This window comes from Arachis stenosperma, chromosome 5 (genome assembly GCF_014773155.1).
Source record: "Arachis stenosperma cultivar V10309 chromosome 5, arast.V10309.gnm1.PFL2, whole genome shotgun sequence".
Taxonomy (NCBI): domain Eukaryota; kingdom Viridiplantae; phylum Streptophyta; class Magnoliopsida; order Fabales; family Fabaceae; genus Arachis; species Arachis stenosperma.
The window spans coordinates 111,719,189-112,007,546 of NC_080381.1; the positions used below are offsets into that span (position 1 = coordinate 111,719,189).

Consider the following 288,358-nt stretch of genomic DNA (forward strand, 5'->3'; position numbering starts at 1 on the left):
AGGAGGAGCCAAGCCCACCAAAACACACCTCAGCTGAAGAGGTAGTAGAAATAGAAGATGTTGAAGAGGAAGAGGACATACAGGACATAGCTGAAGAAGAAGAAGCTCAACTACAGGAGGAAGCACTAAAAGGCACAGACATTGCAGAAAACACCACTCCCATTCCATTTCCACAACTTGCAAGGAAGCCCAGGAAGCAGTTGGAACCTGATCCCAAAATGGTAGAAATCTTCAAAAAGGTTGAGGAAACTATTCCCCTTTTTTATGTTATTCAACAAGTACCTAAATATGCAAAGTTTCTAAAAGATTTATGTATACATAAAGACAAAATTAATGAATTAGAAACTATCCCTTTAGGTAGTTCCATATCTGCTTTAATGAGAGGATTACCTGAAAAGTGTAGTGACCCAGGTCCCTGTATAGTTAGTTGTACTATTGGTGGTGCAGTAATTTATGATTGCATGTGTGATTTGGGAGCATGTGTTAGTATAATGCCTTTATCTGTATATGATGTTTTAGGGCTCCCTCCCTTAAAAAGGTTGGCAGCTCGTTTTGTGTTGGCAGATAAAAGCATTATTACAGTAGCTGGAGTTGCTGAAGTTGTTTTGGTGAACATTAAAGGGCTCACTTTCCCAACCGATTTCTATATCTTGGAGATGCCCAATAATGACTCAGATAAGCCATCATCAATCCTACTTGGCAGACCATTCCTAAAGACATCAAAATTCAAATTAGATGCTTTTTCAGGAACATATTCTTTTGAAATAGATAGCCGAATGGTAATCTTCAATTTGAATGGAGTCACAAACAACCCTCCAGAAGATCATTCTATCTTCCAGTGTGATATCATAGATGAAACTGTAGCTGAAATTCACCAGGAAGAGTTGGAAGAACAGTACACAGAACAAGGTCCAAGTGTGGGGACTCTATTAACTGACAATAAGGGCATGATGAGCGGATAATTTATACGCTTTTTGGCATTGTTTTTAGTATGTTTTTAGTATGTTTTAGTTAGTTTTTAGTATATTTTTATTAGTTTTTAGTTAAAATTCACTTTTCTGGACTTTACTATGAGTTTGTGTGTTTTTTTATGATTTCAGGTATTTTCTGGCTGAAATTGAGGGACCTGAGCAAAAATCTGATTCAGAGGCTGAAAAGGACTGCAGATGCTGTTGGATTCTAACCTCCCTGCACTCGATGTGGATTTTCTGGAGCTACAGAAACCCAATTGGCGCGCTCTCAATGGCGTTGGAAAGTAGACATCCTGGGCTTTCCAGCAATGTATAATAGTCCATACTTTGCCCGATATTTGATGGCCCAAACCGGCATTCCAAATCAGCTCAAGAATGCCCGGTGTTAAACGCCGGAACTGGCACAAGAATGGGAGTTAAACGCCCAAACTGGCACAAAAGCTGGCGTTCAACTCCAAGAAAAGTCTCTACACATGAAAGCTTCAATGCTCAGCCCAAGCACACACCAAGTGGGCCCGGAAGTAGATTTTTATGTCATTTACTCATTTCTGTAAACCCTAGGCTACTAGTTCTCTACAAATAGGACCTTTTGCTATTGTATTTTCATCTTTTGATCATGTTTTTATGATTGAACCCTCTTTGGGAGGCTGGCCAATCGGCCATGCCTAGACCTTGTTCTTATGTATTTTCAACGGTGGAGTTTCTACACACCATAGATTAAGGTGTGGAGCTCTGCTGTACCTCGAGTATTAATGCAATTACTATTGTTCTTCTATTCAATTCAGCTTGTTCTTGTTCTAAGATATCACTTGTTCCTCAACTTGATGAATATAATGATCCGTGACACTCATCATCATTCTCACCTATGAACATGTGCCTGACAACCACCTCCGTTCTACCTTAGATTGAGTGGATATCTCTTGGATTCCTTAATTGGAATCTTCATGGTATAAGCTAGAATTGATGGCGGCATTCAAGAGAATCCGGAAGGTCTAAACCTTGTCTGTGGTATTCTGAGTAGGATTCAATGATTGAATGACTGTGACGAGCTTCAAACTCCTGAAGGCTGGGCGTTAATGACAGACGCAAAAGAATCAATGGATTCTATTCCAACCTGATTGAGAACCGACAGATGATTAGCCGTGCCGTGACAGGGTGCGTTGAACATTTTCACTGAGAGGACGGGACTGTATCCACTGACAACGGTGATGCCCAACATACAGCTTGCCATGGAAAGGAGTAAGAAGGATTGGATGAAGACAGTAGGAAAGCAGAGAGACGGAAGGGACAAAGCATCTCCATACGCTTATCTGAAATTCTCACCAATGAATTACATAAGTATCTCTATCCTTGTTTTATGCTTTATTCATAAATCATCTATAACCATTTGAATCTGCCTGACTGAGATTTACAAGGTAACCATAGCTTGCTTCATACCAACAATCTCCGTGGGATCGACCCTTACTCGCGTAAGGTTTATTACTTGGACGACCCAGTGCACTTGCTGGTTAGTTGTACGAAGTTGTGAAATTATGTTTAGACCATGGTATTGAGCACCAAGTTTTTGGAGCCATTACCGGGGACTGTTTGAGTTGTAAAAAGAATGAATCACAATTTCGTGCACCAGGGCACTTCGGCATTTTCACAAGCTCCAGACAATCCAGAGCCTGCCCATGACCAGAAGATAGAGTTGAAACCTCTCCCTCCACATCTCAAATACGCTTATCTTGAAGATGGGCAGAAGTTTCCAGTTATTATTGCACAGGACTTCACTCCTGAACAGGAAGAGCAGTTACTTAGTGTGCTGAGAAAGCACAAGAAAGTAATTGGGTGGAGTTTGGCAGACATAGTAGGCATCAACCCTCAAGTATGTGAGCACAGAATATTTTTAGAGGAAGGAGCAAGACCTGTCCGCCAACCCCAAAGAAGACTCTATCCCACTATTTTGGAAGTTGTCAAAAAGGAAGTGACCAGACTATTGGAAGCAGGTATCATTTATCCCATTTCAGACAATGAATGGATTAGCCCAGTACAAGTAGTGCCCAAGAAGTCTGGAGTCACTACAGTAAAGAATGAGCATGGAGAGCTCATAGCAACCAGAGTACAGAACGCTTGGAGAGTCTGCATTGATTACAGGCGTCTCAACCAAGCCACCCGTAAGGATCACTACCCACTTCCATTCATTGACCAAATGCTGGATCACCTGTCAGGTAAATCACATTATTGCTTTCTAGATGGTTACACAGGTTACTTCCAGATTCATATAGCTCCTGAGGATCAGGAAAAGACTACTTTTACATGTCCTTTTGGGACTTATGCTTACAAGAGAATGCCCTTTGGCTTGTGCAATGCACCAGCTACTTTCCAGAGGTGCATGATGAGTCTTTTCTCTGATCTTATTGAGGACTGTATGGAGGTTTTTATGGACGATTTTAGCGTTTATGGTGATTCTTTTAGCATTTGCTTAGATGGATTATCTAGAGTGTTAGATAGATGTGTCAATACAAACCTTGTCTTAAATTTTGAAAAATGTCATTTTATGGTTAAACAATGAATTGTACTAGGACATGTTATATCTAATACTGGCATTTCTGTAGATCCAGCAAAGGTGAATGTTATTTCTAGTTTACCTTACCCCTCCTCTGTGAGGGAAGTCCGTTTGTTCTTTGGCCATGCAGGTTTTTACAGGAGATTTATCAAGGACTTTTGTAAGGTAGCACTTCCCTTATCCAGATTACTGCAGAAGGATATTAAATTCGAGTTTAGTGAGGATTACAGACAAGCGTTTGATAAGCTGAAGACCAACCTGACTTAAGCCCCAATTGTGAGAGGACCAGACTGGAGCCAGCCGTTTGAAATCATGTGCGATGCTTCCAACCATACAGTAGGAGCAGCGCTGGCTCAGCGTGAAGGTAAGGATCCTTTTGTTATTGCTTATGCGTCTAAGATTTTAGACGCTGCCCAATCCAATTATACTACTACTGAGAAAGAGTTTCTTGCTATTGTTTTTGCTCTGGATAAATTCCGAGCTTATTTACTTGGTACTAGAGTAGTAGTGTATTCGGACCATGCAGCTTTAAAGTATCTATTAGCTAAAAAGGAGTCCAAACTAAGGCTCATACATTGGATACTGCTATTACAAGAATTTGATTTAGAAATAAAGGATAGGAGTGGTAACCAGAATCTAGTGGCAGACCACTTGAGTCGCCTTGAGCACATCAAGGATGATTCTACTCCTATAGATGATAATTTTCCATTTGATAACCTGCAAGCAGTATCTGAGGTAGCACCTTGGTACGCACCTGTAGCTAATTATCTAGTTAGCCGCACATTTCCTCCACACTTTTCTAAGCATCAAAGAGACAAGCTGAAAAGCGAGTCTAAATATTATATATGGGATGACCCATATTTATGGAGATGTGGCGCTGATCAGGTAATTAGACGTTGTGTGCCTCAATCAGAATTTCAGTCCATTTTAGAGGCCTGTCACTCCTCTGAGAGTGGGGGACATTTTGGCCCTCAAAGAACAGCTAGAAAAATCTTAGACTGTGGATTCTGGTGGCCTACTCTTTTTAGAGACGCTGCTGAGTTTTGCAAATCTTGTCTCCCATGCCAAAAATTTGGTAATATATCCAGGAGGGATGAGATGCCTCAACAAATTATGCTTTTCTGTGAAATTTTTTATGTTTGGGGCATTGACTTCATGGGTCCGTTTCCAAATTCTAATGGTTATTTTTATATATTGTTAACTGTGGATTACGTTTCCAAATGGGTGGAAGCAATTCCTACCCGCACTGATGATGCTAACACCATTGTTTCCTTTGTGAGAAACCATATTATTTGCCGCTTTAGATCACCACGAGAAATCGTGAGCGATCAAGGCACCCATTTTTGTAACAGGAGACTAACATGATTAATGAAGAAGCATGGGATTATTCATAAGGTTGCAACAGCATACCATCCTCAGACCAATGGGCAAGCCGAGGTGTCAAATAGAGAGATAAAGCGTATCTTGTAGAAGATAGTCAAACCTCATAGAAAAGACTGGAGCACCAGGCTACAAAATGCACTATGGACATATAGGACAGCATATAAAACACCCATTGGGATGAGTCCTTTCCGCTTAGTTTATGGAAAAGCTTGTCATCTCCCAGTTGAAGTAGAGCACAGAGCCTTTTGGGCAGTCAAGGAGTGCAACATGGGATTTGAGGAAGCCGGAGCTGAAAGGAAGTTGCAACTGCAAGAACTGGAGAGCCTTCGCCTAGAAGCTTATAAGAACTCAAGAATATACAAGGAGAAGATGAAGGTTGTACATGATCAGCACATCAAGAGAAAAGAGTTCCAACCTGGGGATTTGGTCCTCCTTTACGAATCTCGACTGAGGCTCATGCCAGGCAAGTTGAGATCAAGATGGGAAGGTCCATAAAGAGTAGAGAAGGCCGAACCATACGGAGTTTATCACTTAAGCCACCCTTCAAGCTCTGAACTTATCAAAGTTAATGGACAACGTCTGAAGCTGTACCATGGAGAGAAGATGCAGAAAAACAAAGAGCTTGAGATCTTCCTCTTGGAAGATTCCCACATAGCAGAAGTTTGAGCTAGTGGAGCGTCCAACTTACGGACGTTAAAGCAAAGTGCTAGGTGGGAGACAACCCACCATGGTATGATCGTTCTTTTCTTTCTATCTTTAGTTTTTCCTAGTCAATAACTCTTCTCTTTATCAGTACCTTCATGCATCTGCATTTGCAAACTTTTATTTAAAAAAAATGGAGGTCATGCGACGCGACCGCATCAGTGACGCGTCCGCGTTGACAGGAGAGGTGAGAAAATAAAAAAAATGAACAGAGAGTTTCGCTGGAGCATGGCTAGAGGTGTGCCAGTGGCACAAATCGTCCCACGCGACTGCGTCATTGACGCGTCCGCGCCACATGGGATTTATGGCCCCCACGCACGCGACCGCATGCCTCACGCGGTCGCGTGCCCTGATTTTTTACGTAAAAAGAGGTGCACAACGAAATATTGTGCGAGAGTGGTGCTGGATTGGTGCTGGACACACCATCCCTATCACGCGACCGCGTCGCTGACGCGTCCGCGTCATCCCTTCTGAAGCCCACTCACGCGATCGCATGCCCCACGCGATCGCGTCACCCCAAATTTGGCAAACATATCAATTTGAACAGAGAGTTGTGCGGGCGAGAGGCTGTACTATCGCCAGAAGCATCACATGGGTCATGCGACCGCGTGACCGACGCGACCGCGTCAACTAAATTAGAGCGCAATCACGCGAACGCGTGCCCCACGCGGCCGCGTCGCTTGCGCCGCACAGCTCAACCAAAACTGCCAAAATATCTTATCTTTCTCTCCTCCAAATCCTAATTTTTCTTTTCACTCCTTATTTCTTCCTTCTCTCTTCTTCCTTCTATTTCACCTTTCACTCACTCTCTCTCTCACCTCCATTAACAAGGTTTTATTTTCTTCTTCCCTCCTTCCTTTTCTCTCATTCTTCTTATTTTATATGTTATTTTCTTTTCTTTTCTTTTTCTTTTCATTATCCATATTTTCTTTCTTCTTCTTTCCTTTTTACATGGTGCTAGAAATTTATTTGAGTCATCATTCCTCATTATATACTTGTGGATTGTTGCAAATTGTTTGGCAATTATATATTATTTTTCTTAAAAGGGTTGCTTGCATGTTTACTTTAATACTTTCTATACCTTATTTCATATGCATGCTATGTGTTTGTGAAAAAGCCCATATGGCATCATGCACTTTTCTACATTATCCTATTCTACTACTCAATGCATGTTTTTCACAAATTTCCTTACCGGCATGCCAATAATCATCTTGCATCTACTCACCCTTTCATGCACTCGTTCTATTTTCTTTCATGATCTTTTCACATGTTGTCATGACCATGTGTTTATTTCATTCCTCTTTACCGTGCACTGTTTATCACTCACTCCATCCCCTTCTTGCTTTAATTCTTTGGATTTCACTTACTTTCTCTTCCCTTTTTCAGAATGGCCACCAAGAAAGGCAAAGAAAAAGCTACCCCTAAACCCACAGCAAGGAAAGGAATGAAGAGAGCATTAGTGGCAAAGCCTTCTTCAACTACAGTCAAACTCTCAACAAAAAGAATTAAAAGGATTATCAAGGTTGATGAAAAAGAGAGAGCCTTCCCAGCCAAGGACACTGCACGATTCCCAAATCGCTATTGTGAGCAGATGTTTCCTATTCTGGCAGCTCGAAATTACAATAATGAACACCTTCTTATCCTTCCGCCTCCTATCACTGAATTTGTTGAGCCACAAATTGCACAAAGACATTGGGGATTCTTACTGTGACAGCCACGACAGGTTAATCTTTCTTGGGTTGTTGAGTTCTACTCCAACTTTCACCTGCCGACTCTGCAGTCCGTCTATTTACGCCAGAAGCAAGTCCCCATTACAGAAGAGGCCATACAGCAAGCCTTAGATCTCCCACCTGCTCCAAAAGGGTTGGACGCTTTTCAGAAAGCCGCAATCAAGCGCCAGGCATACACCTTTGACTGGGACGCTGTTCTCAGAGTTATCGCTCGACCTGGCAGCAAATGGATCTTCGGATACCATCGTTCCTGTCCTAAGAGAATCTCGGCTTCCGCACTTACCTTAGAGGCTCACGTATGGGCACAGATTATGTCCCATTACGTCTTCCCAAGTACTCATGAGTCCTCCTTCACCGCAGACATGGCCGTTCTACTATGGTGCATCCTCACAGACCAGCCTCTCAATTTACCAAGACATATCCGGAATGCTATGGAACATGTGCAGATCGCGGGCAACCTACCTTTCCCCGCATTGGTCTCTGGTCTTATCTCAGCAGCCGGAGTATCCTACAGAGCTAGGGACACCAAAGCCACTCTTCCACGGGATGATCAGTATGTCCCTAACGGGAGATATCTCAGGCCACAGCTTGCCACTACTAGCCAGTCCACAGAGGATGCTGTAGCTCCTCCACCATCTACTAGTCAACTTCTGCATCAAATATTGAAGTGGTTGGACCAACATGAAAAGAAAGCAAAGTTCCGAGAGCACCACAACCAACACCGATTCAAACACCTTAGGGAGCTGCTTAGAGGAGATTGCAGAGACTCAGACACCCCGACTCCACTTCCTTCACCAGCACAGGGAGCCATGACGGCCCCGACTGTGGAGACACTGCCACCAGCCCACCATTGTTCCTGACAGATGGCACCGAGGACGGTGCAAAGCCTTAAGTGTGGGGAGGTCGGTCGGTACCTGACTTCCGGAGGTAATTTCTCTTCCCTAGCACCAATAAATTAGGATATTTTAGTTAGATTTTCTTTCTTTTATAGAATAGGATAAATTGCATAGTAATAGGTTAGTTGCATGCATGTTATACTTGATTGAAAAGACAATAAGTTTCTTCTAAAAAGATATCTTTGGAACAAAATTTCACTAATTTTAATCAAAACTTTTATGATAAATTTGCTTGAAGCTGTATTTGGAACATGATTTTTGAGCTAAAGAACACACAACCTGTGAAGATTTGAGCCTTTATGCATGGTTACATTATTTAACCATAATTATTTTATTCTTGTGTGTTTACCTCTCTATGATTGTAATCTATATTTTGTTTCATCCTATATGTCCAATATTTATTATATTTATATGCTTGCATGTGATTGAGGCCATTATTTGTTTAAACTCACTTATCCAAATTAAGCCTACTGTTAATCACTTTGAGCCTTTAAATCCCATTTGTTCTATATTTTACCACATTACTAGCCTTAAGCGAAAAAAAACAATTGTATATCCCAAATTGAATCTTTGGTTAGCTTAAGATAGAATTGTGTATGCTAGTTAAGTATGGGAATTTGTGGGAACAAAAGTTATTAAGGGAATGTGTCATGATAATACAATGGGAATTTGGATACCTACTCATGTGAAACTATAAGAATTAAAAATCTATGTGCATTGATAAGCTATATTTATTTTTTATGTCTATAAAATAAAAAAATAAAAAAAGAAAAAAGAAAAAAATTTATCAATAAATAAATAAGGGGACAAAATTACCCCAATGCTGAATTAAAAATTCAAAGATCAATGCACATATGATAAAATTGATGCATGAGTATGGAATGTAAAAGGGAATTCTGGGTAGCTAGGTATGAATTCTAAGGTTATATAAAATATATAGGTTGGGTTAAAGCTTTGGTTAATTAAAGATTTAATTTATAAGCTCACTTAACCATATATGTATCCCTACCCTTACCTTGGCCCCATTACAACCTTGAAAAGACCTCATGATGTTTGCATTGGCATATTAACTGTTGTTGATTGGTTAGGAGAAAAACAAAAGTTAGAGAGCATGATTAGAGAAGGATAGAGTGATTACCCTATACACTAGAGAGATTAGAGCATACATACATCATCAGTGAGGGTTCAATGCTTGAATTTTCATGTTCCCTGCTTTCATGAGCTATCTTCTTGCACTTTTATCTGTCTTACTGTATAATGATAGAATTAGTGGAATTTGATTTGTAATTGTTTTGAAGAGCTTATTTACTTTTGATCAAGTGGGCAAGAATCATATAGTTGCATTCATATATATAGGTTGCATTGCATTGCATGAGTTTCTACATGTTCATACTTATTTAGCTTATCTCCTTCAATTAAGCATGAGGACATGCTAATGTTTAAGTATGGGGAGGTTGATAAACCACTATTTTATGGTTTATATTGTGTTTAATTGTGTGGTTTTATCATGATCCTTACCCACTTATTCATTAATTTAGCATGCATTTATATTTCCTTCCTGAAATTATTACATGGTTGAAAACTGCTTCCTAGAGACTTTTTAATTATGCATTTTAGTTCTCCTTTATCCCATTCGATGCCGTAATCTGTGTGTTAAGTGTTTCAAGCTTTATAGGGCATGGACGAGTTGGAGAGTGGAAAGGAAGCTAGCAAAAAATGGAAGGAACACAAGAAATTGAGGAGACAACCAGCGAGAAGTGACGCAGCCGCATGGCTCACACGTTCGCGCGAAAGAGGAGAAATCGCGGTGACGCGGCCACGTGGCTCACGCGACCGCGCGGAATGGAAAAGCACAAGTGACGCGGAGGCGTGGATGACGCGAACGCGTGGCAAGGAAGAACGCGAATGACGCGTCTGCATAGATGACACGATCGCGTGATGTGCGCGATCTGCATAATCTGCAGAATTCGCTGGGGGCAATTCCGGGCCCTATTTTGACCCAGTTTTCGGCCCAGAACAGCAGACTAGAGACAAAGAACATGCAGAAACCGGGGATAACAATTCATTCTACACAGTTTTAGTTTTAGATCTAGTTTTTACTCCTCCTCTAGGTTTTTCTCTCTAGATATTCATAGTTCTTAGGATTTTATTTTTCTACCACTTTTTGTATTGGGATATTGAGAAGAGTTATTACCTCATCAAGACTTCATCATTCTAGTTCGTTTTCTTTACTTGGCTTTACTCTTCCATGTTCTTTGCTTTGTTAATTTTACCATTGGAATATTTTTAGGATTATTTAATACAAGTATTACTTTTATTTTTAATTGATTATTTTTTTATTTTTATTTACAATGTCTTTCCTTAATTCCTTTTCATATGTTATAAATTTTACATTCACAATGAGCGATTAGTTCCCTAACTTGATGGGGAGTTTATTAAAAGGAACCCTTGAGTTGGAAGGCTTGAAAGAAAGATTATAATTGGGTTATTGTTGGCTTGCCCTCTAGTCACTAACACCAACCCCTTTTAATTAAGTGGGTTGCAACTTGTGAACGGGCATAGCATCCCAACTTGTTTGACTTTCCCTTACCTAGTAAGAGATAACTAAACAGGATAACCTTCAATTATCAATTAATCTAGAGAGTAATCCAACAACAACGGGACTTCCAACTAATCAACTCCCAGTCAAGGCTTTTATTTACATTATTCAAATTCTCTAATTTTATTTCCTGTTTACTCAACTCAAACCTTTTTGAAAACATTTGATTAATAAAATAGCACGCTTTTCTGCAACTCGTTGGGAAACGACCTTAGATTCATACTCCCAGTATTTTAATTTTAAATTTCTGTGACACCTTTCTAAATTGATAAGTGGACTTCTGGTGAGTTAAGAACTATACTTGCAACGTATATATTTTAATAATTTTTAATTCACCAATTTCTGCTCTCATCACCCACCATGAAAACACATAAACTATATACATAAACAATATACATACTTCTATTTTCAGCACATTACAACCATATCTACCATCATGATAGCCACAAATAAACAATAAAAACGCAACAAGAAGATACGAAGAAAATCCTAACAAAAATTTTCAGAAAAAACACATTACAAAAGAATGATCGAATGAATATATATCGACTTAACAGTGTAGAAAAATCCATGATCAAGAAAAATAGAGGAGTAGACCTTAGCTACTTTGTTTCTCCTTTCTATTTTGGTTACCTTTAATAATCAATATGCTTTCTGTCAGACCACTACCTGTGCGATAGAGACGAGATAACTAGAATGTGCTTGCTTTCCTTAAGAGAGAACGCCAGAGAATAACCCTCTCAAAGTGGCGCCATTGAAGAAAATAAGGAGAAGAGGAAGAGACTGTGTTGGATTGAGAGAGAAGTAGTCACTGTATGTTAAATCCCCTCTGTATACACTAACCGACGACGTTTCTATGCAATTCGGACGCCAAATTAAATTGAAAACGACGTCGTTCTGGAAGTCCAGCTTGGCTTCCAGCGTGGCATCTGTCAATTTAAGTTATCATTTCGTTATCGAAAAATGTTTTAGGAACGACCGTGAGTCACCTATCTTAAATTCGGAAAAATATTAGGGCCAATGTAAAGTTAGGGACGATTTTGAGTCTCGAGTGCATAAATTCAGAAACTACTCTAAAATTTAACTTAAATTATAACGAAATGCTTGCTCGTTACCATAGTAACACATAATGCTTACCTTTTTTCCATTAATATATATATTAAATAAAAAAAGGAGGTTTTCTTAAAAAAAATTCGTATAAGATCAACTAGAAATATCATCAGTCGTTCAACCAGGTTTAATGAATTATGTGCCATATTAACTTAGGAATATTCTGAATGCATAAATCGTGGTGCATTTAGTTCTAAAAATATGATTAGACAAGACGTGAATAAAAAACGACATAAATATAAAGATTTAAAAATTAATATAATTTTTTTGGAGATGAAGAGATAAGTTCGATTTTTTTTAAAATAAGATATACTTTAAAAGTTCATTCACATAAGAACAATTGGCATCATTTGTGGGGAGAGTAAAATAAATTTCACTTCCCTAAAATTCATAAAATTTGATTTATATTCATATTTTTTAACTAATTTCAACAATTTTATTTAAAATTTTATTTAATATCTTTTATCAAATTTTAATCTATCGTAATTTTTTCTAAAGTATGTACTTTATACATTCGAATTGCTTTACTTTTTACATATCATAATATTTCACATATCATAATCAATCAATCTGAGAACAAACTCGACTTTCAACTAATCCGAAAACAAATTCGGCTTTCAATCGATCCGAGAAGAAACTCGGCTTTCAACCAATTCGAGTAAAAACTCGCCTATCAATTTTGCTAACTTTTTCACAGGTCTCTACTTACACAAGTAAACTTATATATTTTATTCACGCATACTTTTGCATTTAAATTTTGTGCAACTAATATTTACTAATTTATTAGTTATATTCAAACCTTAATATATGTTTTATACTTTGAATAATTCTTACAATTAGTATACCTTTTTTTTGTTCTCTCTATTCTTATCTATATTTTTACAAGACAATACTCATCGTTTTCTATTTCTATTACTAAAGATTATTGATTCTTGTGCCTTTATTTAAAAAAAAAATTGAGAAAGGGACATCTTATATTAGGATACAAATTAAAGCCATTCATTTTGCATGCATCAATCCATTGGCCAACGGCAAATCCTTAAATGGAGTTTAGTACCGCAACGAATTAGTCCTTGGCCTGTCAGCCTGAAGGATACTGTGAAAAACAAAAAAAAAATCATTCATTTACAATAATGACATATAACAATCATTTTAATTTAACTTTTTATTTCTTCATGTATTATATTCTTATTACTTGATGATTTTATTTATACAATTAAATGACAATAATGACAAATTTAAATATTAAAATTGAATTCTATCAAAAATCAATTGTATATAACTATTATACTATTCATTTTATGCTATTAAATTTTATGTTACTATTTATTTAATGTAAAAAGTTAAACAAAAAATAATTACAAACATATAAATTTGCTATTTTTGCACAAAGAATATACTTCATATCTACCAGCTAAGCATGCATAACTACTACTACTTTATTTTACGTTTTTAATATACTTTTTTAATAACGTGAACTAATGAGTAATTATATTTATATATAATACAGATAGTGTATCCATGTATCTATTAATCCATTATTCTATTTATCAAATATGCGCAATAATAATAGATATAAATAACTAGGATTGTATTAGTGGAATTCCTAACAACAGGATTCACGTCACTAGTGCAATAATTTGATAAAAAGAAATAGGTAAACAAAATAAATAAAAACTTTAAGCATTGAAACATTATTATATTATTCATAAAAAAATTAATTTAGATTGATTGAATAATCAATTTTTTTTATTTATTTAAATAAATATTATAAATTTAAATTTTGTTTTATATATATAATAATTAATAATTTATTGACAAATAATAATTTTTTAAATAAAATTTAGATTTATTGCAAACTAATCTTTGATATGTGGTGGGAAAAAAAATACATAGTCAACAAAAAAAGATATTACCCACGAGGGGATAAATAATTAGTAGTGTATATACTATTTACACCGACAAAAAAATATTATCCACGTGGGTATAAATAATTAGTAGAAATAGTGTTAGAAATCAATAAGTTTTATGATTTGTAGTTATTAATTAGTTATTTTTAATGATATAAAATTATATTTAATAATATGAGATTATTCATTTTTTTATTGGTTAACTACAGACAAAATTTTAATAAGAAAAATTTTAGGGAGTCAGTATTTTTATTAAAATTTGGTCAGTACTTAATCAAAAAATGAATAATTCTATACTATTAGATATAATTTTACATCATTAAAAATATTAATAATAAGTAATTAGTTACTACAAATCACAAAATTTAGTGCTCCTTAACACTCCACTTTTAGTAAAAACGCACCCCTAAACTTTTTTTTATCCACAAGAGTATAGATAAGAATAATGCTAGATAACTAATTATTTATTTAAATATGAATAATAAATTTTAAAATTAGCCTATTTCAACTAAAAAACACTGTACTCTAATTTAATATTATTAATTAAATTTAGACTTAATTTATTCTTTTTAATCCTATTATTCACGTTGTTAAATAATATTATTGATTACCCATATTTTTTCTATAAATAATGGGTCCATCTAGTGTACAGATGTGTTTTGGTACAGATTTACAGATTTTTGTTTTTTATTGATTTAAAAGTGTATCACTAAAAGTGTTGCTTAAAGAAAAAGTGTTACCCTTAATCGTTAACTTCGCTCTGATACCAATTTTTACAATTAACTCTTCATATTTTGCTTCGAATAAGTTTATAATTTGTATAGATTTGGTTGGTGGTACTTTATAATTTATAATTTCATAATCAAAAGTATTGAGCATTTCTACTAATTCTGATTTCATTTTTATAGTTTTTTCAATCTTGTTTTAGTTTATAATATTCTTTTTTGCATTGATTATTGTATATAAAATCTTTTATCTGTTTGTCTTTTTCTTTGATATAATTTTTCAAATCCTCCAAAACTTCTTTTATTTCTACACTTTCTGTTGTTTCTAAATGTCTTTTTAATTTTTCAACTTCATTCTCCATTTTTTCTTTTAACAGCTTTAATTCTTTTAAGTCATAATATGGTGTTCCAGGCATTTATAAATTTTTTAAGTTTAGCTCCAACTTATTTATATTTGTTCTTATTTCTATCCTTTTTATTATAAGGTCATTAATTTCGAACTGAAGATTATTTAATTCCCTTTTATACTCCTTTATTTTACTTTTTAATTTTTTCGCCCTTTTTCTTTTTATTTTGTTTTCTGGTCTTTCAATCTTTGTATATTTCATTATTTATCTCAGAATTTCTGCAAATTCTATCATCGATTCATCACTATTTTCTAGAGATTCTATTAATTTTTCTAACTCTTTAACTTCTCCTTTCAATTTGTCATAGATTATTTTTAGAGTTTCAAATGCTCTTTGATTTATTTCAGAAAACTGTAAATAATTCAACCGATTTTCTCTTTCAAAGAGCTCTTGTTTCTTGTCTTGATAGGTTACATATATTTTCTCTTTATTTATTGTCATAACTTAGTGTTTAGGGTTTCATTTAATTTTTCAACCTTTTTTGTTAATTCTTTTATTTCAGAATTTTCTTCTTTAATCTTTAACTTAGATAAACTTAAAGGGCTATTAATTTTGGATTCTCTTATTTGAAAATTTGATGAAACTAATTTTCCTGATGGTTCTTTTAGTAAAAGAACTGGGTTTTCAATAGCTTTATATTTTGGTATTTCTGTTTTTACAATTTTCTGAAATAATTCATCGACATAAATTCTTTCTCTGTTTTTAAATATTATACTATGATGGCTATTTGTTAACGCATAATTTATTGCATATGTAATTGAAAATGGTTCATCGTCTTGTTCCATTAGATTCTTTATGTGAAATTTATAAGCCAAACTTATAGATCTTCCAAGATTTTCAGTTGATAAAGGTATAGCATATCCAAGATGGGCATTGAATTTAACATTTACGTTTGCCAAGTTTCCATGAACAATTCCAATTATTTGATCTATTGGGTCATCAGTAATTCTTTTGTCACAAATTGCTAAGCTTATTGGTGAATTAATTCCTTTCATATATGTAGATTTGATTAAGACTTGTATAGTACTAATATGAATCCATCCAATTTTAGATCTTTTTTGTTGATCCTTAATTTTCTCAATTTGTTTACTCAATTCTTCATCATTTATCAAAGCTATTTCAAGTTCTCCATTAGCAGATTTTATCTTTATAGGGGCTTCAAGTTGAATTTTTCCATAGTATATTATATTTTTTCTATTAAAAACTTCTTTTAAAAGATTTTGTTTATTAAAATTTTCATTTCATTTGAGATTTAATTCTATTTTTAGAACAGCCTGTTTTTCATTATCTAATAAGGCAGATAATCTATAATAATCAGATTCTTCCGTTAATTCTAAACTTTCTAAATAATTCATAACTATGAGATTAAGATAAAGGCGTACCTTTCTTGAGAAAAACTTCCTTTATTTAGAATATTTTACATAAGATGTTTTTATTTCCATAGGGGAGATTGTAAATTCCAACTCCAGAGGGGAGTTTAGAATTGGTTTTTCCTAAGGGAATTCTTCTTCAAACTATAGAATCGCCTCGGCCGCTTCCTCCTTGCTTTCCTAGCATATGAGTACTCTTAGCCTTCTGCTTTCTATTGTTTGATGATCTCTTCAATTGCCTAAGCAACCTATTTATAATGGTTGGGTCTGATGGACAATTCCCATCCTTACCCTTCTTATGACGTCATTGCTTACGTCATTGTTTATTATCTTGCACCAGCTACGTTGTTGGTGCTCTATGACCTAAGCGCTTACGTCACTATGCAATAATGTTGAGAGATGCTTCAGATGTGCTGTCCTCCTCTTTCATCATGTGACCTTCAGATGCGTTGTCTTCTTCCTTTATCATGTGGGCTGATTCCGTTTCATTATTGCTTTCTTCAGATAACTCTGAGACACATAGCTGGCACTTGTGGTCTTCTCTGTCTTTTATCAAATAGCAGAGATTCCTCTTTATCCCTTCAGGGAGCTTTTCTAAGAGTCCAGATAAGTTGTAGAATGCTGATTCAAATTCCACTAAGAGTCTCATCTCTCTTTCTTCAATTTCATTCCTTTTACTGAACACAAGTAAAGTATTTCTGCTTTTATAATTGATTCTTGTGTGAGATTCCCTTGTTATCTTTTGAGTTCTTTCGAAGACCCTTGCTAGTGTGCTGGCTAGTCTTCCTTCATGACTGTAGATTGTTAAATCTTGAACTTGATCAATTGGTTGAAAATTTCCTGGGAAGACGGACATGAATATTACTTGGTGTGCTGGAACCAAGCATTCTTCTTCTTCATTAAAAATAGGTTGACTGTTCGTAAATTTTAGGGATATATCCCTTGGATTTACGTTGTCAATCATATTTTTAAATCTCTTTACTGCATCAACGAATCCTGCAGGAAACTCACTAATAATTTTCAAATCATTAAAAATTAAAATTGTATCAATTAATCCATACTGGAAAAACTGATAGGTGTCAGATGGGGAAGCTTCTGGAAACATAACCAGCTTTGTTAACTGTTCTTTGGCAATAGGATAATATCCCAAGATTGCCCTTTTTTCTTCAGTCCAATTTAGGACTATGTTAAGGGTTTCTCTGAGATTTGATCTACAGACCCTTTTCTTTTCCTTGATTTCAGCCCTTGTAGGAATGTTTCTTATTATTCCTGTTCTCTGGATTTGAATTGGAGCTTTATCTGCTCTTTTTAGGGTTTGCTCTGGATGAAGAGCTTCATATTCCCTGAAAGATTCCTTTGCTTCTTCCAGTGTTAAAAACCCTCCTTTATGAATTATTCTTGATTGATGTGTAAATGGTGCTGCTTTTTCCCAGGCATCATATACTCCTTTCATGGGGCCATTATAAATTACATAATATTTTTTATCTTGGGTGGATCTTTTGATAATTTCAGCAATTGTTTTATTTTCTGGAATTTTTTCTTCACCTGATTTGTCCACCACGCTTAGCTGGCTGAACTCTGATGTTTTTGGTTGTTGTGTTGATTTCATTGCTTCGATGGCCTTCTTGAGGGATTGGATCTGTGTCCTTATTTGCTGACAATGCTTGCATTTTTCGAGTTTTTGTTCGTATTTCTGAATTTCTTGATCTAATGCATTGTAGACGAACTCCATTCTCTTGTTAATGTATCTGCAATAACATTTTTGTCACCCTTAATATATTCAATTTTTATTGGATATTGTAACAAAAATAATTGCCATCTTACCAATCGTTCATGATTATAATCAACTTTTAAATTATATCGTATGAAACCTGTTAGGTAACTTGAATCTGTCCTTAATGTAAATTTTCTGGGTAGTAAATCAATTTTCCATTTCTTAAGAGATTTAATGGCTGCTAGAGTTTCCTTTTCATGAGTGGTATATCTCTGTTCTGTTGGAGTAAAAGTCCCTGAAATATACCTGCAAAGTAATTCCTTTGAGGAATATTTAGAATCTAGTGATTCTTTTTATTGTTCCAAATTTTTATAGTTTTCTTAGCTTTTAGACATCCTGACCAAGTTATGTCTGAAGCATCTGTTTCTACTATTAAGTAGTCATTTTCTTCTGGGATATAAAGTTCTGGAAGTTTTTCACATAATTCTTTAATTCTTTGAATTTGCATACTGTCTTTTTCATCCCATTTCCATTCTTTTTTAGTACTTACTTTTGGGAATAAGCTTTTAGTGTATTCTGTTATGTTCTTTAAAAATTCTTGATCAGAAATATAATTTATACACCCTAAAAATTTTTGTAATTGTTTTCTATCTTCTATTTTATTAGGAAATAAATTTACCTTTTCTAGGACATTTGGCTGCAGTTTTAGCTTTCCTTGAGTGGATAGAATTAACCCAAGAAACTCTATTTCTTGTTTTGCTATTCTTGCTTTCTTTTTGCTAAGAACTAATCCTTTTTCTTTATATCTTTCTAAAACTATTAATAATTTTTGAAGATGATCTTCTTTATCCTGTTTTGTAAAAATTAGTATATCATCAATGTACACTAAAACAAATTCATTTAACTCTTTTAGATTTTCTTCCATAAATCTTTGATAAATACCTGGGACTTGTTTTAATCCGAATGGTAATACATTCCATTCATAGAGCAACACACTTGTTGATTCTTTTGTTGGGCAAGTAAAAGCAGTTAATTTCTTTGTTTCTTCGTCTAAACGAAGTTGCCAATACCCTGATTTTGCATCAAGAGATGAAAACCAAGTTGCTCCTTTGATTTTTTCTAAAATAGAATCTTTTCTTGAAAGTTTGTGAGCATCACCAATAGTTGCTTCATTCATCTTCTTATAGTTAATAACCATTCTTCGTTTTTCCCTTTTAATTTCATTATTGTTTTCGACATAAAAGGCTGGAGCCGCATGAGGGCTTTTACTTAATCTTATAATTCCTTTTTCCAAAAGATCTCTACATTCTAATGAAAATTCTTCTCTATCTCTTGCGGAATAAGGAATTTTATTTGGAACATTTATCTCTTTTGTAGGATCTTTTAATTTAATACTTACTAATTCGTTATTTGTATTTTTAATATCTAAAGGATTTTCAGCACAGATTTCATCCAAAAGTTCTTCTATCTTTATTTCAAGATTATTTTTTGGGATATTTATCTGAAAGTATAGATTTAAATAACATGTCTCTAATATAGAGAATATTTTAAATTTTAAGATCTTATCTATAGTAGTAGTCGGTATTTTTATTCGTTTTGATTTTTGATTTATTGAAGAATCGTGTGGAGCTTTTAAAACTATATATGTTAATTCTTGAATGAATGGATGATATAGCTTTAAAAAGTTATTTCCTATGATAAAATCCATTCTAGAATCTAACATATATATTGATGGAACAATGAACCTATAATTTTGAATAAAAATTTCAACCATCTCTGCTTTTTGGTCAATTTTATGTATTGATTTGTCAGCTATTCTAACTCTTAATAGTTTCTTTAATTTTTTCCAATCAAGTTTTATATTTGAACTAGCAAAGCATTGTGTTGCTCCAGAATCTATGAAAGCATTTATAAACTTTTCTGTTATTTTTATAGTAATAAATGTAGCATTATTACTCAGTCTCTGAGTCTGTTTCCGAGACATATTCAAAAATATAGTCTAAGTTGTCATCAGATTCTTCTAATGGTTCCATGAAACAAGACTTAGCAATTTCAATTTGTTTAGTAAGATCCTTTTTATCCTTCTTTTTCGGGCATTCATTTGCATAGTGTCCTTCTTCTTGGCAATACCAACATTTACAATTTTCTTTTTTATTCGGGCAATAGTTATTTCTTTGTCTTTTATTTTTATTGTTATTTTCCTTTCTAAAATATCTCTTTTTTCTCCAGTTTGGATAGTATTTTCTTTTTCTAAATTGATATTTTCTTTTTCTTTGAAAATTTTCATTAAGACCATATTTTTGAGGTATCTCCTCATTATCCTAACAGCAAATTCTAATTATATTTGCAAATCTTTTTTGAGTTGCTTCTTGCATACAACGTTCTTTTATTTCCTCTCTTTTTGCAGAGGTTGCTCCACCAAAATTATTTTCAATTGTTCCTCTATTTATTTCTCTTATAAATCTTCCCATTATAAATTCATTAGCAGGATATGGAAGTTTTGTTATATACATACTAAGATAATGATTTTTATCTTCTTCTTTTAATTTGTAATAATGAATTCTATATTCACATATATAAGAAGACTCCACATTACATAAATCATATATCTGAATATTAGCTAAATGATTTTTTGCTTCTTGATATTCTTTATTATAGACTTCTTGTCTATGATCTATAATATTTTTTCCAAAAAATTCTTTATATAGAATCATCATTATATATAATATCTTATCATAAGCTGATATTTTTGTTTCTAATTCTTCTATTATTTGGTTTTCTATTGATGTCATATAATCTCTTATAGTTCCTTTAGTATGAAACCCTATGTAATTCCAAATGTCTCTTCCAGACAATTCACTAAGTTTTGGATTAGTAAAGGCTTCTAATAAGAAGGAATTCAACCAGTTTTCGAAAATTTCTTTTTCATTCTTTTTACAGTCTAAATCGAGCATTCTATCTCCTTCCATTTTCTGGATTTTAGGGATGTATTTTGATGGTATTTTTGTATATTTTGAATCTTTATTTATAAAACCTTTTTTAAAGGCATAATTATCAAAACCTGTTTCCCATTTAAATTGAGATTGATTATCCTTAGATGTTCCAGCTTCATTTTTTACTTGTATTGGAATTGCTGGTTCTTCGTCACTTGAGTAATCTAGGATGTGTTCTTCATTTTCTATATTTTCAGAATTTACTAATTCTTCTTCTATTTGAAATCCTTGTTTCATAACATTATTTTCTTGAGCCATTTTTAATTGTTTAAAAAGCATTATAACTTCTTCTAATTTTTCTTCAATATTCATAATTTTAGTGGTGGTTTTACTTTTAAATCTGTTATGTTGATTATATTTTAAAATTTTTCTTCTTTGGGATTCTCTTTTTCCTTATTTCTTTGAAATTTTATGGATACTAATATTTCTTCAAGCATATCTACTATAGAATTTAATTGTGGGTTGAAGGTATGATAAAGATGTGGGGAATCATTTCCATGGTAACATTTTTTAGAAATTCCGTGTGAAAAATAAGTTTTTTCAGGTTTTTGAAGTCCTTCAATAAAACTTATAGTAAAATAAAGATTTTGAGAAAAATCATTTTGTATTGATTTTAAGAATTCAGTGTCATTACAATTAACATTAGTTAAAATCATTAATTTTTGATCTATTAATTTTGATAACTTAATTATTTCTTCTCTTAAATCTTCTAATTTACTTTTTTCCATTAGGTGACGCTTTTCTTTGTGAAGAGTTACAGTTTTGAATGAAAAGTGTAACTTTAGGATGTGTGGTTTAGATTTTGCCACATCTTTAAATCTTTAAATCTGTACAGATTTAGATCTGTAACATATAATTTTCTATAAATAATTAGTAGTGCATACACGATTCCCACACAAAAGCACAAGAAACAAAAGAACTTCCAAACACACACACTCTCGACAGTTCCTATGGTTTCCAAGGCGGAGAACGTTTTCCATGGAAACAGCAATGGCAATAGTGTTAGTATTGATGAGTTGTTCAAAGCTCAAGCTCACCTGTATAGAGTCATGGCAAGTTACACCTTACCCATGTGTGTCAAGTGGGCTATCGACCTTTCCATACCAAACATCATCCATAACCGCCATTCCCATTCCATTTCCCTCTCCGATCTCGTGTCGGCTCTTAACGCTCCACCACCAAAAACTCAATATGTCCAGCGCATCATGCGCTTGTTGACACACGACGGTATATTTGCCGTCATGGTCAACGAAGAAACTAAAGAAGAAGAATATGTTCTTACTCCCACTTCTGAGCTCCTTGTAAAGGGCACTGATCATTGTGTCTCGGCCATGGCCGAGTACATTATTAACCCAACTACGGTCGGATTTTATAATTATTTGGCTAAATGGACTTGCGACGAGAAGGGACAAACAACTGTTGAAACTGCTTTAGGGTCTTCCGCTGGCTACTGGGATTTCATTCATGAAAATCCTAAGGAGTTGAAGATTTTCAACGATGGTATGGAGAGTGATTCTAACGTTGTGAGGTTTGCTTTGAGGGATTGTAAATCGGTGTTTGAAGGGTTGGATTCGTTGGTTGATGTTGGTGGGGCCACTGGTAACACTGCTAAGATCATTTGTGAGGCGTTTCCGAAGCTGAAATGCACAGTATTGGATCTTCCACATGTTGTTGCCGGTTTGCCTGAAACTGAAAACTTGAAATTTTTTGGAGGGAGCATGTTTGATTTTATCCCTCATGCTGATGCTATTTTATTCAAGGTAAGTACGAAACAATTCTTACATGGATGCCACTTTAATTATTATTTTATTAAATAATAATACACATCCAAATTTTTTTGTCAACAAAATTCAATCACATTAGTCTAACATAACAAAAATTAATTATAACTAATATTATTTTAAATTTTATTATTTAATTTAATTAAATTTAGTTCATACAAAAATATAAAAGTGTAACATTATTCTATTTTATTCTACCTTAAAAGTAGCATTTTTTATTGCTAGATTTATTTTATTCCTACATATATGTTAGCAGTTTATTTTTAATCAACATGTAATTAATAATTTAATTTTCATTGTTGGGTGCTGCATATTTTGTTGTCTGATTCATTTATTTTGTCTTATGTTAGCCACATATTGAAAATCAAGGTTAATTACTATTTTATAATTAAGTAATATGTACTTAATTATTTTGAAATCAAGGTTACATGTACTTTAAAAAATCAAAAATATTTTACAAGAAAAAAAAATTTAATCAAAAACAAAATTTTTGCAATCATTAATTAATACTAAATAAAATAAATTTTAATTTTTTTTCTTAGCATTATCGTAAAAAGTTCTCTAAACAATTGAAATGTAAATATTTTTGTGATAATTTTTAAAATCTATGAAGTAGGGATATTTCGCTAAGTTATCATATTTTGAACACAATATTTATTGATATTTATCTGACACACGTGTCAATTGTGTTAAATTGTTTTAATAAAAAATAAAAAATTCTACTTCGAACATATTGAAACACATTTAAATATTATTACATGTTTTAACGTATATTTTTAAAATAAATTTAAAAATAATATATATTATTATTTATTAAAAAAATACTTTAGATATTTTATATAATTAAAAAATATTAAAAATAATTAAAATAATTATTTTATATTTTAATATTAATAAAATATTATATAATTTATTTAAAAAATATTTTATATATATATATATATATATATATATATATCGTATCTTATCCCATTTTAAAATTTATGTGTGAATATATCTCATATGATATGATATTAGTGTTCGTGCATAATAATTTAAAAGTTTAAATTTTGAGATACAATTTAACTCTTACATTAATGTTTGATATCAATTTAGATTTTTAAAGTTTAAATTTTACTTTAAAAAATAAAGTATAATCTTTTATTATTAATTTTATACATAGAATCAAAAATAAATAAAAAATTATTTAAAAATAAAATATCATATTTTATTCTATAAAATAAAATTTAAATTTTAAAAAATTCAAATGAGATTGATATTGCGCTGAGAATATGAAGAGAGAATTTCATCTCTGCGCCAAAATAAACTAATCAACTTGATAAAAAAAGCTAATCCACTTGTCACTCATCAATAGGCCCAGCACAATCTATATTTTGGTACATAGACAAATAACTTTTGCTGATGAGCTGTAAGCCAGATGCCATTTATTTTTCTGAATGGTGCTGATCCTAACATGTGTTACAACATATATATATTGTCCTTGAGACTTGTGATTTTTTAATTTTGATATTAGATTTATAATAATAATTTTTAATAATATGTAAAATTTAATATATGTTTTTATATGGAGATAACAATTATGATCTTGTAATTTGTGAAGTTTAATTTTTTTTTAATTTTAAAACATAAAATCGACCTCTCAATTTATGAATTTATACAAATTTAATTCTTAGATTTATGAATTTTAAATTTTTAAAATTTTTAAAACATAAATCAAATCTTTTAATTTGTGATTACTTTTATATTAAATTAAAACACATCATTTTTTTATAACAAAAAATAATACAACAATAATTTTTATATTAAAAAAATCAGCCAAAATTTGTTTATAAATATATGACATGAGAAAATACAAAAGAATTAGTTTAGATACAATTTATTTATTTATTTATTATTTTTGTTAATTTTTATAATTATATTTTTTTAATTTTAAATAAAAAAATAAAAATAAAAATATTTATTTTTATGTCTTTATCTTTTTTGTCTTATTTTAAGTGTCCATATTATGTTATCAAAACTGACTAGCCCTAGTGACAAAGTTAGTTGTCTTCTTCTAGATAGTCACACCAGATTCGAATGTCGGTAATAGTTGAGCTGTGGTTGAAAAATGAAAAGTCTTCTAGTTAGTGAAGTATGATTTCATTGGTTCATCTTTTTTTTTATTTAATCAACTAGTGGCAAGAAATTTAATTCTAATATTGTTTTAAGTATTAAAATTGTTTTTATGTATGCAGTGGGTTCTGGGCAATTGGAGTGATGATCATTGCATTAGTCCTAGAAAAATGTAAGGAAGCAATTTCAGGCAAAAGTGGCGGAGGAAAAGTGATTATTATTGACACTAGCAGAAGCCCCCGCGGGTAATAGTAGTGTTTGGATGGTGTAACTGCTTTGCTTACAATATTGGATTGAATACTAATATTGTATGTAATATATATAACGGTCTTTTGACCGATTTTCTAAGATATAATATAAATAAGATGTGAAATTAAAGAAAACATAGATAAAAAAAGGAGTCGTTGAATGTTTTAGTTGTGATGTACTATCTACTATGTACTTCCTTGTAATTAAAAATGTAAGGTTCCAATATTAGTGTAAACAATAAAGGAAACACAATAAACAAAAGAAATATAAAAGATAAGAAGATGATAGAAATTGACACAGTGATTTAGATCTATGCTCTAATGAAAAATTGGAGGAAAATATGAGTAACCATGAATATCCACTACTTTGTTAAGTAATATTTTTCCATTTTTGCATCAAGTTGGAATATAAATGCACAGAAAGATTATAATTTAACAGAAATTTGAAATATTTGGAAGCAAACCAACCAAGGAAGCATACAATGAAAAGAATCATGTTAATAGAATTTGAGAAGAGTTTAATATACTAAATAAAGATCTATTTGTCAGAACACAATATAGTTTTTGTTCATATTTCACAAAATTCTTAAAGCAAGAAAGTGCAACATACATTGAAAGGAACAGTTTTAAACTTGTTCAAGTAGTTAAAAGAGCAAAAAATATTAAAAAGTAAATTTCCTAATGCTGGAAGACAATTTTTCCTTGTTTAATGATGGTAATTGTAGGTTTGTCGTTATGGACCTGCATAGATTGTTGAGAAAATATAAGTAAATTTGATTTAATCAACTAACAGGTGCAGATGCATGTTAAATGATACAAATAGAATACTGTTTTAGTAGTTTATTTTAAATGAGTAGTATATTATTGTAATTGGGACTTTTATGAAAATTTAAAGTATATTGGAAGTGAAGTTTAGCAACATGGAATATTGATTATGGCAAAGAAGGTAAGGCAGATAATACTTGATTTCAGACATTATGCATGATGAGAAATCAGGATATTAATGAGGTAACTTGAAATATTAAAAGACGTGAGCATTGTTTCTTTTTTGATAAAGTACTTCATACAGTTAGAATGTGATTAAAAAGAACAGTTAACCATTTCAAAGCAAAATAACATTATGGGGTAGATGACTTATCATTCCAAATTGTCTGTGTTAGCATGCATGGGAGGCATGATTGAGGAGTTGTAGGAAAATATAATTTTTTTAAGTCACATAGTTGCGATAGGAATATAATAGGAATTTTAACAGTAATAACAAAATATTAATCATAATGGTAGAGTTGTGCATACCGGTATCATTTGGGAGATTTCTAAAAACTTCTTGGTATACCACATTTTGTGTTTCGGTTGAGTTGTTGGATTTCTCATGGGATATTACAATTTTTAATCCACTTTTGTTGGTAACCCGTGAAATTGCCACATAAAGTTGTCCATGCGTGAATACTGGTTGTTTAAGAAGTAATCCTACATGATTCAAAGATTGTCCTTGACTCTTGTTTATTGTGATGGCATATGAAAGCATCAAGGGAAATTGTCTGCGTTGGAACTTAAAAGGTAATCTTGCATCGGATGGGGTTAGAGTCATTCTTGGTATGAAAACTTTTTCACCAGCATTATTGCCTGACAAAACTTCTGCTTCGATAACTTTATTTCCAAGTCTTGTGACAATCAATCTAGTTCCATTGCAAAGACCCGCTGAATGATCAATATTTCGTATAAGCATCACAGGACAACCTTTTTTAAGTTGTAGCTCATGACTGGGGAGGCCAGATGATTTAAAGGTTGCCAAAAATTCCGGTGTGTGTATGCTTTCAAATGTGTTGTTAGCTCCATCTTTAAAGCACGCTGAGTTAGAACTCACATATGTTTTCATTTCATTCACATTTAAAGAGAGCATGTAATTATTGACCTCTTCAATAACATTAATGGTAGGGGCTAAAATAGCTCGACCTTGGAGATGTAATGGATTGCAAACATTATTTAAGTAATCAGCATAAATAGCTCGAACTATTGCTTCAATTGGATCATTGAATTCTGTAATTAACAACTCTGGTGGAATGTGTATGATACTACAACCATCATCCGAGTCTCCTAGTTTACCATCTCCTATGGCAAGAATCCAATTTGCAAATTCTTTCAATTCCTCAACACTGTGGTCCTCATGCATAGAGTTTAAACGCATATTTTGAGTCAATTTTAAAATTTGACATTGTTCCCACAAATATGATGAGTTAATTGATGCATCAACAATATCTTGTCTAGAACCTTTTGTTATTACTGGAAGAATCTACCTGAAATCCCCTCCTAAGACAACTATTTTTCCTCCAAACGGTAAGTGCAAACTTGCATCATTGATATGACGCAATAAGTCTCTCATTGTTCTATCCAGTGCCTCAAAACAAAATCGATTCATCATAGGAGCTTCATCCCAAATAATAAGTTTCGTTATTGAAATTAATCCAGCCAACGGACTTCCTTGTTTGATGTTGCACGTAGCACATTCATCTGGAGTAAGAGGAATTGCAAATCTAGAATGTGCAGTTCTTCCACCAGGTAACAAAAGCGATGCTATTCCACTTGAAGCAACCGTTAACACGATTTCACCTTTTGATCTAAGAGCAGCGGAAAGAGTTTTCCAAACAAAAGTTTTTCCTGTTCCTCCATAACCGTATAAGAAGAATACCCCACCTGAATTTGATGTGACAGCTACTATTATTTTGTCATAAACATGCTTTTGGTCTGTATTCATCTGTGATAGAAATTGCTTGTGTTGTTTAGCTAACAGTGCACGATCATAACGAAGCTCATCTAATATTAACTTGTTCTGAGAGGCTTGCTCCATTGTGAACTGAGTGTCATCTACATCAGGAAATGGCATTGTTGGAAATTCTCGGAGTGACTTTCCATTTCTATTAAGAATTTCCTCAATTTCAAGAAGAGTAAGTTGCAACAATTCAGCTTCTGATAAAATCAAATCTACATGATGAAAATCAATTGTATGTAAGAAACTATAAGGGTAAGTGTGTAAACTTTTTGTTGTTGATATTGAGTAATAAAAAATTTTTAGGCCACAATATGAAGGAAAATTTGAAAAATGAATAAATATCCATTTAAAATTAATCTTAGGATATGTAAAATAAATAAAAAACCGAAAAAGAGAGGATGGGAGTGAACCTGGTAGGCAAAACATGTTTCTATGATCATGTTGTATTCCATCTGATAAGAGACTCCAGCATTTTTGCCAAACTACTTCTGGTCTAATCATTGAATGTGTCCATAGTAGTGTGACAAATAGCTTACGTAAATAATATCCAGAACCCCAATGACTTGCTTCTTCAATAGCATCAATATATTCCCGATCATCATCCAATAAACCTCGGGCATAACATGCATCTCGAAATGATGAATATACAACATTGTTGTAGGTTCTAAGATCTCTATAACTTTTGGGGCCTTTTACAATGTTCAATAACATTCGTAGGTAGTATAATTCTCCAGATGATGGGGGAACAAAGAATAATCTCCCAATAACAGAGTAGCTTTTTCTTGGCTCCCAAATCCTAAGAGATGGCTTCCAAACAAATTTTGTTGGAAAATCATTGTAAGTTAATTCTCTTGCAGCAGCATATTCTTTGTTAGCTTTAAACCAAGCCATAAACATTGATTCTCTGACAGTTGCTTTATCAACAACAGTTTGCAATGCATCATCATCCTCAAAAAGAATTGTATGTTCATCAGGCAAGTGAAAACTTAATCGTTCAACTGATGGTCTTCTATAGTGGATGTCAAATGCCAATATCCTCCAAGCAGATTCACATGGAGAAATATATCGACAATCATAAAACATTTGAACTTCATCGACAGCAGTGGCTGAACTTTCATCTATTCTTTTTGAATAGAAAGAAGCTGTAATGCGATCAGTTCCCTTGTTGACATACTTGAATAAGTATTTGATTGACCTTGATTGATTGCACCATTCGACATTTATATGGGCACCATACCTTAAGAGAAGAAATCTATTATGTGGCACAACATAACGATTATCCAAATCAATGCCAGACACCTCGATGGTACGACCATTGTTGCGACGTCTATAGACTGGATATCCGTCTTGATCGATAGTACTGTTCTGAACAAACTTTTTTGGGAAATGACGAATGCAGCGGCCGTTTTCCATGCAAGGTGAGTTTTTCCTTGCTGATCCACATGGACCATGCATCATTGAACTCTTTACAGCTTGATAATATTCATGATCAGTTGTTGGATCTGGAATCTCTGCAGAGATGATTTTATCAATGTCATCTGGAGTAGGAAACTTGTGTTCTGGTGCAAGGAATAAAAGGATATGAGCATACGGTAATCCTCGTTTTTGAAACTCAATTGTGTAAATCACTGAAAAAATTTCCATTGAAATTGTTAGAATATGTGTAATTGTTGAAAGAACAAAAATGTAGTAGAAATTACAGTTTAAGAGATTACCTGCTCGTGATCTACCGAATATATTGTTCTTGTCGATATCTCTAATGAGCTTTTCCAATTTCAGTTTGAACATTCTGCAAACTATATCAGGTCGATCTTCTGCTTTCAATTTGTTATCTTTGCAATAATCTGCAATCTCCTTCCATTGTGGGTTGCAAGTGAAGGTTATGAACAAATCTGGATATCCGATTGCTCTACATATTGCCATTGCATCTTGATAATTTTGAATTGTATATCTTGGACCTCCGGTGAAGCTTGCTGGTAGAACAATTCGCTTGCCAAGTGTAGATGCCTGTGTTTCACCGTTAAGAACTGCATCTTTTAGGCCTTTATAAATCTCAGCTCTAAACTGTTTTGCTTGAGGTATACATATTTCAGTCTAGCAGCTTCGATCATTGAGAACGCATCAACTATAAACTGCTGGAAAAGTCGTCGAGAGTAAATCAGAACACCTTCACGCCAAGGTCTGTGTTGTATTCTATATGCGAAAAAGTCTCTCATGCTAATGAATCCTGGTTCACTTCTCATATTCTTAGGTAGTCTGTTCAATGGAATCTTTTCTCTCCAACCGTCCTCCCCAAATGGAAAAAGAAGTGGATACTGCAGACCCAAGTATGCAGGATTCAATTCAGATATCCGTTTAAGTATTCCAGATTTTGTTTCAATTACAATATCTCTTTCTTTGGTGCGTCCATCAAAATCACCCACAAATAAACCAGCGACTTCACTAACAGAGGGTAGATTGTACCGTCTTCCATCTCTACCTCTTTTACCAAACAGTCGAAGTTTGATATCTGTTCGTGGATTAGTTCTAACCATTTCTCTTGCCATACGGAATGATTTTGCAAGAACATTGTGTGTATCTAACACGTTGATTAGATCAGAAACTATCTCGATATTCAAGGGGTTTGACTTTTCGCTTGAGCTGCAATTGACATGACAGTTGTGATTAATATTTTAAATACTTTGTAGCAATGAAAAGATGGAAATTTAGGGATTAAGATTCGATACTAACCTCACAACTGATGTTCGATTATTTATCTCATTTTCCGTGTCATAAATGTAAAGTTGAGCAAATTTTGCAGTGCTTCCTTCTGTTGGTAGTAAACTGCCCATGAGATGATAATTTTGGCCGTGTAATATGAACGTGGGGGGTGCTCGGCCTTGGTTAATTGATTTATCTACTTTGCCACCAAACGAAGTAAATGCAAACATACTATTGTATGTTCGAGTGTTTTTTTGGAAATGGGTTGCCTTAGCACTATCACCAAAGAATAGATCATCAAGTGTGTTGGGCGGTTGTTGTAAAAAAGGCAATTGAACTTGACCTTGGCGACAACATAAGGTAAACTTTGGATTAACAGCATTAAAGTGTTTGTCGATACGCTCTTCATACCAGAAATTGGCACCACAATGCTGACACTGATATATTGGGTTCCCAAAGTCTAGATAAGCTGGAGCTGAAATATTATAGTGATGAGTTATCATGTATGTTAGTTAAAGAAGGAAATCAGTAAATCTGATAAAGTTTTACTTGCCGGAATCACATTTGTAGTATTATGATTCTCATCCAATTGCTCTGATTTATATAGATTGGTGTCAGGGTTGTGTATTATTTATATGGATAGAAAATGAGAAATGATTTCTTTATAGATATCGATGAATTGAAACTAACCTTCATCAGGGAGTTGGTTTGATAGTTGCAAATGATTAATATTGTTATCCTCGTCCTCTATATCTGCAAAAACATTCATACAATACCGTTACTTGTTTGTTCTGAAAGGTAGTAAGTTAATTTAATAGATACAAATACTTTTGATAAATACCTCCTTCTTGTCGACTTTGGGGAACACTTCCAGAATCAAAGTTATCAACATGTATGAGTCCGCTTAAGTTACATGAATATTGCACATCTGTCCAAAGAATAGAAAACACAAATGACCTTATGAAAACAATCCAGGCCTTCTCTTTTGCCAGGAGAATTTGTATGTTTAAAAAGTTTAGTTATAAAGGTTAATTATTGTTTATCAACTGGATTAAGCGATGATTTTAGGAACGGAGCTATATTGAATTTTAGGGAGGGGCAAAAAATTAAGTTTGTAATAAAAGAAGAGTAAAATCAAAATTTTAAAGAAGACTAAACTAAAATTTATATTAAATTTATGAAAAAAATTTGAAAGGGGGTGTTTCATAAAATGTTAAGATACGTGGGAGAACATGGAAAAGTGGAAACGCTAAACGCTGATTTTAGGGACGAAGGGCACTACATGCTCCCCTTAGATCCGTGCTTGGTATATGCAGGGTTAGAATTTAATGAATGAATGCTTGTGTTGTGGAGTTAACTTCTTAAAAAAAAAAGTAACAAATTGAGTAGAAAGGCCAATGATTTTATTTAATAAAAGAGATATAAACATAAGAAAAGTAATTTAAATTTGTTTAAGATATCAATGTATTATTAATGCAATTTATCATGAAGGTTAAAAAACCAATTTGATTATTGTCGTTGTACACAGAAATAAATTAAACCTTGGTTCTCCCCTCTTGGTAAACACTCATGAACTCCAGTTTTGTCCTGTTCCAATGGTCTCAGTGAATGATCCATACCTTGAACACCTATGAAAACATAATCAGCAGGGAATATTTAGTTGATTTAATCCAATTCATATAGTTTGGCAAGAGAATTTACATATTTAAAAAGTTTAATTATAAAGGCTATTTCTTATTTGTCATTGGAGTAAGTGATGATTATAAGGGCCACAACAGAATGAATTCTAGGGAAGGACAAAAGAATTTAGCAAAGGAGGGCTCAAATAAAATTATTTTTTTAATAATTAAATAAAATATTATATATTTGGTAATATATATAATCATGATTAGTATATTTTCTAATTAGAAAAAATATTAATCAACACTTGTCAAAAATATAAGCTAATTAGAAAAAATATTAATAATCTATTTTATTTTTTTTGTTAATTAATTTCCTTTGCTAAGTATTAATGTGATAGTAAATTATATTTTTATACTTTGCATCATAGAATGTATGACATAAAATAATATGGATCAGTTGTTCAAACTATATGTATTTAAAATAAATTTGTGAATAAAAAATATAATATATACTCATTTTAATGAATTGATTTAATATGTTATAATTTTAATATCAAAAAGATAATAAATAAATTATAATATTATTTATTTTCATATACTATCATATATATAGATTTTTTGACATCTAATTAAATATTGCTATTATTATAAATATTTAACTATTTTTATATAATAATAGACGTAAGAATCAAGTGAAAAAATGGAAGTAAAAAAAGAGAGAAGCAACCAAATAAAATAAAAGCAATGTTATTATAAATATTAAAATACTTTTTATATGATAATTAGTACAAAAATTAATTGAACAAATAAAGAAAATGTATAGGAAAAGTAATTTAAAGTTGTTTAAGATAAAATATATTGGTAATGCAATTTATCATGCAAGGGTAAAACACCAATGTGATTATTGTTGTTGTAAACATAAATAAATTAAACCTTGATTATCCCTTATTGGTAAATATGGGTTTATGTTATATGATTCATCTTATTTTTTTATTGGATTTTTTTAAATCGATATTCATCTTTTTTGTTATTTTTTATTTAGTTTTTTATAATTTTTACTATGTCAATTTGTATGTACTTTATCTGTTGTTGTTATTTTTTTTATAATATAAATTATTTATTCTATTAGAAAGATCAAATTAACTAAGAAAAAGAGTATTTAAGAAGCGTCATAAAAAATTATAAGTCAAAAGAACTTAAATTTATGTGTAGAATTTAGTATTTTTTTATAAAGTACTCTTTTTCATGTAATTTGATCTTGCTAATGAATTAAATAATTGAATGAATGAATGTTTGTGTTGTGGAGTTAACTTCTTCATATGGCAAAAAAAATTTAACCAATTGAGTAGAAAGGACAATGATTTTATTTAATAGAAAAGATTTTCAACATAAAAAAGAGTAATTTACAATTGTTTAAGATATCAATATATTATTAATGCAATTTATGATGAAATTTTAAAAATCAAATTGATTATTGTTGTTGTAAACAGAAATAAATTAAACCTTGGTTCTTTCTTGTTTGTAAACACTCTCCAGTGTTGTGCTGTTCCAATGGTCCCGGTGAATGATCCATACTTTGAGGACCTAGAGAAAGCATAATCGGTAGGAAATATTTTTTAGTCGACTTAATATTCATATTATAAAATTTGTATAATAGTGGACTTCATTGTCATATATACTTTCACTTTTAGTATATGATTTCTTGTAAATTTACAATGCATAAGATTTAAAAAAAAAACCTTATTTATTAACAAATGTAGCAAGCATATGGTCCATTAATAGTTCAGTGAAGTTATATCCATAGATAAATAGATTTAGGCTTATATTGGAATTTTAAAAAAAAAAGAACCTGTGTCAATTTCAATTTGAAAGGAACGATTCTCCTGATAAGTATGATCAATGTTTGTTATGTTTGACAGAGTTGATGGTGTTTTAGAAATGATGTCGATCAAATTCTGCTGCTGCTTTCCACTGTTTAAGCTGGGACTATTTCCACCAGTTGAACCTGCGATATTTTGTTCACCAAGATTTACAATGCAACTTCACCATTCAGTTTTGTTAATCCGTATAGTAACATATATACTTACCTTGCGTTGCAGGATTCGCAGCCTCTTTCCGAAAACTTAAAATTCGTGGATAGCTAAACTGCATCGTGTACACATTCCTCTCAGCAGAGGTTTGGTCATTGTGTGTGACAACACTCTCGATTGAATAAATTTCTAAAGATAGCCAAAATCATTGGACTCCAATTAGGTTAAAAGATGACATACGAAGGACAACGTATTTGTTAACATTACAAATCTTTTCAACTAAATTAATAATTTACTTGTGAGTCATGTTCAAAGGAAATCTGTATAGTTTTATTCTGATATTCTGTTTTATGCATGTCTTGTTTCATATGAAATATAAATAAATAATAAATTATGTGTATATATGTATATGATGTTTTCACATGAACGCCAATTACATCTTGCTCACGTTTAATAATTTTGCCTCTGGCTATTTAATTTCGTCATTTTGTAATGAATATTACGAAAATTAAGATTCGTGACAAAGGAAGTTGATTGCATACGTTAAATTTGAGAAATTCATTTCTTCCCTTATCTTTTGGCTTATAATTTGTTCCTGCATAGGTTTCATTTAAGTTTTGAATGTGAAATCTAAAACATGGAGAAGGAAAATTTTGTGCAGGAAGCACATCAAGATTAACATGCCTGGTTGGATTTCAGTAAGGGGTTCTCTGTCTGTGAGTGCAAGCTTTGTGAAGTCTGTTGCTGCAGAACTCTCTCCTCTTATATGTTGCTTGTCAAGCCATCCATCATTCTCTGTATTTCATTCAACATAACACAATGGCCTATTAGTCGTAGCAATAAAAAAATGTCGAGATACACTGTAAATGAAGTTTGATTCATAGATGTTTCATGCGTGTATAACCTTTCTCATTTGATGTGCTTAGCTTTCTCTTTTTTGCTTCTCTGATGAGATATCTACGTTTCCTTGCCTTCTTCCCATCTTCTCCATCCAATTCCTACAACAATGGTGGGATAAGTTCTGGAAAAGTTATGGTATCGGATACTTGACGTGTTAGCTGAGGTAGAGTTTACTCTAAAATGAAGTTGAATCGCACGGTAGAAAAAGTTTCCCTGACACAAATTGGATCCTATTTGGTTGTTGTTTTGTGGTTATTTATACTGTACGAACTTGCTGGCTTAAAAAGAATTCACAAATGCAAGTTCCTTTGCAATGTGAATTACAAACATGGAATCCTTGTAACCTTAGTTGATCGTACTTGTACTTGGCGTTTAAATTCAAAGGTCCGACCTATATTAACACATGTCCCAAAGAATAAACTTCTTTAGTATACTTAGTTAGAGTTACAATGTAACAATGCAAAAAACTATGCAAAAAACTAAGTTCAAATAGTTTTAAATAAACAATTAAAAAATATACATATCAAGGTAGAAGCGGGAACATGGAACCTGCTTCGAGTCTGACATTGGCTATGTGGAGGTCACTGTAGCTGCATGACACACTAAGTTTATTAAACAGCGGGTAAAAAAATAGCTTCACCCAAATTCTTTACGCTTCCGTTTTCAACCAGGATGCTTCCATCGTGACATGAGTTTGGGAAAAATGTCTAGTGGCTGCAACGGAGTTTTGGGACAACTCAGATTCATATCCAATTTTTTGTCAGGTGTGGAAGAAGGGGAATCCACATAAAGGACAATAACGAAAATATAAATAATATGTATTAACGGTTCCGCAGATAATATTACATTTCGGTTACTACTTATGTTACAATCAATCTTAAACAAAGGCCACGAAATGAAATACATTGCATAACAAAGAATATGAAATTTGGTTGTTTAGACATGTATTCAAACGGGAAAAAGTGATTGCCAATATTCATTGATAAATTTGATTTCAAGTTGTTGGGTCCAATGTCCGCATTGAAGATGGCATCTCTTGAAATTAGGTGAATAGCAGAGTCTTGATAGGACAATCTCGTTGAAAGGCATACCAGTCCGTCCGGTTTCGTCAGTTAAGCAGATGAGGTCCTCATCCATGAAAAATTTAGGAATGTCATGGATTCTTAAATCGGTGAGTTTGAAGAGAGCCTTCCATCTGAAAGAATGGTCTTCACCCTTCCGAATACTGAAAATAGATAAGGCATAGTGATCATGATCACGTAGATAGGATGCTAAACATATACTATTCCCATACTTCATCAAAGTTTGGCATTCCGACCGAAATACTTCTGGTACAGGTAAGATTGAAACTTTGTGAGTTAGCACGGAATAAATTACAACGGATTCTGCTGTTCCAAGTTGTTCGCCAGAAAAGTTTATCCAGACTATATCCCCATCGCTTGCCACGTACTCTGGACTAAGTTTGTGGATCTTTCCTTGGCATTTAACTGTTTCGCTCCAATCTTTTTCCCCGGAAGAATATATAGTATATGTAAGAATTTCATCTAGAAAAGTATCCTTAAAACCATGAAAAATAAAATAGTGTGTGCTACCGGGATAAAATGCAAATGCGAATATAGAAACTTCCATTGCGAAAGAAAAATTATTTGGTTGAGAAATAATTCTCTTTGCATCGGACAACATGTTCCAAACCATGATAGTTCTGTTACTCAGTTGAGTTGTATAAGCAACACATGCAAGCCCATTTTCTAAACCCAGTATCGAAAACATTTCGCAATGACTCATTTCAGCTAGCAAGGGAGAATACAAACGATTACCTCCTTCTGGGTTGATTGTAATCAAAGAGTTATTATGGCCTCTCCAGTTAGGAAACCAAGCATGGATAATAATTGAACGTTTCGGCTTTGAGTAAAGTCTATAATGTCGGTAGAGAAACTCAGAACTTGTAAGCGTATGTAGCCACTCACGTGATAACATCCTGCATCTACAAATGACCACAGGATGGGCTCTATAAAGTATCTCCAAAATCAACTCATTTGGTAAAGATTGGTTCAGTAATGGTGTTGAGAAAGTTGTTTTGGACATGGTTTTGTGCAGAGCTATTTCCATCACTTTAGTTAACAGAATAAAAGGTAACTACCTTAGAGTAGAACTAAACGGTCAAGATTGTATGGTGAGGCCTATAAATAAATTACACTTATACTAAATATATTAATTTGCTCAATATATATAAAAATAGGGAGCTCCTCAGAAACGCATTTTTTTTAATATTTTTAAGTTATTAAAATTATATATATAATTGAGTAAATCATGTTATTTTATCAAAATTAGATCATATTAAATTGATTTGTTCAAAAATTGGTAAATTATACTTTAAACCGGTCTAAATTAATATTTTTTTTTAAAAAATAACTATAATATCCCTATTATAAAATGTCTAAAATATTATTATTATTATTATTATTATTATTATTATTATTATTATTATTATTATTATTATTATTATTATTATTATTATTTATTTTTTGAAAATCCTAAATTCTAACCAATTTTTTTCTCTGTGGCATTATAGAGTTAAGATTTAGAGTTTTTAAACAAAAAAATATATACATATAATAGGAATATTTTAGTCTTTTTTTATGATATGGTTATTGTAGTCATTTTCTATAAAAAAAATATTATTTTAGATCGGTTCAATGTTTGATTTACGGAATTTTCGTCTAAATCAGTTTGTCCGATCTAATTTTAACAAAAATAATACAGTTTAATTACTTATGTGTATTAAATTTTAATTACTAAAAAATATCTTAAATTTTTTTTTTTTAAAATGTTTGTCTGAATGGCTTCCATAAAAATATATGTTTAGATCATTTTTTCCAGACGGTTTTACAATCAAAAGTTTATTTACTTAAATTAATATTCTGTGACATTTATTTTTAAATCTTATGGTTAAGAATTAATTGCAAAATTTATTCTCTTTGAGTACTCTTCATTATCTTTTACCATCTTTTTGTTTAACAAAATATCACATTGTTGAGTTCACATCACTTGTGCCATACTTATCTATATGGACATCAATGTTTAAATGTTGATAAAATTAAATCTTCACTTTTTAGTCATCAGAAGATGGAACATAATAATGGATTTTGTAATTTTTACTTTCAATTTTTAGAATTGAAAATTGATTACAAATTTTATTTTTTCAACTACACTTCTTCACATTATTTCTTGTGTTTTCAACATGTACAATTATTTTGTATTTCATAATTGCCCCTATTTATCTATTTGAGTACTTTTTATGACTTTTACTTCTTCTTATTCTTATTTTTGTTTAATTTTATAAATTTATGTGCCGTTTATTATTATAGTTTATAATTGTTAAACATTATCGATTATGTGTAGATATATCTAATATTAGGTGTGATTTATTATAATATGTGCATGATGTATTAAATATAATATTTTGTATAATATAAATATATTATAAATTAAAAGTATATAATATAAAAATAGTTAAAATAATAATATTATAAAATTTTATATAATTTTTATCTTTTCCGTAATTTCATATCTAAAAATGATTTTAGACATTATTATTCAAGAAATATTCTATTAATTTTAATTATTTTTCAATCACTGTATTTAAACATAAACCACATTAAAATAAATTTAATTTTAATTAAATTGAATGCTAATAGAATCAAATTTGACTCAATCAAAGTTTACAAAACTAAACCAAACACACAACAAATTATTTGTGTTTAATACAAATAATAGGGTAAAATGAAATATGGGATGACTTTGAATAGGAAATTAGTAAAATATAATAGACATATCTCATTAAAAGGTGATATATATGGTGATTTTATACAATTTAAGAGAGTGATCACTTATTTATTAAAAAGTTAACAAATATATAATAAGTAATTTTAAAGTAATGTAAATAATGATCTTTTAAATATTGATTTTTGACTGTAAAATATTTGTTAGCAATAAATTAGGCACTAAGTAATGAAAATAATAGATTTTATCTAAATTTGTTTATCAATTAGATTAGCTATAATTAAACATAAAGTATGTTGATAATACCTAAATGGAATTAATTATATGTGATGGGATAATTTATTTAACAATTTTAAATTTTATTTAATAAGTGATTTTTTATTTTATAATTTTTAAGATTTATTTTTATTTTATATTTTCTTCATTAATACATTAAATAATCATGGATTTTAAATATTTGCTTGTTTAAGAATAGGATTTCTATTACCGTGCATGGAATGTAATAAATATTTTATTCAAAATTTACATGATACTGTATGTTCAGCTTTTTGTATTAAAATGATGTAGAGAATATATATTGTAATATACATTTTAATCATTTTCATATATATTTTGTTTTCTGAATATTCATTATAAGAAGTTTTTAACTATATTTTGTCAAGCTGCTGGCTTTAGGTTATTGTTTATTAGACGAATTTAGTAAATTTTGATATTAACTTTTTAATTTCACGAAACCATCACATAAACTATAGTGTGTAGTTAAATTGTTGCTATATTTCTGTATTTGTTCAAATATTATAATTGCGTTAATTTTATATGCTTGATTCAATTAATAGGTATCACTAATGAATATGTCAGAATTAGTCACTTTTTTAGGCAAAGACGACACCCTTTGTATCCTTCCATTTAATGCAATCGGTGCTCAATGAAGATTCTTTGATACTTACTGAACTAATACAATCACATCCATCACTAAGCATGCAGACAATAGTAATGATGACTCTTTTTGCTTAGGAGATAAAGAAAAGATCTTTACTTCCTCTTTTCTAGAAATTACTTTTTTTTCTTCTTTTGACATGACAAATTAAAACTTAATCTTTTAACTATTTTTAATAATTTATGGCAATATTCAGTTTAATACAGTAAGTTATTAAGTATTCAGTTAAATACAATCTAATTTGCTATGAATAATTTAATATAAAATTATATTATTATTTTGTGAAAATAAATTTCTAAAAATTGTTTACATATGCCTGAAATTCCACTGTTACAAAATGCAGCAGGCCAAATCTTGTCTTCTCATCAGTGCTTATTAATTATTGAAGGGAGAAGTTAGATTTGACAAATAGCTTCTGCAAAAAAGATTTGCAGAGTTAATTAATGCATTAGGCTTATAGAATCACCTCATTTTACCCCTAAACTCTAGTCAGAAAGACTAAAGTTACCATAAGTATAGAAGTTATAATTTGGTTCAATTGTAATCAGAGGACAAATATCACCAGAGAACAAACATGAACTTTTTATTCATTTACTATTATTTCATATATATAGTCGCAAAATATCAAAAAATTAATACCTGTTTGGTTAAACAAAATTGATTAAAGGATTAAAATTTTGTATTTATATTTAACGAAATTGATTTTTTTTAAATAACAGAACGTTTGACTACAAATTATTTCTTGTCATAACATAAAATATCTAGGATATAGAAACTTTTTTTTATCGATTCAGTTGAATTACTAAGATACAACACAATAAACTAATTTAACTTGTCAATTTAGTCCCGAACAAACATAAAAAAAAACGTATTTCATTAAAACATGAGTAATTTAAGGAAACTTTTAAGATTTTACCTCATTTTACTAATTAAAAAAATATATCCATTCACCTGAATATAATATTTTACTATCATAATTATTAACGTTATCTTATTTAACTTACAATTTTATTCAGTATTTATTACTAAAATTTTTTAATAATGTACAAACTATCATAATTTACTTATACATTTATATCTTAGATTTAGATACATTATTTATAGGCCTTATTTTACAACTATTGTCAAGTATGAGTACATGCATTTTTTCGGTACTTTCTAATTGTAGTAGCCTATGAATGGGTGTTTTGATTCCACACCTTTTAGATCGTCTTCTTAAAACTAAATACAAAACATTAAATAAGAAATAAATAATCAAATTTAAAAAATACAAAATAAAACAAAAATAATAGTATCATTTCTTATTGTAAAGTTACATAATCTACACATTCACGATTTTAGATACATTGTTAATTCCGAATCCCATTATTTTTATTTTAAAAATTTTTTGTTTTGGGCTAATAACAAAAACCGATTTGGGCTACGATTCATGATATATGGTTTTTTTATCAAGCTATATTAGGCTTTATATTTGTTATTGTATTAAATGTAATATAGTTAGAATGTGTCACTATGTATCTTAGGATCTTGTTCTTTTGATCAAGAATTTGAGGCATATGCGTCAACTTTAATGTGAAGTCAAATTTAATGCTAATTACGGTGGATTAAACAATTTTTGTCTTTATTGTTTCATAATGCATATATTCTTGATTTTGTACTCAGACCATTGTTTGTAATACTGAAAATTATAATTTTCATTAACAACCCATAACACGCTGGCTAGTAAATATAGATTTTAGAACATGTAATAGATAAAACTTTATACAGAAAACTTTACACAGAAAAGGAATAGATTCCAACTTCTGTATGTTACACAAGTGATCACAAGTGATCTAAGGGAGTTAACAAACAGACTGAAATTACAGGATAAGTAGACACACCACCACTACTTGGTTTACGGCAAAAGCATAACACACAAGATACTGACATAAATATCACGCAACAAACAAACATAAAAATACAACTTTAAAGGAAGCACGATTGATTACTCCATTTTCCTTTTTGCACCACCTCGTCTAAAAATTTTGTTACTGGAACCTTGCACTTCAGGAGGAGAGATGTATGGAATATCAGAATTAGATGCAACATCATGTGTTACCACCTTTCCAGGAGTTTGCTGACCGCTCTCATCATTGCTTTCTGTACCACTATCCTGGTATATTTTGGTTGCATACAAACAGAATAATTAATATAATCATATACAATAGATATTATTAGTAGCTGTAAATTAATAAATAGTATGAAACAAAATCATTATTCACCTTTGATAAACATACAATAGATGCACTGTTGACACCAGAATCTATTCCAATTTGACCACCTGTAGCCAAACTGCTTAGAATCAATTCATCAACACCCTACAACACCATAAATACAATGTCAATAAATTAAATACTATTAACTCTGTTTTCTAAACCATATAGCAAACAACTCATAGGACCCCGAAACATACAGGAGTATCCATGGAAGACGACTGAGAGCTATGAAGTCCTATGATAGATTCATCATCGCTTATCTTGAGGACAGTGTAGACAGTTTCCACACAGTTAATATTTTTTGATGTCACCGATAATTTGAAAAGGAACTTTTTCTCAAGTATATCATTTAGAGCTTTAGGATAGGTTTCATCATGATCATCTTTCTGTTACAAACATTAAAATAATCTGGATTGAGGACAATTTGAAATCCAAATATGAAAAATTTAACCAAGTCAGCTATACGAAAATAAAAAACTTACACTCCCATCCATTATTTCATTTGCAGTTTTACCAATCATGACCCGAGCCTCATAATTCCAAATGATTATCTTTATACACCCAGTTCCATCGGTTATAATAGTATTAAGACGATACCTGAAAATACACAATCACTAAAAAATTAGTTGCATAGTAAATGAGTCGCAGATATTTAATAGCCAATATGAATACACTCATTTACATTGTAAAAATAAACTTATGACTTATTTTTAGTATTCTCTTCATTAAGTAGTCTTTTTTCCATACTACTTTTTTTTTTAACATAGAGACATAAGCTATTTCACCAAAATTATAAAATAAAATTATTTGAAAAAGATGATTTCATTACCTAAGAGGAGGATTGAACCCACCCTTCCTACAATGTTCACACCAATACCTATCTTTATTAACTTGAACTTTCCTGGGACAGAATCCACATGAAGCATAACACCAATCTCGAACACCAATCTCGAACACCATGCTCAATAGAAACTATAGTGCCAACCACCCAACATGTAGATTCCTAAAATTATAGAAACTTTTCACTAACACAACATACTGTCTAAATATAACTTAAATGAGTTACATATAAAGCATCTTTAAATTGCCAACACACCTCCCTCATGTTCAGAATTTCCTCAACTGACTTAATAGAGTCCCCGTTGATTTCATCGGACACAGATTGTGGTGGCTGACTTTGAATGTGAGTGATCCCTTCTGAGCATAGATCTCCTTCCTTCGTCAAGCTGAGTCATGCCAAATATTCCATAAAACAACACCACACAGTGACGTTATATTTAAGTATACATCAAATAAGTAAACTACATTTATAGTCATGGTCTTAATGAGTTGCGTACCTATCTCTAAATATAGCAACATCAGGGAAGTCAGGATTAATATAAATCTGAGACACATGAAAACTATTTTGAATGTTGACTTCATTCAAATACAAATGAGGTTTGAACAATTGAGTCACCATTACCAAGGGCTGACCATCAGCTTTATCTAAAATTTTTTCAACTTTGCTAACCAAGTCACCAAACAGAGTACACTTCAACCGATTCTTCCTAAATACAGCACATAGCCACACAGAAGTGATTAAGAAGAAGTCAACAAAAAGTCTATGTCACATATATTACACGCAACAAGAAGATAGCTTTATATAAAAAATTGGAGATTATAATTTAAGTAGCAAACATACTGCAGATCCTCCAAATAGACTCCTAGAAGTTTACACTCCCTTCCTGATTTTGTCACCATATTTGTTACATCCTCTTTACCTACAACATGGCCAATATAGTCTGCACAACATGAAAAACATCCCATTTATAAGAAATGGTAAAAACAAATTATAATTTTTTACACAGATTAAGTTAAAACCATAAAAAATAATAATACATTGTCTTTCAAGATACCTATGAGATGATTTTCATTCCCAGCAGGCATGGCCTGAACCTCTTCATAAGATACAAAACGGAAGGGATTAAAGGGAAATGTCCTAGTTGTTAGCCGTGATACTGACGTCTTGATATAAAAGTTTAACTTGTACTTGTGATCACAGGTCCTAATCCCTTTCCCCCAACCCTTCACAATGAAATTCTTCATGGAATAAAGCTCATGTTCCCGAATAAGAGTCTTGAATACAGCAATATTTTGTTTTGGTATGCTGCAATGGATTCGATCACCCTTGCATAACAACAAAAGAAAATAAAATTTAAATGTAAAGAGTTAATGCTGCATATATCTAATGAGCCAATCCATAAAATTTAGAATAACGACAACAGTAACATACCCGTTCATCTTGCAACACCATTTCCACACTGTAAACCTCAGCCGGGTTCCACTGGTTTTGCATCTCATACAGCCTAACAACTCCAACCACCAGAGACCAAGACAGCTTCGTTGGATTCACTTCCGAAACTGCATCAACCCCATTATCTCGCATATTAGATGAAATTGGTTCAGCCATGACCATACAGGATGTATCAAAAAGACCAACTCTCTAACAGATTATATTAATTATGGACAAACAATAACCATCAATGTTGAAGAACTAATACCAACTTAAAAATTTCCCTGTTAGGTATTTATAGTGGTTGTTAACAACACTGTTGATTATTCAAATTACACATTCGTATCCATCAAATCAACCAAAAACCACAAAATATAGATTAACATAATCTCACTTAACAAATATAAAATTTACCCGGGAATCTAAACACCTGCCTCTTCAACGAAAAGCGATCCCCGTGATGCTGTTATCAGCCAATCAAATGCTACCACCGCCCATTGTGTGTTGCAAAATTGGGATTTTGGTATTAGAGATACACTGAGCACATAAAGAACCGTTGTGCAATATAATGCTACATCCTTCCTTTTGACAATAGCAGGATCTCTGGGTAATGCTCTCTTCGTTATCCTCTCACGGCACGTGGAGTACACGTTGAGTTTGAAGATGATAACACAAAGACGAAAGAAATAAAAGGTTTGAGAGCATCTTGTCTCTTTCTTGGAAACTATTTAACAGTATAAAAACTATATAATAATATAATAACGTGAATGTAATTAATTTTCATTAACAAAAAATGTAAAGACTTTCCTCTAGAATAATTGAGATGATTCCCAATGTTACCCTTTTCTAAATAAACAATAAATGATTATTCTCATGTTAACAAATAATTTTTTGTATAATTTTTATATAGTTTTTGTGTAAGTATTTTCGAAAAGTTTTTTTTTTTTTGTTATCAAACAGTAGATTAATTATCGGAATATTCATCATATTTGTATATACCTTAATAGTGTGCAATAAATATTTAGTAATAATTTTATTTTTTGTATCATTTTTATATAGTTTTGTGCAGGTATTTCCGAAATTTTATTTTGTTATCAAACAAAAGATTAATTATCGGAAGATGCATGATATTTGTATATACCTTAATAATATGATGTTTTGGGAGTTTTGAATTTTATCATTTATAATTTTTTTTAAGTTAAATAAATTTTATATGCTATACTGTATCAAGGTTTGCTTTTGATTAAATCACTGAAATCAATATTTTATTATGATAGTAATGAAAGCTTTTTTTTAATTAAACTACACAGATCATGACTTATTATTTTTATCTTTTTTACTTAATTGGCATATCAAAAGGTTTGAAGTTTATAATCCTATCAACCATTTGTATTTTATTCTGAAGTTGTCATTAGTTAATCACAATGCATGAACTCTGTTTCTACTTTAAATTGTAGGCTGTCATAGGTAGTTGATTTATTTTATTAACCAAATACTACATTAAATTTTGTTTAAAAAAAGTTTAAAATGGTGACGTTTCTTATTTTTCTGCATTTGCTCTTATAAAGCATGAAAAATCGAGTACAAATTAATTTTCACTTGAAAAGGAGAATTATTAACTTCCTAATAATTTTTAGGTATAGTTTATAATATTTTAAGAAGTTGATTAATTAATACTTGATTTATATGAAAAGATTAAAATTTTTTCTGATATCCTACTAAACTTTATTTATATTGAATTTAGTTAAACTCTTCTTTTATTACAATGGTAAAAGAAAATTTTCATAAAACTTTGTTGATTACCAAAAGTGTTGAAATTAATATTTTATACTAAAAAAATTTTAACATGTAGCTTGTTTTCTATGCTTGATCATATGAAGCATATAAATAGTTGAGTACAAAATACATTGTACCTTACAAAGGAAATTATTGAATTTCTTGTAATTTTCATGTATTATTTATAATATTTCTGAAAAGGTTCATTAAGTAATATTAAATTTAAAAGAAAAAATATTTTTTAAGATTTCTAATATTTAGTAAAAAAAATATTAAATTGTTAAAATAAAGATTCATAACACTCATGGCACTTATAGCTTTCTAGTACTCAACTTAATTGAACAACAAATATTTAGTAGCCATTTTATTCATATTTTAGAATCTTTATTAATTTTTTTCATGCATGTAATCTTTATTAATTTTTTACTCTTTATAGTAGTTTAGGAAGCTTCTTTCTTAATGTCACCATTTTTTTTATGAATTTGGATTATTTCTGGTACGTAACTTTTTTTTCTAAGTTGAAAGTTTGAAAAATAATATTATCAATTGTTATGAAAGCTCAGTTACCTCATATGTTGATTACTTAATTATGCTAACAAACATCACACGATCACTATACGAACATGCTTATTCAACAGCAAAAACATAAACATAAAATAGATAAGTAGAAATGTCTAAAAACATCTCACACAAGCAACATGACATAGCAACAACAAACACACATTCCATTACAAACCTAGAAAGAAAGAAAAAACTTAATTAGAATCACACCAGATGCATAGACCTAACACAATACGATCATTAAAGAACCAAACTTGCATATCACACCGGGAATAGTCCTGGGTAGAATTTGTGTAGTGTCCATAATTTGACTACATTATCATAATTAACCCATTGAAGAGTCTTCTTTGAGCCAGTAACTGGACTATAACGGCGTATATGAAAGTGAGTGAATCTGAAGTCATGTATGTCTTCAACTTCTAGATGTCTTTCCTTAATCTGAATAATATCATCATCAACAATGGTAGCAGGTATGTAAGACGGCCCAATGCCACTGTAGGAAAATAGTTTAGTCCAGTTAAAGCTAGAACTATTCTGGTCAAGTTGCCAAATGACTGAGTAATATGAGTAATCATCACCAATATTAGCAGCAACACATAGGTGACCACTTCGGACTAAAAGAGTATGGGAACCTTGAAGTCCTTCATTTGGAAGTGAAATCTGATCAAAGGAGTAAGTGATAATATTGAAAGAAACTATATAAGGAGGCTGAATATCCTCTTCGTCAGTAATGACACTAACCCAATAAACAACACCATTAACTGACACACAGGCTGGATTCAACCTACGTGCATTCTCTGGGCATGGAACTGTAACATTCCAGTTTCTTCTAAAACTTGTGTACATGGTTAAAACACATGTGGAGCTATCTGGATTTTCCATGTACACGTGCAGCAGAGCATAGTCAAGCGTGTTTGGATAGTACAGAAAAGAGTAAAGAAAAACACAACCTTCACAATAATGTTTAGTAGGGTCAGAAATGATTTTAGAGTAACGGGAAATCGGATTCCAGGTGAGCAAGTAGCTTTTGTTACCCATAGAAGAGTAGCGTATACAAACAATGCCATTTTCAACTCCAACTATCTGGAACCAACCTTCAGCAGTTAACAGGAATGGGAAGTGAAGTGGAGAAGTCTCACCAGTTAAGGCACTCATATTCATGACCCAGTCTAGTGACTTTGTCCAATCAGAAGAGTAGCCAAAGTGAGCAAAGATGGAACAACCCTTGCTCTTCCACCTTCTTGCAATCTCTTCTAAAAAAGCATATGAACTGAGATTTTTTCTCCAAAACCTGCATGTTGCTCGAGTATTGAGAATGGTAGATACATCACACAGATAAAAAATTTCGAACATAATCTCCATTGGAAGATCTGGAATGTTAACCCTTTTAGGAGGAACATCACTCATGGTGGTATTTTTAGTAATGAAATACTGGCTTATTGTAGAGGCTGGAAGAAGGATCAGTAGAAGACTTATTTGAGTGTTTTAGTTTAACTGTGAAGACTTATTTAAGTTCTGATATAGTATTTATAGAATGATGTATGTATCACTTATAGGATAATAATATTAAGGTCACCTGCCTAATGCCTTTGAGTAAACTAAATATGGAAAAAAAACAATGCTATCAACAAATAGAAAAAAAGAATATTCATTGATTCTCAGATTAATGTTACCAATTAATTAATGAAAAAGAGAATGCTTGATCGTATTTGGTGAACACATGTCAATGTTGGAGATTGTTTTTACCTCAAATTATTTTTGAAATGCAATTAAGTTGTGAAATGGACTATATAAGTTAAAGCATGGCATATATGTTCCTTGACTTAATTCTACTTATATCCTTTGCTTCTGCAGATATATACTACATTGTTGCTTTGTTTTTTTAGTAAATAGATAAGCTTTCTTTATTCATTTATATAACTACAATATCATAATAGACTCCTTTATTGTTAAATTAAACCAACAATATATGAAATGGGTAATTATTTGGCCAGTCAAATCATTGGGTTTCACCAGGTATTAATACATAATCTAAATTGGAAAAATCCCTGATGCAATTTTCATCGATGATTGGGTTTACTTCAATAAGCTTCAGACCACTGACACACATTTAAAGAGATAATACCTCTCATGTTGATATGAAACCACTCATTAATTGAAGATAGTAAAGAAATCATTTCTAGATACTTTATCTCATCTCTTTAACTAAGGTTTGTTTGGTTCTATTGTTCAAGAAATCTTTCCCAAGGTGAGGCTATTTCGAACTAAGATATTTGGAATAGTTAATATTTAACTTAGTAGGGAAAACAATCTTGTCTTATTTGTATGGAATTTACTATAAGTCTATAACAATATAACTTTATCTTCAATTTGATAGGAAACAGAGAACTTGACATTAATATTAAGAGATATTAATTACACAACATCTTTTTAAATAAATAGAATAATATTGATTAGATGGAGTACATAATTGATTGCCTAAGATGATAGGACCTCAACTTGAAGGTTACTATAGTATAGCTCTAGAGAAATATTTTACCTACTGTATTTTCTTTAGCATAATTAGCCTAATTGTTTACTTGTTGAAGTCATTGGTACTCCAATAATGATGATAATTCCTATGTAGTCAAATTTGAATATGCTCATTTAAAATGGTTTGATTGGGTATATATATGAACTGTATGGTTGATAAATAGTTATGTTAAATAGTATTTTTTTAATTAACAATCCAAACTAAAATAATTGTGTATTTTTTTCTCAATTATCAAGTTAATAAAAAGTTAAACATTTTTTGTCATAGATATGCTCTTATACCTTCATATAAGCTCTCATAATATTAAAGTAAGAAATTTTTTTGGCATTGTAAATATATATGCATATTCTGTACTTTTATAGATCCAATTCTAATTGTTACAATACCTCTCATTGCATTTTTTATAGTGAAAAGTTTTGTTTACACTGATCTTTTCATAGGTAATTAGACTTAACTATATTAGACACTCAAAAGATTAAGTGATATGTTATTAATAAGCATGGAGATGCACTTACAAACATGTTAACGATAAACTTTCAAACCATGATTCAAGAACTCTCAAGACATATAAAATGTCAAAGCAATAGAATGTATAGGAACTATATACCTGTATTCTCGCTTATCAATCTGATAAGAAAGTGTTTTAAATAAGTTCTTTGAAAGAAAGTTTGTAAACATATAAATTGCAATAGCCAATAAAATGTTAGATTTGTGTTGAGCTTTATTCATCAATAAAGAGACTTTCATATGATAGAGCATAGCAACATTAAGCAAGAAAATAAACATTAAGTTGGCAATAAAGATGCCAGCTAAGTTAAGATATCTGTTAACCTGATAAATTTATCCCACTAAGCAAATAGGTTAGTTTCTTTTACAACTTACTTATTACAGTACTTCATATTATATAAAAAAAAGGAACTTAATTAGAGTACAATATCAGGAAAATAGTAGAAAATGACAAACTCAAAGAAAACATTAAGGATGTAAATTCTGATACAAATGGATCCCAATTTTTGAAGCTAATTTCAGCATATATGCTATATCAGTTAGGAAATACATATAAATTATGATATATAGTTTCTCATAAAGACTTTAGAATAACATACAATAGTTGTTAAGACCATGTATATACTAAACTGGGACAATAGTGTTAAAATTCAAATTCAGTGATTTAATATACGTAGAAAGTGGGAATTCCACCACTTTAAGTGTTCTTCTCTGCTAATTTTTTGTATCTAACTTGGTGATGGTGAACTGAGTTCCTCTAGTTGGTTGAGAAGTATCTTTAACTGTTATCAAATAATCATGAGTCAAATACTCTGGAGATTCTGCTGATCCATGACCTCGAAACTGAGATGACAACTCCCAGGAATATCCTTGATTGCCTTCTTCAATTTTCCAGATGAGCCACCTATAACTGTCTGATTTAGCATGAACAGCAGCATAATACAAACAACCTTCACAGATTAAAAGCCGCTGAATCATAGCTCTGGCTTCCACAGGGATCAAAATGAATCCAAACTGATTGGTAAAAATTGAAAAGTGAACAATACACTGTGGACTTGTCTGTGCATGATTGTTCCAATTCAACCAATAAACGATGCCATGGTTAACAACATACCTAGAATCAACACCCTGAACATATGGAGGGCAGGGAAAATTACTATCCCAATGGCCAGTCACTGATGAGTATGAAGTCAACCATGATTGTGAGTCAAGAATTTTCTTCTTATAAATATTTATCCACACATACCCAACCGAATCAGGAAAGTACAGGAATGCATAAGTGGAGGCACAAATACAACAATGATGTTGCATAGGATCCGGAATTTGTGTTACCTGATCAGTATTAGGATTCCACACGATGAGATTACTTGGGTGACTAATGCATGAATACCTAATGGCCATGCAACCATTATCAGTACCGATCACCTCGAATTGGCCCTGAGAGTTCCTCAAGAATGGGATGTGCAGGCGTTCATTCTCACCAGTATCCACATTAAATCTAAAAACCCAACTCCCCAATGATCTTCGTCCCTTGACACCAAAGTGAACATAAATGGAAGCTGGCCTCTTCTTAGCAGCATGTAGATGCTTCAAGACAAACTCCTCGGTACACAGGGTTCTGCTACGACCAATCGTATTGACATCGGCTCTAGCAAAAATCTCCAATATGAGGTCGTCTGGCAGCAATATTTGAGGTTTGGAAGGTGGATTAGCCATTCTAAAATTTGGTTTGCTGAAGGAAGAAAAGAAGGCTATTACCACTGTCAATTATACGTATAACTCGAATATAGTAGAATGTATATGGCTACTTGTCATATTAAGAAAGAGACGTTAACCTTATATAAACTACATAAGTGGTATGTTACACAGGGGCATAATTACTTGGGGTTATACTTTTCAGGTTATTTTTTTCATATCCAAATGTTATGAATCAGGTAACAATAATGGTTGCAGGAAAAAAAATTCATTACTAAACAACTGTTCAAGTTTAGTTATAGCACTACTAATCCGGTTTGGTTATTTCAACTTAGTAATTATATTTAATAAAGAGATTCAGAAGTATATATTTACACACAACAACATCCCAAAAACTATAAGTTATCAGGTTCACTTAGTTGATATTAATGCATGGTTTAAGTATGGGTCAGATAAAGCACCACTTTGGAAAATGGGAGTTCTTTCTTTCAGTCTGGGTTCTGACTTGGCTTAAAATTAGTCAGGCAATGCAACTACAAAAGGCACACTTCTGGTAAACAACTGCAGTTTTTTTATTGGGCAAAAGCTTCTCATATCTGATAACAATAAACACACACATAGGAATTGCTGCTCCATGTTTATTAAGCAAAAAGAGTTACCCTATTCCATTTGTTGGAGTTGGATATCACACTCTTAAATACTTTCCAATTTAAGAGTAAGCTGCTTCTTTTTTCCCATCAAATCATAAACAAAGCTGCTATATATCTATCTTTTCGCCGGCATTTTTTTGTCTGCATTTATTACCAAATTAAACATTTGGGGTATTTCTTTTTTAGGAACTTAATCTCGGCCCATGTAATTAAGATTTGCTTGGTTCGACCGAAAAAAATGTTCCTAAAAGTGACCGTACTTCCAAAGTAAGTTAGCTGAAATACTAAAATAGTTTAGTAGATAGACATTATGTTTTCATATATATAAGAGACTTGATTATAAAAAGGTAACTTTAAAGAAAACCCATTCTAAAAAATTAAGCATTTTTTAATAAAAAATAAAAAAAAATGGTCACAATAAATATCGAATAATAATTTTTTGTATGAATTTTATATGTTTTTTATAAAATGTTTTCGAAATTCTTTTTTTTTATCAAATAATAGACTAATTAGCCCAAGATTCATTAATATTTCTAAACACATTAATTCTATGTCACATCCTAAATGTTTATATCCTAAATCTGTCTGTCATTTATATTTTAAAGTTGCACTTTATATTGTGTACTTTAAAAAAAAATAGCTTATTTTGTATATTTCTTATAAAGCAAATATAAATAATTGAGTATAAAATGTTTTTTTCTTTCAAAAGTGAATTAATAAATTTTAGTTCTTTTCATTAATTATTGATGATGTTTATAAAAAGGTTGATTAAATAATATTATGTAAAGAAGTAAAGAATATTATATTTTTTGTATGTTTATGAAATTCAGTATACAAAATTTAACTCCGTGCATTACAGAAAAAATTAAATAGTTAAAATCAAACTTCATAATAATAATAATGGTAGTTCAAATAGTTTGTACTTAAAAAATGTAGCTGACTTTGGAAATTTTTTTTTTATAATAAATACATAATTGAGTATAAAATGCATTGAACTTTAAAAAGCGAATTACATACTAAAGTTTTTTTTGGTTTTCATGCTTTATTTGTAATATTTCTAAACAGTTTGATTAAGAGATATTAATTTTAGGAGTTTCAACTGAAAAAAATTAAATAGTAATTAGAATCTTTTGTATTCAATCTGTGCATAATTTTTTATGTTAGTATTTTCATAGCATTTATATTTCGTTATATCAAATTCCATCTTATGTATTGTATTTTAAAAGGTAGATTATTTTCTATATTTTAATTATTGGAAACATAAATAATTGAGTACAAAATGAATTTGACTTTAAGGAGTGATTCACTAAGTGTCTTGTTGTTGTCATCTTTTGTTTATAATAGTTCTAAAAAGATTGATTAAGTAGAAATTCAATTTAGAAGTAATATTTTGTTTTATATTTGTGATCTTTGATAAACAAAAGTTGGCTCTGTAAAGGAATTGAGAAAAAGTTTTAAATATTTAAAATCAAGTTTCATAATAATGATAGTTGGCACCTATTAACTCCATAAAAAAACTGACTACAAATCTTACTTTTTCCAATTACCAATGCAGTATAGTTAGAAAGGATATGTAATTTGTAGTGATGTTATTATTTTGTTATCGAGTTCTATTTTTTTTAACGGAAAACACTAAATAGATGAAATTTAGGGTACATGTAAGGGTTTTCACAATCCGTTATTCCTTTATATAGGGGTTTATGCATGTGTTATGTTCACTTCATTGTCTTAAAGTTCAATTCAAATAGTTTTAACTTTTAAAAAGGAACTAATTTTTTATAATTTCGTTATAATAAACAAACAGAAGCCACTTCGATAAAGAGGTCCAAAATGTCTTTTTTTAAAGATATTTTTTAATAATTAAAATTTAACATATATAATCGATTAAATCATGTTATTTTTATTAAAATTAGGGCAGACAATTTAATTTGATCGAGAAATGGTGAATCAAATTTTGAATTGGTCTAAATTACTAATTTTTTTTATAAAAGGTAAATAACTAAATTTGTTTTTATTTTTTATGTATTATGTATAATATTTCATATAAGATTGATAAAGAGATATTAAATTTAAGAGTGAATCAAAATGATTTTTTTTTTTACTTTTGAGATTTGGTATACAAAAGATAACTCCCAAAAAAATCAAGTTAAGAAACATTAGATATATAAAATAAAGCAACATAAAATTGCAACTTATATTTGCTATTTTAAAATTATCATTTATATTTTGTATCATAGCCGTTTTATTAATTTTATTATATAAAATTGCACTTTATATTTTGTTTAATAAAAAGTATATTATTTAATATATTTTAATATTAACAAACAGAAATAATTGAGTACAAAATAAAATTGACTCTAAAGGTGGTTCACTGAATGTTTTCTTGTTGTGCTGTATTATTTATAATATTTCTAAAAAGCTTGATTAAGTAATATTTAATTTAAAAGTGATTGTTTTTGTATTTCTGATATTTGATATACCAAAGTTGACTCCAAGAAAAATTTGAAAAAAGTTTAAATATTTCAAATCGAGATTTATAAGAATGGTAATAGACACTTATTAACTCCATCGAACAAAAAACATTTAGTAATAGTTCTGTTTTCTTTATCTTGTTTTATATATAGTTGATTTGTTTTATATAATTATTTAGTAACAATGCTCTTAGATTTCATATTTTTTTTTATCAAATGGCAGAACAATCAACAGAAGTTTCATCACATTTTTTTGCATCGCTTAATAACTTATTATGTCTTAAGAGTCTTGATTTTTTTTTGTCTGTGATTTTCTTTAGTTAAAAATACGTTATGACTTAAAACGAATGATAATTTTTTTTTATAATAATGCAAACAAATAATATTCGAAAAGTTGATGTTTTAAAATAAAAGACACCAAAAAGTTATATAAATAAATGAGTCCAACTGCATATTTGACTTAGAGCAAGGAGTTACATTTTGTTTACTGCATTATGAAAGTCAATTAAAAAAGAAAAGAAAATTTAGAGTAAAAGTAAATTACAAAACGTTAAAACTTTGATATGACATTGTTCATGGACACCCAAGGTCATTACAGCAATATACATAAGTTCATAACACTGAGTTTCATAAGGATAAATACCCATAGCAACTAAACTAAAGCCAACAAATGCGTACAATCACATTACATATCCCAAATTGAGTACAATCACTCAATCCCGCTTTCAAAGATGCTCTCAATGCCAGAAACCTGCATGAGTGCAACAGGATTTACAATATCAAATATTGGGTTCTACAATGCAACAGAATTTGCAATATCTTATTGGGTTCTAATGGAATCTTGACCTTTGATAGTGAAACAATAGCAGCTCCATTCCCATCTAAGTCAAGGTCATTATTTCCAGTTGTAGACACTACGTTTGAAAGGCCTCGTTCAACCCCCTGCATCACATGAATTCCAATTTTAGTTACGAATACACCCTTTAAGAGTATGGAAACTGCAATGGACAGTTTAATAATGAGTCATAATTTAAATACGAACTCCAATATCTATGGAAGAACTGTGGGATGAATAGAGATCAATCAGTGCCTCATCATCACAAATCTTAACAGCATTATAAGCTTGGTCCACAGATGTCAGATTTTTCTGAGATAGACAATTTAAAAAGAACTACACTCAATCTAAGGAATGAGAAAGAAAGTCATTAAAATTTAGAGAAAACAATTTTTAGTCAAAATAAGAAAAAAAGTAACAGGAATCGGCAAATTAAATGATACTCTTTGCTCTTATCTTAGTCATCTACATCCCTTTCTGTCTCTGAAATTGACATAAAAACTATTCCACATTAAATAATGAACACAAAAGAATCATTTACGCAAGTTAGGCAATCATATTGGCATTTCAACCCAGATAAAGGATATGCAAACATGTGTATCTAACCTGAGTTGGGCAGTTGTATTACACTGATATTATCATGTTATTTAAAACCATAAATAAGAAGATCTTGAAGCTTGTACGTACTGATCATAATATTTAAGAATTAAGATCTCAGAGTTTGTTAGGTGAAACCGAAAGGGTATCCGTGATCTGCAGGAGAACAAATTTTGACCAAATGAAGAACAAATTGAAAAGACCAAAAACTGAGCAGCTACACTAATTCTAATTAGTTGTAAAACACAAAAACAGAACCTTGAAAAAATTATCTCTTACAGAATTATTTTTTGCATTACTTCATGATCTTCATTATTCCAAAATTATGTCTTATAGAATTTCCAAAAACAAATCCTTTTTATTCAAACCAATTCAAGCTAATAAATGAAAAACTCAAAACATCTTTTGAGAAAATTTATATTGGCATATGTAAAGTGTTAGTGATGAGAGCATTCACATATCAAATGAAGAATATCTAACAATGTGATGGTGGGAGCAAATCTGAAACACTGTTATGTTAGTCATGGAATCAATTAGTTAAAATGAAATGAACATACAAATGCTTATTCTTTCTTTATATGTTATAGAATAAGGGCTGCTGACTACATGAATCAAACCCAAATAAATAGAAATATCAAGAGTACCAAAGACGATACAAAAAAGTAAAATAAAATTTAATCAAGATCCAAAAATGAAATGATAGAATAATACCTGTATCTGCTAGGTTACTTTGGGGAGATTTGATATGATTCATTTTCAAATGCATCTGACTGGATAGAGTAAGGTGAGTTTACAGGGGGAACTGATGGAAACTCATTCTGATGATGCTTTCAGGGAGTGACTTCAAACCACAGAAGCTTGTTTGTGTGCTCCCCTCAGTTGTCGCGTCATTCCACCATTGCCGACATCGAGATCTCCTAATCTTCTCCTCTTCAAGTGTAGCACACCATTCTGCCACTACGCTCTTCCAGAAAAAAGATTTAACGGCAGAGAAGAAAAAAAAAACACAGCTCGATTCGTCAATCATGAATATTCTTTCCTAAAAAAATTGAAGAAAACGATACTCAAAGAAACATGCAATTAAAATCATCATTCAGCTCAAACTCGAGGTTTCTCAACCAAATTCATCTCAACGCAGAAAAAGCAACAGGAATAGCAATTCAATGCAGTGAAAGTGAGAGAGAGTGTGCGACGACAAAAACCTTCCAAAGACAAACCTTCAGAATTCTTCTTGAAAGAGAGTTTGTCTGTACTGTATCAAATAACTCTCTAAAATCAGCATTAATCCATGTAATGATCAAAATCTTATACCATGTCAGATCACCATACAATGCTTCTGCAAATTGTGCCTGGCTATGATGTCTTTGAAACTGCCATAATATAAAGCAATTCATTATTGATTACTATCTCTGTATATTTTCTTTGACTGTAAGAAATTATGTAAGAAAAATGATGCCTACAATTATATAAAAATTATGACTTTAGTAGCAAATATATTCTAAAGCAAAAATGGTAAATTGATGAGTGAAAAAAAATCATGTTTATTTTTGTAAGAAATTTATATTTTCTTCACATCTTAATTTGCCTTCTTATCTCACAAAGATTTTGAGAGTTAAAAGGAAAACAAATAAACAAATAAGCAATAAATATAGATCACAAACTAAACAAAAATCCAAATCAAGCATGGGAAAAGGTCAACAATAGTGAAGGATAACAGGATCATACTCACAGATCATCTCAATTCTAAAATCACAAAAACATGTTTACATCAAAATAAATAAGTTTGCAACAAAAACTTAATCCCAGAAAAGCCAGTAAAATTTGAAATGAAAAGTTTCCAACTTAATGGGTAGAAGGAAAGAATATACGGTACAGTTAAAACACCATGTTTTATTTTCAAACTTATTGGGTCAAGCAAAAGCAATTAGAATTCTAAAAGATGCATTTCACAAAATCTATTTCTCCTCTATTTGTAGTAAAAAATGAGGGATAATGGAATGTGGAAAGCACAAAAACAACGTAAATAATATATAATCTAATGAGGGATATCCTTGGAAAGACGTTCCTCTATAATAATTGAGATGATTCCTTTCTAAATAAACAATAGATGATTATTCTCATGTTAATTAAATAGATAATGTATTTACCTCTTGGACAACACCACCATGAAACTTTTGTTTGAAGGCACTAAAGACTTTTGACGCTAACGGAGCAGATGCAATCATAGTAGGCTGGATTTTAAGCCTGCTAAGATCAAATTTCAAAATGAAGATGTTTCAAATTCTATAGTTTACAGAAATTAAAAATGAAAAAAAAATCATGCATTATACAATAGCCAAAAACTTGTTTAACAAAAAAATGGAATTGCATAATTCAACTTAAAACAATTACCTTATCATAGTTTGTTGTATCTTGGCAATAAGAGGTTCACAGTACTCTTTCAATAAGCTTCCCATATATGACGCTGTCATCAACAACAAACACATGAAATTATCTACATAGATGATAGAGTACTATGGATATTTTCATTTTCTTATTCTTCTTCGTTTTTCATATAATTGAGTCCTCAAAATATGTGTATAAAAGACAAAAAAAATTACAAAATAAAGGATAATTTAGTAATAGTTTTGAAAAGTTAACAACCACCCTGATCAACAATCAAAAGATTTATTAAAACTGCACTCATAAGAAACTAAAACTTGACATTAAGTAATGAAAGAAAACAATATATTAGATAAGTTCTCTATTATGTATGCAATCTAATAATTCAATGGGGGCATGTAAATAGATGCACTTTCAAATGCAGATCAATTTTAGGGTTTAGGGTTTAAGTAACGAAAGAATGCATACACTTTAGCAAAGTGCAAAATCAACATGACAAAATTGATCTTTAGACTAATATTTTAAACTTGTCCAATCTCGTGTTTATAAAAGTTTGCATATTCTAAATAGCTTACTATATCCAAATTGAGGGACCATTTCTTGAACTAAAGACGATTATTTACTTATAGTCTTATATAATAACATAATTTAGATGAGATGGTAACTGAACCTTTTGCGAATAACATGATTCTGCTCTTTTAAACTCGGTTTCACCTCATTTATCTTGTGTAACACAGAGTAAAATAAAATTTCTTTTATACGTAAAACAATTATATACCAACATAGCTTTTCATGCGCATCCAGTTTATATATTAAAAAAATAAAAATAAAACACTAAGCAAAAGAAAGAAGAAAAAATACTAAGCAGGTGTGAGAAGAACTAATAAGTAATAAAAGAATTAGAGTCATCACAACACAATAAAATGATTTTAAATTAAAAATAAAAAAAATATAAAAAATGATAGAGGGAAATGGCTAAACTTGGCCACAAAAAATCATATGTAGTAAGTAAATGTTACTCAGACAAACACACACTTGGGTAATTAATACTATAACATGGATTTGGTAATCCTCTAACGTGAGCATAGTGGTAAAGTGTGAAAGAAATCAATCACGTTGGCAATGATATAAAATTGCATAAAAAACAGGAGAGGTATTACAATCAAGATAACGAAATTTCAGGAAATCACCTATACCTTTGGGTGAACAATACCAAAATTGTCAATGTGCTTTTTGTTGTAAATGATTCTATCTTGTCTACCTGCAAAAGACTCGAGCTCCTTCAATAAGCAGTAGAAAAGTAATCAGTAAAAAGTTAGATTTTCTTTAAAAGAAAAAAGGGAGCATAACACATGCAAATATATAAAAACTCAAAAAATCTATGCAACGGACGCCATTACACTTACCTCTAATCACTCAATATAGTAACTTAATTTATCACCGGATGAAACCAAAGAAACGTCATTCTTTTCCATCACTCTGTCCACTAAACATGAAAAATCTGCAAAACACGTGGTAAAGTATGAGAGGCAGCAACATTTGCTTTAAAATGTAGATATCAAACATTTATTACAGTTAAAAAAGGAAAGAAAAATATAATTAGTCAATAAAACAAAAAAAATAACTGATCATCATTTAAGTTTAATTAAACAACCCATTACCAATCTTCATCAACATAAAAACCGTTGAGGCCCTTTAGAGTAATAGTCGTTAATATAAGATCACATATAAATACAGGCATGAATCTCATTGTCACCAACTGAAACAATTGGTTCTTCTAATGCATAGGTAGGGTTGCTCGGCGGCTCGGCCCCATATATCTTTAATGTCTTCATAGGAACATCTAAAAATCCAAGTGAAAATTATACAGTATTAAATAATTCAGGAATGTCCACAAATTATGAGTATATATTGGATATAATATGGATCATCAATCAGTACATGAAGGTGTATAAAACACTTTGAAAATAAAATTAACACCCATAAACAAAACCAAATTTGGGCCAAGTTTTAATAAAAGCACATGCATATATTTTTTTAACCAATCATAATCTGTAACCTACAAAATTTTATGTAAATTTTGCTCCAAATATTAGTAGAACTCAATCCATAACATTCACAGGAAAATGACAAATTCAACTCAATCCATTTTCGACTATGATTAACACCCATAAGGAAAGTGTTTTGTAAAAAATATTTTAACAAAAATAAAATATAGTTTTATTTAGGCAATACCTTTTGTTTAAATCTTTTATGTCTTCAGTGCTGATGTTAGTCTTCCATGCCCTCCATTAGGCCTCGACCACTTCCATCCATCAAACTCCCCTTCATTCCCGGCAACTGATTATAAAGCAAGCAGGTATCATTAAATTACAGGTAAATGCTAAGCAAAGATGACACAATGAATACACAACACCACCACAAAAAAAATATTTCTCCAACAAAATAACCTCAGGTTTCAGCAGCACCACGAACTTCATCTTCTTTAATGTTTTTACTGAAGCATGGATTATCATATACTCGTTAAACAATTCAACACTGACAAATTACTCCATTTCATTGGCATATGGAGAATGAAGTCATGAACTAAGCCGGACTAATGGCAAATCTTCTTTTGTATGGAATCATTAAATTAAAAAATTAAACAATTTCATCATCTTGATTTCAACTTTTAATTAAAAAAATAAACTATAAAAATGGTATCCATACTCTGAATCTCTGCCGGGAGCAACTCCAGCACCCTGTAGAGAACCACTTCCACTCCCTCAACGCCGTCTACGCCCTTCTTCAGCCTCCTTGCTAGGCCTTCCACGTGCCCATACATTGAGTAAAACTTAATGAAGATCCTCAGCCTCGTAGCAGCGGCAGCCACCCCATTGGACGATGCTTCGGCGTTTTTGGTGATGCCATTTGTGGAGGTGTTGTCACGGGGGATCGACACCGTCTGAGACATTCCGGCAACAACGGATGAGAGAGAATCGCCGGCGACACACCTTCTTCTTATTGGGAACGCAATCTCCTGTTTTCCCGCTCAAGATTTTCAATGGAAAAAGATTTCAGAGGATGAGAATGAGAGTTTTAGAATGTCAGGGGGGTTCGAAAAAAAGAGGGTAGTTATGAGAGTGAATGGGAGCATGAGGAGATAGATGAATTAGGAAATTTGTTTTATTCGGCCAAATTTGAGCGGAAAAATTCCCGCTCAATCAGCTGTACAACCACTTCCTTTAAAATCAAATTTGGGCGGAAAATTTAATTGGGATTGCTGCAATATCTTCTTTCAAGTGAAAGAGAGGGTTTGAGCGTAGAACAGTTTTAGAATTTGAATGGAAAATTGAAAATTTTTGAAATCAATCTGAAGGCGCGCAATCATCCTATCAAAAAGCTAGTATTTTCACTTTCTCCAGCTAAATGGTGGTTTTGGGATTGCTGCTCGATTCACTCCCTTCAATCCACTGGACAAACGACTCCCCTGAGAACCTTACACCAGGTAAGAAGTTCTTGCTGAGGATGGGATTGCTGATGCCACTCTTGTCTTTGTTCCAGCAAAAAGCGAAAAGCAAAAGAACCTTGCAACAGTGGAAAAAGGGCAGGATACGTAATTACTAATGTATATATAGAATAGGATTGTAATTTCAATAGAAATAAAGATACGTCTCAATTGGAGAAATGCCAAAAACAGTTGAAAAATGGACAGGTGTTGAAATATGTGAACGGGTGTCACTGTTTTGCAACTCTTCTTTTATATAATAAATAGATCATGAAGAGGAAAAAAACAAAACTACATTGGACAGTTGTCACTCTCTCAGAGACCCTCTAACAGTGTTAAATAGTGTGTGAGTTTACTGTTTCACTAGTTAACTATTATATATTAATTAGATAGTAATAAATGAAAATGAAGATGAGCATGATGTAATGGAACTAAAACTATTTTCTGATATAGCTGCAATGACTCTTCTTGATGGAAAAGAGAGAGACGAGAAAGATTGGAAAAAACTCTTCTTGAAAGCAGGCTTCAAGAACTACAAAGTGTTTTCCATATTTGGCTTTAGGTCGCTTATTGAGGTTTATCCTTAATTAAAGAGATCATGTAATTTAAGAAGCAATCTCTAATGTCAAAATAAACTAGGGTTGCAAATAATAAGTCATCATTCTTGGCAACACTATTTGCTTAAAGAGCAAATAGTTGACTACCAAATAAAATGTACGACTATGTTATGTGTAATATTTAATTAAGGAGGTCACTTAAATAAAGACGTCTAAAACGTCTTTTTTTAAAGATATTTTTATATTGTGTTTTAATTTGTTTCTGTATAATGTATTTGGTGTTTCTCATCACATGTTATTAAATTCCTCAAAAGATTTTCTTTCCAAAAATAATAAAAAACATTTAATTTGGACTAAAACAAAAAGGTAATAAACTAACTATTAGATTTTTTTTAAAAGCTTATTTACATAAAAAAATATATCACATTTATCAATATATATATATATATATATATATATATATATATATAACAAGCTCTTAAAATTTTTATAAATAAAAAAATAATTAATTTATATTCGTATAATATATAAAACAATTACTATATTATTATTATATTATAGATTAAAATTTATTAATTTAAATTTTATTTTTATTTTTAATATAAGCATTAAAAATAAATAATTTTTTTATAACAAGATGTAATGTCAAAATATATATAATATTAATTAGTTTTTAAAAAATTCTAAAAAGATGGTTTTTTCTAATAAAGTGTTATTAAAAAATTAACATTATAAAAATTAATTTCAAGATATAATAGGTTATTAAATATATTTAATACAAAACACATTAAATATAAATTTTTATTGAGTTTAAATTTTAAATAATTTTTAATTGAATTTCGAATATTTTTATTTTAAAGAGTTAGAATAATTTAACATCATTTTTTTCGTATCTTTTTAATTGAGTTTTTTATTTTTTAAATTATAAACCTAATTTATAATTAAGAATAATGTTTTAACACCACCAATTAGTCACACATATAAAAATACAAGAATAATTCTATTGTCATAATTATAATCTAACTTTATAAGCAATATAATACAATGAAATTATATATAAGTAATTGTACGGTTGAGCAGGTACCGGACGATTCAGGTGGAGATTCGAGGAGGTGGGAATATTGTTCGCGGCTGTGCTGGGATTGGATCTGCCGGATAGCCGAACTCTCGTTGTGGAAGGAGGGGGTGTCACCTGCAAAGACACTCCGACGCTCTAGTCAGTTTGTGTGCAGGTGAGAAATAGGTTGGGTGAAAGTGTGTGACGTACCTTGGGGGAGGGGTAGGACCCTCCCCTTATATACTATGTCAGATGTGGGTCCCACGAGGGCAGAATCCACCTTCTTCGAAGTTTTCTTGAACAGCTGTGGCGGCCAGCTGTCCCGGACGCGTGTTCGGGTCGGATATGGGCGCATCATCCGACCGTTCAGGTCGGGTGGTTAGTGGGTCGGGTCGGCCCAAGTTCCTTTTGGCCCAGGCCGTAACAGTGCCCCCAACGCGTCAGCAATAGTCGCGTGGGCTGTTGGTGGCGTGTTATTTCTGACCTCATGCGTTGTCGCCAGGTCGGCCGTCCGTGGAGGGGACGTACCTCTTGCGCGTGTGCCTGTTTGTTGCTGGGGCGATCATTTATCGCCTCGTTCTTCGTGTGGAGCATTATATGCTCATAATGGGTTTAAAACCCTTCGGGCAAAGACTAATATGCCCCTCGGCTTTCGCGCTCCTTTTGGTGGTGGTTTTAAAACAGTTATGTGATGCCTTTGGTATTCATTTGATGTTTATCCTTCCGTTTCCGATTCTGCTATCCCCATCTTCTTCTCCCTCAGCAGTTCCAGGGCGTCGTTGTTGTCTTCCTTTCGGATCTTGCTATCAGTGCAGGTAATTGTGCATCTTTCTTGTCCTCTTTCGTTGTTCTTTTGTTTCTGCCATTGCTTCCTTTTTGTGCATGCCATTTGTTTAGCTTTGCATGATGGTTGATCTTAGGCCCTAAGTATGTGTGTTGGGGGGTTGCCATTATAGGGTAGTTTTTGTTTGGGTCTTATCTTTTTTAGTCGTGTTTAGTCTTAGTTGTGGAATAGACTGAGTGTAGCTTCTGCATTCACTCCGAGTACCCGACCACTTAGACTGACTGGATGGTCCCCCCGTGTAGGTATGGCTCGCTTCGCCTCCCGGGCTTCCCCTTCTCCCGCGGTGTACGACCCTTACGCCTGGGTGATTTTCGACCTGAGGGACTCCCCCAATCAAATGGGCGAGGATGAGCTCACCGAGTTCCGCCAAAATGAGTACTTATGCGGCGGTACCGACGAGGAGTCTAACTACGATGTCTACGTCCCGGCTCCCCACGAGCGTTTATATGAAATCAACTTCAATGCTCCCCGAGTTGCCGACTGGATTTAGTTCTATAAATCCATGTTTACTCAAGTGGGGGTTCGTATTCCTTTCTCCGCCTTCCAAATGGCGCTTTTGGGCCGGATTTCCGTGGCACCGTCGCAGCTGCATCCGAACAGTTGGGCTTCAATCCGCTGTTTCGAGATGGTTTGTGAATATCTCGAGCTGCCGGTGTCTGTGGACGTTTTTCTTTTCTTTTTCAACCTTACAAACCCTTCGAAAGAAGGGAAACATAAGAAGGGGTTCATGTCCTTCCGATCTGCTCAAAGTCGGAGGATTTTTGGCTTGTTTGAGGACTCCTACCACGGGTTCAAAGATAAGTATTTCAAGGAGCGTCCTGTCAAAGGTCGTCATCCTTTTTGGTTATCGTTAGAGGGGGAACGCCTCATCCCGAAGTATTGGAGCTTCGGGGTGGGGTCCAATGCCTTTATTAAAGTGTCCTATAAGGGTATGTCCACCGTGGACAAGAAGATTGCCGACGTGTTACTGGCAGTCTTCGGGAGGAATCATGTGAATCCTCACCTCCTCATGGGTGATCGGGAAGTCGGTCGGAATTATATTTGTGAGCAGTTTTAACTCTGAGCTTTACTTTTGTTCTTTGCTTTTTTTTCGATATTCCATAGTGACTAAGCAATCTTCTTTTCCTGTTAGAGTGGGAATGTCTGCCGAGGTAACGGGTCTCCCTAACTTGTTCCAGACTTTTTTATGCGCAAGTGACGATGAGGCGGCCAATGAGAAGTCGACTGCTCCCCCGGAGGATAAGAGCAAGGCCACTTTCGAGCAAGGGGTTGTGGCCGATGAGATCGGTACCTCGGTTCAGGGTGCCTTGGCTCGCAGCGACAAGGAGGTGCGTGTTTCCCCCTTCCGCGAAGTGGTTGGTACTGGGGGTTCGACGTCTAACCCAGCGGCCGACGATGACGTGGAGGAGGTGCCCAGCCTCAAAAGGAGGAGGACGTTCAGTAGTCCCGAGGGGGTTCTTACTGTGATGGAGAAAAATTTTGACGCCGGAAATTTTATAGATTCTCAGTTGATTCTCGGCACTGAAGAGCACTTCCACGAGTCATCCCTTGCCGGGCAAGCGAGGTGGATGTATCGTACCCTCCTGCGCGGCGCAGTGATAGCTTGGAAGGCCGAGTTTGAGTTGTCCGGGATGGAATCTCTTCGCAGGAGGTTGGAGTCTGCTGGGAAGGCGAATAATGAATTTAAACATGAAGTTCAAACTCTTCGAGAGCAACTGACCCAATCTAATGAGAAGCTCGACGCTGCCGAGAAGAGAGCATCCGCTGCCGAGAAGAAAGCCTCTACTGCTGAGAAAAAATTGGAAAAGTCGGACGCCACGGTTTCCCGGCTTGTCGAGCGGAAAATGACTTTAGAGAGTCAGGTTGGCGTGGCTCAAGGGCGGGTGGCCGCATTAGAGAAAGAGAAGGAAGCTGTCGAAACTGAGCTTGCAGGGTTGAAAACAAAGTATAAAGAAGTCGTTAAGCAGGGGAAGGGCGCGATCTTGGTGACCGAGGAGGCCCTTAAGGCTCAGGTCAAAATTGTTGCTCCTGATTTCGACACGTCGGCAATTGGCGTCTTCAAGGTGATCAAAGACGGAAAGATCGTTGACGTGCCTAAGAAATGATTTCTTATGTTCTGTATGAAACTTTTTGCAAGCTGTTTGTTTTAGCTCTTGTGAACAGATGGTTTCTTGGGTCGTTTGCCCGTTTTATCGTAGTTAATACTCTCCTATTCGTGTGGTTGTGTTGTCGTTTATATTCACCGTTATTGGTTTGCTGTTCCCATTCGCTCTACCGTATTGATGATGTTCTGGCTGAGCCAGGTCGTGGCTTTTTAGTGTAGCCGTTTGCTATTGTGGTAGTTGATGGGCTCCCGGGGTGATCAGTCCCGGGGCCGCGTATCATTGTCGCGTTGCGTGAAATTCATTTGCGCAATGGGTTGTCCATGAAAAGTAAACAAGACAAAAGAAACAAAACTTTTGACAAGTATATTTTAGTCGGTGATTGCACAAAAGGTCTATAAGCCATAGCGAAAAGTACAATTCCATGAATTGAATACTTAGCTCGTTTGGTCGGTATATCGCCACGTGTGCTAGGAGTAAAATCTTCTCAAGTTGCTCGCATTCCACGTTCTTGGGACTTCTTTGCCATCGAGCCTTTCCAACTTGAAAGTGCCTTTGCCCATCACTTCTTTAACTTTGTAGGGACCTTCCCAGTTTGCCGCCAGCTTGCCCTCTCCTGGGGTCAATAAGCCGATGTCGTTACGCCTTAGGACGAGGTCGTTTGGTTCAAACTCTCTTTTGAGCACTTTGGTGTTGTAGCGCAGGGCCATTTTTTGCTTCAGCACCATTTCCGTCAAGTGGGCCATTTCTCTGGCTTCAACTATCAGGTCCTTTTTGACGGCTTCCCCTACTCCCTTCAAAAGCAGTCGTGGGCTTGGTTCCCCGATTTTCACAGGTATTACCGCATCTAGCCCGTATGTTAGTCGGAAGGGGATCTCCCCAGTGGACGACTGCTCGGTTGTACGGTAGGACCAGAGGACCGAGGCGAGCTCGTCGGTCCAAGCACCTTTTTTATTATCCAGTCGCTTCTTAAGCTCTAACAGGATGATCTTGTTTGCAAACTCAACCTGTCCATTTGTTTGGGGGTGTTCCACCGAGGAGAACCTCTGTCTTATACCCAGGCCGGTGAGGAACTCCGTGAACTTCTTGTCGGTGAACTGTGTTCCATTATCCGAGATAACGACTTCCGGGATACCGAACCGCGTTATCACTTGCCTCCACATGAACTTTCTGCAATTAGATGAGGATATGCTGGCTAGCGGCTCGGCCTCTATCCATTTGGTGTAGTAGTCGATGGCGACTATAAGGTACTTGACTTGTCCTGGACCAACCAGGAAGGGCCCCAAGAGGTCGACTCCCCATTGTGAGAATGGCCGGGAGGACGTTATCAAGCTTAGCTCGGAGGCCGGTGCTTTATGGAAATTGGCATTTTCTTGACACTTGACGCACTTTCTAACGAATTCTTTAGAGTCTGCCATCATTGACGGCCAATAGTATCCGGCTCGGATTAATTTTCTTGCCAGGGCTTTACCTCCTATGTGATGGCCGCAGCACCCTTCATGGACTTCCCTGAGGACGTAGTCCGTTTGGTCGGGGTGTAGGCATTTCAGTAGGGGCTGGTTGAATCCTTTTCTGAACAACTGACCTTGGATGATCGCATACATGGCTGCTTCCCTTCTCAATTTCTTAGCATCTTTTTCGTCGTCGGAAAGTTTCCCGTTTTCTAAGAAGCTGGTGATTGGATCTAACCATGAGGGGCTTAGTTTTGAGAGGTGCAGAGTGACTGTCGGCTCCTTCATCATTCCTTGGATGAGAGATCAGTTGCCTTCTCCCGGTTTTGTGCTAGCCAATTTTGATAGGAGGTCTGTCCGTGTGTTCCTTTCTCTTGGAACGTGGTGGATTGTGACCTCCTCAAACTTCCAGCTCAAATCCTTGACTTTCTCCAAGTACTTTTGTAGTAGCGAGTCTATGGCTTGGTAGCTCCCGTTTACTTGGGAGGTGACGACTTGTGAGTCGCTGCATATTTCCAACCTTGTCACGCCGACTTCCGATGCTAGGGCTAGGCCCCCTATGAGGGCTTCGTATTCTGCTTGGTTGTTCGAGACGGGGAATTCGAACTTGATCGACTGCTCGTATACGACCCCGGTTGGGCTTTCTAGGATGATCCCGGCGCCCCCGGACATTTGATTGGAGGCCCCGTCCACATGGAGCCTCCACCGTGTGCCCGTTTCTTCGGTTGGCTCTCCCGTTACTTCTACCAGGAAGTCTGCCATCGCTTGCGCCTTGATCGCTTGTCGGGGCTCGTACCGTATGTCATATTGGGAGAGTTCGATGGACCAAGTCATCATTCTTCCTGCCAAATCGGGTTTTTGGAGTACTTGTCGGATTCCTTGGTCCGTCCTTACGACAATCTGGTGACCTTGGAAGTATTGTCTTAACCTCCTCGAAGTGGTCAAGAGTGCTAGAGCTAGCTTTTCCAGTTTGTTGTACCTTAGTTCCGCCCCTTGTAGGGCTCTGCTCACGAAATAGACTGGCTGCTGAGCCCTTCCTTCTTCTCGTATCAAGACCGTGGCCAGGGCTTCTCCTGTTATAGCGAGGTACAGGTATAACGGCTCTCCGGCCTTTGGCTTTCCGAGCATAGGGGGTGTTGCTAGGATTTCCTTGAAGTGTTTGAAAGCTTCCTCGCACGCGGGCGTCCATTCGAACGCTATCCCTTTCCTCATGAGGTTAAAGAAGGGTAGGGCTTTTATTGCTGAAGCTCCGAGAAAACAGGATAACGAGGTTAGTCGACCTGCCAATCTTTGGACGTCCTTGATGCAACCCGGACTCTTCATCTAGAGTATCGCTTGGCATTTTTCCGGGTTGGCCTCTACCCCCCTTTGGGTTATCATGAATCCTAGGAACTTCCCGGCTTCCATGGCGAAGGCACATTTGAGGGGATTGAGCCTCATACCGTGTTGTCGGAGAGACGCGAATACACTTCTCAGGTCATTCAGGAGGTCATCGGGTCGCGTAGTCTTCGCGAGGATGTCATCTACATAGACTTCCACTGTCTTGCCTATGAGGTCTCCAAATATTTTGTTCATCAGCCTTTGGTATGTTGCTCCTGCGTTTTTTAGGCCGAACGGCATCACCCTGTAACAGAAGGTTCCTTCTGGCGTTATAAATGCTGTTTTGTCCTCGTCAGGTCGGTGCATCGGTATCTGGTTGTAGCCGAAGTAGGCATCCATGAAGCTCAGATACCGGTAGCCCGCCGCCGCGTCGACGAGCGCATCTATGTTGGGGAGGGGGAAACAATCTTTAGGGCATGCCTTGTTGAGGTCGGAGTAGTCTACGCACATTCTCCATTTGCCGCTGTGCTTTTTTACTAGAACTACATTCGAAAGCCAGGTCGAGTAGTCTAGTTCCCGTATGAAACCTGCTTCGAGGAGGCTGGCTGTCTGCCTGGCCACCTCCTTCACCCTTTCCCGCGACATCTTTCTCCTCCTCTGAGCTACCGGGCGGGCTTCCGCTTTGATGGCTAAGTGATGTGACATGACTTTGGGGTCTATGCCCGGCATGTCGGCCGGCGTCCAGGCGAACAAATCCCCATTGGCCCTGATCATTTCTACCAAGGGCTCCTTCAACTTATGCGAAAGGTTTCTATTGACAAACGTGAACTTTTCCTCCGTGTCACCGACCCAGAACTTCTCTAGGTCCCCCTCCGGTTCCGGTCTGGGCTTGTTGTCAACCCTGGCGTCCAAGTCAGCCAGAAACACCCCGATGCCTCTTTGGATTTCTTCCTTAGGGAGAGGCTGCCGTTGTCGCAAGTGACCGCCGTCTCTAGGTCTCCCCTTATGGACCCTATAGATCCGTCGTCGGTAACAAAATTCATGACTAGCAGCTTTGTGTTGATTATCGCTTCAACATCGTTAATCGTCTTCCTTCCCAAGATGATGTTGTAGGCCGTCGAATCTCGAAGGACCACGAACTCGGCCATCGCCGATCTTCGGACTTGAGCCTGTCCCACGGAAACCGGCAGGGATATCACTCCATCGGGCTTGATGAAATGGTCGCCTAACCCGATGACCCCGTGCTAGTGAGTCGATAGGTCAGCGTCCCTTAACCCCAGTGCGTCGAACACGTTGCGGAACATAATGTTCGAGTCTGCCCCCGTGTAGACAAGGATTCGTTTAACAAGGCCGGTTCCCACTCTGGCCGTGATGACCATGGGTGGGTTTTCAGGGGCCTCGTCGAACCATTATTCTTCCGGGCCGAAAGAGATGGATGGGGGCTTCTTAGAGCTTCGCACCAGCGAGGAGGAGATCGCCAGGACCTTGGCATCTTTCTTGTGCGCTGATCGTGACCTTGGCACGGTGTTTTTGGCAGTTACTACGTTTATTACGGTGAGACCGTGGTCTCTGTCTTCGGGCTCCTGTCGCCGCTTTGCCGACCGGGTTTTGCCTTTTTCGTCTTGGTCTCAATGATGCCTCCTCGGCTCCCTTATAAGATGGGAGAACTCTGTTAGTTTGCCGTCCCTTATCACTTGTTCTAGCGCATCCTTCAGGTCAAAGCAGTTCTGTGTTTGGTGCCCATAGCCCTTGTGGTAGTCACAGTAAAAGTTCTTGTTTCCCCCTGTACGGTCCTTTAGTGGTCGGGGCTTCGACAGGATTCCTTTCTCGGCAATTTGCTGATAAACTTCCATGATGGGAAGAGTTAGCGGAGTGTAGTTGGTGAATTTTCCGATCCGGGGGAATGGTCTGGGTGCCTTGCTCGGCGCCCACTCCCTGGCTTGCTCTTTCTGTCTTTCTCCGTTACCTTGTTGCCTAGGTTGGTTGTAGCCGGAGTGTCGTTTATTGGCAGCCACGACTTGGCTGACTTCCTCATCATTTATGTATTCCTTAGCTACCGTTTGGATCTCGTGCATCGTCCAAACCGGTTTCGTGGTGAGGTATTTTCAGAAGTCCTCGTTGAGGAGGTCGTTCGTCAGACAAAGGCTGGCCACCGAGTCGGTTAAGCCGTCAATTTCCAAGCATTCGTCGTTGAACCGGTCCAGGTATTTCCTGGTCGGCTCCCCGGGTCTTTGGGTTATCCCAAGCAGGTTGATCAGGTGCTTTGCCTTTGCTATTCGTGTTGTGAATTGAGCTAAGAAGGCGCGGCTGATGTCCGAAAACCCATAGATGGATCCTTGCGTGAGGCCGTTAAACCATCTGATCGCGGGTCCTGCCAGGTCACCAGGAAGGCTCGTCCCCTACTCCCTCCAGATTCATTCTAGCTTCGAAGGCTGTGAGGTGTTCCAGAGGGTCTTGGGTTCCATCGTACCTCATGTCCGTTGGTTTGTCGAAGTGCTTCGGTAACCGGACCTCGAGGATGGATCGATGGAACGGGGTGGCGCCCATTATCACGGGTCGCCGTGTCCTCACAGGCCTCCCTTCTCCGTCTTCGCGATCTCGTCCCGTGAGGCGCGTTTCCTTGCCTCGGGAGTAGATGATTGTGTCGTTTCGTCTTCTCGGGATAGGCGTATCTTCTCGGGTGCTCTCCGCTTCCGTTCTGGAAGTGGAGGCGTGTCGGGGGCGACTTCGGTGGAAATCTCTCTCTCGACTTTCAGGAGATAGGGAGTAGCTAGGATCGGTGGTTCGTCGATCATGCTCTTGATCGGCTAGTTGTTGTTCCAGGTTCTGGACCCTATGGCGTAGCTCCTGCATTATTCTGGCGCTGTCACCGCCAGTTCCTCCGAAGGGTCGCGTCCCTGTGCGTGGTTCAGTGCGTTGTCGGGGGGACCTTCGTCGTCCTCTTGGTGAGGCGACAGAGGCTGCCCCCTCTGCGCCGGCTGCTCGGCCTTGGTCTCCAATGCCCGGCACGACGTCCATCTAGGCGTTCCCACAGACGACGCCAATGTACGGTTGAGCGGGTACCGGACGGTTCGGGTGGAGATTCGAGGAGGTGGGAACACCGTTCGCGGCTGTGCTGGGATTGGATCTGCCGGGTAGCCGAACTCTCGTTGTGGAAGGAAGGGGTGTCACCTGCAAAGACACTCCGACGCTCTAGTCAGTTTATGTGCAGGTGAGAAATAGGTTGGGTGGAAGTGTGTGACGTACCTTGGGGGAGGCGTAGGACCCTCCCCTTATATACTATGTCAGATGTGGGTCCCACGAGGGCAGAACCCACCTTCTTCGAAGTTTCCTTGTACAGCTGTGGCGGCCAGCTGTCCCGGACGCGTGTTCGGGTCGGATATGGGCGCATCATCCGACCGTTCAGGTTGGGTGGTTAGTGGGTCGGGTCGACCCAAGTTCCTTTTGGGCCAGGCCGTAACAGTAATATAACTAAATTTTATCTACATCTATAGTCACATTTCATAAATAATATAATTAAATTATATTTATGTTTATAATTAAAATATGAATAAAAATACAAAAAATTATCAGCCTGGTTAATTTTTTTCGTTCATAATTTTTTTGTTATTTTTTTGTGAAAATTTTAATTATTTTAATAATTAATTATTTTTTAAAAAAGATAATTGAATAACACAAAAAAGTCTTATTAAGAGTAATTTATTTATATATGATTAAAAATAATTGAATAATTATATACGGTAAAAAATTAATATTATTAAAAAATAAAAATAAAATTTATTTTAAAATTAAAAATAAAGTTTATTTAAAAATAAAATTAAAAATCATGGTTTTTTTTCTAAAATTTAGCTACGAGTAATTCTATAAATATTTTATGATGAATAAAAATATTAAACTCGTACTAAAATTTATTCTAATAAAATTTATTTTTATTCTAGTAAACGTTAAATAAACTATTGAAAAGAATTTTGTTTCCTCCATTAGAGAAGAATGATAAACTTCCATACTTCTATTATGTTATGGCAACAATTTGGCCTGTTATTTTTTAATGTACATAATAATAATAATAATAATAATAATAATAATAATAATAATAATAATAATAATAATAATAATAAACAAGTATATCACAGTAAAAAAGGAAGCACGTCACCAAATAATTTATCATCCGAATCATATATGAATCAAATTGATATTATGAGGGCTAACACTATAAAAATCGATAACAATGTTAGGGACTTACAAAACCTTTCTTAAGATCATAGAAAAAAAACGTTTTATATTTGTGTGATATACAAAACAATTATCATATTATTATTATTATTACATTATATATATATATATATATATATATATATATGAGTAAAAAAAATCCAACTAACTGTTTTAAAGTAAAATTTTCTTTTAATATTTTATTAAATGTTTTTGTATTTAGTACTTTCTTTTTTTGCACTTCCTCTTAGTTAAAAATATAATCATTATAATTTTTTAGTTATTATTGCTATGAGTGTTTACAAATGGGATATGGCTGAAATTTCGATCCAATCCGCACTAAACTCATTAGATCAAATTTGATATTTGCACTTTTTATGTTTGGATCAGATATCAAATATATCCATAAAATAAAGAATATTAAAAAATTTTATTTTTATAAAAAAAAAGTCAATAATTTTTTTGTTTTCTTTTTTTAACATATTTACTTCTATCTGATTAGAGTGTTAATCCGATTCGATCCAATCCGATCATCTTATAGATCAGATATCCTCAAATTGCATATCAGATACGGATAAATACTGTGAATTTATATGGATATGATATAATCTATGAACACCCTTAACTACTACTATAAGTTCATTGTTGCAAAAGAATGCTTCTTTTATTATAAACCATTATTAGATCTTAATTACCATTAAAACAACTTAATTGTCAACAAAGAGATAATACTTATTGGTCTCTGAAATTATGCTCGTATTTCAATCCATAGTTGTAAAAACCGTAATGGATCGGCTGGTTCGACCGAAAAACTAGTGAACCGGACTATAACCGGACCCTAGTCCGATTCGGGTTACTCCTTGGACCATTTAAGAAATAAAACCAGTGTGAACCGGTAAGAACCAGATTAAACCGACGAGAACCAGTGCAAACCGGTCTAACCGAACTGGTCTGCTTGAAGAATTTTTTAGAATGTCTCCACAAGATCTCGAACCAAGAACCTTGGAGCAAAAGCAACCTCTACTTGCCACTTAGCCATTGCACTTCTAAGTACTATATTTGACAAATACTAATTATATAGTATACATAAATATCTAATTTAATTTAATTTTTATTTTTTCTATTTTTAAAATTAATTATATTTTAATTATATACCATTATTAATATAAATATAAATTTCACTAAAAATTTATTAATTTACTTTATCTATTTTATTGCTAGTATTGTGATTAAGGTTATTTGTTTTGATGTTAGTGTTAAAATCTACTGATATTATAGTTAGATGATAGGCTTTGTGAATTAATTATTTTTTTATTATGTCAAAATAAGATACTATTGTAGTATTAAAATTTTATGGTTTTTTTATATTAGTTATTTTTAGAAGTTGAGACTTCATTCTTCATAAAATGTTAGTGAAGATATGTATTTCAAATTTTAATTTTAAGTTTTTAACTATTTTATATTTTATATTTATGTGAGACCGATTTTATCGGTTCAACCAGTGATTTATCGGTTGAACCAATAAACCAGTGAACCAGTAGCTTGATCGGTTCTATCACTGGTTCGGTTCTAACAACTATGTTTCAATCTAATTTTAAAAATTTTGATTTACTCAATTTAGTCTCCCAACTTAATAGTTATGGCTCACATTGGTTCCTAATCTTATTTTTGTCACTGTCTCACAAAATCGTTAACGACGTACTGAGATAGACTAACGACTGCTACATTATATATTATAGCGACTATTTGATGTGAAAATTTAAATTTTTTTTACCTTATTTTTTTTTTCAACCAAACACTTAAAACCCTAATATGAGTCATGGATACCTAAGTTAAAAAATCAAACTAAGTAAATTGAAACTTTAAAAATCAGATTAAAGCTCGAATATAACTTCAAAACAGAACTTTAACTTATGTAGTGATTAATTTAAATGAGAATCAAATAAATCAAAATTCAACATAATTTTTATCAATGTTTTCAAATTTGAAATTTCTATACCAAAATTAACTAGGATTTTTCTTTAAGTTAAAAATTTAATGAAATAGTGACTTTAATTATCTTAACCAATGTCCTAATTAATTACTTTTATGTCTTAAAAAAATTGTATATGAGAAGAAAATAATTAATTTGTCTACTTTAATAAATAGTTATTTTACTAAAATGAAAGAAACTATTTTTTTAGAATTTTTTTAAGAACTAATTAATGTTATATATATTTGTTACACTACATTTAGTTATAAAAATTTTATTTTTTTCTAATACTTATATTAAAAATAAAAAAAAATAAATTAGTGAATCTTAATCTATAATATAATAATAATATAGTAATTATTTTATATATTGTACGAATATAAATTAATTATTTTTTTATTTATAAAAATTTTAAGAGGCTTGAGTTTGTTATATATATATATATATATATATATATATATATATATTGATGAATGTGATTTTTTTTTATGTAAATAATCTTTTAAAAAAAATCTAATAGTTAATCTATTACCTTTTTTGTTTTAGTCCAAATTAAATGTTTTTTATTGTTTTTGGAAAGAAAATCTTTTGAAAAATTTAATAATATGTGATGAGGAACACCGAATAAATTATACAGAAACCAATTAAAACACAATATGAAAACATCTTTAAAAAAAGACGTTTTAGACTTCTTTATTTGAGTGGCCTCCTCTAATTAATTTTTGTCATATTTAAAAATTTTTCAAAAAACTTATTTATTATTCGTATCTTTTAAAATTATTTCAACGATATAAATTTTTACGAGTCTATTTTATTAGTTTAAACTATTAGATATTTACCATTTTAACTAACTTTATATTTATTATTATCCTGCATATTTAATTTATAAAAAGATGGATGAATACACTAGTTTAATATCATTCGACAAAAATTATTAATTAAAATATAAATTCATAATATTTTATTACTAATTTTATCATAAACTATGTATTTTATTTATAGAAGATGACTTCGAACTTGGCCAAATCTTACAGAAGCATTGGTAAAAATAACAAACTAAGGGTTAAGCCGTTAAGGCCTTCGTGCCCGAAAATTAAAATGAGCCACTTTTTTAAAAGTGAAAAACTAAGATGATCATTTTTGTAAAATTAAGGACACTAAAATTGTCAATACCTTTTTAAATTGTGAAAGAATGCATCGGCAATTACATTCCTATTAAATATGATTTTCTTAAAAGAAAATATCACTCCAACAGACCTTAGCTTATGTAGGTTGAGAGGCACAAGAAGATATGCATTTCCCACCAGAAAACAAGTGATGAGTTATTCAAACCTCAAGTTCACTTGTTTCAGCTCTTAAGGTTCTACAATCAAAGCTTCCTATGTCATTTCTATTTTATGTATCTTAACTGTATTATGTCCAATAATAATACTAGTATATCTATTTGTGTATCATAGATTTTCAACGATGCTGTGGAGAGTGATTCGAATTTGTTGAGGTTCGCAATGAGATTGCAAACCTGTGAGCAACACTGCTAAGACTATTAGTGGGAAATTTCCTAAGATAAAATGCAGTGTGTTGGACCTTCCACATGTTTGTTATTTCTCTAGTCTGTAATGCATGATTGGGATGATGATCGCTGCAAACAAATCCGAAAAATGCTAAAGCTATTTCGAGGAAAAGCAATGATGGAGGACAAGTGATATAGTGATAAATGAAGAGGAAGATGGGCATGAAACGACAAAGTTAAAGCTCTTGCAAGACAAGAGTGTGATGATTTTTCTGCATTGAAAGCAGAGGGATGAGAAAGAATGGAAGAAGCTTTTCTTGGATGCAGACTTAAAAGACTACAAAATATTTCCCTTGTTTGGGTTTAGGTCTCTTATTTAAGCTTTACGAACCAGACATATGAGTTCAAATAAAATACAGACATATAAAAAAGGCGTAAAAGATTAAAATACTTCAGGAAGAAAATATAGACCGAAATAAATATTAAATATTTCTTTTTTTTTTTTTTTTGCCATATCATGGCCAATCCTTTTTTCAAAAAAAAAAAAAATAGCAACATATCATGGTTCAATGTCTTTCGTACACTACAAAAGTATTTCTTATACTTGCTATCAAAATTGAAATAAATGAAAAACAAAATAAGGAAAAATCAGCCTGGGGTTCACAAGGCCAACTAAATTGGGAAGGAGGCAAGGTTTAGGAATGTGTGAATTACAAATCAATAAGTTAAAAATAAAAAAAAAAAAAAAAAAGAAAAAAGATCATATGGATAAAGGGCTATGGGGGCAGAGTGAATCCATAAACTTGAATCCTGTTTGGTCTTTCCCCAAAAACTTTTTGTATTAGTTATGCCCATGTAAACACCCAGAGCAAAGGAAACACCCAGTCCCTAACTCCTTTACCATCTCTTTCCACCTTTGTTGAAATTACCTCTCCCATTCGAAAACCTATCGTTCTGGCCGAATCTACCATTCCTGCCACCACCTCTTCCAAACCTGTTCCCACCATTTCTATCATTAAACCCTCGACCGCCACCAAATCTGCCCCCTCTTGATTGCTCTCTTTCTTGCAAACGTGGTAATGTTTTCAACACCTCTAGGCTTACATTACCAGCTTTCTGCTGACCTGTAGAGCAAAAATAACTGAATTTAAAATATGAACAAAACATTATAGCTTCTTTTGTCAGACTTGGAACATAATAATTATAGCTATTTGGACTTTAAGGAATATTAGTATGTTATGACGAAATGTTACGACACTAGCAATTACTAGTTTACTACTATGATGACAGTGGAAGTTAAACGAAGCAATGTGTATGTGCGTGCATTATATGTGAGACAAAGAGCTTTGTTTTAAATTGCTCAAAATCTGAAATAAATCATTTAAAAAAAATTACCAGCAAGATAAATGTCTAAATCCTTGGCTGGTACATCAAACACTGCACCATTTCCATCTGCAGTGAGAGTCAAACCCTGCACAGCCTCAACCTGCTCCTCGGGCAAGAATCTCCTTAGGATTCCGAAAACAAAGCTGATACCAACCCACAACATCATATGTCAAATAGGAGGAAACAACCAATGCCAAAAACAAAATCCAGTTAATAATAATACTTGAAAGTGGTTGACAACTGAAGAATCAAGTCTATACCATCAATTGAAGTAACTAAACCACTAGAATACAAAATTTCTAGATTCTAATTTGAAGAAAGACGACAGTAATTAAACATTGTAGTAGAATACTCACGACGGCGTGAACATAGGTTTTCCAATCTCAAGAAGCAGTGTAACGTAATTCTCCATGGAAGTCAAAAGTGATCTTTTCTTTATCTCGGTAAAGCCCTAAAAAAAACACAATATTTACCTGAATTAGAGAATTATATGGAAGATGAAGGATCTGATAAATTTATAAAAACTATATTTCAAGGAAAATACATGTTAAACATATAGAAGATTAATTGACTGACCACAGCCTTGGCAAGTGCTTTTGCAAGTAGATCAGCAGCTGATAAACCAGAGTTGTTCAAAAGCTCCTCGGCCGCAGACTTGAACGCAGGAATCACACTGTGCACATGACATATGTTAGCATTAGAAGAAAATAAATGTTAACAGAAGTGAATAACAAAAACCATACCTATCAGACACTTGGGTAATCATTTCAGCAGCTTCTCCACCAACAGCTTTGGCAATATCATCAGGCTGGGGGGCAGATATGTGCTCAAATTTCACACCCGATTCCCTTTCTATTTTAGATACATTTGATCGCCTGGGATCATAAAGCATTACAGCAACTCCCGTATTTCCTGAAAAAACCAAAGCCTAGAATGTAACCCACAAGCTCAATAGCACAAACATAGCAATAAAAAAACCTAACAAAATTCTGAAAATACCTGCTCTTCCTGTGCGCCCAGATCGATGAATGTAGGCTTCTACATCACGTGGGGGCTCACACTAAATCCAAAACAATCGAGCATATCAGATCAGATCAACATCAATAAAAAGATGATGCATTATATATTTGGCATGTATAGACATCAAGGGTACCTGGATAATTAACTGAACATCATTAATATCTAAACCCCTCGCTGCCACATTTGTGGCAACCAAAGTCATGAATTTCCCAGACCTAAAACCAGCCAGTGTAACCTGCAATAATGGTTAGAGTTAAGAGGAGGAAAAATAGAAAAAGCAGAACCCAAGCATTGTTATTTGAAAAATATATGTACAACAGCAGGGGGTTATTACACAAGGAAATCAATTTCAAAACAACTTGCAACATGGTGAACATGTAAGATGAAAATCTCCAAAAAATCATCGAAATACATGTAGCAGCTCACCTCACGTTGTGATTGCTGTATATCACCATGTAGAGCTCTTGCTCCGGGCAACAAGCCGGCAAGCTCAGAAGCAGACTCCTTTTTCTCAGTAAATATAATTGTTCGGCCTCCACTGAAACAAAACCATGTCAAATAAATGCTTCAAAGTATTCATAAAATGATGTAGAAATAAGAAATGAATGACAAAAAAAAAACAACCTGCTATAACAGCGTATAATGTCTGGGATAAGCTGGGCCCTGGCAGAAACGTTACATGGAAGAACAATATGTCTAACATTGGTGCTAGCCTTCATTTTTGCATTTCCCACCAGATCTGCAGTTTTTTTATCTGGTTTCAGAAATTTTCCAGAAATCTGACAACAAAATAACATTTCATAAGGAAAAAAATATATCGTAAATAAATGAATTAGAACATAGGATGATCACAAACATACATGCTTAACCCAGTCTGGCAAAGTAGCACTGAAAAGAAGTGTCTGAACTTTGCTAACATCTTGTACCTTGCCTGTAAAAATCAAGGACCATTGTTATACTGAAAAAAGAAGGAAGCTGCAGAGTATAAAATCAAACACCGGCATGGAACATCAGTGGCCTCAAATAATTTATAAATTACAGATTTAAAAAAAAATTGGCCAAAGAGGCAAATACCAAACAAAATACCTAGAATTAATTCCACATCTTCAACAAAACCCATTCGGAGCATCTCATCAGCCTCATCAAGGACACGGAACTTTAGCTGGCTCAGGTCAATATTTTCCCTCTCTATATGATCCTATATAAAATCAACAATAGCCATTAAATAGACTGAAGCTTCTACTATCAACCATTGGCAATAGGTATGAATCATATTGCAAAATGAAAAACCATTATATGAAACCAACAAATATTATACAGGCAATACCTTCACACGACCTGGAGTGCCAACAACAATATCAACTCCTCTCCTAAGCTTACTCTCTTGAGTCTGGTATGGAGCCCCACCATATAAACAGCAAGAACTCAATCCCATTGCTCCACCATAAACTTCAAAATCAGCATACACCTAATTCACAACAGAAGAAACAAACATAAATATAACTGCAAATAAAAGCACTTAAGCCACTTCCACAGTCAGCTATTGTAAGTTAAGTATACCTGACTTGCCAATTCCCTGGTGGGTAAAAGAACAAGGACACTTGGAGCCCTCCCAAAACCGGTCTTTCTGAACGCTTTGGCAGGACCATTGATTAAAGACTCTAGTATGGGCAACACAAAAGCCAGAGTTTTACCCTGAAAATGCACGAGCAGGATGATTTAAAACACACAAAAAAATTGCGTAGCATCAGAACTATTTCACCTCTCATAGTAATCATTTACAAGGCCAAAATTGAAACCCCATTCACCAAAGAACTAAATATTTCAATTAACTCAGACATGGTATTTCTTAGGCCACACTAATTCCTAATATGTTAATTAATATATGTATCCTATCATACCAGAACTAACTTGAAGCTCAAACTCCAGAAACATGGCAAATCAACATATTCGGTAACAAACATAAACACGTGCAAATGCAATTAAGAAGAAGCATTACCAATCAGGACAAAAAATTGATTTTTTTCTCTTTGTTCTCTTAAAAACAAAAATAGAATATTAATAACAGATCATAGCGTGAGCTGAGAAATAAGGGCATATAATATACCTGACCGGTGCGAGCGCGACCAACCAAATCAGAGCCATCGAGGATGATATCGAAGGTCATGGCCTGAATCGGGAAGAGAGACTCAATTCCCTTCTCCTTGAGCTTTGCCCTAAGAGGCTCGGAGATTCTGAAGTTGGTAATGGCGTTAGGATCCTCCTCCTTTTTGAGAACCTCTTCTTCCTCCTCCTCTTCCTCATCCATGTCCAACTTGGCCTTCTTATTCTTCTCCTTCTTGCTCTTCTTCTTCTCCTTGGATTTCAAGCCTTCATCATTCTGAGGCTCAACGAGCTCAGAGCTAGTCTCACTCTTCTGATCGTCCTCATCCTCATCAGAGGAGAGCTTCTTCCTCTTCTTGGAGCTTTTCTTCTTGGTTTCAGAAACGGCGTCGTGTAGCTGCTGAGCCTGAGCGTCGTCGACGTTGTTTTCTTTCTTTTCCTTTTTGGATTTGTGTTTTTTGGTGTCCTTAGGGGAGGGAACGGCGCCGTTTGAGAGAGCAAGGGAAGGCATGGCGGAACGGTGGCGTTTTGAGGGTTAGGTTAGGTGTGTTATTTGTGGAGAGAGAGAGAGGGAGATATTTTCTCCTGCTTCGAAGGAAGGATGGAAGAGTGAGAGTGCAGTCAGAAGCAGGAGAAGAAAGAGGAAGAGGCTGCGTCGAGCTTCGCGGGGATTTAAGGGAAATTCAGGGTTTCATGGTGGACGCGTTCTCTGCCCTTCGATCCTCAAACCCTATTCTCAACGCATCACAGCCGTTAGATCTGCGACCTAATGACGGTTCGGTAGTTATTCTTCTCACGCTTTTCTATTTCTTTATGGACTTTTTTGGGCCTTGCCTTCCTTCATGACCCGGTTTCCTCACATTAACCCAACTTCAGTTTGGGCCATAAATGGGTCAATATCAGTCCAGATAAGGAAAAAAAAAACCAGTCTCCAGTAGATGGAAAAAACCAACACTTTTGATTCTGGTTGAAGATTTGAAGCTTATTGCATGTGGACAAAAAAAAAAAAAAAAAACTTATGGAATCCTTCTTAGGATAATTTCTAATATATTGGCTAGTATAATAACCAAATTGAGTTGGTGAAATGGTCCTCTTACAAATGTGGAGATTTAAATTTTACATTGCGTATGTAATCATTTATTGAGCAGATTATTCCTTATCTGTCACATTAAGAGATACTATGAAAAATTAAAAAAAAAAAAATATATTTGCTAGTATAATTTTTATTATATGAATTTTATTCACTTGGTCAATAATCAAATTCAAATATTTAAATAATTTTTTAATGGGTGAAATTAAAACATAATTTTTTCACTTTTCAAAATTTATAACAGTCATATTTGATAAATTAGAATAAAAATAACATTCAATAAGTATGAATTATAAACATTAATTTGGAGAAATTATTTTTTACATTTAAAATAATTTTAATAGACATAAATATAATTGAAAAATAAATATAAATATTTATTAATATATAAGCACAAGCGTAACGAACCACACTAACTTGGTTTCAACTTTCAAGAGTGAGGGCAATCAGTCACGTGAAATCATGTGAATGGCTTGAATTTTCTGCATGACGCTAATATTTTCCTAGAAAAGCTTAAAACGTGGGTTGGGATGTGTTGATAATCTTTATTCCAAAAATATCGACAAAAGTCCAGAAAATTGACTTTATTAGCAGATGGTTACAACCGTCTTTTGGTGAATCCACTAGTTTGAAGGAATCAAAGATTATTGTCAATTTTTACTGCACCGATTTCAGACACATTTCATTTTTTAAACCGTGATCGTAAGAAATAAGAATATGGCCATTATAAAGAAAGTAGAAAAAATCAAAATTTTACATAAAATTAAAAAAATAAATTAAGAACGTAAAATATAAAATTTTAACAAGATTTAAATTGTAAAATTATTAAATTTAGTATAAATCTTATAAAATTAATAATCTTTTTTAAAATTGTAATATCAAAAAAATTTAAAAATTAAACGGATTTATGAGCTATGCTTTTGAATCCGAAGGTACACAACCAATTAGAATTCTTTTTTTTTTTTTCCTTAGTCACGGAAAAAGAGCCAGAAATTTTTAATAACCAAGCAAGGCCGAGTTTATGGGCATTGATGATAATCGTAATCGCAATCTATAAAGTACTCCTTGAACGTGTCAACAAGTAAGACATACACACTTCATCTGCCTGCACTTTTTCTGAATCCATGAAATATCAAAAATCAACATCACCAGTCAATTTAGCATATTTTCAAACTTGAAAACTCCCCCTTAAAATAAATCATCCGTTAATGTAAGACGATCCTGTGGTTACTATAAGCGGATACCATCATCATAGGAGACAAGGAGACAATATTTTATTTTTAATTATTTTGTCCTAAAATCTAGATAAAGTGGCATATGATATGACTTAGCATAAATATTAAAAAATATCATATACTATAAATATAAAAAAAACAATCGAATACTCAATATTTTAAATTTATTAAACACAAAATTTTTCGTATAATTATTTTTATCTAAAATAATTAATTAAAAATAATAAAAAAATTAATATATTTAACTGAATTATTATATAAATAACAATATAAAAAATTTCAAGGGAAGAAAATTACACCCACAGAAACAATAATGAAATATATATAATATAACATCAAGTGTCTTTAAAAACAGAAAGTGACCCTACTTATTCAAACATTAAACTCAACATAATTAGTCCTTCAAAGAGCAAAAGATCTAACTAATAAGAATGCAAAGCCACGCACAATAATAATAACCGACTTTGCTCACCACAAAGGATCACAAATTTAGTTACCTAACTAATTAAGTTCTCCATGGCCACATGGAAATAATTAATAGCCATGGAATATCAACACATTATATGATAAAGTTGTTACATCCAAATTTGAGTAAGAACAAGTCCTAGAACAGCATAGATGAGGCAGTTGAGGGTGTATAGAGGGTGTGAAGAGGAAGGAGTAGGAGGAGAAGGAGGATGAGGTGGCGATGGCGGCGGTGGAACCTGGCAGAAATTGTAGCCGTACCATTTGTCATTGGGGATGGAGGTGTTGAAATTGAAAGTAACAGGGTCAGTGTTGTAGGTGTAGATTTTAACACTCTCAGGCTTCCATCCATTGGTTTTGGAACCAGATCTACGAAGGTATGCAAAGCATATCTCAGAAGTGCATTCACCATCTATCTGGAATGTGTCTGAGGAGCACTGCTCAAATGTCTTTGAAATTCTATCACCCAGTCTTTCTGCATATACCTGATAATAATAATCATAATTGTTTAAAGAGTAAGCTCAAACAATTATTAAACATGCTTGGTTTTTCAATTTAGATGTGTAGATTTACCTTAAATGATTTGGATATAAAGACAAGATCGACACAATATTCATAAGAAAGTGGATCAAACAAAAAATAGGTGACCAAAGATGAAAGAAGGTCTAAAAAATCATATATAAAATGGTAAAACAGTAAACATAATTCAATAATATTAATTTATGGACTATGTTATGTGTATACCAAAATTAGTCATTAAAGTTAACTACCAACCATTGTAAAATACATGTTGAAATACAAATATATATTGAAAATAAATTAAACTACACATATATTTATACACAAATATATTGATGATTGATTTTAAAGACTAATTTTGATGTACAAATAACATTTTTGTTGTTTTATATATGTAATTAATCCTATCTAACATGGTCACATAGATTGCTCTCTGAGCATTTTTCTTTATTCAGTGTTTGCTAGTTAAACTCTAGAGAGGATAGGTGTTTAATAAGAAGACATAAATAGGAGGATATAACATGAATTTGGACTTCGATAAATGGAAGAGTTATCAAACTCAAGTTCTAAAAGAGCAAAAGACTAGTGGATATGAAACATTACAATCGTTAAAAAAATTGACCTTTTTCACTAAACAGCTTAGCAATTAGCAATTAGCAATTAGCATACATGACATAGGGCCTATGAAAATGTCATTAAAATTAAAATATTTTTTTAAGAATATTTTTTTAAAAATTACTAAATAATAAAAAATATTATTTTAATTTTAATAAAACTTTTTAAAATAAAAAAAATCCTAAATAGTCCCTGACAATTATCTCGAAAGACAATGAATTCCTTGACAAAAACAATATCTAACCCGATTTTTGAACTTTATTTTTATGAGATTGATTAGTCTATGTGTCAAAAAAAAGTCAATGTTATTTTTTTAGCACAGAAGCTAATCAGTCTAAACAAAATCAGAGATTAAATTGAATTTTTTTTTTCAAAGATTTCGTCATCCTTTCGAAGTAATTATTCGGAGTCAGACAAAGTATTCCCTCTTTAAAATATTATAGCCACCTACTCCAACTTACTAGAATGCACCAAAGCGATGTAGTGTAGTGTATGCTTTTATTCATAACTGAAGAAGTTCCACTACTTTCAACCAAAAAGAGAGAATTATAGATAGTGCTTTCTATATATGGTTATCACTTATCAGAGACCTTTATAGAGCTCTGTTTAGTAGAAAATTTTCTAGCATGTTAACCCTTATTTAAACACACAAATAGAACTTGTAGCACTTCAAAATCTCAGGTCCATGATACTGTAAAAGTGATATAGAACTAATATAATTTCACAAGGGAAAAAAAAAAGTTCATTGATCAGCTTGTACCAAGTAGTAAGGAACAACAAAAAATCGGTTAATTACTTGGCTTATACTTAATATTATTAGATTTCAATAAAAATCCAATCTTGGCCCAATTAACATAAATCATAGGGAGAAAAAAGAAGAAGTAAAAAAAACCTGGTTGCCTTGTGCATCACCAAAAACAATACTGATTTCATCAGTTGTAATCTTAGGTGAAGAACAGCTTGTACTTATGGCCACCAAGTAAGAACAGTTCTCTGCACTCTTCATCTATTATTCAAACACAATAAATAAATAAATTAAAATAAAATAAATCTATATCCTGCACAATAAAAGAAAACAGCTTCAACAAACTAAAGAAAGAAAATTATTTAAAAAAAAAAGAAAAATATATATAATAAGAGCATGCAGTTAATTACTTGGATATAGCCAACACTGAAGGAATCATCAGCAGCATGAGGAAGCAGAGGAACATTTTTGGGCTCTGAGACTGAAAGGGCCAATCCAGAATAGGCAAAGAAAAACACAAGAAGAGGAAAAACAATCTCTTTGATATTCATCTTTCAGAAACTAAACCTTAGCTAAAGAAAAAGAAAGAGAGAAAAATATCAAGCTATGGTTTTGAATAAGCTTGGTACCAAAGCATGGTATATATAAAGCTTCACGGCACAAGACAAATAAAGGGATATAGCACTTGGTAACATTAAACATTGTCCAATGAACTAAGGGCAAATGTGACAATATACTTCTATAAAATTGTCACTCTCACTTATGCTCCTATGTTTATTTTTAACTGGACTTTACTTCCGTGTGTTTCACGAGTCTTATTATTTTTTAAAAATTAATTTATATGGAGGACTGTAAATAACATAAAAACGAAAAAACTATTAACAATATGATACTGTTGGGGGACATCGAAATTTATGACATATTTTGTACTACTATATCTTCATCAATTAACGGTAATGATGCGAAATCATAGAGTAAAATAAAATTGCACTAATATCTATATTCTTGTCTAAGTGGTTAGGTAGGACGACAGAGTCTTAAAAACTAGGGTTAGACCGAATAGAGATGAAGTTACTATATTGCCTCCTATCTTATCTATGATATTTAATTTATAGAGATGGTAGGTGTATATGCATGGAGATAGAAAGTGTTCCTCCTAATTAGAAGACTAGCTAGGTGTCTATATAGGTGAGTTTTTACCCTTTTTCTTTTTATATATAAATTGAACTGAAATTATAGTAAATCATTTTAAATAATTTAAAAATTAAATTATATTGCTTTTTCATATAATAAAATTAATTTTAAACTAATTTATAATGTAATGTACTAATTTAAATTAGTTAACCAAAATAAAATTAATTTTATTTTAAAATTTCAGTTTAAATAGTTATTTTATTTAAAAAATTAGTTTATTTAAAATAATTTAGATCAGTTTCAGTTTAGTTTGACTAAACTGAACATTCCTAAGTGTCTAGGTGATTTGGAAATCAAATAAACCGTTATAAAACTATCTAAAAATTATATATTTAAAAATGTAAAATTTATATTACACCATCTCTACCCTCCGAAATAAGCATCTGTTGTAAATAATTCACTAATATTGAAGTAAAAAAAAAATTTTTGATATATAATAAAATTGAGATTGAATAGATTTAATTTAACTTTTGTTATAATAACATGAACTAGCTAATTACATACATAAATATTTAATGTCATTTTTTATTATTAAACAATATAAATTAAATTAAACTTATTTAATCTCAATTTTAATAATATAAATTATAATAACATGAACTAATTGCATAAATATGTAACATAAGTTTGCATTATTGAGCCATAGATTTTATTTATTTATCTTCTATGTTATAAATTGAATTTATATCCGTTTTAGAAAAGAATGAAGACAAATGATATATAAAAAAAAGTCTAAAGAATAAATATTTTTATTAAAATTTGTTAAATATTTAATTAATAAATAAAGTGAATAATTTTATACTATTAAATATAATTTTAAATTATTAAAAATATTAATAATAATTAATTAATAATTACAAATTAAAAAATTTGTTAGTCTCCTCATACTCCTTTTAAATATATAGTAAACGAAAAGAGTATCAGAGAAGCATAAACTTAAACCATATATATACACGTGTAGCCAATGTTTTAGGACTTAGGAGAATGAAATTGCTTTACAAAATGACACATGAATGCTTTCATGATATTGCATGTGTGCCTTGCCCATTGACTGGAATGGGATGGCTACAATTTTTTAGATTCTCTAGAAGTTTTTGTATTATTATTATTATTTTATTAAAAAATACTTAGATAAAGACATATAAAATGTCTTTTTTTAAATATATTTTTTAATAATTAAAATTTAATATATATAATTGATTAAATTATATTATTTTTGTTAAAATTAGATCAATAAATTAATTTAATCGAAAAAAATAATAAATTAAATCTTGAACTAATCTAAATTAATATTTTTTATAAAAAATAACTTCAATATTCTTATTATAAAAAATAACTAAAATATTCTTATTATATATATTAATTTTGAGAATCTTAAATTCTAGTCTTTTATTTTTCTGTCATCATAGAATTAGAATTTAGAATTTTTAAAATTAATATATATTAATAGAAACATTTTAGTTATTTTTTATAATAAAAGTGTTGTAGTTATGTTTTATAAAAAAAATTAATTTAGATTAATTTAAAATTTAATTAATTATTTTTTGATTAAAATAATTTATCTGATTTAATTTTAATAAAAATAATATTATTTAATTAATTATATATGTTAAATTTTAATCATTAAAAATTATCTTAAAAAAACGTTTTAGACGTTTTTTTATTGAAGTGATTCCCTTATTTTATTGGTCATTGTGAGATGCACTAATATTATATATTAATCTATTTAATAATCACCATTATTATTAGCTCACGGTGTGTTTGGAAAGTTGTAATGTCCATCACCTGTTTGCCCTTGCTTTTTCATATAATGAATTTCATATTATTTAGACAAAAAATATTAGAAAACTATTAAAATTGATTATTTTTAATTATTAATATTTAAAAATATAAAATAAAATATATTATTAAATTATTAGATTATAAATTTAAATTAATGATTAAATAATAATAAAATATAATAAATTCTTTGACCCCATAGAATTTTTCTATTTAAAGTTGTTTTTTAAAAAACCTAAAATTAATTTCCCTTGTATTTATCTTTATTTAGTTTAAGCTAACCCCCCCCCCCCCCCCCTCCCTTCCCTCCTCTTTGGGTATCTCTGACTGTTCCTCTCATCAATGTTGTCACCCACCACCAACAGCACTGTACTAATAAGTTGATAAATATTTTATTTCTTTTAAAATAAGTGATACTAGATTTAATATTATGAAAATTGTGCACAAGTGTCCCCTTAAAATAACCGCCAAATAGAGATGTAGTGTATATCTTAGTGAGTTAGTGGTCAAATTTCTTGCATCTTGATAGAATGATGTGTTTAAAACTTTAAATAATGGTGTGTAAATCCAAATCAAAAGGTTCAGGAATTGATTTCAAGGGTTGGTTGCAACACATGCAAACCGCCGCACATGCATCTGTATGACCAACCACCGGTACCTCGTCATTCTTTTATTTTATTTCTCAAAGATTTCATATCCGGACAACACATAGATATAGATACAGTGTCCCTACATCCTAGATTATAAATTGAGTTCCGTTGCTACAAATTTAAGAGACATAAAGTCATAGAACATGTTCAAAGTGCATCAAATTAAATTCAAACTAGCTACATCCAAATTATACTAAGAACAAGTCCTACAACCAAGTATATAATCCAATTTTGATTGCACAAATGGTTTGAAGAAGACGGTGCAGGAGGAGGAGGAGGAGGAGGAGGAGGCAGTGATGGTGGTGGAGGGGGAGGAGATGGGGGAGGAGGTGATGGTGATGGTGATGGTGGTGGTGGAGGAGGATGAGAAGGAGGTGGAGGTGATGGTGATGGTGGCGGGGGAGAATGATAATGTGGAGGTGGAGGAGGAGGTTCATCATGATGAGGAGGATGTGGTGGCGGCGACGGTGGTGGTGGAGGAGAATCTTCATGAGGAGGAACAGGAGGTGGCGGAGGCGGCGTTTGGCAGAAATTATAACCATACCAAGTGTCATTGGGAATGAAAGTGTTGAAATTGAAAGTAACATGATGTTCTAAGTGTTGGGAATAGATTTGGACAGTTTGAGGCATCCAACCCTTAAAATTGGAACCACATCTTCTTAGGTATGCAAAACATATGTTTTGTGTGCATGGACCCTCTCTATGGAATGTGTCTGAGGCACATTGTCCAAATGTCTCTGATATTGGATAACCATCCAATCTTGGTGCAAATACCTGATCCAAAGAAACATACAAAATGGAATACTTTGAAATCATTCAAGCTTTGTTAACTAATTAAATGTATACATACATGTACAAATTTTCATGTTTTGAGGTTTTTTATTGTTTACATATACCACTTTGAATATGCTCATTACACCTAATCACTCATGAAGCTTAATAAACTCATTAATCAATGTTCATACCAGTACTAGAAATGGCTTCAAAAACCAACAAGCATTTAATATTTAGTGTTGAATTATATTATTTGTACATTCCACTAGGAGGTAGTTTATTGATATCAAACTCAATCTAAAGATGGAAAACAAAAATTCAAAGTTAAAGTGGAGTTAAATACCAAAATTCAAAGGCCAAAGAATGAGTGTGAATGAAGTTGATAAAGAGTTTAATATTAGAAATTTAAAAAAGTAAAATAAAATCTCTTTTCTTGCTTTTGGTATACCCTACCAAAACAGAGGAAATAGACCACTTTTCTGCCAAAAGTGAGCAATAGTGCTCTAAGTTAGATCATCATCTAGTTTCAGAAGCAAGTTTCCAACAGTTCTATTAGCTATTAGCATTGTAGCAAGCTTCTAGCCAAAGTTTCTATTTATTAAATAATTTAATTTTGATACACTCCAATATAAAATAGTTTTACATGTATATTTAACTATATAGCGCTACATCAAAAAAAATAATTACCTTTTAAGATTGATCGCATAAACGATCATAAAAAGAAACATATTTTTAGACATTTTCATGATAAATTTGAATACCATATTTGAATTCAAAAGTTTAACTAACATATAAATGATGATATTTTTAATACGAGTAAAAGCATATTTTCCTTTAGTAATTGAGCTTGGGTTCTTCGGAAACATTGCTATAACCACATGACATTTTTCTTTTCCAAAATAAAATAAATTAGTAAAATTAGCATGTAATGAGCAACATATATAACACTGAATACCCATGATTCTGAGTTCAATTTCTGTTGTTCATACCTTATTATACCTCCTAAAGCAATATATAACTGAATATTTTAATAAGAATCCAATCTTTTAGCAGATTAAAATAAAATGAAGGGAAAAAAAGAAAAAACCTGGTTGCCATGAGCATCTCCAAAGACAATACTAATCTGATCTGTAGTAAACTTTGGTGAAGAACAACTTGTATTTATTGTTACCAAGTAAGAACAATTCTTTGCACTCCTCATCTATCCAAAAAAAAAACACACACACACACACATACACAAAAATAAACCACATATAATTAATACATAGGAAATAAGAAAAAAGTAATTTTTTGTTAATAAAACTGATATTTTCCTATTTTTTATCTTTTTATTTTAATTTTATTGGGTTCCATGAAAACCCAGTTACCTGAATATAGCCAACACTGAAAGAATCATCAGCAGCATGAGGAATAGTTTTGGACTCAGAGACTGAAAGTGCCAATCCAAAGGCAAAGAAGAGAAACAGAACAAGATGAGGAACAACAACAACTTCTTTCATATTCATCTTTTCTGATGAATAGGGTTGTTGTTGAGAGGAATTATAAAAGAAAATGGGATATGGTATGGGTTTGCATGCACAAAACTCAATGCATCTCCTTTAATAATGCAAATAGAAAAGCTGAAACATTGTCCAATGAACAAAGGGCAAATGTGACATTATAATTCTATAGCTTGTCAATTACTCACTCTTATTATTCATTATGATTTATGAATAAGTCTTGTGTTAGCCGTACATTTAGCATCTAAGCTAAAGTTTTTTACTTTTTACTTATTTGATACTACATACACTTTAACTTTACATGAAAATTAAAGCCTATAAATAGTAATTTCCCTTCTGCGTGTTGCACGAGCCATATCTGTTGTTAAATATCTTTTTTTTTTAAATAGTTTTGCAATAAATTAATGTTTTTTTATGTCATAAAAGAAATTCAAACTCTGGTTAACAAAAGTTATGAATTTATTTGCTTTTTGAAAGTTTTATTATTATTTGTTAATTAAATAGTAGAGCAATAAAAAATGAAGTAGGTTTCTAGATATGATAACCCAATAAGCATCCATAATCTTTACAGCATGAAAAATGTCTTTTTATTGTTGGACCTAGAAATAAACTACACCAACCGTGAAAATAACTAATATTATATATAAGGTCATTTTCTATTCATCAGATATTTGAAATATAATTACCCTTTAGCCATACTATATGTCTAACTCGTGATTTCATCATTTGAACCGAATTTCATATACATCGCTTGTTGAAAAGAAGGGACACACATAAATGGTAGAAGCCATACACGTAGCCATACTTTAAGACTTTATATGAAAGAAGCAGAAAAAATCTCATTCCATCATGTGTAGTGTATTATTATAGCCCCTTATTAATACCTATTAATGCTCATTGAAAACCATACTATCGACATTATCGACATTATATTACTATTTTAGCACTTTATTTTATTAAGAACAAAAATATTATTTATACACTAAAATTAATTATTAATATCAATTATTATATATTTTTATATAATATATATATAATTTAATTTATTTTAAATATATATTTTATATATTTCATACATATTCTATATTAATAATTAATTTTTATTACTGATTTTAGTGTATATTTAACGTGATTGCACCTAAAAAATAACAAAAGGACATGCCATCATTTGACAAGAAAAAAAACTACATCACAAGAGTTACTATATTTTTACTTAAGTTATTATTTTGGTTCATAAAATAAACTCATCACTATATATATAGTTGTAACATAAATTAAACTCATCACTCAAATATAAGATTATTTACTTGGTTGTCAAGTTGGACTGAGCCACTGAGGGTTCATTTCTTAAAAGAGGTAGAGGTAGTTGGCATTGGTAAAAGCCTCAAGACTCATGAATGGAGTAGAAGAATTTTTTGGGTGCTACAAAATGTCATTTTGTTTGAACTTTGAAGGGGAATCATTTACATAATTCGATGAAGAACACTAATTTCAAGAACATAAAAAGAGTTGACATGGGCTTGAATCATTAGACATTAAATATTGTTAAATATTTAAATGAAGTGTCTTAGCAGTAGTAATTTATTTCTGGGTGTACAAATAAGTATTTATCTAAAATAATTAGAAAATTTTAATTTTTTGTATTTTATACTTTACTTTTTTTTCTTGTAAAAAAAATTAAGTAGAGTATAAAAATAAAATTAATAAATATTTTTTATATTAATTAATAAGAATAATTTTTTCAATCATTAAAAATGTTTTAAATTAAAAATCAATTTTAATTATTTCTTAATCTATATACTACTATTTTTTATTTATTTATTTTTTGGACATGGTAAGAATCGGACAAATCCGGCCCACACCCGAAAGGTACTACTATTTAAATTGGACACTATACTTATTTTTATCTTTTTGGACACGATAGTTATTCAAAAAGCCCAAAATGAGATGGTTGGGCCTAAGAATCACAAAAAATGGGTATGGACCCGACCCGACCCAAAACACAGTGAGATGGAGCTGTGGTTGAGTGTGAGTTAGCTAGAAAGAAAAACTAAGAAAAAACTCTGAAAACCCTAATCTTTGATCATGTATCGTTATCTCTTTCCAATTTGCCATGTCCGTGGATCTTCTCTCTTCGCACCCAAACCTTCACGGTCTGTTATATCTGCCTTCTTCTCAGGACCGTTGCAAAACCACATCGGTAATTTCCTGGTTCTCTTTTTTGCTTTCAATTTTTAACCCATCCATGGATTATGGCATTTCGATCTTATTGGTTAGAAATTTTGCTTATTGATTAGTGGTTTAGGGTGAGTGTTCTGGTTGGTTGGTGAATTGTGTGTTTGGAAGTTTATAACCCGAGTTGTTTGATATGGATTTGTGGAAAACGTTATGGTTATTGTGTTTTTAGGTGAAGTTTCAATTGTTATTTGTTATTGTCGAATTGGAATGCTCAAATGGTTGCAAATTGAAAATGGATGTCTTGGATCAGTTTCACAGTTTCAAAATTTGCAAGTGAAGGTTTAGTTTTTAGGCTAGTCACTAGTCATGAGTGTAATGGGGTCTTATTCAAAATTTTAATGCTGCAGAGCATGTTAGAGGATTTTCAACTGGTGAATCAGATCCTAATCGTCCCTTTTCGATGCGGGATAGATTAAATGAAAACTCGAGAGGTGGGAATGAAACTTTACCGGAGGCCATCCGGGATAGGGTGATGTGGAACACGAGTGGAAGTGGTGCTGGGAATGAGAGGAGTTTCAACCGTCAACCGGATAATCTTCCTTTTTTCATGCGGAATGGAGAGAACTCAAACTCAAGAGGTGCCAGTTATGCTCAGAATAGGAGGGGTTTTGGCCGGGATTCGGGTACTCGTCCTTTTTTTATGCGGGATAGGGAGAATCTAAATGTAAGCAATGAGAATGATGGTGGGACTGAGACTGAGAAGAGTTCCAGGCCTATGGATTTCGTGAGAGGGGTTATAGATGAAGATGGCCAGGATCATCTTCAGGCTTACAGTAATCAATTTGAGAAAGACGCCGATTTTGTTCATATAAAGATGCTGCGGAACAACACGTTTGTTACCGTAACAGATTCTAAAGGGAACATAAAGCTTAGCGGCTCCGTTGGTTCCGTGAAAGAGATGAAATCAGGGCAGAAGCTTGCTAGGTATGCTGCTGAGGCAACTTCAGAGGTTGTCGGGCGAAGGGCAAGGGGTTTGGGGTTGAAAGCTGTTGTTATGAAAGTGAACGGATTTACTCATTTCAGGAGAAAAAGGCAAGCAATAATGAGCTGGTTGGAGGGTTTTTTGGATTCTCGAGCGGACAAAAGTAGAAATCCGGTTGTTCACATTGAAGATACCACTAGAAAGCCTCATAATGGTTGTCGACTCCTAAAGAAAAGACGAATTTAGATTCGGTTAGTTTGATGGCTCAATAAAGAGTTTTTGTAGCAGTATGGGAGATGCTTTGTTGTTGTTCTCTTTATGTTGTTGATGGGCTATATCATTCTCAATTGAAGGTTATGGATCTGTTACTTGTTGATCTGTCTTTCTAGTTACTACCATTCCTTAGTTTTTACATGTGTGATTACATGACACCATATTTTGCATAATTCAGATTGATGAAAAGTTAACATGACTCTTTTTGGTAGCAAGACTTTCTTTGATGATACTGTTGAAGCCATGTTATTTCTAACATTGAAATGCCAAGTTTGATTCATGAAAGTTCCACCAAAGTTTTTACTTTTGAATCTTGGGGTGCAAGCAATAATTATGAATGGTTAGGTGACTACTCAACTAGATGTTGGTGTTTTTCAAAGAAAATTTGAAGCTTAACAATGATTATCTATTTATCAAGCCTTGCAGTTAGAAGGAAAGGACTTTAATGTTGATGGGTATGCAAAAAAGCATGATCATATCAAGTTATATATATTTATCATTGTCTGTCAAGTAATATATTCAATGCAGTATGTAGTTATCAACAAAAACGATGTGACAAATCTTATACGGGGTGGAAGTATTTCTAGTTTTGAACATCTTAGTCCTCGCTCGAAAGAAAGCAACAACGTGAAAAGTTTGACAATCATGATAACCTCAAAGGAAACTGAAAGAGATGCCTTGTCAAAACTTTGGACTATATTCATCATCGTAGGATTATTAGTGTCTTAAATGAAACTTGGTAATATATATTTTAGGAAGTTTAATTTTGATGCACTTACAATGTAAAATGTTTAGCATAGTTGTGCAATCATATCTGTTCTGCGTAAATGTAAAAGGTAGTTATTTTTATTGATGTAGCATTATAGAATTAGATGCATGTGTAAAAATATATCAAAATTAAATTTTATTTTATATTCCCTTTACTTTTATTTAATCGCTATTGTACTAGTTTCTTCTAATTTATTGATGCACAAAACATGCAAATTTCGTAAGATTAGAAACAATGAAATAAATGAAAAATTAAATATAGTTGACTTGATAATGGGAAGCACAGTTTACACTAGTTAATTTTAGTGTGTGATGCTAAGTTCTGTGACATTAAGTTGTAACATGATTTTCTTAGAATATTACAAAGATAAAGGGTGTCAAATATTAGTAGATCTATACCTTCCTTTCTTTTGAAAGCAAAAGGATATCAAAATTGAAAATTAGTCCAAAAGTGAGGGAAAAAACGGAAGAGAAAAGAGACGCAACCACCACAATGACAATAGAGTAGAATATGAATATATATGCAAACAAAAAGCATACTTTTCCAACTTCCTACTAAACCCTACGTTAGTTGGCAATTGAGAAAGGAAAACTACCAAACTAAATTAATGAAGGGAGAAAATAATACCTTACCTATTAAAAACACAAAAAGAAGTATATAATTCCAATTTCCAAACAGCTAAGGAAAGGGTTATTATTAACAAATATCCTTCTTTTCGGGATAAATAAAGACCCGAGTTCAAAATTTTGAAACATATTTTTGTGGAAAAAAAATAAAAATAAAAACATATAGCATTCATATATAATTATACGTTGAACAAGTCCGTGAACTACTTTGTTGAATTAAATATTTCGTAATGGTCATACATACTACATTAAGAAAAGTGACGTTTTGGACATGGCATCATTTTGATCTTTGGAGAGTCATGAATAAATTTTGAGATTTTGCTTCTTTCATTAATAGAAAAATTATATCTATTAATACCCCTAATAAAAATTAGAGTAAAAGACATTTTTATCTCTGACCTTTTTTTTTGCAGACATTTTCGTCTTCAAAGAATGGAAAATGCATTAAAGCCCCTGACTCCTCAAAAACGTGGACATATATGTCCTTCCGTTGAATTCAGTCGTTTGCACTGGACGGAAAAGAATGAACTGGCAGAGGTGGCGCTGAGGTGGCCGTAACGGAGGCCAGGTGGCCTGGAGCATTTCGTAACAGGACATATAAGTCCCTGGAAACGAAAACGACACCGTTTTTGTAACCTCCCCCAATCCTGTATCGAATTTCTCTGCCTTTTGTTCTTCCTTCGTCCTTATTTCCTTCCATTCTTCTTCCTTGGCCCTTGCCTCCATCACCGCCGCACAGCGGCGCCTCCGTCAGCCACCATCAATGCCAGCGACTTCCTCCTTCCTCTCTTTTGAGTAGCTGTTGGCCCTGTGAGCGATCCTCAATCTCATACCCATTAATGGATGCTTCCTAATCATGACAACCTTTCCGGATAATGGATCTTCGATGCTACAAACATCAAAATAATCAGGGTAATCGGTTAATGAGACATTTGTGGATATCCATTTCTTCTTTGTATAGGTATAAAGCATGAGGTGTGAGCTTAACATGTGGAGGGAAGCCACGATCTTGTTGGAATTGCATGAAAATACAATGATACTTGTATATAAATTTGGTGGTTGTCATGAAAAGGTTGAGGGGTTCTTTCAACAGAAAAGCATTGTACAAGGAGAGGGATTTGAAAGTAGATGAAACTATTTCATTCTTGAAGGAAAGAGCCTGTTTAAAATTTTTGTCTTTAAGGATTGCATTCAACTATGCTGACCAAAGGACAAAACGTCCAGCACAAACTTTTGTGCCATTCAACTATGTTCTATTTTAATAGAATGCTATAGCATTGCCTAATCCACTGGAATAAGGCTTAATTGTTTTTGTCAACTGTGTTCAATTAAACCCTAATCTATTCAAATTGTGTAAACATAACCTACAGAAGAATTCTCAAATTATAGAAAAATTGCAACAGGTGAAGGGAGTGGACCAAGTCAAGCCGTAAGGGTCATATGTGTAGTTGAAATATTTAGTATGACAATTAGCAACATCACAACATCCCCTTCCCAATGCAGCAAACAAAACTTCTCTGAAATTCGGCAGCAACAAACAATGAATTCAACAGTCAATTATAGGTAGAGAGTGTAGATCAAATAATCAAGTCTCACTGAATCAAAATTGGAGTTCAATATGCATTAAGAACTCAACATCACTAAGCAAGAACAAAAACAAGTAACATGAGCCATAATCAAGCATAGTGAAAACCAAGTAGCACAATCAACATAAGTACATCACAATGTCTTGAAATACAACACAGAGAACAAAAGCACCAGATTCAAGCAGCAATTCTCATCGAGTTCAACAATTATATCAAAAGTAAGCTACATGAAACCTAACAAAAGTGCATCATTGAATCAAAGGAATTAGCTCATTTTAAAACAGAGATGTGGCATCAGACAACAAAATGAGCACATAAGAGTTCATTGTTAACCAAAACAGGCAATGAAAATTTACACAGCAGCAGTGTAAAACATCAGTCTCAGCAATTTCCATTAACCAACCCTAATCCTAACAACTCAAGAACAATTGAACAAATTAAATACAATGAACTATAAATAGTGATTGCACAGAGAGCAGCATTAAGCAAGCAAGACCTAATCCACTATCCACGCTAGATTCTCTAATCTAACCAAATTGAAATTAGCTAAACAAAACTAACTAAACAATATTAATTAACTAATTGCAATAACAGAGTGAATTAAACAGAGAGAAAGAAGACCTGGGAAGCACAGGGGTGGTAACGAGAGAGAGAGAGAGGGGAAATGATGGTTGGGCCCTAGTAGCGACGGTGGTGCGCCAGTAGAGAGGCGGCGGCAGTGGGTCGCCGAGAAGGTTGTCGCGGACGAACGGTGGGTGGAAGGAGGGTGAGAAGAGAGAGAAACTAATGGGAATAAGGGAGTGAGAAAGGGAAGAAGACGCGAAAAGAGAGGAAGGAAGGGGTCGTTGGCGTTGATGGTGGCTGACGGAGGCGCCGCTGTGCGGCGGTGATGGAGGCAGGGGCAAGGAAGAAGAATGGAAGGGAAAAAGGACGAAGGAAGAAGAAAAGGCAGAGAAATTCGAAACAGGATTGGGGGAGGTTACAAAAATCGCGTCATATTGTCTCCAAAGACTTATATGTCCTGTTACGAAATGCTCCATGTCACCTGGCCTCCGTTACGGTCACCTCAGCGCCACCTCTGCCAGATCAGACTTTTCTGTCCCGTCCAAATGCCTGAATTCGACGAAAGAATTGAAATGTCTACGTTTTTTGGGTGGATGATTTGAATGTATTTTCCATTTCTTAAAAACGAAAATGTCCGCGAAAAAAAAAAACATCAAGACGAAAATGTCCTTTACTCTAAAAATTATGAAGCAACCAATTGATGAAAAGTTATTCCAAAAAAAAGTAATAGTAAACTAATTAAAATTTTAGTTAATTAGCCCATAACTTTTTATATATAAAAAAGTTTTCAAATATACTAATATACAGGTGTTTTAATAAATGTTAATCAGTTGATGTTTGAGCTAAGCCTCAGAGTGGTCCCTGAAGTTACACTCGTGCTTCAAAGTAGTCCCTAAAATTATTAATTACCCAAATTGGTACCTGAAGTTAGACGCCGGGACTCAGTGTTGTCCTTCCGGCACATTTCCTCCAGGTGGCGTCATCGGAAAGCTGATGTGGCTAATTTGGTGACACGCGGGCAATCATAACGGCTAGCTGAGGTGGAAGAACGAATTTTATTGACCCAATTTGGTCCCTAATTCGAAGTTTAAAATCCCTAATTCCCAAATCTGAAGATCAACCTCAAGTGCCCTTCTCTTCTCTTCTGGTCTCTTCCGTTGGTTTCTCTGCAGCATCTTGATACCCAGACGACAATGGCTAGCGCGAGCAATGCTGCTGGAAGCTCGAACAACCCACGATCATTTGGAAGCATCATGAGAAGAATGAATAGGAACAGGGATTCGCGTTTGCCAGAATGGTGCAGATGCGATTTGAGACCAGTGCTGCGATGGTCAATGACGGATTCTAATCCAGGGAGACCCTTCGTGGGTTGCCCAAACTACAATGTAAGTGGTTGTTGTTGTTGTTGTTTGCTGTAATTTTGGATATAAATTTGGTTGATTCTTTTACCTTGGTGCAGACTGTAGGCAAGAAGTGGTGTGGTTTGTTTATGTGGATTGATAAAATCCTTGAAGAAGATGTGATCACATGTGATGGTAGAGCAAGCCCTTCAATTGACAATGAAGAGTGGAAGATGAAGTTTGCTTGGAAACTTGGAAGATTAGGTCTGAAGTTAGGGTTTTAAAAGTGGGTGGAGTTTTGGTGTTTCTATTTATGCTGCTGGTTACAGTAGCCATTCTTGTCTTAAAGTTAGATAGGCAGTTTGGCCAATTGTATCTGGGAAGAAACACATGAATTATGCATGTTGTTGCTGTAGTTGTACCTGTCAGTTTGTTTGAAAGAAATGAAAATTAAAGTGATTGAGACTAGTGTGCTTGCATATATTGGAGCAGAATAATAGGAGTTTATAGTGTTTGGAAAGCATCTTAATTGCATATGAGAGTGCAAAATAAAACCAAAATTTTGTCACAGACCTCTTCAAGAAAGTCATAATTCATATTTCATATGGTAGTGATTACATCCAAAATAAGGCATTATAAAGCCAGAACAATAGTCACCAACTATAATGGAGTTTTCAAAACATAAGTGTCATAAGTTTTCAATCTCCAACACTGGAATTGTAAGCAAGAAAGCATACACAGTACATTACTTCAGCAAAACAGAGAAATAAAGACACCATACTGTCCCTAAATATAAAAAACTAAGTCACTAATTCTTGGTTCTGGGTGGCTTGAATCCCGGATTAGGCACAAATCGCATTGCTGGTAGATTCGTTGCTGTTTTAGTGCTTGCAGGCTGACTGCTTGTTGGGAGAGTGCTTGCAGATGGAGTAGTTGCAGATGGAGTACTTGCAGATGGAAGAGATGGAGTGCTTGCAGATGGGGTGCTGGATGGTTGGGTGGTAGCACTGGGTGTGGATAACTTTCTCTTAGGAGGCAGTTTCGATGGCCGAACAGGAGGTTGTTGCACCTATGTATGAAACACCAAAAATTTAATGTGACTAAGAAAAATTAATGTATGACCACAATACATGTATATATATGGGTAAATAATATTACCCACCTGTTGCGAGTCATCAGTTTCTGACATAATAGGCTAACTAAGATCAAGCTGAATCTCAACTTGATCCTGTGACACAACTGGGGCATCACCACCATTTACAGCAGCAGTTAGAGCAGAATTATTGACCTCACCTCCATTAGCATCAGAATTAGCAGCAACAGCAGCCGCCGCCACAGCAGCTGATTCTTCATCAACGGCCCTCTTATGACAGTTCCTCTTTGTGTGACCAGATTCACCACAATAGCGACAATGTCCTTTTTTATGAACTCTTTTCATTGAGGTCTTCTGCTTCTTGCCTTTACTTGGCTCCTCATCAGCATCCTTTCTTCTTTTCTTCTTGATTGGCCCTGGCTTCTTCTTGAACTTTGGTGCTTGAGGTATATTATAAGGTGATTTCTCCCACAGTGCCTGGCCAGGAATTGGATTTATATGGAAGCCATAGGTGTTGTTGTATGCTTCCATGGTCAACCAGCTATGACAGAATTCATCTGGCCTTCTACCAGCCCGGGCCAAAGCGGCACATGCATGCACACATGGCATCCCTACATAGAACATCACAGCCATACATAAACATAATTTGAACTGCAAATCGAAAATAAAAAAATTAAAAAATGTGCATAAAAAATTCATACCACTTAGTTGCCAAAAACCACAGGTGCATGATCTCTTGCCTAAGTCCACAGCCATATTTGTAGGCCACCCATGAACTTCAAATATTTCGTAATCTGCATCACCAGACCACATGGGAACCCATTTTTTTGATTCCTTTCTTATCTTTTCCAACCTACTTCTCTGTATTGGAGGTAAAATCCCGTCATTGTTCCTCAACTTCACCTTGTTCCTGGCTATAGATCTCATGATGTACATCCTGACCTCCTCCAACAGTGTGATAATAGGCTTGGCTCTAGGGTCCTTGATCCGTGAGTTGAAAACCTCACATGCATTATTGCAGATATTGTCCATTTTTGGTGCAATGCTGAAGAATGCCCTGCTCCATGAATTCTTTGGCCATTTGCATAGATAACTCCAAGCATCCTTATTTAGCCTTTCCAATTTTTTCATCCCTTCCACAAATCCCTCTTGAGTCGTAGACCGTGCACACTCCCAAAGCAAACCTCTAAGCTGATTATCCTTCCACTGTTTGTTGAAGTTCCTCCATAAATGCCATACACAGAATCTGTGATGGACATTTGGGAACACATCCTGAACTGCATGAATTAGACCCTGCAAATTCAACAAGCCAGTCACAAAGTTTCAAATCGAGCCTCAAAAAGGTCCCTAATGTTATTTTAATGAACTCAGAGTGGTCCCTAAAGTTGTGTAAGTGACATCAACGTGGTCCTTGGGTGAGCTGATTACACAGATACTACCCCCTATAATGCAACCATCAACTATGCAGCATATAACAATTACTCAATCTAAGTAAAGAGATTTGTGTTCATAAATCAGCAGATATTCAATTTAACAATTATTTAATTTACACAACTTGGACCTTAGCTTAGCTGAGTACACAGATAGTACCCCCTATAATGCAACCATCAACTATGCAGCATACAACAATTACTCAATCTAAGTAAAGAGATTTGTGTTCATAAACCAGCAGATATTCAATTCAACAATTATTTAATTTACACAACTTGGACCTTAGCTTAGTTGAGTACACAGATACTACCTCCTATAATGCAACCATCAACTATGCAGCATACAACAATTACTCAATCCAAGTAAACAGAATTGTGTTTATAAACCAGCAGATATTCAATTCAACAATTATTTAATTTACACAACAATTATTCAATTTATACTACTATTATTCACTAATCAGCAGCAGGTATATCTAAAAATCACAACTGTTACTTAGGATAACTAGCAATAGATATGCATACCTTTTGCATGTCTGAAATAAAACACCAACCATGTTGCTTGTAGTCACCCAAGTCTTGGTGCAGCAATTCCAGAAACCATCGCCAATTCTCCGTGTTTTCAATGGACACTATTGCATAAGCAATCACATAAATGTGATTGTTTGCGTCTTGACCAATTGCAGAGAGGATTTGACCACCATGTTTTGTTTTTAGAAATGTTCCATCCAACCCTATAAGTGGTCTGCAGCCAGCCTTGAACCCTCTTTTACACCCATCAAGGCAAATGTACATCCTATCAAAGGTTGGATCTTCATCAGGATTGGGATGAGGTGTAACACCAATACTCACAGTGGAGCCAGGATTAGTTTTCAGTAATGTCAACCCGTAATCCCTAACCATACCATACTGGGCAGCAGCATCTCCATAAACTATGGCCCTAGCATCCCCTAGAGCCCTTGTCAGTGAAGACTTGTTGAGGTCCAAGTCGCACTTGCTCTTAAAGTACTGGGCAGCTTCACAATGTCTAAGGTTGGGATATTTCCTTAATTTCCTAACCAGTTTGCAACCCAGCCACTTCCTATTAGCTAGCCTGTTCTTAGTCTCTCTAGGACAAGTGTGATCATCCATAAATGTCTTGATCTGCCAGCAGTTACCCTCACTGTCCATGGAAGCATATACTACCCAGCCACACTCCTCTCCCTTACAAACAGCCCTCATTCTTAAATTGTCATTCTTCTTCCACTAGATCCGCCTTCCCTCCTGGATACAGTACTCACGAACAGCTTCCTTGAATTCCATCTTAGAATTAAATTTCATCCCAACCTTTAGTTTAAGCTCACCAAACCTTCCTCCTTCCCTAAATACCGGAAACACCTCATCTGACTCAACCTCATCTAACTCATCCTCAGAGTTCGGTGGAGTCTTCATTTCCTCAGAGTGCCAAGACTCTCCACCATCAGATTCATCATAAGCTCCATCTTGAGCATCATAATATGCTCCCGTTTCACCAACCTTCGGAATCGGCCCAAAGAAGAATTCATCATCTTCAGACCCTGACTCTGCACACACAATCCCATCATCCTCAAGCATAACTGAACTCTTTTCATTAACTTCTTTATTATCTGTTGTAGTCCTCTTTTTAGCATCACTCTTCTTTCCAGTTGATCTCTTCCCAACCACGTCTTCTTCCACACTAGAGACATCATCAGCAGCAGGCCTATACGGTTCGTCCTCTACACTATCATAACTGTCATGGGAGTAAGATTCTTCCTCACTAGACAAGCTAACAAACACAGTCTCAGGATCCTTTCCCTTAACAGATGCTCTTCCAAAATTTCCAGTTGCAGCTGATCTTGTTAAAGGCCTCCTAGCATGTAATGCTGCATTCTTTACTTTCTGAGGGCCTTTCTTTGGTATATCAGACCTCCTTGATTTTTGTGATGTTGATCTTGTTACAGGTTTTGAAGTGGGCTGGCCCGTTGACTTTGGAGCAGCAGTGGACTGGCCCATTCTTTTTGGTCGTGGGTTGGGCTTAGAAGTAGTGGCAACTGTGGGTTTGGCCATAATTTTTTGTGGTGGGGTGGGCTTAACACTGGGAACAGCAGCTGTGGGTGCTACCATTTCTTTGGGTGGTGATTTGGAATAACTAACAGAAGTTGCAGTAGTGTGACTCTTATGCTTTGGTCCTGAAATACCTTTACCAGTAGGCATAGTTGGGGGGATTGTTGTTGGAGTAGAAATTGTGGTGTTCATTGGTTCTGAGGTTGGAATCGGTGGTGATGTGGTGAAAATTGTATTGGCTGTCACATTGATGCTGGGGTATGTATGTGGAATAGGGTCTGGTAGCACTATCAACTCCTTGCCTTTGGATGATGCTAGTCCTGTTTTCTCATCAAACACAGGTTCAGAGACCCCATGTTCATAATACACATGGACAACTCCCTTGTTGGTCTGAGCAGCATAACACATCTCCATGAGCTCTTTGTCATGTGTCAAAGCTCTAAGCCCTCTTTGCAATGGCCTATTAGGCACCAGCCACCAACAGTGAGTCACATTGTCATACCCAAGTGTCTTATAGTAGTCTCGGATAAAAAATACATCCACAGTGTCTACGTCAACTCTCGGCAACTCAAAAATCTGTCCACCACTGTAATTCACAGTTCCATCACGCTCTGTGACGAATAAGCCTCCATGGTGAAATATGATGGTAATCCAAGGATCTCCCATCTGCAATTTAGAAACAAAATTTCATGATCAACCTCATCATCTTCAACCATATTAACAAGTTGGAAACCACATTAACTGTAAATGCAGCAAAGCATAATAGATAAGAAATAGCATTTCCCCATGACAAACAGCCCTCATACAGTCAACACTTTCATTAGCTTAACCACTCTGAAAACTAGTTGCGATCAAACCCTAGCTAAATATTGCGAAACACAAACATGCATACCCACAGATAACACTCCAAAAAATCATTTCTAACTACTGAAGAGATTAAACTAACAACCTTAACAAAAAACAGAGCATTCCTTATATCACATTATATTTTTCCTTTTTTCCTTACCTTTTTCAGAGAGACTGGCCTTCGATACAGTCTTCGTTTGAGGTAGATGATGATATCTGATCCTATATAGCAGTCGTGCTCCACAGAAATCGCAACAGTTACCACAATCCAACCACCGCCATTGACGAGTACAGGGGAGGAGGGGTTTGTGTTGTATTTTGAGGGAGGGAAGACAATGCGTTACGTTAACGTTTGATGGGGGAGTCTTCAAAACCAACTTTTGGAGTGAAACGACGTCGTATTCGGCCATTTACGCGCCACCAACAAAACTATGTCGTTTTAGCCTTACCCGCGTGTCACCAAATTAGCCACATCAGCTTTCCGATGACGCCACCTGGAGGAAATGTGCCGGAAGGACAACACTGAGTCCCGGCGTCTAACTTCAGGTACCAATTTGGGTAATTAATAATTTTAGGGACTACTTTGAAGCACGAGTGTAACTTCAGGGACCACTCTGAGGCTTAGCTCGTTGATGTTTATATAATTAAACAAACTAAAAATTCTAGTTAATTTTGTTAAATATTTAAATCTAGGCCAAAATTTTAGGTTCATGAACACAAACATAAAATCAAAATTATGAGAGAGTGAAGAGAATACCGATCAAAGGAATTGAATTATTCTGTCAAACTAATTTCATTTCCAATTATTTTTACTTTGTAATTTTTAACTATCCATTTAATAATTTTTTTAATTTATTATGTGTGGAATTATTACATATGATAGTGACAGATAATTAGATAGTCCAATGTAGAATTAGTGAACATTAATTAGTTACACACGAAAATGCTTCCCAAATTACAGAAAAGTCCCTCTAAACTCAAACAAATTAAAATACATAAAAATTCCAAAAAAGAAAAAAGAAAATAATAATGGGAATGCAACTAACTTGAAGAAACCACCATCTCTCTCAACTCCGAAGAAGAACAACAAAGAAAGAAACTTTCAATACCATTTTCTCTCGGCATTCTCATTTCAATTTCCCGATTTCCCCATTTTCCTTCTCTATTCACTTCTCACTCTTTTTTCTTTGTAATCGAAATTCCCGGGAAAACCGCAAAGCTCGAAGCTTTCGCAGCTCGCAGTAACGACGAAGGAGATGGTGATTTTTGCCCCCAAGAAATGGGGGATTTTTGGGTTGTGGTGTTGCGTTCTCCTTCTCGCGATCTGTGCTAGGGTTTGTTCGCCAGTCAGATCCGACAAGGAAACAAGGGAGAGGTTCTACGGGAACATGCCCAACTCTTCTGCCCCTGAATCCAACGATGGAACCATTGCCAAGATGTTTGATCGCGTTCTCGAGAAGGAGTTCTCTGAGAATGAACAACCTGAAGGTTTTTATCTTATTTCTTGTTTCTCTGATTTTGCATTTAAAGTTTTTCTTTCGGTTTGTCTTCCGAGAAATTAGCTTGATGGGGTAGTTAAAGTTTGCAACTTTGCTAGTGTTTTGGTGTTGGTCGTTGGGTTTTGGGTTCTGAAATATTGAAAACAGCTGCTTGTGGAATCAGCTGAATTTGCAAATAGTAAATGATGCATTGTTGGAAGAGGGTGTCTTTGGAATTTTGCATAGAAGAAAATGTGGTAAGCTTGAGAAGCTCCTTGGTAGTTTTTAGTGCATTGGAGTTGGAAAAAGAGCTAAGCATGTGCAGTGGAGATAGGAGTGTGTTGATGAATTTAGCTGTTCTTTGCTCAGTTTTAGTGGATTCCTGGTGAGGTGCTAAATCTTTGAGCTCTTTAGGTTGCATTAACGTTGTAATAGTGTGTACATCTGATGGATCATGATAAATTGCGAAGTTTGAACCAGAATAGTATTGCCCCAAGTTTGTGAAGCCACCAGTGATGGTATTCTCATACTTCTTTTCCATCTTTGACAGGAAATGATAAGAGCAGCTTCAATAGCAGTGTAGCTGATCAACAGGTAGATCTGATACTGTGGTCTTTAATAGTTATGTTAAAGTGGATTTTGTAAGCTGCCAACAAAAATGTTGTTTCTTTATGTATAAAAAGATGCCAAAATATATCCTTGTCAACATCAAATAATATTATAGAACAGAAATGAACCTGCATTGGGCATCTCTATTTTCTCTTTTAAATTCTCAAACGTTCAATCGGTTGTATGAAAATTCATCACTTTGATTAAGGAGTGATGGACTTCTCATGCTATTTATAAATGTTAAGATGATGTCTTTCATTCTATTTAGGGTATTTTCTATTCCTCTATTATATTATATGCATGCATAACTCCACCGTTGATGTTTCTGATTTCTCCTATTTTTGTCTTGATGAAGCCCTCAAATATTTGAGACTTTTGCCGATAACTACTACTTCTTGCTCTTGGATTATTTTCATAGTTTAATTTCTGCTTGAGCTGCTCTTTCTATTAGGATTATTCCAAAGTTATTTTCTTTATATAAGTATCATTTTTTACGATCTGGTCTTGTTTTGTAGGCTGTGTTGGAGACTGTAGCTAAAATTACTCATGATAAAACGAAGAAAAATGATACACATGAGGGAAAGTATGGTCTTTTTTCCCCTGTTACAACTTACAATAGATAGCTACGTGTTATATCCTTCATTTACCCAGTAATTCTCTCATCATCTTTTAATGATTATTTTTTGCAGTTCCACAAGACCATTTCAGCTTCAAGATGTATTCTCCCTCGAGAATGAAGATTCTGAAGACGTGACAACCTTGATTGACAAAAAGGTGCACAATTTTTTTTCCGGATGCATAAAAGGTGCACTATAGTATCATGTGAAGCCTCAATGATTGCTCTTCATTGTTCTGATAACTATTTTGTTTTGTGTTTCCTGCTTACATATTTATGCCACTTCATGGCAGGACAATGTCTTTGTGATGTCAAACAAGAAATCCAAATATCCCGTGCTTCAAGTGGATTTGAGGTTGATATCTACTATGACTTTATTATTTTAAACTGTGGTTACCTTTCAGTGAATCCTAGTAATTTCTATTATCAATGGATATGCATTGGATTTCAGAGGCTAGCAGATTTCCAGAAATTATATTTCCTTTTTGTTTCCTTATTTGTGATACCCTTATTGATGATGATAAGTTGAACATATTATGTTCTCATACCTATCTTTTTTTTTTTTTTTTTGTAATTTTTGAAATCCTTTTATCTGGCTTTCCTATTTATTTTCTATCATGATGTGTGATTGTTGTTCATTCATGCAGGCTAATATCGGATTTAGTGGTTCTCATAGTTTCTGCAGCCATTGGTGGAATTATCTTTTCCTGTTTGGGACAACCGGTTTGTAACTGTTACTATTACTCATTGTGGCATTTTGTGACTTTTATGCAATTTCGTTGACAATAAGTGGTTTTTTTTTAGTGGTCTTCTGCAATAAGTTATGTTGAGTATTGGATTTCATCTGCTTTTCTTTAGGTTATTGTGGGCTACCTTCTTGCTGGCTCCCTTATTGGACCAGGAGGTTTGAAATTCATTAGTGAAATGGTACAGGTATGTTGTTCTCAACAACTCACTATCATTTTTGCTGAAGCAAGCTGTGTCCTGTAATTTTTTGTCAATCGTTTTGCACTGGATAAACCTTTTCTCCTCACATTTTATATAGGTTGAAACTGTTGCACAATTTGGGGTTGTATTTCTTCTCTTTGCATTGGGTCTGGAGTTTTCCTTGGCAAAGGTTTGCTATTCATGTCTTATTGATAGTATTTCACATATTTTGACCCTAGGTTATCTCAACTCAACTCGTGATTTTAAAGATTAAAATGGAAATATTGTTATCCTTGCCAAAGGCTATCAATTAGGGGTTGCAAAATATTGATAAATTTTCATTTTCTAAAGAGCAGCTGTTCTGAAATTTGTATCCATGCAGTTAAAAGCTGTTGGACCTGTTGCTGTTTTAGGAGGTCTTCTTCAAATTGCTATTTTCATGGTTCTTTGTGGCATTCTTTCCAAGGTATGGTGCTGAGTGTATATGTTATGGTCTTCAATAGAATTAAGGATTTATGGTTGAGTAGAGATGGGTTCTGAACATCATTTTCCACTTGATTTGCAGATATTTGGAGCCAAATTGTCTGAAGGTGTTTTCGTTGGCTCATTTCTCTCCATGTCATCCACAGCAGTGGTATGTTTTCCCTGTTTCTCCAAACAAAAAAACACTGTATATATCCCCTTTCTTTTACAAAAAAGAAAAACCTGGTGCTTTGTGAATTCTGATATGACACATTTACTTTCACTTTTAACCAGGTCATAAAGTTTTTGGTGGATCGGAATACTAATAATGCTCTTCATGTTCAAGTTACCATTGGGACTCTTATTTTTCAGGTATCTTTCTTGTTGATGTTAAATGGTAACTTGTTAGATTTTCATAAAGTAATGTCTAAGGATTGACTTGTCTGTTTATTGGTCCTTGTTCAACATGTGTATATCCAGGATTGCACTGTGGGTTTACTATTTGCCCTGCTTCCAGTTTTGGGTGGCAGCAGTGGTCTTCTACAAGGATTTATTTCAATGGGAAAACTGTAAGTCTCTTCGTATGCAATCCTTTCTCTGGTTCCTTTGTATCATTTCATAAAACGCCTTTCTGATTAATGATCAAGAACTATTTGTTCTGTTAATCAGTTAATGCAAGCTAATTGACTCTAATAATGCTGCTATATTTCTGTACTAGTTTCCACTTTCGAGAGTTCTTGAAGGCCTAAACTTAAGGGCACAATTTTTTCCATACAAGTTCTCATCCAAATAAACTTTAATATACCAACTCTAACATATATTTAACACTATCTTCTAAAGTGGATAAATGACACCAGTGTAACAACTGTAATTTGTGGGAAAACTGTATCGAGCAGAAAATTTTACTTGTGAACTTGAGGAAACACTGAAATGTTGATGTATCTTGCAAAATTCTACGTCACAAGTTTTAGTGAGATATAGGGTTCATAATGGTTTTCAGGCCCTCTTTTTAGGGGTTTTGTTTGTTTTGTGTGTGTGTGTGTGTGGGGGGGGGGGGGGGGGGGGGGGTGGATATGATCATTTATATTATTGAATATATCTAATTGTTTTTTGTTTATAACTTCAGGATGCTAATGCTGTCCTTGTATCTTACTGCTACTTCTGTCGTGTCTTGGTCATTTGTTCCTCGCTTTCTTAAACTGATGATGCAGCTCTCATCTCAGGTAAGGGTAATTCATATTTGTTTCAGAGTTTTACTTCCACTTTCTTGCCTCCGATAGCAATTTTCATGAGCTTCCTTTCCTTTCCAGACAAATGAACTTTATCAGCTAGCTGCTGTTGCTTTCTGCTTACTCTCTGCATGGGTAAGAAAACCGTATACTAAGTTTTCCTTTAGTTATGTGCCATTCCATATTGCTTTTCCAAAACAATTCAAAGCCTAATGGCCTTGTCTACATCTGTGTTATATGCAGTTTGGTGGATTAAACAATTAGTTATGATGCTGTGCATTTTGTTAACTTTATTTAATATCTTTCCAGTGCAGTGATAAGCTCGGCCTTAGTCTTGAGCTGGGTTCATTTATGGCTGGTGTGATGGTTTCTACAACAGATTTTGCTCAACATACTTTGGACCAGGTATCATTCTCGTGTTTATTTACTTTTTCTAATTGTGAAGTTCATTGCAGTTGTCTGATTATGCTTTCATATTATATATAGGTGGAACCAATTCGAAACCTATTTGCAGCTCTTTTTCTCTCGAGTATCGGAATGCTTATACATGTGCAATTTCTTTGGAACCATGTTGATATCTTGCTGGCATCTGTTATTCTGGTTATAGTCGTTAAGACAGCCGTTGTTGCAATAGTTACAAAGGCATTTGGATATAGCATTAGAACATCATTTCTTGTAAGTTAACATTGTCAACTTCCATATCCTCTATTGGTTAACTATAATTACTTAAATACCATGATATGCTGAACACTGAATAGCTGTCTTAATGACAACGCAGGTTGGTATTTCGCTTGCTCAGATTGGAGAATTCGCTTTTGTTCTCCTCAGTCGTGCTTCAAATCTCAATCTTGTTGAGGTGTCTGCGCTCTCTCTCCTATGCTTTCTTCCCCTCTCATAAATGTCCTCTCTCTCTCTCTCTCTCTCTCTCTCTCTCTCTCTCTCTCTGACCACTGACTACAATATTTCAGGGGAAAATGTATCTTCTTCTTCTGGGAACGACGGCTTTCAGTCTGGTAAATTTCATTTGCACCTAGAAGCTCCATACTAATCTTCCTTTTACAAGTTTATACTTATTGTTAAAATGCCTTTCAGGTTACCACCCCACTACTTTTTAAGTTGATACCTCTTGTCATGAATCTCGGTGTTCTCATGCGCTGGTTCCCCTCCGAAAATACCACACCGAACGAGGTTTTCTCTCTCTCTGTCTCTCTCTCTCTCTCTCTCACACACACACACACATATTTAGACCTTGGTGTTGCTAACGAATATAATCCGTTTTCAACCCTTAACAGGCAAAAGCTTCAATGAGCGAAACAGACAGAATGTTGTGACTAGTGGCTCATCTCTTTTTCATTGACCTTAAATAATGTATTGGAGGCAAGCATCTATTCTTTGGTGACTAATGAAATCAGGATTTCAATGTGTTACCCCTCAAGAGCTCCATGATATGATAAGCTTCACAGACAAACCATTATATTCACTTCCACTAAAACACAGTGGAAGAAGATTTGATGTACATAGGAATATAAATTTTGTATTCTTTGAGGAAGATGTATATAGGTAATCACAGGCCAGTCTTGTTTGTTGCTTACACTGATCTGCTTACATCATACCCTGGTTAGCCTATATTTGCTGCCATGAATTGCTGCAGCTGAAATGATTCAACAAATTGTTTAGAAAAGAATTCAGCCTGTAACTTTTTTCTGTTTGAAGGTTGTTCTGTAACATGTAAGACCCGAATGAAGATCTTGGTTAATAGTTACCGACCATTATTTCAAATTATTGGTGCTGTAGTTTAGCTAGGGTTTTGGTCATTAGGGTCTTGTAAAACAATCCAACTATGCATACACCCTTTATTATAGACATTATTTTTATACTAATATTTTATTAACAATCAACATGTATTTGTTTTTTTTTTTGGTTAACTGAAAAACAATCTAAATATACAATTGATTAATAACAATCGTATTTTTATACAGGTGTCGAAAGTGTTTGGTGTTCTAATACCTTTGATGACATAAGATTTTTACTTTTCCAGTGCTTTTTTTTAAAGTGTAAAAATGGAATGCTGCAGCACGTTGGAAAAAGAAGTCAAGAATTTCTATGAAATGACACTCAATTAAGACTCTAATAAACAACAAATAATATGAAAAATATTGTACTTAATTTGTACTTGTATACCAGTTCCTTGCATGCCGTTTAACTAACTGCAACATAATTAACTTCCATTCTGAATTTGTGGTTCCTATACTTTGACAATTACAGTTTTACATAACTCATGTAAGTTGTGATGCTAACTATTTTCTGTTATATTGTTCATTTGTGCTCATATTAGATATTAGTATTACAAACACACTGCTTATAATAGTGCAAAGTAAACATAAAATCAAGACATTCTGTCTATGTTCGCTCTACACTCCGCACCCAAACGTTAACTAATCTTTTTTATTCGGTGACAAATACAAATTGACACATATTATCAACTGTTTCTTTGGTATTAGAAGGAGCAAAAGTATCAACTGCTTATCAAATTGACACATTATCAACTGTTATAACTGTAAAAAGTATCATTGATGTGAACGTATCAATCGACCTAGTTTGTTTTTTTTTTTTTTGGGGGGGGGGGGGGTGGTTATCTTCAACCATACGGCATCCAATTTGTAGGCCATATATTACAAAATCGTAGGCAAAATGTTGTCATTTTAATTGTCTCCATACTCTCACATGCCACATACACCACCATTTTTGTGTCTATATTGTTATATGCCCAACCCTGTTGACTATTAACAAGTAATATCCACCATCTATTTCACATTATTTTAGACTTTTCCACTATTACACTTTACATTTTAATTTAGATGGTTAGAGACTTGAGTATTGTATGTGCCAAAATGTACCACATTACCCTTTTATGTGTCTTGTTTTTTGTTTTGGCTTTTCAAGTTTCTTTATACATAAATTTAACTATTAAAAAAGAAATGGACAAGTTACAAAAATTTCAATATGATCTCATTGTATTACAATGCATTGCATGTATTAGGCTGCAATACATCATGGAAGTCTATCCCTCTCTAAACAATCTCATCCAGTAGTAATACTATCCTTTGTTAATTACTACTGGTTAACAAATAAGGGCCCCATTGGAATTGTTCTTCCAATATTACTTACAATTGAAGTTTCCATCATAGAGGGGATATATATTTTTGTAACTTTAGCAAATGTTTCAAGAGAATTTAAGCATCAATCAGGAGAACCAACACCACATTTTCATCTAATGTCCGAGTTCCTGTGTCAAAGACAAGATTATTGTGAAATTCACATAGTATCTAGCTTACCAAAGGATGCAACTACAAAACAAACTAATGCAAAGTAAGTTTAGATTTAATTTGGTTCTACTTACCACCATATAGGCCTGCTGCGTTATGAGGACGCATCGATACTGCTTTCCACAGGTTGCTTCTTTGGCCGGTTTCTTGTACTAGTTAAATGTCAAGATACAATAAGAGACTTGCATATAAACAAAACTGTTATTAAAATCAAGACTAGGTATAGAATTGAGCAGGTAACTAATTGCATACCTCGTATTCTTGGTGCAAGGATCCAGGTCTATTCTCCTTCAAGCCCTGCAATATAACAATAGGAATCACCATGCCTTTACCCACTCAAAAGAATCTTAAGTTGTTATATGAGTGCTAAGATAGCTGAACCTAGGAAATCGGCTGCACCTTAGATGGCAGTTTTGCAGGTTTTTTCACATCAGAAACCAGGGACAGCTGCAAATCAGACTCAAATATTAGCTAAATATGTACCAATGAAAGTATGGATCATATTAACATTGGAGAAATGGAATACAGTTTGTAAGTACCTTGCTAAGTAAATCTATAGGTGGTTCATAATTAAGTCTCTTGTCATTTGGTTCCTATAAAAACAATACAAAGAAAAAGGGGGTAGGAATTCAAATAAGAAACATAAGCAGAATGATTCATTCACATCTCAAATACAAGCATAAGATTAGTACATTACCAGTGGATATACTTTGATACTTCGGAAGACACCTCTTTCACCTTTGTTCGATCGTTGCTAATAAAAGCACCACACCCAGTTATAATCAATCAATTTATTTTACTAACAAATAAAACATGAAAAATTGAACCTATTCTAAAATCAGTTTTACAAACCGCATCCTCAGGCTTTCCTTTGGGTTTGTTAGTCATTCCACATTTCTCCTGCCTTGAGCCATCGCTAGGGTTTGTCCTAGAAGAGTAATATAACCAGATAACAGATTATAATTGCTCACTTATATGCAAAGATAATGCATGAATTAGCCGCATATCGTATCTGTAATTGTAATACTAATATTCTACCATGCAATTCTAAATGTTTATACCTTCGGTGTTCCCTTGTATTGGTGTTAGAACTTCTATTCAAAACTCCCTCACCCTACAATAGAGAAGCCATTAACCTTATTTGTTGGGCAAAAAGAGTTGCTTGAACATACTAACTAATTCATCCTACTTTAGTGAAGTAGAAGCAGAAGCAGATAGTTCAAAGGCTACAATTACTAAAGCATATTTCTAGGGGACTAGCATTGCTGGCAGTTTGTTGTATTACCTACTGTGATGTTTCGGGAAGAAAGTAAAATTTGGAACAATTATGAGTTCCTTCATTGCATTTAATTAAAAATAATGAATCGGAAAGCATACAACAGCATTTTTCAAAAGAAAATATTACATTAGCTTCTTTTGCTCGCTGTGTTTTCTTATTTTGTACGGATTGTGCTGGAGCCTGCAAAATCTGGTATGTCCAAAAAAATTATAATTGACAAAACAGCTATATACGCAAATTGACTATGATTAAGCACTTGTGATTTATTCAAGAAGTATAAACTGAAGGTACCTACCTTTTTATTCAAGGGACGTGCTATAAGTGACGATTTTGTATTTTCACGGGATTCAGCATCAGTTATTTGCCTATTAAAAAGCCACATCACCCAACAATTCAGCATGTATTTCGAAACCATTGGATACTATAATCTGAGTGTAGTAGTAGTAGTAGTAGTTGGTATACTTGTGTCTTTGTGCCCTCACGGCTGTTTCCAGAACTGGTTCTTTAGGAATAGTTGCTTTCGGTCTAGAAGCTGCACTCACTCCAGAAGGATCTTTCTGCACCACAGTTCAAAATCACACATAAATTGATCTTGTATACTGAACTGTTAAGTATTGCACAACCGAATATTATACATGATGAAAAACTGGTTACCTCGGTTTTCTTATGTGCAAAAAGTGCTTGATGTTTCAGATGAGCAGCCTGTTGCAATAATAAATAATTAAGTCTAACATCAACAACAATAATGTGGACTTTTTTATTTTCTATATTTTTTTATGACAGAAACTTGCTCAATCTAGCAGTTCAGCCGAAAATAGTCCACTGAAATTATTTGCATGCTATTGTTCTAGCATTTTAAGAAACAAGGAAATCTAATTTTTTGATTATTTATTTATTTTTTTAAAATTGATGAACATTGAAAACCATATTTGAGAGAAATGCAAACCTGAAACTAAAGGCAACATCAATGTTCTGATTTTGTTAGGAGACATGGTACATATAATTTTTAAACATCAAGTTATTTGAAATTGGAAGGATATATAAATAACTAGGCACCAAATATTCAGATAAACTTAGATACCTTTTTTATGTAACCGGCTTCAAGCTTCTGTCTCTTGGATAATAGGCTATCATTTGGAGAAGAATCCTGACTCTTAATCCTGCTTAGTTTAAGGGAAAAAAGACTAAGAATTAAAGGTGAAAAAAGGAAGACAAGTTAACCACAATCTTACAACGCAGGAAAGAAAACAAAAATAGACATAGTAATAATCATATAGTAAGATATAACTGATGGACCTGCAAGATTGATTGCATGTAACTTCAGTAACATTCTTCTGCTTGGCCAAATTACTTGCTGTTGGCTTCATGAAAGATGAAACTTTCGATTTCGATGATCCACTTGAATTGCTGCTGGTAGGCCTTGTTTCTGAAAACAAGCATGTATTCAGTTACAATTGCAATCGCAAAACCAAATGCTAAACACTTATGGGAAAAGAAAAAGAGAACAATTAAGATAGGAAAAGTCTAGGGGCCCAGCAATTTTATTGCATTTTGGCCAGCATGTAACCAGCAGAAAAAGGTGAGTCATTGGATGAAATCTCACATTATCAAATCATCATTGATGGCTAGTTGATGGCTACCAATCACAAATGTTGCTGGCCCCCTAGCATTGCTCATTAAGATATTCTTGATGTTGATCAAGAATCAGAAATTATCAATTACCAATCTATATGCAATAAAAGAAAATAATTTTCCAGATTCAGTGTGCCAATTTCAACCACGTTTATGGATTGCATGAAAATCCGGTAAATTGTGAAATTGCAAAAAACAAAAGAGGGGAAAAGAACTGTACCTTTGCCATTATTGGCTGGAGCTTTTGAAACATCTGCACAGGGGTTTCTCCATTTAAACTTCAGCAAAAATGCTACAAAACAACGAAAAATTTCTATTATATTCAAAATTTTCTTTCTGAAACATACAATTTGCAATGAAAATAGAAAAAATCTACGAAACAAAAACATCACGATTCACAAAAAAGGATCATATTCAATGAAATCCTTACGTGAAGGTTCATGGCTCTGAGCGGTTTCGAACCACTGCTCTGCTTCAGCATCATCAAAAAGCGTCTCGGGACGTAAGAAATCGCAGAATTGAGGAGCATCAAACTCGTAAACGGGATCGATTTCATCCTCTTCTAGGCACGCGTATTCGACCTCGATCTCCTCGAACTCCTCAAACTCTTCTTCCATCATTCTCTCTCTCTGTTTCAGAGGCTAGTAGCTACAATTTCCGTGTTTTCCGCAATGGAATCTCCGTTTTCTCACCGTAATTGAAGAAGACGAAGAACCTCAACGAATAAGGGGTAAAAAGCAATGAAGCAAACAAAAATAAAATAATAATAATAATAACGAATGAATGAATGAATGAATAAAATTGAATTGAATTGAATTGAATGGGAGGGAGAGAGAGAGAATGCGGCTGAATTGGGGATTCGACACGAACCAGAAAGAATCCGCGTTGAAGTTACAGAGTCGAATCCCGTCCCCGCTTCTCTCTCTTTTTCTCGTTTGAGGGAAAATAACTCTGTTCGTTAATCCGTTTTCCCAGAAAAACGAAGAGGGTGAGGTTGGGACGTTAATTTATAATAAGCTTGATCTTACTCAATTAAATTAATTAATTAATTAGTATATATATTTGGTTCTGTGTGTTCTTTTATTTGGAATGAGTGGAAATGAAAGAGGAAATGGATGAATGAAGTGTTAATGTCGGAGAGAATGGCGAAGATTTCGTTGCGAGAGAGAGAGAGTCAGTTAAAAAGAGTTTGTTTGGCGCCCAATTTAGACACACATGCTTACCATTTTTTGAATTTTTCATCGCATCGTATATTAATATGTTCCGTTACTCAATCATTATTTTACCACTAATCCCTTCATCTACTAAATCCTTAAAAAAATTAAAAAATTAAGTACACGTAAAATTGATAATTAAAAATTATTAAATAATTCAATGTATTTGATTATACTGTTAATTAATAATTATTAATTATCAATTTTTATAAAATTAACTGACTTTTTATTTAAAAAAAAGACGATGTCAATTTTTATCTTAAGTATTTTTTTTCATATATTAAAATCTTATTAAATACGATTACAGATGAAAATACTAAAATAACTATCATCTTGACTAATATTATATATATATATATATATATATATATATATATATATATATATATATTATGTATTATTATACAAAAAAGTAATTTTTTAAAAGTATTATATAAATAATTATCTAAAAACGAATGTAATGTGATGATTGGGTAAAATGATTTAATGTGATTATGTGAGTGTATCAAAATTAATTTTTGTTATATTTGTTATTAACACCTAGTAATAATTCACTACTATGACTTTAATTGGATTAGACAATATTAGTTGATAATTATCAGAACCAAGTTGTAATTAATAAAGCATAAATTTTAAAAATAAAATAATAATTAGACACGTTATAGTTTTAGATAAATTGAACTTATTATATTTACTCTTATTAGTTTATTAAATATATCATATTATTTAATGTAGTATTAAATTTGACAAACCAATTTATACATTTTATTTATTTTTATTTTGCAATTATTTTAAAAGTTAAATATACCATATAAGAATCGTCGTTAAATTTCATAATTTAATAAGTGGAGTAAGAATAATTTTACAAGAGGAAAATTGATAGATTGTGTTTTATTTAACATACATATGTTGCATTTTTTTATTTTAATTTCTTGCTGGCTTATTTCTGTAGACAAAAGTCGAAAGAACATTTCTTACTGAACCTCATTAATAATGTAATATTTAACTGTAATATATTCAGTTGTCATCTACCTAACCTGCAGATTTGTGTTTGATTAATATACCTTTAGAAGTTGAAACTCTTCTACATAGATATGCTCAATCTCATTGACTTTATTCTGAAAGGATTGCTACTATTCACTGCATACATGCATGTATATATATAACATGTGGTTCATATATATTATTCAAATAATTTCAAATATTTCTTAAACATCGACGTTCTAATCATTTTAATTATAAAATATATATAGTATTAAAATTAATAGATAAAATTATTAGAATATTTAATTTTTTTTATATTATTATTGATTAACTGGATGCGTATGGAATATGACGATCGATGATCATGTGTGCTTGATATACCTGTCCTTGTTTTTCATTTATTTACTAATTATTATTATTATTATTATTATTATTATTATTATTATTATTATTATTATTATTATTATTATTATTATTATTATGGCATCTTTAGGTTAATAGATTTTATATATATATATATATATATATATATATATATATATTATATTATTGCATAATAAGAAAATTGAAAATAGTAAAGATCTGAAAATGTATGATATCTTTAATAATTTGTTTGGATAAGTACTTAAAGAGAAAATTAAAGCACCATCAACAAAGGAAATATGTGGGCGTGATAAATAATGTGTAGATGTTGCAAAGTTTTTATTTGCATGGATATATGTCCCATCATTTTCTCCATCTACTATTTTGGTTTGAAAAAATTTAAGGTCAACGCTTTTATTAAAATTTGATCTAACACTTAATTAACAGTAAATAATTTCATACTATTAGATGTCATATTATTAAAAATATTAATAATAATTAATTGATAACTACAAATTACAAAATTTACTTGCCCTTATTACTCGTGGATTTGGTTTTGGTCTATATAGAAAAAAATGGAAGTAGCATTTGTCACATTCATTTATGAGTATCCCCACATTATTCCTTCTTTTTGCATATGTTTGAAATTTAAATTCATAGTTATACTCATAAAGCAAAAAACAAAAAAAAGAGTAGAAGACAAATAAGGTCATTTCCTAAGGGGTTTGCATGCAAAACTTGTAACCAAACATTTTCGTCTCTACGTGGAAAATTAGGTTTTGTTCCATACACTGCGGAACCATGTCTATGGCTTCCTAGGTTTATGTGCACGCTTTTCCGGATTTGTCCTCGCCTGTCACAACTTCATGCACATGAAAATGAGGACAACTTTGTCTTTTTCTCCAAACCTATATAAAAATCAAAGCACATACGCTCCTGAGATTTCAAAAATGATGGGTCATTTGACTCCATCTCAAATCTTATTGAAAACAACCTAGATCCAACTATATATATCTTATTCGTTTAAAGAACTTGATGTTACAAGTTTCACCTTGGGGTATAAATTCAATGTGATGCATATATAAAATCAATTTCTAAAATTTTCTATATCCAATAAGCCATTCTTGTGTATGAGTGTGTGGTTTTTCTTTTATAGGTTTTTAAATTACATAATAATTAGAGTATAATTCATTGATAAATGATAATTCATAATAGTTGTAAAAAAAAAACTACCTACAATTTGAATTTAAGTTGTAATATAATAGTAAAACAAGTTTGTCAAAAACAAATAATGCGATATTTAAGAAAGATATATAGAAGTATAAAACTCTCCAATTCAATAGATTAACATTTTTTTTGAATTGGAATATTTCTTGTTAGATTTAGCTTGAACCAGCAATTTTTTAATTATTTTAAAGGCAAATTTTTTTTTAAATTTTATTTTATTATTTGAATAAATTATTATTTATATTTATGAAAGATATAAACACTAACAAATGTATCTATAAAAAAAACTCATCTTATAATTATAGAAGATGACTTTCGTATGTCAGAAGTATCCTGACATCTGGTTACGCACTGAGTCTGTTAGTATCCAAACCTACATGACAACAAAACTCCTCTAAATCTATCTACATGTATAGTAACGAAGACATGTGACCATTTCAGAGTCACGTAATATAAAAATTGAAACCCTAACATGCCTTTCTTTTTCGATTTTTATTCTATCCCAGAAATAAAAACCATTTCATATTTCTTTGTTCTTCAAATACGAACATTGACAAAGAAAATTACTCTAATTCCTAGAGATGTCTTTGCATATATTTAATTCTGCTACAAGTAATGCAAGTTGCAACAATACTTTGAGTTTGAAGAAGAAAAAGGAAAAGAAGCTTGACGGGAGATGCTCGCTTCTATGGTTTAAAGGTTCCGTTGATGGAATCTGACACATAATAACAAACTCAAATAGATAGTTCATCTGATGTCTTACTCCCTGAAAGGTAATGGCTATGCGATTTTTTTTTGTGAAGGTTATATTTATTTTTTTTAATTCTAATTGACAGTTGAGTGAGTATTTTGATTTTTTAAATAAGAGACTTCAAATACTTTGTGTGGGTGGATGAGATCGAAGAAAGTTCGGAGGGTCTGGCAAGATCGTTAGTTAAAAAGAATATAGAGCATTCTTTTGCGAGACATGAAGATGGATTGACAATCATTATAGTTGGAGGGAAGAATCATAAAGCCTTCTCCAAGATGGCAAAAGAAGATGAAAAACTTAAGGGTGAAATGAGGACAAGCAGCAACCATGACTTTAGAAATTGTATTTTATTTAGCTTGTAACTTATATTTAGTGATCAAAATATAGGATTGGTGTGTTTGGAGATCCTTGTTGTTTATTATTATTTCCTATTCTTAATATGACAAGAAGTTTTAATCAATACCGTTTTCGATAGTGTGACTTATATTTTATTTGATATAAGTACCCATAAATGTTTTAACATCTGGCATAATTGACCATGAATAATTGCCTTATCCGACAAAAAAGGTCTTATAAAAATTGAGATTTAGGTCTAAATAGGCATGTCTCATAAAGTAAATCATATCATACATAATTGAAATACATACTCTAATTCCGATCCATAGCACTAATTTTTATGTTACAGCATCTGATACATTGTGGATTCATAAAAAAATACAAAATTTTAATATCTGTCTTAAATACACTATGACACACGGACACGGAATACGACACGATATAGGACACGCCGACACGCGAATTTTAAAATCTTACATGACAAAGGGACACACATACATATAAAATATAAAGTATTTTTTAGATAAATCGTAATGATATTTTGATATTTTATTGATATTAAAATATGAATTAAATTTTTAATTATTTTTAATGTCTTATTTTAATTATATCCAGTATTTAAAATATTTTTTTTGTTTTAATAAATGATAATATATACTATATCTAAATTTATTTTTAAAATATATGTTAAGAATAAGACTGGACATGCTGATACGTGATGGTATTTAAGTGTGTACAGACGTGTTCGGAGAAGAATTTTTTATTTCTTATTAAGACACAGTTGGACACAGCAGACGCGCGTGTCGGACGAGTATCAGTGAGTGTCGTGTCCGAAATGTGTCCGACACGCAAACACGGCAACTCAGCGAAGTGTTCGTACTTCATAACAAATACACTATAACCAGGGACGGATGCACTATATAAGTTGTGGGGGCAAGTGCCCCACTAACATTTTGAAAAAGTATACCAAAGTATATGTATAAATATATATGCCCCCAAAAAAAAATTATACTTGCCCCCACATTAAAAAAATTACCTATTAAATTTTGTGTTTAAATATTTTAAGAATTTTGTTAACCTATGCCATAAAAGCCAATTTTAAAAATACCATAAAAAATTGTTTGACAAAAAAATTATTGATTTTTTAATTTTCAATATATTAATTATATTAAAAATTTAAAAACTTTTTATTATTATACTCTAAATATGTTCCTGAGAATACAAATTAGCTAACTCTTTCTCTCTCTCTCTATATATATAATTTTTATAATTAAATTTTGATATATTATTAGTATAAAATAAATTTACACGTGTATCCAATTACGTAATGTCATGTAATAAAAAAACTATTTTTTACATTAACCGTATAAATGATCATCTAAAAAAACATACGTAATTAAACAACCATATAAAATATTTTATGTCGTTAGTACATCAAAATTAAACTCTAATTTTTATCTAAAAGTATAAAATAAAAATATTCATTAGATCAATTTAATAAAAATAAAACATTACTAACTATAGCATTATAAATTAAGAATTTATTTAATTAAAATTTATATCCTTGAATTTTTTTACTCAAATTTATTATTATTATTATTATTATTATTATTATTATTATTATTATTATTATTATTATTATTATTATTATTATTTAGTTAATTTATAAAAAATTAAATTAATAACTATGTTATTAGTTATTAATATATCAATATTGATAATTAATAAATAAAAAATTATTTAATATTTTCATATTATTTATTTTTATATGTTTTGATATGTTTATACAATTTTTTTGTTATTTTTATGTGCTATATATTTGCCCCCACGACCTAAAATTTTTGGATCCGTCAGTGACTATAACACCAAAATAAAATAAAAGAATTTACTATCTCTTTTTATTACATAAAAATACCAACAAAACAAACACAAAAGTTTAATGCATTCCAAAACAAGATTGAACTAATGTATATTGGCAACATAATTTTCATCAACTAAACATTTATGGTATTGGAGTTGAGTTATTGCTCCCGTTTGATACAGTACTACTAATTTACCAGAGAAAGATAACTTAGCTGCATATATTTTTTCAGAAATTACCAATCTGCCTCTATCTCTGACAATTGATCATCTACTTCTAACAGTTGATGTTACACTAGGTATAGACATAAACGGCATAAAACGTGTGGTGATCCCAACACTAACACCTTGTATATTTGGAGTGTAACCATAGATGCAGTTTCTGAGTTATTTGTGAAAAAGTTTATAGATAGAGGTCTGATAGATGACGGAACATTTAGAAGAAGTCTCTTAACATTTTTTTAACAAGCTTTTTGTTTAGTGCAGGGTTCGATGAAGGTTGTGGTTGAGGATTTGATGCAGGGTTTGGTTGAAAATTTGCTTGAGGTTATTATAGTTGAAACAAGAAGCAAAATATTAGGTATGGAACCAAATTCAATGGTAAATGGCAAATAAAATATGCAACAAATGAACTGACAGTTATAACTACATCCTGTGGAATTGCTGAACCACTTCTCTTACCAGTAGTAGTTGCTGCTTCAACATCTGTAGTTTCTAAGATTTTCTCCCAATATATTTTGGCCAATTGGTCGGCATCTTCATCCCCTATAGAAGCATGCTCTTGAGGCGCACCACTCCCTTCAGCCATTGCTTCTTTTCTCTTCTTACAACTTTTCTTATTGTAACCAGGCTGTAAACAATAAGCTTGTATATAATCCACTATTTTAGCATCATCATCCTCAACAACTATAAGTTTTTTTCTTGGAGTTTTCTTTGGAGATTGGAATCCTTTTGCCACAATTCTTCAATTTTATCTTTGTTGGAGTAATATTCTCTTCAATCATAACAAGATCATTTACAGGATGCTTTATATATAACTCAATTTTGTTATCATTCTTCACAGCTTATCCATATCAGCCCTTAATAATTTTATCCCATTATCAAGTTCTTTAGCAAGTTCTAGCTAATAAAAATCAGTATGGACGTATACCATTGTCTTTTAGTAAATTACTTATGAAAAATCCATTGAAGATATCCACATTAACTCTCTCAATCTCTATTACTTTTCCACCAATATATACAAGCTTCCCAAATGAACCTCTCTCAAATCTTCTTCTATAATTAATAGATAGAATTATACTAATGGTGGTCATTGTTATAAAATAAATGAAAGATATACTAAATACAAAATAAAGATGTATAAATAGAAGACTCTAATATTAATATAATTAGCTCAATAATAATTCATATATGTATTTACTAATATTATATGAAGTAATGTGTATATAATTATATAAAAGTGAGAGAAATATATATATTATAAGAGAGAGATATTGCTCAAAGAAAGAGAGAGAATTATTGTTGTATGCTTATAGCTTGTGTGTGTAAAAAGCATCTGACGATGCTTGGTATTTATACATGTAAAGTGATGCTACTTTCAACCTTTATTTATTGTTTTTTGTATTGTAAATAGATTCATTCAATCTTGAGAATGAAATCCACCGTGGTCATCCATCTTTATCACAACACTCCCCCTTGGATGACCATTTAGGATTATTGCCTCGTTAAAACCTTACTAAAGAAAAATCCAGTGGGAAAAAACTTTAGTGAACGAAAAAGAGTACAATATCCTTTGTGATGGGGACTGCCTCATTAAAAACCTTGTCAAAAAAACTCAATGAAAAAAAAACCTGACTAAAGAAAAAAGAGTACAGTCTCTCCCTCTTGTCAACATCATTTAATGTCTCGAAATCGGCGCATCCCGATCTCATGTACCAATCTTTCAAAGGAGGATTTTGGGAGTGACTTTGTGAATAAATCTGCCAGATTGTCACTTGAGCGGATCTGTTGGACATCAATTGTCCCTTGATTTTGAAGATCATGAGTGAAGAAGAATTTGGAAGAAATATGCTTTGTTCTATCACCTTTGATGTATCCGCCTTTAAGTTGTGCAATACATGCAGTATTGTCTTCAAACAGGACAGTTGGAGCTATCTTATGATCAATTAGTCCACAATATGACAGAATATATTGGATCAAACTCCTGAGCCAAAAACACTCGCGACTTGCTTCATGAATCGCTAGTATTTCAGCATGATTAGAGGATGTTGCAGCAATCGTCTATTTTGTTGACCTCCATGATATAGCTGTACCATCATATGTGAACAGATATCCTGTTTGAGATCTCCCTTTATGTGGATCAGACAAGTAGCCAGCATCTGCATAGCCAACTAGTTATGACTTGGATCCATAGGGATAAAACAATCCCATATAAACCGTTCCATGAAGATATCGAAAGATTTGCTTGATTCCACTCCAATGTCTTCTGGTTGGAGAGGAACTATACCTTGCTAGTAAGTTCATAGCAAATGATATATCGGGTCGTGTATTATTAGCAAGATAGATTAGCGCTCCAATGGCACTAAGATATGGTACTTCTGGACCAAGGATATCTTTATTTTCTTCTTTAGGACGGAATTGATCCTTCTTCACATCCAACGATCTCACGATCATTGGGGTACTCAAAGGATGTGACTTATCCATATAAAATCTCTTCAAGATCTTTTCTGTGTATGTTGTTTGATGAATAAAGATACCATTTTTTGTATGCTTGATCTGCAGGCCGAGACAAAATTTAGTCTTTCCAAGATCTTTCATCTCAAACTCTTTTTTTAGAGTTTTTATAATTATTAGAATCTCTTCAGGAGTTCCAATGATTTTTAAATCATCAACGTACACAGCAATTATAATGAATCCAGATGCAGTTTTCTTTATGAAAACACACGGGCATATATCATCATTCTTGAAACCATTTTTGGCCAGATATGCAGTAAGACGATTATACCACATTCGTCCAGATTGCTTTAGACCATATAAAGATCTTTGCAATTTGACTGAGTATAACCCTTGCGAATATTCATTGGATGGTTTAGATATCTTTAGTCCTTCAGGGACTTTCATATAGATATCCCGATCTAATGAGCCGTATAAGTAGGCTGTTACCACATCCATCAAATGCATATACAGTTTATAATATGCATATAAACTGACCAAATAACGTAATGTTATCGCATCCACTATAGGGGAATACGTTTCTTCATAATCTATATCGGGCCTTTGTGAAAAACCTTGTGCCACAAGTCGGGCTTTATAGCGCACAACTTCATTTTTCTCATTTCGTTTTCTCACAAATACCCATCGGTATCCAACAGGTTTTACATCTTCTGGTGTACGGACTATAGGTCCAAAGACTTCACGTTTTGCAAGTGAGTCTAACTCAGCCTTCATGACTTCTTTCCATTTTGGCCAATCATCCCTTTGTCGACATTCTTCGACTGATCTTGGCTCAAGATCCTTACTTTCATGCATGATATTTAATGCCACATTATATGCAAATATTTCATTGACAACTGGCTTATTTCGGTCCCATTTCTCTCCTGTAAAGACATGATTTATCGAGATCTCGTCATTTTCACAATTTTCAGGTACCTGAACGTCTTCTGGCGTTAAAACTATATCAGAATTTTGGACAACTTCAGGTGTCTCTACTATGTCTTTTTCAACAGGAATTGTATTTACCTCTTTTCTCTTTCGAGGATTTTTGTCTTTGGAACCGACAGGCATGCCACGCTTCTGGCGTGTATTTGCTTCGGTGGCAATTTGTCCAACTCGGACATCAATTCGAATTGGGGCATTTTTCACTGGTATATAAGATTTGGTTATCCTCTTTGTATCGGAAAATGCATCAGGCAATTCATTTGCTATTCTTTGCAAATGTATAATCTTTTGAACTTCTAGTTCACATTGCCCTGATCGAGGATCTAAATGCATCAATGATGATGCATTCCAATTAAGTTCCTTTTCAGGAAGCTTATTCTCTCCTCCTAATGTTGAAAATTTTGATTCATCAAAATGACAATCCGCAAACCGGACTTTAAATACATCTCCAGTTTGTATCTCAAGATGTCTCACTATAGAGGGAGAATCATATCCAACATATATTCCTAATTTTCTTTGGGGTCCCATTTTGGTGCGATTAGGTGGTGCAATGGGAACATATATCGCACACCCAAATATTCTTGAATGGGAAACATTTGACTGCTGGCCAAAAGCTAATTGCATAGGAGAGAACTGATGGTAACTCGTTGGCCTCAAACGAATAAGTGCTGCGGCATGTAAAATAGCATGCTCCCAAACCGAAGTTGGGAGATTTGTTCTCATAAGTAAGGGTCTAGCAATCAATTGGAGGCGTTTAATAAGTGATTCTGCTAACCCATTTTGTGTGTGAACATAAACTACTGGATGTTTAACACTTATTCCATTAGCCATACAATATGCGTCAAATGCTTGGGAAGTAAATTCACCAGCATTATCAAGACGAATTGCTTTGATTGGATTTTCTGGAAATTGTGCTTTTAATCGAATAATTTGAGCCATTAATCTCGCAAACGCCAGGTTGCGAGAAGATAATAAGCACACATGTGACCATCTCGAAGATGCGTCTATTAGGACCATAAAATATCTAAAAGATCCACATGGTGGATGAATGAGTCCACATATATCACCTTGAATCCTTTCTAGGAATTCAGGGGACTCAAATCCAACCTTTACTGGTGATGGCCTTAAAATTAACTTTCCCTGAGAACATGCAGCACAACAAAATTCACTAGTTTTAAGAATCTTCTGGTCCTTTAGTGAATGTCCATGAGAGTTTTCAATAATTCTCCTCATCATGGTTGTTTTCGGATGATCCAATCGGTCGTGCCAAGTTATGAATTCATTTGGGCTAGTAAATTTTTGGTTTACAGTGGCATGTGATTCAATTGCACTAATCTTGGTATAATACAATCCAGATGAAAGTGAGGTAATTTTTTAAATATAACTTTCTTATTTGAATCATGAGTTGTGATACATAAGTACTCATGACTTCTCTCATTCATAGTCTCAATATGATATCCATTTCGGCGAATATCTTTAAAGCTCAACAAGTTTCTTCGAGACTTGGTAGACAATAGTACATTATTTATTATGAATTTTGTTCCTCCAGGAAACAAAATTATAGCTCTTCCGGAGCCTTCAATCACATTGCCTGAGCCAATTATAGTATTAACACATTCTTCTTTTGACACAAGATGGGTAAAATATATATCACTTTTGAGAATAGTGTGCGAACTTGCACTATCCGCAAGGCATACATCTTCATTACATATCCTTGCCATTCTCTTCAAAGACAAATAATAATAAAATGAGTAGTATGCACAGTTAAATTGAATACTTGATCGGAATTATTTTTCTAAAAAATACTGTACATAAAAATAATGTCATATACTAAAATTTTATTTTAAAACTTGACATATTTAATGATTTCAAAATTCATAAACATTAATATTTCATTATTTATATACATCATATTTGAAACTTAAATACATAGAAAATAAAACTTAACAATAAGTTCTTTACATTATTTATTTACATGAATGCTTAACAATCTCACACATTAAACTATTCCATCATTGATCAAATGACCAATATTTCCTTCAGGATCCTCAAAGAAATCAGATACATCATAATGAGTGGTGAAATTTTCAGCATCATTTGAAACGAAATTCGACTCTTTTCCCTTGTCGTCCTTTTTCAAAGATGCCTGGTAAAGATCGACTAGGTGCCTTGGGGTAGGACAGGTACGTGACCAATGGCCCTTTCCACCACAACGGAAACACTTATCCTCTGTTGATTTATTCTGCCCGATATTTCTTTCTTTATCCCACTTCTGGTGAGATCTTCTCTTTTGAATATAATTCCTTTTCCTTCCAAAAATTTTCTTGTTATTAAAACCTTGCCATTTACCTCTTCTGGGGTAATGATTTGCCGCATTTACTTCAGGAAATGGGGCGGCACCAGCTGGGCGCGCTTCATGATTTTTTAAGAGCAGCTCATTGTTGCGTTCAGTAACAAGAAGGCAAGAAATTAACTCAGAATATTTTTTAAATCCTTTTTCTCGATACTGCTGCTGCAGGAGCACATTCGAGGCATGGAAGGTTGAGAAAGTTTTCTCCAACATATCATGATCAGTTATCTTTTTTCCACATACTTTCATTCGTGAGGTGATTCGAAACATTGCAGAATCATATTTATTTATAGATTTAAAATCTTGTAAACGCAAGTGCATCCATTCATATCGGGCTTGAGGAAGTATTACCTTTTTTTTATGATTATACCTTTCTTCAAGGTCTTTCCAAAGATCTGCAGGATCTTTTAATGTGAGATATTCATTTTTCAATCCTTCGTCAAGATGACGACGAAGAAAAATCATGGCTTTGGCTTTATCCTTCTGGGATGCATTATTTTCAGCCTTAATGGTATCTCCAAGATCCATTGAATCAAGATGAATTTCAGCATCTAATATCTATGATAAATAATTGTTTCCAGATATATCAAGAGCATTGAATTCAAGATGAGAGAGTTTCGACATAATGAAAATTTGTTACCTGAGTCTTCCTATAAATTTGATCAGAGTCTCGTGCTGATAACGTGTTATAAAATAAATAAAAGATATACTAAATATAAGATAAAGATTTATAAATAGAAGACTCTAATATTAATATAATTAGTTCAATAATAAATCATATATGTATTTACTAATATTATATGAAGTAATATGTATATAATTATATAAAAGTGAGAGAAATATATATATTATAAGAGAGAGAGATACTGCTCAAAGAAAGAGAGAGAATTATTGTTGTATGCTTATAGCTTGTGTGTGTAAAAAGTATCTGACGATGCTTGGTATTTATACATGTAAAGTGATGCTACTTTCAACCTTTATTTATTACTTTTTGTATTGTAAATAGATTCATTCAATCTTGAGAATGAAATCCACCGTGGTCATCCATCTTTATCACAACAGTCATCCCTATAAGCAAGACAATATAATCTAAGCTATCATTTCATGTAATTACAGATAACAACATAGCAACAGAAATCCTAATCCTAACCCAATTTTCTAACATTTTTCAAGTCCATAAAAACTAATCAGAACATCCGAGAAAGGAGCAGAATCAGTTTAACTTGCAAAAATTGGAAGTGGCGTACCTTTATTTTTCGTGGAGCAACGATTGTAGGTTACAGATAGTGATGGTGAGATGTTTTCAACGATGCTCTACTATGTATAATCGATTTGATTAAATGGGAGAACTATTTGTCACAGAATAGAGGTATTTCGATCGTCTTTTTCGATTTGGGATGGTAGTAACAACCACAACTAAGCTTTGTTAGGACACAGACGGGGGCAAAAAGTTATTTGTTCCATTTCTTAATAAAAAAATAATAGAATACACATATAGATAAGTTTTGAGGAGTTTTGTTACTATGTAGGTTTGGATATTAATGAACTAAGTACATAATCAACGTCAGAATATTTTTAGCATACGAAAATTATTTTCTATAATTATAAAATAATTTTTTTTTATGAGTATGTTTGTCAGTATTTACAACTTTCATGAATATAAATAATAATTTTTTTTTAAAATTACATTATTATTACAATAGAGCTAGAGAATCAATAATTTTATATTAATTTGGGTTAACATGACTCACAACTATACTACGTATATTTTTCTATGTATTTGACTATTTGCCCGCGTAAAGATATGCTGTTTACTCAAACCGAAACCCAATCTCCAATCCTCCCTCCCCCTTTGCTCAGAATTTGTCATTTTTCAATAAACCTAAAACAAGAAAGAGATACCTATTATCGAAATGGAATGGGAAATTATTTTTTAGTTTAATTTTAATACCTATGTATACTAATAATATAAAATATTTTATACAATTGTTTAATTACATGTACTATTTTGAATGATTATTCATATAGTCATTGTAAAAAGTAATTATTTTTACTAATATAACGTTACATAATTGAATATGCCTGTGAAATTATTTTATACTAATAGCGCATTAAAATTAAATTTATTATTTTTTAATAAAAAATAAAGATTAATATTCCAATTTGTGTGTGGTCATAATATTCCAATTTGTTTGGATAAGAGTAAAACGTCCAATTAAACCGATCCAAACTATAGTTGGGCCTGGGCTATGCTTTCTAGTTTCTACTACAATTCCAATCGTTATTGTGCTCTCATACACCAAAATTCCTATAACTTCTACTGTTCTACAAGCAATTTTTCAATCTTTTCTATTGTGACTGCGGAACCCTAAACGCAATTTATTATTGCATGCACAAGAAAACTTAAATACTTTATCTCGTTAGTCTCATCCACCAAAATTTGCTATAATTTCTAGAACCAATTTTTTCTTTTCCCTGTGGCAGCTGCACCCACAACGCATTTAATTGTTGCATGAACACGACATGTTTGATTCTTTGCCAACGAAGGAAGAAGAACAAGAAGTTGAAAACGATGTACCAAAAAAACTAAATGCATTGTCATGTGAAGAATGCAAATCTAAGCCATCAAAATACAAGTGCCCTGGATGCTCCTTTCACTCATGCAGTCTTCCTTGTGTTAAACTTCACAAAGCTCGCACTGGTTGTAATGGCAAGAGGAACATCACTCACTTTGTTCCTCTTTCTCACTTTGATGACAATATCCTATTATCTGGTACTGCTTCCTTCACCCTTTATTGAATCCTATACCATAGTTCTTTAGTTTAATTAATTATATTTATATTTGTTATATAGATTATAATATGCTGGAGGAGGTGAAGAGGGTGGTTGAATCTGCTCATAGAATGAGAACTCAATTGGGTTTGCATAAAAAGTTTAAGTTGCCTCATCACCTTAGAAGCCTACAAAGTGCTGCTTGGAGCAGAAGAACGAAACTTCTTTTTCTCCCCAGTGGAATGTCAAGAAGACAGAATAACCAATCTCAATATGACAAAAGGTATATTCATTTTATAATCATCAAATCATGTAAGGGTTTATTTCTACATACCTAGTGTCTGATATATGATACTATTTTGTTTCTAAGCAAGTTACTAATAAATATGTACAACGCTATCAGGAAGAAGTATATATATTGGACAATTGAATGGCGTTTTCACTCAACCAATATTATTCTACATGATCACGAGTAAGACAATTTTTTCATTGTAATAATGAATGCTCTGAAAATACACAACTTTGTTTCTTGATAGCATTTTTATGTTATGTTTTTCTAGAGTCAATGAAAATGCAAGCTTCTGCTCCATTTTAGAGAAACACCTCAAACCTGGTCCATGGAACCATCAGCTAAGGCAATTTTGTGAGCAACAGCTGGATTCTCTCAAGCTTTTTATCCGGCCAAAGGTTGATTTCTTTACTAAGATTGCTTAGTGTCACTTTTACTGGTTACATCATGATTTTGCCTTATACTTAAAGCATGCTACCGAGACCTTATCTCTAAGTTATATACACGAATAAAATACCCTTTATGCTCAGGACCAAATATTGTCTTTGGGGGTTATGTTAAATTGATTAGATATATTTAAAGTATTATATTAGAATCCAATGAATTTGATTCAACCTTACAACTAGTTCATTTATTACAGGGTCCTAAGTCACCCTTGAAGGAGTTGGATATGAAAGCACCAATTGGACAACAGTTTGCAGATATAATTATTTTGGAATATCCTATTGTTTATGTTTTCTCACCATATCAAGTATCCAATTTTGAAGTTAATAAGAATGTCAATCACAACAATGAAAGTAATCAAAGTCAAGAAGATGTGCCTTTTAGGGAGGAGGTGGTAGAATATCAGAACAACAACACTGCATATGAAAAAGCATCAAATGAATCATCAGATAAGCCTATACTTGAAGAAGAAACTTTGACTAAACATTCACATCCGGAAAACAAGGAAGCAAAACTCTCTAAAGACATAGCATTTGACAGTGATCAAGACTTGATGGATTTCTATGATGCTCTTATGGCTCAAATGAATCCTGATGACCTGCTTGGTTTGGATAAATTTGCCAAGAATACTGCAAATTATACAGATTTAATTGGTAGCTGTGGACTATTTCCTGAATTAGAGGAAGGTGAACTTGCATAATAATTAGCAGTCTTAGTTCACTTCCATTGGAGAATTGGTGAGAAACCATTGTCAACATCAATCACATGAAATTTTGCAAGTGAGCTAAAGGTAAATATTTTCTGTGAAAAGAAAAGTTTTCAATGTATGCAATTAGAATTTTTTTAAAATTTTATTTTTTTATTTTTTTCTTTATAAAAAATTATCACTTACAATCATAACAAATACCTTGAAACAAATCTGAATTTCCATTTGGCTGATGAAAAGCTCTGTGGGGCATGGTCTGGTTTTTCAACACTGGTGGGGTTGTGCTGGCTTGGATGAAAGCACATGTGAAAATCGCCAATATGTTATGTTCTCATTCATTTATGATCATACTGAACTGTCACTTAGATTGAAAAATCATTGTTAATATACTTTATTACTTTCACTTTTAACAAAAAATAATTCTAATTTGAACTACTATGCAGCTATGCTCTGTAATGTTAAGAACAAAAGGAAATATGATATTATTACTACTATAAAGTGATATTAGTATTTGTGCAACAACTCTAATATAATTATATAACAAGAAAACTAAAAAGCTATGAAATATCACCAATAAAGAAGTCAACAATCCAAAATAAAGAAACGAAAACATTAAATCATCACGTGTGTTCATGTTTCCGAGGACTGGATCCGGTTGAAGCCAACGAGATAACAATATACTAATAAGCCCCCAAAATAGAAAATGCTGGAAAAATCTACAGTATAAAAACTGACTTATATTAATCAAATTCTCTCATATATGACGTCATCTAATTTGGTACATGGTCATTGCTTAGATTCCATATATATAAAATGACAAATTCAGAAAATTAATTGTCAAAATTAATTATTAATATAAAATATATATTAAAATAAATTAAGTAAATATATATATATATAAATATACAAATATATAATAATTAATTTTAATCTATATATATAATATTTTTGTTTTTTTTCCTTCAAATTTTACCTAATTTACATATTTAAGTGAATTAATTAAGTAAACTGTGTTGTTTTTTATGAAAACAAAGCAAAAGACAAAAAAGAGTAGCAAGGTTGGGCACAGTTGAGTGGATATTCTGTTCTCTTCTCTTCTTCTGAGTTCTCATCTAATCTTCCTTCCATTCATTTCATACATTCATTCAATTCACTCGGGTCTTCCCATGACCCGAACCCGAGAACCCGAATCCAAATCCAAAACCTCTTCGCCTTCTTCATCTTCGACAGGGATGAAGCTAATCGTTCCGCTGCAAGGCGTGGTTCAAGGTCGCGGTGGAATCTTGTTAGGGTCGTTAATCCCGTGTGCGCTGTTCTACTTCTTCCAGCTGTACCTCAAGAAACGACGTCGTTCCAACGACAAACACCCCTCCTCCAACCCTCCTTCGCCTTCTTCCTCGTTTCCGGAGCTGCCGCGCACGCCGTCGCGCTCCAACCTCTCGTCCAGGGGATCCCTCACCGGCGTGCGCCTCTCCAGGCTCGCCACTACCATCTCCGACGACGATTCAGCTTACTACGTTGGCCTCAACAGAGCCTCACGTGATCCCTATCACAAGCTCACCAACCCCGATGGAATCATCCAGCTTGGTTTGTCCGATAACACGGTTCGTCACTCTCTCTCTAATTATTATTTTTCGGATTCTACGATGTTCTTTTTTCTTTCGTTCTTTTTTTTTTTAAAATAGTAAAAGAGAAATTAATAATTGTCGTTTTGTTGCTGATTTTTTTTTTTTTTTTTGGTTTCAGTTGAGTTTGGATTTGATTGGGGATTGGATGCGGAAGTGGGGCAGTGGTGGTGACGATGGTTTGAGTATTAATGGGATTGCAACGTATCAGGCATTTGATGGAGTTGACGAACTCAAACTGGTAAGAATTTTCCTTCTTTTAGGATTGGATTATGCAATTTATGTTTTAGGGAATTTTGAATGCGGATGGTGGCATTTGCATGTCTTCTGAATATTGTATCTACTCTGTAAGTCATTGCATGTAATTAACATTGTAAAACACAGAGTAATTGACAGTTTTGGAAATTAATACCCTTTGGGGCATGCTGTTCTGTGTTTGTCACTTTCGGTTCCAGTTATGGTATTGTGCTTGGTGTTCAGTCATTTCAGTTATGGGCATATTGTTCTTATGTTCATTGTTTGGCTTGGTTCTGTAGGCCTTGTCGGATTTTATGCATCAAGTAATGGGAGGATCGGTGCATTTTGACACATCTAATATGGTGTTAACAGCTGGTGCAACTCCTGCAATTGAGATACTATCCTTCTGCTTGGCAGACCATGGGAATGCATTCCTTGTCCCTACACCATACTATCCAGGTTTTGACAGAGATGTTAAATGGCGTCCCGGGGTAGATCTAATACCTGTTCACTGTCGCAGCGCTGACAATTTTAATCTAAGTATGACAGCTCTTGAACAGGCATATAGTCAAGCAAGAAAACGAGGAGTCAAGGTTCGCGGAATTCTTGTTTCCAACCCTTCGAATCCTGTTGGCAATATGCTGACACAGGACATGCTTTACAATCTCATAGACTTTGCCGAAGATAAAAATATTCATCTCATTGTTGATGAAGTATTTGCAGGCTCCACGTATGGAAGTGAGAAATTTGTCAGCGTAGCTGAAATTCTTGAGTCGGATTCAGAATATATAGACAACAGACGAATTCATATAATATATGGGCTGTCCAAGGACCTTGCACTAGCTGGCTTTAGAGTTGGGGTTATATATTCATTCAACAAGAATGTCTTGGCTACTGCTAGGAAGTTATGTAGATTTTCTTCTATATCTGCTCCAACTCAGAGGCTAGTTACATCAATGCTTTCGGATAAAAAATTTATTCAGGATTACTTTGAAACCAACCGGAACAGAATGCGCCAAGTACACCATGAATTTGTGGATGCTTTAAGTAAAATAGGAATTAAGTGTGCCAAGAGCAGCGGTGGTATGTTCTGTTGGGCTGATATGAGTGGATTAATCAAACCTTACAGTGAGAAAGGAGAACTTGAGCTATGGGAGAAGTTTATGAGTATTGCTAAGATCAATATTACTCCCGGATCAGCCTGCCATTGCATAGAACCCGGATGGTTTCGTATTTGTTTTACTACTATGTCTTTGGAAGAGATTCCTCTAGTTATTGAACGGATTAGGAGAGTTGTTGAAGTTTGTAAATCCTCTAGTTGAAGTTCACTTATTTTCCTGACAAATTTGGTTTTACCAGAGGTTGCTGCTTTTGGGAATTTTGTAAAAGGTACATATACACCCCTGGTTGTCAAGTTTAGCTATCTTCTGGAATCCAGGATTTTGATTAGAATGCGCAACCTCGACGGAGTAACCCCGAAAAAGTTTGCAAGAGAGATCTAAATTGAAAGAGGTGGATTTAAATTCTGTAGGCAGATCGAAGATGAGAATTTGTTGGAGTGCAGAGTGCAGTCCAGTTTTGACCTTGGAATGTACTCCATCAACTTTGCCTCAACCAACCTGCTAGGCCAGTTCCACTCATGCAAAGGTGCAGGATCCAACAAAGTTTGCTTTCTTGTGATTTTCTGCACAAAATTGAGGCTAAAAATAATAAAAGTTGGTATGATATTCACTTTTATGCAATCAAGAAAAAATGCAATTTGAATCAATTCAGTTGCAGATTTTATAATCTTGTGGTTCTTCAGTATTCCCTAGGATAAAATTAGATTTTTGGTTTGGTACATCCAAGGAAGGTCTAAAGGACACTGCCTTTTTGGGGTAGTACAAGATTAATCAATTAATTTATTCATTCATTCATCTCTTTCTTTTCTTTAACTTATTCTTAATCAAACTTTATATGATAGAAATAATTGAAAGAAAAAGAAAAATTGGGGAGTTAATTTATCATTGGGGAACCCGTTTTTCTCATTCATTGTAGGTTTTGGTGGGCTACTTGAATGACAAATTGACAATGACATTGACATATTATCATGATGTTCAAATCTAATAGAATCGATCTAAGAAGCACCACTTGTTCAGTTGTTCTAGTTATGGAAGCCAGACTTGGACATGTACAAAGGAAAGGGACATTCTATGAAAGAAGCACGAGTTGTTCTTGACCACTGTTATATAAAATTATAAATGCAGGGTTTATTTTAGACTATCACATGTTTTCTCTGTGGAATGATATTGAATAATTTTGCTTAATGAGATATTCCTGTATTTGGAGAGATTTTATTTTGTTTTTATCTTTTAAATATCTTTGGGTCAAAAGATATCATTAATTAATACTCAAAGGCTAGTGAAAAAAGGATGTCTTTGATGTTTGAAGATAATATTCTTATTGCTTTATCAATGTAAATGTTTTTATACAGTCAATGCAAAAAAAAATTAAATTTCAAAGCCAATCCTAAAATAGTCTATAGGTCTATAAACTTTATGTCTTCATAAAGTGATATCAAAATTTTGAATGCTCTCCATCCATGTTACCAGCACATGGCCATACTAGATAGAAAGTCAAGGTCAAAGTAAAAAAATTTAAAATTATTGTTGATTTTGCTAAACTATATAATGGCATTTGATCCATGGAGATAAAAAGGGCCTTTTCAACTTGGACTCTATAATGCTGTAGAAGAACTATGGGGAGTGCCAATTGCCCTTTTGGGCCACTTGAACCAAGTTTCCATCACCACATGGCGGCAACAACGGTCAAGTGCATTGAGAACTACTACTCATAGATCTCAAGATATATATGCATGAGTTCTGTGTCATGGTAGCTAATTTCTTACTTTAATAATGTAATTGGAGATTCAATCCCTATCAATACTTTATAACTAGTTGTTTATCGTTTTAAAATGCTCTCTCAGTGAAGAGATTAATACCTATTGCTGATAGTAAATCCTGTGTTTCTAACTAAAACAAAATATGACTACTCATGTAAAGATGTTTTCATGTGAAAATAATACCTGAAAATTGTCGAATGATTTGATATATTTGATTAAATTATTTAACATAATACGTGTCAACTTCTTAACTATTATCTTCATGTGAGTAGCACTAAAATAAAATTAAAGATCTCAATACATCTTGCATTCTTTTTCTCTTTTTTTCCCAACTTTATTTTGATGAACTACTCAAGTCTGAACAAACAGAAATAGAGTAAGAATATAAATGAAAGAAAAGAAATAGAATAAAAAGGGTTAGAGGTAATAATATAATTTTATCTATTCCTTCACAACCTGCTATTTAATAAAGAAATTAAAAAAAAAAAAAAAGTTGCTTGGCCAATGATGTTGTGTAGGGTGCTACAGTTACACAAATTGGAAAAGGTGGTGGCATTTACTGGAAAATTGAACATAGGACCACTTATTATTCGCAGAACTGTGAGCTGTTGTGTCTGCTAGTAAAAGGAAGATCCATCAAAAGAAGAAAAAAGACCATCAATACCTAGTATAACAGAAAAATAACAAAGGAAAGAAACCAACAAGTTGGAAGAGAAGAGTTTTTGAATTTTGTCCTTGCTAAAAATAATGCTTTTGAGTTTTGAATAACTTAATCAAATTAAACATTTATGCAAATGAGGATGTTTACCCCAATTATCTGACTTTATTCTATCAATTTGCAAATTATTGATTAGCTGAAATAAAAGAACTAAAGAAGTTTCCTATATGAACTTATAGGGTAGTGAGAATGTGAAATGTAGAAATTAGTAGGGTCCACTCCAATCTGAATGGTGAAATTAGTGCCATCAGTATGGTAGGGTTGGTCATAATAAATAATATAATTAGTAATTTATTACTCATCACATGAACTGTAGAAAACTGAATCTAAAACTATTGATGCAGCGACAGAAACCAACAGGATTAAACTATGCATATCAACAGTAGATGATGATAAAATTATAAGGGAACTTTTGTAGGAATAATTCCACATGATTAAGGGAATTTTACTAAAAATTCATGTCACAGACATACATCTATGTTCCTGACCAACACAAAATTGGTAGAAACAAATTAGAATGGGAGAAATAAGAAGGGAAAAACTGAAGGAGATAAAGCAAAGGAAAAATAAAATCCTATGGACTCCTAATATCTTCTGATAATGATATAACATAAACCTTACTTTTGGATAGGTAGACAAGTGGTGCTATTTCCTTACATCTAATAAAACTATTATTCAGTATTTCAGAAAGAGAATTTTAATTATTTTCTAGCTACTTAGCATTAATAACAGATAACTCAGCTGTTAAACTTTGTTACAAAGTTTCGCATATCCGAACCCCAATCTCAGATAAAAGAGGAGAATTATGTTAAATATAGTCAGCTTAAAATTTTTGTCAAATGTCTATATCTTGCATTACTCATGACTGTCATACAAAAGTTTAGAAACCCATGATGATCTACTTAGTTAAGTCCTTAAGTGGGTTTCTGAATGGTTAACATTTAACAAGCCATTGAAACTGTTGTTGCACCCTTCAAAGAAAGCCTTAGCAGTCATTTCTCTCTCAAACCTCCAAATATAGTTCAAACCAACAAGCAGCTCAGTTATGGCAGCTTCTGTCTTCTCTTTGTCTGCAAAGAACAAAGTCTGCAACAACAACACATTACTATTGGTCTTTGGAACCATCAGGTTCATCTGCTCAAAGCTCCTCTCACTCTGCCACCTAATCATGTTATGTGCCAATGGTGAAATCCAACCAAGAATCCTCCCCAATGCTTCTCTCCACTCTCCAGCAAGAACAGGATCACAAGCAGAGAATCCAACACCTTTCAATCTTGACCTCAGTGATGATCTTATGCTACTTGGCAACATTGCATACAAATCATCCCTTGCTTCAACACCAACCAATTGTGGTGACTTTATCATCTTCTCCATAACTATGATCAAATTGGCATAATGAAATGCCAAAGCTGAAGCACCTAACGTACCATTCATTGGCTTCAATAACTTACAATTAGACTCAAAAAAACCACCACACCCCAAATCACCATTCCCATCAAGCTTCAAACTTTTGAACGGTCTAGAAACATGAATAGCATAATTTTCACTATTGGGATTTTGATCAGAGGGAAAAACAGTGGCTGAAGCTGATAAACTACGAGACAAATAAGGAACACAATGCCCAATTCCAAACACAACCTTAATCCTTGCTAACACAGTGAAAAGAAACCTAACAAGCAACAAAACAACGCCATCGAAACCTTTATTCCACAAAGATTTCTCCTTTAACTCCTTAACCTCTTGCTTCTGCCAGAAAATCTTTTGCTGAAGATCACAGAGTTTCTGATGATCCTTACTATTAACTGAACAAGGTTCAGGTTCACCATTATTGTTGTTACTACTATGGTTAAGTGCTTTTCTCAACGCACTTTCTAGAACGGAAAGCTCTTCCATTTCTCTGTGAAGCGTTGACGTGAGTGACACGTAACGCTCCAATTTCTTGTGTTTGGCTTCGATTTCCTTCGGATTGGTGAGTGTCCACGCGTGCGGGTCGTAGCCCGAGTTAGCGAACTCGGTGAAGACTCGGTGGAACGATCGGAGAAAAGGGTCGTGGCACATGCAGCTGAGTCGGGACACCGAGCCGGCCGCGACTCGAACTGACTCAGCGAGTTCGGCTCGGGCGAGTCTGAGGAGGAACGACTCGTCGTTGGAAACGAGCTTCAATGCACCCTCAAGAGAAACGGCATCGTTTCGAAGGCGAACGACGGCGGCGTCGGAGAGCGACTGATAGAGGTGAAGGAGCCTCGACATGACGCCGGCGACCTCGAATGACAAAACGGCAACGCGTTTTGACTTGGGATTCTTCCCGTTGGAAAGCGCGGTTTTTACCCTACCGAGCCACGAATCGAAGGCCATGGTGAAAAAAGTTTCGGTTTTGTTTCGAAGGATGAAGAGTAGATCGTTGTTTAGTTGCAAGCTAGGGTGCGAGCACCATGTGTTTGTGAAAATGCATGAACTAAGAAAAAGGTTAAAATAGTTGAAGTGTTTAATTCTGATAAAGAGTTTGATGGGTGAAGAGGTGAGTGAGATTGAGAGTATTTAAAGTTTGGAGGGTTAGACTTAATTGGGCCCCACAATCCCACATGCACGCACTTTGGTTATAGTGTTGGTTATGGTGTCATTTTTAGTTAAGAAGAAGAAGCAGCAGCTTCACTAATCATGAAGATTGAAAACCCCTCTCTTTGCTTTTAAGCTCTGGTGGATTGAGATTTCAATGCACCTGGTTAATATATTTTGCTCCTTTTTGTATTATTGATTTCTTAGTTGGTAAAAAGGGACCTTTTTCTATTGTGTTTTGGTCTTGGATGTGTTTTTATATCAAGTATGAACACATTTTTCTTGTTAGATAATTAATCATGTGAAAGATATTTTCAAGTAAAAATGATGGTTATAATGTTTAAAATATTAATGTATGTTTTTTTTTTCCTCAAAGATAGCTATTATTTTATTATGATCAAATAATAATGTTTTCATAAGAAAGTATAAAAGAAATTGGGTATTTCTAATTATCACCAAATATGATTGGAAGATAAATAGCTTAAGAAAGAATAAAGTAAGAATAAAGAGAAATTATTAGCATTCATCAGGTATGGCTATTGAGTTCACGCACTAAATTGCTGACTTCTTGTACTATCTCCGGCGCTGGGCTTATTAGCTTCTCAAAGACACACCTATTCCTCGCTTTCCAAGTGCTCCAACACAGCGCCGCGATAAAGAGGATCTTTTGTCTACCTTCGATTTGAGCCGCTGCCCAAGATAAGGCTCGTTGCCACCAATTGATGAAGGTCTCCTCTTCTCTCTGCCATAAGTCAGGGTTTATTAATCTTAGACTCCAGATTATTAAAGATAGAGGACATTGGAACAAGGCATAAGAAATTGATTTATCTTTCAGCATGCATCTTGGGCAAGTGGCGGTGGTGGATACAAACCGGCTATGGATTTGTTGCAAAGCTGGAAGCTTTTCATGAAGACTCTTCCATAAAAAAATCTTAATTTTATGAGGTAATTTCAATTCCTAAATGCTATTCCGTACTCTGTTGTTCTGTATGTTCTGAGGCATCAATGAAGTAGGAGAATGAAAGAACCCATAAGCAACTTTGTATCCTGACCCAACTTCATATATACCAGATTTTGTCCAGCACCAATTAACTTCATCCTCCTCCTCTGTTGGTTTGATGGAAAAATTTTTATTGCATATATCAACTGAAAAAATTGACTCAATCAGGTTTCTGTTCCAGCTTCTATCAGGATTTAGTAGCGCACTAACATAATACACTTGCAGATTCGGTGGGATTATCACTGCAGCTTGAGGGACATTAGATGGCAATGGTGGTGGGAGCCAGGGATTATGGAAGATGCGGACATTAGCACCAGAGCCTATTTTTCATAGCAAGCCTTTCTCAATCACCTTGCGGCCTTCAAGAACACTTCTCTAGCCCCATGACGGTATGCTTCCTATCTCTACATGTAAGAAATCTGTATATCTGAAATATTTAGCTTTGAACATTCTTGACAGTGTAGAGTTAGGGTATTTCATTAGACGCCAACATTGCTTGCTCAGTAAGGCCAAATTTTGTGCCCTTAGATCTTTGATCCCCAACCCTCCATCTTTCTTCGGCCTCGTCATTGTGTCCCATTTAATCCAAACCATTCTTTGTTCTGCGCCTTTTTGACCCCACCAAAATTGCAAGAGCATGCTATGAATCTCAGTTAAGAGCGTGTCCGGGAGCTTGAAACAAGAGAGTGTGTAAATAGGAATCGCTTCCCCCACCGCTTTCAACAGCGTGTGCCTGCCACCTGAGGACAATAAACTTCTTTTCCAACCCATAATCCTCTTCTGAACTTTATCCTTGATAGCTCCAAAGGTTGCTTTCTTTGATTTTTGAACTATGGAGGGCAGCCCCAAGTATTTGTCTTGGACTCTGATATGTTCAATATTTAGTGTCTACACAATTGCTAGTCTTGTGTTCTGAGGTGTGTTGTGACTGAAAAAGATGACCGACTTATTCAAATTGACTTTTTACCTACTGAAGCCCTTGTAGATCTCTAGCAATTCCAAAATGCTTTGGCTTGTATTAGGTGAGCCCTTGCGAAAAAGGATTGAATCATCAGCAAACAAAAGGTGATTAACTGCATATAATTCCAATGGATATGATGGTTCTTATCATGATTATGCCACTCAAACACCATCATTCCATGCACCACACTCTCAACATAGCCCTCAAACACCGTCATTCCAACCACCATCATATGCCTATGAATCTTATTCTCAACATGACCATCAACCATACTCACAAGCCCTTTCTACCAAATACCTTCATATGACCCTTATCCATCATATCACCAACCACCCATATCACATTTTTGTGACTATTATGAGCGAAAACCTATAGAACCGTCACAATCCCACCATGATTACTACCAAGAATCACCTCAATACACACCATTTCTATATTTTCACCAAGAAGAATCACCTTCCTACTATGAGCCCTTTCTCCAAATTAATGAACCCTCTTATCCACCTCAAGCACCAATAGATGATTCTCTCACTTTGCTACTTCAAAGGCAACCGGATATGCAAAGGAATACACTAGAGTTTGTGACTAACTTGACCAAGGTAGTGCACACTTTAGCCTACCAATGCTTGAACACTCAAGATACTTCCATAGCCACATGTGAAGCATCAAAAGAAGAGCAAAGTATGAAGGAGAAATTGGAAGTTCCGGTGGAGAATAAAGAGTGGGATTATGTATTGGAACAATTGGAGGAAGCCATGATTGTTGAAGAAGAGGAAGAAGTGGTTGAAGATTTAGGAGATGCGGAACCACTGTGGGAGTCTCAACAACTCTCAAGGCATATCAAGGTTGAAGACTTTGAAGAGGTTGATCATGAGATGGATTCAATCATCAATGAATTCCTATCTATAATGGAATCCACTCCCATGGAATATGAAGTTGAAGTTTTTGAAGACAACTATACACCAATTGACATTGATGACCTTGTTAAAAACTCTTCCAATGAATGTGAAGTTGATGTTGAAGTAGATTTCACACGACCTCCAAAATTTGACTTGATTGATGATGAAGAGAAATTGGAAGAAGTTGCCAAGCAAGGAGAAGTTGATGAAAGTTGTCAAGAGGTGGAAGCAACTAAGGAAGAGCATAAGGGAATAGTACTTGAAGAACCATTGAAGATGTCCCTTCCTAAGTCACTATCTAACATATCATTTAAGTGGGTAAAATTCTTACCCTTAAGCTTCACCTTCTCACTTGAATATGGTTTGATTGAAACGGATGGACAACTTAGAACTCTTTGTGGAGTTAAGTATAAGAGGAAATTGTGTAGTAGTTGGAAGTTTGATATTGCGCTCATTAAGGTTGAACTTTCAAGGCGTAGGCACCATGGGTGGATGAATGCAAGTTTGTGTGGGTCTAGGAGGAGAATTTGGTGTGCTAAAGAAAATTCTATGTGTCAATCACCCGGATGAAAGAATCATGATGATCAACTTGAAGTCGGGTGCGAAAATAAGATATGGGATCTTGGATTGCAATATGAAGACCAATTTTGGGAGCTCATATCTTGGGTAGAACTCCACTCGAGCTTGGTGAAGAAGGTTGGAAATTCTGACAACCATTTGAGCAGCAAAGATCCTTGGAGATTTAAGGACGAGTACAAGCATAAGCCGCCATGACAAAGAGCTTCCCAAATGTCCAACTTAAGGACTTAAAATAAAAGTGCTAGGTGGGAGACACCCCACCATGGTAAACTCTTTCCACTCTCTTGTAGATTTGATTAATAAGTGATTCGAGTTATCATTATAGGCAGTTTTCTTCTTCATGTAGTCTTTATCTTAATGCTTTGAGTTTGATTGTGATGCAAGTTTTCCTTGGTTGTAATTGAAAACCCTTCAAAGGCCAAAGAGATTTTTGTAATTTTGCATTTTTTATTGGTTTTGAGTTGTAGGAAGTGTGAGGGAGAGTTTAAGCTGTTTTTAGTATTTCTGAAAAAAAAAAGAAGGGGGCAGGAACACGTATGCACACCTTACGCATACGCGTCGATAAGTGAATGCAGCACCATATATTTTAGAGAGAGTTGCGCAAGTTTGACGCGAACGTTGGGCTTCTCGCACAAGCTGCCACCCACGCGGACGTGTACATCACACGTACGCGTCGACGCGTCGGTGAAGCACCCATACTTCTGTTTGAGAGTCATGCTAACCTGGTGCCAACACTGTGTCCCTGGCCCAATTCTCAATGCGTACGAGTACCATATGCGTACGCGTCGACGCACATTCTCTCCATCTGCGCTTAAGCGAGATGACGCTTCCACGCCCATCATCTTTTAACCCACCCACGCGGCCCTGTACAAGACACGTACGCGTGGATTTAAAATTTATAACCTCAAGAACGCGGAAGCCTTAGCCATTCGCGTCCAAATAATCCTTCACCCTCTTCCAACGTTTCATTTTTCCCATAACCACCACCAAAGCTCTGCAACCACCCGCCAACTCCGACGACTCGCCACTGTCCACCATCACTCTTTCTCTTCCCCTATATGTTATTTTAAATAATTTAATTAAATATATTAAATTATTTAATAATTTTTATATAAAATTTTTTTTTATGTAAATCGTCATTATATTTTTTAACTATATAAAGGACCTATTGTTGGCTTTTTTTTTTATTTTTTTCTTATTTAGGTAACATGTATCTTAAAAGAAATATATATGATAAGATTATTAATTTAAAAAAAAGTAATTTAATTTTTTTAATAAAAACAAAATAAATATATTAAAAACTTAAATTTTTTGTATTTTTAATAATTTTGTTTAGTTCATAATCTTAAATTGTGTGCTTAAAATACACGATAGCAAAACTTTTTTTATATTCTCATGGATTTGTTTGTCATGTGATTAACTACCTTAATTAATTTTAGAATGTCATCTCCCTCTCACTCATTCACATGCTGCAAGCATACCAAATTATTAAAAAGAAAATGGAGAAGAAAACTTGAGAGTGTTTTTTAGTAGAATAATAATTGAGAATCTTAATTTATTTTTTAATATTTAAATAGATAAAAATTTAAATAAATATGTTATTTTTTTAAAAATATTTAAAAAATAAACAATTCAAAAAAATTAAGATGATGAATTCGGTCTCCTAATTATTTTTTCTCTTAGTTATAATCGAGCATGAAATACTCAATTTTGCGGCTAAAAAATTCAGAGGACTTCATCAATTCCATTGACCAGCAATTTTTGCATTATTAGACTAAAAAAATGTGTTATTGGTATTCTTTAATTTTGTATAATTAGTTAGTACGCACTCTGATATTACTAAATTAGATATAAAAATTTATCTCATGTGAGTTATATAAACAAAATGAGTGGTCAAATATTCCTATTGTTGAATCCATTATTTAAATTAATCCCTGAACACTTAATTTGGCGTAGAAGGTAAAACATAACATGACATGTTACAAAAGTGAGTTTGTGATGGTTTGGAACGGTTCTGAGTTTAAAAACAGTGTATGTGATTTAAACATGAAAGAAACAAATCTATGTGGCAAACATAAGTAACATCAGTTGTCAGAAAATAAGTGTTCATAGTGCTTTGTGTGGATAATTGATCAAATTTGGACTTGAAACAAACACTAGTAGTAGTTGTTGTGAAATGCAGATCAGGGTTGGCATCATAAAAACAATTACCCTAAGATTAAGAACATGGACAGTGATATATATATATTACACATTTCACATTACATAGAGACATAGACATAGTGCAGAATTTTGGTGGTGGAAAAATAAAGAAAAGGAAAAATCATCACTATCCACTTGGTCACATGGTGTTAGTGGCATGAACAATGTGTTGGCCAGGTTGGTGCAAAATGATCCAAACACATTTATTTTTTATTCTATATATCTTCAATTCCATTTTTAATGTGGTTTTGGAGATCTCGGTAATTATGTTCGGAGGGTAATTAATTAATTAATTAAAGCCAATATGCACAAAACCTTTTGACAGCACATGTAACATTACTCAAATAAGTTAGTTTAAGAGGTCAAAATTGTTCAACAAAGATTAATAAGAGATTAAGAGTTATTCTCAAAACTAGTTATTTAGAATTCAAAAAGTAGTTTAACAAGATTGCCAAACATTTTTAACAAAGGTTATTTAGGTAATATCTATGTAGTACTAGTAACTTTTTAGGCTAGAAATAATATAAAGATTATATTAAAACTTAAGTTTATTTGGGGCATATAAAAATAGACAAAATATATTTATCTTAAAAGGAAATTTGTCTGATTTTTACTAAGAAAAGAGTAAAACCAATAAAACAAATATAGATATCTTCTATTATGTTGTGTCAATATATTTATCTTAAGATATTTACCAAACTAATATTAACATGAAATATATGTCTTTAAAATACTTGTTAAGATGTTTATTATAGTATAAAAATATAAAAAAGTGAATTTAATTTTATATACTTTAATTATATATTATCATATTAATAAATATAATTAATTTTTAAATTTATTATTTAAAATATTATCTAAACTCATAAATCTAACTAAATAATCATATAAAATTTTTTATACTATTAATACGTTAAAATTAAACTCTAGAAGATTTTGTTTAAAGAAATAAAGTTTTCAATACTTTTATTTAAAAAATTTTATCCTAGGTAACCTTAACACAAGAAAATCTCAACAAAAGGTAATTTCCTTTTTAAGTTTTAAGAAGCATCCAATGGAAGGGGGGCAATGAAGGATTCATATGTTGAGTTGTCGGAAAATGAATAGCCATCCATGATCCCATCCTACATTGATATCTGTGTTTTTTCTTTTTCTTAAAAAAAAAAAAAAACAATTTTGATGACTTGATGCAATGCAAACTCCTTGATCCCTCCCTCTTTTGTTTTTTGTTTTTTTTTGTTTTTGTTTTTTCAATTTTAATTTTGCATTGCTGAATATAATAAATTTGAGTCTTCTCTCTATCCTATTCTTATGGTTCAAGTAATAAGACAGCCTCTGCCTCTTCTACTATTATTGTGTCCATTTTCTCTCCCTTTTTCACACCGCATGCCCCATTTTGTACACAACAGTACAAATTAAATTATAACATGGTATTCAGATATGTATTTAATTATCATCGACATCTCACCCCTTTTTTAAGAAAAAAAAAATAATATTGTGGACAGTGGAATGATTGTGCTTGCTCTACAGTTCCTCCCGTTTATCCTGAATTTGCATAGAGGAAACAATTGCATATAAAATTTAATTTCCTATATATAATAATCTTATTATCACGAACAAGATATCTTCTCTATTATATTCTCTCTTAATTATTATTTTTAAATTAAAAAACTATGGATACACAAAGTTGATGATGCATTACTTTTAGATTTAAAAATAATTAAATAATCAAATTACATGTACATCAAAATTAATTTTTAATAAATTATTATATATTTATGTATAAATATATATTATTTTATTTCATATATTTTTAGTTTATATTTTATTTTTTAAGATATATTTTATAAAAATTATGCAAATAATTATTTTAATAACTAATTTATTTTATATAATATAACATTTTTATAAACAAAGTGGCAAGTCTATTTATGGTGTATTTTTACGTATAAATTTCTTTCGAAAGTAAATTCATATAATGTGAGACTTTTACATGAAATTATGAAAAATGTGTACATTATTATTATTAAAATTTAATTTTGATATATATATATATATATATATATATAATTATATAACACTATATTAATAAAATAATTATTTTATATATATATATTAATCGCATAAATAATCATTTAAAAAATTAGCTACAATTATATAACTGTATAAAATATTTTATACTGTCACTGTATTAAAATTAAACTCTTATTATTATCATCATGAAATGCAAAGAACTTAAAAGAAAATAAAGTTTGCTAAATCCTAGATCAATAGAAGTGTTAAATAATTCAAGAGAATTTCGGTAAAAGAAGCCTCTCTGAATCTTGTTATTGCAGCAACTTAGAATGTAACAAGCACACGTGGTTGAAAAGAATCGATAATTAATTAATTCAAACTCCTAAACTGATTTACACAATCAGTAAAAATAATAAGGAAATGTAATTCAGTGTTTTGAAGGTCAAAGAAGATGGATTTCATAAATTTGTCTTATTGTAATTGTACAATGTACCATCACTTGTTTTGCCAAATCTAAGAAGATTATATAGATTTCTACTCAACCGATTTAATTACCCAAGTACCCACCAATTACATACATTTTTATCATATTAACCCAACAAGACAAAATCATAAGTTCATAACTATATTATATTTAATGCATAGCACGTTAAGAAGGAGAAAAAAAATCATATAAAAAAATAAAAAATATTAGATTAATAAAATATTATTTTAATTTCTAACGTTTAGAATAAATTCTAGTTTGATTCCTAACATTTAAAAAATTATATTTTAGTCCAAAAATTTCAAACGAATTCAATATTATTGTCTCATCTTTAAATTTGATATGATAAATTAATAGAGTGAATGACGCGCGTAAACATTAACAACATTTTTTATTAAATCATATCTTCTTATTTTTGTATATATTAGAGAAATATAACTAAAATCTTCTTATTTAACACTTTTTTTATTCTCTTTTTTGTAAGAAACCTCAAATCCTAGCAATTAATTATCAACCCTCTAAAATCTACGCAAAATCATTTATAATAGTGATCGTAAGTCAGTTTTACTTATTGTTACGGATCCGGTCCATGGATTTCGCGCCCGGAAGGCTCTCCGATCCTAATCCGGTTACCCGGGTCCAAACCACATCACCCTTCTAGAAGATCCGAAACCGGCCCACTAGAGCTCCTAACCAACAATCAAATTTGAATACCTCCCTTATGTTAACCGGATAAGATAAGATAAGATAATTACCATCACCTATATAAAGGGGAGCCCAAGGCCCCCCTCAGGTACGACATTCACTCTGCACACCTTATACCTCCCAGATCCATTTTCACTTGAGCGTCGGAGTGTCTTTGCAGGTACCTCCCCCCATCGCACCAGTCGAAGAACCCGACATCCACCTCGACCCGCAAGTTTCAGATCCATCTCTCAACCCGTACCGGAGACATCTTGTACATTGGCGTCGTTTGTGGGGACTCTCAACGTCATGACCGAATGGCGGACGTCTTCAAGGAACAATCTCCGAGCTACCACGATAACTCCCGAACGAGGAACCCAACTCCCGAACACCGAGAGGCTACACCCCATGGAAGGATAGCAAGCGCTATTCGCCAGATTACTCCACCGCAAAATAAGGAAAACAGCCCCAAAATACGGGCCCCTGAAAACCTGGGAGAAAAGGCAGCCCAGATAATCCAAGATCTCTGCCTCCGAGTACAAGAACTCGAAGGACGAATTGCAACCAAGGAAAAGCACCACACCAAAAACGGAAGCCACGCGACTTCCAGATCAAGATCTCGTCATGAAACCAGACACGGCAGGTCGCCCGAACGCGACATGGCAAGAGGAACGATCGCAGTGTCTCCCGCAACCAGAGACACCAACGCAACGCGAATGACGGAAGGCACGACAAGTTGCCTGAACGGCGACACGTCAAGAGGTATGATCACAGCATCTCCCGCGACCCGAGTCATCAACACGACCGAGAAGCCAAACGCACGAGAAACGACCACGTGATAATGGGAGCAACTCCCTTTACTGAAAGAATCCTGAGGGCAAAACTCCCTAAGGGTTTCGACAAACCCACGGATATGAAGTATGACGGAACCAAGGATTCCCAGGAACATCTAACAGCCTTCGAGGCCAGGATGAACCTGGAAGGGACCGCTGACGCTGTTCGATGGAGGGCCTTCCCAGTAACCCTAGCTGGGCCCGCGATTAAATGGTTTAACGCCATTCCCAACGGATCCATAACTAGCTTCCACGATATCTCGTGGAAATTCATGGCCCAATTCACCACCAGAATCACAAAAGCCAAACACCCCATCAGCTTGTTGGGAGTTACACAAAGACAGGATGAGTCCACGAGAAAATACCTTGACCGGTTCAACGACGGGTACTTGACGGTCGACGGACTCATGGACTCAGTCGCTAGCCTTTGCCTAACTAACAGACTCATGAATGAAGACTTTCGGAAACACCTCACCACCAGACCGGTGTGGACCATGCACGAAATCTAGGGCGTTGCAAAGGAGTACATAAACGACGAAGAGGTAAGCCAAGTCGTAGCCACCAATAAACGGCAGCACGGCAGCATAACACCTCGACATAACCCCCCACCAAGAGAAAACCAGAAGGAACATCCCAAACCGGCAAACATAAATCGACCTCCTAAAGTTGAAAAATTCTCTAACTATACACCCCTGACAGTCCCGATCACCGAGATATACCACCAAATAGCAGATCAAGGTATCCTCCCGAAGGCCCAACAACTCAAGGAAAGAATGGGCGGCAACAAAATCCTATAAGTCGACTACCACCGAGGATACAGATACAGGACACAAGACTATTTCGACTTAAAAGACGCTCTCGAACAAGCTATACGAGACAGCAAGCTCCCTGAGTTTGCCAAAATCATCAGGGAACCAAAACGCGCAGAAAGAGACAGATCACCAGAGAGAGAATGATGCAACTCAAGGACGCAGAGACAAGCCCCCAGGAAAAGCCTAGAGACAGACCCGACCATAATCGTAAACATCATCACAGGCAAAGACACCCCAGAAAAATTGAAATCGGCACTCAAGAAGGATCTCAAGATCTTGGCAGTCAGAAACCAAACCCCAACCGTCACCACCAGTAATGCGATAACATTCTCCCCCGAGGACTGCCAACACGACACCTCGGCGAAAGACGCCCCCTTCGTCATCTCGGCAAAGATTGGAACCGGGCCAGTCAGAAGAATACTGGTGGACACGGGAGCAAATTCCAACATCCTCTTCAGAGGAGCCTTTGACAAGCTCGGACTCCGCAATGACAACCTCCAGATATACCGCAACAAAGTAACCAGACTCGGAGACAACTTTCTCAAGCCAGACGGTTCCATCGTCCTCTCCCTTACCATAGGGACAGGGAACCAAAGGAAGACAATCCTATCCGAGTTCGTGGTTCTCAAGGACTCCACCGCTTACAATGTTATCCTCGGAAGAAAAATAATTAACGACCTCTCAGCCGTCATCTTCACCAAATTTCTACTCATGAAGTTTACCGCAGAAGACGGCTCCATCGGAACAATCCATGGAGATCAGAAAATCGCAGTAGAATGCGACAACACCAGCCTAGCCCTACGAAAGAGATCCCACGATGCGGCTGTCATGTTTTTAGCCGACCTGGATGCCCGACAAAACGAACAACCTAGACTGGAATCAGAGGGAGACATGGAGAAACTACAAATAGGACACACCAAAGAGGAATACACTTTCACCAACAAGAACCTTTCATACGACCTCAAAGAAGATCTCTCATGTCTCTTAAAACGAAGCAGAGACTTGTTCGCGTTAACCCCACCGACATGCTAGGAATAGACCCCAAAATAATTTATAATAGTGATTGTAAGTCAGTTTTACTTATATACTGAAATTAAACAGTATCACATCTTAATTATATTTATTGTTTGTGTCAAATTTAATAGTGGAATAATATTAAACCTCATTAAATTTTTTTGAGACTAAAATAAGACGTTTAAAAAATTAAAAAATAAATTAAAAGTCAATCCAAATATTAAGAATCATAATAATATTTTATCTAAAATATTATGTATGTAAAAAAATTAATCACCAAATTAATTATAATTTATTTATATATAATATTTATATAATTTAATTTATTTTTAGTATATATTTTATATTTTAATATATATTCTATATCAATAAATAATTTAAGATCTATACATAACATGATAGGAGAAAAATTTTCTTGCTTACTCCAAAGTATAAATCAATTCACTACAATATTTTTGGTTTAAGGTAACCCTTATTTGAAGTAACATTTAACAAAAGTTGCTAGGTATATGAAAAGACAACTTAAAAAAATTTGGACAAATGTTATTTTATGTATTAAAAAATACAACTCGTAAAAAATATTGACATAAAGTCTCATCTAAAACGTTGTCTTTGTATGCTTTAAGGCAACCCTTTGGTAGAGTTGTCTTTTTTGTAGAAAAGACAATGTTTTTTGAAAATTGCCATAAAAAAGATTCTTTTTAATATATAAAAACGTTATCTTAGACCAAAAGTAATTATCGTATAACCAACCCCCAAAAAATATTGTGTTTTGTTGGAAAGTGTTGCCTTTAATCAAAAACAACACTTTTTCATATTATAGGCAATAATTTTAAAGAGTTGCCTCAACCCAAATTTATTGTAGTGATTATAAATATAACAAGTCTTGCAAAGTTACTATATTACAATCTTAACCACAGTTACATACTCTCTCTTATTGAAACTAACAGTCTTCCTTTTTAAGTTATATATAGAGTAATTAAGATAATTATTAAATTTTATAAAAATAATATTAATTTAAAATTAAAGAAAGATAAAATTATTTTTCATATTATATGTGAATTTCTTTCTATTAATTTTTATTTCTAATTTTCTTTTTATTTTATAGTAAGTAATATAATAAGTAAAAAATTAATTAATAAAATTTTAAAATTGAAAAATAACACTTAATTTGTTAAATAATAAAAAGATAGAGTATTTAGTTAAAGGGGAAAACAATGAATTCTTGTTGCCATCTTTAAAGTGAGTACTTGTCGGTTGTCATCACACGTAACTTCTTTTTCTTTTTCCTATTTTTTGTAAAAAAAATTTAATTATTAATCAAAGGCCAACCATCTTCAACTTTGTGAGATTCGATTCTGCTAACAATCATTTCTGTTTATTCTTCATTCGTACATAAGTACATCACTTACACATAGATATACACCCCTTGCACAAATAATTTTGTTAAGGAGTTTCTTTTAAAATAATAATTTTTTAATCTAAGAAATGCATGAAAGTTTCAAAACTTTAATTCTTCTATAAAATTGTACTATTTTAAAGACTACTCCAATGTGTAATTTCTCTCAAAATATTTATTATAAGTTTTCGAAATTTAAAGTGAAATAGTATGATCTTTTCTAATGAAGTGGTAAATCTAACATGTTTATTGTAATTTATAATCATATCTTTCAAACATAACAAATAAAGTCTGGTCAAAATACATATTTAATATTTTGTAGTGAATTCCAACTCTCATTCTTACAAGTTTAGTTTACCAAAGATTTAGGGCATGTTTAAAAAACTTCAAAAGTAAATTTTGTGAGTTTTGTATTTATGAAAAGTAGTAGTATTAATGTCTGCTATTATTTTTAAAATTAAATTGTGGCTTTCTAAAAAGTTATTTAGAAGTTTATTGAGAAGTTAAAAAAATAATTTTTCTTATAAAAAAAAACTTTTTATCATATTTTTTTTAAAATAAATATTTTTAGAATTTAAAATAATTTTTTTAAATTAAAAATCTAAATACAAAATAACTTATTTATAAACTATTTTTAATATAAGTATTTATTGTTTAAGCTATTTTTTTAAAAAAAAAATATTTAAATTATTGTTTATTCAAATTGAGTCTTAACCTACTTTTACCAAGCTAATTCTCTTTGAGGAAAATATATAATATGTAGAAATATAAGTATAACACGTAAATATATTATTTAAAAGTAGAAGTAATTAAAAGTTGAACAGTACTAATTAAGTGCTATATTGCTATATATCATATCCACTTTGATGTTGAAAATAATCATGTTTATATTGGAGGTCCCTGTGCGTGTTTACACTATGCTTTGCTTTCTGGATTTGCAATTAAAGCACATACATAATGGTGACTCAAACCTAACATTTTGAGGCACCAAACATACAAACTTTGAAAATGGGAAAGTATGTTTGTCTTTTGAGGGTACAAATCTATTATATCACAAAAAAAATATGTATTCTTTTTCCATCATAAATAATTATTATCTCCCAAAATTTTGATATGCACATACATCATACGAAAATAATTGATAACAAAAAATAATTAAAAACAGTTAAAATTTATTTTATTTAATATTTATTAATTCTAATAATAATTAATAAATATTAAATAAAATAAATTCATAATTTTCTTTTATCTCTTTAATATTATCACACGTTAAAAGATTATTAGAATTATAAAAAAATGTAAGGGAAAAATACTGATGTTGTGATGAAGTCGTTACTATAAATTGATGAAAATTATCAAAATAATAATAAACTTGGAATTTGGAAAGCGCTAAGACTGAAAAGAAAATAATGATCAAAATAATATAAATAAAGATAACTAAATATTACTACATATATTATAGGAAAGTTATCAGGTGTACCTAGGAACATCGGTGTTCTAGTTGTTTTAACCGTTGATTTTAATTAATATATATTATATATATTTTTTATAATTTAGATCAACGGTTAAAACAACTGGAACACCGATATTTCCGGTACACCTGATAACCTTCTTATATTTTTTGTGTGGCATGCTTGCACGCTTGCCACGTGGACCACCAAATATTATTACACTCAAGCAAGGAAATGATGACGTGGCTAGTTAAATTAAAGTTAGCTTTATGAAAGTCAAAACCATGCTATGCATGCTATGTGAGGTCAGCAAGCTTTATTTATTTTGCTAATGGGAATTGAATAAGCACTACTACATGCTACATGCATATATATCTACATATAATTATTATTATTATTCTAAGTGGAAGTGATGATGATAACCATGAAAATGTGGCACTTTGACCTACTCTAATATCTACATAGCAACCTCTCTTCCAGAAGTTAAAAGAGCAATAATAATTTAGATGATGTCATCACTAGCATAATAATAATAATAATGGAGACACTATTGCTTGAGACATCCACACAAAATCATATAAATTAAATGGTCATATTAGTGTGAATAATTTTTAATTTAGATGTGGAAAAATAATAAAATTTTATTTTAATTAGATACAATCATTAAACACTTAGCTGAGCTTCAAGTAATTAGAAAGAATAATATTATTTTATATGCTATCTTTTTGAGGGAGTGATTACTTGCCCTAATTGTATGCATCAATTAAGATTTTAACTTTTAATTAAGCATAATATTATTATGTCGTTATAGACCATATGAACACTAGCTATAGTGAAGTTAGGTCAACGTTGCAAAAATAATTTTAAATTCAGAAGTTGGAGTTGACTTATCTTATAATAATCATTTTCTAGCCCTAATTATAGGTGAGCTCTTATTTGTATACATCGTGTCCGATCCATGTGCCTCTCTTGCATCTTTTATCTATTCATATAAAACAATATATATTATGAAGTTGACCTTATATAAAAAATGTTCAGTATGAATTCCTTTGATTTTTTTTTAAATTATATATATAATAGGAATATCAGAAAAATTTTATCTACAATTTTTTTCCAAAATACTTTTTATTATAAATAATTTATGAAAAATTATTTTATTAGTTTCAAAAAGTATTGAATCTATGACTTTTAATTTTATTGTAATATATTTATTATATTATCCTAAATAATTTTAAATTTATTATTATTCATATTGATCCCACTACTACTACTCATAATTAATTAATTGCATTTAGAAATTTGATTAGCCCCAAAATAACCAAGCAAAGCAATACATACATGCTATACTTGTCATGCAAGAAACTGGAACCCTGCTTAGGTTTGGGTAACCATTTAAATGAATTCTTTTAAAAAAATAGCTTAAATATAAAGATTTTTATTAATAGCTAAATAAGTTATTTTGTATTTGTATCTTTAGTTATAGAAGTACTTATTTTAAAATTGTAGCGTTTGAATAAATAATTCAAAAAATATAATTTTTTTTTACACAAGAGAATGGATATTAAAATAATGATGATAACAAATACATTACAATATTAAATACTAATTTTACATAATCTAATCACTCATATTACAATCGATTAGACAATGCCAAAGAAATTATTGTGTAGTTAATATTTTGTTGTGTATTATATGGTAGGTATAAATAAAAAATAAATATAAAATATGTGTCATGTATGTTTTGTTGTTGTTTTTTTCTTTTTTCTTTTTTTTACTTCTACTAGAACTCCTTCCTCCTTTATTAGGGTCAAGAACTTCTTGTAACAACTATAAAAAAAATAGCAAGCTATATAAAGATAAAACCACATGTGAACAAAAAATAGAATTGAAATTGAGATTCCATACGACACACAATATTAAATACAAATTTAATATAAAATAGAGTGGTAGAATGATAAAAAAAAGTACTTGGAATTAGAAGGGAATATACAGCAGGTGTTTCAGATAGAACATTATATGAAAATGGTGGTAAAAGACTAGTACTTCTAGAAGATAGAATATTGTATAAAAATAATGGTGAAGGATTAATATTTCCAGTAGAAACAGGAAACATTTTTTATAGAGCTAATAATAAAAGAAGTACAATGATCTCTTTTATTTTGAATTCAAAAATTTTTTAAATGAAAGTGATAAAATAACTTTTAAAGAGAGATTAGTCATATTTTTCTACTTCTTTAAAAGTTTACTGAAAAATTAAAAGCATTTCTCAAAAATTCCAAACGGACTCTTAGTCTATAAGCTAGGGTAAATTTATATTAAAAGTCTAATATATGATTTATATTAATTTTGAAATTTATGAGACAGTGTTTTTTTTTTTTTTTTGGTCTCACACTGATACATGAATTTTATTATTAAAAATTTGATTAGTTAACTGAATTCTACTAAATTTTCATACAGAAGGTAAGTTTGAGAGACAAGTTTGATGATGCATTATTAATCTATCTAGAGTTAAATTTATGAAAAGAAAAGAAAAGAAAAGAATGAAAGTGAAGTTGATTTTAAAAATGGAAGAAGTGCATTGTGACTATGAAAAGCGAAGGAAGCATGGTTATGAAATATGGCATCTCATTGATCAGAAATGTAGGAGTTCTGTTCCACTTTGGGTAGACACACATTCCTTTGAAAAAATTGGTCCCAAAATGAAAATAAATAAAATAAATTGGCAAAAGAGTGGATGAAGATGAAGCATGTCAAATGAGATTCATGATTGATTATTCTCTTTTCTTCCCATTTTCAATCTCTGTTTTTTATTTTTCTACTTTTTATTTTTTTTACTCGATGTCCACGTGTTTCATCATGATTGGTCAAATGCTGTAGACCAAATTATTGAATAGACCCACGTGCATGGACCGCATCTCACGCGCGACATTATTGGTTATTTTATTTGGCTACGCAAAGCTATGTTCTTTATTTTTGAAACTTTAATTTTTTTTTTCCTTCATTTCAAAGAACTATTTATTTGAACAAATTCATGTGTTTAAAAGATGTAATGTATTTGAGCGGAAAAAAAAATCGTAAGGTGTAAAACTTGATCGATGTAATGTTATATGTTCTTTGGTTTAGGTTCATTATAATCAAGCATATATATATAGACAAATTTGGACAATGACTATCTAACAATAATAATATAATTGGTGGTAACATATGAATTTTAGAATAGAGACATAAACATTTGATAAAAGAAATGTTTGGTGAGTCTAAATAAAGAGAAATGATTTTGAGACATATTGTCTGTTAATTAATCAAGACAAACCAAGAAGAGGAATGAAGTCAATGAACTACTCATGCATCTTTTTTGTGGTATAATTTAGAAATATAACATTTTAGTATTTCATGATTTATTATATGGTGTAGCAAAAATATTGACATTTTTAAAATTTTGTGGATTAAAATGAAATGCCTTTGGAATTTAAAAGACCAAAGTAAACTTTTACTGAATTGGCAATGGATTGTGTTCCTAATAATTGATCACGAAGACGAATGAGAGAATATTGGAAAGTAGGAGAAATTCTTAGTATTACATTGACCAAAGTTCTAAAGTGTTTTCTGGTGTACACTAAAATCGAAATAATTGCATTAAAAAGTTTTTGAAATTGGCCAACGTGATGCAAGATAATTCTTAATCCGTTTTCTGCTAATGAAATGCTTACGTGGCATAATTAACATAACACTACAGGTCAAAATATAATTTGACCACATATAATGAAGTGATGATGTATTAATTAGTAACACACGAGACTAAATTTCAGAAACCATTTTAAAACTTTGGTAATATTAGTTACATGATGACTTACAATATATGTGATGAGAATGAAAAAGGCTTCTAACATATACATATTTTTGAGTTGAGAACGAAAATTTAATTAGTGTATCTATACTTTTGAGGTAGATAAGTTGGTGAGTGAGTTCACACATAAAAAACCTTAGCTTATCATGGTAATTATTAAAGAAATATTCGTAGGAAGGGCTTTCAAGTTTCAACCATCAAGTGGAAAGGCCAATAAAATATAGTTCATATACATAGGAAACCTCAAAAGTGGGGATTAAGGGTACCGGTTTAATCCTGGCACAAATCAATTCTATAAAATCAAGTTCATTCAAACTCTAATTTGACATACGACAATCGAGGCACACACATAATCACATGCCAACATTTTCCTTTCAAATTATAATCACATTTACTAATTTATTTAATTAATAAAATAAGTATGAAAGTTCAAGGTGAGATTTTATCATATGCATTTGCTACCTTAATTATCAGCTATCATACTCTATCTTCATTTTCGTTTTGACTGATCAACCAATTTCAACTACTTTTTCTTCTCCAATGATTGGAAATAACCGGCGTCCCAGTTTATGGTTGCTAAAGCAACAGTTACAGTGTGAAACCATGCATGCATATTGTTGAGGAACTTCCAGTTTTGTGATTCTTTCGTTTGAGCACTTCAAAATGCATTTTTGTAATTACAGAATGTTAGAATGAATTCATGATGCTGACAAACAACTACCAAGCTGATCTGAGCTTCTAGATGTTTCTAGAACCTAACTTGCTCCCATCTGGGCACACTATAGAACCGCGATACATTTATGATCCAAGGTTGAAGGATAATACACTTGCACGCATTTCGACAAGGCGAAGCGCTTTTTCCAATCACAAGAATGTTACCGGATTGGATCAAAAGCCGAAGTGAGATAACAGGCTAGAATTTTGCAAGACGACGGCTGTGTTCACAAGAAGCTAGTTCCAAGAGCCAGATCACTTAGATTTGAGAGGATTTGTGATCTAGTTGTTCCAACCTGGTGTGCGATTTCAAGTTGTTCCTCCAACGGTAGCATTTCATAACTGCGACGAAGAAAACCAAGTATATTATTTTACATTTCAAAACTAGGAACCAGCATATTAATTGACTCAATTTCTCAATAGCATACGCATACAATAATGTTTGGATGAAGATGGAACTTACTGGCATAGAAGCTCACAGTCCACTATACTGTCGGGGCCAGGCCGATGGGCCTTTCCATTTGATCGGAACTGCCTGAAAGCTCTCGGATTAAGGCCAGCAAGATGGGGTACGGCATCAACAAGCTTTCTCTGTAATGATTGAAGTCTTCGAAATGTAAGTTCATCGAGAGGCGCAATGCAACCTATACTGCCATCCAAGGTACCAAACAATAAGGCAAATCGATTGGTTTTATCGGAGCCAGAACCACTTCGATCAGAAGTGGATAGCATCTGCAACCTCAAGAACTTAGTCACATGGGCACCGACATGAAATTCGGCTCTTGAAAGAAGCTTCTGTCCTTTCCAACTCTCGGACATCTTCGGTGCATAGTAAAAGATCTGCTCGCAAACATCACAAAGGTTATATGCATTAATGAAAAGGCCACCAAAATTTGCAAGAAAAATGAAACAGATGTCACATAACCTTCAGATCAAGAAGCAGCATTGTTCTTATTTTTTGGAATAAGGAATGTATTAAGAGAAAGAAGAAAGAAAAATATGTATGGAGCATAAGAAATTGTGCTGAAAATTCATTAGACATAATTATACACAACAATCAAGCCTTTTTCCAATAGATGGAGTTGGCTTTATGGATGAAACATCAGAGAAATAAAAAATAAAAATCTGACATGAATGCAACTTGCCAGAACTTCATGCCTTTCCCAAGTTACATTATGAAAAAAAAAGACATAAATGCACATAAAAACAAACAAAACACAGAAACATATAGCCTTGAGACCAACCTGGATGTTCTTTTGATCATCTGAAACCATGAGACTCAGAGTACTCCCATCAATCAGAAACTCCGTCGCAAAGCAATCAAGATTACCAAAATCTTTGGCTAATAAGCTAAGTTGAGCACCCTGCTCTTTCCAACTAAGGAAATATATACTTTTATGGATGTCACCAATGAGGATGAAGTTTTTTACCTGGGAAAATGTTAACAGATATTATCTAAAAGAGGTAAGAAGAAATTCATTCAAGAACATCCATTTATCTCATTCTCATTTTCATTTTTTCTTTTCACTTCACCAGCACTTGTTCAATATATTTAAGGTAAGCATTCAAAGCGTATTTCTCTCAGAAAATTACAGGGAACAGATAATTTCAAAATTCTTTTAACCCCCAAAAGCCCAAAAAAAATGGGACAAGCTTGGTTGCTATTGTTTAATAAAAGATTTAAGGAAATCTCCCTTACTATATTTAAGCTCACAACATGTAATGGTGGTGCATCAAAAAATGCAATCCCATTCAACTCAGTGCCAGTCCACTTGTGCAAGATAATTTTTGGACCAGATGCTATCAACAGATGGCCCTGAAGAGAGGCCAAGGCAGATATAGCTCCTTTTAATTCCTTTGAGTACACCTCTGAAACCTGTGAAAATGAACATTTAATAACTGCCCAAAAAAAGGTACCACTCAAGGTTTAGCCAAGTGACAAAAAATTGAGCCAAATTTTGAGAAAGCAACCCTGAAGATACCAGAGTTTGAGAATTATCGGTATTTTTTCCTAGAGAGAACAGCAGGATACGTCCTCTAGCAGCCACATCTTCTCCTTGCACATAAGCAGTGCCAACAGCCAAAAGGGTTTCATTTTCTTTGGAGGATGTATTCTATGAAAAAAGAAAAATCACAAAATGGAATTAGTGAGGCCAAGCAGCTAAAAACATGATCTATTCTATTATCATATTCAGCACTCGGAAAATACAATTACCAGCAGTGTAACCATTCTCACAGTAAGGGCATTTTCAGAAGTTTGCATAGGAATTGTTGCCTTTGTTTGCCAAGGGCCACCAGACTTATCTGGCTCCATAATACGAACCTCAAATTCATCAACAGAATAAAAACGGTTTTGTTCATCAGGATTTAGATTCTGGCTCTCACTCTGATGGTTGGAATCTTGTTCAACTAGAGAAACAACTTGATTAAGTGGTTTAGGAACCTGGTTTTATATCAATAAACAGTTTGATTACTTTCTGAAAAAATTAGCAAACTGATTAATATTTCATAATATATGAACTGAACAAGCTACAACACAACTTACTAAACAGGACACAATCTAGTGAAAATGAACCTGAGCAGGACTAGTTAATATGGTCCGAATGTCTGATTCTTAACACACGTTGGAAATAACAATAAATATTGTTTTTTTTTCTTTTAATGCATCAATCATAAAAAATTTCAACCACAAGGAATACTCAATCATATTTAAGGTGTAATAAATAAAGAAATAAAAAAAAAAGGAAAGAATACATCTATCTTACAGGAACTGAGACAATAAGTGGATATAGATTCTTCTCCGCAAAGTATGTTACTTGATGTGGGGTGGCCTTCAGTGGAATCTAAGGATGACAACAGATTAGAAAGGTCAAGAAATAAGGGATTGCATACATGAGAGAGAGAGAGAGAGAGAGAGAGAGAGAGAGAGAGAGAGGGAGGTACTCACTTTCTGCACAGGCCAGTAGCAGTCATAGTTTGATCCAGAAGGCAACTGGCATATCTTCAAAACACCCTACAAGACACAGACGAAGAGAGGGTAACAGAATAAATAAATTTAAAAAATCAGCAACAATCGTAAATCTAGTTTGTCATATTTTCCATGAAAATATTAATGCTATCCTATACCTGTGATGTAACATATATGAGCCCATGGTTGCAGTTCACATTGTGAAGAACCGTAAAAGCAACAATAGATCCATCACATAGCTGACACAGAAGAATAGTTAGGTAATTTGTCAAATTTCTTATATGTAAAAAATATCTACAACAAAAATAGTTAATCTCTTTCTTTTTACATTATAAGAACCAAGCCAGAAAAATACAGTCATGTGTCATCATGGTGATGACTCAAGCACAGCAAGCAGTCCTATCAACAGCATATTGCAATTTGTATTACAATGGCATTTACAATTGACACAATGCCTAATCCTGAGCCTATTACACAAATAGGATAGGTGCTCAGATACGACAGGAATGCCAGTGAACAACAAGAACCACCTACAGTATAGGTGACAAATAACTTCTAAGACAATACAGGATGCACGGTCCATTGGGCACAGGATTTGGGTCTATGTATAACATTTTAATTTTTAATAAAGGAATAAGATAGCTTTCTGCAAGGGACTAATTGCAAGTTCATTAAACACAGTAACACACCACCAACAATGAAGGAAGGTGGTAATACTTTTAAAATGCCAATGTTCATGGGCCATGCAAGAACATGGGAAAACAGCCATATACGACAATCAAATTGAATTTCTTACCTGTGGATGAACACGTAATCGCTCTCTCAACATCATAACCCAAGCTGGTCTAGACCCTGATAGAAAGAATCCTTGATAACCACCAATATTCTTGAAAACGGTAATTTGCTGACAAGGGGATACATTTGATGTCTCCTCCCTGGCATACGCATCCATGGGAACCCGAACAAATCTCAAATTTCTAAGCCTGGAAACATTAGTACTGTTAAGACCAGCTGGTCCTCCTGCAGATACTGAATCCTCGAGTTTGGAATTACCATCTAGACTTTCATAAAGATAGGCATGATAACAAAGAATTGTTCCATCACTCAAAATCCCAAAAAGAAATGGACGGCTGTGCTGTCCTGACCATCTGTGCATGGCTAACTCAACAACTTTCATATCCGGAACATTTTCCATCCTGCCTTGACCACTTATGCCATTGGAACCTCTGTCCACTTTTTCAAAATCTTTTGGCACCTCTTTCATCAGAGCATCAATAAGGTGACTCTTTCCAGACATAAAGTTTTCCACAGAAAAAACACAACTAAAATTGGGCACATCAAATATTTCAAGGCTACCATTTTCATAACACATAACACAATAAATATCTCCATGGTCCTGAGCTGCACCATCTGCACCATCAATAGCCTCACCAACACCAGTAGAAAGCCATGCATCAGTACTTGTCTTCCTTAGCCATGGCTCAGGCCCTTTATCATGATACAGTGTGCAAGAAGAAACTGATCCTTTTGAGCTTTCAAGTGAAGCCGGAGTAGTAACAGAAATGGTACAGGTACTAGGATCTGTTAATTGAAATTTATAGGAGGAAAGGCATCAAAACTAAGGGTGAAAGAAATGGAAGGAAAAAAGAAATGTTTCTGAGCAACACCTATGAGTCTACAGAACAATGAAACGGGTAACAAAAGTGTGTGAGCAACAAAAAGATATGATAAGAACAAATTGAACATGAAGATATGTGAAACCAAACTACTAATAGTGGAGGGAAAAAAAAACTAACAAAGGCTTACCTCCAATTAAAAGTCGAATACTTCCATCGCTCATTCTGATCAATGCGTATGGATCAGCAATAGAAACAGAAACCGCCATCACATTCTCAGATCCAGAATTAGATTCAGAGTTAGAAGATCCAAAAAATTTTTCATGGGTCATAAAAGACCCGTCAAGAATTCGAGCACCATGCTCAAAAACTTGGATAACTCGACGCCTACAAACAAATCCAGGATTAGTGATATCCTTGTAATTTTAGTCTACATTCAGCATATATACAGATGAAGATGAAATACACATTCTGTTTCTGCATCTACTGGTGAGTGCTGATAGGCATGCTAATGTAAGAATGCAATGACAAAAAATTAATAAAATTTCAAACAAATCGTAAACATTGATAAACTGAAAGTAATAAGCAATTATAGATACTAGTCATCTTCAAAATAAGTTCCTTTCTTACAGAAACTTGAATAATTAACAAATAAATAGATTATAGCAAAAACAAATTGCAGAAAAAGACCCACCTTCCAAATAAATTTCCTGCAGCAAGTGTTTTACCACGAATATAATACTCTACACTTTCAGTAACCTCACTAAGAAGATCAGCTGTTTCTAGTACCTGATGACAGCAGGGAAAAAAGGTCACTTTAATGAACCAAAAATGTATTGCTGTTATTTGTTCATGTTATTGTTGTAAGAAATCCAATGAAGTTCTAGAGCACCGATTTCTATCAAGCAGAATGTTTACAGAGGAAAACAAAAAAAGAAAGCTTAGAAGAAGCATGAAGGAAATTAACTGGAAAGAGAGAGAATAAACCACAATAAAAGATGTTGCTTAAAAAATAATAAGCTATGAACACACCCATTATGCTACTATGCATGTGTTGATTAAGCTTATTTTGGTTCAAAACAACCTTTTTTTTTTTGACAGAGGTCCAAAACAACTTGAAATAGAAAAAAAAAATAGACTATCATCCCAAAAACTATATCTTCATTAAACTTAATCTGTTAAAGTTCAAACCATGACAGCAAGTAAATAGTGTTTCCAAGAAAAGAATGACAAACTAGGTTTGCATCCTCAAGAGTCTTGTTCATGAAGCCATGCACCATCTTAAATTTTTAAAAGCAATCCTAACACATTTTTACACTAAGCCCTAACCCTTCAGTTGTCCTGCAGAGTACACATGGTTAAGAGAGAGAGAGAGAGAGAGAGAGAGAGAGAGAGAGAGAGAGAGAGAGAGAGAGAATCATGTTACAAATCATAGGTTATCCTACCAAAACATAAAACACTTATTAAAAAGATTACCATAGTACGAGCCTCCAAACTTATAATCAGGTATGCATGATATTCATCATCATCATTAGCCATCTTAGAGGAATCAGCACTATGAGACCGTGAGCTCTTATGATAAACAGTCCAAATTCCTTTGCAACCAGGAAGTTCAACCTGAAATGACAGAGGAAGCGAAAATACGGGTTCATTTCATATCACTTCACTCCTTTTCAAATTTTGATTAGAGAATCTTTAGATATCGGTCATTCAGCAAACTGAAAAACTAGATGGGCTGCACATGGGTTTACTGATCAATTTTAAAGTTATTTCACAGGCACATGCAGCAAGATTTGAGGTACTTAATGTAAACAAATGAAAATAAAAACACAACCAGCTGATATAATATAAAAAATAGACAAACCTCAGTTATCACTTCTGGGCGAATTGATTGCCGAAGAACACAGATAGAACCATTCTTTCCATGACCAGAACAGCACACCTGAGTAAATAAAGATATGCAAAACAAAATTATTGAATCGTAAACAGTGCTAATATTAGACAAGATGACTGTAAATGACCCTTCTGGTAGAGAGACAAATAAAATTAAAAAAAAAAAGAAATGAAAAAGTATGGGCCATTTATGCTAGGTTTTCGAAGAGGGAGTATCCTATTTTTCAGGGATTAAACACATATCTATGCCAAATATACATAATCACTATCAATTGCTACAATGGCCTCCTTCACTCCCTCCTCTCCCACACCTTTCCTTTTTGCCCAATCTTAGCAAGTAATTAGTGCTTGGATTAAGTGCTTAAAGTAATAACCCATGAAATCATACAAAGTGACCACTCATGGAAAAAGACTGACCAATTCATAGTTACTCTGTTTGGCAATCCCTGTAGCATTTGCATCAGCATTTATCCTCAAACCATATGAGAAATCTTTTAGAGGACCAACGTTAATCAATGAATCCCTAACTGCAAATGAGAATGTTTTCTGCAGCCAAAATATAACTAGTTCAGTAAGTGCAATACACCAAAGAATTCTAGTGAGAAAAAAATGAAAAAGATGCTAATGGCTACTCCATATCCTGTTGTCACCTTACTCTATGTACAAAAGCAAAATGAGACACTACCTGTGCTGATTCTGTTCTATTTGGTGCAGATCCATACAATGAAAGTTCCTCGCCACTAACCAAATCTTGCAAAGCATCAGAAGGTGACCTTCGCAATCTCTTTGATGAAGGAGCATCTACTTCAATATCACCAACCTACAAATGTTGAGGAGAATCTTACAGATAATGATAATAATAACACCAGTAACAGAAACTACAACAGCGAGTTTTGCTTGAAAAATGCATTGAAGATTTTTTTTTTTGGGGGGGGGGGGGGGGGGGGGTGTTCTAGTTTAAACAGAAATCTCTTGAAAAAAATGACAATCAGCACCGAAAGAAAGTAGCAGACAAGTTCCAGATATTATTAAATGTGCACCTCCTCTTTTAGATTATTAGACGATGACATTGAAACACCAGATCCACAAGAAAATTGCACCAGCATACTGTCTCCCAATCGACTCGCGAGAAAAAACAGAGAACTTCCAATTGTCGTTATACCCTTAAAGATTTGAAGATATTCAAAAAGTTAAACTCAATCTAACCGATAAGTATAGAATCAAATTTGCAACAACAATAGCACGAAATGCAAGGTTTTCCAAACTTACAGATGACAAAACTGAAGCTTTTGACTTGGAAAGATCAAGTCTCTGCACGACCCTGGAATTGAATTTGTTGGTTTAAGTATACATGGTTCAATCGTAATTGTGTTCTGTGATCAGTCAGACAGTCATATTTGAAGTATAATGCAAGCTACTGCAATTGCAGCAAATAACAACATTAACTCTCTCTTTCTCTATCCATTATGTCAAATCCAGAAATCCTAAAATTGATTATCCTCTACCTTGTGAGATGGGCCTACCAGGGGGAGGAGGGAAAAAAGAACATTGAAAGATTTGTGTTTTTTTTTTTTGGGTGTGTGTGTGTGTGGGGGGGGGGGGGGGGGGGGATAAAAGTGAAAGGTTTGAAATGCTGACAATAGTTATTTGGAATACTACGAGCAAGAAAATTCACCTTTCCCAAATAATTATGTTTCCCTATATGGAGCATAATCCTAATATAAATTCTCCAGCTGCCAAACAACTAAACGAACATATCACCCACAACATCAAGAACATGAATGAATGAAATGGAAAAAGAATGACAAACCTTCCATCATAAACAAGCACAAGCAATAGCAGTTCGCCAGTTTTTGTCGACAGCAAGGCCACGTCATTCGACAGCCAAGTTGCATTGGCAGCATCAAGCTCCACATTGAAAGTTGATCTTGGCATCTCCTGACTGAAATAGAATTAAAACCTCTCAGTGCTGAAGATATGATGGATAGATAGCCATAAACTTTTAACGGCAATTAAAAGACAAAAGGGAAAAAATCTCCACCTGCTATCAAGTGAAACAGCATAGCTATTCAAGGCCAATGCACATGAAGCAGACTGCAAAAATGACCTATATAATTATATTATTGCAAATATTGTTTAAAATGGAGGATTGAAAATTCAGATAACATATCTTTCTAATTGACAGAAGTTGAGAAGCAATTGCATGATTACTTTAAAGCAATACACTTACCTGACTATGATAATGAATAGTGTTAGCTCCAATTACAAGAACACCACCTATTGGTGAGGGCACTGCTAGAAGCTTGTAGGCATCATGGGGGAGATTCTGACATGTGAAAACACAATTTGAAGAAAATAATTATATCTTTAAAAAGGAGGAAAATTCAGCAGAAACAAACAGATGCTGGACTCTGGAATCTCCAAGAAAAATATCATTCAAAAATATATAAACCAGAAGGATTTCACTGTGCTTAACAACTTACAAAAGAAATCTCACACTCAAGGCGTAAGTTGTGGAGAAAAACGATGGCATAATTCAATATACTGAATACAGTATAGACTATAGACTACTCTTGTGTCATTCTATTTGTCTACCATTCAATAGTAAGCATAACCGATGACTTAGAATAAAAATAGATAAGACTAAATATATATAAATTAGTAGTCACAAATGGCCAGGTTAAGTAAACCAGCCATACCTCAAAACACTTCAACTTAAGATATTCAAGGGTGGGACAGAAATTCTGTTAAATTCTTCTATATTTCTAGAGTCACAATCTAGCAAAATCGTAAAATGTTGAAGCGCCATCAAGGCATCTATATTGCACTTACAACAGCTGACCAAATGAGTGGATGCTGCTTCAAAGTTGTGCTAATACTAAGTGCAGATATCATGCATGTATGGTGCTTCCATGAGAGACGCCCAGCCCAAGTAAGCTCGCATTCATGCAGGATGACCATAACAGGTTCAATATATCCTATACACAAAGTTAAATAAATTTTAAGATGAGTAACGGTTTGAGAAACACTTTCACAGTTTTTGAGCAACACTTTTTAAAACACTTAAAAGAAGTACATATATAATTACATATCCAAATAGAAAATGACTTTATAAGCTACTTTTCAATTTTTTTCTTATCAAATAAACACTTAAGTAAACTATTTGTACAAAGGTCCCCTCAAGAAAACCAAAAATTACTAGGTACATTGACATGCTTAAAGCCCCACCAGACAGAGAGAGAGATACAGAATAATAGAAAAAGAAGAATGATATTTGTACACATTGATATGTGTTTTACTTTTGTACACCAAATCTATCACCATTAATTTGAATTTGATCCCTGACACACTTTTTCTTCTTCTATCTGCTCCATTCTTGGATTTAATACGTATATAAATTGAACACCAATTTAGGTATGCAGGTGTGCAACTATCATTATTCATTTGGGTGGGGAGGAACAGAATCTATGACATTCTGATTATGCCTATAAATTTTAATCAGTCAACTCATTTTTCTTGAAAACAACATTACAACTAAAACCTAGGTGAGAATGGTAGTCTATCGGTATAAGAAGCACTAAGATTTTTTGAAATGCTAAAAAACACAAATAAATTATACTCTTACACTAACCATGAACAAATGTAAAATCTTTTACATGCCTCATATCCAAGTCACGTAGATTTATCATATAAGATGACTCAATACGAGCAGCAACTGCACCTCCAGAACCCAAGGTATCATCGTCTCCAACTAAACCAGAACCAGCCTGACAGCAATAAAACACCAATTAAGAAAATTAAAAGTCCACCAAATTATACTTTAACATCGAAAATTTCCCATGAGAAAATACACTTAATAAATGGTATATATTCAAAGTGCATTCTATCAGACTTGGGATATTAGTTGAATTACATAATGCAATAAAATTATTACACATGAATTTAGGTGGATTCTCTGTTACTTTAGCAACAGATATATATGTAAAAGAGAACTCCCATTTCATCCATGTAAAGAGATTGGCCAGCTTAGGCCACATGTTTAATTGTTTTTCTAATTAATGTTCTTTGTGCTCTCTTTTGGAGGATTCTCTTTTTTTCTTTTTCTTTTTTTTTTTTTCTAAACACAACTTTTTTTTAAAGATAAGCAGATAGTAAAGGAAATTCACAAGATACATTGATACTACAACGACTTTTTAAATTGAAAAGTATGAAGGATAATAGACCTGAGTAGCCTTTAGTATTATCATTTGCAAATCATAGACAAGAACCCCACCACACCTGCCTTGAGGATCAACCTTTACCAGGGGACCACTTGCAAACTGTTCTCTTCCTCTTTTCAAATGAAGCCATTCTGGACCCTCAAAACAATGCAAGGAACTAAACAAAGAAAAGATTATAGTTAAGCCTCATCCTTTAGGCTAGTAAAACAGACATGCATACAAAATATAGTAAAGAATACCTGAGATCATAAGTGAATACAAGTTCTATAAAAGAACACTTTGCCATCAAATAACATTATTTTTAAGTTGTCACATAGACAGATAGACCCCAATAAAAGAAGGGACATCAATGAGGGGACAAAGAGAAGGAGAAAGAGAATTGCAGAAATTTCTTGAAGAATCATAGATATTAGTACAGTTCTCCGTAATCAGAAACACTTATGCACACATATAACCAATGAGTAGTACAAAAGATTATGACCAGCCTCAACTTCATTCTCAATGGAAGCAACTACATTGGATGGATATCTTAGTTGTTCCTCATTGCCACCAAGGAACATTAATATTTTTTTGCAACTAAAGGGTGGAATCCTAGCAAAACTAAATGTGTGCGAAGTCTCCATTTTGACTAGCTTGGTGGATAGAGAAATAATTTTTTAAAAAAAGTTGGATAAAAATAAAAATACTCAAAATTGGACTCCACAATGTCTTAGAAGGACAACTTAGGGCTTTAGGGTTTAGGAGTCAGCTCTCCACAATATCTGGCAATTTAACTCTCCAACAGAAAATAAAGCTTGCCAGGATTACACTTTTCAGCTGAACATGTGCACGTTACAAGGATTTCTTTCATCTCCCAACTTCCCATTAAAGATCCTTCTAGTTTTCAGTCTATATAAGTGCAAATTTCCCAAAAAAAAAAAATGCATTACTAACAAATAATTAACAGACCAAAAGATAGAAGCAACCACTCACCTTGTACGAAGTCCATGAATAGAATCATCATACTCTAGAACTGAAATCTTTGCATCTTTAAAAGTTAAGATGATTGAATCCCTCCTTCTGGAACCATCACCAGCTCCAATGCTCAACACAGCCATGGCTTCAACATTACCATGTAACCTGAATCACAAGTACAAGCCCAAACACCAAATCATCAGTAAATTCAACAGATTAAAGGCATATCCCCTTGTCAATAAGGTAATATCAAATAGAGACTAGCCAACCACAATATGCTGATTACTTTGGGGGGAAAATGCCAAGTATAACACACTAAATTCACGGCTCTTGTCATTTTAGCAATCAATTCAACATATAAGAGGCTAAAAAATAATGAAGTCAATAAAAGAATATAGTTAAGTAAAAAGCCACAATGTAGCCATATAATGTTAAATAAGAGAAAATCAATTTTTCCATTAACTCATCATAAATCCAAGCACTCTTAACATACCTCAGTCCGCAGTATACTCATTAGTTTCAATAGTCAAAAAGTAAAAGAAAAAAGAAAAAAAATAAAACCATAACTTCGTTCTGAACTTCAAATTCTAAATCCCAGCACCAACAAGACAGCTCGACTCAGCTAGGCCAGTAAAACCAACAGCTGAAATAAGCTGAAACAAATCAAACTCATATACTAGCATCACTTGTGTACACCTACAACTATTACCAACTAGTGACTAAACTTCCATAGCTGAAACCACATTGTACCAGTAACTTTGTGTTTGGGGGGATTCAAAAATCAAAACTTGACTTCCAATTTCACATTCTAAATTCCACCTAATCTATATAATCAACCGAGTCAAGCTAAACAAAGAGTACATTTTGCTGAATTTCAATTCTAAATTCCCAGCACAACCAAATTTAAAAGAAGCAGAAAACCTGTAATGGCAAACAAGCTCGAGTGAGGCCCCGGTGACGCCGTCGAAAACGCCACCACGGCTGGACTCAGCTGCAGCCGGAGGACCCTTAGCAGATTCCTCGTGGACCCTGACGGCATAGACTTCGAGGACATTGGCAGAAGTGAGGATAAGGTTGGGAATGGGGCCGAGGTCGCGGCGGGTAGCGGGGTTGGGCCAGTCGGAGTCAGGGTCCAGGTCGTCGGCGGGAAGAGGAGGGACGCGTGGAACGTAGTCGGCGCGTGAGTGAGTGAGGAAACCGGAGGCACAGTTATCGATGCCGGTTGGGCAGTGCATCATCTTGTAGGCCGCGAAGCTCATTTTGTTTAGCTCAAAGATTTAATCTTTGGAATGTGAAAATTTCAAATGTAAGTTGGTAAGTACAATTTGTTCTTCTCAATTCTCGGTTTTCAGCTCAGGGAAGAAGAATTGAAGAAATGAGCTTAAACCCTGAAGAAATTAGGGTTTACGTTGTTTTGTTTGGCGGGAGTGTTATGAATATGAAGACTCAGATCAACACACACAACCATCATCACTCTGAGGTCAGAACCTGTGTTGTGAAGTGTGAACCACACCGGCATCACATTTCTTTGCCATTTTTTTATTTTATTTTATTTACATACTTTCTTTTTTATATATTGGATTATGAGTAGTGAATTTTTTAAAAATGACATAAACTATGTGTTATAGGTTGTCAATAATGTTTTGTCTTTTTATAATTAAAATAATATTTTTTATTTTTACAAAATAGCAGTGAAAAATAATAAAATAATAAAATATTCTCGTATTTTACACAAAAATTATCGATATCTAAAAATTTTAGCCACTCTTTTATATACATAAAACAATAATTTAAAAATACTTAACAAATACATGGAAAACTAAATTTTGATTTTTTTTTCTATAAAAACTTTGACTCCAATTCTAAAGATGTTTTAATAGAAATCTCTTTAATTCAATTATTTAAGAAGTTAAGTTTTACCTCACAACTTAGAATAATAAATTATTTAATCGAATTAAATTTGTCTTATTAATTTTGATATCTTAATTAAGAGGTTGAAAGTTTGAATCTACCTTAAAAATGAAAAACATCCTATAATCAATTATTTGCCTTTAAGTGGATGATTAAGGGCAATGAATTATTCAACTTGAGAATTGCCAATACAATTTGAAAAAGGAACTACTTAGGATAAAAAATATTAAACCATAAAAAATATTTTTATTTGTATTTACTGTGTTTCAGCTAACATTAACCAACTTCCAATTTTTTTCCATTAAAAATATTGATTCTCTAACATTCGCCATTTAATTAAGTTAAAACCATTACCACTAACCAGTCATGTGAACTCATCCATACATCTTTAGGCTATTACTCTTGCCAAAATCATATAATCTTGGAACTGTAAACAAAATGATGAAAAAGTTACAAATTATAATCCAGATGGTTTAGTCCAAAATAACACATCCACATTACAACCTACATGATTTTAACTTCATAACATACTTTCAGCAATTCTTCTACCATTTCTCTGCCTTGTCAAGTAAACTTGAATTTAAAAACCTCATCAGCCAACAATTTTTTAATTTATTATTATCTCCATCAAAATAATGTCTGACGTTCCATTACATTATAATTTTATGATAATAATAAGAAGAGAGAATGAATGGCTTCAATGTAAGGAAAAAGGTATAAAATAATAGAACTAAAATTCAAAAAGTTGTTACAACTTACAAGGAAATGTAAAGCAGTGTGAGACTAAGATTAAGCCATAAAAAGCTACTTAAAATTTTGACCTCCTCAAAACTTGAAACAAAAAAGAATGAGAAAAAGCATCATCTCCAATTAGTGTACAACAGTATTTGACATACATGTCAAGCACATCAATGCAGGAACTTGTAACAAAGGAGAGTACAGTTAATTTTCTCAAGGAACTTGCAATGCCAGGGATCAAAAGCTATCAATCTACTTTCAAGGAATTTCTCAAGCTTGCTTCTTAAAGCTCAAATCAACATCTTCATTAATCTGCAAGAAACAAAAAACCATCTAGTTTAATTCGATACTGAGGATTCCGCAGAGCCAAAACAACAGAATTTGAGGCTTACTTCTTTGGCAAGTTCTTTGGCTTTTTCATCATTGAAACCTAAAGTGGACAAGATCTGGCGACCTGCTGATCCTTCTTGGGCCCAAACTCCAAGAAGTAAATGAGTCACGGTTATTTCGCCTCCATCACCTACATTTTATGTCATAACTTTAGCAGTGACAAAAGAGATCATCAAAAAGTAAATAAGGTATAATGAGGGAAGCAAGATCAAGATCACCATTTAAAATCGTTTTCAGATGGGGCACAAGACAACTCAAAGTTTCTTTCCAAAATATATTTCATTTCAATTTCGTGCAAGAGTAGCTTGCAAGAGTCTAACTCATTTATTGAACAAATTTTGGCATGGAACTGATAGGCAGAAACCATAATACCTGACTTCAATTTCTCATCCACAGCCCAGTCAAGGGCTTTCTGAGCTGGTTCGGTCAATGGAGGATGCTCAGGGCTAAAGAAATACAGGTCAGATTTCCCAAGTAGCTCTACTGTTTCTTCCCGTACTTTGAAAAGAGAAATTCCATTGGCTCTCAAGAATTTTGCAGCTTTACTTGTTCCTAAAAGAATACAAAATGTAGCGCTTATGAGTAGAAGAAAGGCACACAGCTATAAATTTAGAAAATGGATTCATTCAACTTGAAATCAAGATGGAAGGACATTGCTTTCTGATCAGAGCTAAGACAGCACACACTTCAGGATTGCTGTTTAAGACTGAAGTTGGAAATCAAATTTTATTTAGTATCCAATCCAAATTCTGACCTGACCTTCCCACGATCTACAACCATGAAACTTTACCATTGCATTTCTATTTATTCAAACAATATCATATTGCTCTTGTTTCAAACACTGCAACAAAACTCTACATCATTCTAACATCCTCACACTTGGTTCTTGCACAAAATAACCAATACCTTAAGACATAACTTCGATACAAGTAATTCCTAAAAAGGAAACATATGAAGCAAACGGTAATTCAATCGGATAAGTTCACTGCCAGTAGCATTAAGCAAGCTACAACTGAAATTTATAAGACACAATTATGCATTCAATCAATGGATACTGCACAAGTCCAGTGGCTGAATCACAGCCTTCATGGAAAAACACAAATCAAGCATGGTATCGCTATATATTACTGAAATTTCAAAAGGCATCCAATTACAACAAACCTTCTACCAAATCCCCATGAGAAGCGCTTCGGTTCCTGTGTTGGGATACTTCAGCTTCCTGGCTTCCAATTCTGCCATAGCAAAAGACTTTATAGACCTCGCCGACCACCTAAATCAATCCAAACCAAACAAAACAGGCCCTCAGAAAAACAATCTGAAAGTATATACAATAATGTGTATAAGCTCCTAAGTAGTGACACACTAACAAACAACTTCAGCTGAAGAAACTAGCTAAATTATGCAGCTGGCAACAACAAATTGATGATGATAACAGAAATAACAGAAAACCAAACGATTAAGCTAAATTGCAAGGAAACTCAAATCCATTGAATCAAAACTGGTGATAAAAGACAATAACAATGAACTCACTGTGGCGTTTTGTCAATTGTATCCGCCTTGGGTTTCCTGCACACAAAAAAAAAGGAAAAGGTGATAAACTTTAAGCGAATTTGAGGAAAATTAAAGAAACCCAAATTGAGTTTGAGAAGAATTACGTGGTGGGAAGACTAAAGGACACCGTTGCAGTGGTGGCACGGGTGCGGCAACTCACTGAGGGGAATGGAGGGATTGGAGAGAGGCGATGAATGGTGATTCTGGTTCCGAAGAGAGAGGTGAAGTGTAGATTATTGTTGTTGTTGGTGGGGTTTGAAACATTATTAGGAGAGATTGAAGGTATAGAAGAAGAGGAAAGGGTGGGAATGGAAGCCATTGGAGAGAGAGAGAGAGAGAGAGAGAGAGAGAGATTATGTGAATTAGCGAAAAGGGGTTGGAAGATGAAGTAAGAAGAAGAAAAAGGAGGAGGTTTTGGATTTCATTTCATGTTTAGAAATCTGAAATCAGGTTGGGGAAGACAGTTTTGAGATTGCAAGTTAGCGAAGTTGGTTTCACTCGATGTTCAAATCTAAACCAATCCAAATCAAATGGTTGGTTCAATCCAATTTAAACTAAAAATCAATTAAATTTGTATTAATTTAATTTTAAATTTATTTTTTATAATTCAATTCAATTTAAATTACACAATATACTATAATATTATTATTATATTAATTTTTATATTTATAATATATTCAATTTATAAAATTCAATTAATTAATATATAATTAATTTATGAATTAAAATTTATTCTAAAAAATTAAAAATATGATTTTTATAGTTTGATATGATAGAGAAAATTAAAACAACATTTTTTATACTAATTTTAAATAATTTAGCCTAAAATTTTGAAATTACAAGTTAGCAAGTTGGTTTCACTCTTCAATCTTCACTTTTCACACTTTTAGGGCTGATATGGGAAGCTTCAAAGTTCAAAATTTGAGTTTTTAATTTATAAAAAGTAGTAGTATAAATATTTGGAATAACTTTTTAAATTAAATTATATTTTTTTAAAAATTATTTAAATATTTATGAAAAAGTTAAAAATATAACTTTTTTCATAATAACAAATTTTTTATCACATTTTTTTTAAAATACTTTTACAACTAAAAAACCAAACACAAAAAACTTATTTGGGAGAATTTTTTAAAAATAAAATAAATCCATATTTTTTATTTTTGGACTTTAATTTATAAATTAAGATTTTTTTTGCATTTAAACAAGTTTACTGACCTACGAACTTTATGACCGGTCAATTTGACCGGAAAATCGGACCCTGACCATATAAGAAAAAAAATTGGTACGAATTTGTCAAACTCAATAAAAATCGGTCCGATCGAACCACATGTATTGAAAATTTAATCAAAATTTCTAAGAAAGGGTTCAAAGGCTCTCCCTCATAAATAGAAACACCTTGCACAACCACGAAACTGCTATCGTGTTTATTATTATATATGGTGAAATATATGGTAAAGATGTTGTTTTAAAGATGTGCTTATGTGGCAAAATCTAAACCACACATTCTAAAACCACACTTTTAACTTAAAATCGTAGCCCTTTACAAAAAAAAAAGTGTCACCTAATGGAAAAAAGTAAATTAGAAGATTTAAGAGAAGAAATAATTAAATTATCAAAACTAATAGATCAAAAATTAATGATTTTAACCAATGTTAATTGTAATGACACTGAATTCTTAAAATCAATACAAAATGATTTTTTTCAAAATCTTTATTTTACTATAAGTTTTATTGAGGGACTTCAAAAACCTGAAAAAACTTATTTTTCACATGGAATTTCTAAAAAATGCTACCATGGAAATGATTCCCCACATCTTCATCATACTTTTAACCCACAATTAAATTCTATAGTAGATATGCTTGAAGAAATATTAGTATCTATAAAATTTCAAAGAAATAAGGAAAAAGAGAATCCCAAAGAAGAAAATTTTCAAAATATAATCAACATAACAGAGTTAAAAGTAAAACCACCATTGAAATTATGAATATTGAAGAAAAATTAGAAGAAGTTACAATACTTTTTAAACAATTAAAAATGGCTCAAGAAAATAATATTATGGAACATGGTTTTCAAATAGAAGAAGAATTAGTAAATGATGAAAATATAGAAAATGAAGAACACATTCTAGACTATTCAAGTGACGAAGAACCAGCAATACCAATACAAGTAAAAAATGAAGCTGGAACATCTAAGGATAATCAATCTCAATTTAAATGGGAAACAGGTTTTGATAATTATGCTTTTAAAAAAGGATTTATAAATAAAGATTCAAAATATACAAAAATACCATCAAAATACGTTCCTAAAATCCAGGAAATGGAAGGAGAAAGAATGCTCGATTTAGACTATAAAAAGAACGAAAAAGAAATTTTCGAAAACTGGTTGAATTCCTTCTTATTAGAAGCCTTTACTAATCCAAAACTTAGTGAATTGTCTGGAAGAGACATTTGGAATTACATAGGATTTCATACTAAAGGAACTATAAGAGATTATATGACATCAATAGAAAACCAAATAATAGAAGAATTAGAAACAAAAACAACAGCTTATGATAAGATATTATATATAATGATGATTCTATATAAAGAATTTTTTGGAAAAAATATTATAGATCATAGACAAGAAGTCTATAATAAAGAATATCAAGAAGCAAAAAACCATTTAGCTAATATTCAGATATATGATTTATGTAATGTGGAGTCTTATATATGTGAATATAGAATACATTATTACAAATTAAAAGAAGAAGATAAAAATCATTATCTCAATATGTATATAACAAAACTTCCATATCCTGCTAATGAATTTATAATGGGAAGATTTATAAGAAATAAATAGAGGAACAATTGAAAATAATTTTGGTGGAGCAACCTCTGCAATAAGAGAGGAAATAAAAGAACGTTGTATGCAAGAAGCAACTCAAAAAGATTTGCAAATATAATTAGAATTTGCTGTCAGGATAATGAAGAGATACCTCAAAATATGGTCTTAATAAAAATTTTCAAAGAAAAAGAAAATATCAATTTAGAAGAAGAAAATACTATCCAAACTGGAGAAAAAAGAGATATTTTAGGAAAGAAAATAACAATAAAACAAAAGACAAAGAAATAACTATTGTCCGAATAAAAAAGAAAATTGTAAATGTTGGTATTGCCAAGAAGAAGGACACTACGCAAATGAATGCCCAAAAAAGAAGGATAAAAAGGATCTTACTAAACAAATAGAAATTGCTAAGTCTTGTCTCATGGAACCATTAGAAGAATCTGATGATAACTTAGACTATATTTTTGAATATGTCTCAGAAACAGACTCAGAGACTGAGTAATAATGCTACATTTATTACTATAAAATAACAGAAAAATTTATAAATGCTTTCATAGATTCTGGAGCAACACAATGCTTTGCTAGTTCAAATATAAAACTTGATTGGAAAAAATTAAAGAAACCATTAAGAGTTAGAATAGCTGATAAATCAATACATAAAATTGACCAAAAAGCAGAGATGGTTGAAATTTTATTCAAAATTATAGATTCATTGTTCCATCTATATATATGTTAGATTCTGGAATGGATTTTATCATAGGAAATAACTTTTTAAAGCTATATCATCCATTCATTCAAGAATTAACATATATAGTTTTAAAAGCTCCACACGATTCTTCAATAAATCAAAAATCAAAACGTATAAAAATACCAACTACTACTATAGATAAGATCTTAAAATTTAAAATATTTTCTATATTAGAAACATGTTATTTAAATCTATACTTTCAGATAAATATTCCAAAAAATAATCTTGAAATAAAGATAGAAGAACTTTTGAATGAAATTTGTGCTGAAAATCCTTTAGATATTAAAAATACAAATAACAAATTAGTAAGCATTAAATTAAAACCCACAAAAGAGATAAATGTTCTAAATAAAATTCCTTATTCCGCAAGAGATAGAGAAGAGTTCTCACTAGAATGTAAAGATCTTTTGGAAAAAGGAATTATAAGATTAAGTAAAAGTCCTCATGCGGCTCCAGCTTTTTACGTTGAAAACAATAATGAAATTAAAAGGGGAAAACGAAGAATGGTAATAAACTATAAAAAAATGAATGAAGCAACTATTGGTGATGCTCATAAACTTCCAAGAAAAGATTCTATTTTAGAAAAAATCAAAGGAGCAACTTGGTTTTCATCTCTTGATGCAAAATCAGGATATTGGCAACTTCGTTTAGACGAAAAAACAAAGAAATTAACTGCTTTTACTTGCCCAACAAAAGAATCAACAAGTGTGTTGCTCTATGAATGGAATGTATTACCATTCGGATTAAAACAAGCCCCATGTATTTCAAAGATTTATGGAAGAAAATCTAAAGGAGTTAAATGAATTTGTTTTAGTGTACATTGATGATATACTAATCTTTACAAAACAGGATAAAGAAGATCATCTTCAAAAATTATTAATAGTTTTAGAAAGATGTAAAGAAAAGGATTAGTTCTTAGCAAAAAGAAAGCAGAATAGCAAACAAGAAATAGAGTTTCTTGGATTAATTTTATCTACTGAAGGAAAGCTAAAACTACAACCAAATGTTTTAGAAAAAGTAAATTATTTCCTAATAAAAGAAGATAGAAAACAATTACAAAGATTTTAGGTGTATAAATTATATTTCTGATCAAGGATTTTTAAAGAATATAACAGAATACACTAAAAGCTTATTTCCAAAAATAAGTACTAAAAAAGAATGGAAATGGGATGAAAAAGATAGTATGCAAATTCAAAGAATTAAAGAATTATGTGAAAAACTTCCAGAACTTTATATTCCAGAAGAAAATGACAAACAGATGCCTCAGACATAACCTGGTCAGGATGTCTAAAAGCTAAGAAAGCTATAAAAAGCTTAGAACAAGAAAAAGAATCACTAGATTCTAAATATCCCCCAAAGGAATTACTTTGCAGGTATATTTCAGGAACTTTTACTCCAACAGAACAGAGATATACCACTCATGAAAAGGAAACTCTGGCAGCAATTAAATCTCTTAAGAAATGGAAAATCGATTTACTACCCAAAGAATTTACATTAAGGACAGATTCAAGTTACCTAACAGGTTTTATACGATATAATTTAAAATTTGATTATAATCATGGACGATTGGTAAGATGGCAATTATTTTTGTTACAATATCCAATAAAAATTGAATATATTAAGGGTGATAAAAATGTTATTGCAGATACATTAACAAGAGAATGGAGTTCGTCTACAACGCATTAGATCAAGAAATTCAAAAATACGAACAAGAACTCGAAAAATGCAAGCATTGTCAGCAAATAAGGATACAAATCCAATCCCTCAAGAAGGCCATCGAAGCAATGAAATCAACACAACAACCAAAACCATCAGAGTTCAGCCAGCTAAGCGTGGTGGACAAATCAGGTGAAGAAAAAATTCCAGAAAACAAAACAATTGCTGAAATTATCAAAAAATCCACCCAAGATAAAAAATATTATGTAATTTATAATGGCCCCATGAAAGGAGTATATGATGCCTGGAAAAAACAGCACCATTACACATCAATCAAGGATAATTCATAAAGGAGGGTTTTTAACACTGGAAGAAGCAAAAGAATCCTTCAGGAATATGAAGCTCTTCATCCAGAGCAAACCCTAAAAAGAGTAGATAAAGCTCCAATTCAAACCCAGAGAACAGGGATAATAAGAAACATTCCTACAAGGGTTGAAATCAAGGAAAAGAAAAGGGTCTGTAGATCAAATCTCAGAGAAACCCTTAACATAGTCCTAAATTGGACTGAAGAAAAAGGGCAATCTTGGGATATATCCTATTGCCAAAGAACAGCTAACAAAGCTGGTTATATTTCCAGATGCTTCCCCATCTGACACCTATCAGTTTTTTCAGTATGGATTAATTGATACAATTTTAATTTTAATGATTTAAAAATTATTAGTGAGTTTCCTGCAGGATTCGTTGATGCAGTAAAGAGATTTAAAAATATGATTGACAACGTAAATCCAAGGGATATATCCCTAAAATTTACGAATAGTCAACCTATTTTTAATGAAGAAGAAGAATGCTTGGTTCCAGCACATCAAGTAATCTTCATGTCCGTCTTCCCAGGAAATTTTCAACCAATTGATCAAGTTCAAGATTAACAATCTACAGTCATGAAGGAAGACTAGCCAGCACACTAGCAAGGGTCTTCGAAAGAACTCAAAGGATAACAAGGGAATCTCACACAAGAATCAATTATAAAAGCAGAAATACTTTGCTTGTATCCAGTAAAAAGAATGAAATTGAAGAAAGAGAGATGAGACTCTTAGTGGAATTTGAATCAGCATTCTACAACTTATCTGGGCTCTTAGAAAAGCTCCCCGAAGGGATAAAAAGGAATCTCTGCTATTTGATAAAAGACAGAGAAGACCACAAGTGCCAGCTATGTGTCTCAGAGTTATCTGAAGAAAGCAATAATGAAACGGAATCAACCCACATGATAAAGGAAGGAGACAACGCATCTGAAGGCCACATAATGAAAGAAGAGGACAGCACATCTGAAGCATCTCTCAACATTATTGCATAATGACGTAAGCGCTTAGGTCATAGAGCACCAACAATGTAGCTGGTGCAAGATAATAAACAATGACGTAAGCAATGACGTCATAAGAAGGGTAAGGATGGGAATTGTCCATCAGACCCACCATTATAATAGGTTGCTTAGGCAATTGTAGAGAGCATCAAACCATAGAAAGCAGGAGGCTAAGAGTACTCATATGCTAGGAGAGCAAAGAGGAAGCTGCGAGGCGATTCTATAGTTTGAAGAAGAATTCCCTTAGGAAAAACCAATTCTAAACTCCCCTCTGGAGTTAGTATCTACAATCTCCCCTCTGGAGATAAAAAACATCTTAGTAAAATATTCTAAATAAAAGAAGTTTTTCTCCAGAAAGGTACGCCTTTATCCTAATCTCTTAGTTATGAATTGTTTAGAAAGTTTAGAATTAACGGAAGAATCTGACTATTATAGATTATCTGCATTATTAGATAATGAAAAACAGGCTGTTCTAAAAACAGAATTAAATCTCAAATCAAATGAAAATTTTAATAAACAAATCTTTTAAAAGAAGTTTTTAATAGAAAAAATATAATATACTATGGAAAAATTCAACTTGAAGCCCCTATAAAGATAAAATCTGCCAATGGAAAACTTGAAATAGCTTTGATAAATGATGAAGAATTGAGTAAACAGATTGAGAAAATTAAGGATCAACAAAAAAGATCTAAAATTGGATGGATTCATATTAGTACTATACAAGTCTTAATCAAATCCACATATATGAAAAGAATTAATTCACCAATAAGCTTAGCTATCTGTGACAAAAGAATTACTGATGACCCAATAGATCAAATAATTGGAATTGTTCATGGAAACTTGGCAAACGTAAATGTTAAATTCAATGCCCATCTTGGATATGCTATACCTTTGTCAACTGAAAATCTTGGAAGATCTATAAGTTTGGCTTATAAATTTCACAGAAAGAATCTAATGGAACAAGAGATGAACCATTTTCAATTACATATGCAATAAATTATGCTTTAACAAATAGTCATCATAGTATAATTTAAAAACAGAGAAAGAATTTATGTTGATGAATTATTTCAGAAAATTGTAAAGACAGAAATACCAAAATATAAAGCTATTGAAAACCCAGTTCTTTTACTAAAGAACCATCAGAAAAATTAGTTTCATCGAATTTTCAAATAAGAGAATCCAAAATTAATAGCCCTTTAAGTTTATCTAAGTTAAAGTCTAAAGAAGAAAATTCTGAAATAAAAGAATTAACAAAAAAGGTCGAAAAATTAAATGAAACCCTAAACACTAAGTTATGACAATAAATAAAGAAAAATATATGTAACCTATCAAGACAAGAAACAAGAGCTCTTTGAAAGAGAAAATCGGTTGAATTATTTACAGTTTTCTGAAATAAATCAAGGAGCATTTAAAGCTCTAAAAATAATCTATGACAAATTGAAAAGAGAAGTTGAAGAGTTAGAAAAATTAATAGAATCTCTAGAAAATAGTGATGAATCGATGATAGAATTTGCAGAAATACTAAGATAAATAATGAAGTATACAAAGATTGAAAGACCAAAAACAAAATAAAAGAAAAAGGGCGAAAAAATTAAAAAGTAAAATAAAGGAGTATAAGAGAGAATTAAATAATCTTCAGTTCGAAATAATGACCTTATAATAAAAAAGATAGAAATAAGAACAATATAAACAAGTGGAGCTAAACTTAAAAATTTATAATGCCTGAAAATCATATTATGACTTAAAAGAATTAAAGTTGTTAAAAGAAAAAATGGAGAATGAAGTTGAAAAATTAAAAAGATATTTAGAAACAACAGAAAATGTAGAAATAAAAGAAGTTTTTGAGGATTTAAAAAATTATATTAAAGAAAAAGACAAACAGATAAAAGATTTTAATCCATGCAAAAAAGAATATTATAAACTAAAACAAGATTGAAAAACTATAAAAATGAAATCAGAATTAGTAATAATAGAAATGGTTAATACTTTTGATTATGAAATTGTAAACTATAAAGTATCACCAACCAAATTTATACAAATTATAAACTCATATGAAAAGATAATGGAAATTTTAAAAAGAGTTAATGGAAATTCTGAAAAAGATATTAAAAAATTGGTATCAGAGCCAAGTTAACGATTAAGGGTAACACTTTCTCTTTAAATAACACTTTTAGTGACACGCTTTCAAAATCATAAAAGACAAAAGTCTTTACAAGTGCATCTGTACACTAGATGCCCCCATTATATATATATGCAAATTTAAATATATATAAATATCTTTCATGAATTTCATCAAATAATTTATTTTTATTTTATTATTTTAATTTTAGTTATAAACTTACTTATTCTTAAATTAATTATACTTTTATTTAATAATAATTATAAATTCATTTATATTTTTATAATTATATAATATCAATTAATATTATTTTTTAATAAATACTTGTAGTATATAATAGTATAATAAATAAATATTAATTAATAAATTATTAAAAATTAAAAATAATAATTATTTTAATATAAAAAATAAAATAAAAATATCTATAATAGAGTAAAAATAATAAAATATTTATTATTCTTGTTCTATATTATTTTAAAATAATTTGAAATTCTTAAAATGTTAGTAAAAATATGTATTTTAAATTTTAATTTTAAATTTTTTTTATTTTTTATTTTTATTTACATAGGATCGAGTCAACCGGTTCAACTAGTGACTTACCAGTTGAACTAATGACCCAGTGACCCAGTAATTTGACCGGTTCTATCACCAGTTCAGTTCTGACAACTATGGACCCGGCGAACTCCCTTTTTAAGTTTTTTTAAATTCCGCGTTGTTAATCCATTATCATTATCTCCAAATAGTATATAGATCTACAAACAGTATATAGGAGTACACAAAAATACACAAACAATAAATTAAAAAAATAAGCCATATTTAACAATGGCAAGTATGGTTATCGTCTTTAAAAATACATAGGTACATCAGAATAAGTCCTATTTAACAAAAAAAATTTAATTATAAATTTAAAAAAATAATTATTTTCCAACAATAATCCACTTCCAAATATATCGTAACCATTATTATCGTTTACAGAGTATATAAGAGTACACAAAAAGTACATAGGATAACAATCCTTGTTATTTTTGGGAAATAGTTTTTTATTAATTTATAATTAAAAAAATTCTTGTTAAATATGGCTTATTCCAGTGTATTTATGTATTTTAGAGATGATAACAATGGTTGTCATGGTTAAATATGTTTTTTTTTTAATTTATAATTAAAAAAATTCTTGAAGAAGTCATGCTTGTTGTCCGTATATTTTTGTGTCCTCCTATATACTATTTGTAGATCCATATACTATTTAGAGATGATGATAATGGATTAAAAACGCGGAATTCAAAAAAAAACTTAATAGGAGTTTGCCGGGAGTTAAGCGAACTTGCTAATTTTTATAGAGTTCGCTCGGGGTCGGGCGAACTTGCTTAAATGCAAAAAAAAAAGTATTTTGGGAATTAAAGTCCAAAAATCATGTTTGAGGAAATATAGATATTTTTATTATTGAAAAAAACCCCTTGTTTGGGCGTCATTTTCCAAAAATATATTTTATAAAAATAAAAATGATTTTAGATTTGGATATTTCATATAAAAATATCTATTTATCTATCTATTATGTTTGAATAAAATAAGATAAAAATATTTTTTTATTTATTATGAAAAAAAATCTTATAAAAAAAATATAAAGTGTAGCTTCTCAAAAAAGATATTTTTTTCTAATGTTTTTATTTTTATTATTAGAAATTTGTCAAGCACATTAAAAAATATAAAAATATATTTTTTTATCGATTTAATGGTATCCAAACAAGTACAAAATAACTTATTTATAAGCTAATTTTAATATAAGCCTTTATTGTTTAAGCTATTTTTTTTTAAAAAAAAACTTAATTAAGTTGTTTACCCAAATTAAACCTTAATCTCCTTATTTTACGCTTTATGATATATCTTTTACTATTAAACACTCAAATTAATCTTTAAAAAATTTATATGATATGCTCTATTTTTTTAAAAGAAATTATTGTTTAAAAATTTTCAATAATTATTTTTGTGAAATAAATTAATTCTTTTATAGTTTTATAAGAAGATTAGTTTATTTTATAATATTATTCTTATAATTTAATCATCTTATAGTAGAATTTGTTAAAAAATTATTTATTCATATACAAGTTAAAATTTAGTTGAAAATAAAAGAATCAATATGATGAAAGTAATTCTTAGAAATTTTCAATTCTTAAATTAGTTTTTGAGTATAATAGCTGTATACTAAATAATTTAATTATTATTATTACATTGTTCTAAAACATAATAGTATTTTGACACTAAACATATTGACATAACACATAACAGGTTTTGACACTAGTCTTCATGCATCTGTAATTTTAATATTATTTTTCCAAAATATTATGTATTAATAATAAAAATAATTAACATTTAATAAAAAATTAGAATAATTTTATCAATAATTTAAATATACTATATTCTACTTTTTAATAATTATATTTTTTATATCTCTATGAATATTATATATAAAATATTTTATTTATTATTTATTTATGTAAGTTATAGAACCAAAATATTTTATTTAATTTTTTACTATTTTATTCTTTAACTATTTTATACTGTTATAAAATAATTATTATTGTAGATATGATATTTTGGAGTATTATCATACGTAATAATAAAATATGAGTATTCATAATGTGTTTTTACTAATTAGTAAGTGAGTTAGGTAAATAATATCTTATTATTATTCTATTTAAAACCTTCTTCATCTATAAATCTATAAATAGATTTTAAAGAGGAGGTTTCGACAAACTAAAAGTAACACATAGCTACTTATCTTAAGTAATTTTTTAGTTCTTTTGAGAAAAATATTATGTATACAATATTTAGTGTGAATGTGTTATGTTATATTAAATGACACATTAAAAATTAATAACAATTTTTTTTTACTTTTTTTATAATTTTTTAGCTTTATTTTTATCTATCCATCTTAATTTCACAACAACGCTATTACTTATTAGGATAAAAATTCTTAAAATAATAAAATTTAATTATGTAAAATCTTTTTTTTTAGAATTTGTACCACTTCATATTTTTGAAAATAATTATTTATCATGAATTGTGAATACTGAAATTTATCTTGATTCAATGAATTTTAGTAATACTATTAAGACAAATAATAATACAATGCTAAATGATTGCGCTATGACAATGATTTTTCTTTATCCATCTTGACGAATGATTAAAAAAAAGGATATATTCCCATAAAAAATCCAACATAATTACAGAAGAGTCTAGAGAAAATGCATTATCACAAAAAATTAGTGATTCTTCTAAATGCTCAATATGAGTAGTTACATTTATGGTTACATAATTTTAAATCTATCGCTAAATATAATTTCACAATGTTCAAAGTATACATGCAAAAAATATAACGCTTAAATCGGTAATAATCTAAGAAGTATAAGGAGTAAGAGCAGATAGCATGTCCTAGAAATATATTAAGTCTTTTATTTATAGTATTTAGAAAATAGATTTGGAGGGAAATCGAATACATCCATGCATAATATACGCAAGATCCTCAGTGAATATTATCCAATATGTTTTTTACGAGTTTTATGTAGAGAGATATTCTTGGGTCGACCACATTACAGTGCAATTTTAACTTTTAATAGATATAAAGTAATATAAAATTGAACACTACTTACAATAATGCACTCGCTATATATTTTGCTGTAGAGAGAAAAAAACAATATGAAAGATTTTTTCTAACTAACTCTATAAGATGATGTGAATAAGAATATTGTTATTGTTATTGACTTCAATTACAATTCTAGAGACGTATATATAGTATCTCTATGCTATAACTTCAACGAATAAGAATAAAATTTTTTGACAAAAAATTTCTTAGAGCAAACACTTAATCCGGTCCTTGTTCATTTTCACCAAGGACAAAGCGATCTCTATCCAAAAAAAGGGGATCCTTCGACCCTCAACCTTTTTATTTTGGGACAATACGATTCCTCTGTTAAAAAATCCGTTAAATAATAATTAAAATTAGTTTTGTGGTGGTTTTATTTGTATTTTGTAGGGGTTTTAAACCTCCACAAACTATTAATAAGTTTGTTTTTGAAAAACTCCTTCTCCAATGGTGGTTAAATGAAGAAAAACCATTGATGAAAATGATACCGCAAAAAAAAGTAATTATAGTACAAATACCTTTCAAAGGAAAAAAATAACATCGAATAAAAAATGAAAAAAAGAACTTTAATGTTGATAATATTGGTATTGGTGATGATGACAGTAAAGGAGATAATGATGATGATAAAGTATGGTTACACAATAAAAATAATAGAGGTAGGAGTTATAATAATGAGGATGAAGAAAGTAGTCAGAGAGGGACCCAAGCACAGCAATGAGAGGCACTTGCCCCCACGGTGTTATTAATTTTTGTTTTAAAAATATAGTTATATATAATATGCCTCCACTTTAAATTTTAAATGACCCCACTATAAATAAAATAAATTCAATTAGCTAAAGTTTTAAATTTGTTTTTTTATTTTTCTATCATTTTGATTATTATTTAACCTAATCAAATTTAATTATTGTACCGTTACTCCTTTATTCTCTTAAACCCTTTTCTTATTTTTATATTTTCAACCTTCTTTTTCTATTCCTTATTTAGTGGTCATCTTCTTTTCATCAAAAAATAAATTTTAAATTCTCCAATTTTTTTATATAACTCTCCATGACTCTATGTATCTTTCAGTTTTATTATTTCTCTTTTTTATATTTTTAATTATAATTTTTAATTCAAACAATTATAGTTTAGGTATTAATTTAATATTTTATTTTTTTCGTGACTTTATATATTTTATTTTATTCTCGATTTATTCATCCTTATTACTTATTTTTTTTATCTTTTGTTCTATTATATGTACCTATGTTGCATATAAAATTTTAAAATAAACTGATTAATTTACCAATTTAAAATATTTTTTATTTTTAAAAATAATGATAAAAAATATTTTAATTACAATATATAACTAAACAGATGTATAAAATCTTTCATCTAACATTATATCAAACAGTGCTTGGAACTTGCTTCCTAACATGGAACAATATTGAGCAATTCCAAACAGTGTTGGAACTTGCTTCCTGACACTGCTTTAGTCAGCATGTCTGCGAGATTTTCATCTGTGTGTACTTTTACAAGAAAAATGTTGTCTTTCTCTATAACATCACGCATGAAGTGATATCTTACTTCAATATGCTTGGTACGAGCATGATGCTGATTTTTAGCCAAATGAATTGCACTTTGACTATCACAACTTAGATTCACGCAATCTTGCTGAAATTCCAAATCATCTAGAAGACCCCTTAGCCACAATGCTTCTTTCACCCTTTCTATGCTACTGCTATGTACTCGACCTCTGTAGTAGATAGTGCCACTGTAGCTTATAACATTGGTCGCCAACTAACTGGAGCACCTTGTATTTTATATACATAAATAGTCGTAGAACGTCTTCTGTCTAGATCACCAGCATAATCAGAATTAACAAAGTCGCTGATTTGACATGATTTTTCACTAAAGCATAAACCTATGTCAATGGTACCCTTCAAGTACTTTAATATCCACTTGACTGCTTTTCAGTATGCCTTACCCGAATTTGCCATAAACCTGCTAATAATACTGACTGCCTGTGAAATATCTGGGCGTGTACACACCATGGCATACATTAGGCTACCGACTGCACTAGCATAAGGTACATTTTTCATGTAAGCCTTATCTTCTGCTGTTGTGGGAGATTGTTTACCAGAGAGCTTGAAATGTGGAGCCAACGGTGTTACTAATGGATTAGCATTTTCATTTCGAACCTTTTAATAACGCGCTCAATGTACCCTCTATGGCTCAAGAACAATTTTCGGCTTGATCTCTCTCTTTTAATTTTCATGCCTAATATTTTTCGTACAACACTCAAATCTTTTATTTCAAATTCTTTACCAAGTTGAACCTGTAACCTATCTATCTTCACCTTGCTCTTAGAAGCAATAAGCATGTCATCCACATACAATAGAAGATAGATATAATTACTTTCAGAAAGCTTATGAATGTATACACAACAATCATAATTACTTCTAGAAAAACCTTGTTTTAACATAAGAGAGTCAAATCGCTTATATCATTGTCGAGGAGATTGTTTCAATCCATATAGCAATTTCTTTAAGCGACATACCTGATTTTCTTTACCCTCAACCTTGAAACCCTCAAGTTGATACATGTAAATTTCTTCCTCAAAGTCACAATGCAAGAAAGCTGTCTTTACATTTAGCTGTTCCAACTCTAGATCACCCTAAGCAACAAGACTCAAAAGCACCCTTATGAAAGTGTGCTTCACCACAGGAGAAAATATCTCTTTGTAATCAACACCTTCTTTTTGTGTAAATCCTTTTGCTACTAACCTAGCTTTGAATCTTGTACCATCTGACTTAATAGGATCTTCTTTTTTTTATACACCCATTTACAACCAATTGCAGTGTTTCCTACGGTCAACGGAACCACCTTCCATGGCGACCAACCAACTTTCTCTATCTTTGTCTTTGATAGTATGTTTGAAGGTGGCCGGCTCATCATCCTCCACTGAGAGTGAATAATCTACCAAGTTTATTTGCCCATAATGTTTCATAGGCTTGTCTGACCCGAACTTCTAAACGAATTTATAATCCCTCTTTAGCCTAATGGATGTCAAAGAATCCTGCTACTGCTGTTATAATGCATGTGCATTTTCTCGCTGAATCTCCTCATGATCAAGTTCATCCTCTGTATCATCTCGAGTAGTATTAGGATGCTCCACCTGAACATTATTAGAATCTATTTGTTGGTATTTAGACTCTATCTCCACCACTTGAGTATTTGAGGTTTTTCCAACATCATCATCATCTGGCATCGTATCTTTAGACAAAACTACTATAGATCGTTCATCAAAGGTAACATCCATGCTAATTACAAACTTAGAATCATTTACGCTCCAAAGACGATACCCTTAAACCCCTTTTGGATACCCTAAAAAGATTGCCTTTTTAGCTCTATCATCAAGCCTATTATCTTTGACATGATAATAGGCTGTGCATCCAAAAACTATGAGTTTCTCGTAATCTGCATGTTCTTCTGACCACACCTCATAAGGTGTGTCTCCATCTAGAGAAGAATGTGGGGTCGGTTCACTATGTAGCAAGCTGTAGCAACCGACTCCACCCACCACTCTCTGCCTAACACAGAATTAGAGCGTATACACCATGCCTTCTCAAGTAGCGTACGATTCAGTCGTTCAGCGACTCCATTCTGTTGTGGTGTTTCTCTAACTGTCCAGTATCTTACAATGCCTTCTCGATCACAGAACTCCTTGAAAGCCCCATCCGTGTACTCTGTGCCATTATCTGATCGTAAAATTTTCAGCTTCCTACCTGTTCGATTTTCAACCATTGCTTTCCATCGCTTAAAGGTGTTGAATACCCCATTCTTATGCTTGAAGAAGTAAACTTAAACATACCTGGAATAATTATCAACAAAAGTAACAAAATACCTGGAACTACCCTTGGAAGTAACTTTAGATGGGCCCCAAATATCAGGATGCACGAAGTCTAACAACACTCTGCTTTTGTGCTTGCTTGTAGAAAATTTTACCCTGTGTGCCTTTCCATACACTCAATGCTCACGAAATTTCATTTGTGGTTTCTTCATATTCTTCAGCAAACCTTGTCCACAAAGCAATGATAGACCTTTCTCTGATATATATCCAAGGCGCATGTGCCATATTTTTGTGCAATTTGTTTGATCTCTACTTCCATTGATTCCAACTGCTAACTCACATGTGACTGTTGTCCCCAAAAGAGAATAAAGATTACTGTGACGAACTCCCTTCATCACTACCAAAGAACCACGAATAACTTTTAGTACCCCATTTTTCGCAACTATTTTGCAACTATTTTTCTCCAACTAACCTATGGAGATAAGTTTTTTTTCGTAAGTCTGGAATATGTCTCACATCCTTTAAGGTTCTTACTATTCCATCATGCATCTTGATTCTTATAGTACCCAACCCCACAGTTTTACAAGCATGATTATTGCCCATTAAAATTGTGCCACCGTTTATGCTTTGATAGGTAATAAATCACTTCCTATTTGGGCACATATGATGAGATGCTCCTGAATCAAGAATCTACTTATCGAAGATTTCATAAGATTGTTCTGTCATAGAGTAACAGTCCTCCTCATCATTTAAGATGTAGCTTACTTCTTGCTTTTCTTTTGGGTTGTCATTGTTCTGTTTCTTGAAAGTTATCTTCTTATTTGGACAATTTGCTTTGAAATGTCCAAGCTCCCCACATTTAAAGCATGCTCTCTCCGTATGAGGTCTAGATTTTGGCCTAGACTTTTCACGCTTATTACCTTTTTCTCTTTCATTAGTCCTTCCTCTAGTCGCAAATAATCCTTGTGCTTAATCATTATATTCTCTTCCATTTGGAGATGACATTACACTTATAGCAACCTTACGTAGATGATCCGCTAAAAGTGATGCTCTTGTCTCATCCTTGGTCAGAGTGTCACCCACCAGCATCAATGTCTGCACCATATTTTCATAGGACTTCGGTAATGAAAGTAACAATATGAGTGCCTGATCTTCATTATCAACTTTCACGTCTATATCCTTTAAGTTTGATATAATCCTATCAGACTTATTGATATATTCTCGAATTGAGGTACCTTCTTCCATCTTGTATGTATACAATTTGGATTTTAAGTAGATCCTGTTAGTTAGAGTTTTCATCATGAAGTTACTCTCTAACTTTGCCTAAACGCCTGCTACAGTTGCTTATTCATTTACTAAAAAAGCAACATCCTCTGAAGGCATAACATTATTGTATCCCGCGCCTCAAGATCTAATTCTTTCCAATCCTCATTTTTCATTTCCTCCGGCTTTTTCTCTTTTCTTGCCAGTGCCGTGTGTAATTTTTGTGATATAAGCAGATTTTTCATCTGCAGCCTCCAATAAGAAAAATAATTTTTTCCATTAAACTTCTTGATTTCATATTTGCCTACTTTGACATTACCACTAGTAGACGCCATTATATTCAAAATTGAATTTTACCACGCAAATAATGAATAGAGTTAAGTACGATTTTGGTCCCTAACGTAGAGGCCAAAAATTTATTTCATCTCCGGCCTTTTTTTCGTTACAAAATGGTCCCAGAAGTTTGATAAACCACTATTTTATGATTTATCTTGTGCTCAATTGAATGATTTTATCAATTCTTCACCCACTTATTCATATGAATTTGCATGGTTTTACAATTCCTTCCTTATGATATGACATATGTGAAAACATGTTTCCTATGCTTTAGAAATATTAAATTTAATTATCCTTTATTACCATTCGATGCCGTGTTCTGTGTGTTGAGTACTTTCAGGCTTTATAGGACAAGAATGGCTTAAAGGATGGAAAGGAAACATACAAAAATGAAAGAAAATCACAAAATGGAGTTTTTGAAGAAACTAGCAGTAAAGCGAAGGCATGGACTACGCGAACGTGTGCTTTGCGTAAACTGGCAACTGCGCGAACGCGTGCATGAAGCGAACGCGTGACTCGCGCGAAACACAATGGACGCGGACGCGTGACTGATGCGGCTGTGTGTAAAAGCAAAACTCCAGATGACGCGGCCGCGTGACCCACACGGACGCGTGACGTGCGCGATCTGTAGAATTTACAGAAGTCGGCCCCATCGACTTCTGGACCCTTTTTGGTCCAGATCCAAGCCCAGAGAACACATATTAGAAGCTATAAATTGGAGAATCCATCCATTCATCAACGAGAATTCATATACAACATTTATAATTCACAATTTTAGAATTAGATGTAGTTTTTAGAGAGAGAGGTTCTCTCCTCTCTCTTAGGATTAGGATTTAGGATTTCTATTATGTTTAAGCTATGACCTCTTCAATTACAGGTTCAATGTCACTTTAATTTATGTTTCTCTTCCATTCTTAGATACTCTAATGCTTTTATTTTATTTATGTGCCAAATTGGCTTATGAACTTTTCATGTTAGGATTTTCTTAATTAATGCAATTTGAGGTATTTTCAGATATATGATTTTTATTTAGCTTTCTACGTTCTTGACTTTGGTTGATTAATTAGTAACTCTTGAGTTGTCAGACCCATTGTGATTGATAATTGATATCTTTGCTGATTGATTTAGATTCCTATAACTCTAGTCTTTCCTTAGGATTTGACTAGGACTTTAGGTGTTAATTTAATTTAACCACTTGACTTAGTGGGAGCAAAATATAATTCTCATCAGCATTGATAAGGATAACTAGGATAGGAATTCTAATTCTCATACCTCACCAAGAGTTTTCTTAATTATTAATTTATTTTTCTTGCTATTTAAATTACTTGTTCTTTATTTCAAAAACCCAAAAATATATATTTTTCCATAACCAATAATAAATCATACTTCCCTGCAATTCCTTGAGAAGACGACCGAGGATTGAATACTTCGGTTATTTATTTTTATTGGGTTTGCTTAAGTGACAAACAGAACTTTTGTAGGAAAGGATTCTCTGTTGGTTTAGAAACTATACTTACAACGCGATTATATTTTTATATTTCTTTACCGATAGAAAACCCGATCGTCACCGAGCCGCCACCACCGCGCCACCTCCCATCACCGCCGACCACCACTCCCAGCCGTCCAGCTCCGACCGCCACACCACCGCGCCGACGACACTCCCTTCTCCCTTCTTTCTTCTCTTCTCCTTTCCCCCTCTTCTTCCCTTGCACTCCCTCCACTGCCGCGCCGCCACCACCACGCCACCTCCCATCACCGCCGACCACCACCACAGCCCCACAACCTTCGCCCCCTTCTTCTTTCCTTACCCCTCCCTTAACCCTAACCCAGCACTACAAACCTACCCCTGCCACTACCTCAGACCGCCGCCGCGCCACCCCTCTCATCGCCGCCGCGTCAGCAACACCACCACCACATTCCCACCATCTCTCTGATCCATACCTCTGTTCATTCACATACCAGGTTCTGCCGAACACTAATTCCTCTATCATTAGTTAATTAGTTGCATATTTTTCAGATTCTGTTCAAAATTAGGATAGTTAGAGACGCATGATTGTAGTGGATTCTAGGTGGTTAAGTAGCTAGGATGTGGTTAGTGGATTTAGGCCTGATAATTGCGTCGTTCTTGCTACTTGTTTTATCTATTCAGCGATTCTGATTTTGCTGTGATGATCATATTGTTCATATATGTTCTTCCATGTTTCATGCTGCTGTTACACTATTCTTTCATGTTCATGTTATTTGTGTCTCTTTGCAGCTTTATTTAATTTTATCTGAACTGATTTTTCCTGCTGTTTATTTCCCGGAAACACCCAATTTTAGCCAGAATGCTGCCCAATTTTCTGTAAATTATTTCATTTTTACCCATTCATGTATTGATTTTGGCAATTTTGAATTTTGCACTACTTGGCTACAACCCAACCAATTCATGAACGCACGGGCTAGCATTCTTATTCCTTTTGATTCCCTGGTTAATAAATTGCATTATTGATGATTTCATTTTAATTTTGCAACTCTTGTATCTATCTGAATTATCATCAATAAACTGAAATCCTTGCTTGAATATGAGTTGCTTGTTCTTTAAATTTGTGAATTTATTGTTAACTAGGAAACCCATCATCGTGCCAATTACTTTAACTTTCTTTTTACTAACTCACTGCTTTCACTTTCTAACTTCCTTTTCACCTATTAACCATTTCAACTTTCTGATTTCTCTTTTTACCTGACTACTTTAACTTTCTAACTCAGGGCATGATCATTGTTTTTCCTAATGAACTTGAATTCCGCTTATCATATATTTTGGATTGTACTTTTTCTTTTAAGACTTTTTCACTCGAATACAATCCAAAATGCACATATATTTGACTCATTTCATGCTTCTCTTGCTCTTTTGCCACTTTGTGCTTATATTGCTATTATTCTATTTGCTTACTTATTTTCCTACTTTTGTTCTTTAATTATTTCCTGGAATTTCTACTTTTCAGGATGTCTGACCCTCAAAGCAAAGGAAAAGGCAAAGCAACCACTGGCAAAAGGAAAAGAGGCGAATCCTCTATGACCATCCTTGACATTTTGCATGATGATTCCTGGCGGGAGAAGAACTTTACCCCGCAGGAAAAGCCTGATCAGTTGGTACCTGCAGCTGACCCAGTAAAATTTGCAAACAAATACTGTGAGCTGAAGTACCCAGTTTTTGCCACATCCAAGAACCTATACCTGGAAAGGACACTCAAAATTCCAGAAGAACTCAAGCAATACACTTCAGACTAAATTAAACAGAGAAGCTGGTTCTTCCTGGAGAAAAACTTGACTGAGATTAACTCATCCTGGGTCAGAGAATTCTACTGCAACTACTTTAAAACATCCCTGGATGCAATACAGCTCAGAGGCAAAGAAATTCTGGTTACTGAGGAAGTCATTGAAGACATCCTCCAGCTCCCACCTAAATCAGATCAGCCAGATGGTTACCAAAGGGTTGAAGAGGATATGAGATTCATGAGATTTGACTGGGATGCAGTAAAACGGACTATATCTCTTGATCCTACTGTCCCATGGGTCATGGGGAAGAGCACATTGGTACCTAAGGGAATCCGGCTGATGTATCTAAATGATGAGGCTCGACTTTGGCAGCAGATTCTGAGTAACTACGTAATGTCGAGCACTCATGAGGCAGAGGTGCCAGCTGCTATAATTACCCTCATCTGGTGTGTGATGGAGGGTAAGGACCTATATCTACCCTGCTTCATCCGATATTACATGGCCAGGGTCCATGTCAGAGGCACCCTCTCGTTTCCTTTCCTGATTACTCAGTTGGGTCGCCGAGTTGAGGTGCCTTAGGAAATTGCTGATGAAAAGCCATCCACCGCGGACCGCAGGAAGATCATCCCTCACAGTAGGAAGTTTCAGCCTCTAGGCTACCGACCTCCTTTTTTCACTGACTCTGCTGAGGCAGCTATGTCTTCAGCTGCCCCTTCAGCATCCACTGTCCCAGCTCCATCCACTGCACCCCCACCTGCCCCTACGCCCGTTTATCTTTTGGTGCACCGACTCTTTGACCGCTTAGACCAAATGGAGCACCGCCACCAGCAGCAATTTGAGAGGTCTGAGCGTCGCAACAGGCGACGTTATGAGAAGTCTGAGCGTCGCCACAAGCGACGCTATGAGCACCTCAAGTTGATGATCCGATCCGATGGCAACATCCCCTCCGAGCCTGACACACCATCAGAGACATTTGAGGAGGAGGCGAGCGATCATGAGGAGGAGGCACATACCAAGGCTACGCAGGCAGCACCTGAGCAGGCTGCACCATGCCATGAGGAGACACATCCGATCCAGCCCGCTGACCCGGAGATCCCTCTACAGACTGAGCCTCCCCTTCAGCAGACAGATTCCCTTCCACTCGCAGAGACACCGGCAGCCTTTCCTTCCGGAGATGACAATTCTTCACACCCAGTTTGAGTGAGCATCGAGGACGATGCTATTAATTAAGTTTGGGAAGGTTGCCATCTCTGGCATATTTTTTGGTGAACCACTATAAGACTCTTCTATCTTATTTTGTTCATTTTTTGTATTTTATTTTATCTTTTAGTACTTGCACACTTTTGCTTTTGCTGTATTTTTATTTTATTTTTGTATTTTGCACTTTGGGTTGTATATATCTTAGATATTTAGCTTGATTTGCACTTATAACTTACTAGTTATATATTAAGTGGATTAATTAGTATAGTTTGCCCTTTTAGCATATGATAAATTGGTTTAATTGAAAATAAAAGAGTAAACTAGAAACTTTAGTGTAACAGAATAAAAACAATCCACACACCTTGTATATATATAGCAACAAATGTGAGTTAGTTAACAACATTTCATCAAGGAAGAACACTAAGATTTTAAAGGCCACCTTAAGATTTACATTGAGTTGAATGAAACTCTTGATTTCTACTTCCATGACATATATAACTGATGTATGATTTCTGAGCTAGAGAACACACAACCTGTGAGTTTTGAGCTTAATTGTATGGTTACATCAAACCATAAATTTCATTCCTGTGTGTTTCGTACTTCTTTTCTATGCTTGCAATCTTTATTTTGTTTTAATCCATATGTCCAATATTGAATATAGATACATACCAAGAGATGATTGAGGCCATTAATTATTTTTGCTCACTTATTCCAAATAGCCTACCCTTTCAATCACCCTTGTTAACCCCCTTGAGCTTTTTGACCCCCTCTTCTGTTTTATAACCACATTACTAGCCTTAAGCAGAAAAACAAGATAAAAATCCCAAGTTGAATCCTTGGTTAGCTTAAGATAGATATTGTGTATAATTTAAGTATGAAAAATTTTGTGGGAACATGGGATGATAGGAGAAAGGGAAATTAAATTGAATAAATTATTTCAAAAAATTTTGGGAAGCATGCTCATGTGAAATCAAAATAATTAAATTATCATGTGCATTAAAAAAAATTAGTATTTAAATAAAGGATACAAAAATTACCCCAATACAGTTATAAAGAATCAAAGCACATGGGACAAAAGTCAAAAATAAATTTGGTGCATGAGCATGTAACACAAAAAGTGAAAAAATTTGGGTAGCTTGGTGAAGAACTTTGAAATTATATAGAGTATGTATGTTAGGTGAGATCTTAGATTAATCAAGGATTCACTTTGTTAGCTCACTTAGCCTTATATATACACCATTACTCTTACCTCAGCCCCATTACAACCTGGGAAAAGACCTCATGAGTTTTGTATGTCTATATTCAATATTTGTTGATTGGTTAGATGAAAAACAAAGTTTTAGAAAGCATGACTAGAAAAAAAGAGAGTGATTAACCCCAAACACTGAGTGATTAGAGAGTAAAACACAAAATCCAGTGAGGGTTCAATAGCTAATTCTCATATATCCATGTTTAGATTATTAATTGTCTTGCAAGTTTGTGACCTATCTTAACCCAACTCAATTGTGATTGTGCTTTAATATGGTTTGGCCTAATTATTCATATATGGCTCATTGAAGATATGAAGCAAAATTAACCACATGAAAGCTCTATATATATAGGTGGATAATAACCAGAATTGCATGACTCATGTAGGTAGCTTGCATTTAGAATAGATTGCATTGCATAAGATTCCATTATTTTACCTTTACTCTTTTCTCTTGGATTTAGCATGAGGACATGCTAATGTTTAAGTGTGGGGAGGTTGATAAACCACTATTTTATGATTTATCTTGTGCTCAATTGAATGATTTTATCAATTCTTCACCCACTTATTCATATGAATTTGCATGGTTTTACAATTCCTTCCTTATGATATGACATATGTGAAAACATGTTTCCTATGCTTTAGAAATATCAAATTTAATTATCCTTTATTACCATTCGATGCCGTGTTCTGCATGTTGAGTACTTTCAGGTTTTATAGGGTAGGAATGGCTTAAAGGATGGAAAGGAAACATACAAAAATGGAAGGAAAGCACAAAATGGAGTTTTTGAAGAAACTGGCAGCGACGCGAACGCATGGACGACGCGAACGTGTGCTTTGCATAAACTGGCAACTGCGCGAACGCGTTCATGAAGCGAACGCATGACTCGCGTGAAACACAACGGATGCGGATGCGTGACTGACACGGCCGTGTGTAAAAGCAAAACTCCAGATGACGCGACCGCGTGACCCATGCAGACGCGTGACGTGCGCGATCTGCAGAATTTACAAAAGTAGGCTCCAGCTACTTCTGGACCCCTTTTTGGTCCAGATCCAATCCCAGAGAACACAGATTAGAAGCTATAAATTGAGGAATCCATCCATTCATCAACGAGAATTCATATACAACATTCATAATTCACAATTTTAGGATTAGATGTAGTTTTTAGAGAGATAGGTTATCTCCTCTCTCTTAGGATTAGGATTTAGGATTTCTATTATGTTTAAGCTACGACCTCTTCAATTACAGGTTCATTGTCACTTTAATTTATGTTTCTCTTCTATTCTTAGATACTCTAATACTTTTATTTTATTTATGTGCCAAACTGGCTTATGAACTTTTCATGTTAGGATTTTCTTAATTAATGCAATTTGAGGTATTTTCAGATATATGATTTTTATTTAAATTTCTACGTTCTTGTCTTTGGTTGATTAATTAGTAACTCTTGAGTTGTCAGACTCATTGTGATTGATAATTGATATCTTTGCTGATTGATTTAGATTCCTATAACACTAGTCTTTCCTTAGGAGTTGACTAGGACTTTAGGTGTTAATTTAATTTAACCACTTGACTTAGTGGGAGCAAAATATAATTCTCATCACCATTGATAAGGATAACTAGGATAGGAATTCTAATTCTCATACCTCGCCAAAAGTTTTCTTAATTATTAATTTATTTTTCTTGCTATTTAAATTACTTGTTCTCTATTTCAAAAACCCAAAAATATATCTTTTTCCATAACCAATAATAAATCATACTTCCCTGCAATTCCTTGAGAAGACGACCCGAGGTTTGAATACTTCGGTTATTTATTTTTATTGGGTTTGCTTAAGTGACAAAGAAAACTTTTGTGGGAAAGGATTCTTTGCTGGTTTAGAAACTATACTTACAATGCGATTATATTTTTATATTTCTTTACCGATAGAAAATTCGATCGTCACCGAGCCGCCACCACCGCGCCACCTCCCATCACCGCCGACCACCACTCCCAGCCGTCCAGTTCCAACCGCCACACCACTGCGCCGATGACACCCCCCTCCCTTTTTTCTTCTCTTCTCCTTTTCCCCCCTCTTCTTCCCTTGCACTCCCTCCACTGCCGCGCCGCCTCACCGAGCCGCCACCACCGCGCCACCTCCCATCACCGCCGACCACCACCACAGCCCCACAACCTTCGCCCCCTTCTTCTTTCCTTACCCCTCCCTTAACCCTAACCCAGCACTACAAACCCACCCCTGCCACCACCTCAGACCGCCGCCGCGCCACCCCTCCCATCGCCGCCACGTCAGCAACACCACCACCACTTTTAAACCATCACTCTGATCCATACCTCTGTTCATTCACATACCAGGTTTCGCCGAATACCGATTCCTCTATCTTTAGTTAGTTAGATGCATATTTTTCAGATTCTGTTCAAAATTAGGATAGTTAGAGATGCATGATTGTAGTGGATTCTAGGTGGTTAGGTAGCTAGGATGTGGTTAGTGGATTTAGGCCTGATAATTGCGCCGTTCTTGCTACTTGTTTTATGTATTTCACGATTTTGATTTTGCTGTGATGATCATATTGTTCATATATTGTTCTTCCATGTTTCATGCTACTGTTACAATGTTCTTTCATGTTCATGTTATTTGTGTCTCTTTGCAGCTTTATTTAATTTTATCTAAACTGATTTTTCCTGCTATTTATTTCCCGGAAACACCCAATTTTAGCCGGAATGCTGTCCAATTTTCTGCAAATTATTTCAATTTTCCCCATTCATGTATTGGTTTTGGCAATTTTGAATTTTGCACTACTTGGCTACAACCCATCCAATTCATGAACGCACGGGCTAACATTCTTATTCCTTTTGATTCCCTGGTTAATAAATTGCATTATTAATGATTTCATTTTAATTTTGCAACTCTTGTATCTATCTGAATTATCATCAATAAACTGAAATCCTTGCTTGAATATGAGTTTCTTGTTCTTTAAATTTGTGAATTTATTGTTAACTAGGAAACCCATCATTGTGCCAATTACTTTAACTTTCTTTTTACTAACTCACTGCTTTCACTTTCTAACTTCCTTTTCACCTATTAACCATTTCAACTTTCCGACTTCTCTTTTTACCTGACTACTTTAACTTTCTAACTCAGGGCATGATCATTGTTTTTTCTAATTAACTTGAATTCCGCTTATCATATATTTTGGATCGTACTTTTTCTTTTCAGACTTTTTTTCACTCGAATACAATCCAAAATGCACATATATTTGACTCATTTCATGCTTCTCTTACTCTTTTGCCACTTTGTGCTTATATTGCTATTATTCTATTTGCCTACTTGTTTTCTTGCTTTTGTTCTTCAATTATATCCTGGAATTTCTGCTTTTCAAGATGTCTGATCCTCAAAGCAAAGGAAAAGGCAAAGCAACCACTGGCAAAAGGAAAAGAGGTGAATCCTCTATGACCATCCTTGACATTTTGCATGATGATTCCTGGCGGGAGAAGAACTTTACCCCGCAGAAAAAGCCTGATCAGTTGGTACCTGTAGCTGACCCAGTAAAATTTGTAAACAAATACTGTGACTGAAGTACCCAGTTTTTGCCACATCCAAGAACCTATACCTGGAAAGGACACTCAAAATTCCAGAAGAACTCAAGCAATACACTTCAGACCAAATTAAACAGAGAGGCTGGTTCTTCCTGGAGAGAAACTTGACTGAGATCAACTCCTCTTGGGTCAGAGAATTCTACAGTAACTACTTTAAAACATCCCTGGATGCAATACAACTCAGAGGCAAAGAAATTCTGGTTACTGAGGAAGCCATTAAAGACATCCTCCAGCTCTCACCTAAATCAGATCAGCTAGACGGTTACCAAAGGGTTGAAGAGGATATGAGATTCATGAGTTTTGACTGGGATACAGTAAAACGGACTATATCTCTTGATCCTACTGTCCCATGGGTCATGGGAAAGAGCACAGTGGTACCTAAGGGAATCCGCCTGATGTATCTAAATGATGAGGCTCGACTTTGACAGCAGATTCTGAGTAACTACGTAATGCCGAGCACTCATGAGTCAGAGGAGCAGCGACGACCGGCGGCCGAACGAGAAGGAGAAGCAGAAACGGCGAGTGTGCGATGTACACCCTCGCGGATCTGGTGGCATCGATGTCGAGCCAGGAAGAGGAGCAACAGTGAGATCTGGCAGTTAGATCCAGCGGAGACGACAAGGACCGAACGACGAGGAGCAGCGGCGGCGGTAGCGAAGAGCAGCGATGGCAGTGGCAGGGACCCTTCCTCTTTCCTTCCCCCTCTTCTTCCCGAAACCCCCTCCCCCCTCTTCTCCCTTCGCGTTTTCCCTTCCCCCTTTCCCCTTTATGCGTTTTCTTCCTTTTTTTTCTTAATTTTTTTATTTTTTAGTTAGGGGTAAAATGCTAAAAAAAATAAAAAATTTGGTAAAAATGACGATTTTAAAACATATTGAAACCTTTGGGACCTTTTTGTAGCGAAAAAAGGCCGGAGACGAAATAAATTTTTGGCCTCTACGTTAGGGACCAAAATCATACTTAACCCTAATGAATAATATAACGTTGGCTCTTGATACCAATTGTTGGTACTACAGCGAAATTTTGACTTCTAATTGATACAAAGTAATATGAAATTCAACACTACTCACAATAATGCACTTGCTATATATTTTGTAAAGAGGAAAAACAATATGAAAGATTTCTTCTAACTAACTCTATAAGATGATGTGAATAAGGATATTGTTATTGTTATTGACTTTAATTACAATTCTAGAGACGTATATAGTATCTCTATGCTATAATTTCAACGAATAAGAATAAAATTCTCCAACAAAAAACTTCTTCTTAAACATTTTGAGTTTTCTCCTATGAAAACTCATTTATTTTACTTCCTAAAATTACTCTTATCCTTCCTTTATTCTCACAATAATATATATATATAAAGATGGCCCGAAGCGGATCAAGGAGGGAAAGGGGAAGAAGGTGAGAAAGAAAATGAAGTTATGTATATATGATGCAGATGCAGAGACAAGGAAGTAAATATGAAGTTAGATGCGGCGGTAGTCCGCACGCATATGCAAGTTAGAATGAAGTTAGATGTGGCGGTAGTCCGCACACATATGTTGATGCAACAATATTAAATACGAAAATAAAGAATTAGAAAATTATATTGAATTAGATTTGATTGAAAAGAAGAAGGGGAAAGAAGAAGAGCTGGAGAGCTTACAAGGAAACTCTCAGAGCTTCTCTCTCTAACTTCTCTCTATGATTCTGTAAATGAAAGGGTACCTCACAATGAGAATGAGGCCTCCTTTTATAATTGAAAATTTTACTATTTCTATAGTACAGGTAATCATTACCTAAACTATAGCCACAGTATCGGTTACAATAACATTAGATTTAATCATTTGCTAGACAAATTTTGAAACAGTCTTCATTAACTTGACAGTCTTGACCTTTGTCATCACTTTCTTCTTTAGATGAGGACTCTTCATCTTCTTGAAGCAAGTGAAGGATCTGCTGAAGCTTTCCTTTGATTGATTCCTTTGATTGTGAGGCTGCAAAGGCTGCCTAGATTTGTGCTTTCTGATTGAGAAACGAGGCCGTTTCTGGATCTGAGATCTTCTGACTCTTGGGATTGATTTTGAACCATTCTCTGACCTTTTCTGGGCAGGCCATTGAAGAATCAAATTGAGACCACCATTTGACATAAGCATGCCTTTTTAAAATTGGGGATGCTTTAGGATGGTCTGGTTTTGTATATTGGTATCGCCACGAGAAAACCCATGACAATGAGAAGATTGAGAAAAATTTTAACATTACAGGAACGCATGTTTCCTGTTTGTCAAATTTTGATAGAAATAGTTTATACTATTCATCAGTAGGTGAGGGTAGCATTTCTGGAATTGGTCCAAAGAAATCCCACCATTGGTAGAACTAATTTGGGAAAACATAGTTTGAATTTCTTTTAAAATAAATTAGCCATGAATGTCTGTACTGAGTATTTTGAAAACCAAAATACTTTAGTCCAGGCCTCCATGTAGTCCCAATAATTAAAACCTATTGGGTCATAATTTTGAGAAAACTTTTGATTTTTGTTTAGATTGTTCCCAAATTGCTTTGGGGTCATGACTCTGAGAATTTGGATTGTAGAATGGGTTATGAGTTCAGAATTGGTTTTGTCCTTATAGTGTTTAATAGATACTGAGTTAGTATCAACTAAAATGAACTCATAAAATTGGCGAGTTTTATTGGGTGAGATTGGTTTGAAATGGAATCCGGTAGGAAAGATTTTTGGGATAACTTTGTTTGGCGATTCATGATGCATAAGCATCTTCCCTATATTTTCCTAGTGAATTTGTATTTAATTTGTTGAGTTTAATCAAGAATTAATTATCTTTTAGCCACTATGGATGCTACTTTGAGTTGTGTGCAATTCTGTTTATTTTAGGTAGTATTTGGCTGGATTTGATGGAGTTTCCGCAGAAAAAGAGAAGAAGGCGAATGATGCTGTCAACCCTGACCTCTCTGCACTCAAACATGAATAACTCGAGTTACAGAGGTTCAATGGATGTGATTCTAGTGGCGTTGGAAAGCTAACTTCTATAGCTTTCCAACAATATATAATAGTCTACACATCATCAACAACACGCAACAATGAGTGTGACTCCAAGTAAGGCGCACTAAAGCTTGAGTTAGGCGCATGCCACAACAAAAGCACGCCACATTGATTTTGCTTCACTCAAGTAGGGCGCAGCAACACAAGCCTTGTAACTCCAATCACTGCATACCTCAAGTAAGGCGTGGCTTGATGCCAAGTTAGGTGTGCCTCCCTACGAGGTAAGTGGTCCCCATTCATCAATTGAAAATGTGCGGATTGCTTTAATTAATTCTGATTTAAACTTTATTTTTATTTAAAAAAAGGAAAAGATATTACTTAGTTTTAAAAAAATTATAATTTAAATTTATTAGGATTAGATATAAAAGGAAAAAGAAACTTCTCTTCTGGATTATTCCATCTCATCCCAAAAATTCACAGTTTACCAGAATCCTAGTTTTCACTCTTTTTCATGGGCAACTAAACCTCCACTGTTAAGGTTAGGAGCTCTGTCTATTGTATGGATTGATTCTGTTCCTTGTTTTTCTATTTTAATTTATGTACTGGTTTATATTTCAAGAATTGTTTTCGTTCCTTATTTTATGAAATTGGGTAGAACGGAAGTATGACCCTCTTTCTAATTGAGTTTTTGTATAACTTGAAAAAGCTCTTTACTTGAACAACAGCTTGAAAATATATTCTCTTAAATTTCTAATTATCTGGATTTAACGGGATATGTGAAATATAATCCTCTTATATTTAGGTAATTAGAATTTTTGTGGCATATAACTAGAATTGATCTTCACCCTCTAATTGAAATTAATTGACCAAGGAATTGGCAGTTGATGAATTTTAGAAGAGACTAAAAAGGTCTAAGGAATGAGGGTTTAGTTATATATAGTTTGCGAGGAATTAAATCTTGCATGATTAAAATAAATTAATAAGAAAAGTCAATTCAGAAAATAGATAACTCTTAAGCCTTAACTGCTTTCTCCCTATTTTATTCCCATCTTATTTATTTGCCTGTCTTCTGATCTTTTGAGTTTCTTGTTTAATGCTTTTTGAACTCTCAAACACTATTTTCTGTTTGTCTAACTAAGTAAATCACTTAACCATTGTTGCTTAGTCCATCAATCCTCGTGGGATCGACCCTCATTCACTTGAGGTACTACTTGGTACGACCCGGTGCACTTGCTAGTTAGTTTGTGGTTATAAATTTCGCACCAATTCATCCCAAAATTCAGGCTCCATTTGGATAATGTTTGAAATTTTATTTGTGGGGATATAATTGGTTTGGGCCTTTTATGTTTTTGCTATGATTGAGGATGTTTGTGGTGTTAGAGCTATGGCTTTTTCTTTTGGTTTGTGTGCGATTATTTTTTGATTGGATACTTAGGATATGAGTTGGGTCAGGTCAATTTCTTCATATGAATCGCTACATATATCAGCCCAAGATTTTTTTTTTGATTTTGGTGACACCTTGGTCTTGTAAGGCCATAAGGGTTTGGATTGGGAAGGCGTAATCTGCCTTGGTTTGTTTGGCTTAATTGGTGGCTGGTTCAATAGATTGTTGGGTTGGTTTTTTGTTGGGTTGTTGGGTAGAAGACCCAGATTTATGATCAGATTGAGATTGACTGGACGGCCCTGTAAGAGATAAACGAATACCTTTGCCTCTGCCTCTTGAAGAGGCGATGATTGCCTTTTTAGGCATCTTGACCTTGTTTGACTCCTTGCAAATATTCACGTGTGAGAAAGTCAGGGAGAGAGTTTGAGTTGCCCTTGATGTGCTCAATATCAAAATAAAAAACGCTTAAAATAGCTTGCCACCTGGCAAAAATTTGTTTTGATGTAAGATTTTTAACATCTTTTTGTAAAACTTCTTTAGCCGATTTGCAATCAACTCGGACTAAAAATTTTTGATTCAGTAAGTCAGATTGAAATTTTGTGATGCATAAAACTATGGCTAAAATTTCCTTTTTGATTGTGGAATAGATTTGTTGGGTACTATTCTAATGTTTGGATGTAAATGCAATGATACACTCTTTATCATGCAGTTTTTGTTTTAAGATACCACCATATCCTAAATCAGATGCATCTGTTTCAACTATTTTGAATGCATGAGGAACAGGTAGGTAAAGACAAGGAAGATTGCGAACTTTAGTTTTAAGAAATCTGATGATTTCAGAATATTTGTCCGTCTATGGCGGATGATTTTTCTTAAGCCTATCATGAAGAGGCTTAATAAGATTGTTAAGATTTGGGATGAATTCTGAAACATAATTAAGACATCCTAGAAACTTTTGGAGTTGAGGTTTGTCAAGGATATAGTCTGAAAATTTTTCTACAAACAAAATTGATCTTTCAATTGGAGTTATTGTTTCTTGGGAAATCATGTGGCCAAGAAAACGGATTTTTGTTTGAAAAAGGACAATTTTTATTTGAAAACAGCAAGTCCATTTTTCTGGATGATGTGCATAAAAGTTTTAACATGTTTGAAGTATTTTTCTAAGGTTTGAGAAAAGATTAAGACATCATCTATATAAACGATTGCAAAGTTTGGATATGGGTTGAAAATGTCATTCATGATTTTTTGAAATTCAGAAGGAGCATTTTTTAGACCAAAAGGAATTACATTCCATTTATATTGACCAAATGGAACTGTAAATGCAGTTTTATATCTGTCAGATTCTTTGATTTGAATTTGCCAAAAACCAGATTTCATATCAAATTTTGAAAAGATATTTGTTGAGTTTAGCCTATTGAGCAAATCTTTTTTGTTTGGGATAGGATAACGAATACATTGTAAAGCTTGATTTAAATGTTTATAACTGATGACAAGCCTGGGAGTTTCTCGTTCTATCTTAGCTTGCTTGTTGACATAAAAAGCTGAGCAAGACCAAGGACTCTTACTTGGACGAATTAATCCTTTGTCCAAAAGATCTTTAATCTCCTTTTGACAATGCTGCAAAAGCTGCTCATTCATTTGAATGGGGCGAGCTTTTGAAGGGATTTGTGATTCTTTAAAGTCTTTTTCATAAGAAAGATCAACAATGTGTTCTTTCCTTTTCCAGAAGGCATGAGGCAAATCTGAACAAATAGACTTTTCAATTTGGTTTAAAAGATTTTTGATTTCATCTTGAACCCTTGGTTTGGAAAGTTGGGATTCAAGAGTTTTGAAAGAGATTTCTTCTTTCAAAAAACAAATTTGTTTGGTTTTGGATTCAATTTGGTTTAAAGCTTTCTGGGTTGGTGAGTCTAGGAATTCAAAGAAAGTTATATGTCCTCCCACAAAAGAGGTAAGTCCAGGAAAATCTACTAGGTATGAAAACAAAAGGATTATAAAAGGTGTCCCCAAGACCACATCATTTTTTATATCTTTTGCTATGATAAAATTAGTTGGAATCCTAAGATTACCTTTTTCAACAAAAGCATTGGTTATTTTGAAATTGATTTTTAGTATTTCACCCATTATCGAGCTAAGACGTTCAGTAGTTTTTTCAAAATACTTTGTGGGGACTAGACCTTCTTTAATACAATTTGAATCTGCACCTGAGTCAAAGGGTGCGATGGTTTCGAGAACAAAATCTTTAACGACAATTCAAATATTAACACGATGTTTCATAAAAGATAACATATTTATTATTCTCAAGATTTCTTTTCCATTATTGTCATTAGAAATTTCATTTTCCTGTTTTTTAGAAAACTCAGGTTGTTTTTTAAGAGAGTCAAGTTCTTCATCATCAGACTCTTCACCTTGCATTAATTGCGAGAGAATAAGTTGATGATCTTCTTGATTTCTTTTGATTTCTTGGATTTCCTTCTTAAGGTTGTTAACCTCAGTCTGGAGATCCTGAATGGTTATAGGACGAATAACTTGTTTTTCTAATTTTTTAAAAATGGGTTTGACGTCATATTTATTGCTAAGGACAAGATTTTTGGGCTTTTTTTTCCTTTTGAAAAGATCTTTTTAATTTAAAAAGAAAGTTTTCTTTTGCTTTGGATCACCAATAGCCTCTATTGCATCAAATAAGAGATATTGATCTTTGGATAAAATATTAAACTCCTTGACATCGGAATCTGTGGATGATCCAATATCATCAACTTGGATATTATTAATATCATCCGAAGATTCCGGTCCAGAATCATTATCTGAACTTTCAATTAAAAGATTGTTAATCTGTTCCTCAATCTGAGGATCAAGGTTCAGATTATTAATCTTTCCTTTTAACCTACAGTATTTGCTAACATGTCTAGGTTTTTTACATGTATAACAAATAATGGGATTTTTCTGGGGATACTTTTGGAAATTCTTTTGAAAATTTTTTTCATTTTTCGGATTTTGAAAATGTTTTCTAGGTCTTCTGAAATTCTTTTCAGGATTAGGTTTAAAAATTTTTCGGTTGGATGGCCTTCTAGATTTCCTTGGATGACAAGCAAGAAGACCAAATTGTTCACAAAAATTTCCAAATCAATACGATTTTGTGCTTTCTCACGAGCAAGTTGCCGTTGGATTTTATCATCTTGACAGATCTTTAGAGCAACTTTTTGGATGAAAGAAATAATTTGACCATAACTTAACGCATCATAGGGAATTATCCCATCTGGAGTTAAGCTGCGAATTTCGTCCCTTACTTTATTTCCTAAGGATTTTAGAAGTCCGGCTAAAAATTTTTCCTTCCAAAAAGGTTGTTGACTGTCTTCTCTGGTATAGGCCTTAGTAAGAAAGGTGTCCTTGTAACATCTGAAGTCAGACAAAGTTTTGCATCTGAGTTTGAAAAATAGTTCAGCAGAACGATCTTTCCAAAGAGATGGATCACCGATGAAATGGCTTGCTATTGTAAAGATTAAGGTGTTAACTGCATCAGGGATAGGTTCCCTGTCCTCTCCAATGATAGGTTCAGTTTGATCATTAACCTTTATAGCAGAAAAGATTGATTATTTTTTGTCATCAGAAAGGTAATTATCCCACCAACCTTTGAGTTGACCAGAGAATCCAGAAACAATAACATTGGCTATTGCTTCCTCAAAGGTTTCATGAGCAGCTTGATAGGCTGAAGCATGCTCATGATGTTTGATAAACCCCATTTTGAAGGTTTATCTTGTATTGAATTTAGGGTATTTTGATAACCTTTTCTCGCATTTAACCTATGAATTGGCATGGTTTTGTAATCTCTCCCGTATTTGTGCCTAAGTGTAAAAACATGCTTTTTAAGCCTTATTTTGATGAATTCTAGTTCTTCTTTGATTCCATAAGATGTCTTGATGTGTTTGCTAGTAATTCCAGGATTGAAATAGGCTAGGCATGGATCAAGGGAGCAAGGAAGGAAACATGCAAGTGGAGAGAAGCACAAAAAGCCAAAGAATTTATCTAGGCCATGCACGCGCACGCGCACAAGGCGCTCGCGCGCACATTGCGAAAGAGGCCAGGGACGCGCATGCGTACCGTGCGCGCACGCGTTGATGACGGCACATGACCTCACTAATGCAACACGTGCCTGGTGATTTGAGAGGATTTCTGCACCCATTTTTGGCGCCAATTGCTAAGGGAAAGGAATAAAAAGATGAAGGATTAAGGGGAAGGCATCATTATTATGGAGAATAGTCAATTAGGGAAATATATAGATAGTTTTAGGATTAGTGTTTTAGAGAGAGAAGCTCTCATTTCTCTCTAGAATTAGGATTAGGTTTAGTTCTTAGATCTAGGTTTTAATCTTTGCTTTCTTCTACTTCTACACATCAATTCCTTGTAGTTACATTCATTCTTCTTCCATTCTTTTGTTATAATCTCTCTTATGTTGTTCTTGTATTTTGTTATAGATCTAGTATTGTTCCTTTTACTCTCTTTCAATTCAATAAAGGTAATTCATAATAAATGTGTTTCTTTTGATTGTTGTTGTTAATTCCTTTCAATAATTATTGTTAGATCTTGTTCTTGTTGTTGATTTACTATGTTTTCCTTTTATGTCTTCCAAGTGTTTGATGAAATGCTTGGTTGGGTTTTAGTGTAGATTTTGTTCCTCTTGGCCTAGGTAGAGTAATTAGTGACTCTTGAGTTATCTAATTCTTTTGTTGATTGATAATTAGAAGTTGCTAATTGATTTGAATGCCTCTAAAGCTAGTCATTCCTTTAGGAGTTGATTAGGACTTGAGGAATCAAATTGATTCATCCACTTGACTTTCCTCCATGGTTAGAGGTTAACTAAGTGGTAGCAATGAACAATTCTCATCACAATTGAGAAAGGTAACTAGGATAGGATTTCTAGTTCTCACATCTTGCCAAGAGCTTTGTTAGTTGTTAGTTTATTTTCATTACCATTTACTTTTCATGCTTCTTATCCAAAACCCCAAAATAACTCACAACCAATAACAAAACACTTTATTGTAAATCCTAGGGAGAACGACCCGAGGTTTAAATACTTCGGTTTATAAATTTTAGGGGTTTGTACTAGTGACAAACAACTTTTTGTATGAAAGGATTATTGTTTGGTTTAGAAACTATACTTTACAACGAGATTTCATTAGTGAAATTCTAAACCGTCAAAAATCCAATCATCAATGTTGTATTCAGTTTTGCCATCTATGTTCCATTCATAGACATTGTTGGCATTGAAGCTGACAAAACCTAGTTCCCTTTCTTCGAGAGCTAGATCAGGTTCAGATACGCGATTGTAACTATATGCACAGGGTTTGGTTAAACCCTTCCACTTAGTCATAGAATTGGTCATGATTGGGCTAACTTTGAGAGATGATCTGTCAAAATCATCACTTTGGTCCGAAGATGACTCATTAGAGTCTTGGTTAAGGGCATTAATGACTTTGGATGCGCGAGTTTGTATCCGATATGTAGATTCACCAGAGTTTGTAGAAGTTTCAGGGATAGTACTAAGACGATTTAAAAGTTGATTGATCTTTTGCATGACTTTAGAATCACTATATTCTTGTTTTAAAATAGAAGTTTTAAGACTCTGTTTAGCCTTGCTACTCATTTTGAAAGGTTAAAAAAGGGGGGTTTTCAATAGTTTTATAAGTAGAGGCTTCAGGAACATTTTTCAAAGACAAAGTAGTATTCATCTTGTGGTTGGAAATTTTCATATGTTGGAGGTGGTTCATGTTGGTAATAATATGCAAGGGGTGGCTCTTGAAAGTGGTGATGTTGGGATGGTGGTGGCTCTATGTGTGGTTCATATGGCTCATATGGTTGTTGGAATGGTGGATATGGATTAGGATCATATGAAGGTGGTTGGTGAAAAGAGGCTTGTGAGTATAGTTGATGATCATGTTGAGGAGATGATTCATAGGCATATGGTGGTGGTTCTTGAAAGTCACAAGGAGGTTCACCATAGCCATTGGATTGGTATGCATCATAGAATGGCTCTTCTTCATAGTGTATTGGTGGAGGTTGTTGCCATGAAGATTGATCATATGCATATGGCTCCTCCCACCTTTGGTTGTCCCATCCTTGATGCATGTTGTCATTGTAGTCCTCATCACCTACAACATAATTGTAACTACACTCATAGCCAAAGTGAGAATTCATGATAGTAAGAGGAAAATGAAAACAAAATCAAATAAGAAGCAAGAAAATTAAATCCTAAAACTAGTAAGAGCTAACAAAAGCAAACATATTCACAGTATTCACATATATACAATAACCAATAACATAACACCATTGCAAATCCCCGGCAACGGCGCCATTTTGATGATTGGATTTTTGACGGTTTAGAATTTCACTAATGAAGTCTCGTTGTAAAGTATAGTTCCTAAACCAAACAATAATCCTTTCATACAAAAAGTTGTTTGTCACTAGTACAAACCCCTAAAATTTATAAACCGAAGTATTGGAACCTCGGGTCGTTCTCCCTAGGAATTGTAATGAAGTGTCTTGTTATTGGTTGTGAGTTATATTTGGGGTTTTTAGGATTTTTAGACAAAAATTATAAATGGCAAGAAAAGTAAACTAACAACTATAAAAGGCTCTTGGTAAGGTATGAGAACTAGAAGTCCTATCCTAGTTATCCTTCTCAATTGTGATGAGAATTGTTCATTGCTACCACTTAGTTAACCCTTACTAGATAAAGGAAAGTCAAGTGGATGAATTGACTTGAGCCACAAGTCCTAGCCAACTCCCAAGGAAAGACTAGCTTTAGTGCACTCCAAACCAATTAGCAATCTCTCCAATTATCAATCAACAAAGGAATTAGATAACTCAAGTGTCACTAATTACTCTACCTAGGCCAAGAGGAACAAAATCTACACTATATCTAGAAGAGGCATTTCAACAAACACATCAAGGGCAATAAAAGTAAACAACATAAATTGCAAGAATTAAAGAGAGATCTAACTACAAAGGCAAGAGATCAACAATAGAAAAGCAAAGAAGAACAATTATTATGAATTACCTCTTATTGAATTGGAAGAATGTAGAAGGAACAATACTAGATCTACAACAAAATATAAGAACAACATAAAGAAAATTACAACAAAAGAGTAGAAGAAGATGAATGTAGCAACAAAGAATTGAGAAGATAGAAGTAGAAGAAGGTGAATTAAAATCTAGATCTAAGAATTAAACCTAATCCTAATCCTAGAGAGAAGTGAGAGCTTCTCTCTCTAGAAACTACTTCTAAAACTAAACTATAACTTATGGTAACTAACATGTGTTTCCCTCTTCATTCCTTGGGTTAAATAGCATCAGAAATGAGTTGGATTGGGCCCACAAGGCTTTAGAATTCGCTGGCCATGTTTTGCTTTAAGTGAACCAGGTGGCAGCAACGGCGCGTGCGTGTACTATGCGCGTGCGCGCCACCATGCGCGGTTCAACCATAGCAAATCTTATATCGTTTCGAAGCCCCGGATGTTAGCTTTCCAACCCAACTAGAACCGCATCATTTGGACCTCTGTAGCTCAAGTTATGGTCGTTTAAGTGCGAATAGGTCGGCTTGACAGCTTTCCGGTTCTTTCATTTCTTCATAAGTTCTCCAACTTTTCATGCTTTCTTTCTTCATTCCCTTGATCCAATCTTTGCCTTCTAAACCTTAAATCACTTAACAAACATATCAAGGCATCTAATGGAATCAAGGTAGTTTAAATTTAGCTATTTTGAGTCCTAAAAAGCATGTTTTCACTCTTAAGCACAATTAAAGGAGAAGTTATAAAACCATGCTATTTCATTGAATAAATGTGGGTAAAAGGTCATAAAATCCCTTAAATCAAGCACAAGATAAACCCTACAAATGGGGTTTATCAACGACCTTGTATTGAATCCTATAGATTAAAACAGCTGGGATAGATCCTTCTTTCATGTTAAGACTATGAATTTGGATGTTTAGGAAAAGGGAGTCAAGGATGTTGACATCTAACAAACTGACCATTTTGTTTGGGAAACAGTTGAAGTAAATTGGACCGTGTCCTAGGCTTGTTTCAACTATTTCGATTAAGGAATCTTGGAAATCATTGTGCCTAATGTCTCTAAGACACATAAGGATGGAAGCATTAAGACCTTCTCTGATGAGGGGTTTGACAACTACTTGGACACATCCTATATGAAGATATTTGTAGTGACGGGCATGTTCTCTGACAAATTACTTGGTTAAAAGATGGAATTCCTCACCGGAGTCAGGTCCTAAAGGAATATTATTTTCAGCGGTTTTGATAATGTAATCCGATTTTCTTTTGTTGTCATCAGGGACATATAACTCATCTTGAGGGATATTGGGTATTTTCCAATTGTCTATGGCATGATTGATATCTTCGAAGCAAACTTCTTCTTCGAAGATGTTGTGTTTGGGAGAAAGTTCCTCAGGCCGAGTTACTTTCTTAGTAAGAGGATTGGAAGAAGAATGGGGTAAAGTAGTAGAAGAAGAAGACGGTGAAAATCCCCTAATGGAGAGATGTCAAGAGAGTGAACGGAGGAGGTTAGACATTTTAAATAGAAATTTGATATCATTGCCCTCCTTTGGTTCAGACAGAACATGTATATTATTGTTCCAGGGCTTACCGAGAACCGGACGGTGGTTGGGCTTGTTTGTGAGGCCCAAGCGCTAGAGGAAGGTGGTCTACGACTTGATCTATCTCTGGGGGTGCCATCCGAGTCGTGTGTTTGGAGAATGGTAGTGGTACCTGTAAAGACATTCCGATGCCTAAGTCAGCAAGGGGCTAAGCAGGTTTATAGAGTATTGGAACCTAGTAATACCTGAGGGGTGTCAGTGTATTTATAGTGGTGAACCAATAACCACCGTTGGAGTAATGTTACCTTTTAAGGTGGATAACCGTCCCTTTATCTTAGAGTAGTTGGGGTATGGCTCCTGGAAGTGGGTTGAGAGATTTTAGAGGCAGTTACTTATTTTAATAAGTGTTATCTGCCAGCTAACCTTTGATCCCGACTTCCTTAGAGTGAAGTCTGTGTTGAATCTGACCTCTTGGGAGGAGGTCGGGTATGCGTGGAGGCCAATCTTTGGATTGGGCCTTTTGGTTTATTTGGACCTAGACCCCAGTGTTGGGCCAAGGTAGGAACAGTGCCCTTGCTTGAGTTCGAACTTTCATGAGGTCAGGCTCAAGCATTCGTGGTTCTAATTTCCTTCGTCAGGTACGCTGCCTTCATGAGGTTTGAGTGCATGGCGTATTTCAAAATTTTGAAATGGTGCATTTCTTTGGCATACGTTACAGGACAGTTTTCTTGGCTTTAGTGCACAGCATCTAAAAAGGGTGCAAAATGTCTCTTTTTGCCCTTTGTCTCTTATAAATGCTCCACTTTTTCTCTCTTTATAAGACTTGTTTTTGGCCAAGTCTTTTTTCTAAGATTGATTGGTACAACTCGTTTATTCCGAGTTATTTAAGGCTTGTAGACTCTGTATGACTGGTTTTAGCACATTGTGCTTAACCAGAAAATAGTTCTTACCTTAATTTCATACAACTTGTTTAGTTCGAGTTATTTTGAGGATGCATGACTTGTTTTAATACAAATTGCTTGTTTTGAGACTCGTAATTATTTTTTAGTATAACATCATCTAACTCGTTTGATACGAGTAGTTTTAAGGTTTTACGATTTGCTTTATTTCAAATCATTTAATTAAAACGTGGCCATCTCTTAATCTGATTACATACAACTCGTTTAAATTCGAGCTGTTTTTAGGACTTCACAACTTGTTTTAAGTACAACTTGTTTTACTTTGAGTCCTTTTAAAATATCAGATCATCTTTGTAGCCATCGGACTTCGTTGTTTTATCCATTGTGTCCCTGCTCGAGGTCGAGCTTTATAAAGTCGGACTTTATTTTTTATAAAGTCGAACTCGAGCTTTATATCATTGTTCAACTCGTTCATTCTGAGTTTTTTATAGATGACTTTGTTTTTTATACAAGTCACTTTTTTAAAGCACCACTCGTTATATATCAAGTTGTTTTGCGCGATTTGTTTTAATACAAATTGTTGCACCTTAGATGAAGGGATTATATGCTTATTCCCTTCCCTTTCTAGTTTTTACAAGGTTGTTATCCTTGTGTATGAAACAACTCGTTTTACCCGAGCTGTTTTACGTTTTTGATTTTATTCAAAACGCTTATAATCATTTCTTTCCTTTCCAACTCGAGTCATTTGATTGAAGGATTTTTGTTGTTATCCTTTTGATTTTTTACAACTCCTTTTATATCGAGTTGTTTTAATTTTGCTTTAGTGATTTTTATATGAATCACTTTTTAATGCTTTGCTTTTAATGATTTGTTTTGATACAAATCACTTTTAATGCTTTGCTTTCAGGTTGATACGACTTGACACAAGTTCGTTGAAAATATGGTTGACTTTTGGTCCTTTAACAAAGGACTTCAATAACTTTCATATTACTTGATATTGGTCCCTTTAGGTGGGTTTTTACCAACTTTCTTTGCTTGTTCCATTGCTAAAATTATTTCAAAGGGGTTTGAGCCTTGGTTTGAACCTTTTTCTCAAGATTTTACTGTGTTTTATCCTTCGTCTTTAGGTTTTCATTAGGCTTGCCTTTATAACCTAGGTCAACTCATCTGTTGTTGAGCCGTGAGGTTTTGACATAAGCCTTTACTAGGACCTTAGACTTTTAGGATTTAGAGGGGGAATTTTCCATTACTTAGTTCGGACGATCAATTTGACTTATCATTAAATCGTTTTCTTAACTTTAGGTTATTTTTGCGATACATTTTATTCTGCTCGGGGGCTTTTCCGACTCACTAGTCGTTTGCCATCTTATTGCCGAGTTCTTATGATCGTCTTTTATAACTTCTTTACACCGACTTGTACCTCGTCGCTTTATCTTGCCAACCTTGTAAGTTGGGCAACGGATTTTTGCGGTTTTTCGAGCTTAAGTCGGTGCGTGTCGTAGAAATACTAATGGAAATTCCTCTTCAAATTGCAAGCATGTCACGACCTTGGGAGCTCAGCTCCATTCAAGTTGGACATTTTGTAGTAACCCTTTTCTTAAGACTTCTAGGGTCCTATCCAGTTTGCTGTCGAATTTCTTCTAGAAGGAGGTCAAGCTTTTCTTTTGAATTTGAATGTGAACCAACTTCCTTATAGAATTTCTCAAAGCCTTTTTTCTTATCTGAGTTTGCTTTCAGATTTTTGGACGGAGGTCGAGTTCTTCTTTCGTGCTCTAACATCATTGTAAAATGTTGTCTTTGGTTTTTAATAATTTTGGACTTGGCTCTCATAATAAGCTAGTGCCCCTGCTCGAGGTCGAGCTTCATGAAGTCGGACTCGAGCATTCAATCATGCCATTGTTGAATCTTACTATTTGTTGCTATGTGATTTTTACAAGTTACTTTGGACTCTCTTTCTGGGAGGTCGGATAACTTGTTTTATACTTGTTGTGTCAACCTAGTAAGGTTGAATACTTATCTCTTGGCTTGAGGAGGTATTCTTACAAATCACCATCGTTTTTCAATTTGTTTTAAACAAATTGTTGTGAGGTCGGGTTTACATTCTCTTCGTGTTGATGTTTGATTATCATCACACTGTCTTCAAGTTATTTTTGCGATTCGTTTTAGGTTTGCCCCTTGCCAGCTTGTTTTAGTACAAATGGCTTAAGTGAGACCACGATTTGTATTTATAACTTCTTACACCACTTTGGATCTTGTCACTTCAGAAAAAGTGTGCATTAGGAAGTAAGGTGCACTCTCTAGCTGTAGTATCCCTTTTGTCGTAGACATGGCACAATCTAGATTATTTTCGAGTAAGTCGGATATGTTGTAGTAGTTCTTTTCCAAGTCATAAGTGACTTTGTTGGGATCTTTACATTTTGGCTTTTCTTCGTCCCATTTTGGTCCGATGTCATTTTGGATCAAGACGAGGTCGCCAGTTGAGAAATTTCTTTGTATGACCTTCTCATGGCCATTTATGCTTAGGATCTGGTTCTTGAAGTTGTACCTCGAGAAAAAGGTCAGACTTTTTTTGTAAACTCTAAGCTTATCCGACCATGTTTGTAAAGTCTGATCTTCAAAAGAGGTCGGATTTTTATTTGTAGACTTGAATCCTTAGAAGAGGTCAGATTATCTTCATAAGCTTAGATCCTTAGAAAAGGTCGGATTTTTCTTTTTAAGCTTGGAAAGAAGTCGGATTTTCTTTCTAAGTTTGGAGGTTTTCGACCTTATTGTAGACTCTGATCTTTAAAAGAAGTCAGAATTTCTTTCTATTAATCTTTGAGGTTTTCGACCTTATTGTAGAGTTGATCATGAAAGAGGTTGGATTTTTCCTTGTCGGCTCCAAAGAGGTCGGATTCTTCTTTGTGAGCAATGAGGTTTTAGACCTCATTGTAGAGTCTAACCTTTAAAAGAGGTCGGACTTTCTCTGTGAGCTCTAAAAGAAGTCGAATTTTTTCATCTGTGAGCTCTAAAAGAAGTCGGATTTTTCTCTGTGAGCTCTAAAGGAAGTCGGAATCTGTATAGTATTTTTCGATTTGGAGACTTCTTTGAAATTGCTAAGATGGATATATGGATCGGTAGGTCCATCATAGGGATCTACGTTGGGATGTTGAAAATTTCTTGGAAGTGATTATACCACAAGAAAGACTTACATTTATGTTGTCTCCAATTTCACTGTACTTGGTTGTGCGATTATATTTTTTGTGCCAGTAAATTCATCAAAGTCCTTTTTCAGGACTTTTTTGTAGATTCTGCCATTAAGTCTTTAATCAAACTAGTTGCTAGAGTAGTAGAACTTTTATTTATTCTCTCTCTCTCTTTTTTTTTCACATAACTTCTTTTGCCAATTGAATTTTTTTTAATTGAAAATTCTTTTATTCAATTGGCTTTCGAGTTCGTCTTGGTTGGCTTTCTATAATGACCTTGGGACGGTGCTTTCTTCTCTTTTATTTTGGTTGTGGTGTGCTTTCTCTCTAAATGCCATCCATCTTGATTGGTGTGCAAACAACATCAAATTCTACAATGCTTTGTTGTGATTGATATGTGAATCTCGAAGAAAAAACTGGATTCATCAATCCATTATCGGATTGGGTTGCATTCAAATTGGCTGATGCTGTATTTTTTGGCATAAATTGAGAAAAAAGGTTTCATTGTTTTTATCAACAATGTTTTCCATTCCTTCTTCAATTACTGACCAATATGAGACATTTTATTTATTGATAAAACCTGTGTATTTGGAACATGCAACTGCTCCATTACCATGAGTGGGTATCATGATTTTTTCCGAGGTTGTAAGTCGGCGTTGTCCATCCTATTCCATGAGGAGGTTGGGATCAGTCACATTCCCTTTTTTCCCTTTTTTTTTTTAGTTTTTGTTGTTGTATTTGTGGCTTCCCATCCACCATGGTTGATGTCTACGAGTGCATTATCCTCGTCTCTACCATTTGGTATATTTAATCCAATTTAACTGTAGAAGTAGAATCATCATCCCTATTTGATACCTCTGTCCCTTGGAAGAAGTTTTTACGGGATTTTTAGTATCCATAGAAACTGTATTCCAGCTTATTTTTAACATGCTTGCATCTTATTCATGTCGAGTGGTTGTCTGACCATCTTGTTGATCATCCGCCATTATCAAGGGTTTAGCTCCAGGTCCCCGGCAATGGCGCTAATGTTCCGGGGCTTACCTAGAACCGGACGGTAGTTGGGCTTGTTTGTGAGGCTCAAGCGCTAGAGGAAGGTGGTCTCCGACTTGATCTATGTCTGGGAATCGCCATCCGAGTCGTGTGTTTGGAGAATGGGGGGTAGAACCTGCAAAGACACTCCGATGCCTAAGTCAGCAAGGGGCTAAACAGGTTTATAGAGTATTGGAACTTAGTAATACCTGAGGGGTGTCAGTGTATTTATAGTGGTGAACCAATAACCACCGGAGTAGTGCTACCTTTTAAGGTGGATAACCGTCCCTTTATCTTAGAGTAGTTGGGGTATGGCTCCTGGAAGTGGGTTGAGAGATTTTAGAGGCAGTTACTTATTTGAATAAGTGTTATCTGCCAGCTAACTTTCGATCCCGACTTCCTTAGAGTGAAATCTGTGTTGAATCCGACCTCTTGGGAGGAGGTCGGGTACGCGTGGAGGCCAATCTTTGGATTTGGCCTATTGATCGAGTACGCATGGAACAATTATCACTAAATTATCACTCAAATTTTTAAATATGGAGATTATAACTTTTTTTTTTGAAGAATTAGAAAATTATACAACTTGCCAAGTATCTTGCCAAGTTAAAAATACTGTGAAAAAAATATATATTTTTATATGATATTTTTTTGTTAATGTAACATTTTGTTTTAATTTAAACTCTTAAATGTAATGATATACTAATTGTGCGGTATGGGTAAAAATTAATATATAAGTTATATTAGGTTTTTTATTATTTTTTTTAAAATACAAATTAATTTTATAAATACTTTCTAAAATATTTCTAACTTTTTAAGCTAAAAGCACATAATTTTTTTTTTTCATTTACAAAGTGTGTGATGCCTTGTTATGAGAAAATTCAATTTGTAAAACTCTGCTCTAATCCCCCTATTTTTTTGAGTTTATTTTTTCATCTGATCGTATGAAAAATCGGTCTTCATGAAGATGAAATTATAAAAAAATCATAAAAATATAGTTTAAAATTTTTATTTTTTTATAAAATATTTTCATTTTAAAGTATCCAAAAAATGATGACTAGCCAAATTTCCATTAAAGCCTTCCTACTTTCGATTGAGGTTTGATAATAAGGAAATTCTCCTACTCACCAACGTTTTTTTCAATTACAAGTCATCTTCAATTGATAAACGAGCTTTGGTGTAAGGAATTTCGAAATAATGGGGAAAGTATTTGAACTTAAATGTTGTCTTCCCTTTCCAATCTTAATAATTAGATCTCATCCTTAAAACAGATGAAAGGAATTTGCCAGCTATCAAATTTACAAAATACAATCCAATTATATATGTATACATCTTCTTTTATAATATATATTATATTATTTTAAAGCTAGTATTTTTTTATAATTATATCACGTGTAAACAAAAATCAATACTAATTAATTATTACGTATAAATATATATTTGGCATTTCATAAAATTTATTTGATTATATTACTATAAATAAATTTAGTTATTGGTCTATTATAAATTTAATTATTCGACTATATTATGTTTAATTATTTCATTAACTGATTATTTAGTTAAAAAATTTATGGATTAATATGTATAAATATATTAAAATATGATTAATTTATTTGATAGTTAATTTTGCGTATACATGTAATTTTTTATTTTTTAATAACCAACACTCATTTTCTTTATTTTATTAATTAAAATATAATTTAAATACATAATTAATTAATAACAATTATATTTTTTCCGGGTGTTAGAGTATTTATATATAAATGATGTTATTGCAACAAATAGATGCTTTATCTACATCAATCCTTTCAATTTATCAAATTTCAAAAGAAAAATAAATTTTCACAAATAAAACACTTGTAGCAGGCCATTAGGTTAAAAGTCTATTATGAAATCATCAATGAGAGGAAGTGCAGCCATCTCACAATCCATAATTCATTTTCATTATCACATCCCATTTATATTTTGAATATCTATCATGCAGAAAATGTATGGAAAAAATAAACACCATCAGCTTCAAATATAAGTTTGTGCTATTTTTTTCTACAAACAAAAAATATATATTTTAATTCTCATTGATTAGTTGAGCAACTCAATCTTAGTTGAATAACATTAAAATTTTAACCTAATTACATGCACAAAACGAAATTTAAAATTTTTTATATTTATTTAAACGATTTAGTAAATTAAACACTAAATCAATTTAAATTGGTTTAACTATTTGTAAATTAATGAATTATTTAGTCGCCCAAATAATAATACTATGATTACTTTTCTTAATCAAATAATTTATTATTTTAAGAAATTAATTACAACGGATTAAGAATAGAAATTGTTTAGGAAAATATTTGAGTGACTTACTTTAACTCAAATCGGGCTAGCCATTTTTTCACCATATGATGATGATTCCAAGAGCTTGATTATTTTACTATATAAGATAAGAAATGATGACTACTAAGCACGATCATATATCATATTATATTATATATTATTATATTATTATATATATGCGATTCATGTGCTCAAGATTTAAGAGGTTTTGAGGCTTGAGCATGCAAGCTTTGGGAACTCAATAATTTTAATTTTCTCTTTCGGTGAGTGTCATATGCTTAGTAATTTGTAATTGAACGAGATCCTCGCTCCTTTGTAGAAGTGGACAAGCATTACAACATAAACATAGGCAACAAAGAACACCTTGTCCCTAATTTTTCTCAATATTATTTCTTCTAAATTCCTCATTCATCCCATTCTACCACACAATTGCTTGATGCATCTTTCCAGTAGTTCAGAACCAAGACCAAGACAACATGGTACTCAAAGGTTTCTGCTTTTTATGCTGCTTCTTTTTGTTTTTTCATTAATTGGGTGACCCCATTTGGTTTCAGCTCATTTCCTTTTCTGGGTATTTATTTTTTGTAGGAAAAATGTGTTTTTTATTCTTGGGGTACGAGTTTTTATGCTAAATTCCATTCCTTTATGGTTTCGGAACTTATTAATGTTGATGAACTGCATGATCATGTGCTAAAGAGTGTACCTTTCTGCTCATTGTTTCATAGTTTGATTTTATTCATACTTAGTTTGTAATCATAATCATTCCTTAATTATTTGTTTTTGTCTGTGTTTTAACAGTGCTGGTCTTGTGGATTGATGATTAGCAATTTCACTGCTTGAAGAAGCAGCTTTGATAGTTAGTTTAGTAGTTTCTATGGTTTGGGAACTCAAAAAGCCTTTGATGCTTCAAGTTTTAGTGTAGAGCTTATTAGCTTTGTTTAAATGAAAGCCATGACTTGGGATAATCCAAAGAGTTCTCCCAATGAGTCTCCAAGTCCAAGACCTCTTTCTTGGATTGTGGTTTTCTTGGGAGTACTTGCATTGTTCTTGATTTGTGCTTCTGGAATTCTTGCCTCATACCCAGTTGGCTCCACGGTTCGCCAGTATTTCTACGGCATAGATCGTTCGAGATTTTATGATATATCAGTTTTTCCAGTTCATGAAAGTTCCACTGATGTTTCCTCCAATGGAAGTTTAGATCTGGTAGATAATGAACCATCCTCAAGTGATAGGAAGGTAGCGAAAACTGCTACCGAATTAAATTCACAAGAACTCTCTAGTGAATCTGCTTCATCAGAATATACAGAAACCAGTACTGATAAGGTTGATAGCAACCTGCATGCTCAATCTGATTTAACTTCGAATTCGCCTTTGCCAGTGGCTGGTACTATTTCTTCCAATGTGACTGTTAATGTTACAATTGAGGCACCTACATCCGCGGCGTTGATGAATGATCCCGGCACATTAATCACCACATCAAATGATACCTCTAAGTCTCATCCAGACTCAGTATCAACAGCAGTTCCAGCCTCATCTAATGAATCCTATTCTGGTTCTGTTAATTCAGGTTGCATTCTACTTTTCTTATTTTATACAAAAATTAACTGTTTTTATGCATGTTTGCTTTGTTTACTTCTGTAAATACAATGTAGCCATAATATAAGAAGGCATTTCAATTTATCATTTTCAATTTGTTACGTGTTTTTATATGCTTAAAATATGTAAATCATTATTAATGCTTGTATCTTGTTAGTTAAGGATTTCAGGTATAAACTTTGTGATAATTTTGTTTGAAACTGGTCTTTGACTGGTGTTTTATGTTTCTTCTGTTATGTAGGCTGTAATCTATTCCATGGAACATGGTTACATGATTCGTTGGGACCGTTATACAGGAACGATTCGTGCCCAGTATTGACACAAATGCAGAATTGCCAGGGTAATGGGAGGCCTGATAAGGATTATGAGAACTGGCGATGGAAGCCCTTTCAATGTGACATCCCTCGTCTCGATCCTAGGAAATTTTTGGAGGTGATGAGAGGCAAGACATTGGCTTTCATTGGGGATTCAGTTGCTCGAAACCAGATGGAATCAATGATGTGTATTCTCTGGCAGGTTACATTCCTCATTCCTTACTGTTCCAATTTCTATGACCAATGAAACATTTTGGTTATTGGAGAAAAATTGGCCAGTTCCCACTAGCATCTTGTTCTTAACATCTTCTCATGGTTACTCTATTATGACTTCATATTAAGATATCTTTGTGTGAAGATCATAGCTGAGAATTGTTAGATGGTTTGACATGTTTAACTAAACTACTTGACATAAGACATGACCACATCTCAGCTATCATTTTAGTATGTGACTAAATTTTCTAGAAGTTGACCATTACTACTTTGCATTATGATTGCATCTTTTTTCAATAGCAACATGCTTAACCAAAAAATGACACTTTCAGGTAGAAACACCCAAGAACAATGGAAACCGTAACATGCAGAGATTTTATTTTAAGTCCACATCTGTCACTATTATCCGAATATGGTCCTCATGGCTAGTCAAGCACAGTTCTGAACCATTTGATTATGCACCGGAAGGTGTGGATAAGCTCTTTCTCGATATCCCTGACGAGAAGGTCATGGAATTTCTCCCAAAATTTGATGTGGTTGTTCTTTCCTCCGGCCACTGGTTTGCCAAACAGTCAGTGTATGTCTTGAACAATGAGATAGTAGGAGGGCAATTGTGGTGGCCGGACAAATCTCGGCCGATGAAGATCAACAATGTTGAAGCATTTGGTATATCTGTTGAAACAATGTTTACTGCTCTTGCAATGCATCCAAATTTCACAGGGCTTGCAATTCTTCGTTCCTATTCGCCCGATCATTACGAGGGTGGCGCTTGGAATACCGGCGGATCATGCACCGGGAAGGTTAAGCCTCTTGGACTTGGTGAGTTGGTGGAAAATGGCCATACAAATGCAATGTATGAGCAGCAGGTTAAAGGTTTCAATCATGCATCAAAGAAGGCAACAAATGGATCAAAGTTGTTGTTCATGGATATCACTGAAGCCTTTAGTTACCGGCATGATGGCCATCCTGGTCCCTTCAGGAATAAAGACCCCAATAAGATCACGGTGCGCGGCCCGGACGGAAAGCCGCCGCCACAGGATTGCTTACATTGGTGCATGCCAGGTCCTGTAGATACTTGGAATGAGATTTTGTTTGAAATGATTAAGAGAGAGTTTGAAGGTGGTAATGCATCATGAGATATTTATACCTGTCTGAGGACTAAGACTAGTCCATTCTTTTCTTTTTGAATCTTCTTAGAAGTATATTATATAGAGAAATTTATCCCTTTTTTTTAATATAAAGTTTAGGATGATGAGCATCTAGCTTATACCCATGTCTGTTCATGAGTAATGTTGTATGTTCCACATTAGTTCATATATCTTTCTTTCTTGTAATTTTTTACAAATTCTGTTCTATTCCCACTTAGTTGCTGTGTTCATTATCTATTTAATTTTTGTAGTGATTGTTTGGTACCGAGTTCCATGCAGAGCAATGAGAGCATGTGGTCATTATCAAGGAAAATGACAATTTAAATCAAAGACTATATAATTCTTATAGAATACGAAAATGAGACATATTTTCAGTTTTTTCACAATCTATTGTTGCTAGAAAAATAATAAAACTCAGCTAACAATTAAACAACAAAATTTTGCAGAGTCAAAATCTAAAAATTGCACGTTTAAAATTTATGTTGGTTGATTATTGTTTTCTCAGATTTATCCCTATTAACAGATTTTTATTTAAATCCCCTTTATCTTTTTCTGATTTAAATTAATAACTTGTTAATATTATATTTTTGAAAATGATAGTAAAAATTTTCTGACTCATTAACATGTTTGCTTAAAATTTTCAAGTAATTTTCCTTGAAATGATGACTCATTTGGTTTTTAATTTAATTGATTTTGTATTATTTATCAGTATTTTAATTATGATTCAAGAAATAATAATGTCACTCTTATTTTTAATAATTTTACTTTTCACATAATTTTTATTTATATTTTATATAATTTATAAAAAAATAAGAATGACATTATTATTTGTCTATCATTATATTAGGCATATATTTTTATTAAATAAATAGATAAAATATGATTCGATAATTTTTTTTAAAAAAAAAAATGAATGAATGAATGAAGAAAAAACTATCAAATGCACACTGTCCCTTTCATATTAAACGGCTACATTCTCTCTCTCTCTCTCTCTCTCTCTCTCTCTCTCTCTCCTTCAATCATCTTCTCCTTTCATCCCAGTAATTCAAATCACATCCTCAGAACTCAGAACAACGCTGAATTTTGCAGGAAAAAAAAAGCCATCTTCATTCATTTTCTCGGGAAAAAAGATTAAAGTTTTGTTACTTTCTTCCGAGCACCGAAGAAACAGAATTTTGAACATAAAGCAACATTTCTCCAATCCCAGGTTCAGGTCAGTGCTCCCAATTGCGATCGCTTGTTAAATTAGTAAAAATTCCAATTTTTGCTTTTCTGGGTTCACTCAAAAAATCCCTTTTTGAAAATGGAACAGCCAATTTTCTAATTTTGGCTTCCACTCAAAATCCTCAGAAAGCTTGATAAACAATCGACCTAAATTTAGCAACTTTTTTCCATTTAGTTTCTGTGTCGATCGTTCTCACAATCCTAGGTCTTGAAAGTTTCTCGCTTTCTGTTTCAGACATTTGTGTACGCTCTTTTGCTCCTCTTTCTTTTCTAGTCAGTGGTTGCACTTTCTTCTTAGCTGAGATGCATTTCCAATTATTCTTTTCCTTCTTCTGTGAATGAAATTAGCGGCAATTGGCAAAAATGCCGCGTCCTTGATTTGAAATTTGTTTTACTGCGGATAAGGTCATATTTTAAATCTATATATTCTTCCCCCTTTTTTTTTTCATTTGCTTTTTCCAACCACAGAAAGTCTATTGAAAAATGAATCCAAATTTCTGATAAAGCATTTAGAGATCACAAGAACATATTCTGCACTGGTTCTTCCGTTATCACCATTTGATTGGTATTTTCACATTGGATAGTGACCTAATTGACTTGTCATCATTAATTTTCTTCTTTCTTTTTTTTTTTTTTTGCAATATTTGGTAGTTTCTATATCTATTCCAAACATAACTTCTAAATTCTAATCAAGTTAGGATGACATTTTTTTTATTATTATTATTTTAATGAGATTTTCTTTTGACAGATAGTAGTGCTTAAAAATGTCTGAACCTCGAAAAGATTCCCTTATTCATGAGCTTCAGGTATATGTTAAGCCTTTCTGCAATCATGATTCCTACGAACCCTTCCACATGCTGATTAACAGCTGAGAAATTTTCTTTGTTTGCCTTGGATTATGTTTCCAAAATTAGATAATATGGGATGAAGTTGGGGAGTCCGAGACTGACAAGGATAGGATGTTGTTTGAGATTGAAGAAGAGTGTATAGAACTATACAGAAGAAAGGTAGATCAAGCAAATTGGTCCAGAGTTCAACTAAGGCAGGAAATTGCCGACTGCGAGGCAGAGCTTGCAACTATCTGTTCAGCATTGGCAGAGAGACCGATTCACATTAGGCAGGTTGGATATTCTGTACATTGCTAGGTTTTAATTACTTTTAGAGATTTTATGTGTATTTCTTAAATAGGACATGAAGAAAGGGATGCAGTTAAATGAATCCGTTTTATGCCATATTAATGAATTCTATGTACTAAATGTTGTTGCTGACAAATAATAATAATCTTGTCAGAAATTTCTTTTCTGCCTGAAGTTTTGTTGTGAAGGTTATTTGTTATTCCATTGGACCACAAAGACAAAGAATAGGATAAATAACTTTTCTGTCCCTCTTTTTACTAGGATCAAAATGTTGGAAGCTTGAAACAAGAGCTAGCAAGAATTTACCCAGAGCTGGAGGAAATGCGGAAAAGGAAGTCTGATCGTAGAAATCAACTTATAGATGTTCGTGAGCAGATTCAAAGTATCTCAAATGAGTTGTATAGTCCTGGAGAGCATGCTCCACCCGTTATAGATGAAAATGATTTATCATTGAGAAAGCTTGAAGAATTGCATAGGCAGCTTTATGCACTACAAAAGGAGAAGGTGAATAACTTTATGTTTGTGTGTGTGTGATACATGCTAACATGCGCATATACCGTTTTATCAACTTGTAACACATTTTGCTGCTCCTTGGTACTGATTATGATGTTCTTTTCATTTCATGCAGAGCGATCGCCTGAAGACAGTCCAGGACCACTTGCGTACCTTAAATTCTCTTTGTTCGGTACTCGGTTTGGACTTCAAGGAGACAATAGACAGAGTTCATCCTAGTTTAGGAAATTCAGAGGGATATAAGAGTATAGATAATGATACTATCAAGCAATTGACTGTTGCTATACAAGATCTGCGAGAAATTAAATTACAGAGAATGGAGAAGGTAAAGACTCTTTTCAATAGGAAATATTAATTTCTGTTTATTATTCATGTTCTGAATTGCATATGGTCTTGCAGCTGCAAGATATTGCAACAACAATGTTGGAACTTTGGCATTTGATGGATACGCCTGTTGAAGAGCAACAGATGTTCCAAAATGTTACTTGTAATATAGCTGCTTCAGAAGATGAAATAACCGAACCGAACACTTTGTCCGAGGGCTTCATCAGTCACGTGAGTTATAAGTTAAAGTACAAGTTAATGTTTTCATTTGTTGATTTTATGTGGTCTAGAGTTCATGGGAAATAGCAAATTCATGCAGGTTGAGGAAGAAGTGTTAAGGTTAGAAGCGTTAAAATCAAGCAAAATGAAAGAGCTTGTTTTGAAGAAAAGAGCAGAGCTAGAGGAGATTTGTCAGAAGACTCATTTGGTTCCAGAACTTGACAGTGCACTGGAATATGCTATTGAAACTATTGAATCTGGTAATGTCCTTATCAAAATTCACTGGACCTATGACATATGCGCCTTTTTTTGGTGCTAAACTTATATAAGACTGTGTCTTCTTTCATATCCAGGAACTGTGGACCCTGCTTGGGTTCTTGAACAACTTGAACTTCATATTGCCAAAGTCAAAGAGGAAGCATTTAGCAGAAAAGATATACTTGAAAAGGTTGAGAAATGGTTATCAGCATGTGAAGAAGAGTCTTGGCTTGAGGAATACAACAAGGTTGGTCTTGGCTTGATATGATGTGCTGTTATATGTTGTTATACAAAAGACAAATTGTTTAATGCCCCTATATTTTTTTTATAGAAGTTACATAAGGAAACAAATCACATATATGTAGATGTTCATCATTTCTATCAATGTACACATACATGCACACATATTTATTAATTTTATTGCACATTTTTATTTCTATTGCAGGATGAAAATCGATATAATGCTGGTAGAGGGACTCATCTTAATCTCAAGCGAGCTGAGAAAGCTCGTGCCTTGGTTACCAAAATTCCAGGTATTTATATTTTATCCATATTTATTCTTGTTACATTACCTTTACCAATTTACGACCATCTTGGCTTGATGATATTTTTCTATTTTGGGGTCTCATTGTTTGTTTTAGGTCGGGATGAAATTTTCATTTTCTTTTGTTTGTATGTAGGAATGGTAGAGGCATTGAATTCAAAAACTACAGAATGGGAACAAGAGAGAGGCATTGAGTTCAAATATGATGATGTAGGTACCCCCTCCTTAATATACTTGATATGTATTCACTAAAAGAAGAAAAAGACTTGATATGTGAGTCTCAAAAAGAAATGTTGGATGTTAACTGGTGCATTCTAATTGGTTGCTCAAGTTCAAGTAATTTTGTGTCAAAATGATTTTCACTGTGCGTGACTTTCTAGGCCCGTCTGCTCTCTATGCTTGAAGATTACACCAACTCGCGGCAAGAAAAAGAGCAAGAACGTCGTAAGCTGCGGGTAAGGTCCTCTTATTGGTTGAAATATTTTTCTAATTGGAATTCAGACAACACTTCATTGTATCTGTCAAATTCACTTTCCCACAAATGGATGGTGCCAAAACATGTTGAAATATCACTTTTCTGTGTCAGAACCTGAAGAAACATCAGGGACAATTGATAGCAGAACAGGAAGTACTATATGGGTCAAAACCAAGCCCAAAGGCTAATAGTGCAAAAAAGCTTTCAAGGCAGTCAAGTACAACTGGATCTGGTAGAAGAACCTCCCTTGGTGCAAGTTCAAAACTGGAAGCGAAAGCTACTCACTCATATTTCTCATCAGGTAGTAAAAGGGTCTTCATCGTCATAACATTTTTCATCCTGTAAATACTCTTCTTTAAATGGATTACACAAGCACAAGCAGCCATCAACAATGTAGTAATGTATCTAAAAACAACCTAAGATTTCTGGATATGGATTCCTGTTTGTGTTTTGCATTGTTTTAGAAGAAGAGTCTTCTCCGACGGGTTCTCCCAAGCACTCTCAATGATGGTCGTTTGGTAAGGCTGTATGTGGCACCGAGGAATGGTTTAGGCATTTTTCTTTTTGTTTCATATTGAAGGTGGAGGCCAAAGCCACATCTCAGCTGGTAGATTTTCCCAATATTTCTTGCTGGTATATCTACAATTTCCTTGTGTTTCATATAAATTGCACAAACAGCTTGCGATGTATGATGTATGCATGCACATTTTCTTTCTTGTATGATACTCAATGCATATGCAACTAGAACTCTTACAACTGCATTTTGGTTTACCTCATGTTCAGCTAAAACAGGAGTTGATATTGCTCATTCTCCTTTGGAAAAAAACTTATTTGGTAGTGGAAGTGTTCGCAAGATAGATTCTCCTTCAGTGAGACAACCTTTTTCACCCATCTCTTCGACAGAATCATCAAAAGCAAACTCAGCAAATACCACAGATGAACTAAAAATGCAGCAGACTGAGGAGTTGGTGAAAACATTAACACTTTACAATATGCCATTCACTAGTCCCTCAAAGACATCAACAGTGGTAGATGAAGAGAATAAAACCCCAAAAGCAATGCCATTTTCTCCCTTCTCTTCAACATTACCACCAAATTCCTCAAATGAATCAGATATACAGACTCAGAATTTACAGAAAACAATAACACTACACAATTTGCCATTCTCTACTCCTTCAAAGACAGCAACAGAAACAGTGGTAGATGAAGGGTATAGCACTCCAAAGGAAATGGCTATTCCTGCTCCAACTAAACCTTCATCAGTTCCTTTTGGAGGATACTCGGCTCAAGAAACTGAATATTCCTTTGAGGAAAGAAGGCTTGGTTGTGTGTTTGAATGATTTTGTGAAGTCAAATTTAATTGGCTTCTCAATTTGTGTACATAGTCTCCTACTAGTGTATGTGGAAAATGGATAGAGCTTCTGAATGCAACATTTTGCAGTCTAATGTGATATTTTGTTATATAGTCTCCATCTGAAAATGGCTAAGAGTATTATTCTGTTGTTATTAAGAGTATTAATCAAAATCCATTCAACAGATATAGAATAAACCGTTTCAATATTGGCAGATTGAAATTGTGATGCAGCATTACACAAGTATTAAATGAATGGAAAAGGAAAAAAATGCAGCATCAACGGCAAAAACAGAAATACTTCATCCTTATTTGATCTGGCCATAAATGTTATAACTGAAATATCAGAACATTTAGTACTATTTTGCTTTGCTACAAATACTGACAACTGTTTACAGTTGGTACAACTAAACCAACAAGCCCAAAAAAGAGTAACATCAGCACCACCCTATTGGTCATTGGCTCATTGCATGTTTGGGAAGATGCTGCAACAAAATTAGCAAATGTTCATGGATGCATTCATTGTTTATGTCACCATTATAACTAATCTTTCTGTTTACATGACACAAAAGATGAAGGGAGAATCAAAATCAAAATATAGCATAACACTGCATGTGTTACAGTTGCATTTTAAATAGATTCACCAAACCGAACCATGGGATCATTTATATTTTTTCTTTTTCTTTTTCTCTTGTAAAAATATTAAGTTTTTTTTATGTAAATTAATAAATTTTGAATCATGACATTGTAACCAATAACTACACATTTTAACATTCATTTTCCTATTAAAAAAAAGAAAGAAATAAGAGATATTAATATCCATTTATTATGTCCTTGGTCAACTTTAATTTATTTATCTGAAAAGACAAAGAACTTGTCAGCGGTTGGGCGAATGGAATGGCTCCAACCTTGCTTTACAGCTTTGAATTTTTATTTTTGAAAAAGCTTTAAATAAATAAATGGAAATTTTATATAAAAAAAGACAATTTTTCTTTCTTTTCCAAAAACCTCACCTAATTGTTTATGTATTCAAATTAAGAATCTGTATTCACAAGCATTTATTAGATTACCTTTATTAAATTTCCAAGACGGACGTGAACCAATTTCTTAACCGAAATTTATACTTTTGAGTTTTGCAATTAAAATATTAATTCATAATTAAATATCCATTATTCAATTACTTTATCATTTTAATAAATATATTATTTTTTTTCCCATTTTTTCAACTTTATTTATTTACTACTCCTTTTGAATGAAAACCCTAATTTTCATATATCACTCTGGAGAAATTACGAACCGGAGTTGTTATTTTTCTCTGTAATTCTAGAAAATTTTTCAATTAATTTTTTTTTGGGGGTTAATTTTTGAAGCTTACTCTGCTGTTCTTCAATGGTGGAGATTTGAGCTACAGTGCTACGTCTTTCTCGCAGTTCAACATCAAGCCGCTGAAATTCGAAAATTCCACTTCTGGGTTTTCATCATTTTCGTTAAAAGTTTGTGTTTTTGAAGTTCCTTCCCCCAGTTGCATTTTTATTAGAGCTCAAGCTTCATTGCACTGTTTTCTGCATTCAAATCAATCCCTCTTCACAAAGTTCAAATTTCCATTTTTACCCCTCTATTTTTTGAAGCTAACTGGTTAAACCTTCAATGAGTTGTGCCTAAGCATTGTTTTTTAGCTTCTGGGGTGTCTTATTTTTACTTTGATTTGCAAAAAAAATGGAAAAAGAAGATATTTTTGGTTCTGGGCATGCGGTCAAGGCTGATGAGGCTCCAGGGGGCTTCCACGTGGCACCAAGAAGTGAAAATATACAGTTTTCTGCACCCACGGCGGAGCCACCGCAGCAGCCGGTGGTTCCGACCACGGCTATGGTGGCAGTAACACCGGCGACAGGGACGGATGGGAAGAAGAAGAGGGGGAGGCCTAGAAAGTATGGACCGGACGGCAAGTTGACGCCGGAGGCAGCAGCGAAGGCGTTGTCTCCGATGCCGATATCGGCGTCGATTCCGTTGACCGGAGAGTTCTCAGGGTGGAAAAAGGGTAGAGGAAAGGCTGTTGAATCAATGAAGAAATCATATAAATTTTTTGAGTTTGAAAATGCTGGAGGACCAGGTAGAAAATTTTCTTTCCTCTTTTGAACATCTTCATTTTATATAGTGTAGCCTCCACTAATCTTGGTTATTTGCTGTTTACTGTTACATTTGCCGAAGTTAAAAACGAAAAAAGTTTCTCAGTTCAATTAGGTTGATATTTATTTCTAGGGTATTCATATTTGACTATGTGAGAAATAAGATTATTTTTTAAAAAGAAAAAATGGGTTGAGGTGTGGTTTTAAGCTGTGTTTTGTTTTGGTTCTATGCTTTTGGTTCATGCTGTGGAAGGGGAAATTTATAGATGGTGGTACAAGTGGACCATTAGATTAAGATTCCCTTTCAGATCTAGAAAATGAAGACATGTATGTAGTGGTTGAAGGGGGTGGATATTTTTGTGGTCAGAGTTAAAGTGAGTGATGTCGGTTTTCAGTTTAAGGTGGCAGCACATGATGCCCCATTTTTTTCTCTTTTCCTCCCTTTTTATGAGGAGAAGATTATGATTTACGAGTGATGACATAATATCTGACACCACGGAATTTTGTTAGGACAAGTGAAGGCACCACACTAAGCAGTAAGCACATTCAGCAGGGTTCTCAGTCTGGTACCTCAGCTGATGTGACCATCCTTGAAAGTTGAAACTGGTCCATGTTTCTAATAATTGTATTCAACACCTTGCTATCTGACCTCATATTATAGGGGATTGGTTTGGACCAACCATGCATGATATTGTTAAGAAATTTTGAATTAATAAGGACACAAAGTGGAACAATTTTGAGCAATGAATTTTCTTATCTGATGAAAAAAATGGTGTGTTTTAAGAAAGTTGTTTCATAAAATGATGGTTAGACAAATGTGGTAAAGTCTGTAATAAGCTTGTGGACAAGTTCTGTGGTGGTCTGTTCTGGAATGCATGAAGCATAAGCATAGCTGATTTTATATGAACTTGATTAGGTGAAGCATGGTTGATCAAGTTAATGGTATATATTGAAGGCTAATAAAGTATCTTCTGTGGCACTAGCTTTTTGTATAACCTCTACAAAGTGTTAGCATGCATAAGTAAAAAATAAGGCATAGAATTGCAATTGCTGTTTTTCCTCATTAATTACCATAGTGAAACATATTTGTCAAAACTGCTTCCTTTTCTGTATTTTCTTAAAGGTCTCTTGTTCAATATAAATTCCTAGCCCGAAGTGTATCATGTCCGGTTAAAGATGAATTAATAGAACTATGCTTTATGTAAAGTATGAACTTGAAGTGCAATTCATCTAATTATTAATGTATTTTAATAGGTAATGGAATTGCATACTCAGTTGGTGCCAACTTCACACCTCACATTCTTACAGTAAATGCTGGAGAGGTATCATGCTTGTTTCCTATTGATCCACATTCTGCAATAGTCAAATTATAGTTTTAATTTAGCCTTTTGCATAGATGCAAATTCCATTTATTTTGTTCACTCATTGGAATTCATTGTATTTACTCTCAATTGTAAATACCTTTCAGAATATATGATATTTTCCTATCTTTATTTGGTCTACTATTCAATATGGTTATTATTGAAAGTAATCTATTACAGCACACTCAATTGTTAATTGTATTTTTTATTTTCCTATGACATAATCCAGGATGTTACTATGAAGATTATGTCCTTTTCTCAGGACGGATCCCGCGCCATATGCATTCTCTCTGCCAATGGCACAATTTCAAATGTCACGCTCCGTCAACCAACTTCTTCCGGTGGCACTTTAACATATGAGGTTAGTTCATCCCTTGTGAGAAGCACAAAAAGTAGAGTTCTCATGCCTTATACTTAATGCTAATCTTACGGTCTTACTGTTTTATATGCAACCCTCTTCTTTCAGCATTTTTATGTTTTAGATATCGAATTTCATAATTTTTGCGTTACATAATGTGTTAATGTTTGTTTTTAAATAATATGGTATATGGTTTTGGTCTGTCTGAGGTAAAAACCATTTTTTATGTGATTTAGCTTCTCTTGCATCATTTTTGGTATCAGATATTGAATTACATTAACTATAGCTCTTTATCTGGGAATTCTGTTGCATACATCGTTGTTTTGTGTCATCTTTACAATTCGGATTTCCTTTTGCACTATACATATCTGGAAAATAACTCCCATTATGAAGATAAAACTTCTTTTATGTTTTTTATTTGAGATCAACACGTGGCTGCTAAACCATCATCATTCTTTGCCATTAATTCCCTCAAACTTAAGACTGATGGTGCTGTTGGATTGCGTTAAATATGCTGATGCATATTGGGTTCTTTTACAGGGACGGTTCGAGATTCTTTCCTTGTCTGGCTCATATATGCCAACCGAGAACGGATTCACAAGGAGCAGATCTGGTGGGATGAGTGTTTCTTTGGCAGGTCCAGATGGTCGAGTAATGGGAGGAGGACTTGCCGGTTTGCTGGTAGCTGCAGGTCCTGTGCAGGTAACTTCTGCTGTAAAAGAAATTTTGAGAGAATATTTATAAAGCTTGTAAAAATGTTGAAAAAATGCTTAATTAGTTCAACATCATAAAAAAACAATTATTTTTGTTAACTTATAGCTTAGTATATTAGTGTTCTAAGATTAGAATTATGATGAACTATTTAGGGCATGGTAGGTTTCCCTTTTTTTCTGTTTCTTTTTTCACTCCTATTTTCGCTTATTGTTTCACAAAAAATTACTAAAATGAAAACAAGAAACAAAGAGGAACATTTCACATATTAAACTTGTTTGTGGTTTTGCATCAGGTTGTTGTTGGTAGTTTCATTCCAGGTCACCAGTTAGAACATAAACAAAAGAAGCAAAGGGTGGAACATCATATATCATCAACTATATCTGCTCCACTTAATGTTCCTACTATTTCTGCTGAAGAAATGAAGATAAGTCTTGGTGGAGTGAAGCCTTTCATGACACCCCCTTCGGTTCCTTTTCAAGTTGAAAACATTCCTCCTCCTCCTCCTGCGTTTGTCAACGGCCAATGTTCTCTGAACTCATCTGGTGACGACGACGATGAAGAAGATGCCTCTTTGCATGAGAAAGAATCTAATCCTAGTCTTTCAGATCCTGCTGGAGTTGCATGCTAAAACATGTTCTCTCCTCATGATTGACACTGATGCTGACAAAATTTGACTTGAGAAAGACGAACACGCGTTCTATCCGTTCTAAAATATCCGTTACTTTGACCGATATTTTGAAACGGAAGAAGAATATTGGAATGAGAGGTTTGAGGTTGGTTTTGAGCAAGAAAAGTTGTACTCTTTGGTGCTTAGGTGGTTTAGTTAGGATATCACAAATTGGTTATGCTTTTCTTCTTCTTCTTCTTCTGTGTCTGTTCTTATGATGTGTCTCTAATGTTTTTTACTCATTGTTGTAGCAATTAGATGTAGGAATATGCCACGTACTTAACTTGTTTACAATTGTAGGAGAATGAAATTTGAATGTGCTTGAGGTGTTTCTGGATTGTAACCTGACTATATTATTTTATTTGAAAGAAAAAAATTGCATTTTATCTTTTTCATGTTTGATTGTTTTTCTGCTTATCTCTATATTGTTCTGTGCACCAAAGAATCTTCAGGGAATAATAGTGTGTAGTTGATCTCAGAAATGCTACTTTAGGGACCATTTTATCAAAGTTTCTTCCATTTTTACTTTTTTATTAAAATGATAAAAGAAAGGGAGAATAAATAGCATGAGAGTTTATTGGGGGGAAATCTGTTAAGAGTTAAGAGCAGTTACCTCTGCATTTGTTAAGTTTAGAGACACTTTGGAGCAGTCTGGTATGAAATTACATTTTTCGTTTCCATTTTAAGTGTTCTCTATTTTCAAAATTTGTGAAGAAAAAAAAAAGGTCAAAACAGACATAATTTTATCGTTTTCACTGTTTTCTTTTTTTTCTTTACAAAATTTAGAACACTGCAAATCAAAATGTAAACCAAACACACCTTAAAGTACAATTTTCTTTTTTCAAATATAAACTCATGTTTGGCAGTTCATTCAAATTTGCACTATCTATATCACTAAAAATGTTTTAGGATGTCAAACTTCACAACTGATATTTATGTTTATTTGCAATTCCAATTCCCAGAAAGAGAAATAGTCTCTCCTTCTTGGCTAATGGCTAGTTCTTCCAATTTGATAAAAAGTAAGGAGAATATTGTTCTGGATTAAAGAAATTCCCACAAACTTTTTCTTTACTGCAAAAGAATCAACTTCACTAAAAGAAGAAAGATTAAATGGAATCTCCACATATGCTGCTTCCAAGCATGTTCTTTACTCTTTTTGCAGTTCACTTTCTTCTCCTTATCCATCCATGTGATGTGAGCAAGAATAAAGGTTTTAGATTAGAAAAACCATCTCATATATTTCTTTCAAAATTGGCAAAAGACCAAAATAATTTATCAAGGCACTATTAGTTCTAGTTAGAACATTAGAAAAAAAAAATCTCTATGAATTAAAAAAAAACATCTATTACTATTATTTTGTTGAATGATATAATCATACAATACATTATACATACATACATCAAAATGTAACATAATGCAGATATGTTACAAGCATGTTACTTAATATAAGTTTCTTGGTATTGTTACAACATTATACCAAGCTTGATGTGATCAACAATTCTTCTTTCCATCCTTTGTTGACTTTCTCTATGAATTCCTCTACCCTTTTTCTTAACTCGTCGTCCTCCTCCTCTTCCTTCTCTTTTTCTTCTTCCTCGTCCTCTTTTTTCACCTCTTCGACGAAGCATTCATCATTGCCTATAGTCTCAATGATGTCAACTTCAATTAGCTTCGCTTTTACTTCTGCTTCGACTTGTCGGACATATGACACTTGTATTGCTCGCAACTCGGTATCCTTTTGGAGAAGAAACTTCGAGTTTGTTTCTTGTGTTTGAAGATTTGTTCCCATGGAAGGAGTGACTTCACTATTTTCTTGATGAACACTACTACTAAGGGTAGGCTTCAAGTCCACTAAGATATACACTATAATCAAATTGCAGAAGCAAAAAATGAATGCAGAACTTGAAGCTGCTTGAGTGATGAACTCCACTATAGAATCCAACATGTTTGTGAAAAAAATTGGAAGCAACACACACACACAAAAAAAGGTACCTAAAAAGTGAGAGAAAAAAGAAAGAAAAAAAAATTAAAGGAGGAGAGTATGTGTATGTGTGTGATTTGCAAAATTTCCTAGTCCTATTTATAAGACCTTGTTTGAGATTAGATGCAAACGTGTAAAGGACCTTTCACTATGTAGCAAAATTTAAGGAGATGCTTTGTGATGAGGTGTGGTGTGAAAGCTATCAGAAAATAGATTATTATCTTCACTAATTACCAATTAATTTAAGTCCTTAACAATGTAATGTAATTACATTTGTATTATTATAATAATTGATGATTAATGTGTTAATGTAGGAGGGAAGTTTCTTCCAACTGTACGTGGGACCCTTTTTAACAACTTTTAATCTCATTAATTTAATAAAAAAAGTCTTTTGTTCTATTGCTAAGAACATCACATGGAACTTTCTTAGCCACTCACAGTCACAAGAACAAGGCCCTTTATGTCATAACTTGACATCACCAATCAAAACTTTTACGTGGCTTTCATTTGTTTCTCTATAAATAGGTTTCAAGATTGGTTCGAACCGGTTAATTCGGTCTAACCCGATATTTATTTGTTGATTTGGTTTATGAAATTTGATTCCATGTATTTTTTTAAGGTGATTGGTTCTTATTGAAATAATTATTAGATTAGATTATATATATTTTACTTGTAGGATAACTATCAAAAATATATTCGAATTATTTTATTATTGATAAAAATATTCTTAAATTTTGTTATTGACAAAAATATTCTCAAATAATTAAAAATTTTGACAAAAATTCTAAGCTGTGATAAGAGATCTGCTCCATTTTTTGTCACATTTAACATTTTTATCATATTCTAAAATAATTTGAGAGTATTTTTGTCGATAACAAAATTTAAAGGCCTTTTTATCGACATGAAAATAATTCGAGTACATTTTTTGTAGTTTATCCTTCAACTGTATTAACACAAGATGTTTATGTACTATACTATTTTTAGTTTTATTTTAAGTTATTTAATTTAATCCGTCTGAAATTAACTACCTCTTTAAAACTTACATACTATTTAAAGTGATTAACAATGGTTTATGAGATTTGATCATTTGGAAAAACAAAATATTGTACACATAGATGGAATTGATGATATTTTTGGTGAAGTTTGAAGATCTTATAAGCTTAGATAGTGACACAATGAAAGTGACTAAGGACCAAACCCTACAACCAAACTATGTGTTGAAAATTGTGTTGTTTTCTATTGCTTGAAAATGTCACTCTTGATGTTACATATATAATAACTTGTCTCACTCATTGGTTTTCATGTAATGAAATTTATTTGTGTATGACCCCATCAATTAAAAGAAAAAGAAAAAAAAAAAACTATTAGTAATTATAGATTGTTAATGTACTTTTTCAATATACAAAATAGAGACACCCTAATTGATTTTCTTGTGAGCTGAAATTGAAACAGCTTGGTCTAGCTAAACATGCTCAAATTCATTGTTAAATATTAATAAGGTTTATAATTGAAATTCATTCAAAATTAACTTTTAATAGAATATATAGACGATATATGATGTATGCTATGATACTATTATTGTAGTGACTAAGGTGATTATACAATTCTGATAACACTTAAAAAAATATTGTAAAAATTAAAATAATATTTTTAATATTTAAAAATATCTTTTAATTTGAAAATAAAAATAAAAATATTGCAAAATTATATATAAAAAAATATTACCATAATTTTATTAAAATACATATATAGTGAATTATTAAAATTAAGAACATGTATTAGCTACGACAAACCAGCTAAGAAATTCATAGAACCATACATTGTTATTGAATTTTTGTTAAAATAAAGAATGATTGAAGCATGTTCTTTCTCCCTTTTTCAATATATATAATTTTGTTGCACCATAAACCATAAAAAGTTGTTGCCTGTTTTAATTTGACGGTTGATTTGAACCGTAGCTACCAACAATTATTATTTATGGGCCTTAGGTTGACTTGTGATTGTATTAGATCTAACTATAGTCAAAGTTTTCTTTTTTAATTTCTTTCACACTTCTTAATTATTGTCTCATTCAATCTGTTCCATCAAAATCCATATAAATAATTTGCCAAATTGTGAATCAGAATTAGACAATTAGTCAACAATTGTCCATGAATCTCAAATTTGACTGCTTTTTTATACAAAAAATTACAATATTATAATTAGTTATTATTGAACTCTATAGTAATAAGTTTCTAGATTGAAATTATTTAATCCGAATTCATTTAACTTGTCATTTTTGTATAGCAATTAGTTTTATACTATTTTTCAAATAAGTATTTAACTTCACCTTTTTATAGATCAACATACAACTATACATTATTAGATTAGTGATTGGATTAGGTATTATGTGCACAAACTACTTATAGAAATGTATGTTCTTATAGTTTTGGTAAAGGTTTTTTTTTTTAATATTATTGTTTACATTTATTATAAGCTGAATTGAATAACTATAAAATAATTGATCCATGAAACACATGGGTATTTGTGTTCCCATATGGGTAACTACTAACCAGTAATGCTACACATAAATTTGCTAATTAATATCACATTATTAATTAATGGATTTAGAAATTCACATGTCTCTTTCACACAATGATATTTGAAGATTGAGTTTATATTCTCCATTCAAAGACATAATTTTCCAAAGGATTCTTTGATAATTGCTGGACACAAAAGGGTAGGAAGGAATGAAACCAATTTTTTGAAGTTAGCCCTAATTACTTTACAATTAAACATTAAGTTTCACATAATCACATTTTTTAGGGTAATGCATTATTTAATTAGTTAAGCAAAAGTTTTGATACAAGAAGATAAAACAAGACCAACTTCTCAGTACACGACAAATGTTGAATTATAAAATATTTTATCTAAAGATGTTGTTTTTAAAATTTGACATATTATTTTTTGACACCGTTGGTATTAATTATTATTTAAAATTTGAATTTTGAAAATCACATTTTTCATCCATGAACATACTCATTACTCAATCACACAAGTTGAAATTTTTTTTTGTCAGTGAATTGAACAACTTCCAATTCTAGATATATAATACATTCATACACTCTTCACACTTTTATCATATTTTCTTTTCAATTACAATTTCTAGAATTTGAATCCTAGACTTTTAAAATAAAAAAAAAAAAGATATGCCATGTGAGCTAAAACTGATTCACAGATGAAACCTTATTATCTCAGAGAATAAGCATGTCATCACTCAAACCTTTTTTTTTTCATCACTCAAAGGTCAAACCTTAAATATTAATAAACTATTCATACTTGGTTTGTAATTTTTGGTCAGGCAATATCATCTGTAGTTTTTTTGGGCCTAGACAATATCATAAGTGTTTAAACAAATCCAAAAACAATAACTTGAGCACTCTTTGATACTTTCATAGATTTTTTTTGGGTCTTCAGCGTTTTTAGTTTCAATTACAAGTCCAGATAAATCTTGGACTAAAATTTATTTGATGATTAATTTGAGCTTCACATGGCCCCATTATGACCATAATTCAATAGGCAAATTCTTTAGTGTGCCTATAAATTTGGTATCGAATTTGTGGAACTTATCTTATTCTAAGTTTTTAATATTTGAAAATTATTTATTTTTATATTTTAAATTAAATATTAATTTTATCTATTTTTAATAAATTAAACAATTATATAGATACAACAAGTATAATTACCCATGCCATGCACGTGATAAGATTGAAATTATAATTTTAAATTATTTTTTTAAAATTAATTTGAATTATAATAATTTGATTAATAAAAAAATAATATGTATTGTTTGTTTTTTTTAATTTAGTTAATTGGATTAACTCTAAAATAGTTATTAATCGGTTTTAATAATCTACTTTCTTCAATAAATCAAACATATATACTGAATATGATCATAAATAATATAGTAATAGTTAAATCCACTAATAAATATATTGGTTATTATCACACTATAAAACAAATTAAATATAAAGGCTATTAGCACTTATAAATCTATAAAATCGTATTGTCTTTGATTCGCGTGCAATAGTTTACTTATCAAATAAACTTAAAATATGAACAAAAATATTTATAAATTAGACCTAGTGTCACTTGAAAGAATAATGGAAAATAATCAACTTACCTTATTATCCATGAGAACCATTTCTATGTAAGTCTTATTGTTCATGTCAAATTTGAATAAGACTTTCCATAACCTTATATATTAATTTTGTTAAATAATTATATATATATATATATATATTACGGTGGTTTTTCTTAATATATATACATATACATAATTAAAAAAATGAGTTAATAGTCAAAATTGCCCTTGAAAGATACATCGATTTCCATTTTGGTCATCGAAAGATAAAATTAATCGAAATCGTCTCCAAAAGATACATGACTTGGTCACGTTAGTCCTTCCGTCAATTGGATGATGACGTGGTGGGTTAATGTCATGTATCACAAGATGATTGGTTGACGTGTCAGAACGTGTCAGATTAGTGACACATGTCACTTGACATGTAAACAAGTTATTTATAATTAAAATAGTCCTTGAAAGTTCAGACGTAAGTCATTTTCATCCCTAAAATTTTAAAAATTAATCAAATTAGTCCTTATATAATTTTTTTATTTTTTCTTGATAATATTAAATTTGAAATATTTTTTGATACTACTAATTTTAATAGAAATGTAATTGACAAACAAAAAAATTAGTAATTATATATTTTCTTCTTAATTTTTTTTCAATAAAATTATCTCTCTTCCTTAATTCTTCTCAAAATCTCTCTTATTCTTTTCTATTCTAAAACCTTTTTCTTACATTATCATATTTTGCTGGAATATATATACTCAAAATTGAAATTTATGTATTTGTTAACCTAAATAAAGTTATATGCTCAAAATCAAAATTATTATTATTATTATGTTAAACGAATTGCTTCTTAAGCGTACTACATGCAAAGATCATAATAAATTTTTGTGTGTTTGATATGTTTGAGATAGATTATATAATTTTTCTTTTAATACATAAATTTTGATTTTGAGCATATAACTTTGTTTAGGTTAATAAATACATACATTTCAATTTTGAGTATATATATATTCCAACAAAATGTAATAATGTAAGAAAAAGATTTTAGAATAGAAAAGAATAAGAGAGATTTTGAGAAGAATTAAAGGAGATAATTTTATTGAAAAAAGTTTTAAGAAGAAAATATACAATTACTAATTTTTTATTTATCAATTACATTTCTATTAAAATTATTAGTATCAAAAAATATTTCAAATTTAATATTATCAAGAAAAAATAAAAAAAATTATATAAGGACTAATTTGATTAATTTTTAAAATTTTAGGGATGAAAATGACTTATGTCTGAACTTTCAAGAACTATTTTGATTATGAATAACTTGTTTACATGCCAAGTGACACGTGGCATTACTGATCTGACACGTCAATCAATCATCTTATGACACGTGGCATTAACCCACCACGTCATCATCCAACTGATGGAAGGATTAACGTGACCAAGTCATATATCTTTCGGGGACGATTTCGATTAATTTTATCTTTTGAGGACCAAAATGGAGATCGAGGTATCTTTCAGGGACGATTTTGACTATTAACTCACAAAAAAATATATGAATTATATTTTATTAAACTCGTGTTATCGGTTATTAAAAATATTAAAATATAAACAAAAAATATTTATAAAATAGACCTAACATCACTTGAAAGAATCATGGAAAATAATCAATTTACCTTCATGCGGAGAACCATTTCTATGTAAATCGTCTTCTTCTTGTCAAATTTGGATAGAACTTTCCATAACCTTATATATTAATTTTGTTAAATAATTCTATATAATATATATATATATATATATATATATATATATAATGGTAGTTTTTCTTAATATATACATATACATATATAAAAAAATGTGAATTATATTTTGTTAAACTCTATGTTACCAGTTATTAAAAATATCTAAATCACATATATTAATTATTTTTTTGTTATAATTATTTCGTTTTATATATATGATTATTTTTTATTCTACAATTGTGCAATAATTTTTAATTTTTTATATCTATATATATTCCTCAATTCCATCTCCATTTATATGCATATTAACAGTTTTTTTCTAATAGTGATGTACTGATGTTTTAATTTTTCGTTTTTCTTTTTTTCACGTATCTTTCTTTTTCTTAAATAGTGATGTTTTAATATTTCTTTTTCTTTTTTTTAAATATATTTTCTTAATAATTACATTACTAATCTGAAATATAAAATGAGAAAAAAATGTGATATATATATCCAAGAAAGAAAATAAACTTAAAAATCAGAAAAAAAAAACTATATTAAAAAATGTAAAAAAAAAATACATTGAAAAAGAATAGTCGTAATTTATAAATTGAGTCAACCATTTAAATTTCTCTAAAAATAATTTAATCAAATACCAATATTAGAAATAAATTACTTAAATAATATTTAATCTATTCTAGTCCTTAGACACGTATAAATTAGAGTCATTCTCGTAACGACAACGCACTGAAACAACGTCGTAAGTTCAAACATTTTGAATTCGTGCAAATTCAGATCATTTCCTTGTTCTTTGAAAACTTTCTGTATCCCTTATAGAGTTAAATCAAAATTCTTTTTATGGAAAAAAAATTTACGGAGATGGCTTTGATGTGTTGGAGACTAAAATTCCAAAGTCACTATTCATATTTGAGTATGACACCTATTAAACCCGAAAGACCAAATACAATTGTATCTCTGGTTTTATTCTCATTTAATTCTAAATCAAAAATAATAATGGCTTATTTAATTCAACATTTATGATAATAAATGAGATAACTATTATATAAGTCATTTAATGTAAAATAACTTAATTTATGATTATAATTAATATATGTATTGCCTATAAATAGATTAGAAAATAATAATTTTGTAACAAAATAATCATTCAATTTGAATTACAATTAATTGATTGATAAAAATTATAATAAATTGTATGATATTTAAATAATTAACCAAATCAATTAGTTGATATAATTAATTTATTATAATAAAATAAATTTAATGAGTTAAAAGAAATAAATCGAAAAACACCATCAGAAACATGTTATGACAGTTTTATCATTAAGGGTAGAAATTTAATTTTTACAAAATAAAATAGATATTTACAAATTATTATATTAAACACAGACTAAAAAATAAACTAAACAAAATAAAAGCATCAATGGTAAAATATAACCTAAAAAATCACTTAAATTAAAAAAGAACCTATGATGAATTATAATAAATCTATATAGGAGAAGTAAAAATAAAATAAATAATTAAAAAAAAGTAAAAAGAGCAACTAAAAAAAGGAAAGAAGATAGAAAAGATAATATGTGGAGTAGATAAAAAATGTATTGCAATAAAAGATTAATATAATTAATTAATACAAAGGATGAAAGAGATCAATCAAAATACGATCTTATTAAAAAAATTTCAAAAAAAATTTTAAAAAAGAACCTATTAATCAACTTTTATAAAAATATTACAAAAAATTTAAATTATCTTTAAATAAAATAATAATACCCTTAAGAATTATTAATCAAAATAAATAAAAAATAATTAATATAAAACAAAATCATAAAAAAATATTAGCAAAATTAAGATGAAAAAATAAAAAATTACAAATATTTTACCTAAAGTACAAAATAAAGAGAAAAAAAAAAGGAATATATAAAATAATAAAATAGTAATTTAAATTAATTGAGTTCATTTATTTCATTGTTTTATATATTATTTATTAAATAATTTAATATTTATCTCGATCATATTAAATAATAAATTAGTTATAATTAATTTGGTTTAATGAATCAAATAAAATTTAAAATAATTTGATATTTACTCTAATTAAATTAAATATTTGAAGCTATGATTAATGTAATTTAATGAATCAAATAAAATATTAAATGATAAAATATTTATCCTAATCAAATAAAATTACATAATTAATTAGTTATAATTAATACAATTGAATGAATCAAACACATTAAATTGAAAAATAATTTAGTTAATTTGTGTCTTAAGGACATATTTTAAAAATATTTATTTTTTAACAACTTTTATAAAAGATTTTTTATAATATTTTTAACCTATGGTCTAAAGGCACAGTTATAATAATCTATTAAAAAGTACTTAATTAGTTAATATAAATAATTAATATAATTGATATAATTCAATAAATTAAAAGAAATAAATGTAAAAGGAAGAGATAAAGAGAAAGTAAAATTATAAAAATATATATCCATTAAAAAGTAATAAAAAAGGTTTTTTTTTTAGTTTTTTTATTTATTAATTATTAATTTATTTTAATTAATTTCATAACATTCATTACACATTATTCATCTTATAAATTAATACAACCAATTTATTGATATCAATTATCGATAATTAATTATAATTGATATAACTCATTTCGCAATATTTTTTAAATAAATAATTAAAAATGTACGTCTCAATTTTTTGTTAAAGTAAAATAAAATAAAAGATATAAATTGAGTAGATATAAATCTAAAAATTATAAATTTTATTAACAATTCAAATAAATTAATACTATAAAATTAAATTTAATATCTACTTTAAAAATAATTACTGACCTTTTATTCTTTTAATTATTAATAATTTAAATAAAATAATATCCTATAACTTATTTTATTATTTATTTTAAGTAATTACTAACATAGTTGTTACTAATACCTAAGTGTATATTATCAACATAATTTTATCACGGATATTTCAATCTTATCGTCATTACAATTTTGTACCGTCTTACTTTTTTTAATTTTTATTATGTTATTAGAATTGTTAAATAATATTAAAAAAAATTAAAATAGAAATAGCGATGGCACCTTTAATAATTAATTCAATAGAATTAAATTTAAACAAATAAGATGATTCAATCAATTATATAAATAATAGTATATTTATAAATATTAATATTGAAAATAGTCTCACTAATGTAAATGATCAATACAATAATTATATAAAAAATAATTAATTACGTTATTGCATAATTTTCAAGATCCTACATAGTTGAATCTAACGGACAAATAAAAAAATATCTATATGATAATGTCCTAATATTTTAACATACTTTAAATTATATTATAATTTTAAATCAACTCATTAAACACATTATAACATAAATCATCTAAAAAGATACACCAAATTGACGAATATCACATGGGTCACAACATACACTCTAAATTGTCACAATATTTCAAATAAAAAGAGCATCAATACAGAGAAATCAATGAATATATATAACTAAAATAAAGAGCAACAAAGAGACACAAAATAAATAAATAAAGAGAATCAATAAAAACATTAACATATAAACCACATACATGAATAATGTATATATTAATTGTGAATCACAAATAAAAGACAATATATATATGAATTGAAGTACACATGACAAAATAATCCATTACAAAATAAAATTATAGTAAGATTATTTAAAAATAACATAAAAATGACATATTTTTTTTGTTAATCAAAAGTTAAAAGAAAAAAAGTGTACGCCTAATAATAAATAATTAAAATAAATAAAAAATTTAAAAAATATAAAAAATAAAATGTATAAATAAAGATAAAAGAAACAAAAATTCAATAAATTACAAAATTATACCTAAACACGAGAGAGAGAGGGGGAGAGGAAGGGAGGGAGAGAGAGAAAAGAAAGTGAATGAGTAAAATATATATATTTTTTGTGTCTAAACATGGAAAGAAACAAAGCAAACACTATCCTATATCCGAGTTGATGATTTGTTGGAGATCAACACAAGGTTCAGACCAAATAACATGATTAGAGTTATTCTTGGCACCATATCTAGCCATCCAATCCACAGCTCTAATTGCTTCTTGGGACACCCACTCAACGTGAACAAGCCAAGGATGAGATAAAAGCTCCTGAATCTTGTTAACCAAATCTGTTACTTCAGATGAATACCCACTTGTAAGCTCATGCATGATGGGCAGAATGTCAAGGTAATCCGTTTCACATATAATATCCCTCAAACCGCAATTTCAAGCTGAAACCAGCCCCCTCTAAGCAACAAATAATTCACATCTAATGATAGATCAGGGAGGAATGCTTCCAGAGCAGCCCGAGATCCAATTTTCCTTAGAATCTCTAATAATAATACACCCAAATCACGCTGAATTTGAATCCATATACAAGCTTGTATCACAATTAACTTTAAAACTGTTACCTACCGGTTGTTCCTAGCATAGGCAATTTCGGAGATACCTAAAGACATTGTTTCAATTCCTGTAAACCTGTAAGCCCTTGGTGGTAATTTTGACCAAGGCAACAACCTTGTGATATGTCTAAGGGTTGTCAGTATTGAATATGTTATTGCACCTATGTCTCCATACCCACCAAAGTTCTGTACCAAAAGACGCCTCATTGTTAGCTAAGGCTTTCCAAAACCACTCTTCAAGAGTAGTACCAGCCATCGAGTCCAGGATACTAGGATCCAACGTATGCCAAATTGTCTTTGATCGTTCACAGTCTCTAAGGCAATGCTCCATAGTCTCCTGCGCCTTGTTACATCTCTTACACCTATCTGAAGAAGCTAAATGCCGCTTGAATCGAAAGGTCTCAGTTAGTAGAGCATCATGTAAGCCAAGCCACATAGTAAATTTGAACTTCTCTGGAATATTTGTATTCCACAATTAGTTCCAGTTACTATTGGTATTCCAATTTAATGTTTTCTCTAACAACCATCTATAACCCTCCTGTTACGGCCCGGCCCAGAATCAGCTTTGGGCCGACCCGACCCAAGTAGTACCCGACCCGGACACGCGCCCTCCAACCGACCCGGACACGCGCCCTGTACGGCCCACACACGGCTGCATGGCAGCGTCCTTGGGGAATTGGGCCTGACCTCACGTGGGGCCCACTACTGACATGTATAAAAGGGGAAGATTGGCTCTTCCCCCGAGGTACGTCACATTCTCTCACCCCATTATTCTGCCCGCCTGCACATTACTGACTTGAGCGTCGGAGTGTCTTTGCAGGTGGCACCCCCCCTCGACCGTCCATCAGCCCAAGTGCTCGTTAGCTCGGCAGATCCACAATCAGTGCGACCAGGACTAAGACATCCTCACCCATCCATCTTTGCTTCTTCTGTCCACCCGACCTGTTCGGAAGACGACTAACGAACATTGGCGCCGTCTGTGGGGACGTCTAAATGGAGGTTGTACTGGGTCCCGGCGACCAAGGCCGGGCTGCCGGAGCGGAGGGGGCAGCCTCCGTCGCCTCGCAAGGAGGGCGGCGAAGGTCCCCCCGTCAACACACGAGGACACGACCCTTCGGAGGAACGGGCGGCGATAACGCCGTAATAATGCAAGAGCTACGCCACAGAGTCCAGAACCTGGAGCGACAACTTGCCAACCGGGAGCGGGACGGACGATCTACCGACCCGAGCTACACCCCGTCTCCCGGGAGCGAGGAGGGAGACTCTCGCCGAAGCCGCCCGCGGACGGAAGCGGAGAGCTCGCGGGAGGAATCACCCATAGCGAGGAGACGAAATGACACGATTATCTACTCCCGCGGCAGACCGACCCATCGAGCGACAAGAGGTCGCGAAGACGGAAGAACACGACAACCTGTGATAATGGGCGCCACCCCGTTCCACCGATCTATCCTCGAGGTCCGGCTGCCGAAACACTTCGACAAGCCAACGGACATGAGGTACGACGGAACTCAAGACCCCCTAGAACACCTGACGGCCTTCGAGGCCAGGATGAATCTAGAGGGAGTAGGCGACGAAGTGAGATGCCGCGCCTTCCCGGTGACCCTAGCAGGACCAGCGATCAAATGGTTTAACGGCCTCCCCCAAGGTTCCATCTACAATTTCTCAGACATCAGCCGCGCATTCCTGGCTCAATTCACAACGCGAATAGCAAAGGCCAAGCATCCTATCAACCTTCTCGGGGTAACCCAAAGACAGGGAGAGCCGACCAGGAGGTACTTAGATCGGTTCAACGACGAATGCTTGGAAATCGACGGCTTAACCGACTCGGTGGCCAGTCTCTGCCTGACGAACGGCCTCCTCAACGAGAACTTCCGAAAGCACCTTACCACGAAGCCGGTTTGGACGATGCATGAGATCCAAACGGTGGCCAAAGAGTACATCAACGATGAGGAAGTCAGCCGAGTCGTGGCTGCCAATAAGCGGCAGTCCGGTTACGGCCAGGCTCGTCAGTTCGGTGGCGACGGGGAGAGAGCGAAATAAAAGGCCAGGGAGGAGGCGTCAAACAAAGCACCTAGGCCGTTCCCTCGAGTCGGGAAGTTTACTAACTACACCCCACTCGCCCTCCCCATCGTGGAAGTCTATCAACAAATAGCTGAAAAGGGAATTCTTCCGAAGCCCCGACCACTCAAGGACCGCACGGGTGGAAACAAGAACCTTTATTGCGATTACCATAAGGGATATGGCCATCAAACGCAGGATTGTTTCGACCTGAAGGACGCATTAGAACAAGCAATAAGAGAAGGAAAGCTGGCAGCGTTCTCCCATCTCATCAGGGAGCCGAGAAGGCGTTATCGTGACCAAGACGAGGAAGGCAAGACACGCTCGGCCAAGCGGCGACAGGAGCCCGAAGACAGAGACCACGGCCTCACTGTAATAAACGTGGTAACGGCAAAGAACACTGCACCAAAGTCCCGATCGGCACACAAGAAAGACGCCAAGGTCCTGGCGATCTCATCTCCACCTATGCAGAGTACCAAAAAACCCCCGTCCATTTCTTTCGGCCCAGAAGACCAATGGTTCAGCGACGCCCCGGAAAACCCTCCCATGGTCATAACGGCCAGAGTGGGAACCGGCCTCGTCAAACGGATCCTTGTCGACACAGGAGCTGATTCAAACATCATGTTCCGCAACGTGTTCGACGCACTGGGGCTGAAGGATGCCGACCTGATGACACACCAGCACGGGGTTATCGGGTTAGGCGACCACTTCATCAAACCAGACGGAGTCATTTCCTTACCAATCTCGGTGGGACAGGTGCAAGGCCGAAGATCGGCGATGGCCGAGTTCGTAATCCTCCGAGACTCCACAGCCTACAACATCATCTTGGGAAGAAAAACAATCAATGATTTTGAAGCCATAATCAATACCAAGCTGCTGGTTATGAAGTTTGTCACCGATGATGGATCCATAGGGACCATAAGAGGAGACCTCGAGACGGCGGTCGCTTGTGACAACGCCAGCCTCTCCCTCAGAAAGAAATCCAAAGAAGCATCAGGCATATTCCTAGCCGACCTTGATGCCAGAATAGAGGACAAGCCGAGGCCGGAACCAGAAGGGGACCTGGAGAAATTTAGCATCGGTGACGAAGGGGAAAAGTTCACATTCGTTAACAAGAACCTCCCACATGAGCTGAAGGAGCCTTTGATTGAAATGATAAGGGCGAACAGGGACTTGTTCGCATGGACACCAGCCGACATGCCGGGGGTAGATCCACAAATCATCTCTCATCACCTAGCCGTCAAGCCAGAAGCCCGCCCAGTTGCTCAACGGAGGAGAAAAATGTCGGCGGAAAGGGCAGAGGAGGTGGCCAAGCAAACGGCCGGCCTCCTAGAAGCAGGCTTTATACGAGAAGTGGATTACACGACGTGGCTCTCAAACGTGGTGCTGGTGAGAAAGCACAATGGCAGGTGGAGAATGTGCGTGGACTACTCTGACCTTAACAAAGCCTGCCCCAAAGATTGCTTCCCCCTCCCCAATATAGATGCACTCGTCGACGCTGCGGCGGGGTACCGGTATCTGAGTTTCATGGACGCCTACTCCGGTTACAATCAGATACCGATGCACCGACCAGACGAAGACAAAACGGCGTTCATAACGCCAGGAGGAACTTTCTGTTACAAGGTAATGCCGTTTGGCTTGAAAAATGCAGGGGCAACATATCAAAGGCTGATGAACAGGATATTCCACGACCTCATAGGGAAAACGGTCGAAGTTTACGTGGACGACATCCTGGCAAAAACAACACGACCTGACGACCTCCTAAACGACCTGGCAAGTGTGTTTGCGTCCCTCCGTCAACATGGTATGAGGCTGAACCCCCTCAAGTGCGCCTTCGCCATGGAAGCCGGCAAGTTCCTGGGGTTTATGATAACTCAGAGAGGGGTAGAAGCCAACCCGGAGAAATGCCAGGCAATACTTCAGATGAAGAGCCCGGGCTGTGTCAAGGACGTCCAGAGGTTGGCAGGGCGATTGACATCCCTTTCCCGGTTTCTCGGGGCCTCGGCGACAAAGGCCCTGCCGTTCTTCAACCTCATGAAGAAAGGGATGGCGTTTGAGTGGACACCCGCGTGCGAAGAAGCCTTTCAACACTTCAAGGAAATCCTAGCGGCACCTCCCGTTCTCGGGAAGCCAAGGGACGGGGAACCACTCTACCTGTACCTCGCTATAACAAACGAAGCCCTGGCCGCAGTACTAGTGCGGGAGGACGGGAGGACCCAACAACCAGTCTACTTCGTAAGCAGGGCCCTACAAGGAGCAGAGTTAAGATATAGCAAGTTGGAAAAGCTAGCTTTAGCACTCCTAACTTCCTCGAGAAGGTTAAAACAGTATTTCCAGAGTCACCAAGTGGTCGTCAGAACGGACCAAGGGATCCGGCAAGTTCTCCAAAAACCCGACCTGGCGGGAAGAATGATGACTTGGTCCATCGAACTCTCTCAATATGACATACGGTACGAGCCCCGGCAAGCCATCAAGGCGCAGGCCATGGCGGATTTTTTGGTTGAAGTAACAGGAGACCCAGGCGAAGACATGGGTACACGGTGGAAGCTCCACGTGGACGGAGCCTCCAACCAGACCTTCGGAGGAGCGGGGATCATCCTAGAAAGTCCAAACGGGGTCGTATACGAACAGTCGGTCAGATTCGAGTTTCCCATCTCGAACAACCAAGCAGAATACGAAGCCCTCATAGGAGGCTTGACCCTAGCAGCAGAGGTCGGCGCAAAAAGGCTGGAAATATGCAGCGATTCCCAAGTCGTCACTTCCCAAGTAAACGGCAGCTATCAAGCCAAGGACCCCTTGTTGCAGAAGTACTTGGAAAAGGTCAAAAACTTGAGCCAAAAGTTTGACGAGGTCACGGTCCAGCATGTACCCAGAGAAAGGAACACACGAGCAGACCTCCTATCAAAATTAGCCAGCACTAAACCAGGGGAGGGAAACCGGTCTCTCATCCAAGGCATGACAAGGGAACCTGCAATTGCATTACACATAACGACCCTAAGTTCTTCATGGCTAGACCCCATCACCAACTACCTAGAACACGGCCAAGTCCCTGGTGACGAAAAGGATGCGGTGAAATTAAGGAGGGAAGCGGCCAAATACGCCGTCATCCAAGGACAGCTGTTCAGAAAAGGGCTCAGCCAACCCCTACTGAAGTGCCTACACCCCGACCAAACGGACTACGTCCTCAGGGAAGTCCACGAGGGCTGCTGTGGGCACCACATCGGAGGAAAAGCCCTAGCAAGGAAGTTGATCAGAGCTGGGTATTACTGGCCGTCGATGATGGCAGATTCCAAAGAGTTTGTCAAAAAGTGCATAAAGTGCCAACAGAACGCCAACTTTGCCAAGGCACCGGCAAACGAGTTAAACTTGCTGACGACTTCCCGGCCGTTCGCTCAGTGGGGAATCGACCTCTTAGGGCCCTTCCCTGTCGGCCCTGGGCAGGTCAAATATCTCATAGTGGCAATTGATTACTATACCAAATGGATAGAAGCCGAACAATTGGCTAGCATATCCTCAGCCAATTGCAGAAAATTCATATGGAGGCAGGTGATAACACGGTTCGGGATACCAGAAGTCGTCATCTCGGACAACGGCACACAATTTGCTGACAAAAAGTTCACAGAATTTCTCAACGGCCTAGGTATAAGGCAAAGGTTCTCTTCGGTAGAACACCCTCGGACGAACGGACAAGTGGAGTCCGCCAACAAGGTTATCCTCTCAGGACTAAAGAAGAGGTTGGACAACAAAAAGGGTGCTTGGGCCGACGAGCTGGCATCGGTTCTCTGGTCTTACCGAACGACCGAGCAGTCCTCCACCAAGGAAACACCTTTCCGGTTAACGTACGGGGTGGACGCGGTAATACCCGTAGAAATCGGAGAACCAAGCCCACGACTTCTTTTGAAAGGGGTGGAGGAAGCCGTAGAAAAGGACCTGATAGAGGAAACCCGAGAAATGGCCCACTTGACAGAAACGGCGCTAAAACAAAGAGTGGCGCTCCGCTACAACACCAAAGTGCTCAAGAGGGAATTCGAGCCAAACGACCTCGTCCTGAGGCGAAATGATATCGGCCTGCCGACCCCCGGAGAAGGCAAGCTGGCGGCCAACTGGGAAGGCCCATATAGAGTCAAGAAAGTGATGGGAAAAGGAGCATTCAAACTAGAAAGACTCGACGGCAAGGAAGTCCCGAGAACTTGGAATGCGGACAACCTTAGAAGATTCTACTCCTAGAGGACGGAGCGACCTGCCGGCTAATCTAGCTAAGTAGTTAATTTGTCATTTGAACTTCATAGTAACTCTCAAGTCTTTTATGTGGATACCGAATAAGATACACTTGTGCAAATTCTCCATTCTATTTTACCTTCGTTTTTCAGATAAATCATCTTGTCGTGACTAGCAACGACACCTAACCCGGGACTGATCACCCCGGGAGATCATCAACTACCGTTGTAACGAATAACTACGCGAGAGCCCACGGGCCGCCGACATAAACAACTATAAACCAAAAAACGGTTACTAAAAACGATAACACAATCGGACAAGTAAGAAAAACTTCATCGCGACAACACGAGCAAGCAGCCAAAGAGTCATTGTTCACAAGCCAAAATTAAAACGGCTAAGATTAAACTGTTCGTAAGCCAAAACGGCTAAAAACAACTGTCTACAAGCCAAAACAAAACGGCTAAACAAAAACGATGAAACAAAGATTTCATTTCTTCGGAACATCAACAACCCGGCCATCCTTAATAATCTTAAAAACGCCAATTGCCGACGTGTCGAACTCAGGGGCAACAATTTTAATTTGAGCCTTCAGGGCCTCCTCGGTGCCCAAAATCGCGCCTTTACCCTGTTTAACGACGTCTTTGTACTTGGCCTTCCATGTTGCCAGTTCGGCCTCCACGGCCTGCTTCTCCTTCTCGACTTCGGCCGTACGCTTCTGCGCCTCGCCGACCTGTTTCTCCAGAGCCATCTCACGCTCGACCAGACGTTTAATCGTCGCGTCCGACTCTTTCTGTTTCTTCTCGGCAGCTGTTAACTTTTGTTCGGCGGAGGTAGCTTTCTGCTCAGCGGTGGTAGCCTTCTTCTCGGCGGCGTCCAACTTCTCCGAAGATTGAGTCAACTGCTGCCGGAGAGTTTCCACTTCACTTTTTAATTCATTGTTGGCCTTCCCACTAGCCTCCAGCCTCCTCCGAAGGGACTCCATCCCGGACAGCTCAAACTCAGCCTTCCGGGCTATCACGGCGCCGCGCAGGAGTGTTCGGTACATCCACCTCGCTTGCCCGGCAAGGGAAGATTCGTGGAAGTACTCCTCGGTGCCGGGGATCAGTTGGGTATCTATAAAATTGCTTGCGTCAAAATTCCTCTCCATGACGGTGAGGACCCCCTCGGGACTAGAGGACTCCTTCCTTTTTCTTTTAGGGGTGGGGATAACGACCTCCACATCATCGTCAGGGGCAGACGTCGAACCCCCTTGGCCTACCACTTCGCGAGGGGGAGAGGCGTGAACCGCTTTGTCGGCCTCGACCTGGGCAGTTTGGGTCGAGATCCCGGATCCCCCAACCGCGCCCTCCGGCCCTGAAGTAGTTTTGTCCTCCGGAGGAGCTGTAGACGTCTCAGCGGAAGGCTGCTCATTATCTTCCTCCTCATCACCGCCGCCGAGGAAAGTCTGGAACAAGTCGGGAAGACCCGTCACGGACGCAGACATATCCACTGCAGGAAAACAAGGAAGGTCGGTTAGTCGTCACATAATATCAACAAGAAGGAAAAAGACAAAGGGGAAAGTAAAAAGCTTCTCACAAATATAGTTACGGCCGGACTCCCGGTCACCCATAAGGAGATGGGGATTTACCGGGTTCTTCCCAAAAACTGCGTTTAACACCTCGGCAATCTGCTGATCTACTGCCGACATGTTTTTATAAATCACCTTAATAAAACTATTGGACCCTGCCCCGAAACTCCAATAAGTCGGGATAAGCCGTACCCCCTCCAACGACAACCAAAAGGGGTGACGATCTTTGGCCGGGCGGACCTTAAAATACTTGTCCTTAAACCCATGGTAAGAATCTTCGAACAAGCCAAAAATCTTCCGACCCTGAGCAGCCCGGAAGGACATGAACCCTTTCCTATGTTTCCCCTCCTTGGTAGGGTTTGTGAGGGTGAAGAAAAAGAGGAAGACATCTACGGACACCGGCAGATCGAGATATTCACAGACCATCTCGAAACAGCGGATCGAAGCCCAACTGTTCGGATGCAACTGCGACGGTGACACAGAGATTCGGTTTAAGAGCGCCATTTGAAAGGCTGAAAACGGAATGCGAACTCCGACTTGAGTGAACATGGCCTTGTAGAACCAAATCCAGTCGGCGACCTGGCGGGGTTGGAAGTTGATTTCATACAACCGCTCGTGAGCAGCCGGGACGAAGGCGTCGTAATTGGCCTCCTCGTCAGTCCCGCCACACAAATACCCGGCTTGTCGGAACTCGGTGAGCTCCTCTTCGCCCATTTGGTTGGGTGAATCCCTTACGTCAGAGACGACCCAAGCATATTGGTCGTACGCCGCGGGGTTAACGGATGCCCGGGAGACCGTGCGAGCCATACCTACATGGGGGTACCATCCAGTTAGTCTAAGAGATCGGTTGCTCAAGCCGAACACACACACCACCCTCACGACTTCCCGACTAAGGCCAAACAAGACCAAATGGCTAAAAGAGCGAGAAAAACCTACCCTGGAATGGTACTTTTCCCCCCTAACACGTCTACTCGCAACTAAGAGGCTACACAATAACTTCAAAGAACCAAACAACAAGCGTACAGAAATAATGCATAAAAAGGGGATGATCCAAAAGTTACCTGAATTGATGAAAGGAAGATGAAGTTGAATCGGAGAAAATGCAAGAAACACGAACGGAGGCACCACAGCAAACCCTTGTAGCAAGGAGGAAGAAGGGAGAATAGGGAGTGTGAAAAAGGTGCATAAAGTGCAGAAATACCAAAACCGCTCGTTTAAAAACTGCCTCCAGAACGCGAAACGCCTGGGGGCAAAATGGTCTTTTCAAACGGGGTTTTTTACCCCATTATGAGCATTCAATGCTCGGCGCGGGGAACGAAGCGATGAAACGGTTGTTTGAGCAACCAAGAGACGTGCCTTGGGGGCACGTCCTCCCCACGAGCGACCGACCAGACGAAACGCGAGACGACACGCCATTGGTAGCTCCCACGACTACCATTGGCGCGTGGGGGCACTGTTACGGCCCGGCCCAGAATCAGCTTTGGGCCGACCCGACCCAAGTAGTACCCGACCCGGACACGCGCCCTCCAACCGACCCGGACACGCGTCCTGTACGGCCCACACACGGCTGCATGGCAGCGTCCTTGGGGAATTGGGCCTGACCTCACGTGGGGCCCACTACTGACATGTATAAAAGGGGAAGATTGGCTCTTCCCCCGAGGTACGTCACATTCTCTCACCCCATTATTCTGCCCGCCTGCACATTACTGACTTGAGCGTCGGAGTGTCTTTGCAGGTGGCACCCCCCCTCGACCGTCCATCAGCCCAAGTGCTCGTTAGCTCGGCAGATCCACAATCAGTGCGACCAGGACTAAGACATCCTCACCCATCCATCTTTGCTTCTTCTGTCCACCCGACCTGTTCGGAAGACGACTAACGAACACCTCCCTTGCACTATACTTTTTTATTGCTGCAGGCCACCACTCCCACTGTGGCTCCAACTCAGTCGAACTAGGATATCTCGGACCATAAATAAATTGCTTAATCTCATGCGGAATAGGCATGGTAAGACTATCAACCTCCCAAGACACCCCTTTCTACAAGTCAGTCACTATGAAATCTGATTCAGAAATATGTACATAAGGAACAAGGTTACAAAGCTTACCAAAAGGAGTCTACTCATCATACCAAACTGATTTCTGGACATTCCCAATATTCCAATGAAGCCCTTCCTTGAGATACTCATAGGCACTAACAATGTTTTTCCAGGTAGCCGATGAAGAATTTCTACTGTTTTCATTAATACCTAATTGATTCCTGAGATATTTATGCTTCATAACCTACACCCACAACTTTTCACTATTATTTAGACAATCCCATACCAACTTTCCCAAAAGCGCCATGTTAGCACAGGAAGTATCCTAATACCCAATCCTCCTGCCCTTTTAGGAGTTATGGCGACCTCCCACCTGACCAGAGGCAGCCCTTTGCCGGTCGCTTGACCTTTCCACAAGAATTGTCTCATCAAAGAATCAATTTTATTACATGCATACTTTGGGAGAAGAGAAATTTGCATTTTATAAACTGGAATAGAGGTCATAATTGATTTAACCAGACAAAGCCTCCCTGCCTTATTCAGATGCATCCTTTCCAACTGGAGAGCTTTCTCGAAATTTTTTCAATAACCTCCTGAGCCGTCTTCCTGGAAGCTCTGGCATGACCGATGTTAATTTCCAGGTATTTACCCAAATCATTGCAGAATCGGATGTTAGAGACCCCTGAAAGAACCTTTTTTCTCTTCTCCGACACCTTCTTAGAACACTAGGCCTTTGACTTATGAAGATTTACCTTCAAACCTAATGCTCTAGAAAACAAGTCCAGGCAATGCATAACATCTATTACTTGAGCTTTTGATGCCTTACAGAAAAGCAAAAGATCATTTGCAAACATCAAATGAGAGAGTCGTGGTCCGTTCTTAGAAACCGCTACTGGGTTCCACGAGCCTTGAGAAACTCTAAGAGAGATAAAGCAGGCAAGCATTTCCATACAGAATACAAATAGATAAGGAGACATTGGATCTCCTTGCCTCAACCCTCTCTTTGGATTGAAATTTTGGAGTCTGTTCCCATTCCACAAAACTGCCAACAAAGAGGAAGTCACACAATTCAATATAAGATTAATGGTAGCCTTCGGAAATCCAAACCGGACCAAAGTAGCTTCCAAAAAATGCCAGTCTACCCTATCATAAGCTTTTTCCAAATCAATCTTGAATGCCATGTTCCCTTTTCGAGACTTGGTGTTCCTCATGAAGTGCATAATCTCCTGAGCAATGATAATATTTTCGGTGGTTCCTCTTCCTAGAATGAACCCTCCTTGCAAAGGACTAATGATCTTCGACAGGAAACGTCTGAATCTGTTAACTAGAATATTTGTGACAATTTTATAAATTACATTACATAAGCTAATAGGCCGAAACTCCTGTAAGGAAGAGGGAACTTCCACTTTAGGAATTAGAACAACTAGAGTATCAAAAATAGCCGCATTCATTGGCTCACCCTTAAAGGCTCGCTTGACCAATTCACACACATCATTACTAAGAGAGTCCCATAACTCTTTGTAAAAAATTACTTGAAATCTATCTGGTCCTGGGGCTTTAAACGAACTCATGACAATCACAGCTTTTTTAACCTCTTCAAACGTCATTGGTTCCACTAGCTTTTGACAAGCCTCGGTACTAAGAGATGGACAAGGAAAATGCCCTATGGCTTCCAAGTCAATATCTTTCCTTGTAGATATTTGATCTGATATAAATAGATGGTATTGAGAAAAATAAACTAATTAAATTAATTCATATATTTCGTTATCATATTTATTATTTATTAAATAATTCGATATTTACTCCAGTTAAATCAAATAATTAATATAATTAACTAAATTAATTAATTGATATAATTCATTATAATTAATAAATTCATATAAATTATAATAAATGGTGAGATTTGAATGTCTAATCAAATTAATTAATTGATATAATTAATTAATTATAATTGATTAACTTTAACGAATTAAATAAAATAAATCAGAAAACACCTTAAGAGTATGCCGCATCAGTTTTGTTAATAAGTGTAAAAATATGAACTTTATATAATAGAATAGATAGATAATAAAGATATTTTTTTAAATTAGTATAATGTGCATTATTCATTAAATATTAATTGTAATATAATTATAATAAAGATATTTTTCTAAAATAAATTTATTTAGAGAAATATAAATTGGTTATTAATAACCGGTGTCATCTACTTAATATACTAAAATTGGGTTTTTCCCTAACTAATGAAAGTGAGGTGTCACTTTTTCGTAAAACCCATTTTCCCTCCAAAATGAATGCATTTAATGAATAATGCATAATACTAATTTAGGAAAATATCTTTATTTTGATTATATAAAATTAATATTTAATGCATTATTAAAATACTTATCAATTATTAATCAGAAATATTTTTAATTATTTTAATGAATAATGCATAATTATAATAATTTAGAAAATATCTTTATTATAATTATATAAAATTAATATTTAATGCATCATTAAACTAATTATCAATCAAAAATATTTTTAAATATTTTAATTATATTCATATCTTTCTAATTCTTATTCATTATCCGATGATTTTATTAGTGGCAAGTTGTTAACCCATTTATATTGATAATAATAATAATAATAATAATAATAATAATTTTATTAGGATAAATATCAAATTCTATTTCTAATATAAAAATATAAAATTTAATTTCTTCCATTTTTATTTTACCACTATAAAAGACCATGTATGCTAGAAGAAAATATCATTCGTTTACCAATTACTCTTTCATTTGATAGCTTTTACAACAATTCTTTTTCTTCCTATGAGGGGTCGTTGCAAGAAGACAACTATCGTGGACACAAACTACCACACTCTCCAACTTTCATGCTCATCATTCGGAGCTATATAAGATATGTTATCTATGAAGTATTTATAGACCATGATATTATCATGTATGCATAAATAAAAATTGTTTCGTATTTAAATTTAAGTCATTTACCTATTTGTGGTATATTGTAGTGTGAAATTACTTTCAATATGTGTTGTGTAATGATATTATGTTCTAATTTAAGCTTTTATTTTAGAACTGTATTATAATTTTATTTCATCATTTTTTTTTAGATATCAAGTTGACGTATTTTTATTTATTATTATTATTATTAAAACAGATGTGATATAAAATGTACCAAAAAAACTCTCACATTCAATTTATTTTATTGTAGTCTTCTATCTATTCTATTTATTTTTATTTTCTTCTTATTCATTTTATTTTCTTTTTGAATGTTATATAATTTATTATAATTTATACCAATCTACTTCTATCTACTTAATATACTAAAAATGGTCATATTGAGTATATATATATGATTTATTAAAAAAAAAAGATTAAATAACTATTTTATAGTTAATGTAATTAACACTATATTAAAAAAAGAAAAACAACGCATACAAGTTATTTTTTTATTAATTAAATTATTATAATTAAAATTAATTTTAACACAACAACTTAAAATTATAATTTCAATCTTATCACGTGCATGGCACGGGTAATTAAACTTGTTTAATATACTAAAACTAGGTTTTTTCCCAACTAATGAAAGTGAGGTGTCACTTTCTCGGGAACCCATTTTTCTTCTAAAATAATTGCACTATTTCTCTCTTTTAAATTTATTTTTAAAAATTATCTTTAATTGATATAATTATATTATAATTAGTATGTAATGAATGATACATAATTATACTAATTTAAGATAATCTCTTTATTATAATTATACTAATCTCTTTTAAATTTATTTTAAAAAATTATCTTAATTATAATTATATAACAATATTATACTTAGCATTTAATGAATAATTCATAATTATACTAATTTAGAAAAATATTTCTATTATAATTATATAAAATCAATAATTAATACATTATTAACCTAATTATCAATAAAAAATATTTTTAACTATGTTAATTATATTGATATAATTCTATTTTTTATTCATTATGCTAAAATTTTATTAGTGACAAGTTATTATCTTAATGGTGACCTATATAATAATAATAATAATAATAAAAAGATAGAAAATTATATTTTAGAGAAATATAAATTGATTATTAATAATTAGTTATTAATAATGATAATTATATGATTAATTTTTAGTAATCATTAAATATATTTAATATAAATAACCAAGTTTAATTAGTTAACAAATGAAAGGAAATATTATTGCACGATTGTAGAAGCAACAATAAATATATATATAACTAATTTAATATTAATGATAATTAGTTTAATAACCAATTTAATATTAATAACGATAATTACATTATTATTCAATAATAATAATAATAATAATAATAATAATAATAATAATAATAATAATAATAATAATAATAATAATAATCTTTCTTTTTATTAAAACACTCATTTAATTGAATTAATACTGATTAAAAAAGTATATGTTTCACTACTGCAACCAATCTGAATTATAGAATAAAAAATTTGATCCAACAAGTCTTAATGCAAGGCTTTAATGCTCAGATTATTTAAATGTTAAAATTATTAAAATTGACTCGATCTGCACCTATTTTTTTTTCATGCAATCACAACTTATCACAAAGATTTGCTGTTAGAGTCCTATATATGTGTCATTTATGTTATAATGTTTATTAATTTATTATATTTATTTTTATAAAATAGACAGAAAAATAATTTTGCATATGTGGATATTCTTCTTTGCAAAACATTGATATTAATCTAAGCCTAAATTCACAACACAGAAAATGCATTTCAATAAATACCAAAACATATGGCCATTTTAGATTACTATGGAGAAATCTATCAGTAAATAGTTTCAAAGAAATAAATCATTACTTTTCTTTTATATCCTCTCATCCAGTATTATAACTTCTGCTCAATTAGTAACTCAATCCTTGTATTTACTTTTATATTGGATGAATGGATGTGCATATTTCTTGTATTCTTATCATTTTATTTTTGTCAAAACAGAAAACATAAATACAGTTAACAGTAATTTCATAAAAATGGTATGTGACCAACAGTTAATACATGCCTCATGAGTAAACTAAATATTATATTTGATTTTTTTTTCTGATTTGATCTTAATTTAATTGATGCGGTTTTTTTTTTAATTTAGTTGATGCACTCTTGGGAGCTTTACATACTTATGATCTATGTTATTTTTGTAAATTATTTTAAAGTTGCGAGTAGTATAGTTAAGCCTAGAATTTGTTGTTGCTTTGATGATCTATGTTGTTGTGTGTTAAACTATTTTTGATAATCGTGTATTTTTTAATGTAGGAAGAGATTTACAAATCATACAGTAACTCGTGACATTACAAAAGATTTGTTAAGTAGGATGCCTTCTCCAGCGCCAAGATGGCAGGATTATTGTCCAAACATGAAGGACGAGTTGTTTAAAGGTTTCCTGGTAAGTGATTATAATGTTGCTTCAATGCGATTTTAATATATAATTGAATTGCGTAGTACTAAGTCTTTCAATCTTTAAATTTAGGAAAAATATGAATTTGCATCAAATTATGATAAGGCTATGGCAAGAACTGTTTGGAATAGGACAATGCTTGATCGCTATCCAGATATTTTGAAAAGAGCAAGGGAAAGAGCTTTTAAGGAGGCAAACTCAACTAGTATTGCTGATATTAAGGGTCATGGACCTAAAGCAATGAAAGTTGATGTTTGGAATGGCTTAGTTGATCACTGGTTAGATTCAAAGTGGAAAAATAGGTTTGTGGCTGGTCAAAAAAATAGGGTTGCTATGCCTGCTCATAAACTACACACTGCAGGGTCTATCAGTTTTGGCGAATACAAGAGAAGAAAGGTATAAAAAAAATATTGTCTATCTCAAATGATTTATGATAGTATATTCTAATAAATGCTGTTACAGGAAGCTAAATTGAAGCGTCGTGTATCTTTCCTTGAAGTATATGATGATGTTCATAAGAAGAAAAGTGGAGAATATGTTTCTGAAGTATCCAAGGAAATTATTGTAAGTGCCATTAATTTTGTAGTTTAATTTACTTTCGGTTTTCTTAATAATATGTCCTTATTTTTCTGATGTAGGATTTATATGGAGAGGCAATATCACAAAAATATGGAGAAGATTTATTAGATCAACCTGAAGTTGATCCTGACGTGTGGACAGAAGTTGCAGGAACCAATAAGAAAGGACGAGTTCATGGGTTAGGCCGCAGTCTAGATATTGGTATTCGTGATCATAGAGATGTGCCATTACCAGAAGATACAAGTGTTTCTACAGTCAAACCGGTTTCACAAGCGGACATCACTCAAGCTATTAAAGAAGCATTGCCTAGTGCTATAAATGAAGTGTTGCCTAGTGTTGTAAATGAAGCTATACAGAGTAATCTACTGTCTCTCCTTTCTAAGATTCCAGGATTTCCCCAAGAAAAGGACCATTAGAGTGACTTTGCTGGCTCAAATATTGATTAGGTGGTTTATGTTAATGCATTTTGTTAGGCTTAGCTTAGTTAGGTAGTTAATTTGTTTGATAGATAAGTAATTGGGCAATTTGTTTCATTTTCAGGTTTTATAGAAGTTAGCTTACTTTTATTGGTAGTTTACTTAGTTAAAAATTATATAGATTGATTTTTATAGTTACTGATATTGTTAGATTTAGCTTATTTTTGTATTTTATTTGAGAAGTGTCTATGCTGGAGATGTTACAATAGATTTTTATTTTAATCAATATATTGGGTTTGAATTTTTTTAAAACATGTATAATTTTGATGAACTAATTTTATTTGTATGCATTATAATCTTTTAGTTCAATCACTAAAATAAAAAATAGTATGATGTTTATTTAAGTATAGTGACAAAATTGGAATCCTAACCGATATTCTAGAAAAATTAGCGACATACTCATTGTTGACGATAGTGACAAATTAAATACTTTATTGCGACTGAAATATTTGTGAGATACCTAAAGATTTGTTACTAGTTTAAAAGGAATTTGCGATGACATTTTGCGATAGTATTGCAACTAATTGACTACATATTGTTTCCTAGCAAATTAGCGACTATTTCATAACTTTACTTTCTCATTTCGAATAGCTTTGGTTTAGCGACAATATTCCTACAAATTTAATTAAGAATTTTCAAAGATTAGCTATAGATTTACTACAAAATGTGACAGATTTGCGATCATATTTGCGGACAACTTGCGACGAGTTAGGTTCTGAAAAATTCCTTGCTAATTAGCGTCAACTAAGCATTCTATTTCGTTTACGAAGTTAGCTTGCATTTAGCGATGAGTCTGCTGTAGTAGAATTTGTCGCTAATTAGCGACTACCGTTTAGTGTATTTCTTCTATGAAATTAGCTTTTACTTTAGTGATGGATTTGCGACTATCTATTCGGTAGCTAAAAAACTTTCCGATGAATTAGCGACTGTTGTGTTTGCGTCACTGATCTGCGACTTGTAATTAGCGAGGAAAGCATTAGTTGTTAGGCGGTAGCTAATCCGTCACAAATTATATTTTGGGTCAGATTAGCGACGATTTTACGACTCTTTTTGTAGTAGCTAATCGACCAAATTCTTGTAGTGATTTTATGGCTTGAAGGATAATACAATCGAATATTCTTGAAAATTTTAAAGCTGTGAGTATATATTCTTCCTATATTAATATACGCATGCATGTTACCTCATTTTTTTCATAAATGGAAAATAATATTTACCCGTTAAATTTGTTAGTTGCTCAACTGATTCATCTTATTTATTGTGATTGAGATTGATATATAATCATAAATTTTTTTTTCCTACATTAATTTTAGTAAAGAAATCCATGATGTAAATTAAAATAAAATAAAGTCAGTATCTACTTTTTTTCTCAATATTTTTTATATTTACGTAAATATTAAATATAAAAAAGGAAAAATAATATTAATTATTATCACTTTTATTTATTTACATTCATAATTAAATTTAATATAATTATAGTAAGTCTTTATAATTATAACAATTTATATCTGTTACATATATAGCAATTATATTATATATAATTATATATCTCCTCTTTTATATATACTTAGCAAGTATTTCTATTTATATAATCTACTTAATATATTAAAATTGGATTTTTTCTCAACTAATGATAGTGAGGTGTGAATTCCTCGTGAATTTATTTTCCCTCCAAAATGAATGCACTTAATGAATAATGCATAATTATACTAATTTAGGAAAATATCTTTATTATAATTATATAAAATTTATATTTAATACATTATTAAACTACTTATCAATTATCAATTAAAAATATTTTTAATAATAATAATAATAATAATAATAATAATAATCATAATAATAATATACTTCTACTTAGTATACTAAAATTGTATTTTTCCCTAACTAATTGAAGTGAGGTGTCAATTTTTCATAAATTCATTTTTTTTTAAATGAAAGCACTATTTTCTCCTCTAAATTTATTTTAGAAAAATATCTTTATTATATTTATATTATAATTAACATTTAATGAATAATATATGATTATACTAATTTAGGAAAATATATTTATTATAATTATATAAAATTAATATTTAATGCATTATCAACTAATGAAAGCGAGGTATCAATTCTTCATGTTTTCTCCAAAATGAAAGTACTATTCTCTCTTCTAAATTTATTTTAGAAAAATTAAAATTTCATGCTGAATATAGGTGGCAAGTTAAAAAAAATAAGCAAGTTCATGGAATCAAATCATATTTCTATAACATATATAAGAATGTATATTTTTATTATATAAAAATTCAATTTTTGCACTTCATGATGGGTGTGACATACTTCTTAGCGTGTTTCTTAATTTATTTTTTATAACTCACTGAATACAATTTATTACAGTAAATTAATTATATAAACTAATTGATTTGATTATATATTTAAATATCACACGATTTATTATAATTTATATCAATCAAATAATTGTAATTTATTATATCAATTATTTTAATTCATTAATTTATAAGGTACATAATAACATAGATAATTTGTTACTTATACTGATTAAATACAATAAATACATATTAATTTAGTTAAAAAAAAATCATTGTCTCCTATGTTTTTCTATTTATTTTTTTAATTCATTAAATCCAATCAATTATAATAAATTAATTATATCAATTAATTAATTCAATCAATTATTTTTTAATTTATTTTTTGATTTCAATAAATCAAATAAAATTAATTATACTAATTATTTGTATTGACTAATTGATTTGATTAATTCTTAAAAATATTTTTATTTAATTTATTTTATTTATTTAAATATAACTAATTAGTTATTTAATTTTATTAGGATAAATATCAAATTTTATTTTTAATATAAAAATACAAAATTTTATTCATTCTATTTTTATTTTACCACTATAAAAGACCATATATGCTAGAAGAAAATATCATTCATTTACCAATTACTCTTTCATTGGGTAGCTTTTACAATAATTCTTTTTCTTCCTATGAAACGTCGTCACAAGAAGGCAACTATCATGGACACAAATCAGCACACACTCTTCAATTTTCGTACTTATCATTCAGAGCAATATATGATATATTATCCATTAAGCATTTATAGACCATGGTGTTATCATGTTTGCATAAATAAAAAAAATTTGTAATCAAGCTTAAGTCATTTACCTATTTGTGTGGTATATTGTAGTGTGAAATTACTTTTAATATGTGTTGTGCAATGATATCATGGTTTAATTTAAACTTTTATTTTAGAATTGTTTTATGATTTTATCTCATCATTTTCTCTTAGATATTAAGTTGATGTATTTTTATTTATTATTATTGAAGCAGATGTGATATAAAATTTGTAAAAAGAAAAAAAAACTTACATTCAATTTATTTTATTGTAGTCTTCTATTCTTCTATTTTTTTATTTTTTTATTCATTTTATTTTTTTAAATATCATATAATTTATTATAATTTATATCAATTAATTAATTATAATTCATTATATCAGTTAGTTTAATTCATTAATTTATAATATATATGCTAAAATAGATCATTTGTTACTTATACATTTTTTTTCTAAAATCTAAATCTGAACAATTATATTTTCAGTTTTTGTTGTAATGAACAAAATATTATTAATAATGAATAATAATTAACCACTCATACTTTTAATCAAAGTGTTTGGATGATTCTTATATTTATTAATATTAATTATTAATTATTTTTTTCATAAATAAATTATATTATAATTTTATGTTAGTTCATAATTGATTAATGATTAATATTCATGAAACTATGTTACTCTAAATTTTATATTTTATAAATATTTTATTTAAATATAATTTTTTTTAACATAAAAATGTATTATTTTTAAAAATATCATAATTTTATATTTTTTAATTATTCTAAATGAATATTTTATCAAAAACTAATTAAAGTCATTCTTCCATTTGCTTTTACTAATCTATTTTCTAACTATTATATAAAATTAAAATCGTATTAATAAATTTAATATTAAAATTAATTTGGCTTTTTATTATTTAGAGTATTTTTCAATCAATAATTTTATACTATTTACTTTTTTTTTTCAGTTTCATTTTGAATTTTAATTTAGTACTCAAAGGTAGTGAAATTCCATTGATACTGAAATAAAGTTACAAAAGGATCCATAGGGTAGAATAAATAAAATAATGTGATACCCACATTACAACATCCAAATGAAACAACTTAGGATCTAAAATATTTATCTTTCTCTTTCTCGCCGTCTATTATATTATCTATTCTATCTATTCTATTATATAAAAATCGAATTTTTCCCTTTAATGATAGAATCAACGTAGCATGCTTATACTTTATTTTGTTTAACTCATTAAAATCAATTCATTATGATGAATTAATTATATCAACTAATTGATTTGAATAGATATTTAAGTATCACACAATTTAAAATTATGTATATTAATTATTTGATTTAATTTTTATGATATATAAATTTAAGGAATAAATTAAAATAAGACAATTTATTACTTATTTAAATTGAGTACAACAAATATAAATTAATTTAGTTAAAAATTTACTATTTTCTAATCTTCTATACATAAAAATGACAAAACAAAATTATAAAAATAATCTTTTTATCACTATTTTAATTTTATTTTCTTTACTTTTTTATGTATAATTTTATTTTATATTAACTTTGTTTATTTAATAATAAAATATACTCATATTAATTCTACAATATAATAATATATTTTTCTTCTATATTAATCAAAGAATTTCAATAGTTAACAACTACATCTAATAGAATGACTGAGAAGTGAGAATTACAAAAAGTTAAACCCAGGTTTAAAATGCTGAAACAAAGAAAAGAAAACAGTGGATATATGATTAGAAAAAAATGTATAATAATGACAAAATAAACTAAAATTGGATTTTTTCTCCAACTAATAAAAGTGAGGTGTTAATTCCTCATGAATTCATTTTTTCTCTAAAATAAAATCACTATTTACTTTTCTAAATTTATTTTAGAAAATATATTTATTATAATTATATTATAATTAAAATTTAACGAATAATGCATGATTATACTAATTTAGAGAAATATTTTTTATTATAATTATATAAAATTAATATTTAATTCATTCAACTAATAAAAGTGAGGTGTCAATTCCTCATGAATTCATTTCCTTCCAAATTGAAAATACTATTCTCTCTTTTAAATTTATTTAAGAAAAATATCTTTATTATAATTATATTACAATATTACAATTAGCATTTAATGAATAATGCATAATTATAATAATTTAGAAAAATAAAATAAGGTCCAGTAATTTATCTTCCGACTGCACACGTGTATAGAATAACTTTTAAGAAGGAGTTATGTGTAGTAAATACGGTCGATAATTGTAAAACTGTATACTAACATTGATATAATATTATTTTAGGTATATATTTTGCAGGCATCAAAGAAAAGTGTTGAGTTGTTTTTTAGTATATTTAAATTATTTATTGTTTATTAGAGAATTTTGTGCATTAGAATTCTCTAATAATTTATTATTTATTTTGATCTAATTTTGATATATTCTTACTTGACAATAAAACAACATATAAAAATTTATTGGTGGGTCTAAGTATTATTAAGTTATTTATGGTCACATTGAGTATATATGTTTGATTTATTGAAGAAATTAGAATATTAAAACCAATTAATAACTATTTTAGAGTTAATATATTTAACACTAGCTTAAGAAAAAACAAATAATACATAACATGTTATATTTTTATTAATCAAATTATTAAAATTTAAATTAATCTTAACAAAATATTTTAAAATTATAATTTCAATCTTATCACGTGCATGGTACGGGTTAATACACTTGTTATCATATAATTATCATATTATTATTATTATTATTATTATTATTATTATTATTATTATTATTATTATCAATATAATTAAAATGATTAAAAAATATTTTCGATTGATAATTGATAAGTAGTTTAATAATACATTAAATATTGATTTTATATAACTATAATAAAGATATTTTTCTAAATTAGTATAATTATGTATTATTACTTAAATGCTAATTATAGTATAATTATAATAAAGATATTTTTATAAAATAAATTTAGAAGCGAAAATAGTGCGTTCATTTTAGCGGGAAAATAGATTCATGAGAAATCGACACCTCACTTCTATTAGTTGGGGAAAAATCCAGTTTTAGTATATTAAGTAGATAAAATTTTAATAATAATACACGAGTAATTAAAATAATTTATATACGAATTTTTCAAGTTGTTATTATTATTATTATTATTATTATTATTATTATTATTAAAATGATTAAAAGTATTTTCAATTGATAATTGATAAGTAGTTTAATAATGCATTAAATATTGATTTGATATAATTATAATAAATATATGTTCCTAAATTAGATAATTATGTATTATTCATTAAATATTAATTATAATATAATTATAATAAAGACACGTTTTATAAAATAATTTAGAATATAGAATAGGAAAGTTCATTTTGTAGGAAAAACGGAATTACGAGGGATCGATATCTCACTTTCATTAATTGGGAAAAAACCCAGTTTTAGCATATTAAGTAGATTAAGTAGATAACAAACACCAATTTGTTGGATTTTTTTTCTCTCCTTTGTGAGGTTCAAGTTTAATTTTTTGAAGTGTATTCTTGCACTCTTGTATCTCTACCTAATCAGATTTTTAGTATCATTAAAAGATAAAGAGTATAGCCAACAAAGTGAGAAAGAAGAGGGAAAATAGAATTCTCATATTTATACAAAGTAGTAAATTTTAAATTGCAGTTTTCTATTTATTCACCGTTTGATCGGCTTGAAATTTAAACTGCGTATTTCTCTCATCTTGTTTCTTATTCTGGACAGTGGAGATGTTGATTGAAAGTGAAGATGTTGATTGAAAGTCTGTAGTAGGAGAAATTGGCTTCGCAAGAGAGAAAATAGGTTTTACATAGAGTAGCAATCTATGAAGCAGTTTCTCATTTTTTCATTGTTGGATCGACGTGAAACTTGGATTGAAGATTCTTCTCATCTTGTTCTTTATTCTTAACGGTAGAGATTTCGATTGGAGATCTGCAGAGAAAGAAATAGACTTCGAACAGTCATTTTCTTGCTTCTCATTTGTAAGTTTTGGTGTTTTGATATTTTGGCTGGTTATATGCATGATTTGTGCTTTGTTTGAGACTCTTTTATACCTCATTTGATTATAATGGAACTATTTTATTGGTCTTGACGATTCGTGGTTTTTACCTTTCATATTGAGAGGATTTTCTACGTTAAAATTTCGATGTGTTCTTGTTATAGCTTTACTTGCTATATTTGCTTGTTCATAGTACTGTCATATTGTGTTAAGAGTACTTTCATATTATTCTTGTGTTGAATATTTGTGTTATTTTTATTGTTAAGCTCTTTCACAATTCAATATATATATAAAATACGTATTTTCGGATATTGTACAAAGATTATTATTAATAAATATATTAAAAGCTTAAATTTGAATAATCTTTATAAAAAAATTAATTTGCAATCTTAATATATATTTTAACACATATTAGTTAAATATTTATTTATTTATTGAGCATAGCAATCATTGTTAATTGTTAATGTTGGTTAATGGCATTTTTTAAGCCCCCTATGAACACATTGCTAGAATTAAAATGCAGCCCATGGCTTTGTAAGAAAACAATTGGCATTTGTAATCGACAACCTTGAACAACCCTTATTACTTAGAAACAACCAACTCTTTTGTCAAAAACCATGTGCTCTCAAAAATTTCAATCATTCTTTTTCAAACAAGACCCTTCATTCATGCAATTTCAATATGCGATCTTTGAATTGATTCAAGGGGATGTAGTGGACTACAAATCAAAGTTTAGATCATTGGATGCGCCACAATAACATTTAAAAATATAAATTTTTAAAAGAAATAATGTATAATACGATATAAAAAAATTTATAAATAAAAAATAAAAAATTTTATTTAACATTTTTGTCTTTTAGAAGATATATTTTTTGTTCTTGATCTATAATATTTAAGAAGAATTTTAAGGGTATCAAATATACCGTTAATTCAATGATTTTAATAGTTGATTTTAATTATAAAAATATATATAATATATATTATTTAAAATCAATGGTTAAGATTACTAGAATAGTAGTGTTTTGAATGTATTTGAAAACTTTCTTAATATTTATACATGATTATTATGGAACGGATGTGAATGTGCAATTATTTTAATTTTGATATATTGATAGTGTAAAATATTTTATACCTATGCATGCAATTATGTTTTTTAATTTTATTATGAAGAAGGTAATAATGTAAGACAACAATATAAAGAAACTGCATGCTTTATAGGCATATGATGTCAGAGAGCTACTAATCGGACGGTGCAAGTGTTCCTAGACAAATCGAACAATCCAATTTCAAAAAAAAATTATAATAATCAATTCGGACCATCCGATTTGATTTTTGTTTTATTAAAAAAAAAATTTCATACAACACAGAGAGTTCAATTTGTTTCTTCCAAATTTTAAAATTTTCCTCCTACAAATCACACCATCCGGTTTGTCCATAATATTTTCTTTTAAACATAATTCACATGATTCGACTTCTCTATAGCACAAATAAAAAAAAATTATCCCACAAATTAGTCTAATACCACTATATTCCATAAAACAGCATATATATGCCTCCAATAACCAAAAGATGAGCCCATGCAATTACAACAATTTTTTTAAATGATGAATCAATATAAATGAATCAATATAAAAAATAATTATTTTTACTAATACAAATGCATACGCGAATAAAACAATTTTACACCCTTTAAAATATAAAAACTTATATTTAAGATAAGGAGCACAAGAGTCTCATGAAAGCCTCAACTAAATATCAAATCTCAGCCATCCATCCTATCTTTCTCTTTTCCACCAGCAACGGTCGACATTCAATGTCCCTTCCAATCCCGCCACGTGTCAAGCCCCTCTATATATATACCTCGCCTCTCCCTCCACTTTCTTTTTCACTGTCATTTTCTCGGGAAAACTGAGGGAGTGAGAAAACCGTGAAAATTTTGAAAAACCACTGCGATTCACTGAACAACGATGGCAACGATCAGGTCCGTCAAGGCTCGCCAGATCTTCGATAGCCGCGGAAATCCAACCGTCGAAGTAACCATCTCATTATTTTCATTTCCATTTTCATCTTTTACTTTCTTTACTATCTGTTCGTTTGCCGAGGAATATTCGTTTTTCTCGGCGCTCTGTTTTCGGTGTTACCGAGAGTTCCTTTTACGCGAAGCTTTGTTTTTCTCGTTTTCAGGTTGACGTTACTCTTAGCGACGGAATCTTCGCCAGAGCTGCCGTGCCTAGCGGTGCTTCTACAGGTAAACTAAACGATCGTCGTTTTTTTTGCTTTTGCAGGAAAAAAAAAAACGTGATTATGTGAGTTATGATGTTTTTCTTAACGATGTGATGTATGTTGTTGTAGTAGAGTAGTAGTAACTAGTAAGTAGTTGTTTCTGTTATGATGCTCGAAGTATATAATCGTTTTCAGAATGAAGTGGAAAAGTAATAGCTGCTTATGTAGGATTTGAAGTGATATTTGGTTGTATGTGACTGACATGCATGCGTTTTTGTTTGCATGTTGTGTAAAGGTGTTTATTTAGTGATAGCATGCCATGCTGGTAGTGGTAGTTTAAGTACTGTCTCCTAACATTTTTGTTTTGTTTTTTCAATTTGTTTTGGTTAAGGTGTTTATGAAGCTCTGGAATTGAGGGATGGAGGTTCAGACTACCTTGGGAAAGGTGTTCTCAAGGTACTTCGTTCATAGGCTTTCACTTTGTTATTTTAGCCTTTAAGAAATTTTTGTTGCATATGTTTAAATTTTTTGGCTTCCTAATTTTGCTTAATATATATTGCTTTCTGCATTATTTTATCACTCTTAAAATGGAATGGCTTTGATGACAATTCTTTTTTTTTTTAATTTTCCTTGCTTAGGCTGTGGAAAATGTGAATAAAATAATAGCACCTGCTCTGCTTGGCAAGGTATTTTAGCAGCTATAGAATTTGGTTGTAGGATGTTATTTTAAATCCTGTCCTACATCAATTGTGTTCTTTTATTCGTTTGAGTTTACAGGACCCAACAAAGCAGACTGAAATCGACAATTTCATGGTACAACAGCTTGATGGAACTGTTAACGAGTGGGGTTGGTGCAAGCAGAAGGTATTACCACTTGATTCCTTTGGCTTCCTGAGTTAAAATAGCTGCATTTTTCTTTGTGGCTGTATTGCACCCATTTTATGCTGAATGGCTTCTAATATCTTGAAATTTTTAGCTTGGAGCCAATGCTATTTTGGCAGTATCACTTGCTGTCTGTAAAGCAGGTGCTGCAGTGAAGAAAATTCCTCTGTACACAGTATGTAATGTTTCCTTACTCACTAGCCATAGTTCTTGTGTAGTTATCTTGTGGTCTGATGGTTTGCTTTTGTATTATTTGAAATTTCAGCACATTGCAAATCTTGCTGGGAACAAAACTTTGGTATTGCCTGTACCTGCATTTAATGTTATCAATGGAGGCTCGCATGCGGGAAATAAGCTGGCAATGCAGGTAATGTTGATTTAATACGATGGTGATCAAGGGTGTGAGATATATCTTACTGAAATGCTTTGCTGTGTTCTCTTCTCTAGGAGTTTATGATTCTCCCTGTCGGGGCATCCTCTTTCAAAGAAGCAATGAAGATGGGTGTAGAAGTATACCATCACCTGAAGGTTATTGCTTTTTGCCCCTTTTTTTACTTCCTTATTTCATCTCACTTATGTAGTTTCCTAAATAAATGAAGGTGTTAATGCGTGTCTTGCAGGCTGTGATTAAAAAGAAGTATGGACAAGATGCTACTAATGTTGGAGATGAAGGAGGCTTTGCTCCTAATATTCAGGTCCTTTCCTTCTCCCCTTGGTTGTAGCGATCTAAGTGGTATTCCAAACTTTTATATGATCTGATTGTTTTATTTCCTCTTTACTCATTAATGTTCTTTGCATGTCAAGAGCTTTAATAGTGTATGATATTCTTTCTTCAGTTAATTTATAAAGATAGTAAACCACCCCTGGTTTAAGACATGCCTCTGGATAGCTTTTAGAAATTTTTTTTTTTTTTTTTTGGGTTCAACCTTTCTCTTAGCAAAGCCTTAAATTTTATATATTTATTTTTCATTTAGATTTTTTGAGAAGTGCTTACAAGTCTGCATTGATAACAAAAATAATAAAATAAGATAAATTGAGCAAGAGTGTTTTTTATAGCCAAACACAGAAACATTAAAAATTTTCCATTATTGTATGCACATTTTAGCTAAATCTATTAATAAAACCTGCTTATGCCTCTTTATATATATTTTTAAGAAGCTAGATATTTGCTTTAAAAAAATTGGTATTTTTTTTTGAAATATGGTCTTTTCTAAATAAAGTTGTGGCCCAACATACATGAAATATTGTTACAGTAGTTCCTTTTATTAAACTATAATGCTTGCTTTTTTAGTAACATTTCTAATCCAAATGGGATCTTTATCTTCACCTAAATGTTGCTTTTGTACGTTTTCTGGTTCCTTTATAGGAAAACAAAGAGGGTCTTGAGCTTTTGAAGACTGCCATTGCAAAAGCTGGTTATACTGGAAAGGTTGAATCATAAATTCATAATCTCCACTTATTCTGACAATGTATTACTATATGGCTGATATTTTTACCCCTAATTTTCTATACTTGCACCACTTGCAGGTTGTAATTGGTATGGATGTTGCTGCCTCAGAATTCTATGGTAGTAAGGACAAAACATATGACTTAAATTTTAAGGAAGAGGTACACAAATTTTCAAATTTCTTGCCTTTATTGGGTTATTTCTCTGTTAAATACTTAACCAAGTAAATTACTTTCTTATTGCAGAATAATGATGGATCCCAGAAAATCTCAGGAGACAGCTTAAAGAACGTGTACAAATCATTTGTGTCAGATTATCCAATTGTTTCCATTGAAGATCCCTTTGATCAGGATGACTGGGAGCACTATGCAAAGTTAACTGCTGAAATTGGCCAGCAAGTACAAATTGTTGGTGATGATCTCCTTGTCACCAACCCAAAGGTATGCTTAACTTCTAAATTGGGGGTTATGCTAATTAAACAAGTATCCTTTTGACATTAGTCTGTTAATTGTAGCGTGTGGAAAAAGCAATTAAGGAGAAAGCTTGCAATGCCCTTTTGTTGAAGGTAACTTAGCTGCTACTGGATTAAGATGTCCATCTTTCTATTTAATAACTTTCTTTGTAAATAGTGAGTGGAATCTTATCTTATACAATTTATATATTAGGTCAATCAAATCGGCAGTGTAACAGAGAGTATTGAAGCTGTGAGAATGTCAAAGCAAGCTGGCTGGGGTGTCATGGCCAGCCACCGGAGGTATGAGCCCACCTTTCTGGTTCATTGTTTTGTTATTTTTATTTTAATTCTTATGTGATGTGATTTCGCTTGTTCATTGTAGTGGTGAAACTGAGGATACTTTCATTGCTGACCTCTCAGTTGGATTATCAACAGTAAGTTCTTATGTGGCTTTCAAATTATCACCGTAATGCTTTAGCCAACTTTCTGAAGAAAGCTAATACAATTTCACATTAACAGGGTCAGATCAAAACTGGAGCTCCCTGCAGATCAGAAAGGCTTGCCAAGTACAACCAGGTATACTGTGACTGAAACTTGTGCTTGATGCAATATGAATAATTCGAGTTGAATTTTTCAACCACTATCATGCCACATTGCCACTTACCTTCCGTTTTGGTCTTGTGTTGCAGCTTCTTAGGATTGAGGAGGAGCTTGGTTCTGCTGCAGTGTATGCTGGAGCCAAATTCAGAGCCCCAGTGGAACCCTACTAATATGTTCCAAATTAACTCTGCTAGAAGCCTAAACTAGAAGAGTATAATATAATACGTTTTGATGGGTGTGTAATTTTGCAATGAGAAACATCACATTGGGTACTTGCAGTAAACTATAGTCCGATTTGCTTTGCTCATGTTTACGGTTGGCTTGTCAAATATCATCATCATCATCTATATCAAATATTATAAAGTGGAAGAATCTATTTTTAGTGGTACCTGCATTTGGCTTGAACTAACTCTTGAAATTTGACTTGTGTGATCTCATGCCTTTCATTTCAATCCTTTATTATTCCAATAAGTTATTGTTAATATTTAATATTTAAATAATATTTATCTTACTAATTCATGGTAAACCATTAGAATTTAGAAATGAAAGAGAATGACATGGTGGATTCCATCCATAATAAAATGTGCCTCAGTCGATTATTGTTGTTATCGTTATAGGTTTTTTCTAAATCAAAATAACGAGATTTGTTTAAGTCTACTTGTTAAAACATTAGGGACAGAAACTTTGAATAGGAAAAAAAAAATTATGCAAGTCTTATATTATTTTTGTTGAAACTTGAAAGCATACGTATTGTGATTCTTTCAAAGAAAGTTCGCTTAAATTGAACATGATAATTAGCCTTTCACAAATTTTAACTTAACTATCCTTGATTCATCCTATTTAACTACCATTATGTTAAAAATCAAGTTACGTCTATATTAAAAATTAATAGTTTATATAAAATATATATTTAAAATATGCAAAATAATACATATTTTTACATAAATATATAATAGTGATTTTGTTATTGATTTTTAGTACGGACATAGTATTTTTGCTATGCTAACTATAGGAAAAACAAGAAAACAAAAATCATGGTTAGAAATATACTTATTTTACACCTCTTTTTTTTTTTTGGTGACTTACACCTCTTTTTATACTTTTGAATTGTTAATAATAATAATAATAATAATAATAATAATAATAATAATAATATTTGTTCAGCAGTTTGGAAAAAAAAAAAAAAACAAGAGTAACAATTAACATAAAAATGGGGAGGAAAAAAAAAAGGTTCCAAATTTAAGAGCTTGACACACTGACTCTAAATTAACTACAGATAAAGCAGATTTCCAGAGTTCACCAAAAACAGAATCAAAGAACCCCCCACCCCCTTCTGCGATTCCTTCTCCCAATTCCGATCGATTATTGATAATTGGTTTATGGAGAGCGCATCGGAGCTGGTGGAATTCCCTTTGCTGCAGACGCCGATCGAAGCAAACTACAGAGCTTGCACCATTCCCTACAGATTCCCCTCCGATAATCCTCGCAAGCCCACTCCCACCGAAATTTCTTGGATTGATCTCTTCTACAACTCCATCCCTTCCTTCAAGTACCCTTCTTCTTCTTCTTCAAGTTCTTTCCTTTTTGGTTTTCGCTCTGTGATTCGCAAGCATCTTTTTTAGAATGTTTCTTATCATATACCCTTGTGCTCAATTTGAGCGTAAGTGGCGTGTTTTTGTTCATTTCTGAGATAAAAATTTATACTTTTGCATTGCATTTTTGTTCTGTTTTCTTTAATTGTTATGGTTTAGCTTGGGTACTATTGCTGTGTGAAATTTTGGCGTAGATTAGTGATTTCGTTATGTTTGATCTTGTACTTGTTATGGTAATCTGAATTGTTAATAGTTAATACAGTAGTAGTATTACTAGTGCTGCATCATTTTTTTCCCCTTATTCATTGGAAGTTATGCAAAAATTTCTGCTGGTGTACTTGGTGGTTTTAACTATGTTTTCCATTTTCAACCAAATGCCTTTGGTTGTAATGGTTCATGTTGAATTGGCTATCACATTATCCTTTTATAGATTTGAGATAGCATAGCATTAGCATCTTGGCAGTTGTAAGACACACTAAAAGGACTTATTCTTGGTGCGGAAGTAGTTGCCATTGCCAAAGTGGTACAATTTGCTTGCCGTTGTTATGATATAACTTATTCCTTGACTTTTGAATAAATTAATAAATTAATAATTCTAAGTATGATGTAGAAGTTGTTGCAGTATGAGTAATATAGAAGAAGCTTCTTTTAAGAGAAGTTGAGTGTTACTAGTAGGTGAAAGGCATTACTATTGGCAATGGACTAAAAATGTCCTTGTTTAGGAATCTTCGAAAAATGAATGTTTCTATAATAATTACTGAGTTCATCCATGTGCTTTTATTAAACCTTCACATTGTATTAAGTTAGAGCAACTCAGTGGTGTTGTTTTAGTGAAATATGAGATTTTTATTTTATTGTAAGGACTCTTTTGTTTGCTTGTTTCCCATTCACAATATGGTTTAGCTTTGATTTGACAGAAAGCGTGCCGAGAGTGATCCTTCTGTTTCTGATGCTGCGACTAAGGCTGAAAAATTTGCTCAAAGGTGATCTGTTTGTGTTATTTTCCCCTCCCTTTTCTCCAATTTGAGAAGTTTGTTGCATGGAGGAGATCACATCAGTTTACTTTTGAATATTATCTAGGGTAACGTTTGTCATGTATCATTGTATTATAAGGCTTACACACTCCTCTATGCTATAAGTATGCAATAGTTTGTGGTATGGGATTTCCTAATTGCATCTTCTATTTGTGCATTTCCTGAAAAAGGTATGGTGACATACTTGAAGATTTGAAGAAAGATCCCGAAAGTCATGGCGGGCCACCTGATTGTATCGTATGTTCTGTACTATTTATCAATGAAATTGTAAAATAATATAAAAAAATGAATTAAAAAAATTAATCCAAACAAAATTTTGCATTTTGGTGATTTGCCTAATTCTGTTGATTTATTTATTTATGTTTTGGTGTTTGGTGCCTTGGGCTATGTTCTAGCTCCTCTGCAGACTTCGTGAGCAAGTACTTAGAGAACTGGGATTCACAGATATCTTCAAAAAAGTCAAGGTAAGTTTAATTGCAGTTTCAGTCCTATCTGCTAATTATATATCTAACTATGGATTACAAAGTAGAGGAAAAGCATATGTCTATCTTATGTAGTGATTAAAGTAACGTCAAATTTTTGCCAACTTGTGAAGCATAGTGGGGTGGAATTTTTTTATATAGAGTTGGTTGAAAGGTGTAAATTTATTAGCTAAAGTAGAATAGATTTTTAGCATTTGTTATCAGTTCTAAAGGAGGGGAAAGCAGGTGCATTTTATTAGCTCCAGATTTGTTATTCCTTTTGTGTTTGAATGCAACAGGATGAAGAAAATGCAAAAGCCATCTCCCTATTTGGGGATGTTGTTCGCCTTAACGATGCCATTGAAGATGAAGGCAAGCGACTTGAGAATCTTGTTAGAGGAATTTTTGCTGGAAACATATTTGATCTTGGCTCGGCACAGGTATGTGTTCTTTTAATAACTGTTGAATAACTAGAGTTAAGAAATGTTTGACCAACTTGGAATCTACTTGGTCAAGCATCAACCATATTTGGAATTTGGGTAAGCTGCGGTTTGTGTCCCTGAAGAGATCCTTATGCCTCCCGTTTTCCTTCCACTGAAATTATCCTAATTCATCTTTGTATGGAGCCATAGGCTGAAAATTTTGCATGGGAAACTAGATATACTCGTAATAACTTTACCGTGGTCTGCGTTTATTGGTTTACAAGGAGGCAACTGTTGTGTTATTTATTATAATCATATATGCGGGAATTTGGAGAATCAGTTATGCATTACCTTATTCTTCCCTCAATTTCTTGAAGCTTGCAGAGGTTTTCTCCAAGGATGGGATGTCCTTTCTAGCTAGTTGTCAGAACCTTGTTCCTCGGCCTTGGGTTATTGATGATCTTGACAAATTTAAGGCGAAATGGAGCAAGAAGTCATGGAAGAAGGCAAGTTTCATGCACATTGATAGATACAATTTTATCATTAGTTATATGTCTGCTATCATATTCTCTGCAGTTCTTCTGCTGTAATCTGTCTCCTTTTGCATTGCAGGTTATCATATTCGTAGATAATTCTGGTGCAGATATCATTTTGGGTATACTGCCATTTGCGAGGGAGCTGCTTCGGCATGGGAGTCAGGTTTGATAACATATCCTTTTTCTTCTCTTTCTTTTGGAATAAAATATTGATTCATCAAAATGAAGAGGGAAAGTTCCAAAAAGATGACAGGATACTAATCATCCATAATATTAGGACAAAATGTAAACCAACAAAGAAAATTGCAAAGTTCAACAGAGCAAAGTGGCCTAATCATTCAACATAGCCATTTTCTAAAAATGGATGTGTTCTTTACATCAAAAGAAGCCAAATACCTAACCTTACCCTAAATCAAGCATATTACAAAAATGTCTATAAAAATATGATTTGTATTCCAGCAAAATTCACTGAAGTGAAGCTTTTGTTGTACATTGCCACAAAAGTATTTCCTCTTTTCTTCTGTAGGTGTAGTCTTTGCCTCTTTTGAATCTATGTTTGAAACTGAAACTGCTTTTCAAGCATGTGATTCATAGCTTCCACCTTCTATATATTTTGTGCAATTCCCTTTTGAATGCAGGTTGTATTGGCTGCTAATGAATTACCTTCCATCAATGATGTGACTTACCCAGAGCTAGTTGAAATTATATCAAAGGTAGTTAAAAGAAGTTTTGTAAACTTTTGGTATAACCATATTCTCTTTTTGAGGGGATATTACGATATTCTTTTCTAACTCAATCATGTTCTTTTCCAGTTAAAAGATGAAGAAGGACATCTCATGGGTGTCAGTATTTCAAATCTTTTAATTGCCAACTCCGGCAATGATTTACCTGTAAGAAAATGAACAATGCTTTTTATGTTTTGAAAATTGTAGTACTTTGATTGGATGTATCAGATCATCAAATTTTTGTAATGATTTTGTTGCTTTCTCTTCCTTCGTTCAACGGATTGTAGGTCATTGATCTTACAAGAGTGTCACAAGAGCTTGCTTACCTTGCCAGTGATGCAGATTTTGTCATCTTAGAAGGGATGGTAAGTTCTTCCTTGGATATTGTGGGAAACTTCTATTGCATTGATTGTTGTTAGATGCTTTGTCGGGCTTTGATACTTGAAGTGAAGTAGGATAACAAGGGGAGTAATGTTTTGGTTAGAAGGTATACGGTGGTATCAGTAGTCTTTCGAAGTTTGAATTAATTATCAACTTATATACAAGGTAATAAGACAGTTCTTATTAGGGATCCAAACATTCGCATCGGAAGTTCGAGGCAATAAAACAGGAGGAGTCCGTTAAGATACATCATAATCATTTTGGACTGCACAATCCATAGTTATATGTTATGCCTTTATGGAGTTAGAACATTTTGTAATAAACTAAATAAAATAATAATAATAATAATGATACTGACAACTTATAAACCTGAAGATAACATAAAACTGGTACCCAGATAATGAAATTATTAAGATAATATTTTTTTTTCTCTTAATATTTAGTGGCACAATATTCGACAGATATTTCATTATTGGCCAATCGGAATTAGTTAGACATATACATATTCATATCTTGTAATTTCTCAAGATTGCTTGTTTAGTTGTTTCCCAGTTATCCTTGTTCTGTTGTGTGTATCCAATTTCATCTAGATGTTGACGGTATATCCCTTCATACTTGTGTTCCACATTTATCTTTCAAATATTTTGAGCCCCTCTAGATTGTTTTGACTTATTTGCATATTCACAAAGATTAGAAGGTCTTCTTGGTTTCGTTCCTATTTCTTGTTTGAATAATTTTGTTAAAAAATAGTGAAAAATAAGAAACAAATTTCATTGCTTTCAGTATTCCCTTTCCAAAATCCTAGAAATAGTCCAAAGTTTGTTATTGAATTCTACATTGCATCATAAACACCGACCTTTATTCTTTTGTCAGGGTCGCGGAATAGAAACGAATCTCTATGCTCAATTTAAATGCGACTCCCTCAAGATTGGGATGGTAATGCATTTAACTAATTTATGTTCCTTGTTTCTTTATCACATGAAATTATTGAGCTTTGAATCTTTGTTGCTGCTGCCATTTGTGTAGGTGAAACATCCTGAAGTTGCACAATTTCTTGGTGGACGTTTGTATGATTGTGTTTTCAAATACAATGAAGTCTCAAGTTTATAAGTCTCATTCTTTTCTCTTCTCTTCTCTTCCATTGCTGCATAGTTTCACTGTCTTAGTTTGAATCTTTCAACTTTAGAACATACCAGCATGAAGCTAATGCTTTTTCTTCAATATCATTTTAGTTTTAGAAGAGAGGATTAAAGGGAAAAAAAATCATACATTTTACTTGTAATAAAAAAAAAAGTAGTTCTACACATATGAATTGGTTTCATGATGATGAAGCTATAATGTAGGTATTGAAATATTCAGTTTGTTTTTTTGTTTCAATTTTGTTCTTATAATTATCATAACACTATTTTCAAAGCCTACACACTTTGGAATAATACTTTTATCATGAGTAGTGTCAAACTTTTTCTTTTACTTTCACATCTTGTTACACATATGACATAATTTCACTAATGATATTAGTTATGTCCTTAATAATTCAAGTAACTTTCACTAATCCGAATTTGGGTGGAGCCACTTGTGTTTTTTTTTTTCTTTTTTAAATGACAAGTCAAAAGGACCAATTAACATGCATTGTTATGAGAATGTGATTACATCCCTTTGTGTTTATAATAATAATTTGTTATTATTTGAATTGATCATAGCCAAATGTTTGTAGTGCATAGATGCCTTAATAAACAGAAGGAGACGTATTCTACAAGGATTGGATTTTGCATAAGCTTTCATGATTAAAGTGGGATTCTTGTCTTGAACATGACTACTATAATTTCTCTTCTCAAGTGTTAAACTATGGAAATAAGATCTAAGCTATAATAATGGTATATTACAATTCTATTTCTATAACTAATGAAACTTGTCAAACAATGTAAGGAAAGTAGAATGGGAGATTAAGAGGATCTACTTAAATCGTTTATAATTAGAGTTTGGCATATTGTATATTAAATACGGTAATATTAAAGAGATAAAAAATAGTTAAAATTATTTTATTTAATATTTATTAATTGTTGTAATAAAATAAGTTTTGGTTATTTTTTTTTTGCTACCAAACATTTTCAATGTTCAATATTAGTATAAGTTTATTATCGTTCGTGTATATTTTTACTTTTTTTTCTTTTCATTAAACAGAATTTAATTTTTATGCACTTAGTGCAAAAAAAATTTATATAAATAATCAATAATATATTATTGCATTAGTAGAAATAACTAATTTTTAAATTTATTATTTAAAATGTTA

General features: G+C 33.2%; 18 protein-coding genes and 1 pseudogene across 22 annotated transcripts; 11 read left to right on the top strand and 8 right to left on the bottom strand.

The window, feature by feature from the left end:
• The first annotated feature begins 22,008 nt into the window (after nt 1–22,008).
• On the top strand, nt 22,009–62,546 carry LOC130981065 (isoflavone-7-O-methyltransferase 9-like; annotated as a pseudogene).
• A 15,012-nt stretch (nt 62,547–77,558) lies between these two features.
• On the bottom strand, nt 77,559–82,139 carry LOC130980235 (DEAD-box ATP-dependent RNA helicase 7-like). Its single transcript, XM_057903903.1, has 14 exons — nt 81,498–82,139; nt 80,951–81,085; nt 80,718–80,858; nt 80,477–80,588; nt 80,251–80,321; nt 80,015–80,169; nt 79,817–79,928; nt 79,524–79,625; nt 79,370–79,430; nt 79,114–79,282; nt 78,947–79,043; nt 78,727–78,821; nt 78,380–78,513; nt 77,559–78,108 (listed from the first exon to the last, which is right to left on the bottom strand). The coding sequence occupies exons 1-14, from the start codon at nt 82,002–82,004 to the stop codon at nt 77,882–77,884; spliced, it is 2,118 nt and encodes a 705-aa protein (XP_057759886.1). The 5' UTR covers nt 82,005–82,139; the 3' UTR covers nt 77,559–77,881.
• Nucleotides 82,140–84,111: 1,972 nt separating this feature from the next.
• On the bottom strand, nt 84,112–86,812 carry LOC130981971 (embryo-specific protein ATS3B-like). Its single transcript, XM_057905753.1, has 3 exons — nt 86,573–86,812; nt 86,310–86,423; nt 84,112–84,768 (listed from the first exon to the last, which is right to left on the bottom strand). Exons 1-3 carry the CDS (start codon nt 86,711–86,713, stop codon nt 84,394–84,396), a joined length of 630 nt encoding a protein of 209 aa, XP_057761736.1. The 5' UTR covers nt 86,714–86,812; the 3' UTR covers nt 84,112–84,393.
• A 2,962-nt stretch (nt 86,813–89,774) lies between these two features.
• LOC130981970 (embryo-specific protein ATS3B-like) lies at nt 89,775–92,146 on the bottom strand. The gene is made up of 3 exons (XM_057905752.1): nt 91,927–92,146; nt 91,647–91,760; nt 89,775–90,559 (listed from the first exon to the last, which is right to left on the bottom strand). The coding sequence occupies exons 1-3, from the start codon at nt 92,062–92,064 to the stop codon at nt 89,963–89,965; spliced, it is 849 nt and encodes a 282-aa protein (XP_057761735.1). The 5' UTR covers nt 92,065–92,146; the 3' UTR covers nt 89,775–89,962.
• Nucleotides 92,147–94,108: 1,962 nt separating this feature from the next.
• Nucleotides 94,109–95,687, top strand: LOC130979310 (probable ribosomal protein S11, mitochondrial). Its single transcript, XM_057902720.1, has 2 exons — nt 94,109–94,258; nt 94,644–95,687. The coding sequence occupies exons 1-2, from the start codon at nt 94,144–94,146 to the stop codon at nt 95,462–95,464; spliced, it is 936 nt and encodes a 311-aa protein (XP_057758703.1). The 5' UTR covers nt 94,109–94,143; the 3' UTR covers nt 95,465–95,687.
• Nucleotides 95,688–101,571: 5,884 nt separating this feature from the next.
• Nucleotides 101,572–104,120, bottom strand: LOC130981066 (uncharacterized). The gene is made up of 3 exons (XM_057904702.1): nt 103,425–104,120; nt 102,171–102,762; nt 101,572–102,080 (listed from the first exon to the last, which is right to left on the bottom strand). Exons 1-3 carry the CDS (start codon nt 104,118–104,120, stop codon nt 101,572–101,574), a joined length of 1,797 nt encoding a protein of 598 aa, XP_057760685.1.
• Nucleotides 104,121–106,819: 2,699 nt separating this feature from the next.
• Nucleotides 106,820–113,010, top strand: LOC130979012 (K(+) efflux antiporter 5). Its single transcript, XM_057902353.1, has 20 exons — nt 106,820–107,297; nt 107,838–107,881; nt 108,412–108,479; nt 108,586–108,670; nt 108,806–108,867; nt 109,160–109,235; nt 109,371–109,445; nt 109,558–109,629; nt 109,822–109,905; nt 110,005–110,073; nt 110,196–110,273; nt 110,382–110,470; nt 111,028–111,124; nt 111,212–111,265; nt 111,440–111,535; nt 111,617–111,805; nt 111,909–111,986; nt 112,099–112,143; nt 112,223–112,318; nt 112,423–113,010. The coding sequence occupies exons 1-20, from the start codon at nt 107,066–107,068 to the stop codon at nt 112,459–112,461; spliced, it is 1,728 nt and encodes a 575-aa protein (XP_057758336.1). The 5' UTR covers nt 106,820–107,065; the 3' UTR covers nt 112,462–113,010.
• Nucleotides 113,011–114,142: 1,132 nt separating this feature from the next.
• LOC130982903 (uncharacterized) lies at nt 114,143–118,500 on the bottom strand. 2 transcript variants are annotated; one of them, XM_057907037.1, is made up of 17 exons: nt 118,238–118,500; nt 117,798–118,082; nt 117,588–117,659; nt 117,032–117,161; nt 116,817–116,895; nt 116,390–116,437; nt 116,198–116,292; nt 116,031–116,100; nt 115,862–115,924; nt 115,518–115,570; nt 115,309–115,384; nt 115,154–115,210; nt 114,996–115,049; nt 114,856–114,903; nt 114,709–114,753; nt 114,531–114,608; nt 114,143–114,416 (listed from the first exon to the last, which is right to left on the bottom strand). In XM_057907037.1, exons 2-17 carry the CDS (start codon nt 117,985–117,987, stop codon nt 114,402–114,404), a joined length of 1,173 nt encoding a protein of 390 aa, XP_057763020.1. In that variant the 5' UTR covers nt 117,988–118,082; nt 118,238–118,500; the 3' UTR covers nt 114,143–114,401. The 2 variants fall into 2 exon arrangements, with proteins under 2 accessions (XP_057763020.1, XP_057763019.1); XM_057907036.1 differs by having other exon boundaries at nt 117,798–118,500.
• A 13,982-nt stretch (nt 118,501–132,482) lies between these two features.
• LOC130982893 (uncharacterized) lies at nt 132,483–134,532 on the top strand. The gene is made up of 5 exons (XM_057907029.1): nt 132,483–132,882; nt 132,963–133,164; nt 133,285–133,353; nt 133,442–133,568; nt 133,811–134,532. Exons 1-5 carry the CDS (start codon nt 132,633–132,635, stop codon nt 134,312–134,314), a joined length of 1,152 nt encoding a protein of 383 aa, XP_057763012.1. The 5' UTR covers nt 132,483–132,632; the 3' UTR covers nt 134,315–134,532.
• Nucleotides 134,533–135,361: 829 nt separating this feature from the next.
• On the top strand, nt 135,362–138,591 carry LOC130982684 (1-aminocyclopropane-1-carboxylate synthase 6). Of its 3 annotated transcripts, none has more exons than XR_009087190.1 (4): nt 135,362–135,924; nt 136,067–136,186; nt 136,482–137,901; nt 138,220–138,591. XR_009087190.1 is itself a non-coding variant. In XM_057906732.1 (3 exons), exons 1-3 carry the CDS (start codon nt 135,487–135,489, stop codon nt 137,502–137,504), a joined length of 1,581 nt encoding a protein of 526 aa, XP_057762715.1. In that variant the 5' UTR covers nt 135,362–135,486; the 3' UTR covers nt 137,505–138,591. The 3 variants fall into 3 exon arrangements, 1 of the variants encoding a protein (XP_057762715.1); XR_009087189.1 differs by having other exon boundaries at nt 136,482–137,829; nt 138,220–138,590; XM_057906732.1 differs by having other exon boundaries at nt 136,482–138,591.
• A 1,831-nt stretch (nt 138,592–140,422) lies between these two features.
• On the bottom strand, nt 140,423–142,435 carry LOC130979413 (protein PSK SIMULATOR 3). The gene has a single exon (XM_057902853.1). The coding sequence runs from the start codon at nt 142,134–142,136 to the stop codon at nt 140,688–140,690; it is 1,449 nt and encodes a 482-aa protein (XP_057758836.1). The 5' UTR covers nt 142,137–142,435; the 3' UTR covers nt 140,423–140,687.
• An 18,522-nt stretch (nt 142,436–160,957) lies between these two features.
• LOC130982107 (cleavage and polyadenylation specificity factor subunit 1) lies at nt 160,958–174,400 on the bottom strand. The gene is made up of 26 exons (XM_057905965.1): nt 173,805–174,400; nt 172,902–173,048; nt 171,933–172,086; nt 171,341–171,476; nt 170,542–170,687; nt 169,940–170,035; nt 169,751–169,803; nt 169,520–169,651; nt 168,979–169,030; nt 168,750–168,872; nt 168,395–168,529; nt 168,127–168,255; nt 167,681–167,758; nt 167,293–167,433; nt 166,511–166,605; nt 166,007–166,203; nt 164,997–165,781; nt 164,359–164,439; nt 164,180–164,245; nt 163,998–164,075; nt 163,448–163,675; nt 163,215–163,346; nt 162,932–163,108; nt 162,477–162,662; nt 161,696–162,072; nt 160,958–161,574 (listed from the first exon to the last, which is right to left on the bottom strand). The coding sequence occupies exons 1-26, from the start codon at nt 174,140–174,142 to the stop codon at nt 161,460–161,462; spliced, it is 4,377 nt and encodes a 1,458-aa protein (XP_057761948.1). The 5' UTR covers nt 174,143–174,400; the 3' UTR covers nt 160,958–161,459.
• A 1,097-nt stretch (nt 174,401–175,497) lies between these two features.
• On the bottom strand, nt 175,498–193,114 carry LOC130981067 (ATP-dependent Clp protease ATP-binding subunit CLPT1, chloroplastic-like). The gene is made up of 9 exons (XM_057904703.1): nt 192,893–193,114; nt 192,598–192,756; nt 192,353–192,469; nt 177,578–177,894; nt 177,453–177,488; nt 177,091–177,192; nt 176,295–176,497; nt 175,925–176,052; nt 175,498–175,844 (listed from the first exon to the last, which is right to left on the bottom strand). The coding sequence occupies exons 1-9, from the start codon at nt 193,112–193,114 to the stop codon at nt 175,803–175,805; spliced, it is 1,326 nt and encodes a 441-aa protein (XP_057760686.1). The 3' UTR covers nt 175,498–175,802.
• A 32,046-nt stretch (nt 193,115–225,160) lies between these two features.
• On the top strand, nt 225,161–228,455 carry LOC130979560 (protein YLS7). 2 transcript variants are annotated; one of them, XM_057903020.1, is made up of 4 exons: nt 225,161–225,431; nt 225,741–226,509; nt 226,780–227,054; nt 227,398–228,455. In XM_057903020.1, exons 2-4 carry the CDS (start codon nt 225,885–225,887, stop codon nt 228,199–228,201), a joined length of 1,704 nt encoding a protein of 567 aa, XP_057759003.1. In that variant the 5' UTR covers nt 225,161–225,431; nt 225,741–225,884; the 3' UTR covers nt 228,202–228,455. The 2 variants fall into 2 exon arrangements, with proteins under 2 accessions (XP_057759003.1, XP_057759004.1); XM_057903021.1 differs by having other exon boundaries at nt 225,161–225,421.
• Nucleotides 228,456–229,237: 782 nt separating this feature from the next.
• Nucleotides 229,238–234,384, top strand: LOC130982447 (65-kDa microtubule-associated protein 3). Its single transcript, XM_057906456.1, has 13 exons — nt 229,238–229,426; nt 230,186–230,243; nt 230,352–230,558; nt 230,835–231,077; nt 231,202–231,411; nt 231,486–231,641; nt 231,730–231,889; nt 231,983–232,134; nt 232,333–232,420; nt 232,568–232,641; nt 232,812–232,886; nt 233,018–233,207; nt 233,690–234,384. Exons 2-13 carry the CDS (start codon nt 230,202–230,204, stop codon nt 234,244–234,246), a joined length of 2,154 nt encoding a protein of 717 aa, XP_057762439.1. The 5' UTR covers nt 229,238–229,426; nt 230,186–230,201; the 3' UTR covers nt 234,247–234,384.
• A 990-nt stretch (nt 234,385–235,374) lies between these two features.
• LOC130982556 (AT-hook motif nuclear-localized protein 6) lies at nt 235,375–239,871 on the top strand. Its single transcript, XM_057906594.1, has 5 exons — nt 235,375–236,367; nt 237,638–237,705; nt 237,974–238,105; nt 238,643–238,804; nt 239,109–239,871. The coding sequence occupies exons 1-5, from the start codon at nt 235,974–235,976 to the stop codon at nt 239,442–239,444; spliced, it is 1,092 nt and encodes a 363-aa protein (XP_057762577.1). The 5' UTR covers nt 235,375–235,973; the 3' UTR covers nt 239,445–239,871.
• A 16,427-nt stretch (nt 239,872–256,298) lies between these two features.
• LOC130981068 (uncharacterized) lies at nt 256,299–258,041 on the top strand. The gene is made up of 3 exons (XM_057904704.1): nt 256,299–256,621; nt 256,730–257,255; nt 257,361–258,041. The coding sequence occupies exons 1-3, from the start codon at nt 256,299–256,301 to the stop codon at nt 258,039–258,041; spliced, it is 1,530 nt and encodes a 509-aa protein (XP_057760687.1).
• A 19,144-nt stretch (nt 258,042–277,185) lies between these two features.
• On the top strand, nt 277,186–281,322 carry LOC130983063 (enolase). The gene is made up of 17 exons (XM_057907238.1): nt 277,186–277,344; nt 277,496–277,559; nt 277,926–277,990; nt 278,173–278,220; nt 278,312–278,398; nt 278,511–278,591; nt 278,682–278,783; nt 278,864–278,944; nt 279,037–279,111; nt 279,783–279,845; nt 279,944–280,024; nt 280,109–280,303; nt 280,378–280,428; nt 280,529–280,617; nt 280,700–280,751; nt 280,837–280,893; nt 281,007–281,322. The coding sequence occupies exons 1-17, from the start codon at nt 277,279–277,281 to the stop codon at nt 281,085–281,087; spliced, it is 1,338 nt and encodes a 445-aa protein (XP_057763221.1). The 5' UTR covers nt 277,186–277,278; the 3' UTR covers nt 281,088–281,322.
• An 846-nt stretch (nt 281,323–282,168) lies between these two features.
• On the top strand, nt 282,169–287,374 carry LOC130978956 (damage-control phosphatase At2g17340-like). Its single transcript, XM_057902289.1, has 12 exons — nt 282,169–282,466; nt 283,427–283,492; nt 283,714–283,780; nt 283,939–284,007; nt 284,304–284,444; nt 284,804–284,932; nt 285,039–285,125; nt 285,601–285,675; nt 285,775–285,852; nt 285,975–286,052; nt 286,942–287,004; nt 287,095–287,374. The coding sequence occupies exons 1-12, from the start codon at nt 282,297–282,299 to the stop codon at nt 287,176–287,178; spliced, it is 1,107 nt and encodes a 368-aa protein (XP_057758272.1). The 5' UTR covers nt 282,169–282,296; the 3' UTR covers nt 287,179–287,374.
• Nucleotides 287,375–288,358: the final 984 nt, after the last annotated feature.

Excerpts from the sequence above, each read along its gene's own strand:
- LOC130980235 (XM_057903903.1), bottom strand. The coding sequence starts at position 82,004 with ATGCCTTCCCTTGCTCTCTCAAACGGCGCCGTTCCCTCCCCTAAGGAC. Across the intron at positions 81,086-81,497 it reads GTCGCGCTCGCACCGGTCAG|GGTAAAACTCTGGCTTTTGT; the intron begins GTATATTATATG and ends GTGCATTTTCAG. Across the intron at positions 79,044-79,113 it reads ATTACCCAAGTGTCTGATAG|TGTGATTCCTGCGTTCAAGT; the intron begins GTATGGTTTTTG and ends TCATGTGCACAG.
- LOC130981971 (XM_057905753.1), bottom strand. The coding sequence starts at position 86,713 with ATGAATATCAAAGAGATTGTTTTTCCTCTTCTTGTGTTTTTCTTTGCC. Across the intron at positions 86,424-86,572 it reads TCAGTGTTGGCTATATCCAA|ATGAAGAGTGCAGAGAACTG; the intron begins GTAATTAACTGC and ends TTTGAATAATAG. Across the intron at positions 84,769-86,309 it reads GTGATGCACAAGGCAACCAG|GTATATGCAGAAAGACTGGG; the intron begins GTTTTTTTTACT and ends TATTATTATCAG.
- LOC130981970 (XM_057905752.1), bottom strand. The coding sequence starts at position 92,064 with ATGAATATGAAAGAAGTTGTTGTTGTTCCTCATCTTGTTCTGTTTCTC. Across the intron at positions 91,761-91,926 it reads TCAGTGTTGGCTATATTCAG|ATGAGGAGTGCAAAGAATTG; the intron begins GTAACTGGGTTT and ends TTTTTTGGATAG. Across the intron at positions 90,560-91,646 it reads GAGATGCTCATGGCAACCAG|GTATTTGCACCAAGATTGGA; the intron begins GTTTTTTCTTTT and ends TCTTTGGATCAG.
- LOC130979310 (XM_057902720.1), top strand. The coding sequence starts at position 94,144 with ATGTATCGTTATCTCTTTCCAATTTGCCATGTCCGTGGATCTTCTCTC. Across the intron at positions 94,259-94,643 it reads ACCGTTGCAAAACCACATCG|AGCATGTTAGAGGATTTTCA; the intron begins GTAATTTCCTGG and ends TTAATGCTGCAG.
- LOC130981066 (XM_057904702.1), bottom strand. The coding sequence starts at position 104,120 with ATGAGGGCTGTTTGTAAGGGAGAGGAGTGTGGCTGGGTAGTATATGCT. Across the intron at positions 102,763-103,424 it reads TTATTTCAGACATGCAAAAG|GGTCTAATTCATGCAGTTCA; the intron begins GTATGCATATCT and ends TTGAATTTGCAG. Across the intron at positions 102,081-102,170 it reads TGGTTTTTGGCAACTAAGTG|GGATGCCATGTGTGCATGCA; the intron begins GTATGAATTTTT and ends TGTTCTATGTAG.
- LOC130979012 (XM_057902353.1), top strand. The coding sequence starts at position 107,066 with ATGGTGATTTTTGCCCCCAAGAAATGGGGGATTTTTGGGTTGTGGTGT. Across the intron at positions 107,882-108,411 it reads GCAGTGTAGCTGATCAACAG|GCTGTGTTGGAGACTGTAGC; the intron begins GTAGATCTGATA and ends CTTGTTTTGTAG. Across the intron at positions 108,480-108,585 it reads AATGATACACATGAGGGAAA|TTCCACAAGACCATTTCAGC; the intron begins GTATGGTCTTTT and ends TATTTTTTGCAG.
- LOC130982903 (XM_057907037.1), bottom strand. The coding sequence starts at position 117,987 with ATGATGGAAGAAGAGTTTGAGGAGTTCGAGGAGATCGAGGTCGAATAC. Across the intron at positions 116,896-117,031 it reads ACATGCAATCAATCTTGCAG|GATTAAGAGTCAGGATTCTT; the intron begins GTCCATCAGTTA and ends TAAACTAAGCAG. Across the intron at positions 116,438-116,816 it reads AAGCCGGTTACATAAAAAAG|GCTGCTCATCTGAAACATCA; the intron begins GTATCTAAGTTT and ends TTATTGCAACAG.
- LOC130982893 (XM_057907029.1), top strand. The coding sequence starts at position 132,633 with ATGTTTGATTCTTTGCCAACGAAGGAAGAAGAACAAGAAGTTGAAAAC. Across the intron at positions 133,165-133,284 it reads CAATCTCAATATGACAAAAG|GAAGAAGTATATATATTGGA; the intron begins GTATATTCATTT and ends CAACGCTATCAG. Across the intron at positions 133,354-133,441 it reads ATTATTCTACATGATCACGA|AGTCAATGAAAATGCAAGCT; the intron begins GTAAGACAATTT and ends ATGTTTTTCTAG.
- LOC130982684 (XM_057906732.1), top strand. The coding sequence starts at position 135,487 with ATGACCCGAACCCGAGAACCCGAATCCAAATCCAAAACCTCTTCGCCT. Across the intron at positions 135,925-136,066 it reads TTGGTTTGTCCGATAACACG|TTGAGTTTGGATTTGATTGG; the intron begins GTTCGTCACTCT and ends TTTTGGTTTCAG. Across the intron at positions 136,187-136,481 it reads GAGTTGACGAACTCAAACTG|GCCTTGTCGGATTTTATGCA; the intron begins GTAAGAATTTTC and ends TTGGTTCTGTAG.
- LOC130979413 (XM_057902853.1), bottom strand. The coding sequence starts at position 142,136 with ATGGCCTTCGATTCGTGGCTCGGTAGGGTAAAAACCGCGCTTTCCAAC.
- LOC130982107 (XM_057905965.1), bottom strand. The coding sequence starts at position 174,142 with ATGAGCTTCGCGGCCTACAAGATGATGCACTGCCCAACCGGCATCGAT. Across the intron at positions 167,434-167,680 it reads GCCCAGAAGTGATAACTGAG|GTTGAACTTCCTGGTTGCAA; the intron begins GTTTGTCTATTT and ends CTGTCATTTCAG. Across the intron at positions 164,246-164,358 it reads TCATATATGTTACATCACAG|GGTGTTTTGAAGATATGCCA; the intron begins GTATAGGATAGC and ends TGTGTCTTGTAG.
- LOC130981067 (XM_057904703.1), bottom strand. The coding sequence starts at position 193,114 with ATGGATGTTACCTTTGATGAACGATCTATAGTAGTTTTGTCTAAAGAT. Across the intron at positions 192,470-192,597 it reads AGATCCTATTAAGTCAGATG|GGTGATCTAGAGTTGGAACA; the intron begins GTACAAGATTCA and ends CTTGTTGCTTAG. Across the intron at positions 175,845-175,924 it reads CCAAAGAACTTGCCAAAGAA|ATTAATGAAGATGTTGATTT; the intron begins GTAAGCCTCAAA and ends TGTTTCTTGCAG.
- LOC130979560 (XM_057903020.1), top strand. The coding sequence starts at position 225,885 with ATGAAAGCCATGACTTGGGATAATCCAAAGAGTTCTCCCAATGAGTCT. Across the intron at positions 226,510-226,779 it reads TTCTGGTTCTGTTAATTCAG|GCTGTAATCTATTCCATGGA; the intron begins GTTGCATTCTAC and ends TCTGTTATGTAG. Across the intron at positions 227,055-227,397 it reads TGATGTGTATTCTCTGGCAG|GTAGAAACACCCAAGAACAA; the intron begins GTTACATTCCTC and ends TGACACTTTCAG.
- LOC130982447 (XM_057906456.1), top strand. The coding sequence starts at position 230,202 with ATGTCTGAACCTCGAAAAGATTCCCTTATTCATGAGCTTCAG. Across the intron at positions 231,412-231,485 it reads AATTACAGAGAATGGAGAAG|CTGCAAGATATTGCAACAAC; the intron begins GTAAAGACTCTT and ends ATGGTCTTGCAG. Across the intron at positions 231,642-231,729 it reads CCGAGGGCTTCATCAGTCAC|GTTGAGGAAGAAGTGTTAAG; the intron begins GTGAGTTATAAG and ends AAATTCATGCAG.
- LOC130982556 (XM_057906594.1), top strand. The coding sequence starts at position 235,974 with ATGGAAAAAGAAGATATTTTTGGTTCTGGGCATGCGGTCAAGGCTGAT. Across the intron at positions 236,368-237,637 it reads TGAAAATGCTGGAGGACCAG|GTAATGGAATTGCATACTCA; the intron begins GTAGAAAATTTT and ends GTATTTTAATAG. Across the intron at positions 238,106-238,642 it reads GTGGCACTTTAACATATGAG|GGACGGTTCGAGATTCTTTC; the intron begins GTTAGTTCATCC and ends GTTCTTTTACAG.
- LOC130981068 (XM_057904704.1), top strand. The coding sequence starts at position 256,299 with ATGGCGGATTTTTTGGTTGAAGTAACAGGAGACCCAGGCGAAGACATG. Across the intron at positions 256,622-256,729 it reads AAGGACCCCTTGTTGCAGAA|CACTAAACCAGGGGAGGGAA; the intron begins GTACTTGGAAAA and ends AAAATTAGCCAG. Across the intron at positions 257,256-257,360 it reads TCCCTGTCGGCCCTGGGCAG|GTGATAACACGGTTCGGGAT; the intron begins GTCAAATATCTC and ends ATATGGAGGCAG.
- LOC130983063 (XM_057907238.1), top strand. The coding sequence starts at position 277,279 with ATGGCAACGATCAGGTCCGTCAAGGCTCGCCAGATCTTCGATAGCCGC. Across the intron at positions 279,846-279,943 it reads AAGCTGGTTATACTGGAAAG|GTTGTAATTGGTATGGATGT; the intron begins GTTGAATCATAA and ends CACCACTTGCAG. Across the intron at positions 280,894-281,006 it reads GGCTTGCCAAGTACAACCAG|CTTCTTAGGATTGAGGAGGA; the intron begins GTATACTGTGAC and ends CTTGTGTTGCAG.
- LOC130978956 (XM_057902289.1), top strand. The coding sequence starts at position 282,297 with ATGGAGAGCGCATCGGAGCTGGTGGAATTCCCTTTGCTGCAGACGCCG. Across the intron at positions 282,467-283,426 it reads AACTCCATCCCTTCCTTCAA|AAAGCGTGCCGAGAGTGATC; the intron begins GTACCCTTCTTC and ends TTGATTTGACAG. Across the intron at positions 285,126-285,600 it reads TGCTTCGGCATGGGAGTCAG|GTTGTATTGGCTGCTAATGA; the intron begins GTTTGATAACAT and ends TTTTGAATGCAG.